The sequence below is a fragment of the Leguminivora glycinivorella genome, chromosome 24 (assembly GCF_023078275.1).
Source record: "Leguminivora glycinivorella isolate SPB_JAAS2020 chromosome 24, LegGlyc_1.1, whole genome shotgun sequence".
NCBI classification, from domain to species: Eukaryota; Metazoa; Arthropoda; class Insecta; order Lepidoptera; family Tortricidae; genus Leguminivora; species Leguminivora glycinivorella.
This window is the reverse complement of record NC_062994.1, coordinates 2,447,882-2,736,239: the sequence shown is the minus strand read 5'-3', so window position 1 is coordinate 2,736,239 and position 288,358 is coordinate 2,447,882. Positions and strand designations below refer to the sequence as shown.

The window sequence follows — 288,358 nt, the reverse complement described above, 5'->3', positions numbered from 1 at the left end:
TAGTGATACACTGTCCCATTCCAACATTAAAATAAACCAAATACGTTGACGTTTATAAAATGGAACTAGTTTAAAAAGTTTCTAGTCCTATATCGACATACGTGATACGAGAAAGTGCGTTTTCACATTATCCGATCCGATATCGGATGTAGGACTGATATCCTATACATACATTAAACTTTAAGGGCGCCATCTTTGATTTTTGCCTTTGACATCCTTCCTACATCCGAGACATGGAATATGTAAGATTTTTCTCATGTGTTATTAAGATTTATTAAAAAATAGCAATAAAGATAGTAATAAATTATTTTACTATTCCTAATAAGAAAAATATAAAACATCCCATTCTAATACGAAACATCAATTTACCAATATCGATCGTGCATCGACCTTACTAGCGCCATCTACCGTCGAGTAGCGGAACCGCCGTCACGCCGCGCGGCCATCACACATAATTGGACACAAATTACTTCAAATTAAACAGATTTATAGCTGTTTACACGACATTTATCTGATATCTGCATTAACCACTTGTTTATAGAGTTACACATGTGTTATTATGTACTTTGTACATTTTATGTTGATACAATTGGTCATTTAGTATTAAGTCTACGTGTTGATAACGATCTTGTGAATTAGATTTGCAATTATGAATAGTATTTGTGAATTTGTTCATCAAATTGTATATAAGAATGTTTCTCATATAATTGAATGTTTTATTTTAAAGAAATAAAATTATTCCTTAACCTCTTCGTAATCTAAATATATAAAAGAAGAAACTGACTGACTGATTGACATATTTCAACGCATAGCCGAAACAGCTGGTCCTCTAGATATTCCAACTTTTGCACATAGATTCCTTATAAAGTGTAGAGGTAAGGATTTTTCAAAATTCACCTCCTAAGGAGGTGAAATGGGGGTCCAAAGTTTGAATTATTTTAACGCGGGAAAAACTTAGTTGTCTCATATTTTTGAACGTATTTAAGTAATATGCTATTTCAATAATTTAAGATTTTGTTTCCTAGTTAATAAAGTTGAGCCATTTTTACGATTAATTTTAAGACATTCGCTATCGTTAACTAATAATTTTATAAAAAATAACTGAATGCAGATGGCAATAGACCGACAGGCGTGGAGGAACGGAGAAGAGGTCTATGCCCGAAGACTTAAAGGCTTCTGTAGATTAGATTAGATTTAGATTAGATTTCTTTATTTCATGATAAAAATTACACTATAAATTTGATACAGTCATGTCAAAGTTATGTTTATCTTCTCACCATGATCGTCAAAAATTACATTAAAAATTGAAAATAATAAAATGAATAGTGATGTCTCCCAATAAGGATCGTCATTTACAAAGAAAAATAAAGATAGACCGCCGAGCTTGTCACACTATACTGACATTGTTATACATGTGATAGGAAATATATCACTGACCCTTGAGTGTTCATAGTTTTTGTGTTGTTGCAATTAAATATCATTTAACGAGGCATTTGTAATGTTTTTCTTGACTTCCACCTACAAAAATTGACGCCCGAAAGCTGCTAGCTGCGAGTAAAGCCAGTCCAACCTAGACTTTTGGCTGTGTTCGTTTGACACGCTAAGTAGACGCGTTGGCTGTGGCTTGATCTATGGTATATACTCGTACATATATGAATAGGTGTGGAAGAAACGTCACAAGATTTCATCCTTTTTTACAAATATAATAAATAAATATTGGGGACACCTTACACAGATCAACCTAGCCCCAAACTAAGCAAAGCATGTACTATGGGTGCTAGGCGTCGATATACATACTTATATAGGTAAATACATACTTATATACAAAGAAAACATCCATGACTCAGGAACCATCTGTGTCATCACACAAATAAATGCCCTTACCGGGATTCGAACCCGGGACCGCGGTTTAGCAGGCAGGGTCACTACCAACTACGCCAGACCGGTCGCCGCGATAGTTTTATCTCAAGAATACTATTTATTTTCATTGTGGTCAGCCGACTGAAAATATCTATACTCAAGCGAAAGTTGAAAATGTTAGCTTGTAACGCTTGAGATCATTTTTATCAATAGATCTAAACTGTCTATCAAAGCACGCATGTGTCTGTATGTATATAATTACTGTATTTTTACGATTTATATAGTATTTTTTATTATATATAGGCATATAATTTGAATGCTGATGATAAGCGATTATGTAGCTCATGTTTAAGTTACCTACTGGTTTTATGAATGTTTGTAAGACTATTTTAGAAGCAATTAATTTTGTTATAATAATTTATCTTTGCATATCGTCACTACTTTAAAAAAAAACTTGTATCTTCGTCTGTCAATGAAAAGAAAATTGTAGTAAGTATGTATGGATTGCATATAGACTTACTGCGTTTTAACTTTCAGGAACAGCGTGAGATACGAGATTTTTTAAAAGTAGTGACGATATATCTTTAATACAAAATTAAATTGTTTATATGTCAAATGTTGCTATTTTGGCAGCAATTTTGACAGCCCCGCAATATACAGATGTTACTTTAAACGTCAATATTATTTCTTACGTAAATTGGGTTGTCATAAATACTCGTATGTCATAATCGTTGCCAACATATGTATAAGTATTTTGATTTCTTTTTTCTACTTAGTGCCGCAAAACTTTAACGTATATTTCTTTTCACGCTTCTATATAATTCTAATTAGAATAATCATAATCTTATTTCGTGAGAACAATTTCTATGTAGACGGTTTTTTAATGTCGTAGTGCAAAATGAATTGAATCTAACACTTTAAGTTCTCGCGCTTTGTACACATATTTAAAGTCACACACAGGTCGAACGCGATTAATTAACATTATTTTTACCTTTTTCCCCAACGTTTCGGCCACACTTTGCTGGGACGTCAGTCTTCCGCGATCACGGCCAGTGCAACCTGGCCGAAACGTTGGGAAAAAAGGTAAAAATAAAGTTAATTCATCGCGTTCGACACCTGTGTGTGACTTTAAATATGAATTGAATATGTTAATAAAGAATTATTACAATAATATTAAAAAAAAATTAAAAGCATGCAAAGTTCTTATCTATATGACAATACCTACTCTTAAAACTCAACAAATTTTAATTCACTAAGTAACATTACTAACAAGACTTTCATTATTCAACATCACAACATTTATCAAAATTAATATTACGACAATAAAATAGAAAACGCAAATTCGCAGCGAGTTCAATAATTAGTTCGGCAACTCACCGCTAGATGGCGCTACGCGTCCCCAACTTGAAAGCCAAACTTGTCATGTACAGTCAACCAATTTGAAATAGGCGACTCTAGAACCCTGTCTTATTGACAGCGTGCATTATTGGCCATAGAAGTCACTTTCGATGTTGACTGTGAAAAGGTTCTACAGTGGCCTAAGATTCAAATTGGTTGACGGTGTGCTAGTCTGATCGTAGTAAAATTTTAATTATGCCGCTAAGGAACTGGTTATCAGAGTGTTTTAAACGCGACGAGTGTCGTTAATTATAATGTATACTTTATTGACATTGGTGTATTAAGTTGATAAAAAGGGCAGGTGGCCTAGCGGTAAGAGCGTGTGACTTTCGATCTGGAGGTCGCGGGTTCGAACCCCGGCTGGTACCTACCAATGAGTTTTTCGGAACTTATGTGCGAAATGTCATTTGATATTTGCCAGTCGCTTTTCGGTGAAGGAAAACATCGTGAGGAAACCGGACTACTGATGTGCCGACGGAAAGTTTCAAAAATTCTGAAATGTTCACACAGGAAAACTTCGCAAACTTTCCATACTTTGTATGGACAATTGTATGGATGGAAACTTTCCATTTCATAAATTTAAATTCCCTTTATTTTTCGTGAAAGTTTCGTGAAATTTTCAAGTAATTTAAGATAATTTTGGAAAGTTTCCGCAACTTGCACATCACTAAACCGGACTAATTCCAATATAGCCTAGTTACCCTTCGGGTTGGAAGGTCAGATGGCAGTCGCTTTCGTAAAACTAGTGCCTACGCCAAATCTTGGGGTTAGTTGTCAAAGCGGACCCCAGGCTCCCATGAGCCGTGGCAAATGGGATAACGCGAGGAGGAGGTGTAATAAGTTGATGATTTAGTTTATGAGTTACGTTAGATTTAAGTTTTGACGTGAAACGTTAGGTGAACATCTAAAAACCCGTAGTAACTCAATGGCCGGACCGAAAACCAGATGTAACGAAAAGTGTTATGGCGCGGCGGCTGATATTATGTATTTGTGTGATCACAGATACTTGTTCCTGTGTCATGGATATTTTATATGTATATATGTAAATATGTACTCTATGCTGCGCTCAAAAACACGGATTATTGATGTTGGAGTCAAGACTGCCAAGCTGAAATGGGACTGGGCAGGCCATTGTTTGCCGTATGCACCCACAGAGGTGGGCTAAAGTAGCCACAGTATGGATGCCGCCAGACGGACGAGGATCTGGCAGGCCCAGGCGGAGATGGCGGGATGACCTGGACGAGTATCTCAACAAATGGCTGGAGATCGCCCAGAAGCGGGACGAGTGGAAATCAAAGGGGGAGGCCTTTGCCCAGCAGTGGGACACAATGTAGGCTTGTAATAAATAAAAAATAAAAATAAGTTTGAATTGATCTATATAAGTATATAGTACAAGCTTTGCTTAGTTTGTGGCTAGGTTGATTTGTGTAAGGTGTCCCCAAATTTTTTTTTTAATCTATCACGTAAATAAATACATTATATAGTGATACTGATATCACAATGACTGGAAGAGACCCCATTAAGGGATAAGTCCGCCTACATTGTATATAATGACTCTGTAACTGTGTCCTTTTGTTTCCTTTATGTACAATAAAGCTTATATATACATACATAAAATAAATAAATTAACAACATAATCACTTCTTTGTGCATGTACGGAGATATTTCTTTACATTCATCAGATTTTACTTTTTAATATTTTAGATAACTAACAAGACGCTCACACGACATTATAACGAGTGATGCGTGAAGAAATGGATGATTTCAATGTCATGATCATGAGACTAATATTCACTATCGTAGTTTTAGGTAGTTAAGAAACGTAAACAAATAATTTGTTTGTGTGCTTGCCTGTGTGGTGACGGGTTAAGAATTTCACCACCCCTTTTCTTCCCGTGGGTGTCGTAGAAGGCGACTGTGGGATATGGGTTAAATTGTGGCGTAGGCGAGAGGCTGGCAACCTGTCACTGCAATGTCACAGTTTCGGTTTCTTTCAACCCCTTATTTGCCAAGAGTGGCACTGAAACGAGTAGTTTCATGTGCTCTGCCTACCCCTTCATGGGACACAGGCGTGATTATATGTATGTATGTTGTTTGAGTCTACCTATAATAAGAAGATCATACCATCCCATACATTAAAATGTGACCGCATAAGAACGCTCATACACTACGCCACACATAGATGGCGCCACAAAAAATGCCTTGTTGCCATCGATTATTTGTAGATTGGCGTTAAGTGTCACTTCTGAGCCAAAAATCTATGTCAAAAGTGACACTTAACGCCATCTACAAGTATAATCGAAAGCTAGACTTTTTTTGTGGCGCCATCTATATGTGGCGTAGTGTATGCGCGTTTAGGCGGTCGCATTTTAATGTATGGGATGGTATGATCTTCCCATATTTATTTTATGGTCTATCTAACATTTGTTGGTTAATCAATCAAACACAAAATTAAGCGGATCTGTCACTGATCGACCTATTTGGTCGTATCAAGTTATCATTGATGTACTCTTAACTGGACAACAATATATAACAATTAACTAGATTAGCTCAACGTATGAGATTTGGTCAAATATACAGGGTGGGCCCTGTAAAACATGCAAAAAATTAAACTGTAGGCTATACTACTTAAACTGGCCAACATTTGTTCAGCTACTTTTAAAAATCACGAAGTCTATATTTTATTTTATTTTTCATACAAAATAAATACTGTCTGTCACACTTTAGACTTAACAGAACTCGCAATCCATGTGATTACCTCTTAGCTCTTAGCAAAGACATATAACTCCGTATATTATATATATCGTTGTCTGAGTACCCACAACACAAGCCTTCTTGAGCTTACCGTGGGCCTCAGTCAATCTGTGTAAGAATGTCCTATAATATTTATTTATTTATTTATTATTTATTTATAGACCGATAAAGTCTAAGAAAAAAACGTACCTCAGTTCCATACAGAAAAAGGTACGGTAACCTAGATGGCATTACACCTTTGGGGTACGCCCAGCTAGATGGCGCTAATATTAACATTTAACATTTTAACACATATCAAGCTAAGAATATGGGACAAATTGTTAAAACTGGGGTTCAAAAGTTTTAAGCCTGTGTCAAAAGATGGCAGTCTATGCACTGTGATTACACATTTTACTTTAACAGTAACTCTCTATAATACTCGATCCTCTTTGCCACTTGCGAAAAACTTTCAAATACAAATTATTAAAAGTCGTTGAATAAACGTTTTGCAGTATAAGGAGTATAGCCTGCAGTTTAATTTTTTGCTTTTGTTACAGAGCCAGTATGTAAGAAAAATGTACTTGAATATATATTAATTTGGATAATATTATTCGCCCCCGTATTCGCGTATCCCGTGTGGTAACGGGTTAAGAATTTTACCACCCCCTTTCCTCCCGTGGGTGTCGTAGAAGTCGACTGTGGGATATGGGTTAAATTGTGGCATAGGCGAGAGGCTGGCAACCTGTCACTGCAATGGCATAATTTCGATTTTTCCTTCAACCCACAGAGAACCTCCTATAGAGTGGCAGTCTTGTCATATTTGGTTCGCGATACGAGTCACCAGTGTTTGGGGTGCGAGGAGCGGGCGGGGAATGTGTTAAGCGCGCTGTGATTGGCCGTTTCAAGGACGGCGGGCAGTCGCGCCAGATGAAAAGGGACAGAAGTATGACTGTCCCTCTACTGACGCGTAAGTGGCCAATGTAAGTTGACCTATGCCGGCTCTGAATAAATTATAAATATGACTTATTTGTGGAATGTAATGCCGTCTGTTTTTAAATTTGAGCTTCTTGTTACCTTTCCACACCATTTCACACTACAGGTGGACATCTTTAAGGCATCAAAATACCCTTTTCCAATTTTTTTGTGCGAAAAACACGCGCTGCTTTCGGGTCTGTTACTTGGTCGATACTGATCGGGCACGGCGAGCGCCCGCGCTTATATCAGTGCAAATACTAGGAAGGCTGGCCACAGCGAGTCGTCTTGTAATAGATGTCTATAGGGGTTGGTCTGTGCTTCAACCCCTTTTTTGCCAAGAGTGGCACTGAAACTTTAGTAGTTTCGTGTGCTCTGCCTAACCCTTTATGGGATACAGACGTGATTGTATGTATGTGTGTATGTATGTATTATTATTCGCTTATCCACTAAAATATTTCTTCCTAAAGTATCTATTCCAATTTTAAGTACCTACTAATGCATAAATTAAAACTACCCAACAATATCGCTTTAAACTCCTTACACTCAAACACTCAACTTCAACAAGCTATTAATCGGTTAAAATTGAACACAAAACAACATAATGGCCTCTCCACATCTGATATAGTTCTATTGTAACACACTTGGCGCATTTGCGACCTTATTTAGAGGGCTTAAGAGTCAAGAGGGAGATATTATGATGGGTTGGCGAATACAGGGAAGGAATTGTTGAATGTAAACCAATATTAGTTGGTCTGTGACTTCGTGAACTGTTTTTGAAAAATTTACAAAAATCCATACTAATATTATAAATGCGAAAGTATGTGTGTCTGTTTGTTTATCCGTCTTTCACGGCAAAACGGAGCGAGGAATCGACGTGATTTTTTAACTGGAGATAGTTGAAGGGATGGCAAGTGACATAGGCTACTTTTTGTCTCTTTCTAACTCCCTATTTCCCTAAAATGGGGGGTGGAAGTTTGTATGGATCATTCTGCAATTTTCGAAGCCGCGGGATGAAGCTAGTAAAATAATATAATCTGGCCCCGTAGCCGAATGGCATTTCTGCGACGCGAAACGAAATCGAAACGCCACAGAAATGTAGTCTGGCTCTGTCGCGCCATTACGCAAGAGCGATAGAGATAGATGAGCATTTCTCTTTTTTTTGCCAATAAAATTTTTTTGATTGTTTAAGGGAATTTTAGGTCAATTGTACTCAGAATCACGAGTACTTTCAATCTCATTGGGAGACAAAAAGTGTCCCAGAATTTCCATACAATTTTGTTACATGTGCCAAATTACATTAAATCTTTTGAGAAAATACTTATGTAATGCAAAACACAATCGAACTAATAGGGTTAAACTCAAAAACTATAGTTACAACAGGCGTCCGGATTTTTTGATTGATTAATAAAATTAACACCTTTAAAAATACGTTTAATATATTCGCTCCAGATAATAGTCGGGTAGCGATAGCTTTTGAGGTTTCGATAATATTCACGTTGCTTCTTTTTTGCATATAGTTTTTAGACTATTGATCAAATATAAAAATAATATTTTGGGTCGTCCTAGGTACCTGCTTAGCTCGAAATTTAGGTATTTATATTTTTAAGCAGTGTTCAGTCAAAGAAATATTCGAGAAGAAATTATTTGTATCTATATAAAAACAACGTGGTTGCCGATGTACATATGCATTTTGGGTCATTTTCATCCATGGGTTTAATGATATTTCAAAAATGTCTAATATTGGCCCTAAAACACCTAACAAAATATTAGAGTTGGTAAGTGAAGTCTTATACCATTCAGGACATTATTATATATATATTTTCTTAAAGTGTGTCACATTTTATCCATTGCTTATATATAAAAAAATTTTTTTTTAATAAAAACCCTGTCAAAGCCTGAAAAAAATTTTCATGTTAATAAGTTGACGTCTATATTATTATAAAATGATATCAAGTCATCATTTTTAATTTGGGTCACTTTCATCCATGGGTTTTCAATATTTGGCAGAATAAAACGCAACGCAATAGAGTAGTATTTTAAATGTTTGCGCTGTGTGGCGCGCAACCGATAGCCAATCAGGTTGGCGCATGCCGCTGGCGCGACGCCGCGCTGTGACACGAGGCGTAGGTACCTACTTCTCGTGCGCAGTCATACATAATTTAAGATTGCCAGAGGGTCGGGCTTTGGCGGGATTCTCCCGATTTTTTTGTAAGTCTTCCCAATTAAAACTTATACATAGTAGGTAACCTTAAGAACTTTATTACATTAGTAACGAAAACAGACCAATTATAAATGTCGAAAACACGTAAAGGTCTACTATCTAAAATAAACGAAGTAAACTAGCTAAACTATCGTAAATTTTTATTATGGTGTATTAGGGTAATTCCGAATGACAAAAATGCTCTGGTAATTCCGAAGAGGGAATCTTGATATGATGGAAATAATGGTGATTTTTATGTGACTTTCGTAATTAGACGACTTTCGGAATTACCCTAATGCACTATTATTACATTTCCCTACGAAATCCTCGAAACTCCAGAACCTTTTGTCCCGATATCGAAGTACCTAATTCGATCCGGCGCTCCTATTCATACACCGTGATTATATTATTGTAACTATTGATTTCAGTTTTTAGTTCCACAATACAGGGTGTAATTTTTATGACGGGAAATATTTATGGATGCAAATGGATACAAAACCCAAAAACAATAAATTATAACTTGAATATTATTTCCTATATTTTCCTTAATTTTCATTTATAATGGACACGAAGCGCACGGCGGCATAATAAATATCTGTACACCTTATAAAACAAAGTCCCCCGCCGCGTGTGTCTGTGTGCGCGCGCGTGTGTGCAAACACAGGTGGTGAGACTGCGGTAGCCATTATTGTAATTATTCTCATTATATGGCATTAGTATCCTTTTTACAGATTTTCGACATTACCTCAATTGGTTTCGAATTTAACCCTACCTTAGAAAAATGGTAATCAAAATACGTATGTATTTTTTTTACTTACATTTATCTATCCATACTAATATTATAAATGCGAAAGTATGTCTGTTTGTTTCTCCGTCTTTCACGGAAAAACGGAGCGACGAATTGACGTGATTTTTTAAAGTGGAGATAGTTGAAAGGATGGAGAGTGACATAGGCTACTTTTTGTCTCTTTCTAACGCGAGCGACGCCGCGTGCAAAAGCTAGTGTAATATAAAGCTGCAACACGACTGACATTTTTCAAAAAACAGCCAGAAGGAGGTTCCGCCGGTGGCAGTGTTTGGTGTGGCCGTATCTGTTTGTCCTGCAACCCTGTAAAAATCCGACCGTCGGTCTACCTATTCCAGGTAAAAAAATGTTGGACGGCCTGACCAAACGGCGGGAGATAGCCAAGGGGTGTTCGACCAAATGTCATAGAGGACCCTGGGTTGTTTTTGACGCTGCCATTTTTTTTTCAAAATGACCGTCTTTTTTAGACGATTTTTCAAGTTTGTCGTAGAGCACTCTAATTTTGGTCGTAGAATCTCCAAGTAGCCTTGATTAGAATTAAATAAAAAAAAATTGAAAAATGCGACAAATGTGAGAAAACTGGCTACTTTTGTTTTGTATGGCAACTTTTAAATCGTAAGAGATAGCCGGGGGTGCTCGACCAAATGTCATACAGATCTCGGAGTAGAAAAAAGTTGTATTAAAAAAATTCAAAATGGCCGACTTTTTTTTAAATTTCAAAATGGTCCTAGCGCGCTGAGATTTGGCACACGAGTGGACGGCCGACGGATTAGTATTCAAAAAGAATATTATTGAAAAATTTCAAATGGCGGCCTTTGTGGGCAAATTGAAATTTGTATGGAAGATTTTTTTTAATAACCATATCTCCGTAACGGTAGGAAAAAGGTCAAAAAAGCTTGAACTACACAATTTCAAAATGACCGACTTTGATTTTGGGAAATTTGACTTTGTCCCCCTCTCGCCGCCGTTTTTGACTTTTCCAAAAAAAAATTCTCATTCCTATTTTTGGCCCCCGTTTTTACCACGTGCCAAATTTTACCGCGCTCGGACCGAAGATAAAAAAAATAATTCAAAGTCGGCCATTTTGAAATTTTGTAAATGCCATTCGATGGACCTAAGATAACTGTACAACATTAGTTCAAGCACTTTAACCTTTTTCCTACCGTTACGGAGCTATGGCGATTAAAAAAAACCTCCATACAAATTTCAATTGACGTTCAAAGGCAGCCATTTTGAATTTTTAGAAATTTTCTTTTTGTATACTAATCTTGGGGCGGCTATCCACCCGTGTTGCGACGTACAGACTTGCAATTTTGAGTTTTCTTGTATGTTATTATAGCTTACTAGACGACGAAAATTTCTGCGTTCCGGTCTTATCCAGAGGTTCTCAAATAGGGGCCTGAAAATGCGGCGAAATGGTTCCAGTAAAGGATGGTACGGCAGTGTTGGCTTCGTGCTCGACTTGGCGGGGGTGCTTGGGGGGGGGGTGCGGGGTGGGGGTTAGTTTCAATCTTTTAATTATACATTATATTGTAGAACTTACGGAATAATTGTGATTTGTGAACTAAAATGTAAGTACATTATTTCAAAGGAAAAACGACTTGTGACAGAAAATGTCATTTGCCTATCCCTAATGTTAATAAAAAGGATAATTATTTGTAAATAACCACATAGAACTAATTATTTTGGCGCAATATATAACATGTAGAATACTATACATATTATTTATGCAATATTTATATTAGAATAAAAACTATTTGATAGGCTTATTTATTCCATAATGTTTTCCTATAGCTACCAATAAGGTTAAGTTATATGAAAATATGTAAACTGTGGAATAAAACACACCCCAAACTGTAAATATTTAATAAATAGATACAATCGTTTAAAGTTATAGAGTAATGTCACAACACCCTTATAATTTCCTGACTACAAAGAACAACGTTCATACACATTTCTTTTACATGTATCAAGACAAGGCCGACTAGATGGCCAGATGATCCAGCTGCTCACGGTGTGGCGGGATGGCTGGCGGTCATATGCAACCCCCACTTCGTCGTCATCACCAACGTGCAGCACACTACAGCTGTAGCAATCTTCATGAGCCGTTCGGGCTCCACTTCACTTCGCAACCGGCGCGGCGGGAAGATTGGCGGCCATGAGAAGCCCCCACTTCAACGCCACCGCCAACAAGAATCGGCATCTTCAAAATTTATTATGTTTTTTCATGTGAAATAAACGTTTTGCCTTGTTTTTTTACTTGAAGTTAGGTGAATTTGCTAACAGCTGTCATGTCAATGTCATCTAGTCATGGCCACAGACAATTAGCTGTCAGAAAGTTCAAAATAAAAGGGTTTAGTCGATGGGCAGGGGTTAGGTTTTTGCCATTGGTTTTCCTAACCATAGTCCATATCCGACTAATTTGCGAGGACCTTGGCTATAGTCCAACTATCCAAATTATGGCGGTCTCAACCGTGGACTAGGCAACCACGCAAAGAGCGTTAGATGTTGGCTACCTTGAATGAGGCTGTCACTATTGGGTGTTAGGAGATTTTTTTTTGTGTGTAGGGGGGCCTGGCTTAGGTAGGGCCAACCGGTAGTTAGGATAGAATAGGATAGGATAGGGTGTAGTATTGTGAACAATGGCTGCTTCTAACATAAGGGGGAGGGATATGTAAGAGGTTTCGCATTCAGAATGAAACCTTTTACAGCAGTCATGGTCGCTGACTGGCAGTCCCTGATTTAAAATTGGAACAGTATAAAAACGTCTGGGAAATCGGACACTTCAATGTGGCATTCATATAGAAGCAGCGATTGAGAGTGAACGGTTGTACTTAGCTCCTAAAATATAAAAAAATATTGATTCAAAGCGTTGTTTAAATGTTTGGATGCTCTCCACTGATAGGCCGACTCTCTTACAGTACTGCCGTGCCCCCAGATTAAATTATAAGATAGTTAAGTTTAATAAAAAGGTTTATCTATTTGTATTCTTTTGCAGCAGCGTCTCAGCGAATCACAATGAGTTGTCTTGCCTTCGGCCGACCAATCGTATTAGTCTCTCGTATCTAAGTAATATTTAATGAGAGCTGTGATAGGCCTGTTTAAAATTATGGATATATATTAAAATCATAGTTCAAAACGATGGCTTTTGCCATACCTTTAACAGGCTTTAACACTGGCGTGTTTATTTTTGATAGGGGATGATTTTATTATTTCATAGTATAATTCCTCAATAAGGAAATGATGTATCTATTATTTTCGAGATACCTACAGTATCAACCATTTCAAAAGCTTTAACTGTTGTTTTGTGAAAACTTTTTATATAGTACTTTGGAGACTAGTTTCGAAGTCGTGACAGTTTTCAGACGTCCGTGACTGGCATCGCCTCGGCCATTTTGTACAACCGCGTTAAGAGCAAACGTCACCCAGCGTAAAAATCAACAAAACAAATCATGCAGTGATATCATAAAGAGATACCCAAAAACGCTGGCTACGCTAACAGGACTCAGGGTTCAGCATGAGCTAAAGCTTAGGTACTACTTTCCCAAGCGCTTATCATGATGAGTCGTACCAAAACAGCGTGTCTTTATATAATCTCTATATTGTACCAAACCTGAGTTCTACTAGGTACAGCCGAGCCAGTGTCAGCTCAGTGTCAGCTCTATCTTGGATACTGCTCACCCACGAACTCACCGTGACGATTTCTTTAATTACGATGATAATTTGTTTGTTATTTTTCGAAATACATTAACTTTAATGACAATTGGCGTTCAATATATTTTAATGGTTAATGACAATTAACCTTTTGACTGTGTAATTTTTGTTAATTACCGTTCGGCCAATACTCCTAAGCATTTCTTGCAGCCAATCAATAAATAATATCCTAAAACATCTGGACGACCGAGCTTCGCTCGGTTCTATTTTATTATATCACGTCTTTAGAAAAAAAAACTTATAAATACAAGAACAAAAAAAAAACGAAACAAAAAATTCAAACTTAATTTCTGGCCGGGATTCGAAACCCTGACACCTGCAATCTGTCTGCGAACATTAGACCGACCTCGTACGACTGAGCTAAGCGCAGCCGATGTGCGCGGGGCGAAATTAACGACCATATTTAACGTTTACTAACGCGAAAGAAAAACTCATTAAAACTCCATAATTCGCCGTTTTCCGGGACCTAAGGCTACGCTAGATCGATTTTCCAACCCCGAGAACCCCTACATAACAAATTTCAGCGAAGCTAATCTTCGGGTGGCCGTCCACCCGTGTGACAAATCTCAGCGCGCTAGGACCATTTTGAAATTTTTCAAAAAAAAAAGTCAGCCATATTGATTTTTTTAATGAAACTTTTTCTACTTAAAACCCTGTATGACATTTGGTCGAGCAGCCCCGGCTATCTCTTACCGTTTAAAAGTTGCCATACAAAACAAAAGTGGCCAGTTTTCTCACATTTGTAGTATTTTTCAATTTTTTTTATTTCATTCCAATCAAGGCCTCTTGGAGATTCTACAACAAAAATTTGAGCACTCTACGACAAACTTGAAAAATCTTCAAAAAAAAGTCGGCCATTTTGAAAAAAAAAATGGCGGCGTCAAAAACTGCCCAGGGTCCTCTATGACATTTTGGTCGAGCACCCCCCGGCTATCTCCTGCCGTTTGGCCAGACCGTTCAACATTTTTTTACCCGGAACCGGTAGACCGACGGTCGGATTTTTCCGGGGTCGCAAGATCAACCTCTATACTACCACAGCCACACCAAATACTGCCACCTGCAAAATCTCCTGGCTATTTTTGGAAAAATGTCAGTCGGGTTGCAGCTTTATATTATATAGAAAAATAGAATAGAATATAGAATTGATAAATAAATGAATATACAAGAATTGCTCATTTAAAAGTATATGATATTCTTAAAGAAAATATAATTATAAGTTATATTTAACCAAATTAACATGCAAAGAATTAAGTTATTTTATTTCATCTTTGTTTTAACGACAGGTAGGATAGGATAAGATTGGCTTAATAGTAATTTGAGGAAAGATTTCGTTTAATTTTTATCTAAAAAACCGGCCAAGAGCGTGTCGGGCCACGCTCAGTGTAGGGTTCCGTAGTTTTTCGTATTTTTCTCAAAAACTACTGAACCTATCAAGTTCAAAACAATTTTCCTAGAAAGTCTTTATAACATTTTTTTTTTCATATTTTTTAAACATATGGTTCAAAAGTTAGAGGGGGGGGACGCACTTTTTTTTCCTTTAGGAGCGATTATTTCCGAAAATATTAATATTATCAAAAAACGATCTTAGTAAACCCTTATTCATTTTTAAATACCTATCCAACAATATATCACACGTTGGGGTTGGAATGAAAAAAAATATCAGCCCCCACTTTACATGTAGGGGGGGTACCCTAACAAAACATTTTTTTCCATTTTTTATTTTTGCACTTTGTTGGCGTGATTGATATACATATTGGTACCAAATTTCAGCTTTCTAGTGCTAACGGTTACTGAGATTATCCGCGGACGGACGGACGGACGGACGGACGGACGGACGGACAGACAGACATGGCGAAACTATAAAGGTTCCTAGTTGACTACGGAACCCTAAAAACACTACGTGACGTCACGCGAGGCAAGTCCATTGGGCGTTTAGTGTTTTGTATTCGATATCAGTTATATGACTTCACCACGTTAAATATTGCCGGTTATAAAAAGTACATCCTGTATTTTGCTTTATAATCCTGTATTTTCTACATATAAATTCCTCACCATTTTACGATATAATATGATCTCGTACCAACGTCGATCCCCACATGTACTTCAAAATAAAATATGAATAATCGGCGGCGCGTGTGTTAGCTCATTGAATTATATATATTTTATGTATGTGGATTCATATTGAAAGATAAGCGCTCAGCTACCTGCATAGTGAGTGACACGCTTAAATATAAGTCTAAAGTACTTAGATGATAAATCGCATTATTTTATTTGGCAGTAGTAGTAGTAGTAGATTCCACGATGTATACTAAATTTATTATTTATAAATTAAATTATTTACTGACGCATGTGGAAAATAGGTATATTAAGTTAAAATTGTTACTCTAGTAGTCTTATCAAATACAACCCTTTCAGGCTTAGCATTAAATAGCGTGATGCGCACAGTTGAAATAAATTTTGGCGTTTTGTACACAACATGCGGTTTGTCGAATGTCGAGAGAGGTCATTGCCCTTCCCCGCTGCCGCGCCACGGCCGCGCGGTCGATATCATAATACCTACACTACCCGCGTCACTGCGCTCGCTTGACTAGATCGAACGCAAATATTAATACCGTATTATTTTTCGAAGCATTCTATTAAACTTACCCAAATTCACGTATCTTATTTATCTTGTCTTTTTAGTTAATAAGATAAGAACTCTAGTAACTTTAATATTTTTTTGGAATGGTAAAAACCTATTTTTGCTAAATTATCGCAAATTTTATCAAGCACTGGAGTAGGAAAACACAATTTCAGTTTATTGATATATTTAAAGGAGGCAATGCGACGTTTCTTATTTTTTTTAACATGAATATTTTTTTGTGTCTGTTTCGCTAGGTATGACAAATTGTCATATAGCACTCGAGTAAATTGACCCAAACTACGTATACACGCTAAAAATATCATTCTAAATGCAATACAGTTACATTTTTTCTCTCGAATATTTTTTTTACCACATTAGGTCAAATTAAAAATTATAACCACAAATTACCAAATTACTAAAAAAGCACCTTAGGAATGTGACCCAAAACGAAATGTTAAATTTATATGTTATCAATGTATTTATAAACGAAAACAAAATCGACTTTAATATTTTTTTAACTTAGGGCCCAAAATATAGCCAGCGCCGCAGGACTATAAGGTATAAATTGGATAGGTGAGTTAAAATGACATTTATTGAATGAAAAAAGTAAACAAGAGTGACTAAAATCAAAAACTATATTTTTTAACGATTAAATTTTTGCCAACGACAAATAACCATAACCTATACCAGGGGCGGCTCACTCCGCGATTCTTTCACCGCGCTACAAGTACATGCCGGCGGCCGCGAGTTCGCGGCCCATTCAGTGGCGACGACCTTCGCGCGGCGCAATAGAATTCAATGTCGTCTGCACGCGTGCGGTCCGTTTGTTAATGTAGGTAATAATTTAGAATGGCGGCGTTTTGTGAACTTCAAAGGAGTGAGCCTTCTGTACTTGTACTATTATATATTCTGTGCCTATACCATTTTTTTCAGTTAAAATTAAAATTTTGAAAAACCCCCGACATGTTCGTCCGATATTCATGAAACATGGCTAAGAACACTCCCGACTAACTCAGATTTCAAACAAAAAAAAATCGAAATCGGTTCATCCGTTTGCGAGCTACGATTCCACAGAGAGACACACACACAGACAGACACATCAAACTTATAACACCCTTATAACACTATGGTTAAAAAACCAAAAATTACAATTCTAGCGACGATTTTATCAAGTAACAATCTCAACAGTCGTTCGGTGCAACCATTGTAACTCGTCAAGCATGGAGAACCATTCAAGAGTCCTTACCATTGCCACAGCTACGATGGCTTGTGAAGTGACAAGGTAGGCTTATAAGTGGCACTTCACCAGCTGTTTAATACTATTCGATTTGATATTATCAAGTGTTTAATGAATTTGTAATGTTGTTTGCGATATTTTTTAGTATGTGGGATTTTTTGACTTATTTTTATAGCGTAATAGCGTAATTATTATGTCTGTTGTTGTGACGGGTTAAGAATTTCACCACCCCTTTTCTTCCCGTAGGTGTCGTAGAAGGCGACTATGGGATATGGGTTAAATTGTGACGTCGGCGAGAGGCTGGCAACCTGTCACTGCAATGTCAAAGTTTCGTTTTCTTTCAAACCCTTATTTGCCAGGAGTGGCACTGAAGCGTTGGTAGTTTCGTGTGCTCTGCCTACCCCTTTATGGGATAATGGCATGATTGTATATGTATGTATGTATTATTATGTAATGCCATATTGTTCACTATTCTGGAGTTAATCCTACCATAGAAGAATTAGTAAGGGGGAGAACTGTAACTGCATACATCAGTAAATGCGAGTTATTTGTATAGGCATAGTTACAGTGACATCTAGCGACAATCACGCGTCAAGTAGCGTAAATTATCAGTACTGCTACTTGTCAATAGATGTCGCGACGAACGAAAAGTTTAATGCTCACCAAGTTTTAGCTAATATTACAACAGTATTAATCAGTATACTGTTTACAATTCCTTCTGCTTGTAATGTAAGTTGTAAACTTTTCTAATATTACATTTTTGGCAGACGAGACACTGTTGACACCTAGTGTCGAGTAGTAGTACTGATAATTCACGCTATTTAAAATAATACACTTTTTTTTTTGCAGAATTTTGCTTGACGTCATATATAACATTACTATCTTTATTTTGCCTTCAGAAATGCGTAGTTTAAATCTTTCGGTTCCCTTATGTTACACCGTGTTTCTTTTTGTTTTATGTTAAATTCGACATGTCGTTAGGTTCGTTATCAAAAACCACAGATGTCATATATACCATAGATCAAGCAAACGTATCTACTTAGCGTGTCAAATGAACTCAGTGAAATCCACTGAGTTGTCCGTCTTTAATCGCAGCTTGCAGCTTTCGGGCGTCAATTTTTGTAAGTTGAAGTCAATCAAAACATAAAAAATGCCTCGTTACGTGATATTCAATGGCAACAACACAAAAATTATGAACAATCAAGAGCCTGAGACATATTTAAAATTACAGGCAAGAAACAACTTCAGTACAAAATTTGACACGCTCGGCCCCTATACAAATAGATGAACTTGTTTCTTCTATCTAAATATAGTTCTGTGTCAAAAACCGACCTCTATGAGCATTTCTTTTTTTTTCGCCACTTTTAAATGTTTAAAAAAAAGGTATTTCTACTCAGAATCACTAGCTTCTTCAATCCTAGTAGTTAAAAAAATTGCCCCATACGATTTTTCTTATTTTGTTACCACTTTTCGTACGTTGTGTGGGGTAACAAAAGAGGAAAGTAACAAAATTGTATGGAAATTCTGGGACACTTTTTGTCTCCCAGTCAGTGAGATAGAAAGTACTCGTGAATCTGAGTATAATTGGCCTAACATTCCCTAAAAAAATCAAAATAAAAAAATGGCAAAAAAAGAAAAGCTCCTATAACACTTTCAGTTAAAAATGTTAAAATAGCAAAACAAATTTTTCATCGTTTTCATACATAATAATTATAATAAATGAATTAATTAGTGTGAGAGACCCTTAAGAATAATATTCAAGTTAAGACGTAAGAGTTAAGACGTTATTTTCTTAGAGAAATTAATTGTATTTGATCTAAAGAACCCTTAAAGTTAACGGAATTCAATAAAAACAGGGTGTATATGATGTGTGTATATGACCTATGATGGTTTCTGCAATAAACGTTTTTCTATTCTATTCTATTCTATTCTATTCTATGACCTCGCTTTTCGTTGAAGGAAAACATTGTGAGGAAACCGGACTAATTCCAATAAGGCCTAGTTACCCATCGGCAATTCGGCACACCTCGGACACTGGCGATCAAATATATGAAAGAGGCGCGTTCCTAGCACACAGTCTAAGCTAGTGTAGGTGAACGCGTACCATGCTTGTATGAGTGAAATATGACAGGTCGATTGTTCGCGTTTTTGACAGGCGGTAACTGTCAGGTAACCGAGAGGGGGTGGGCGGCACTTTCAGCGGGGAGCGGGAGTGGCCATACTGTACGATAGTACTCTTTATTATACTGTGCCATCGGGTTGGAAGGTCAGATGGCAGTCGCTTTCGTAAAAACTAGTGCCTACGCCAAATCTTGGGATTAGTTGTCAAAGCGGACCCCAGGCTCCTATGAGCCGTGGCAAATGCCGGGATAACGCAAGGAGGTTGATGATATGACCTAGGCACATCTATATGACCTACAGGTCCCCATCCCACGGCTATGAACCACCAAAACTTCTACATCTTAATAATAATCAATTTATCCCCTACTTCCTTATCTACCTTATGAGGTCAAATGAAGATCTGACACTTCACAACCAAAACTAACTTCTAACCTCTTCATATACAGTTTAAACTTCATTGTCAGTTAATCTATGGTTACTTTAAAAAGGTCATATGTGGACAAAGGAAGATCTGACACTTTTCAATGAAAAGTCAACTTTGACCTTTTTAGATACAACTCAAAGTTCATTATCAGGTTATCTGCAGTTAGTTTATAAAGGTCTTAAGTTACTGATTATTTTTCAAGACAATTTGATCTGTAACTTGATAGAAATAATGATGAATTTTGTTTAAGATGAAGGGATAGTAGAGTGCATTGAAATAAGGAGGAAGAGCCAATTATAGGCAATTCGGTCGGTTAGCAGCAGTTTTGGAGCGTAGTAGCAAATATTCTTAGTGTAGATAATAGTACATTACGATACAAGTGCGTAAAAAAGGAAGTTCGAAACGAGTGGCGATAAATTAAAACACGACCGAAGGCACACACGACACACGACACGACACGACACGAGTTACGAATTTCCTTTTCGCACGTGTATCGTACGACGTTTTTCAGTACAGATGAGCCTTCGAAGTTTCGACCTGGCATATAATGAACCACTTCTCGCACTAGTGCGTAAAAAAAACACCATCTGTACTGAAAAAATATTTATTTGGTGATGTTACTGGATCATCTGTTGTGATTAACAGGGTACCTCGGCTCGTAGATATCTATCTCTATCGCTCTTGCGTATTGGCGCGACAGAGCCAGAGTACCTTTCGCGGCGTTTCGTTTTCGTTTCGCGTCGCAGAAATGCCATTTGGCACCAGCTGTATGCTGCTTATGTCGGATCCCTTTGTTTGACATAATGATTAAAAGTTATAATGTTATGATTGCCAGATTATTCAATAGTCAATTAATAAATTTAAGAATCATGTAAAGCGTGTACTCATTTCCAAAGCTTATTATACAACACAAGACTACATGAATGATAAAACAACGTGGGATTAATTGTTATTCGAAATGGTTTCTTATTTTTACGTTTTTTATTATTATTCCTCTTTATTCATTTTAATTCTTAGGCTAGGTTTTATAATATGATTATAAAAGTAAAATACAAAACCACATACAAAACAATACAAAATATATAAACACATTATAAAAAACCTAACCTAGGGTGCCGCCAGCAGCGGGGCAGGGCCCAAGCTGCCGGTGGTTAGGGCTGCAGAGAGAGGAACCGTCGGACTATCCGCGCTGTGTCCAAGATCACCGCCTTCTGCATCTGGCCCTTGATCCAGCCACCTAGCGAGAGTCTCTTAAGATGTTGGTCGAGACTCTTCGCTATGAGACCGTTCGCTGAAACGACTATCGGAACAATGATCGTTGATTCAACATCCCACATGGCGGTTATCTCGTGAGCCAAGTCTAGGTACTTACTGGACTTGTCCTTCTCGGCTTTCACGAGATTCTCATCATGGGGGATGGTGATGTCAACGAGCACTGCCCGGCGTTGCAGTCGATCTATTATCACAATGTCAGGCTTATTGGCTACAATAGTCCTGTCAGTGATAATAGATCGATCCCAATAGAGCGTGGCACGACCATTTTCGAGAACCGGCGCAGGTAAGTACTTGTAGTACGGTACTTCGCGGTCCACAAGGCCGTATTGAAGAGCAAGTTGCTGGTGAATAATCCTGGCTACGAGATTATGTCTGTGCAAGTACTCGCCGTTAGCAAGATGAGAACAACCGGAAATGATATGCCTGAGTGACTCTCCGGGACGGCGGCATGCCCGACAAATGTCGACCGTACCGTCCTTCAGGATATATTTCCGGTAGTTGTTCGTCATCATAACTTCGTCCGCAATTGCACAGGCAAAACCCTCGGTTTCTCCGAAGAGGTCCCCGAATCGTAACCAGTTCACCGATGCGAGCAGATCTACATCGGGTCCCGTGAGGGCCTTGTAGAACCGCCCGTGTAGCTGCTTGCTCTCCCATACCGCCTTGCGGTCCGCAGTGCTTAGTACCACAGGTTTGCGCCAGTTCTGTTTCGCCAAGGAGAGCGGCGTGAGGTTTCCGTCCACTGCCACCACATCACGATGCATCCCGCACTCGTTGTTAAGGAAGTAATTCCTGAGATTGTACACCTCACGGTTGTGGAGATCTTTGGCGTTTAGGAAGCCTCGACCTCCGCACTTCCGTGGGATGTACAATCTCATAACAGACGAGCGCGGGTGTAACATACGGTGTGTGGTAAGCAGTGAGCGGACCCTCCGATCCAGGGCGTCCAGCTCAGTCTGGGTCCACCGTAGTATGCCAAAGGAGTATGTGAGTAGAGGCATTACCCAGGCGTTAAAGGCGCGCACTTTGTTGCCTCCTGACAAAAGACTGTTAAGGACTTTTGTGAGCCGACTGAAAAAGCGCTCCTTCACCGACCGTCTAATGCCAACATCCTCAATACCCAACGACTGTGACATACCAAGGTACTTATAGGTTTCTGATTCAGAGATAGATCTGAACGACATCGTCTCAGAAAGTTGTAAATTTTCTGAATTTACAACCTCCCCCGCTGTACATGCATGACCGCACACTTATCGACACCAAACTCCATTCTGATGGCGGTACTGAAAACTTCTGTGGTTTTCAATAGCACCATCAGGTCTTGGGTGTTCGGTGCAAATAGTTTGAGATCGTCCATGTACAGAAGGTGAGAGATGACTTCACCCTCTCTCCGAAGCCGGCAACCTAGCCCAGAATCCTTCAGCAGCGTGCTGAGGGGATTCAGAGCTAGGCAGAACCATAATGGACTCAAACTGTCACCCTGGAATATTCCTCCTTATAATATTAATATGTTATTATTATTATTATTGTTGATGAAATTAATATTGTATTTTTTTTGGACATTGGATTTTTCCTAGAAATATTCTAGACATGTATTTTTATATATACATATACCTAATTATATATTTTTTGTTAAACGATTATTTTTATATGAAATTGTATATTATAGACTCAATATTATTATGAACAATAATTTATTTACAACAATAAATTGCTCTGATAATTAGGTTAGATTAAGCTCATAATATATATGTAATGAACTATTCATAAGAGCTTGTAATTAGGCCTACATGAATAAAGATATTTTGAATTGAATTGAATTGAGTTATAATTTTGAAACAGTTAATTTTCAGGGTTTTCATTAAGGTCATCTACATACATATATACCTACAGGTGCTCAAGAGTCCCCATTCTATCATCGGACAAAAACTGAGGTTCAAAAGTTTTAAGCTTGTGTCGAGAGATGGCAGTCTATGCACTGTGATGTGATTACACATTTTACTTTGACAGTAACTCTCCATAATACTCGAACCTCTTTGATAATAGGTAAATAGATGAAATATGTCAAACTAATCTCAAACAACCTTAACACAGATTTTTTAAATACATAACCCCAAAATTAACCAACTTTGACGCTTGTCAAATATACCACTAATATGATTTGAAGTGTATTTGAGGCGTACAATGATTTTGTACGTATAGAATAAAGTCTTAATGTAGTTTTAACTTTAATACAATGGGATACCGTGCAATATTTGAAAAATAAATATATTGATTTAGGTCGTTTTGGATGGAGACGTTATTTGATGTAGTTTTGAAATATACAGGATGTGAAAATAGGATACAGAGAGGTAGGATGCTAATAGTTCATGATAAAGTTAATGTCCAATGGTTAGGTTTATTTCGAAATTAGTGGCAGTGAAATAATTGGCACCTTTCCCATTTGTAGTGGGGCATAACTAGGGTTGCAAAAAAACGGTTTTTTTTCTGGCTTGAAAAAAAAACATGAAAAAAAAACCGTGAAAAAAAACAGTTTTTTTCTGGAGTATGTTTTTTTTCTAAAGTACAAAATCTCAAAATTTGAAAGTAGTTAATACTTTTATACGGTTTTTTAGACTTAACGTTAACTATTAAACGAATTTAATCAAATAACTTTAATTTCTGGTCTTATAAAAGTAACATTTACGAAATCTGTAGTTGGTAGTTATCACTTTTTACTGTTGGCAACACCACCGCCTCTCTACGCTACACGCAGCATCGGGGATTCCCCAATAAACGTTTGTATACTTAATGTTAATTGAATTAAAATTTACGTTATTGTTATTGAAACACGTTACAACTCACGAAAAACCGTTATTGTCGTATTATTTGTTCATCTGAAAAAAAACCATATTTAGAAAAAAAAACCAAGGTGCTCGGTTTTTTTTCATGTTTTTTTCACAATTCTGAAAAAAAACATTTGGTTTTTTTTCTATTTACAACCCTAGGCATAACTAAGATATATCCAAAAAATAAATAATTTTGTAAGTTTTATTTTGTGAGACATTTTGCCATTTAGCACTTAACAGATACGAATTGAAAAAAAGGGGGGAGGCTTGCCCAGCAGTGTGACACAGCAGGCTCCTAATAAGTGTCACATTACATTTAGTGTAAATTGTCTGAAAGGGCCTCTGTGCTGTTGGCTTCGGCCCCACGCACGCCTCCTTAAAGTCCGGGACCCCATGGTCCCGAGACATGGCAAAGACAAAACAAACAATAGTAATTTTGCCATTTTACTGATATTGCTCACAAAATCTTAAGAATCTTTAAGAAATACACTGTCGATTACATGGCAGTAATGTCATCATCATCCTCCTTGCGTTATCCCGGCATTTGCCACGGCTCATGGGAGCATGGGGTCCGCTTTGACAACTAATCCCAAGATTTGGCGTAGGCACTAGTTTTTTTTTTACAAAAGCGACTGCCATCTGACCTTCCAACCCGAAGGCAGCATGGCAGTAATGTATAAAAATATAATAGGGAAATCAATAACGCACAGACCAAACTCCAAAGGCAAATACCGGCGTTATAAGGGCTAGGGGTCCTCTGAGAAATGGTTTATATGGAGGTAAATATACTTTTCAGCGCGTGCGAAGTCGCGGGCAAAAGCTAGGTTGACAATAATCCTTGAAAAACTTTCCACCCTGTGTATATTTATTGCTTGGCAACAGTATGGTTATAATTATGAACGGGTAACGTATAATGCCACAATAGATGTCCGTCTGTTTGTTTGTGTGCCATAATCCATACAGCGAAATTATAAGCGTGAACTGACAAAGGGCAAGTACAGTCGAGTACAAAAGTTTTGTACCATATTTTCTCCGATAAAAATTAGATACTTTAAAGATCATCCAAACTAAGTTGTAAATTCTAAAAAAACCGGGCAAGAGCGTGTCGGGCCACGCTCAGTTTAAGGTTCCGTAGTTTCCCATCATCATCATCATCATCATCAGCCTATTGCAGTTTACTGCTGGACATAGGCCTCCCCAATTTCACGCCACCGTTTCCGATCTTCGGCTGCTCGCATCCAGCTGCTGCCAGCCATCCTGCGCTAATCGTCGCTCCACCTTGTCTGAGGGCGTCCTACACTACGCTTGCCGAGACACGGTCTCCACTCAAGAACTCGTTTACCCCAACGGTTATCGGTTCTGCAGCTAATATGGCCAGCCCACTGCCACTTCAGCTTGCTAACACGGTGGGCTATGTCGATCACTTTTAGGGATTGCAGTACCGGTACTGTTTCAAAGAACCGGGATTTTCGGTACCGAAGCAATACGGAACCGGGATTTCCCGGGATTTTCGGTACTTTCGGGACTGGTCAATTTTTTTCGCTTTTTCAAATAAAACAACATATTTTTTGGCATTTCACATCTTTTATTATTATATTACCATAGCCGAACCGTACCGCCTTCGATGGGCGTATTATTTTATCTGTATGTTTTTATTATAAGGAAACGGGAGTCGGGAGAACAAGCAAAAAATCGTGAAGAATTCCGCTTAAACCCGACTATCTGGCCACCATAGGCTTTAATGGTTACCGTTGCAATACATTGCTCCGATTAAGCTATCTGCTATTACTGGGAGATGTTTAATGGATTAGTAAAAGAAATAAGACAAAATACTATTAAAGAAATATAATAATTGATTATAGACCGGCAGTAAAATTCACAAAATTCCCCAAATATGTAATTTGAAGCAAAGAATGTAAACTAAAGGAAACAAAACATTTGAGATGGTGCACAATTTTTTTGCTAGTCAGAGGGAACGTTCTCGAGAAAAGTAGTCATTTTCTGGAAATTTCTGTGGAATACCGTAATACTACATTATACGTAAATATTTTTTTTAAGTTAAGCATGTTTATAGCAGTTATCCTTTAAAGTTAGACATAAGCCATTGCCGACTTTTTTTCTAGGCCTAAATTTATGTATAAGAGCGACAATTCCACCATACATTATTTTGTTATAAGTCGATCGGTACTTACGGGCAGGGTTTTCGATTGAAGCTCTTAAGCAGCGTGATTTTTACCGACATTTAGCACATATAGTCATGTTTTAATAATCAATTTATAATAACAAAACCTTAAACATTCCTCAAGAATCACTCCATTCATACATAGGTGAAAAACGCATTAAATATCCGTTTAGTAGTTTTTGAGTCTATCGCAAAATTCGCGAACACAGTTTTATAACATGCAGAAAAATGAGTCAAATGAGAAATGAGATTGAGAGAGAAAAACTAAATACACAAATTAATATAACAAACCTTCACCAAAAATACAAAACTCGACTGCTGAACTGGCTAGTGGGGCTAGCTAGGGTATCGCGGTGGCCACAGCTGCCAGGCTGCCACTGCCACCCTCTATTAAATAGTGATTAAGCGCGTTTTACTGTACCTATGCCTATTTTTTAACTGTTTAAATAATTTAAACAGAAATAAATACATTTTGTAGCAAAAAATGGCACTAAAAAGTATTTCCCGAAAGTACCGGGATTTTTCAAGTTGATTTCCCGGTTCTTTGCTTGGCCAAAAATCCCGGGAATTCCCGGTACTTTCGGTACCGGTATTTCCCGGGAGCAAACCCTAATCACTTTGGTTCTCTGCCGGATAACCTCATTTCTGATTCGATCCCGCAGAGAGACGCCGAGCATAGCCCTTTCCATAGCCCGCTGAGCGAATTTGAACTTGTGGACTAGCCGTACCGTCAGTGTCCACGTTTCGGCCTCGTACGTCAGTAGTTTCTCGTATTTTTCTAAAACTACTGAGCCTATCAAGTTCAAAACAATTATCGTTATAAAGTTCTACTTTTGTGATTTTTTTAAATATTTTTTAAAGATATGGTTCAAAAGTTAGCGGAAGGGGGGGGGCACTTTTTTCCCTTTAGGAGCGATTATTTCCGTTAATATCAATATTATTAAAAAACAATTTTAGTAAACCCGTATTCATTTTTAAATACTTATCCTCCAATATATCACACGTTGGGCTTGGAATGAAAAAAAAACAGTCCCCTCTTTAGATGTAGGGGGGTTACCCAAACAAAACATTTTTTCCACTTTTTATTTTACCTCTTTGTAAAATAAAAAGTGGAAAAAAGTGTGATTGATATACATATTGGTAAAAGAGTGATTGATATAGGTACATATTATTGGTACCAAATTTCAGCTCTCTAGTGCTAACGGTCACTGAGATTATCCGTGGGCGGACGGACGGACGGACATGGCGAAACTATAAGTTGGTCAGAAGCAAGCTTGAGGCTTCGTCAATCATCTGGCACCCATATGAGTCCACCTACGCCTTACTTCTGGAAAAAATCCAAAAGGCATTCTTGAGATTCTTGTTTAAGAAAAGATTTGGATATTATCCATTTCTTTATCCAACAAAATATTTACTCGGATGCCTCGGATATAACTCGTTAGAAGTAAGGCGTAACAACAAACTGCTGATCACCGCTTGTCGCATACTGCGTGGTGAGTCCGACTGCCCGGAACTTGTGGCCCGAGTCTTACGGCTCTACGTTCCGGATGTGCCCAGAGTCAGTCTGAGACCACGAGCGCGCCCCCTCCTGGCAGTACCGGTGACGCGCACGGTGTCGCATAAGAATTTGCCGCTCTGTCGTGCGCTTACATTGCTTAATACGCTTCTGACATCCGCACCTGAATGCGACTTGTTTGCGTGGAGATGGGCGAATGTGTGTTATGAATGTTTAAAGTTTTGTGAGTCGATGGATGACAGGTTGTCTAGTATTTTTGTTTAATTTTTGTTTTGTTATAAAATTTGTATTTTGTGTACAGCGAAAATGTATATATTCTATTTCTCGGTGTATTGGCTTGTCTGTAATGCCGTGTAAATATATTGTTATTAATAAATAAATAAATAAGGGTTCCTAGTTGACTACGGAACCCCAAAAAGATCCAAATACACTACAAATACTATTAACGATGATTTTTTTTGAAGTTTGCGTATCAAAGCAAAATGAAAATACCTACCTTGCTTTTATTTTTATTAAACTTTGTAAAAGACTTGTAATTAAGAATAATATTTCTTTTTTTAGTCCTATGGATGTTATGTTAGGTATATGTCACCGTAAAATTGTAAAAACCGTTAGTTTATAATTTCACTGGCGAGATTACGAACTAACGAAATATTGTGAACCGTAACGTATAGTTCACAATTTGACGGATTATTTTTACGTTAGATTATAACCTTACGTTACGATATATAAATGTAAAAAGGTAAACTATGTTCGTTACCTTTTTAAAATTGGCATATACCTAGACCCATGACATGACACTTATAACATGACATGTGTCAATGTGATAAAAATGTAAAAATATTTTAAATGTGCAAGACAATAATAAAATAATTAATTAATAGATGAGTGACTGTGGATATTAAAGGACTTTAAATGTCGTTTCTTTATTTCACAGGTCAGTACCTATCGTTATTTTATAGTAGTTTACCATGTTATTCAAATATACTTGTGTCATTAAAAATAAACCTTTATTTCACAGAGCCACTCATTAAGTATCTTTACACAGTCGTAATTACTAAATAAAAATAAATAATCTTATATGAATAGCGTCATTTTATGTGATGTTAAAAAAACAGCCATGAATGGATTAGACTGGATGAATTTGGCTACTAAAAGGCGACTCACTGGTGAATACTGACTAGGGATTCATACCTCAGATGTCGATGATGATATTTGGACTTGGGGAACATACCCAAACTACGTGCCGTTTGTGCCGTTTTTTGCCCCCTCCCCCTGCGTGACCAAGCGTAGTATATGCCAAGATCCCCCCTCCCCCTGTAGTTTTCACGTAGTATTCATAAATGAAGTTTTAAATCAATTTTCGCAGAAAGTTGTTTATAGATATTCGTGTATTTATATTAAATTTAATATGTATTTGTTAATGACGCGTGTTTATCATCTTTTTTTCGGCCTTTAACTTTAAACAATGATTTTCATCTTATCACCTTCATCATCATCACCAGGCTATATAAACGTTCCTCTGCTGACCACGACTGGGCCAATATCCCACAGGTTACGTGACAAGAAGTTAGACCCCCCCTCCCCCTCTGTGACCAAGCGTAGTATTTTGATGACCCTCCTCCCCCCCCTAAACGTGTCACGTAGTTTAGGTACGTTCCCTTGGGTAATATTTTCTAAAGGGTAGCACTTGTGTGAATGATTGTACGAGCACACAATACACACAACACGAGTGCACATCGATTGTACTCGTGTTATTGCCTACTTGTTGTATCGTTAGATGCTTCGAAACTAGGCTAGAGGGGTTGTGTCTACTTTTACAACATAATAGATAGGTACCTACTTGTTAGCTAGGTTTTCAATGACACTTCTTTTTAGGTAACCCCCGACGCAAAAATGAAGCTAGGAACATACTACGCGGACGTCCGTCGTAAATCGACCGCGGACGGGAATCTGGACAATGGAAATACACATAACCGTGCAAACTATCGGTCGACAGACGTGGACGTGGCCTTGAGCGCATGGCTCGCTGGATGTTTTGTTCCGTGCACACTGATCGGTCGCGGTCGCGGTCGATTTACGACGGACGTCCGCGTAGTATGTTCCTAGCTTGACGGGGTGTCGGTCTGTCTGTCTGTCTGTCTGTCTGTCTGTCTGTCTGTCTGTTTGTCTGTCTGTGTGTGTGTGTGTGTGTGTCTGTCTGTGGCACCGTAGCTCCCGAACGGATGAACCGATTTCGATTTAGTTTTTTTTTGTTTGAAAGCTGAGTTAGTCGGGAGTGTTCTTAGCCATGTTTCATGAAAATCGGTCCACTATGTCGCGGTCGGGGGTTTTTTCAAAATTTTAATTTTTAGGTTTCCGTAGTCAACTAGGAACCCTTATAGTTTCGCCATGTCTGTCTGTCCGTCCGTCCGTCCGTCCGTCCGCGGATAATCTCAGTAACCGTTAGCGCTAGAAAGCTGAAATTTGGTACCAATATGTATATCAATCACGCCAACAAAGTGCAAAAATAAAAAATGGAAAAAAAAATGTTTTATTAGGGTACCCCCCCTACACGTAAAGTGGGGGCTGATATTTTTTTTCATTCCAACCCCAACGTGTGATATATTGTTGGATAGGTATTTAAAAATGAATAAGGGTTTACTAAGATCGTTTTTTGATAATATTAACATTTTCGGAAATAATCGCTCCTAAAGGAAAAAAAAGTGCCCCCCCCTCTAACTTTTGAACCATAATTATGTTTAAAAAATATGAAAAAAATCACAAAAGTAGAACTTTATAAGCACTTTCTAGGAAAATTGTTTTGAACTTGATAGGTTGAGTAGTTTTCGAGAAAAATACGGAAAACTACGGAACCCTACACTGAGCATGGCCCGACACGCTCTTGGCCGGTTTTTTATTATTATAGACTAAAAGCCCAGAGCCGCCAGACCTTCCTAATTTTCTCAAGGACGAAACTTTAATGTAGAGTTCTTATCGACATTTAATGTCTGCGAATTAGCTAGTTATATACGACGGCCATTTTTATGCTATACAATTTTTTTTAAAGACTAACTAAGGCGCCTAGCCTTATCAGAGATAACATACACTAGAGAAATTTCGTCGGGTACCACAGCGGGCGGGTGGTCTAGTAGAGAAGACGTTAGCCGCGAAAGCTGAAGACCCGGGTTCGATTCCCGGCTCGGCCACCAGTGGCCCTTGTCGTTTTTCTTTCGTGTATGATGTCTATTTCAAGTGACTAACTTTCTTTAAATTCTCAAGGCTGATTTTTACATATGTATCAGAGAATCGTGAGCGAATCGTGGACGGATCGTGAGCGAATCGTGAAGCGTGTGCGCATGCGCAATCGGCTACGCACACTGACCATATTTCGAAGGCCGACTTTTACGAGACACTTGAAAGTCTCTCTGGCTTACCCTAATTTATTCTATTTTTAACCCCCGACGCAAAAACGAAGGGGTGTTATAAGTTTGACGTGTCTGTCTGTGTGTATGTCTGTCTGTCTGTCTGTTTGTCTGTCTGTTTGTGTGTGTGTCTGTCTGTGGCATCGTAGCGCTCGAACGGATGAACCGATTTTGATTTAGTTTTTTTTATCTGAAAGCTGAGTTAGTCGGGAGTGTTCTTAGCTATGTTTCATGAAAATCGGTCCACTATGTCGCGGCCGGGGGTTTTTTCAAAATTTTAATTTTGTGGTTAGGTTATATTGTGTCATCATCATCCTCCAGGAATTTGCCACGGCTCATGGCAGCCTGGGGTCCGCTTCGACAACTAATCCCAAGATTTTACGAAGGCGACTGCCATCTGACCTTCCAACCCGAAAGGTAAACAAGACCTTTATCGGAATTAGTCCGGTTTCCTCACGATGTTTTCATCCACCGAAAAGCGACTGGCGAATATTAAATGACATTTCGCACATAAATTCCGAAAAACTCATTGGTGCGAGCCGGGGTTCGAACCCGCGACCTCCGGAACGAAAGTCGCACGTACTTACCGCTAGGCTACCAGCGCTTCAGCGCTTTCTATTTTATTGAGTGTACTTTTAAATATTGATTTGTTACCTACTACATTCTTCTCACTGTGCAAACAGGTAGTAAAACATATGCGATAAGATATTAGTATCCCTGTCATTCGATACTTTACAAAGCTTCGTCCCTTCCATTCTTGAATGAATGAATGATCTCATTCATAAGAACTATTTGACCGAATGTGCAGAATATTTGGTTGTAACACTTGTAACCAAAGAGGATCGAGTATTATAGAGAGTTACTGTCAAAGTAAAATGTGTAATCACAGTGCATAGACTGCCATCTCTCGACAGAGGCTTAAAACTTTTGAACCTCAGTTTTGACAATTTGGGCCATATTCTTAGATTGATATGTTTTAAAATGTCAAATATTTATATTAGCGCCATCTAGCCGAGCGTACCCCAAAGGTGTATCGCCATCTAGCTCACCGTACCTTTTTCTGTATGGTTTTAGGGTACGTTTTTTTCTTAGACTTTATCAGTCTATACGAAGTTATATAGGTCTTTGGTTGTAACTAAAGAGGATGCGAATTTTGAGTTTACATTTTAAAATATTGTATTGTTAAGGTTGTTTTTGAAGGTAAGTATTTTAACCCCCGACGCAAAAACGAGGGGGTATTATAAGTTTGACGTGTCTGTCTGTCTGTCTATCTATCTGTGGGTGTGTCTGTCTGTGGCATCCTAGCTCCCGAACGGACGAACCAATTAGATTTAGTTTTTTTTTTGTTTGAAAGCTGAGTTAGTCGGGAGTGTTCTTAGCCAAGTTTCATGAAAATCTTTAAAACAAAAGTTTTTTTTTTCAACATTTTAATTTTGTAGTTAGGTTATCATCATCATCATCATCATATCAGCCGAAAGACGTCCACTGCTGGACATAGGCCTCCCCCAAAGATTGCCACAATGACCTGTCCTGCGCCACCCGCATCCAGCGGACTCCTGCGACCTTCACCAGGTCATCAGTCCACCTTGTTAGGGGCCTACCCACGGTTCGCCTTCCGGTACGCGGTCCGTGGTCGCTTACAATGGGCCTCATAAGAAAGCTCAAGGTCACCCAAAGGGCAATGGAGAGGGCTATGCTAGGAGTCTCTTTGCGAGATCGTATCAGTTAGGTTATAGTAAAATAAATTAAAACACGACGAGAGCGAGTGTTTTAAATCGACACCAGTTACGGATTTTCTTTTCGAACGCGTATAAATAGTACGACTTTTTGCAGTTACAGACGGTCATCTGAAATTTCGACCTGAGAAAATAACATCTGTCCTGAAAAATAATTATAATTTAGACCACACAGAAGTAACAAAAAATCTATTATTTTTACCAATGGCACAAATAAAACCTTACTAAACTTAAAAACTACAACTCATTATACATGTTCTTATTATTCTAGTCTTTATAATTTCTTCAATTAGTATCAAATTCGTACTTCAAACGAATTTGACATAGGTTCTTTTAGACTCTAAGATAAATTAATGATTTAGTATTAAACATCTAACACGAATATATTTCGATTTAGAAACAAAAACGTATAAACAGAAGACTTACAAATTATTTATATACACAAACTTATTGAAATTTTTGTTTGTTCATAAGGACTTCACATATATTTATTTAAACTTTATTGCACAGTACAAAAGGATGGACGGACGAACTTAATGCCAAAAAAACCTTCTCTACCAGTATAAATCTTAATAATAAACTCTTTATTTACATGAACATATTTACATAATTATATAAGAAACTAAGACTAAACTTAAAAGCTAGCTAATGTCTAAAATAGGCCCTTGAGGCATTGTATCAAGGATACTGGCGACATTTCCTCGCTGTATCGCAATGCCATACGGTCACCAGTTACCTCAAATCTTAATATGTAATACTAACCTCTTGCCCGCGGCTGCGCTCGCGTTATATTCAAAAAAATGCGGAGTGCTCCATGCAAACTCCCACCCCCCATTTTAGGGAAGTGGGGGTTAAAGAGACAGAAAGTAGCCTTTCACTCTATATCCCTTCAACTATCTCTACTTAAAAAATCACGTCAATGCGTCGCTCTGTTTTGCTGTGACGAAACGGACTAACAAATGTCTATTTGTTAGTCCGTTTCGTCACAGCAAAACAGAGCGAACAAATCAAAAAACCAAATATTTCTTAAGAATCATGTTTTATTTATTCATAAAGTATATACAGGACATTTATTATGTAAGTCTAATGAGAATAAAATATCTTAAACCATAAATAATAATCTAAAACCAACTAATTTCAAAAGTACTTACACACTAAAAAAATACAATCATAAGAACATTCTTAAGATAGATTTATACTAATGAAAAATGCCAAGAAAAGTCGCGGGCCTAACTAGTGCAGCCACCGGATTTACGCGTTAACTCACCCGCTTGTCAAAACTGCCGTTTTGCTCCTTTTGGGTTAACACTTCACAATTCACACATATTGAATTTGTGGAAAAAGCGACCTTGCCAGTTTGTTCCTCTTGGGTCTTACAAGAATATTATAGAGGACTGGTCTGGCCTAACGTGTAGTGACCCTGCCTGCTAAGCCGCGGTCCCGGGTTCGAATCCCGGTAAGGGCATTTATTTGTGTGATAAGCACAGGTATTAGTTCCCGAGTTATGGATGTTTCTATGTATTTGTATATTGTATATAAATATCTTTGTCTGAGTACCTGCAACACAAGCCTTCTTGAGCTTACCGTGGGACTCAGTCAATCTGTGTAATAATATCCTATAATATTTATAATATATTTATTTATATTAGCTAAGTCAGAATCTATCATATAAATGTAAAAAATAGAACCGGATGACGAACATTTTTGTGTTCTGGTATTATCCAGAGGTTCTCAAATAGTGGCCTGATAATGCTGCGAAATGGTTCCAGTAAAGGATGGTACGGCAGAGTTTGCTTCGCGCTCAACTTGGCGGGGGCACTGCCCCCCGATAGTATATAATAAGTATAACCCCTCAGGTGGCAGAGCTACAAGTTGCATAGGGGAGAAGTGGCGCGGTCATTTTATAAAACATTCCGTTAACTGGCAGGCGCCGGGAGCCGGACTCTGGGAAAAACAAGCTGTTAAGTGGCAGGGACCGGCTCCCGGACCCCGTGCGACGATATACCTAAATATATAAATAAAACCGTCTAAAACTATATCTAGCTTCCTCATACTTGCATGAACTATTCGTCACTAAACAAGGACGGCATTCAGTAACGGTTCAACACCTTCAACTTCAAAACAACTTGAAATATGACCCAATTTCATTGGACCACCCGCCTGCCATATTTGAGACACGTGTTTAAAAACCGTTTTTTTCGCAAAAATTGTACTGTAATATGTTAAAAAAAGGGATATAAAAAATGTATATTTAAGTCCCTGGATTACTTTTTTCTACAATCTACTGTTTTTTTACCTAAATAAAGTTACTTTAATACATGGAAGTGGAAGATGTAGCCATCTGATATTTGATCGAGTCAAAATTCACATAAATGGAATATATTTTTTTGCTATGGAATAATTTTCGCCGTTTCATAATGAATCCAGTGATATATGGTTTATGCACAATATCCCTACATTTTTTGAATAATTATAATTTTTGTAACATAAGTAACATTCGCGATGACCACCCGCGAGGGCCCCGCCACTCAAGGGTAAACTTTTTCTGTCATTTTATCGGTATCCTTGCCACTCAACAGCTTTTTATTTCAAGTCCGGCTCCCGGTTACCTGCCACTTTACGTGCGGTCGGCTCCCGGATTTCGCCACCTGAAGGGATAATAAGTAATAAGTATATAATGTATTCGTCGAATTTTATAAGTTATCATGATTTCAAATTTCGCCTCAATTGCTAATTAAAAACAACCTACTCCTGCAATAAATTCCTATAAAGGTCTTTCATTATGATTTAAACTTAAAAATATCGTTATCGTTAAAATTTTAGAGGGGAAACGAAAGAGTAAGGACGAAACTTTGATTTTAAAGAGTTTGTCGCATAATTTTTCACCAGCGTTATCCTTGTCACATACCTACTTAATTTTTATTTTTCAAAAATCTGAGTTTAGTCGCATTAACATGAATTTTAAACTGAAATAGATACCATACACGACAGAAAAGTTGCTACCGCTTTTTTTAGTGTTTGACCTATGTATATGATATCTATTTCAGTTTAAAAATCCCGAAATCTAAAGAGAGATTTCCTTCGATTGTATTTAGGTAGGTCCTGTTGCGTTTTAATTGTTTTTCAATCCTCATAACCCAATAGGAACTAAGATCTGGAACGAAGCGGCAGAACCAGCGAAAACCGATTGTTTCCTCACAGAAGGACCGACAGCAAAAAAGACATTTCTATAATCAAAAGATCCATCAAAAGCAAATTAATGCGACGGCGGCAAAAACGGACGGCAGCAGGGTTCCGTTGGCAAACGGTAGCTACTGGGAACCCATTACTTGGCTGGCGCGATGACCCAAAATGAGTTTTGGCCTCCAACACAGGAGCACACCACCACAGTATAATAAAGAGTACTATCGTACATCTTCTCAAGTGATCTTCTCAAGTGTCATTCATGACATTTAACGCGCAGGCCGAATACAAGATGGCGCGCTCCTAATGGACGCGTTCAGGATAACTGTTAAGGCCGTGCTGTACGTTTGCGTTCGTGGCCCACAAATGGTCTCGACGGAAGATCAGCGCTGACCTTATGGTTAGCAATATGCTGAGGCGGGACCATTTCGTGGTAAACAACATTTATACTGTTTTTTTTTATAACCATTTGTTTGTATTTTTCTTTTATGTGTGTTTACCATGAATAAATGCTTTGTATTGTATTGTATTGTATTGTACAGTATGGCCACTGCCGCTCCCCGCTGAAAGTGCCGCCCACCCCCTCTCGGTTACCTGACAGTTACCGCCTGTCAAAAACGCGAACAGTCAACCTGTCATATCTCACTCATACAAGCATAGTACGCGTTCACCTACACGAGCTTAGACTGTGTGCTAGGAACGCGCCTCTTTCATATATTTGATCGCCAGTGTCCGAGGTGTGACACCACTTTGCTCGGTCTGGAGCGGTATCACGCCAGACCCCGTAGCCGAATGGCATTTCTCCGACGTGAATCAAAAACGAAACGCCGCGAAAGGTAGTCTGGCTCTGTCGCGCCAATACGCAAGAGCGATAGAGATAGATATCTAAGAGCGTTTCATTTCGTGAGCGTTTCGTGAGCGTTTGTGCCGCCCAGCTTTCGCCGACGCCGAGCTCACGGAGGTCTACCTCCACTTCGTCTGACCTACGATATTTGGATGGTGATAAGCAATAATGTGTCAACCCACAAAAACTAAAAAAATGAGATTTTAATGCCATGTTATAGCTGGATTTTTAAACTTCTATTTGCAAAAATGACCTTTTCATTTTGAAAATTTTTACTATCCCAAAAGTAAAAAAATAGGTTAACACAAATCCTATATCGTGTGTTGCCTGTTTTGCATTAATATGTCAAGAACCTTAACTTATTATAGTAATTGGCAGAAGACATATTTAAATTACAATAATGTGTTATGAGGGTTGACTCAACGATTTTTTTACACTTGACTCATTCTTGCAAAACGCAAAAAATGACATAGTTACCCACTATGAGACTTGAATGATTATTGCAAAATGATATTTTATTCGTTGTTTTATGCTACGACCCGTGTTATAAAACATAAGTCATTATTGTTAAATTATATTCGGGTCATAAATTGTTCGTTTTTGGTGTAAGTACCATGACACTATATTGTAAAATATAACTGTTCATATTAATTTATGTTTAAATAAGTTATGACTTAGTCCATTAGTATATTTTTGCACATGAATGGTTAATTCAGTACGAAATTGAACATTTTAAGTCATGAATATACATATTCGTTATTATAATTTGCAAACATTTTTTACAAGTACGTGTTTATATAAAAATCTAATATAAGCTACTATTTTTTTATAATTACTAATTACATTAAGACGTGTTAATGTATGCATAAAAATATTGTTTGATTTTTGAATACTTACTGAATGGTAGTTTATTATTTTGTTAAAGATATTTTATGTTTTGTTCTTGTACAAGTCATGAGTTATTCATAATTTAAATGACTTAGTCTATTTCTTAGCGTAAAAAAATATTTTGTTGTATATTTTAGATAAGTAGTTTGTTTTTTTTAAAGATGATTATTTGGTTTTTGTAACGATTTTTTGTTGAAAAAGCACAGATAATTTAAATATGTGCCTAGAAATGATCATTACTCTAATAGTTAATTTATAGTATTTTATTCAACAGGCGTTTAAAGGAGGTCAAGAAATATGAGGGGCGTACTTTCCACGAGTATTTTGGAGTCAGTTAAACACCATTGCATACAATACTTTTACAACGACCATGCACTTAGTTTTTAATAGTTTTTTTAAATAATTCTCGCGAAATTCACACTGTTTCCTGTATTGCAAAGGTTTGCACTGTCAGCTCAGCTGCCCAAAGCCTTCCCGCGCACGCACGCAGTATCGTTAATGCAATGCGTTGCCATGATTACAGAACCAAACAATGCGTTTTCAGTTTTTTCGATACGCACAATCCTGTAAATGACGAATAACAGTTCGGGAGTAGAAAAATCATTAAAAGGTTTGATTAATAAATAATGTATTGATTCCTACATGACGACCGGTCTGGCGCAGTCGGTAGTGACCCTGCCTGCTACGCCGCGGTCCCGGGTTCGAATCCCGGTAAGGGCATTTATTTGTGTGATGAGCACAGATATTTGTTCCTGAGTCATGGATGTTTTCTATGTATATAAGTATTTATATATTATATATATCGTTGCCTAAGTACCCACAACACAAGCCTTCTTGAGCTTACCGTGGGTCTCAGTCAATCTGTGTAAGAATGTCCTATAATATTTATTATTATTTTATTATTTATACCTAATAACATAAGTGACCATGACTGATATGTTACTTAACACTTATAAAGTTAAAAATATGCATAGGTAGAGTATTTTACAATAACAATTTATGTGCTTTAACATGTTTATTTAAGACTCATAGATATTTTTAAACAATTAGCAAAAGTGGGTTAAGTATCATAACACAGTCTTGAAAAAGTTTGACGTCGTCGAACAATTCGCAATAAAAGAAAAGGGCATTATTTCGTCAAATTGAAGTTTGTTTTGAAATTAAGCTACAATAATCACTACTACTGAACGTATTATAGCTGAAAAACACAACAATCTATATAAAAAACAATGTTTTTTAAGAGAAACACAAAAAAATGAGAAAAAATCTTTAGACGCCATTTTCTCAAAATGGTTGGCGTGTGGGTTGACACATTATTGCTTATCACCATCCATTTGACTGTGACCAGCAGGACGGCGTCTATTGGCCTGCCTGGGGTCTGCTTTGAAAACTAATCTCAAGATTTCGCGTAGGCGCTGGCAGGCCGTTGCCAAGTAGCCGCCCTGTATAGGCTACTAGACTCGTATCGAATTTAGCACATCAAGTTATTGTTTTATGTAGTATTTGATTTGAGAAATCAATATTTATAGCTTGCGGGGATTAAAAGTGCGTGATGACTGCGTATTTTTAATTAAAGATGTGTGTATGTTTTTTTTTTAAATTATGGATCCGAAAACGGTGTTGGCCATTGGAGTGACGTCACATAATTCAAATCAACTATGGTAATTAGAGGTACTAATCTAATCTCCGTAGAAGCAACCTCTATTGTATTAGTTCTTGCTCAGCTGCGACAGTGTCAAATATTTTTTCTAAATATACTGACGTCATGTCATACGAGTAGATATTCTATAGATTAATATGGCTGATGTTGTTTTTGCCAGATCACGTAAAAGTAAACTTTAAATAATTTTTTTACACGTTTTTAAGTCGTAATAAAATATGGTACTATCTTTTTTCGTTTAATTAGACAGTAATTAATAATATAAGACATACTTTGAAAAAGAGTCAAGTAGCCTAGGGCATTATACTGTTAAGTAAAAAATAAATAATATAGATTGTCAAGAGAGGCACTAAAACTTGAAGTGGCATGTGATCTGCCTACCCCATTTGGGATACAGGCTTGAGCTTATGTATGTACCTACTTATATGTATACTAGCTTTTACCCGCGGCTTCGCCCGCGTAATAAAAGTATTCATTAAGATTTTCATTTGAATCCTTAGGTTTCTCTGTAGGTATATTTATCTGCGATTATTTCGATTGCACATAATACTTTTGCTTGCAATGATTGTATAAATATTACACATCGACCACAGCGTAGGTAATTCTATATACGCTGGGGAAACCTTTATAAACATCCCACATAGCCCGTATTTCGACACTATGATCGGTGGGTAAAAAGTACTTTTTTCTATTATCCCTTACAATTTTTTACATTTTGCTTATACTTATCGCAAACGTAATCTTCAAGCAAGCAAACAACGATCGTCTTAGAGCACATTGATTGTAAGAGACCGCCGACCGATTATCCGTATCCCTCTAACGATACCCATATTATCCGTATCCGTATCCCTATTGCTATCGCTATCGCTATCGCTATCCCTATCGCTATCCCTATCCCTATCGCTATCCCTATCGCTATCCCTATCCCTATCCCTTATCAAGATGTTACACTTTAAGTTCTCGCGCTTTGTACACATATTTAAAGTCAGATACAGGTCGAACGCGATTAATTAACATTATTTTTACCTTTTTTCCCAACGTTTCGGCCAGGTTGCACTGGCCGTGGTCGCGGAAGACTGACGTCCCAGCAAAATGTCACCGGAGATGTAAACAACACAAAACTACCCGATATTAATTTATATAAATGTTCGGGGTAGACAAATAAATATAATCTACCCGCTTTTAGTTAATGTTTATTTCCCACCATGTTTATTTTAAAGGTAAAAATAATGTTAATTAATCGCGTTCGACCTGTGTGTGACTTTAAATATATGTTTAATGATTTCTTATCAAGTGCTAAAATATAAAGTTTCATGGTTTTATCTTTTAAAATTAAGAAATCCCATACAAACTTTCAACCCCTTCATCCCTTTTTTTCGAAATAAAAAGTAGCCTATGTTTTGTCTCAGGGTCTAAAGATTGTCTGTTCCAAATTTCATCAAAATCGGCTGCGTAGTTTAAGCGGGAAAGCGTAACAGACAGACAGACAGAGTTACTTTCGCATTTATAATATTAGTATGGATAGATATAATAGGAATAATATTTACGGAACCCCTTAACCCTGTCAATGCTCACCGACAGTTTTGAGATTAAGCGGCGACCACAATGAGACAGCGGGGCGCCCAGCGGGCGATGTGTGAACACTGTGAACCTGGCCTTATGTGGTGCGAGTTATAAGCGACAGCGGGCGCGGGAGCGGGGGCGGCTGGGGAAAGCAGAAAAAGGGACATAAAAATTATTGCCGCTGTTTCTGCAAGTTAAGTATTTTAGGTTAAAAATCTAGTATTGGCTTGGCTAGCCATTGTTCTTTGAAGTAATTCAAAATATACTAAGTACGTAGGTAAAGTAAACCTTGGCCATTAATAGAAAAGAGTCAAATCTACAAAAATCTATTAGCAATTAAGTGTTTGAAAGGAAACTAAACTGTGACACCAAATTGAACCTACCCACAGTCGACTAAAAGGGAGTGGTGAAATTCTTCCTTAAATTCAATTATTAGGTTAAATTTCCTCCATCACCACACGGGCACTAATAATTGGTTAATGCCATATTTATATTATTACCATAAGTAACATTCTCTGCACGAGATAAATGCCTACGGAAGACCAGTGGCCCGTTTCTCGAAAGGTACAAGCCTTGTATTACAAGTGCGCGAACCATTGAGGTATATGTACTACGTACTAGAGGCGACGTTGCTAAGAGAATTTTTACACAACGCACTGCGGTCCACTGGACCGCAACGTTGTCAGTCCTTACCGGGTCCTTGCGGTGCAGTGACGTGCCGTGATGCATTTACTTTCCACGTGAATAATGCCTTCTTGTGTGTTTAAAAATTGTACTAATCACTCGAGGAAATCAAATAAAAGCCAAGGTGTGACATTTCATCGGTAAATTAAACAAAAAACTCGTCTATAATATTTTAAGATTGAATATTCTACAAACTCGCGAGCGGGCGCGACACTGCCGCCATTTTGGTGACGCAATCATAGACTATAAAAAGTTAACCGCGCAGATGTGCCATTTACACTGTTCCTACTACATATGTAATGTGTTTCATCTCTAATAGAGTTGCGAAATATAAATATTTCTATTTGGAAAATTAATAAGTAACTACTTACTATTTCATTAATTATGTTACTAAAATAATTAAAAAAAAAATATTTAATATATATAGTTTTTGAGTAAAATTGTATTTTTAGCACGCTCACTTTTTGCAGTTTTCTTCGGCCTGGTCATGAAAAAATGGAACAATTTATACGCTTTGTCCAAAAAAATCGTGCTGAGGAAACTTGGTTACCAACTGACCACACATATATATGTTCATTGTGTATTTTAAAGAAGAAGATAAATACAGCACATTTATTTTGTATTAATTTGTATTGTTTAAGTTGTAAATAAATAAATAAGTTTGACTAGAATATCCGTTAACTATAATGTAAAATTCCCGTTAGGCAGAATATAATAATGTGTCACATCTGGTGGTAGCCCTACTCTACGCGTAAATAACCGCTCCCCGCACCCCGCGCATTTGTCAGCATGTGCAGTGTTTTTGCTTGGCAACGTCGCCTCTAGTACGTAGTACATATACCTCAATGGCGCGAACTGTCAAATCGTATGGGTTGTCATGGAAACACACTTCTAATACCTTTCGAGAAACGGGCCACAGGGTCACCATTTGTAGAGACTCTAATTGTGTGCTATCATTTATTTAAACCAATAACTAAAGGCATTATCTATTACATAAAATCATAAAATACTAAACGTAATAAGGAATATGTATATACAATAAAGATAAAAAAGTAATGTATTTCCTAACTTACAATTTTAACTTATAGGTAAAAAATGCTCCCCAAGTCGTCACTGTGTTATGATGCCCAGAAGGCTGGCAGCGTTATCCCTTTGGATAGCCAGACTTAACGTCTAGACTCTAATTTAAGTTGAAACACTAGGTATATATTTCCAATCAGTTATATTTTAACTTTAAAAGGAATACACAGAATAATGATATTTTACATAAGTGACATTGACACATTATAAAATCATTACAGCGGCCAGTAAGCTAGAATTAGGTTTTATAAGAAGGCTGAAGTCGCCAAACGCTATTCTTGAAAACGATCCTCGGAAATGGATCGAATGGTCCTTTTTTTACGCACTAGTGCGAGAAGTAGTTCATTTCTTGTTAGGTCGAAACTTCAGAAGGCCATCTGTACTAAAAACGTCGTACGGTACACGTGCGCAAAAGGAAATTCGTAACTCGTGTTGATTTAAAACACTCCCTTCAGTCGTGTTTTAATTTATCGCCACTCGTTTCGAACTTCCTTTTTTCCGCACTTGTATCGTAATGTAGGTATTAAATATGTTTAAGTCTCACTGGAGTTTTATAGTTAAACTAATTTTTTCCCGCGGCCTCGCTCGCGTTAGTAAGAGACAAAAAGTAGCCTATGTCACTTTCCATCCCTTCAACTATCTCCACTTACTTCTAATTAACACAAGTCAAATTATAATCTATTCAAAATATTTCAACTTGTGCTATCTTAAAGTAGTCACACCACTATATAAGGTCCTAATTTATTAGTTGCAGATATTTTAACACATGATACTTTACATTAAAATAATTAACTTTAAATATAAATTAAGAAATCTTTTCATGTAACTTTTTTGATTTCATTTTCCTAACAAAAAAATTAATTATAATTTCATCTAAAAAAAATCATCATGTGCATTATCACATGTCACAATAACACTGTCTGTCATGTCAACAATTGTTTGTTGTAAATGTCGTAAAGGTTCGGCGGGAAAACTGCACATGTCATTGAAGTGGCCAGTTACAGTTAAGTGGTACGTAAAAGAGGTACTAGAATCTGTTCAATGAGTTTTCATTTAATAATCACATAAACAGGGTGTTTTTACGTAGCAAATTTGTTTTTCCGTTTTCTCAAAAAAAACATCGGAAAAGCTATAATGTTTCACGGTTTAATATACTCCAGAGACCGAGTACTATCAGCTGTAAAAATATCTGCATCCAATAAATTAGGACCTTATATATATAGATCTTGGACACTTTTTCTTTCATATGTGCAATTTCTTTCGGTTTTTATTTATATCTCCACTTAAAAAATCGAGTCAGTTGGTCGCTCCGTTTTGCCGTGAAAGACGGACAAACAAACAGACACACACACTTTCCCAGTTCCCACTTATAATATTATTATGGATTGCCACACGCTGTAGGTTTTTGACTTTAACCACACATGTTAGCCTTTTTGTATCATAATGCAGTGGCACTAATGTTTATTATATGTTTGATGTCGTCACGGATTAGTCCGGGTAGCGGGATTATCCGGGATTTGCCAATATGGTCATTTGTTCATATTATTATTGATTATTTTATATTTTGTAGTAGGTAGGTAGGTAAGTCCGGTTCAATCAAATTACTAGTTCCGGGAAAAAAAAATAAAAAAACGATATATAATACCTCACTGTGCGTAACCGAATGCACAAACAATCACGAAACGCTCACTATATTATCTTTTTCGTGGCTATCTTTCTCTATCGCTCTTGCGTATTGGCGCGACAGAGCCAGACTACCTTTCGCGGCGTTTCGTTTTCGTTTCGCGTCGCTGAAATGCCATTCGGCTACGGGGCCTGAACTGGTCTTTTTCAAGACATCAGAGTTGGTAAGATGATTATTTGTTATTTCAAAAGTCATATTTTCAAAGAAGTTTTAAGGTAACACTTTAAACGCTGTTTGATATTATGGTAAACTACAGAAATAGCTCAGCAAGACCCAAATATCTTAATACGTATGAATTTTTCCTTCACCGATCTAAACTACTTTTCGAAGGAAAAATCGAAAGGAAATTTGTATACGTTTCCTAAGAAATACCACGAAATACTCGCACTCGTGCGGTCGACATCCCACATTGGATCACCGTGGGGAATATAATGTAGACAAACTTAAAATAACCACAAAATTAAAATTTTGAAAAAAACCCCGACTGCGATATTGCAGGCCAATTTTCATGAAACATGGCTAAGAACACTCCCGACTAATTCGGCTTTAAGTAAAAAAAAAAAACTAAATCTAAATCGGTTTATCCGTTCGGGAGCTACGATGCCACAGACAGACACACACACACACAGACAGACAGACAAACAGACAAACAGACAGACAGACAGACAGACAGACAGACGGACCCCTTCGTTTTTGCGTCGGGGGTTAATTATAAAGAACCACTTCTCGCACTAGTGCGTAAAAAATACCATCTGTACTGAAATAGTAAAATAGTACATTACGATACGAGTGCGTAAAAAAGGAAGTTCGAAACGAGTGGCGATAAATTAAAACACGGCCATTTCAGTACAGATGGTGTTTTTTTACACACTAGTGCGAGAAGTGGTTCATTATATGCCAGGTCGAAACTTCGGAGGGCCATCTGTACTGAAAAACATAACTCGTGTCGATTTAAAACACCTTCGGTCGTGTTTTGATTTATCGCCTCTTGTTTCCAACTTCCTTTTTTTCGCACTTGTATCGTAATGTAGGTACTATTAATATTCAAATGTCAATGTGTATCTGCTACAAAAGGAAATAATAAACCCAAAGAATATCAAATCAAAAACTAACAATGAAATTCGCCATTTTTTACCACACCTTACTTCTTACAACGGTTTTTGACGACGAGAAACGTCACACCTTCCGGTTAAAAAAATACTCTATAGTCTATTATAGTCTATGGTTTTCTGGGAGAGGGGGGCGGGGCACGGATGGTGAAAAGGCCCCTTGAGATTTTGATGGAATTGTGTATACATTTTTGATATTCAAGGGAAGTTTTTTGGTATAAAAGATGGATTAAAATTTTACGATAATACATGTAAATGGCGATTTAAAATAGTACGAATAAAATGAGGATGTCACTTTTTAACCCCTGACGCAAAAACGACGGGCTATTATAAGTTTGACGTGTATGTCTGTCTGTCTGTGGCACCGTAGCTCACGAACGGATGAACATTGAAACTAGAAAGCTGAATTAGTCAAGAGTGTGAATAGCCATGTTTCACTAAAAATCGATCCACTATGTCGAGGTTTTTAAAAATTTTAATTAAGTAACTGTTTATTTTTTGACATAAAATGCTATTTGCATTATTATGGACATTTTTTACTTACATATTATTTTCGTTTGACACTTTTAACTGCAATAACAAAATGTAACACTTAACAACACTTGTAAAATAATAGTTTCGTAATCTGGCTCTGTCGCGCCAATACGCAAGAGCGATAGAGATAGATATCTACGAGCGTTTCGTTTCGTGAGCGTTTGTGCCATTCTACGTACCCAGAGTAAATTAACTGCAATACTAAACTTTTAATTTAACGTTCCGGACTACGTGCTTGTTTTTGTACTTGTCAATCCATAGTCCATAGAGTCTGGCTAATGAAAGTTGAGCCCGAAAAAACGTGGCAATTTCAAAAATATTGGAGCTGGCAACACATTGATAACATGGTTTCTTTTTTATTAATTCTAATTAATTTACAGCACTTACTTTACTAATTTTTATGGTGTTATTCATTATTATTTATAGATTTCGCTGTTAACTTTTACCGAAATTCGTTAAAGTGACTGACAGATGACAATCGATGATATGACATCCAGAGTTGCTGTTTTAAAAAAATACTGGGTTCAACTTTCATTAGCCAGACTCTATCCATAGTCCATAGTAATATTATAAACGGGAAAGTGTGTGTGTCTGTTTGTTTGTCCGTCTTTCACGGGAAAACGGAGCGACGAATCGACGTGATTTTTTAAGTGGAGATAGTTGAAGGGATGGAGAGTGACGAGCAAAGCCGCAGACAAAAGCTAGTATTTTATATTTCATTGCATCATCATCCTCCTTGCGTTATCCCGGCATTTTTCCACGGCTCATGGGAGCCTGGGGTCCTCTTTGACAACTAATCCCAAGATTTTGCGTAGGCAATAGTTTTTACGAAAGCGACTGCCATCTGACCTTCCAACCCGTAACTAGGCCATATTGGAATTAATCCGGTTTCCTCACGATGTTTTCCTTCACCGAAAAGCGACTGGCAAATATCACATGACATTTCGCACATAAGTTCAGAAAAACTCACTGGTACGAGCCGGGTTCGAACCCGACCTCCGAATCGAAAGTCGCACGCTCTTACCGCTAGGCCACCAGCGCTTCGCTTTATATTTCATTGTATTATTCATTAAAACTGCGATACTAAAATACTCATTAAGCATCAGATCCAAATATCACTAACATTCAATAGCACTAACAATACAGCCAACATCAAAAGCGGTTTATAAAAGTTTTTTCTGCTGACCACACCCCTGAAGGAAGAGGGTATATTGTTACTATTGTTGTGTTTGTTATTGTTACGGATTATGTGGAGTGGCTACTTAGTATGGATTTTATAACATTTTAAGCCAAATATGGGGATTGAGATTTTAAAGTATCTTTGTGAGAGATTGATAAAGGTTTCTGGTATACATTTTGGCTTCTCTCAATGACTTTAATGGTAAAAAATAGTCAATAATATTTACTCCTAGTTAGGATATTTAATAAAAATATCAAAATTTTGTAGTTCCAAAACATACAATAACAATACTGTAAAAAAAGAAGAAAAAATCCACGTACACGATTTTATTAAAACGATATCAAATAAGTATGATTTAAAAAAAAACATAATTATAAATGAAGACATCAATCGCAAAGAAAAAATCAACAGTGATCGACTCTGGCCAACGTGGGACTCGAACCCACATCCCCAGAGCCAGAGTCGATCACTGTTGATTTTTTCATTGCGATCGATGTCTGCATTTATAATTTGTGATTTATAAAGTGGTACGTTCCACAATAAAAAAGGAAAAATCTCTATGTTTATATTTAAAAACATTTATTAACAAAAAAAATAAAGGTAAAAAGTATATTGAATATTTTTTTGAAATATTAATTAATGCAAAAGTCACACTGACATCCGAATAAACTTTAAGTCAAGGCATTTATGTTAAAATCTAAATCATATGAAATTTAAACCACAAAATGTATCGATATACATTTATTATCTGTCAATAAAAAACGATACTTTCAATTTACTAAAACTAAAATTAAAAACACGCGCCTACCAAACTCAAAAACACTCGTATTATAAACGGTGAGTACTTTTGTGTCGCAAAATGTCACCGTGCAATAATAATCATTATGTAACTCTATACGGTATTATTATGGATAAAGAACGCGTGCCCTATGTGATACTTAAATTGCTGGCTTTTTTACCGTTTCGTTCTTTATTTGAATTTCGAATGTGACTTTTGAAATGTCAGTAACGGTAAGAATCTAAATATATTTACCTGATTTAAATAGGTATATTTTTCAAATTATTTATTCCAGAAATAAATAGTAAATAATTTTTTTAAAGAAATGTATGTATTATTAAGGAAATTTAAATTTCCGGATATCATAACAAGTTTTTTTTTAAGTGTAAGTCGGGTGCCCGTGTGGTGACGGGTTAAGAATTTCACCACCCCCTTTCTTCCCGTGGGTGTCGTCGAAGTCGACTATGGGATATGGGTTAAATTGTGGCGTAGGCGAGAGGCTGGCAACCTGTCACAGCAATGTCACAGTTTCGTTTTCTTGCAACCCCTTATTTGCTAAGAGTGGCACTGAAACGTGTAGTTTCATGTGCTCTGCCTACCCCTTCATAGGATATAGGCGTGATTGTATGTATGTATGTAAGTCGTGTTTTATGATATAATTAAGACGTTTAAAATAAATATTACTCTGTGCCAAGACCCATATTTTATATAGGTATGTTTTCTCAGTATAATTTTTGCATGATATTTTTATTGTAATTTTGGTGTAAAACATTAGTATTTTCAATTAAAATACTATTTAAATACAAAATAAATACACCACTTGCAATCACTAAACGCAGCATGCAAACATTTAAACAGCGAACGATTTAAAACCAGCAAGGGGCCATATAATTTGCCGTTATATGCGCACGCGTTGCCTATTACACATATTATAGAATAATTATACTAATATTTAATATTAGCAAAGTAAATCATTTGTTAAGTTAATGCCAATTTAAGGGAATATATATTTTTTTTTGCGATTTTTGTCTTTAAAAGTATGTATTGGAATGTGGTTGACCGAATTCATTATGTAGGTCGAAGATTTTTGCTTTTACTTGCTTTAACTCAATTACTATGTACCTAATTGCATTTCTAAAATAGTACATACAATACAAGTACGTAAAAAAAACTAAATTTAAATCGGTTCATCCGTTCGGGAGCTAAGACGCCGCAGACAGACACACACAGACAGACAAACAGACAGACAGACAGACAGACATATAGACAGCCAGACAGACGGACAGACAGACAGACAGCCAGATAGACGGACAGAGAGAAAGACAGACAGACAGACACTTAAATTCAAACTTATAACAAACACCCCGTCGTTATTGCGTCGGGGGTTCAAAAAAAAAGTCCTAAACGAGTGGAGATAAATTAAAACACGACCGAAGTGAGTGTTTTAAATCGACACGAGTTACGAATTTCCTTTTCGCACGTATATCGTACGACTTTTTCAGTACAGATGAGCCTCCGAAGTTACGATCTGGCATATAATGAACCACTTCTCGCACTAATGCGTAAAAAAAACACCATCTGTACTGAAAAATTGTTTTGTTTAAATTGAAATACTTGTGACGTCCTCACCTATAAGGTGCCATATATTAATTGGACAAAACTAACACTCTTAAAATAAAAACAATAATACTAATCATAACCTACACCTTAATCTAAAAAAAAATACCTAAGTAAACTAAAAATATTAAGAACTAAGGAACCTCCTTAGGCGTGGTGCCGTAGACACTGGCAGCATTTCCTCGTTGTATCGCAAGGCTTCAAGGGTCTTTGGGCGAGGAAGCTGCCAGCCCTACGGTCATTAAGGTACCATCTTGGTACCATCACATTTTGTCTTACCATCACGGCGAATTTCGCTAGCTGAATAGGAACAATCTGTTGTCCTTGTGCTTGCTAACTTGAAAGACACATTATCTGTTATTACCTAATCTTCTCGCCAAAGTTTCATTGCCTTTTGAGTGCACTGACCACGACAATTCTACACATCTAAAACCAAACTGACAAATGCCAGCCACTAAAAACTGACAGGGTCTCACGTCTGTCAAAAACAATAGCCAAGATGGCGAGTAAAAAGTCACATAGCTGCGCGGGCGCAAAGCGCGCGGCGGCTCTTCAAAGGAGCCGACAAGTTGACGCAGTATTTTAACTCGTAGGGTTTATCTTGTTTATGTAAGCAAAGAAGAAAGAAAATTCTTCATAGAAAACTGTAAAAAATAATGATTAAATATTATATTATATATAATAAATATTATTATATTACTAGCTTTTACCCGCGGCTTCGCCCGCGTAATAAAAGTATTCATTAAGATTTTCATTTGGATCCGTAGGGACCGTAGGTTTCTCTGTAGGTATATTTATCTGCGATTATTTCGATTGCACATAATACTTTTGCTTGCAATGATTGTAGAAATATTACACATCGACCACAGCGTAGGTAATTCTATATACGCTGGGGAAACCTTTATAAACATCCCACATAGCCCGTATTTCGACACTATGATCGGTGGGTAAAAAGTACTTTTTTCTATTATCCCTTACAATTTTTTACATTTTGCTTATACTTATCGCAAACGTAATCTTCAAGCAAGCAAACAACGATCGTCTTAGAGCACATTGATTGTAAGAGACCGCCGACCGATTATCCGTATCCCGCTAACGATACCCATATTATCCGTATCCGTATCCGTATCCGTATCCGTATCGCTATCGCTATCGCTATCGCTATCGCTATCGCTATCGCTATCCCTATCCCTATCGCTATCCCTATCGCTATCCCTATTGCTTTCCCTATCGCTATCCCTATCGCTATCCCTATCCCTATCCCTATCCCTATCCCTTATCAAGATGTTTAATGATATAACACTTTAAGTTCTCGCGCTTTGTACACATATTTAAAGTCACATACAGGTCGAACGCGATTAATTAACATTATTTTTACCTTTTTTCCCAACGTTTCGGCCAGGTTGCACTGGCCGTGGTCGCGGAAGACTGACGTCCCAGCAAAATGTCACCGGAGATGTAAACAACACAAAACTACCCGATATTAATTTATATAAATGTTCGGGGTAGACAAATAAATATAATCTACCCGCTTTTAGTTAATGTTTATTTCCCACCATGTTCATTTTAAAGGTAAAAATAATGTTAATTAATCGCGTTCGACCTGTATAAGACTTTAAATATATGTTTAATGATTTCTTATCAAGTGCTAAAATATAAAGTTTCATGGTTTTATCATTTGCGAAACATCAATCTCATCAATCATCTGCGAAAACATGTAGACAGCCAGAACTGACGTGTGGACATTGCAGTAATCTAGGCCACTCGGACAAGGAATGCCCCAATAAAGCAGAAGACCCGAAATGTGCCACATGCAGTCTCTTCAAAAAACCAAGCAACCATCAAACTGGGGACCCTGACTGTCCCGTCAGGAAAACGGCTGAACGACGATACATAAACTCAATTGATTATGGTGAGATTTAAGTACACGAACAGATTAGACTAAATTACTGATACTTTGATTATTATTATTTTTTTGCCAACTTTGAATTAATAATAGTTTTGATTGTAATTATTGCCAGTTTTTGTCATTTTACTGATCAATCATTTTTTAACTTTTTCACAAGCGTTTCATGTTTTGTATAACTTTATAATCAATAGGTAGATATACTTTGTCTATTTAGCAAAAAAATAAATTTGTCCTACTAACCGTAAAGTTACATACTTTTAAAATGCAGTTCTTGCAATTTATGAATTTGAATAACAATGTAAAAATATAAAATATACACGATCGATCTATTTTTTTAGATGTTATAAACGCTGACGCAGCAACACATGTTTTCCAAGTGTAATTAATTTTATTTTTAATACCTATTTATGTACATGTTCTCATGATTTTAATTTGTTTACATTAAATTGTGTTTTAAACTAGGACATTATCTCTTTGCCCGAGATACAGGATTATTTTCCTAGTTCGGGCGCACGTAACACTGCACGTACTATAAGTAAACGCATAAATGTAACATTAGCAATAAGGTTTTTTCAATAAATTATTCTTATTCTTATTCTTATTCTTATTTAAAATTAAGAAATCCCATACAAACTTTCAACCTCTTTTTCAACCCCTTCATCCCTTTTTTTCGAAATAAAAAGTAGCCTATGTTCTGTCTCAGGGTCTAAAGATTGTCTGTTCCAAATTTCATCAAAATCGGTTGCGTGGTTTAAGCGGGAAAGCGTAACAGACAGACAGACAGACAGACAGACAGACAGACAGACAGAGTTACTTTCGCATTTATAATATTAGTATGGAGTATGGATTAGTATGGATATAGCGTCGCGTCGGGCCAACTGTATGGAAAAAGACGCCGCGTCGACGCGGCGTCAGGCTTTGAAATTACAGTTGGCCCGACGCGAACGCTGGCCAGATGTGGGGGGGACCCTTACACTGACACTAGACACTGACAATTTTTTTAATATTTTATTTATTTATTTGACACAAACAGTCGTAATATATATCATAGGTGTAGTATATAGTGTACCTACAGAAACAACAACACAACACACACAATACGTAACGGTAACAATTATGTGCCTATTTTTGTGTTGATAAGCAACATTGCTTTTCAGCGTCAATTCCTTGTTGAACCATAGAATAAATAAGAAGTTCATACCATACCATACATTAAAATCACATCCTCGATCCCTGATCCTCGGAAATGGATCGAAACGAAGACTTGACGTACGAGGACGTGAGTAACCCGGTAAATATTTTTTTCCCCTCACTAGCTTGGAAACACGTGTTGTGTGTTGTGTCCTTTAATACCAGCGGGTAATAACGCATTTTATCCACTAGTGGGTAAAGTAATTTGACTTTAAATCTAGTAATAAAGATGATTTACCACCTGTGGAACTACTGTGAAACTCATTTTTTGCGTTGTAGTTTCCTCGCTATAGTGAGGGAAAAAGTTTTGTGTTACACTCGGGTGCAAATGTATTTTACTTTTCGTGTGTTAAAAAACTCTCAAGTTCAGGATTCTATTCTCGAAACTCTTCAACTATAGAATCCTTTCACTTGCTCGTTTTTCAATTCCACACTCGGCGTTAAAATACAACTTTGCCCCCTTGCATAACATATAACTATTAAATAGTCTACTAGATTGTTTACTTAAGTAATCATACTGAAAACTTTAACTGTGTATCTCAATGTAGCTTCATCCCGTAACTTCACTTGTATGACCATACCACTAGAAGTAGCCAACAAAGAATGCCCTTTTATGGGTGCATCGTTTGATTTAACTTTATTTCATGTTGATTTAGTAAAAACTAGTGCCTACGCAAATTCTTGGGATTGAAGTTTTAATTCTGGATTTATTGGTAATTGTTAGGAGAACGGAATTTTTGTATTTTTTTTTGTATACTATTAAACAATTTTGTTTATTGTAATTAAAATTCATAAACAAATATTATGAGACATTTTTTTTATGAAAATCGGCATAGTCCAATAAAGCTTTTCCTAATTTTTGACTTGTGTGTAGTGGTAGTGTCTGTCTGTGGCATCCTAGCTCCCGAACGGATGAACCGATTTTGATTTAGTTTTTATTTTGTTTAAAAGCTGAATTAATCGGGAGTGTTCTTAGCCATGTTTCATAAAAATCGGTCCACTATGTCTTTTTTTTAGGTTTTTTTTTTTTCAAAATTTTGATTGTATGGTTAGGTTATTTAATGACTAGCGTTTGCCCGCGGCTTCGCTCGCGTTAGAAAGAGACAAAAAGTAACCTATGTCACTCTCCATCCCTTCAACTATCTCCACTTTAAAAATCACGTCAATTCGTCGCTCCGTTTTGCCGTGAAAGACGGACAAACAAACAAACACACACACTTTCCCATTTATAATATTAGTATGGATATAATTCGCAGCAAATGGGCAAACCAAACGCCTGATAGGAAGTAAGTAAGTAAGTAAGTAAGTAAGTAAGTAAGTAAGTAAGTAAATATTCTTTATTGCACCACAAGGATAACAGATTACAAATAGCAGACATTAAACATAGGTAGCAACAGGCGGTCTTATCCCTGTAAGCGATCTCTACCAGACAACCTTAGGGTAGCAGGAAATAAAGAATAGACATTTTGAAAATGGTAGTGCAAGAAATAATTAAAGGAATAGGAAAATTACACATACACTAAGTTAAATAATTATATACACCAATATTAAAAATAAAATATTAAAATAAATAAATAAAAATAAAATATCATGTACACAAACATATACACATATAAGTATTAATACATACATACATACATAACATAACACACACACATACACAGCAGCAAAAAAGCAGTCATCGCTGCCTAATGGCCACTTTCAGTTAGAGCGTTTTCACATTATCCGATCCGATATCGGATGTCGGACCGATATCCCATACATTACAGGCGCCATCTTGGATTTTTTCCATTGAAATCCTTCCGACATCCGATATCGGATCGGATAATGTGAAAACGGACTTAGGCTAATCCGGTCGTGAAATAATACACAACCGCTAGGCTACTAAGGCGCTACCTAAGCATCCCAAATGGTCTAAGCGTAACATACTGTAACCTGATTGCAACTTTTTTTTTTAATACTACAACATAGCAACATACAATCACGCCTGTATCCCATAAAGGGGTAGGCAGAGCACATGAAACTACTAAAGCTTCAGTGCCACTCTTGGCAAATAAGGGGTTGAAAGAAAACGAAACTGTGACATTGCAGTGACAGGTTGCCAGCCTCTCGCCTACGCCACAATTTAACCCATATCCCACAGTCGGCTTCTACGACACCCACAGGAAGAAAGGGGGTGGTGAAATTCTTAACCCGTCACCACACAGGCTAATACTACGTCGGTGGCAAATAAGCATACGGCCCGCCTGATGTAAAGCGGTCACCGTAACCTATGGACGCCTGCAACTCAGTGTTACATGCGCGTTACCACCCCATTAGAAACTTGTACATTCCCTTACAAGTTCCAAGGAGGGTTCGGGTTGCCGACGACTCAAAGGGCAATAGACGGAACAAGTTAGTTCCGCAAGTCCTCCCGTCATCAGCACACCGCACCCTCGTTGAGCTCTGGCAGCCTTACTCACCGGCAGGAACACAACACTATGAGTAGGGTCTAGTGCTATTTGGCTGCGGTCTTCTGTAAGGCGGAGGTACTACCCCAGTTGGGCTCTGCTCTAGATTCGAGCGAGACGATATCCGCTGCACAAAAGCAGTTGGAATGCAGTCGGTTTGCAGTTGTTTTGCAGCCCTATACTAACCATAATATGGTTATGTAGACCATATTATGTAGACCAGTTACCTCAAGCTGCCTACACCAGATGTCTCACCTTTTTATACTTTTTTTATTGTGTCGTTCCCCTTTTTGTATGAAAAGGGTTCCGGGGGGCGGGACTTCCGCCTCCATTATTTGCTATTTGGGGTCCTTTTTTGTAGTTTTTTAACTAAAATGTGACACTTCGCAATGTGTTAAGTTTGGCCCTTTTGCGAATATTTTTATTAAGTAGGAGAAATGTTTTTTACAACTATTGGGGCCTACGATTTCTAAGATAAATGACAATTTTATTTGACAAAAAAATTTTGAGAAACCTTCTGTCTGTCTTTTTGTCTGTCCGTCTGTCTGAGTATGTGTCTGTCTGTGGCATCGTAGCTCCCGAACGGATGAACCGATTTGGATTTAGTTTTTTTGTCTGAAAGCTGAGTTAGTCGGGAGTGTTCTTAGCCATGTTTCATGAAAATCGGTCTACTATGTCGCGGTCGGGGGTTTTTTCAAAATTTTAATTTTGTGGTTTTTACAACTATTGGGGCCTACGATTTCTAAGATAAATGACAATTTTATTTGACAAAAATTTTTGAGAAAACCCCCGACCGCGACATAGTAGACCGATTTTCATGAAACATGGCTAAGAACACTCCCGACTACCTCAGCTTTGCCACAGAAAGACACGTACACAGACAGACACTAGGTTCGCACATCGCCCTCGCTATAAATATGCCATTTTGTTCTCTTGTGACGCAATTGGCACGTTACCATAGTTACTCTCTTATGAATTATGACAGTACAAACATACATGACATATGGAACACCAAATATGTCACATGATTAACAACTACGCAACTCATTTTGTCCAAAACAATACTGCTTTAATGAGAAATTAAGTTGTCAATTGTTTTAAAAACAGTTGATTTCTTGGGACTAGACTAGTCTTGAACTTTGGACTTGTCCTTAAGCATTGTCTTGTATTCGGACAATACTTTTAAGATGTTGTACGATGTGCGATAAATATACTTGAAGTAAAAAAAAAAAAACTGGTGGTTTATTCAAGCAAACATTTTCTGGCATAAATATACATATCCGGTCCATATCGTATTTATATCTAATATTTATTACTTCGAATCTGGCTGTTACTAAATAAATTGTGTTATCAAAATAATATATTTTTCCCCTCCTAGCTCGGAAACACGTGTTTTGTCCTTTAATACCAGCGGGTAAAAACGCATTTTATCCACTAGGTAAAGTAATTTGACTGAATAAAGTCAAATTAACTGCTTTAAAATTGATAAAAGTAGGTGAATCTAGTAATAAAGATGATTTACCACCTGTGGAACTACTGGAAGCAGTGATAAACGCATTTTTTGCGTTATAGTTTCCTCGCTATAGTGAGGGGAAAAGTTTTGTGTTACACTCGGGTGCAAATGTATTTTACTTCTCGTGTGTTAAAAAACTCGCAAGTTCAGGATTCTATTCTCGAACCACTCGCATAGAATCCTTTCACTTGCTCGTTTTTCAATTCCACACTCGGCGTTAAAATACAACTTTGCCCCCTTGTATAACAAATAACTATTATTGATAGATACCACGTGCGATTATTAAGTCAATAGCTCTATAGACAAATTTGAGAAAAAATACGTGTATTTGGTTTATTTATGTATCTTTTCCAACGATTTTCTTCTTGGTAAAATAGACTAATGTACTAAGATTTTTGAAAGGTTTTTTTCCATTATATAATTATAGAAAAAATATATAAAAGTCAAAGGTATAAATAGCTGATTCCTAATAAAATAATACAAAATATTTTATACTATATTGAGTAATCGAATATTTGCTACGCTTTCAAGACTAGGGAAAATGGGAACTACGTACAACTATTTTGCGAAAAACGTTACCTATTTCCTCTTAATTAAAATGGCGGACAATTACGAAGGTTATTGAATCGTCCGGCAGATGTCGCGGCGCGGCAAAGGGATTTTTGTTTTTGCGCCCGCGCACCATATCGATCGTTAGTTGTTAAGGTTAGTGCACACTGGTGGATACTTTTTTGTTTTAAGGTGCTCTCACACTGAGCTGTTATTAATGCTATATAACATGGTGCGACAGTGTGGGAGCACCATTAGAGTCAAACTAAGCTTTGACCATTAGAGTCAAACTAAGTTTTGATAGATGTTATAGTATTTTATGCAAGAGGTCAAAAAAGACGAGTGGCGTGGGTAACAATTTGAAGTGAAGCCGAAAAACTTTAATAAAGACGCCATATGTATTTTTTGACTTAGTTAACCACCTCTAACCCCCGCCCATCTGGGGGAGCATACACCTGTCGTGTGTGCGGACGAGGGATCCTCTCTCGAATTGGGCTATACAGCCACGAACGTAAGTGTCGCAAGGATGCTGCTTGAATCATCTGTTATAGATGCAAAGGCCTGTTATTATTATTATTATTATTAACCACCGTTGCATATTTAATCTTTTTATACAAACATGCTTTTAATAGTTTCCTAAAATAACTTTCGTAAAATACACACTGTTTCCTGGACTTTTTACCCACGCAGTGAATTAAAATCCAAAAACACACTGCTACAAAGCAAACAAATACCTTTTTGGGTAATAGACTATAGATTTTTCTTACGTAAAGTTTTAAAGATGACCCTGTAAATAACGAATAACATCATGTATGGGAATAGAAAAATAACTATTAATTTCGCAGAAGTTTTTTGATGTATAAAATAACATTGCTTACTTCTCTTGTGTTGAAAAATTCGCCAAGTTCAGGATTCTATTCTCGAACCACTCGCTTCGCTCTTGGTTTAACTATAGGATCTTTATACTTGCTCGTTTTTCAATTCTACACTCTGCTTAAATGCAACTTTTCACCCCCGTATAACAATTGCTATTATTTTCGCAGAAGTTCAATGTATAAAATAACATTGGCTAGCTGTTTTTGTGTAGCTTTCAAAAAATATTTAAGATAATTGTGCATTTTTCTAATGAATAAGTCTACGGCAATGGCGCATAGTAAATTATGGCCAGTAAAAAGTATACTAAAGAAAAATTCCCCACTCAGTAAGACTTGAATTACTTCTGGGCTAAAAAGTATAATAGTCTGAATAATATAACTTTTAAACATATACATACATACTTTAACCTGAGTTTAACCACACCTCGGACACTGGCGATCAAATATATGAAAGAGGCGCGTTCCTAGCACACAGTCTAAGCTCGTGTAGGTGAACGCGTACCATGCTTGTATGAGTGAAATATGACAGGTCGACTGTTCGCGTTTTTGACAGGCGGTAACTGTGAGTTAACCGAGAGGGGGTGGGCGGCACTTTCAGCGGGGAGCGGGAGTGGCCATACTGTATGATAAAACTCTTTCTTATACTGTGCTTTAACATACATTACCGGTAGCGTAAATGTCAGAAAATGTCATTCAATTTATGAAGAACTTGAACAGCGCTCCCAAAACTTACTACTTACAAATTTTCAAAATTAATTTTCAAAGGTTTTAATCCTGTGTCGAGAGATGGCAGTCTATGCACTGTGACTTCACAAACATACTGGATCATATGTGAGTTGACGACCGGTCTGAGCACGTAATGACCCTGCCTGCGAAGCCGCGGTCCCGGGTTCGAATCACGGTAAGGGCATTTATTTGTGTGATGAGCACAAATATTTGTTCCTACGTCATGGATGTTTTCTATGTATATAAGTATGTATTTATCTATTTAAGTATGTATATCGTCACTTAGCACCCATAGTACAAGCCTTGCTTAATTTAGGGCTAAGTTGATCTGTGTAAGGTGTTCCCAATATTTATATATTTATCCCGTTATTCATAAACGCTCACTAAAGTTATCAAAGCCGATAAAGATCGCTTGTCCCTTACCGACGTATTGGTGTGATAGAAAGGGACAAACGAACTTTATCGGCTTGATAACTTTAGTGACCGTTTATGAATAAGGGGGTTATTATTTATATTATTTTATGGACAAATTGAACAGCGCTCCCAATTACTACATACAAATATTCAAAATTCAGGTTCAAAGGTTTTAATCTTGCGTCTAGAGATGGCAGTCTATGCACTATGACTAGACATACATACTGGATCATATGTGAATACATACGGGATCCCTTTTGATATTACTCTTCGGAAGCCGCAAAAATATGTGACACTAAGATTCAAAAACTTTATTTGTTTAACCCTTAAAGGACCTTGAAAAAGATTCATTGAAATTTGAATTTCAACATACTGCCAATAAATTCAAAAATGCATGATGCATACATGCATCACTATGCATTTAAGGGTTAACATAGGTATTACAACACGGTCTTATGGCTTACTTACTTCCTTGGCTGGCGCGATAACCCAAAATGAGTTTTGGCCTCCAACACAAGAGCACGCCATTTTGCTCGGTGTTGAGCGGTATCGCGCCAGCTTTCGCCGACGCAGAGCTCACGGAGGTCTACCTCCACTCTATCCTCCCAACGATATTTTGGGTGTCCAGCAGGACGGCGTCCATTCGGTCTTCCCAAGTAGGCTCTTTTGACTGATCTTCACCCATACTTTCAAAGTGACCTAGCCAAGGGAGACGATGCGCTTTGGTTTCACCTATTATATTTGGCTCGGCTACTAGTTCCTCAATTTCGGCATTCTTTCGGATCCTCCAACTGCCATCGTCTCATTTTTTTGTGGCCCTTGCATACATAAGAGTGTAAGTAGGAGTTTCATACGTAAAAAATGAAATAATAACACAAAGCCTTTTACTCTTTTTATTTTGACAAAAGAAATTAATTCACTTTTTTCTTATTCCACTTTCCTTATAATACAGTAGTTATAAAGTAATTAAACTATCTACTTATATTTATATGTATACTTTTCTCTATATAATACAAAATATATTTACATTTTCTCCCCGTAATGTCCCATATATAATAAAATATTTTAGTCCATTCAAAATATAAAACACACATTTATATTTTTAAAATATAAGAACACATCATTTTTTATTATGTACATGTTTAATTTTAATATACGACATATAATAATTGCCTAACAGATATTTTAAAAATATAAATATGTATTTTGCATAAAAATATTGAAATTATTGAGCAATTGAAATTACCTACATGATTTTATTTCTCGATAAAAACTTTTTTTACTATTCTAGCGTGAATATTGGATTTTTTTTTGAATAGACTAAAATATTGAAATTGCAGTAGAAATTAAAAATAAAATTTATAGCTTAAATAAAAAGGTTGCATTCAGAACACAATTTTTGCACAAACACTGTAATAAATTAATTAATTTTAGATCAAAACAATATTGTTCTATAAAAAAAAAAACTTAAAATTATTTATCACAACAGACTGGTTTGTGTTCAATGGATTCTTTATATAAATAAAAAATGTATTAAAGCTCATTTATGCCGTTCACGATAAAAAAGTAAAGTAAAAGCATTAAATATAGACACGGACAAATTGCCAAAATATATCCACATCTCTAACTTATAAGCAATAAAATCGTGTATACATATTTTTTGCACTTTGTCCGTATCTATATTTAACACCTTAACTGCACCACATTGTCGATTATACATAAGGACGCTCTAACTGGTAATTCGTATGAAAACACGAGCAAATATCTTCTTTATGGTAAACGAGAATATAGTAGCTTTTAATAAAGAACGTCACAGTTTTTGTTCAAAATTAGAGCATTATCATAGAATTAAGTGCAGGAATTTATAATTTTTCAATGCTCAATTTAGATTTTAGAGTAATAAAAAATAATTATACATAATATACTGCGAAATAGATTGAAATGTTATTATTCTTGATGCAGGATTTAAATTACAAAATATTGCATTGAAATTGAGTGTTCTTAAAAACAATTAATTCTTGGTAAAATCTTGGAGGGAATAAAATAAATTGGAATAGTTTTAAAGACACATCAGAATCTGTCACATCTCCAATTTTTGCATTTTTCCTACAATTTCGACACTTTTGCAAACGTCAAATATGAAAATAAATCTTTAGCTTGATATTTAAAAGCATTAAAAACTTATAAAAAAGTTTTTATTTATTTCCAAAATAAAATGGCATTTGATAATAGGAACTATTATTTCTTATATTTGACGCAAGACAAAATAAATAAAAACTCCAAAACGCAAAAATTGTAGTAAAAACACAATTGTCCTATAACATGTACAAATAACCTTTTTTTAACAATTACATCTTATTTTTAGTTAATTATAAAAATTTACAATGATTTTAGTTGATTTTATTAAATAATTCTCTTAAAGTTAGAGTTGGTTGTGCCGATACAAGTAATTCACATACAGCTCTTGTGCGTTAAAAATGACATGGCTGTCATTTCAACTTGACAGGTAAGTCCGCCATTTTGTGGCGTTCGCCATTTTGAATTTCACTATCGTGGACTTACGTTGCCAGAGAGCTGTTACACTGCAGGCCATACCCTGTGGACAAAAAGAAATAGAAATCAATATTTTAAAAAGTCAGAATAATTTGTTGAATTATCTGACACGGATATATAAAAATCAGTACCTTTCTATGACTACATTATACAGAAACATTATACAGAAAGTAAAATAATTTTATGCAATTTATTTATAAATTATGCAATTTATTTATTTTTATTTATAATAATTTTCTCGAGTCTGTCATGTGGTCAAAATTCAAGAACTTATAATTACCTATACATTTTATTTTTATTAAAAATATTGACATTAATCATTATACCTAAGTAAATTGAAAAGAATAAAATATCGTAATTTTTTTATATAAACTTTATCGCACAAAAGAACTTAATATCCAAAAGGCGAACTTAATGCCATCAGGCATTCTCTCACTTATAATTTTTACTTTCAAGTAACACGTCCATATTTACAACAATTAAAACACTTACCTATTTGAATATCAGCATCGTCAGATGTGTCGAGTTACTGTCAGCAATAGTTCGAGTAATACTGCAACTGCATCGGACTGCAATAAAAAAGGAGACTATACTTGCCAGGATCCGACTGCTAGTATTGCTAGTAACAGTAATAGTACTGCTAGTACTAGTAATAGTACTAGTACTAATTAAAGTAAAAGTACCAGAGAAATGCTCAATAGATGAAATTTTTCTGTCACGTTTATTTATTTATTTAAACGTTATTGTACAAATAAAAAAAGTACAAATGGCTGACTTAATGCCTTAAGGCTATCTATACCAGTTCCCCATATGGAAAAAAGGAAATTCGCGAATGTGGGTGCCGTGAGAAAAATAATTTAGAGAGCATGACAACTATAGGCAATTATAAATTAAAAGTGTCATCTACTGGGTCACTGTTGAACACTGGTATTTTTAATTTAATAGTAATCTTAGTAGCAGTATGACATTACGTGCGCTGAAAGCTTGCTATAGGCATATTTGGATTTTTAAGCACATTTACCTATAATTTATATCAGAGTAAGAACTTATAAAATACTTGATAGTGAGATAATTATTATAAAATATATTTTTTTCTAGCAATCTTTTTTTTACTGTCTACATTATCTAAGTGCCTTAGACGGACAAACATTGAATATGTGCAAAATCTTCGAATAAAGTAAATACCTAGTCGTGGCTGAAAACATGGCGAATTTAAAAATAAGAAACAAGTATTTTAAGTATTTGTTGGATGTAATGTAAATATGCAATACTTGTTTTCAATAAAAATTATGTTTATGTTTTTTTTTTTATACTACGTCGGTGGCAAACAAGTATACGGCCCGCCTGATGTAAAGCGGTCACCGTAACCTATGGACGCCTGCAACTCAAACAGTGTCACATGCGCGTTGCCACCCCATTAGAAACTTGTACATGTTATGTTTTATTTATAAAATAGAAGCTAACAATTCTACTATTCCTTAAAAAACATACTAAAAATGATTTTCCTTGCCATATTTTTTCGCAAAACATCAAGCGAGACTCGAACTCGCCTCACCAAAAAATAAAAAAAAAATATATCATTTTCTTTTTTTCCAATAGTTGTTAAATAAAAAAAAATGTAAATTCTAGTCAGTGCCCAGCAGTGCCTAGCCAGCTTTCATCGCATGAACTGCTCCATAACTGGGCACGACGATGTTGTTTAAACACTTACTTGGTATTTTTCCAGGTCTAGAAGTAAATTGTCCAGAAGTTCGTCCAGAATTTGACGAGAGATTTTGAATGTATAAAATGAAACCACTTACATCAAGCGTTCAAGACCTGTGGCGCCCTCTGGAGATTGCGTTTATGTGTATAATATTAATTTCAACAAGATGAATTAGTATTTACATTATTACCTATGCGTGTATTTTATTAGAAGGGGCAGCTGTAGCGCTGTAAAGGTTGTTAACTTCCAGAAGTTCCAGGTCAAGTAGACGTGACATGAATTGAGACCATAATAATTAAACTTACGTCAAAAATGGTTCCATGAGCTTATCCCGAAGTTCCAGGTCTAATAGATATTTGCCTGTTTAATAAAATTTATAGCTAAAGTAGATACTCACGTAAAAATTCCGGGCCTTGCATCTGTTTGGTACAACGAGAGTTGCAGCGCACCATAGTGATTGAGAGATGAACTAACACTCCATCAAAACTAAAGGTATTAAAGGGAAACTCACGTCAAAAGTCCAGGGTTCGCGTCAGTTTGGTACCAGGAGTACTGGGGCACGTAGGGGGGGTGCGGTTGTGGCGCCCCCTGGTGGTGGAGAGCGTGAGCGTGCGCGCCTTTCATGTCCCACGGGCCGGGCGGCGCGCCCTGTTCAAGAGAAAATAGGTTAGTTTGTTGGTCCATTTTACTGCAGGTATTTAATAACAAACTCTGAGACAATGGCATATTAACAATGTAAGATCGGGTCATTCGTTCGCGGAGATCTGAAGCCCGCGGTCTGCGTCGGGATGCCATTGCGCGCGGTCATTAAAAATGCTCCTCGGTGTGGAGTGAAATATATAGAGCATGCTTTGACTGTGTGTGCGTGAGTGACCCGGTCTTATATAGTAAATATTAAAGTACCTATGTATCCCATAATCGACCGATTTTTTAGGCCTCATAATTGAAACGTTCTTCAGTTAATGTTCATTTTTAACACGCTTTTATTAGGTCGTCGTGTATGTAACTATGTATGTAATGGAATCTGCGGAGGCTAATTTAACCAACTTCCAGGAGTCGTAGCGTAATGAAAATTGGCAGCTATATGTAGTTCCGATGACAATACAAAAATATGGTACTGTTGAGCTGATCTGATGATGGAGCCGGAAGATATGAACTGGAACTACATGATGGAACCTCGTATCATAGCCGTTTTTGGGTTTCTTAGAAAAGTCTTGTAATGAACTTTGACTACAATTAGGTTTCAAGGTCTGATGATGAAGCCGAAAGATATGAACTGGAACTACATGATGGAACATCGTATCATAGCTGTTTTTGGGTTTCTTAGAAAAGTCTTGTAATGAACTTTGACTACGATTAGGTTTCAAGGTCTGATGATGGAGCCGGAAGATATGAACTGGAACTACATCATGGAACATCGTATCATAGCTGTTTTTGGGCTTCTTAGGAAAGTCTTGTAATGAACTTTGACTACAATTAGGTTTCAAGGTCTGATGATGGAGCCGGAAGATATGAGCTGGAATTACATGATGGAACATCGTATCATAGCTGTTTTTGGGCTTCTTAGAAAAGTCTTGTAATGAACTTTGACTACGATTAGGTTTCAAGGTCTGATGATGGAGCCGGAAGATATGAACTGGAACTACATGATAGAACATCGTATCATAGCTGTTTTTGGGCTTCTTAGAAAAGTCTTGTAATGAACTTTGACTAGGGCTTGCAATATCGGACGGTTTTCAATTCCGGAACTGGTTTTCGAGATTGGACTTCAATTCCGGAATTCCGGAACTAGTTCCGGAATTGAACAATTTTTTTGGTTTGGTTTTCTGGTGGATTTTTGATGAAATAATACAATTTTAAACTGAAATTTGTTATAAATCGACGTTTAAGACAATAACTCCGTACCTGAAAGGCGTATAACACCGAAATTTTCATTTTAGTAATTTTACAGGAAAGCCCATTTTGCGTCAAAATCGGTCTTGCAAGGTATTTCGAACTAATACAGTTAACGATACAAACGAGGTTTTAGTGCCAGTTTTCTGATAGTGGTCAACGTTAAAGTTATTTTTTTATTCATTGAGCATCGAAATAATATAAAAATAATAATTTACAAGAATTGCATAACGTCTTGTTCACATAACTATAATAAAATAAATATTGAATTACCTTTATCAGACTCGAGTAGGGACAAAAGATATCCAACCTAGCCCAAAAAGACAGATTTTATGATTTATTCCTAGGTACCTACATGTACCTACACCTTAATTTTTTGTAAAAAAATAAATCATTCTTTTAACATCATTTTCCATACATTTGCTTCTCAAATCTTTTGATTTTGTGGTAAGTGGTAATAGACTTAGATAGAGTTTAGTAAAATATGCACACGTCTTTGTGAAAAGTGTATAAAGTAACTACGACGTTATGCTTGTGAATGAATGTAATACTAAATACTACGATTTGCTTCTGAACTTAAGACTGTATGCCTAAAATATTCAGTGCTATGAGAAAAGAAGTAAAATTTTGAGTTTATGCCGCTTTTAATACCGATTAATTTAGATTATTACTGAAATATAAGTTCGATCTAATAAATTGAGCATAAATAACGACAATAAAATAATAATATTAATAATGTACCTAATGTTATTTATGTTTAATTGTCCTTCAGTATTCGAGCATAACACTCAACTCCCGGCTAGTAATTTTAAATTATCACAAAACAAAACTTTCTACAACAAATATTTACTTTAAAATGATTATATATTTCACTTATTAGCTAAAACAATTGAGAGCAAAACCAGAAAGTGACAATGGTATAATATTAGCGGGTTAAAACTACACTATCTCGCTCTAACTAGCCCTGGCAACCCTTTGGTCATAAAATAGGCACTACCTGAATCCGAGGAGTGTCTAACTTAATGAATTTACATATCTTTTATAGACGCGGTAGTAGTTTTGTAAAATAACCAGGCTGATATTACACGTTTTCGTTCAAAAATATATCTTTTTTCAATTCCGGAATTTTCGAGATTATGTGTTGCAATTCCGGAACTGTAATATCGGAAAAATTGTCCGAAATTCCGGAATTTCGAGATTCCGGAATTCCGGAATGCAAGCCCTAACTTTGACTACGATTAGAATTCAAGGTCTGATGATGGAGCCGGAAGATATGAACTGGAAGCAAACAAAGGGGGCTCGGGGGCGAAGCCCCCGCATAAAAGAAAGATCAACGTTGTATTTAAAATAAGTTTGGTTAAGGTTTTCTTGTGATCCTTAAGAGTAAAGAAAAGGGGGGCTAGAAATGCAAGAAAGAAAGATCAACGTAGTATTTAGAGTAAGTTGGGTTAGCGTTTTCTTGTGACCTTTAAGAGCAAACAAAGGGGGGCTCGGGGGGCGAAGCCCCCCGCATGAAAGAAAGATCAACGTAGTATTTAAGATAAGTTGGGTTAGCGTTTTCTTGTGACATTTAAGAGCAAACAAAGGGGGGCTCGGGGGGCGAAGCCCCCGCATGAAAGAAAGATCAACGTTGTATTTAAAATAAGTTGGTTTAGGGTTTTCTTGTGATCCTTAAGAGTAAAGAAAAGGGGGCTCGGGGGGCGAAGCCCCCCGCATAAAAGAAAGATTAACGTAGTATTTAAAATAAGTTGGGTTAGCGTTTTCTTGTGACCTTTCAGAGCAAACAAAGGGGGGCTCGGGGGGCGAAGCCCCCGCATAAAAGAAAGATCAACGTTGTATTTAAAATAAGTTGGGTTAAGGTTTTCTTGTGATCCTTAAGAGTAAAGGAAAGGCCCCCGCATGAAAGAAAGATCAACGTAGTATTTAGAATAAGTTGGGTTAGCGTTTTCTTGTGACCTTTAAGAGCAAACAAAGGGGGCTCGGGGGGCCAAGCCCCCCGCATGAAAGAAAGATCAACGTAGTATTTATAATAAGTTGGGTTAGCGTTTTCTTGTGACCTTTAAGAGCAAACAAAGGGGGGCTCGGGGGGCGAAGCCCCCCGCATGAAAGAAAGATCAACGTAGTAGTTAAGATAAGTTGGGTTAGCGTTTTCTTGTGACCTTTAAGAGCAAACAAAGGGGGGCTCGGGGGGCCAAGCCCCCCGCATGAAAGAAAGATCAACGTTGTATTTAGAATAAGTTGGGTTAGCGTTTTCTTGTGACCTTTAAGAGCAAACAAAGGGGGGCTCAGGGGCGAAGCCCCGCATGAAAGAAAGATCAACGTAGTATTTAAGATAAGTTGGGTTAGCGTTTTCTTGTGACATTTAAGAGCAAACAAAGGGGGGCTCGGGGGGCCAAGCCCCCCGCATGAAACGCATGAAAGAAAGATCAACGTAGTATTTATAATAAGTTGGGTTAGCGTTTTCTTGTGACCTTTAAGAGCAAACAAAGGGGGCTCGGGGGCGAAGCCCCCGCATGAAAGAAAGATCAACGTAGTAGTTAAGATAAGTTGGGTTAGCGTTTTCTTGTGACCTTTAAGAGCAAACAAAGGGGGGCTCGGGGGGCGAAGCCCCCCGCATGAAAGAAAGATCAACGTTGTTTTTAAAATAAGTTGGGTTAGCGTTTTCTTGTGACCTTTAAGAGCAACCAAAGGGGGGCTCGGGGGGCGAAGCCCCCCGCATGAAAGAAAGATCAACGTAGTATTTAAGATAAGTTGGGTTAGCGTTTTCTTGTGACATTTAAGAGCAAACAAAGGGGGGCTCGGGGGGCGAAGCCCCCCGCATGAAAGAAAGATCAACGTTGTATTTAAAATAAGTTGGTTTAGGGTTTTCTTGTGATCCTAAGGAGCAAACAAAGGGGGGCTCGGGGGGCGAAGCCCCCGCATGAAAGAAAAATCAACGTAGTATTTAAGATAAGCTGGGTTAGCGTTTTCTTGTGATACTTAAGAGCAAACAAAGGGGGGCTCGGGGGCGAAGCCCCCCGCATGAAAGAAAGATCAACGTTGTATTTAAAATAAGTTGGTTTAGGGTTTTCTTGTGATCCTTAAGAGTAAAGAAAAGGGGGCTCGGGGGCGAAGCCCCCGCATGAAAGAAAGATCAACGTAGTATTTAAGATAAGTTGGGTTAGCGTTTTCTTGTGACCTTTAAGAGTAAACAAAGGGGGCTCGGGGGCTTCGCCCCCATAAAGAAAGATTAACGTAGTATTTAAAATAAGTTGGGTTAGCGTTTTCTTGTGACCTTTCAGAGCAAACAAAGGGGGCTCGGGGGCGAAGCCCCCCGCATAAAAGAAAGATCAACGTTGTATTTAAAATAAGTTGGGTTAAGGTTTTCTTGTGATCCTTAAGAGTAAAGGAAAGGCCCCCGCATGAAAGAAAGATCAACGTAGTATTTAGAATAAGTTGGGTTAGCGTTTTCTTGTGACCTTTAAGAGCAAACAAAGGGGGGCTCGGGGGGCCAAGCCCCCCGCATGAAAGAAAGATCAACGTAGTATTTATAATAAGTTGGGTTAGCGTTTTCTTGTGACCTTTAAGAGCAAACAAAGGGGGGCTCGGGGGGCGAAGCCCCCGCATGAAAGAAAGATCAACGTAGTAGTTAAGATAAGTTGGGTTAGCGTTTTCTTGTGACCTTTAAGAGCAAACAAAGGGGGGCTCGGGGGGCCAAGCCCCCGCATGAAAGAAAGATCAACGTTGTATTTAGAATAAGTTGGGTTAGCGTTTTCTTGTGACCTTTAAGAGCAAACAAAGGGGGGCTCGGGGGCGAAGCCCCCGCATGAAAGAAAGATCAACGTAGTATTTAAGATAAGTTGGGTTAGCGTTTTCTTGTGACATTTAAGAGCAAACAAAGGGGGGCTCGGGGGGCCAAGCCCCCCGCATGAAACGCATGAAAGAAAGATCAACGTAGTATTTATAATAAGTTGGGTTAGCGTTTTCTTGTGACCTTTAAGAGCAAACAAAGGGGGGCTCGGGGGGCGAAGCCCCCGCATGAAAGAAAGATCAACGTAGTAGTTAAGATAAGTTGGGTTAGCGTTTTCTTGTGACCTTTAAGAGCAAACAAAGGGGGGCTCGGGGGGCGAAGCCCCCGCATGAAAGAAAGATCAACGTTGTTTTTAAAATAAGTTGGGTTAGCGTTTTCTTGTGACCTTTAAGAGCAAACAAAGGGGGGCTCGGGGGCGAAGCCCCCCGCATGAAAGAAAGATCAACGTAGTATTTAAGATAAGTTGGGTTAGCGTTTTCTTGTGACATTTAAGAGCAAACAAAGGGGGGCTCGGGGGGCGAAGCCCCCCGCATGAAAGAAAGATCAACGTTGTATTTAAAATAAGTTGGTTTAGGGTTTTCTTGTGATCCTAAGGAGCAAACAAAGGGGGGCTCGGGGGGCGAAGCCCCCCGCATGAAAGAAAAATCAAGGTAGTATTTAAGATAAGTTGGGTTAGCGTTTTCTTGTGACATTTAAGAGCAAACAAATGGGGGCTCGGGGGGCGAAGCCCCCGCATGAAAGAAAGATCAACGTAGTATTTAAGATAAGTTGGGTTAGCGTTTTCTTGTGACATTTAAGAGCAAACAAAGGGGGGCTCGGGGGCCAAGCCCCCCGCATGAAAGAAAGATCAACGTTGTATTTAAAATAAGTTGGTTTAGGGTTTTCTTGTGATCCTTAAGAGTAAAGAAAAGGGGGCCCGGGGGCGAAGCCCCCGCATGAAAGAAAGATCAACGTAGTATTTAAGATAAGTTGGGTTAGCGTTTTCTTGTGACCTTTAAGAGTAAACAAAGGGGGGCTCGGGGGCTTCGCCCCCGCATAAAGAAAGATTAACGTAGTATTTAAAATAAGTTGGGTTAGCGTTTTCTTGTGACCTTTCAGAGCAAACAAAGGGGGGCTCGGGGGCGAAGCCCCCGCATAAAAGAAAGATCAACGTTGTATTTAAAATAAGTTGGGTTAAGGTTTTCTTGTGATCCTTAAGAGTAAAGAAAAGGCCCCCGCATGAAAGAAAGATCAACGTAGTATTTAGAATAAGTTGGGTTAGCGTTTTCTTGTGACCTTTAAGAGCAAACAAAGGGGGGCTCGGGGGGCGAAGCCCCCCGCATGAAAGAAAGATCAACGTAGTATTTAGAATAAGTTGGGTTAGCGTGTTCTTGTGACCTTTAAGAGCAAACAAAGGGGGGGCTCGGGGGGCGAAGCCCCCGCATGAAAGAAAGATCAACGTAGTATTTAAGATAAGTTGGGTTAGCGTTTTCTTGTGACCTTTAAGAGCAAACAAAGGGGGCTCGGGGGCGAAGCCCCCGCATGAAAGAAAGATCAACGTTGTATTTAGAATAAGTTGGGTTAGCGTTTTCTTGTGACCTTTAAGAGCAAACAAAGGGGGCTCGGGGGCGAAGCCCCCGCATGAAAGAAAGATCAACGTAGTATTTAAGATAAGTTGGGTTAGCGTTTTCTTGTGACCTTTTAGAGTAAACAAAGGGGGGCTCGGGGGGCGAAGCCCCCCGCATAAAAGAAAGATTAACGTAGTATTTAAAATAAGTTGGGTTAGCGTTTTCTTGTGATCTTTAAGAGCAAACAAAGGGGGGCTCGGGGGCGAAGCCCCCCGCATAAAAGAAAGATCAACGTTGTTTTTAAAATAAGTTGGGTTAGCGTTTTCTTGTGACCTTTAAGAGCAAACAAAGGGGGGCTCGGGGGCGAAGCCCCCCGCATGAAAGAAAGATCAACGTAGTATTTAAAATAAGTTGGGTTAGGGTTTTCTTGTGATCCTTAAGAGTAACGAAAAGGGGGGCTCGGGGGGCGAAGCCCCCAGCATAAAAGAAAGATTAACGTAGTATTTAAAATTAGTTGGGTTAGCGTTTTCTTGTGACCTTTAAGAGCAAACAAAGGGGGGCTCGGGGGGCGAAGCCCCCGCATGAAAGAAAGATCAACGTTGTATTTTAAATAAGTTGGTTTAGGTTAGGTTAGGTTAGGTTAGGTTAGAAGAAAAAAAGATCAACGTAGTATTTAAGATAAGTTGGGTTAGTGTTTTCTTGTGACCTTTAAGAGCAAACAAAGGGGGCTCGGGGGCGAAGCCCCCGCATAAAAGAAAGATAAACGTTGTATTTAAAATAAGTTGGGTTAGGGTTTTCTTGTTACCCTTAAGAGTAACGAAAAGGGGGCTCGGGGCGAAGCCCCCGCATAAAAGAAAGATTAACGTAGTATTTAAAATAAGTTGGGTTAGCGTTTTCTTGTGACCTTTCAGAGCAAACAAAGGGGGGCTCGGGGGGCAAAGCCCCCCGCATAAAAGAAAGATCAACGTTGTATTTAAAATATGTTGGGTAATGGTTTTCCTGTGACCCTTAAGTGCAAATAAAGGGGGGCTCGGCAAAAAAGAAATACTTAAATTTTGTTTGAATTAGTTGAAATGTGACAATATTTTCTAATCGAGTCAAACAAAATCCCACTAGCTGAGAGCTTCAAAACAATGTATGGCGAAAGTATGTCTCTGTAATGTCTTCAAAAAGTCCGCGATGGCACATGTCTATATTGTCTATCTTTTACGGATAACTTACTAGGTATAAACATTTTTATGATAATACCGTAATAAGAAGGTAGCCGCTAGTTATTATTAAGTAGCAATTAGCAATAAGTACACGTTAAGCCACAAATGGCATGTAAAATCCGCCTACTTGAAATAATTTTATGTATAAATGTTAAAAGGTATTTATTTCATTATTAATGACTAAAAAGTATAAAATAAATTAATAGTTTAAAAAACACTATAAAACACGCTTTTATAATTGCACGTAAAAGCCAAAAATAAATTATGGATCGTTCAAGTTGTCTCTATTTGTGAGCTGAAGTTTAAAAACTATGTGCTTTTAATTATAATATTTGATTGTAAAAGCGTGGGGCGCTGGAACAGGAAAGACTTTCTTGTAAACAAATACTAATTCGAACTTCCTGGCGAATGAAGTTGCATAAGAACATAACGTTTACGTATGCCGCCTAAGGGTTACCAAAGAGAACCAAAGATATCTCGTCCACGAACAAGAACTCTGCATCCTGTCACTGTAGACACTTTTCCCTTTTGTACTTTGATTACCGGAAAAAAGCGGCGTTCTAAGTGTCGGTGACTGTCGACTCTCCTCGCTACTAGCGCATATTTTGTCTGAGTTCGACAAACTGGTACCTACTTTGAACACTGACTTTTAATTGATTTGACTGTTTAATGTAGAACCTACTAGTCATGCTGCAACTCCAGTTAGCGCGTCAATCTGTGTAACCTCCTTCCCGTAACATAGCATAATTTGATTTATCAGCAAGTTATACTTATATATTCTGTGGTTATACAAAAAGTCTTTCCTGTTCCAGCGCCCCACGCTTTTACAATCAAATATTATAATTAAAAGCACATAGTTTTTAAACTTCAGCTCACAAATAGAGACAACTTGAACGATCCATAATTTATTTTTGGCTTTTACGTGCAATTATAAAAGCGTGTTTTATAGTGTTTTTTAAACTATTAATTTATTCTATTAAAAACAATGATGTTTAAAGCTATAAATAGCGATAGAACGCAGTATATATGAGATGGATAGATGCGTTTGTTGAAAAAAAATGACAATGCAGATAGATTTTTGTCCGATTTTTGTTTTTTTATTGAAAGATTCACTCGCGAGATTTAAATTTGTTAAGCATCATAACTCACTTAATCACTAAAATGAATTTTGCAGAGAATTATGATTTAAGTAATCACAGTGAAATAATATTACATACGATCCTTATTCAATAATTAGATAGATAGACTCTTCACATTATATAAATACATAGATACAGATCTAAAGAAATTTAATTTATATAATGCAAGGCGCGGCGGCACTCCCACGCAATATCGTGAAAGGTTAGGCAATTAGATGATTTGGGTTTGTGTTCCAAATCAGGACCGAAGGACCACAGGGGAGGTAATAAACTGAAAATTGTTTGTTTTTAATGACTATTTTAGTTAATTAGGCAAGAGAGATACTAACATAAAAAAAAAAAAAATTGTGAAATAAAAATGTTGAAGAAAAAATTTTCTAATCCATATTTTTGGATATATAAATGTAGTCGTATATATTTTATACCTTTGGAAAGTATAGCAATAACCAACACAATCGCAATCGCTATATATCAAATATATGTGTCTTTCTACTAGTAATAACATGTATTTGTGTCTAAAGTTCAAATCAGAAAGATTTACGTATAGTTAGTCAATAGACTAGTATTCGGAAATATCCGAAACATGATTGTGGCTCAAGCGAAAAAAAATATACATCTGCTTAGACCCTGTTATACTTTTTTTTACTTAATATAACATTAAAGAGCATTTCTTTTTTTTTGCCAATTTTTTTATTTTGATTTTTTTAAGGAATTTCAGGTCAATTGTATACTCAGAATCACGAGTACTTTCAATCTCACTGGGAGACAAAAAGTGTCCCAGAATTTCCATACATTTTTGTTACTTTCCTCTTTTGTTACCCCTCACAACATGTACGGAAAATGGTAACAAAATAAGAAAAATTGTATGGGACAATTTTTTTAACTATTAGGATTGAAAATGCTAGTGATTCTGAGTAGAAAGAACATTTTTTTTTTCAAAAATATCACATTTCATAAAAGTGGCAAAAAAAAATGCTCTAAAAATAGTTTTTATCAAAGAATAGTACTTACATATCCGACCCTCGGGTCCCATGACTGCTGGTGAGGTGGCTTAACGTCACACGACGCACCGTCCGGCGACCGTCCTGCTGACGGCTGGAACAATACATTCTCTTTAATAATATTTAACGAGGAACGCTGAGGGGGCATTAAGGAGGGAAAGTAGTAGCTGAGTGAATAATAAATAAATATTGGGGACACCTTACACAGATCAACTTAGCCCCAAACTAAGCAAAGCTTGTATTAAGCGACGATATACATACTTAAATAGATAAATACATACTTATATACATAGAAAACATCCATGCTTCAGGAACAAATATGTGTGCTCATCACACAAATACATGCCCTTACCGGGATTCGAACCCAGGACCGCGGCTTAGCAGGCAGGGTCACTACCGACTGAGCCAGACCGGTCGTCAAATGGGCACAAATAGTGCAGGACTGAAACTGGCGCTGTCTTGTAACAAAAGCAACTAGCAAAACTCGGGATTACCGATCCTGCTTCATTTGGTGCTTTGACCAGGATTTCTGTGTTATAAAGTATTTTACTAAGCCTTTTAACAACCTTAACGTCCCAAATTGGTTGTGGTGGCTATCTCACGCCATATGACGTCCCCGTAGGTGATAGTCTATGAGACAATTCCGAAGCGGAGGTGAAACTCAAAGTGGGGAAGTGTAAAATAGGGATTGTTGGTGGTACCGTGACCAGGATTTAAGTGCTGTAAAGTTTTTTTAGTTACTTTAACGTCCCAATTTGGTTGTGGCGGCTCTTTCACGTCTCAGAGTATCCCCGATGGTGATAATCCAGGAGACAGTACCGAAACGGGGATAGAACTCGGGTTTAGCGAGTGGACTTTGCTTTATTTGGTGCCGTGACCAGCATTTTTCCTAGTAGTATCTGTGTTATAAGTGATATTTACCTTAACGTCCCAATTTGGTTGTGGCGGCTGTTTCACGTCCCATGGCGTCCCTGTGGGTGATAGTCCAGGAGACAGCTCTGAGACGGGGGTAGAACTCGAAGTGAGTGAATAGATTCTGCTTTAGTTGGTGCCGTGACCAGGATTTTTTGTACTGTAAAGTATTTTTATGGTACAAAAATTACTACTATTTACCTTAACGTCCCAATTTGGTTGTGGCGGTTGTTTTACTTCCTATGGCGTCCCCGTTGGAGAAAGTGCAGTAGATAGCTCTGAGAAGAGGGTGGAGCTAGGAGTTAGTGAGTAGACTCTGCTTTAATTGGTGCCTTGACCAGGATTTTTGTACTGTAAAGTATTTTTATGGTACAAAAATTACTACTATTTACCTTAACGTCCCAATCTGGTTGTGGCGGTTGCTTCACGTCCCATGGCGTCCCCGTTGGTGATAGTCCAGGAGATAGCTCTGAGAGGAGAGTGGAGCTCGGAGTTAGTAAGTAGACTGCTTTAGTTGGTGCCGTGACCAGGATTTTTGTACTGTACCTATAGTATTTTTATGGTACAAAAATTACTACTATTTACCTTAACGTCCCAATTTGGTTGTGGCGGTTGCTTCACGTCCCACGGCGTCCCCGTTGGTGATAGTCCAGGAGACAGCTCTGAAACGGGGGTGGAACTCGGGGTGGGGGAGTGCGCTTGCGCAGCGCCTGCGTACGCGCCGGGGGAGTGCTGGGAGCCAGAGGAACTGCCACCGCCGCCTGTGGGCAAAATATAGGTCAGTATTTGAGGTATAGGCATTGGTCCCACGCGGAAACGAAGAAAAGATAGCCGATCTTTTGTAAATAAAAGAGAGACGGTGTCGAACTATAACTCGCTTGCGCTATCATTGAGTCTTCTATTGACATCGTTTCTCCTATAGCTTAAAGCTTACTCGCGTTCGGTGGGATCACTTATACGGAGATGTCTTTTTTTTTGGGTCATAAACAGCAATACAAAAAGACACAAAGAACCATTAACATAGCCAATAACAGATGTCCACAAGTACTATACAAAAATAATGCAAAAACTAAGTGGTAGTATGGCTTGCATAATGTAATGTGTGTGAGTGTGTGCGCGTGTGCGTGTCTTAGGCAGTTTGATGCTTGTAATATAGCTGAAGTGATGATGAGGAATTTATTTATATTAATCATATTTATTTATTTATCGTATGGCATATATACACTCAACGTCACTGGATTACAATTGAACCCTGACCAGAGTATCAACCACATCATTCTGGAATGCCCCCTAACTAAATACACAGGTCACATAGACGGCTTTAAAACCTTGTCGGACGAAGCAGTAGCGTACCTGGCAACGGCAAAAATTTAATTTAAGTCTCCATTTTACAATTGTAATCCAATCATATACTATTATGTGAGTGTGCACGGGAAAATGTCACACTTTATTCATATAAAGATACAAGTAAATTACGCAAAGTGGGACGTTTTACTAAACACACTCACATATTGAATGTGAATACGCTAGAGATGAATTATCAATTAGCAATCTATAGATAAAACATTTTTAACTTAGGCTTTTGTCGTCTTCCTTCAGAAACCCTATAAGCAAACTGTTTCGAAATTGTAATAGAAACCCCGCAAAGCGGGGCTTCGTAGATTCAGAGAAAAACTATTCTTTTCATGTTTACTATATATTATGCCAAAGAGTTTGATTCTTCGCCTAAATTTATAAGTGTCTATGTACAAATAAATAGCTTACCATGTAATAGTTGGTTGTTGCTAGGCGGGCTGGCGGGCGGGAGCCCTAGCCCCGGCGGCGGAGCCCCGACCTGTGCCGCCTTCATCATCTTCTTGTATTTGCTGCGCCGGTTTTGGAACCAGATCTTCACCTGAGGACAAAATAATCAGTTTAGAATAATAGTTAAAAAAAAATCGTTTATTTCAGACCAAATGATCCATAATTTTGTTAGTAAAATATAGTGACTTAGTGTGTACTATAACAACAAATAATACAAAAAAAAAAACAACAACACAATCTAAAACCATATTTACATACTTAAAATAAGTGAGAGGAGACAACACCGAGCCAGGCTATTTATCTGCGCCGATCACCACCTCAACCCAGTATTTTGTGAGGCGGCAATCTAGGCGTTCAGACAACATCCTCAGGATTTATGTATGTATGTAAACATGTAAACATGATTTATGTATGTATGTAAACATTATGTATGTATGGATTTATGTGGGCCTTTAGTCAATCGGCCGAATTGTCAATAATACTCCATCACAATAATGCTCACTCCATCATAGGCCACGTCTTTGCCTTTGGCTAGTCTGTGGCCAAGAGTAAGCCCTTTTATAAAAAAAAAAAAATGTGACGGAAGCTACCATGTAAAGATAAGAATGTTATTATCCGTCCAGTTGGTGTTGCAGAAATCAAGTATAGGAGTTTGGTTTTCATTCAACCCCTTAGTTGCTAAGAGTGGTATACCGAAACTAGACCAGCATGTGCTCCACCTAACTCTTTTGGGAATACAGGCGAGAGTTTATGTTATTGGGTTAATAATTATGTGTGAAATAAGCTGGGGTTTAGTTGGAGAAGACGAATTTCATTAAAATTACTGGTACTTAAAGCACTTTAGCTACTTCTTTGCTGTGGCCAAAAAATTATCTTTAACAAAACCTTCGTTTGTGGCAGTTGCTTATATCTTAAAATACACAATTATAGATTCTTCCCGTGGGTGTCGTAGAAGGCGACTATGGGATATGGGTTAAATTGTGGTGTAGGCGAGAGGCTGGCAACCTGTCACTGCAATGCCACAGTTTCGTTTTCTTTTAACCCCTTATTTGCCAAGAGTGGCCTTGAAGCTTTAGTAGTTTCATGTGCTCTGCCTACCTCTTTATGGGATACAGGCGTGATTGTATGTATGTATGTATATTATAGATAAGATGATGTAGACGAGAGATAACTTTGCCGTAATACACATTGTATATACTCTGTGTTATGTAACGACTTGTTTCATACTATTAACACATAGCTTAGTATATGTATGTATATAAGTTCCGACAAAATAATTTGTACGTGTTTACGTTTCAACGCACGCTCTGCAGTTTAAAGCTACACGATTTTTCGTTAAACTACTGATGTTTCAATAGCAAATACTGACTAAATGTGTGGTGGTAATGGTGGTATTGCTTAAAATGACCATTTTATCAGAAATGATGATAAAATTTCCGATGAAAAAGACCTTATTAAAATAAAAAGCAGTAACATTTATTTTGCAAGGGATCTTTTGTACATATTTTATTTTTGACGACCGGTCTGGCTCAGTCGGTAGTGACCCTGCCTGCTGAGCCGCGGTCCTGGGTTCGAATCCCGGTAAGGGCATTTATTTGTGTGATGAGCACAGATATTTGTTCCTGAGTCATGGATGTTTTCTATGTAGGTATATAAGTATGTATTTATCTATTTAAGTATGTATATCGTCGCTTAGCACCCATAGTACACCCATCTTAAAGGCCGGCAACGCACCTCCAACACCTCTGGTGTTTCGGGTGTCCATGGGCGGCGGTGATCGCTTACCATCAGGCGACCTGTCTGCTCGTTTGCCTCCTATCCCATAAAAAAAAAAAAAGTACAAGCTTTGCTTAGTTTGGGGCTAAGTTGATCTGTTTGGGGTTAAGGTGTCCCCAATATTTATTTATTTATTTATTATTTATTTATATTAATGAAATTCAGACGTTTTTCGGCTAGATTGCTGGTTTTATCATAAACAAACTAATTGTTGAACTTAACTGTTAATCTTAAATTAAAAATATTTTTTTGATTTAAGGATTCTCTGTACATACTTGTTGTTATTTACTTCATTTATACATTATAAAGTTTTTTCGTTTTTAATAAGTGTTTTTTTTTTTCAGAACATAGCGAGCTTGGCTACAGGTTCGATTTTCTAATGAATCAACTAGGTATTATTATTAATTATTATACAAAGCTATGCAGATCAGAGCCCATAGAAGAAGGAAGTGTCTTATTGCATTAATCTTTCCGGATTTCATAGTCACCATTTACATAGCACAAGCAGGTATCGTTTCCTCAACCGTTGCAAAAAGAGGAAGACGTGAAAACACGCACGTTGTAAAATATTATAGTGTAAAAAATAATACAACAGATATCTGAGCCCTTTTTTTTAAAGTTGTCCACTCCACTTTTTGGATTTGGATTTTTTTATGTGGTTTTCACTCAATCGCAAGGCATCAAAATACTTATCAATAAGTATCGCACACAAAGATACCTAAAACTCAAAAACATAAAAATCTATACTGAAATAAAAGTATTAAGTCTAAAGCCTCATGACAAAAATCAGAATAATTCATCCCCAGTATGTACTCAAATTTCAGGCTAACGTGTATGTATGTATGTATGTATGTGGGGTAGCGTGAATGTGGGCGGGGCTGGGTGCCGCCGTTAGTGCACCGTTACTTCAGGGATGGGGCGAGTCGATGAAAATAGAGATTCATGTCGATATTTTTTATTTGGACGTGATTTTGCAGAAATGAACCAATCTGATAAAATTAGAAAGTAAATTTGAAATTTATGTCAAAATGTCAATTTAAGAGGATTTCAATATTAGTGAAACATGTTAAGTTATTTTGTATCTGATGCGTGTGGTGACTGGTGAAGAGTTTCATCACCCCCTTTCTTCCCGTGGGTGTCGTAGAAGTCGACTGTGGGATATGGATTAAATTGTGGCGTAGGCGATAGGCTGGCAAACTGTTACTGCAATGTCACAATTTGGATTTCTTTCAACCCCTTTTTCCCAAGAGTGGCACTTAAACTTAGTTCATGTGCTCTGCCTACCCCTTTATGGGATACAGGCGTGATTATATGTATGTATGTATGTATGTATCTATGTATGTATCTGATGCAATATTTAAATAAAGCAGAAAAAAATAACTATTAGTATTTTTTTGCTCTAATCAGTGCATTCCTACACCCAATATTTGACATAATTTACGAACGTATACATTCTGAAATATTAGATAAATTTATTTTTTGTTTATGTTAAACTTTCTTTTATCTCATTGTAAAAATAATTTAATGAGCCTAGGTATGATACATTAGTATAAAACAGTTACTTCATATGCCACGCGTAAACATAATACATTAAAATACCTAATTATCTTTATAAGGAATCCAATAATAATGAAATCAATGTTTTAAACGGCATTTTAACACGACGTTAAACAGCTGGTGGCATTATGTGTAATTGATCATAATTTATCTCGTGAGCATAATGACTATATTGAAACTGGTATGGGTCTTGTTTTGTCTTTCCGTTTTGGACAAAGGTGCTAGAGCCAAGCAAGTTATGATTATCCATTTGGCGTAATTTACCGTAAGATGGTAATTTTTTCCCCTTATTCATAAACGTACACTAAAGTTATCAAGCTGATAAAGTTCGTTTGTCCCTTTCCGACGTTTTGGTGTGATAGAAAATGACAAACGAACTTTATCGGCTTGATAACTTTAGTGTACGTTTATGAATAAGGAGGTGCTTACTACGAGTTTTTGACGATTTATAATACCGGGGTACTATAAGTTTGACGTGTATGTCTGTCTGTTTGTCTGTCTGTGGCATCGTAGCTCCCGAACGGATGAACCGATTTCGATCTAGTTTTTTTTTGTTTGAAAGCTGAGTTAGACGGGAGTGTTCTTCACGTTTCATGAAAATCGGTCCACTATGTCGCGGACGGTGGTTTTTTTTTTTTAATTTTGTGGTTAGGTTATTGGACAAAGCAATCGTAAAACTAACTGACTGTCGTAGGGAAAAAGTGAACATCGCTGTGAAACGGTTACTGACATTTTTTTCTAATTAAAACTAATATCAATTGGGGTCTTTAATGTAAAATATAAGTTACATAAGGTATTTTTGATTTGATGTAACTGTGTGCGTAGCCGAATGCACAAACGCTCACGAAACGCTCACGATAATATCTCTTTCGTAGCTATCTATCTCTATCGCTCTTGCGTATTGGCGCGACAGAGCCAGACTAAATTTCTGCAGCGTTTCGTTGCCGTTTTTTGTCGCAGAAATGCTATTCGGCTACGGGGCCTCATATTATCCATACTTCCATACTTAATATTATAAATGGGCAAGTGTGTGTGTTTGTTTGTTTGTCCATCTTTCACGGCAAAATGGAGCGACGAATTGACGTGATTTTTTAAGTGGAGATAGTTGAAGGGATGGCAAGTGACATAGGCTACATTTTGTCTTTTTCCAAAACGAGCGAAGCCGCGAACAAAGGCTAGTGATCTATAAGAGTATGACACCTTCAAGTACAACAGTTAGTTACTAAGTTTGACATTTATGACCGGTGAGGTTACACGTGGATTATGATCTTCCGCCATTTTATAATATAACTAGCGAGATTGTAAATGATGACGGTATACAATATTACTGTTAAATATATAACATATACATTGTAGATACAAAATTGAGAACTCTGACATAACTTAGGACTTAGGACGCGCCGATCGGTCTGGCCTAGCGCTTAGTGACCCTGCCTGCTACGCCGCGGTTCCGGGTTCGAACCCCTGTAAGGGCATTTATTTGTGTGATGAGCACAGATATTTGTTACTGAGTCATGGATGTTTTCTATGTATATGTCACCGTAAAATTGTAAAAACCGTTAGTTTATAATTTCACTAGCGAGATTATGAACTAACGAAATATTGTGAACCGTAACGTACAGTTCACAATTTGACGGATTATTTTTACGTTAGATTATAATCTAACGAAGCGAAACCGTCAAATTGTAAACTGTCATGGCGTCGGAACGAAGCTAGCGCTCTGATTGGTCGGTTTTATAGTAGATCGTTCTGTGGCCATAGAGTGACTGACACAAATAGACACTGCAATTACAGATGTCAATCAAAAACCTCATTAAACATTTATCATAAAAATTCGACATATTGTTTATGGAAACGTCGAAGTTGTCAGAGAAACAAAATTGTTAGTTACTTTGCTTGTTATGTGGCGGCTTAATTCGTATATTTCTTGTGATTTAATATTCAGTTTTCGAAGAAAAAAACCTTTAGTTTATAATCTTACTAGCGAGATTATGGACTGACGAGTTATGGTGAACCGTAACGTTCACAATTTAACGGATTATTTTTCGATATTAATCTAACGGAGAGAAACCGATAAATTGTAAATCGTCATATGCGCCAGAAGCTAGTGCTCTGAATGGTCAGTTTTTTGTTATCGGTTTACCATAACTCGTCAGTTCATCATCTCACTAGTAAGATTATAAACTAACGGTTTTTTTTTGAAAACTGAATATTAAATCACAAGAAATCAAGCAAAGTAACTGACAAATTTTGTTTCTCTGGCAACTTCGACCGTTTCCTTCAACAATATATCGAATTTTGATGATAAAAGTTTAATGAGGTTTTTGATTGACATCTGTGATTGCAGTGTCTATTTGTGTCAGTCACTCTATGGCCACAGAACGATCTACTACAAAACCGACCAATCAGAGCGCTAGCTTGGTTCCGACGCCATGACAGTTTACAATTTGAAGGGTTCGCTTTGTTAGATTATAATCTAACGTAAAAATAATCCGTCAAATTGTGAACTGTACGTTACGGTTCACAATATTTCGTTAGTTCATAATCTCGCTAGTGAAATTATAAACTAACGGTTTTTACCACAGAACTAAATCAAGATAGAAGGAAAAAGTGTATCTACTTCGCGTGCGGAAAAGTTAAATAGCGAGCAACATTGTTCGCCGCGCAAGTCAGTCTGCTCCCGACCGCTGCCCGCGAGTGACATACAGTGAAAAATACAAAATGGGTCGGTATTCGATAATTAACTGTTCAAACACCACCAATAAAAGCAAGGGTGTTAAACAAAGTGTTTCCTATCATCGGTAAGTACCATTTGTCCTAAAATATTTTTCATTAAATAAAAAACACGATTTTCCTATTTTTATCATCAAAACATTAGCTGACGTACGGCCGTCAAACTAGTTTTCCATGGCGGCTTTAATTTGACGAGTCCGACTTGGCGTGCGTTTAAAACAAGCGATATAAAAATAGGCTATTCAAACTGTCGAGACAAAGTGAAGGTAGATTTGTTATTTTGTCCGTCGAACTCACGTCGAACTTAAGAATAGTGGTGCACCACGGAACTATATCGTCATGTATGCTGCGATTTCCTTATTCGATTTAAATCGATTTTGCGAAGCAGTGGAAATTATAATTATGTTTTTATATTGTTATGAAACTATACATATAAAGTACGAGTGAAAAGTAAATTTAACTTTAAAATAGGTTACAGTTACGGTATTAACGTAGAATTTGTGGTCGGCAGAAAAACAAATACAAACATAATACGCTCTATATTTATTATGAATAAAAATAACTCTAAAAATGTGTTAATGGTTAATTATATTTATATATTACTAAAAGTTGTAACAAATAACATGAGGATAATGCTGTGAGTACATGGTCGATTTTCTTAAAAATATTACGAAATATTAACTAGTATAATACCTACCTACTAAAATCTTTGTTCCTGGCCTTAGGCAAATTATATACCTACTAGTGAATTGTTTGTCATCACACGAATACAGGTATATACTTACTTCATTTCACAACGAAGATGAACATCCGATATTTTCAACTTCGGCGGACATCCCGCACGCAACCTCCACAATCGATCGAATGGGTTACGCGGCGACAACGTTCCCATCACTAAAGTACACTCGTGACGTCATAGGCTCGACACAAAACGTTACACTCTCGGTTTCGCTGTTAATCGCCGAGCATTTTCCTTCTATCTTGATTTAGTTCTGTGGTTTTTACAATTTTACGGTGACATATATAAGTATTTGCATATCATATATCGTTGTCTGAGTACCTGCAACACAAGCCTTCTTGAGCTTACCGTGGGACTCAGTCAATCTGTTTAAGAATCTCCTATAATATTTATTTATTTTTTATTTTATTTACTAAAATAATTGCTTATGTAAAATCAATCGCCAAATATTAAATAAATAAAGTCTATCGACATCGACATCGATAAACACCCCAACCCTAATTCCGCCCCCACCCGATTGCCCGGGTCACGTTATAAGTTAACCCTCGCACTGCTATTCAATTCCATTCAGTTAACACTGCCGCCGCCGGAATTATTTATATGTATTTAACCTTGCGCCTGCCGGGAAATGTACTGATGTTTTGGTTTTTAGTATTAACTATTTACTTAATTATTTTATTTTAAAGTTGGCATGAAGATTTTTTAATACGTTACTCGGAAAATTGTGTGATTTTTGGTTTTAGTAATAACAATTTTTCTCAATTTTTCTTGGCGTTCTAGTTGTCCATCTAAGTATTAAATAATCTTTTTTGGAACAGGTTATTAGAATTAAGAGGATACGGTAGCGAAAATGCTAAAATGGAAAGGAGCCCCCCTTTCAACTTGGGAATTTTAGTTAAATATAAAAGTGTTATTAACTAGATTTATCGAAAAAAAATTGTCCATTAAGAACGACTCAGTCAAAAGATATTTCAAAAAAATCTTTAAAATCGAGGTTCCGCTCTCGACTGTTTCCTCCTTCAAAACTTAATCAATCAGAACGAAATTTGAGAATCTGAATAACAATGAAATAATCTATGTCGGACCGTTTCGCTTTTTTGGTTAATTGTTACCTATCTTGAGTATCACACCTTTTTTTGCGTCACAATGAAAAAGGCCGTTTTTGGAAATTTTTCTCAATTTTTCTTGGCGTTCTAGTTGTCCATCTAAGTATTAAATAATCTTTTTTGGAACAGGTTATTAGAATTAAGAGGATACGGTAGCGAAAATGCTAAAATGGAAAGGAGCCCCCCTTTCAACTTGGGAATTTTAGTTAAATATAAAAGTGTTATTAACTAGATTTATCGAAAAAAAAATTGTCCATTAAGAACAACTCAGTCAAAAGATATTTCAAAAAAGTCTTTAAAATCGAGGTTCCGCTCTCGACTGTTTCCTCCTTCAAAACTTAATCAATCAGAACGAAATTTGAGAATCTGAATAACAATGAAATAATCTATGTCGGACCGTTTCGCTTTTTTGGTTAATTGTTACCTATCTTGAGTATCACACCTTTTTTTGCGTCACAATGAAAAAGGCCGTTTTTGGAAATTTTTGATTGGCTCTAGAGTCTTTAAAAAGCAAAATTTAAAAAAAATCAAAACGGTCCGACACAGATAAAAATAATAACAATCTGTGTTGAAAAAATCATTGCTCTATCTTCAAAAACCAGGGAGGAAATAGTCGAGAGAGAGGTACGGTCAGGTACGGATCGAATTCAAAAACATGTCATCTTCGATAAAAGGTACAAGATACAATTATACGAGGACGACAACTACGAGGGGCTCAATCCCAAGGAGCTTAGAATCTTCACAGATGGGTCGAAAACGGACAATGGGTCGGGCTCTGGGACCTTCTCAGAAGACCTGAACATGTCGATTACCACTCCGCTAGGAGCTCACAACTCGGTCTTCCAAGCAGAGTGCATGGGCATCATTAACGCGGCAGCTGCTATAACTGCAAGGAAGGTAGTAGGATCCTCCATCCGCATACTCTCTGACAGTAGAGCAGTCCTTATGGCTTTAAGGAGCCATTTAATTACATCCAAACTCATACACGAATGCCATAAACGACTAATGGAGGTAAGTCATAAAAACGAGATCATCCTACAATGGATCAAGGGACACAGCGGATCCCGAGGTAATGATGCTGCAGACGAGCTAGCCAGACAGGGGTCGAGTGCGGGGGCCATTGGCCCAGAACCAATTCTCCCGATACCATTCAGCAAGGTACGCTCAATGCTACTATCATATACAGGGAAACTACACACAGCACACTGGCTAAACCAGACTGGATGCAGGCAAGCGAAAATGGCCATGCCCAGCATCAGTGAAAAACTCACAAGAACGCTCCTTCAACTAGGGAAGGTCCGTCTGAGAATGGTAACCAGTGTCATAACAGGTCATGGACTATTTAACAAACATCTTTTCATAACAGGTGCTACGGACAGTCCCCTGTGCCGAGGGTGCATGGAGACAGAGGAAACAGCTGCTCACGTGGTGCTGGAGTGCAGCGGGGTGGCTCCATACAGGGCAAAATATCTCGGATCTCCGAGAGACCTACTCAACATCAAGGGTCTGGTAGGATTTCTCGAGGAGTTGGGATGGCAGGACTAGCCAACCCCTCCCTCTTATCACGCAAAATAGGCGCTAGACGTCGAGTTGCGGAAAATCGCCCGTTCTACAATACAATAGTCGAGAGCGTTTGTATGGAGAATTGACCCCTACCGTATCGTCTTAAGGCATTGAATTCAACGAGAATGGTAAATGAATAATATAAATTGAAGTCAAAATCAAACGATATATTATTAATACATTACCTAATAGGGTTGGTTAATAAAATACTAGCCAGATAAAGTTAGTTACCATTTCGATAAACTTTAACTTTTTATTGGAATTACCGTAAGTCATAAAATAACTTTTAGTGTCGTAAAATAAACTCTATTTAAGGTAACTTTGCCGACTATTCTTAAATGGTAAATATCTTTTTTTTTTTGTCACGTAGAGTAATTACGATACAGCTTCTCTTTTGCAAATTGACAGATCTTTCTACTGAAATAGGTACCTACCAAGTTATTACTCGTATATATATTGTTACGGAATTATCGCTAGCCGTATGGAACTATTTTATGCCAATTTTGTTTTTATTTTTTATTTAGGTATAGTGTTAGTTTTTCTATTTTTATTAAAATAACATGTATTTCAATAAGGTTTATTATATTATTCATTGTCTATTACATATATGATTTTTTTATGAAAAAAAAAATATCCATTAAAATTAGTTCCCATCGAAAAAAATATGCTAAATGTCAAGCAGACTTATCACGATAAAACTCTTTTTAGGGTTCCTTACTTCAAAAAGGAAAAACGGAACCCTTATAGGATCACTTCGTGCGTCTGTCTGTCCGTCTGTCACAGCCAAGTTTTTTGCGATTCTTCGTTATAAAGGACTATTTTTATAGCTATTCCAATCGTTATCAGAAGATGACATGTTCGCATCATTAAGTGTGTTTTAATGACCTGTGTGTAATATTAAAAAGTATTATATTATTGACAATGCATAAAAGACATTATGGAGGGCAGCGGAGCGCGCGAAATTGTTCATTTCCTTGAACATTGTGGATTTGACCGCCGTTTGGGAAGGTTTCAACATGTTTTATGTTTTGAGGTCTTTTGTTGTATATTTTAGGAATTTATATACTTTTCTCAAACATGCAATGAAATATTGTCTTTACGTTCCTTAAAATGGGCTGGGAAGTATCGCTTTTTGGGCGCAACAACTCGAGAGGACTGTAAAGGGATTTCATATTATTTTTCAGGCCTAGGCCTGCAAAGTAACTTTTTTTTATAAAATATTGTCCTTTAGAGCATTTTTTTTATTTCATTGTATGTTTGAGAAAAGTATACATGCCTCGGCGTGAAAACGGATTCCCGGCCTCGTATATACCCACTTGGCCGGAAATCCTCATTTTCCGGCCTCTGATGTAATGTACTATTGCAAAGCGGTCAAAGTAAATTATACTATCCAGATTAAATGGAAAAATAAAATGTTGGAAATACTATTGTGCCACTTAGGTGTTTCTTGGATGTTTTTACATATTCAAAAACGTTTAAAGTGAATTATTTGATATAGAAGGATGATTTAATTTTAAAGATGTTGTTGAAAAACTAAACTGAAAATTAAACCGTTTATTTCAGTCATTTTTTATAGAATTTTACAAACAAAACTCTTAATCTATTATTATTTAGATTCTAATTGAGTTAGGTCTAATTGAGATCATGCATTACATCACAGTTTCAAAGTTACTATTATAATAATATACCAAAGAGGATAGATTATTAAAGAGAGTAACTGTCAAAGTAAAATGTGTAATCACAGTGCATAGACTGCCATCTCTCGACACAGGCTTAAAACTTTTGAACCTCAGTTTTGACAATTTGGCCCATATTCTTAGCTTGATATGTTTTAAAATGACAAATATTAATATTAGCGCCATCTAGCCGAGCGTACCCCAAAGGTGTATCGCCATCTAGCTCACCGTACCCTTTTCTGTATGGTTTTGGGTTACGTTTTTTTCTTAGACTTTATCTGTCTATACGAAGTTATATAGGTCTTTGAATATACTTACATTTTTAACTATATTTATGTCAATTCAGAGATTAGGTAAATTGTTCAGCAACATTATTTTATATGACTTTACTATTTGCTATTTGTTGATTTCATTTAATTTAGTTTCTAAAATATACTTAACTTATTATAAATGCTTAACCCAAAAAAAATATGTAAAAGAGCCTGATTTTCAGATAAAGCGATATGATAAATACACAGACAGACAAGAAGCATCAAAAAGCCTTTTTGGTTCAAAATCCTTACTAAAAACAGTCACAGATGAGCAAAATAAAAGTACAGCTTTTTACCCATTTTTAGTATTTTACAAAAAAACGGCCTAGTACCAAAACCGCATACACCTCAATTTCACAAAACGTTTCCGTGCCACAATTCAAGATGGCGGCGACATATGGAACCGCAACGGAATTGTTACTTTTTTAAAATATTTTTATTATACCCAAAATGGCTTATGTGCTATAGTTTTATTATGATATAAGACTGTTTCGAGGTAATAAAATAAGTCACGCGATGTGCTTTAATGGGAATAGTACTGATTTTTTACGTGTCTATATAATATTTAATATTTTAATAGGGTATGTGAATGTTGCATGTTATAGGTATATACGTTTTAACAAATGCGATGTAATAGAGATTTTACATTGATTTATTATATTTAGTTTATTCATCGTTATAGGTATAGATAGATACCATGGATGTAATAATTTTATTTTTAACCCCCGACGCAAAAACGAAGGGGTGTTATAAGTTTGACGTGTCTGTCTGTCTGTTTGTCTGTCTGTGTATGTGTCTGTCTGTGGCATCGTAGCTCCCGAACGGATGAACCGATTTAGATATTTTTTTAATCTGAAAGCTGAGTTAGTCGGGATTGTTCTTAGCCATGTTTCATGAAAATCGACGTACGACTTTTTTCAGTACAGATGGCCCTTCGAAGTTTCTACTTGACAAGAAATTAACCACATCTCGCACTAGTGCGTAAAAAAACACCATCAGTAGTCAGTACTCAATTTTTTTTTGCATCCACTGTAAATATTAGGAGCTCGGATATCTTATATTTTTATTCCTCCCATTACATTTTAATTACAATATACGCGCACAAAGCCTCCGAAGAAGCGCATCGCATAAAAAACATCAATAAACTTCAGCCATAAAATTCTTTACCTAGAACCTTCATTTCCATTATTTTATTTTTGCCACTTACCCAGTTTTCCCACCGGTGCATTTCGTCAACTGGGGACGGTGGTATGCAATACATCCGAGCACACTTATATGGACGGTATTCAACATATACGTGGCATTCAGCGTATATCGGGCGGTGAGTACAAAGAAATGACCGGCATAGGCCGCATAGCATAGAGCCTGGTGCCTTCACGAATACAACTATTCCGCCACTTCCATGGACGAGTTTATGCAGTATGTTGCAAATATGTGAATGGCGATTGTGTCCATGTTTATGTGTGTTTGTGGCTTGGTCGGTTTAAAATATGTCCTTGATTTATGTCTGATTTCTTGTGATAGACTTTAAATTTACTTTTAACGTCATTAAACATGTATTTTTAAATTGAAGGAAAAATGGAAAAATTCACACCTCCGGCAGGACTCGAACCTACGACCTTTGGCCTTGCCGGGGCCATCGCGCTTCCAACTGCGCCACGGAGGCCTGCTGGATGTGTGAATTTTTCAATTTTTCCTTTAATTTAAAAATATGTAATATCGCTCGCAGACGTTTCTGCATGATAAAAAAACAAGTCATCAAACATGATTTATATTTTATTTAACGTACAGTCAACTGAAGAGAAAAATATCCCCCCTACATAGAAATTTGAATGCAAGGGGGGGGGGTATCCTTTTCTCTGCAGCTGACTGTACAATGAGCTGCAAAAGTGCATGGTGATTTTATCAATGAATTGTTTCATATTTTCTCCATGTAATTTCGCCGCTCACTGTCTTACAGACGCTTGGCACAATATGCTACTCTTCAAAGGCAAAAAAATATAAAATATGTCAGGCTAATATGTACATGTGTCATATATTTTTGCCGCCTTTTTTGTCATATTATAAAATAAGTCTATTAAATCAGTCGACAATGCGGTCAATAAACAATTAGGCCGAAGTGTTGTCCTGTCACATAACATTTGAAATTAACGTCTTTTTAACTAAAGTTGCTATCAGTTTCAAATTGTTTCAACACAAACTTTTTTAATTTTGATTTAAATACATTTTTGCTGGTGCTTTTTTTAATAACATACTTCTATGTTCTATGCTCCATTGCATAGTTGTAAATGAAACGAATGTGTGTCAAGAACGTTTTTCAGCAAGACCTAATAAACTACATATCCAGTAACAAGCCCAGGCATTAAAGCAATAAAAATTATACGCCAATAACTCCGACTTACCCACATATTCTAAACTGATTGAATATTAACTCTGCATTCATATTCATTGACATAAACTACATAATGTAGGTAAGAAGTGAGAACTAGTGAAACAAAATATAAATATACATGTTTATGTAAATGTATGAAAGATATAACATCATAATGAAAATGAAACATTTCTTGGCATTTCAATACGTTGGTATTTATGTTGTTGAGAAATCTGAAACATCATCATTCTCCTAGCGTTATCCCGGCATTTGCCACGGCTCATTTGCCTGGGGTCCGCTTTGACAACTAATCCCAAAATTTGGAGTAGGCACTAATTTTTACGAAAGCGACTACCATCTAACCTTCCAACCCGAAGGGTAACTAGGTCTTATTGGAATTAGTCCGGTTTTCTCACGATATTTTCCATAACCGAAAATCTATAAAATCTGTATGACCAATAATTTCAATGAGACAAAGCATATTTAAAAATATTTTAGGCGGGTTACTCACGTATTAAGTCGATATAGCGTTCGACATGTTTCGGTCCAATTTCGAGAACCTTTCTCAAGAGTAGCGACCCCGCCTTTACATGTCCGACCGAAACATGTCGAACGCTATATCGACTTAATACGTGAGTAACCCGCTTAAAATATTTTTAAATATGTATGAGTCTCACGGGAGTTTTATAGTTAAAGAGACAAAGCATGTCCAATTTTGAGGCAATTGATAAACAAGTGCGCAGAAGACCCAGGAGGAGTTTTGTTGGCCAGCTCAAGGAGAAGGCCGGTGTCATGTCGTATCAAGAACTAAAGAGGAAAGCGGAGAATAGGGAAATATGGCGCATACTCCACCGACAAGAGCTACATTAGTTCTTAAATAAGAAGAAGATAAACAAGTCTTTTGTTTCAGATCACATTCGCGCCAAAAATATCAATCATCGCAACGTCTCAATTTGTGAATGGCTAATAAATGTAAAATTAAAATTTATAAATATGGATGATGCTCGCTTGTGCATGACGCGGTCCCGCAAAAAAACGGTAGCTGTACAAAACTGCATGCTTCGGCGGAACAGGGGATGTGTGGAGTCGCCTTGACTTATAGTTTTTTTTTTATGGGATAGGAGGCAAACGAGCAGACAGGTCGCCTGATGGTAAGCGATCACCGCCGCCCATGGACACCCGAAAAGATGGCCTTTAAGATGGGTGTACGCTCTTTTCTTGAAGATTTGAAGGTCGTATCGGTCCGGAAATACCGCAGATTTTTTTAGATTTATGACTAATGGAATAATATTTTACTAGGTTTTTACTGATTATCAGTAGATGTATGTAAGAAAAATAAAATTGAACTTCTTGATTTTAGATAGAGCCTTACTTGCCCCGTGGAAGACAAAGCGGCGATAAAGGCTCGCAAAAAAAGGAAAATTTACAAGAAAAATTTGGTAAGTACTACGGTATCCTTAACTTTAGTTGCTGATATTAATGAGTCGTCATCAGACTATTAATAAAATTGTGAAGATTAGTGACATACTATGGTATTCTACCTTACTTATTGGTATGAATGATTTGTAAATTGAATATTTTTTGTGACAGTACTTTAATCTGTAAATAAAACCAAAATACAATAACGTTTCATCACATCGGTTCTATTTGAAATGTCTTGAGTTAAATAAAAAATAAAAAGCTCTAAGTTTCGAACAGAATATGTCATGGATCGGCTAACATAAACGTTAAAAATTATAAAAAAAATATTTTTTTTATTACCTAGTACCTAGTATAACAATGTTGCAAAATTGTAACAGTATTTTTTACTTGAATAATTCAAAAGGAATATCTTTTTTTTTAATAATAACATACTCACGCTTCTAACTTCGCAAGTCTGCAAAAAATACCTATAATATATAATTAGCCTAATTTGCATATGACATACTATACTTATAAATAAAATAAGAATTTAAAAATCAACCTTATCAAGAAACACATAGAGTTAAAAATGTGGTATTGATCGTATCTCGTTGCAATCTCTCAATTAGTGATGCATGTATGCACGATGAATAATTATCGATGAAATGAACTAGTTTAAATATCGAAGGTCAGACAGATGTAGGGAAACGGAGGACATCGATTAAACCGTTTATCGACTATATTTAAATCTTATTTCGTTGTAATATGGTCTGTTATTTGATGTTTTTCATTATAATATAGTTTATAATATGAGGTGTTATAAATTGATGGCGATTAACCAATTGGATATGCCTAATTGACATCAGGATGCTAAAATATGTGTAGCTAGAGAAGACACGGTTTTGTTTTAGAAAAATGCACGTCCTTAAGTATTTAGCATAAATTAAGGTTAATTTATGATTTCCTATGCATGTAAAGGATAAGGATTCAAATTAAGGAAAAATCTTATGTTAGTCTTTGCTTAGACTTAATTATTTGCAGCCTGCGTAGACGAATGGCAATCATCGACGCCGGACGCCGACGGAAATGCAGTTTGGCTCTGTCACGCCAATACGCAAGAGCGATAGAGATAGATAGCTACGAAGCAGATATTGTCGTAAACGTTTGTGCATTTGGCTACGTACCCAAGTAAGAAATTGCATTCAATGTTCATCATATTTAAAAATCTGTGTGGCTAATCAATTTCAACTAATTTTAAAACTTTACTTTTCAATGCGTGACTGATAATGTGTGTTTTAACTTACTATTAGGGCAGGTTTTCATTTTTTTAACAAAGAACAAAACACATAATGTTATGTCGAATCGATATAGTACATTACGATACAAGTGCGGATAAAAGGAAGTTCGAAACAAGTGGCGATAAATTAAAATACGACCGAACGAAGGGAGTGTTTTAAATCGGCACGAGGTACGAACTTCCTTTTCGCACGTGTATAGCACAGATAGTGTTTTTTACGCACTAGTGAGAGAAGTGGTTCCTTTTTTGTCAGGACGAAACTTCGGAGGGCCATCTGTACTGAAAAACGTCGTACGATACACGTGCAGAAAATAAATTCGTAACTCGTGTCAGTTTAAAACACTCCCTACGGTCGTGTTTTAATTTATCGCCACTCGCTTCGAACTTATTTTTTTTTCGTACTTGTATCGTAATGTACTCTTTCGAACGTAACGATACCTAGTATTAATATTCCCTTCTTGAACCAACAGTGTCACTGTCAGCTGACAATTGTCAGAGATGATATATTTATCAGCCCATAAGAATATTAAGTATTGTTTTTATCCGCTCCACGGGTCCGTTGGCCAATTGGCACACATACGCGGACTCAGACACTGCTATGTGCCGCTTTGAGCCCGATGATTTGTTCCACACATTGGGTCCTACCTTTATATTCGACAGGTCTGACCTTGTTGAACAAGCCTATGGTCATAGGCTCGATTCTGGGTAAGGGTGCTCATGACTCAGTAAGCAGGGTTCATAAGTTGTTCTACATCTGACATCTGGCCCTGTCTTTATTCATAATTCATTTATTGCATTTGTAATCATGTGTTACACAAGGTCTTACAATAGGCTATTTACAGCAAAAGATCACATGAACCCTGTTAGGGTATACAGAAATATACTTACCTTAACTAAGACTAAAGCTATAATTATTTACATGTAATGGATTTTTAAATAACATCCAACATTACACGGACATGTAGCGGCAAACATTATTTTGGAATTGATAAAATTTATTGGTATACATTTTACCATATACCTATATTCGACTGTTTCGACTGGTCTGACCTTATCGACCATATCATGTCTATGGTCGTCGATTCGAGTCCTGGCACGCACAGATGTTTGTTACTGAGTCATGGATATCCATTCTTTTTTTTGTAAATCTAAAATTGTTGGCTATGCGCATGTGAAGCTTTGCATAAAAAAGAACTAAGTACATATGAAAACTATAAATTATTGTATAATTTATAAATAGATATTGCAAAATACAACATCAACCAATCCGAATCCTAGGCCACTGTAGAACCATTTCACAGTAAAAGTCAAACTGACTTGTATAGCAAATAAAGCACGGTGTCAATACGACAGGTTTCTAGAGTAGCCCAGTATTCTATAATAATTGGTTAACTGTACATGTACTTGTTTAAAAACGCGGTAAAGAATAGCATTATTAATTTATAGCCTGAAATTACATACTGACCAATTTGACCATTGCATTATAAATCTATTTACCTATTACACATTATTACTCAAACACACAAGTGAGAAAAAATATCTAAGTCCAATGAGTTGCGTGTTTTCTTGTACACAATAAAAAAAGCAACTGGTAAGTCGTAACTAAACAATGCCTGACCTTCAGCAACAAGTGGAACCCGCCGCTAATTACATTTATGGCCTATCGATATCGATGAGTGCTTTTTGTCGATAACGGTTTATCGACTGCGCGCGTCACTTTGCGACTTTGATTAGTTGAAGTAAATTACTAGGAATAAGTATTTATTTATAGATGTCGGTGGCTTTGTTAAAATACCAAGAAAATAGTATGTACGAGTATGTAGGCTTATATTATATGACAATATGAAATATCCATACTAATATTATAAATAGGAAAGTGTGTGTCTGTTTGTTTATCCGTCTTTCACGGCAAAACGGAGCAACGAATTGATGTGATTTTTAACCCCCGACGCAAAAACGACGGGGGGACTTTCTGTTTGTCTGTCTGTCTGTGTGTGTCTGTCTGTGGCGTCGTAGCTCCCAAACGGATGAACCGATTTGGATTTAGTTTTTTTGTCTGAAAGCTGAGTAAGTCTGGAGTGTTCTTAAGTCATATTTCATGAAAACCGGTCTACTATGTCGAGGCCGGGGGTCTTTTCAAATTTTTAATTTTGTGGTTAGGTTATTTAAAGTAGAGATGGAGGAGGGAGAGTGACATAAGGCTCTTATCACTTTCCCAAACAAGACCTAGATTTGTACCTCACCCGAAACCTAAAAAAAAAATATTTATTCGGCAACAAAGACTGTTTTTGCGGTGAAATGCTTCGCACGTTGAAATGTCTTTACGCGCGCCGCGCTGCGCGGGAGTTTTTGCGACCAGATTGATACAATACTTCGGTGTATCTGGTTCAAAATTCGGCCCGATTCTAACATATTAAGACGATACGGTAGGGGGCAATTCTCCATACAAACGCTCTCGACTATTTCCTCCCTAAATTTTGAAGATAGAGGAATGATTTTTTCAAAACAGATTTTTATTATTTTTATCTGTGTCGGACCGTTTAGATTTTTTTTATATTTTGATTTTTAAAGACTCTAACGCCAATCAAAAATTTCCAAAAACGGCCTTTTTCCATTGTGGCGCAAAAAAAGGTGTGATACTCAAGATTGGTAACAATTAACCAAAAAAACTAAACGGTCCGACATAGATTATTTCATTGTTATTCAGATTCTCATATTTCGTTCCGATTGATTAAGTTATTGAAGGAGGAAAGAGTCGAGAGCGGAACCTCGATTTTTAAGATTTTTTTGAAATATCTTTTAACTGAGTTGTTCTTAATGGACAATGTTTTTTCGATAAATCTAGTTCATAACACATGTATATTTAACTAAAATTCCCATGTTGAAAGGGGGGGGCTCCTTTCCATTTTAGCATTTTTATCCATTGCCTGGATTATCCGGTTTACACATAAAATTTCAATACAGAGAACCGTTTTTTTTTTTAATTTCGGACGCACAATTTCGCCGTCCGAAATTCTACGACGAATGCTGTTTTTTGAAAAAGGACGGCTAGTAATTTTAATTCTAGTGGTTTTCGATTATGTTAGTAGAATTTAAATTGCTAGTAATGGAGATATTATTGTGATATTATGGTTTACACATAAAATTACAATATAGAAAATTTCAATACAGAGAACCGTTTTTTTTTTTTTAATTTCGGACGCACAATTTCGCCGTCCGAAATTCTACGACGAATGCTGTTTTTTGAAAAAGGACGGCTAGTAATTTTAATTCTAGTGGTTTTCGATTATGTTAGTAGAATTTAAATTGCTAGTAATGGAGATATTATTGAACGAAACTGAATGGTCGACATTCAAAAATCGGTTCACTGATTGATACAAAACTTGGGCGTGTTTTTTTCAAAATTCGACCCGGTTCGAACTGCTCTTTAGATTTGTACATTGGCTAGACTAAATTATCCGGTTCATGTCTAAAATTGCAAGCAGTATTTTAAGTAAGCGCTTTTTCTCTAAGTAAGAGTTTTTTGTAATCTGGCATTCAGAGCATAGGCGAATAAAAAAAAATGAAATTAGACTGTCGCTCCCAATTTTTACAACAATCTAAGTAAACTATGAAAATCAGGTTTCGAAGCGATCTGTCCCTTTTTCGATTTCAAATTTAGAATCTTTTTTTTTAGTTCAAAATTCGAATATAATTTGTATGAGTACAAGTACGCCTGGACTCACGAGGTTATCATTCCTACAAGAAAGTGTGACTGAGCATTTCATTTTTTTTCCAATAAAAAAAATTTTATTGTTTTAGGGAATTTTAGGTCAATTGTAATCTCACTGGGAGACAAAAAGTGTCTCAGAATTTCCATACATTTTTGTTACTTTCTTTTGTTACCCCGTACAACATGTACGAAAAATGGTAACAAAGTAAGAAAATAAACTTTTTAACAAAAAATAAAACCGCCTTCAAAAATAAGCGCGTTACAAAACACGGAGAAACTAAAAAGCCAAAAATAATAAACCTTTCAATTCAGATTTCTTATCGTATTGCAATAAGCTAAACATCCAAATTATAAACAAATCAATTATTTTTGTAGTCGGTACCAGACCTGTTCGTCGCCTTGCTATTGCCTGTTTGACCCACCCAACCATACACAGGCTGGTACCGACTCCAAAAATAATTGAATTGTTTATAATTTGGATGTTTAGCTTATTGCAATACGATAAGAAATCTGAATTGAAAGGTTTATTATTTTTGGCTTTTTAGTTTCTCCGTGTTTTGTAACGCGCTTATTTTTGAAGGCGGTTTTATTTTTTGTTAAAAAGTTTATTTATTTGTTGATTTTTAGTGGTTCCTAGTGATATTATATGTATCAGTCCGAATACATGTACAGTAGTGAAAGAATTATCCTTTAACTCCTAACCATTGAGGAGTTGACCTTCCATCATCAGCTCAGTTGATTTTTAGTGGTTCCTAGTGATATTATATGTATCAGTCCGAATACATGTACAGTAGTGAAATAATTATCCTTAAACTCCTAACCATTGAGGAGTTGACCTTCCATCATCAGCTCAGCCACATAAAATTATTACCATCAGACGTAAATACTGGTGTACCTTTGAAAAATATACTAAAAACATTACATGTGCCTATAACATTTGAAGAGTTCCCTCGATTTCTCCAGGATCCCATCATCAGACCCTGACTTGGTGCCAATGGGACCATCTCGGGGTTATACCGGTTCGATCAAAAAAAAAATTTTGAAAATCGGTCCACGATTCTCGGAGATATCGAGTAACATACATACAAAAAAATAATAAAAAAAAAAACATTCAGTCGAATTGAGAACCTCCTCCTTTTTTGAAGTCGGTTAAAAATCGTATTTGACATTTTTTTTTAACTACTAGGATTAAAAAAGCTAGTAATTCTGAGTAGAAATAGCATTTTTTTTTTTCGAAAATATCACACTTCATAAAAGTGGCAAAACAAAAGAAATGCTCGACTGATGTCTCATTTGATAAGTTACTTTTTTTTTTATACTACGTCGGTGGCAAACAAGCATACGGCCCGCCTGATGTAAAGCGGTCACCGCAACCCATGGACGCCTGCAACTCAATCAGTGTCACATGCGCGTTGCCACCCCATTAGAAACTTGTACATCCCCTTGTGTTAAGTACACATCAAAAGGGAACACAGTGAGTTATTTCTTTAATTTGTACTTTTACAAGTACACCGGGCCTTACGGGGTTAAAATCTTCCCTTCACACAAGAAGTTATCTGTCAGAACTCGAACCGAGTAACAAACGATCGCCATAATTAGGGAGGTCATAAATTGGCACCATTAAATTCTCGGGTAACAAAATAACGAGGACACCCGAGTATGTTTATTGTCGATATTTACTAGTTTATTCACATTGAAACTTTGAAAATTATTTATATTTGATTTTGAACCAAAGTTAATCACTACATAGTATAAAACAAAGTCGCTTTCTCTGTCCCTATGTCCCTATGTATGCTTAAATCTTTAAAACTACGCAACGGATTTTGATGCGGTTTTTTATAATAGATAGAGTGATTCTAGAGGACGGTTTACATGTAGGTATAGTACCCGTGCGAAGCCGGGGCGGGTCGCTAGTTTACCATATAATAATAATAAAAAAAAAACTATTACCAGATTTTGAACTAGACTTAGGTACTTAACATTTTCCCGCGGTTTTTAACTTGTTTTCCCATACAAACTTTGGACCCCCATTTAACCCTCTTAGGAGGTGAATTTTGAAAAATCCTTCCTTGGTGCTCCTCTAAACCTTATAAGGAACCTACGTGCCAAATTTGGAATCTTTAAGACCAGCGGTTTTGGCTGTGCGTTGATATGTCAGTCAGCCCGTCAATTTCTTGTTTTATATAATTATTTAGATTATTTTGAATAATTTTATGATGATAAAAAACTGTTTAAATGGCTTATAATTATCACGTAAATAAAAGTCTTTGAAGATTTATATTCCGTAATTATTTTACGGATAATCTTTTTGAATGTAAATTGTATACCCGAATGGGATCTCCGTTGTAACCTGGGTGGCTAGCCGAATGGCACAATCGCTCACGAAACGCTCACGAAACGAAGCGCTAGTAGATATCTATCTCTATCGCGCTTGCGTATTGGCGCGACAGAGCCAGCGGCGTATCGCTTTCGTTTGGCGTCGGAGAAATGCCATTCGGCTACGGGGCCTGTTCGTTCACCGTTGCAACATCTCGATATTGACCACTGTTAGAAAATACATAAATCAATTTCAGTACATAATATACATATGATAAATAGATAGATAGAATACTTGTTATTGGCACTCTCAGCAAAAAATACAAAAGAAAGATACAGTTGAGACAAAACTAATGATTATAAATAAAGGCAGACAACAGGCGGTCTTATCGCTAAAGAGCGATCTCTACCAGAAAAATATACGATAGACATATGGTGCTTTTTTCTTTTTTTCCGCACTTGTATCTTAGTGTACTATTAAAATATATCTAGACGTTTACAATCCTTATAGCGATCAACAGGTGACTGGTGAAAATGTAGTTATTAGATTATTGGCGAAGTTTGTTCAGTTCATAAGTTTCTGTCATTTTGAAGACAGTAAGCATTTTTTATTATAGTAAATTAAAAAGGTTTCAGTTCCCTATATTTTAGAAAAAATGAAATGTTTAATTTTAAGCTATTAACTTTAGTGCAAAGACAAGTTTGACGTAAATTCTTTTTTTTCCAGTTCATGCCTTTCGCCTTCAACAAAACCGACCTTTTTTTCAAAAACAGTTGATAAATTTGTCAATCCTGTCCACACTTCAACAAAAACACTAATAAAAGAACTTCCTAAAAGGGAAAAGGCACTAACTAACTTTTTACCAAATGCACTTACGACTTTCCGCAAATTTTTGTAAAAGGTTGGACTTGAATAATGCAATACGACACCTTGGGTTTTGTAATACTTTATGGTGTATTTGTAAGTATATTTATATCTTACAAGGTGTGAATGTCTATGTTTTAACATAGTTCCATGCATTTATAAATAATTTAGTAGGATAAAGGTTGACTGCTAAAAAAACGCCATTAGGAATTTCTCCGCCAGAAGTAGGTATTTTTTCCTTTATTTGTCACTGTTATAAAAGTCACTGATTATCCATAAAAAAATTATGGATAAACAATGACTATTTACCTGTATTAGACAGGGAACCTATTTTTTTTTTCAATTAACATTTCTAAATGTCATTTGATATTGGCCAGTCACTTTTCGGTAAAGGAAAACATCGTGAGGAAACCGGACTAATTCCAATAAGGCCTAGTTACCCTTTGGGTTGGAAGGTCAGATGGCAGTCGCTTTCGTAAAACTAGTGCCTAATTAAGCCAAATCTTGGGATTAGTTGTCACAGCGGACCCCAGGCTCCCATGAGCCGTGGCAAATGCCGGGATAACGCAAGGAAGATGATGATAATTTCTAAATATAAAAGAGTATCTTTCTTTACGCGATAAGCTTTTATTCAAGCTGGCAAATATTATTTTTTAACCCCCGACGCAAAAACGACGGGGTTTTATAAGTTTGACGTGCCTGTCTGTTTGTCTGTCTGTCTATCTGTCTGTGTGTGTGTGTGCGTGTGTGTGTCTGTCTATGGCATCGTAGCTCCCTAACGGATGAACCTATTTAGACTTAGTTTCTTTTGTCTGAAAGCTGAGTTAGTCGGGAGTGTTCTTAGCCATGTTTCAAGAAAATCGGTCTACTATGTCGCGGTCGGGGTTTTTTTTTCAAAATTTTAATTTTGTGGTTAGGTTATATAATTTAGAGTGACAAAATGTTGATCGTGCATTTTCTACAAGAATTTATCTATTATCTTAGTAACTATAACACTGTCATATTTCATAAAATAAACCTGTTTTGTCATTACACATTCATATAATAAAATCAATCATAAACAAGGAAAATGGCGTGTAACCTTCAAATGTCGACTTACGCGACTATGCCCTGCGGATTTCGCTTATTATTAATATTAATAATAGGACAAGGCTCGTGGTAATGATGCAAAAATAATAGTAATAGACGTAAGGCTGTGCGGAATGTGTCTTAGTTCACACGAAGTGTATTATTATGTTCACAACTGTGATAAAGTATAGGTATGTTTTTTTTTTCTTTGTTTTTTCTAGTGTCAGTCACTAGAAAAAAGCTAAAAAGCGAGCTTACAATTTTAAATTGGCATGTATTTTTATTTTTTCATAATTTGCGTTTATAACCACAAAATTAAAAATTTGAAAAAACCCCCGACCGCGACATAGTAGACCGATTTTCATGAAACATGGCTAAGAACACTTCCGACTAACTCACCTTTCAGCCAAAAAAAAACTAAATCTAAATCGGTACATCCGTTCGGGAGCTACGGTGCCACAGACAGACACACACACAGACAGACAGACATGAGGTTAGATACAGGGTGAAATAAAAAGGACCAGCCATGCTCTGCATAGTGACTTTTGAGGTCATAATGAACAACTTTTGATGTAAGACGACTGCTGAAATCGTAAAAGAGCATTTCTTTTTTTTCCCACTTTTATGAAGTGTGATATTTTTGAAAAAAAAATATGCTATTTCTACTCAGAATTACTAGCTTTTTCAATCCTAGTACTTAAAAAAATTGTCCCATACGCATTTTTCTTATTTTGTTATAATTTTCCGTACATGTTGTATGGGGTAACAAAAGAGGAAAGTAACAACAATGTATGGAAATTCTGGGACACTTTTTGTCTCCCAGTGAGATTGAAAGTACTCGTGATTCTGAGTACAATTGACCTAAAATTCCCTAAAACAATCAAAATTATTTAATGGCAAAAAAAAAAAGAAATTTAAAAAAAATAAATTGGCTGTTTCATACATTCCGACTGACGTAACATATGCCGCTCATTTCTAAGGAACATTCATTTTTTAGTGATTTCAGCGTTGTTCCTTTAATAAAAGATGAACAACTTCTCCTGACCTCAAACCTCAGACCTCAAAAGTCACTACGCAAAGTATGGGTGGTTATGGCAAATTTAAAAACATAGAATAATAAATATATATATATATATAATTTTTGATGATATGAAAATAATAATTAAAGCGATCATACGCAAAATTCATTATAAAAGAGCATAATTAATAATTATAATAAATATAAATTCACCAATATATTATTAACTAATTCATTTTTTTTTCTGTCTTTTATTCATTTTATTGCTGTCTCTTTTTAATATGTTGCGATTAATTTGTGTGTCTCCTTTAATCTGTATTTTGTGTGTGTTTGCAGTTTGCCAAATAAATGATTTATCTATTATTTAAAATATCAAATTCATCTCTCAAATAGGCATTACAATAAAATTAAACAAAAATACCCCAGTCAACAACTCATAACAAAAACCTAGTTAATTAAATAAAAACAGCGATAATTCCACATCTCAAATAATACAATAACATGCTGATTGGCTAATCATTAGGGCTGTGCCAAACGCCTAGAGGGGCTAATTGTAATTGGTGCACCGCCTGTGATTTTGGCAACCCTGCTGGGAGACACGCGCGGGTAATTCGGACGTATGTCACTTTGAAGTTGATTTTGAATGAATTATACGATTAGGGCTTTCTATTAGAAGGGTCCTTGTGACAATTTTGTCAGAAATTCCAGAAGATACTAACTTAAAAATCCTTATTTCACAGACTCTTTGAAGAAGAGAAATATACCTAAATTCTAGCTTTTGATAAGTCATATTCATATTTGAAATGACATTTTCGCGATTTCCCTGTTTTCAACAAAAATCTGATTTAACATTTATTTGTGCAATTTGTTTTTATTCTATTATAATATAATTAATATATGTCAAGTAAATACGAGGTTTCTTTGGTTTAAGAAAAAAATGTAATATGTTATTCTTTTTATATTTAGAGAAGATTATTATCAATACTGGTATTAAAAAGAATATATCCAAAATCTCGACGAATTTACGTTAAATACAATTATAATTTTTTAACAAAATTTTCTATTGCATTTTTTCCTAAAATAATATATAAGAAACCTGTCAATATTTTTCTATTAATTGGCATCAATATTTTGATAAGCCATATTTCCTCTGCTCAAAAGGAGAGGGTCCTACATTCGAAACATATGTCACAATTAGAACCTAGCAACGCCCTCTCTGTAGGGTTGCTAGCAATTACAATTAAGGTCTAGTTGTTAATAAATTAATAGTTTAAAAAACACTATAAAACACGCTTTTATAAATGCACGTAAAAGCCAAAAATAAATTATGGATCGTTCAAGTTGTCTCTATTTGTGAGCTGAAGTTTAAAAACTATGTGCTTTTAATTATAATATTTGATTGTAAAAGCGTGGGGCGCTGGAACAGGAAAGACTTTTTGTATAACTTGCTGATAAATCAAATTATGCTATGTTACGGGAAGGAGGTTACACAGATTGACGCGCTAACTGGAGTTGCAGCATGACTAGTAGGTTCTACATGAAACAGTCAAATCAATTAAAAGCCAGTGTTCAAAGTAGCTACCAGTTTGTCGAACTCAGACAAAATATGCGCTAGTAGCGAGGAGAGTCGACAGTCACCGACACTTACAAAGTACAAAAGGGGAAAGTGTCTACAGTGACAGGATGCAGAGTTCTTGTTCGTGGACGAGATATCTTTGGTTCTCTTTGGTAACCCTTAGGCGGCATATGTAAACGTTATGTTCTTATGCAACTTCATTTGCCAGGAAGTTCGGATTAGTAAGTATTTGTTTACAAGAAAGTCTTTCCTGTTCCAGCGCCCCACGCTTTTACAATCAAATATTATAATTAAAAGCACATAGTTTTTAAACTTCAGCTCACAAATAGAGACAACTTGAACGATCCATAATTTATTTTTGGCTTTTACGTGCATTTATAAAAGCGTGTTTTATAGTGTTTTTTAAACTATTAATTTATTTTATACTTTTTAGTCATTAATAATGAAATACTTTTAACATTTATACATAAATTTATTTCAAGTAGGCGGATTTTACATGCCATTTGTGACTTAACGTGTACTTATTGCTAATTGCTACTTAATAGTAACTAGCGGCTACCTTCTTATTACGGTATTATCATAAAAATGTTTATACCTAGTAAGTTATCCGTAAAAGATAGACAATATAGACATGTGCCACCGCGGACTTTTTGAAGACATTAGAGAGACATACTTTCGCCATACATTGTTTTGAAGCTCTCAGCTAGTGGGATTTTGTTTGACTCGATTAGAAAATATTGTCACATTTCAACTAATTCAAACAAAATTTAAGTATTTCTTTTTGCCGAGCCCCCTTTATTTGCTCTTAAGGGTCACAGGAAAACCATTACCCAACTTATTTTAAATACAACGTTTATCTTTCTTTTATGCGGGGGGCTTCGCCCCCCGAGCCCCCCTTTGTTTGCTCTTAAAGGTCACAAGAAAACGCTAACCCAACTTATTTTAAATACTACGTTAATCTTTCTTTTATGCGGGGGCTTCGCCCCCCGAGCCCCCTTTTCGTTGCTCTTAAGGGTAACAAGAAAACCCTAACCCAACTTATTTTAAATACAACGTTTATCTTTCTTTTATGCGGGGGGCTTCGCCCCCCGAGCCCCCCTTTGTTTGCTCTTAAAGGTCACAAGAAAACGCAAACCCAACTTATTCTAAATACTACATTGATCTTTCTTTCATGCGGGGGCTTCGCCCCCCGAGCCCCCTTTTCTTTACTCTTAAGGATCACAAGAAAACCTTAACCCAACTTATTTTAAATACAACGTTGATCTTTCTTTTATGCGGGGGGCTTCGCCCCCGAGCCCCCCTTTGTTTGCTCTTAAAGGTCACAAGAAAACGCTAACCCAACTTATCTTAAATACTACGTTGATCTTTCTTTTATGCGGGGGGCTTCGCCCCCCGAGCCCCGCTTTTCTTTACTCTTAAGGATCACAAGAAAACCTTAACCCAACTTATTTCAAATAGACCGTTTATCTTTCTTTTATGCGGGGGGCTTCGCCCCCCGAGCCCCCCTCTCTTGAAGGTCACAAGAAAACGCTAACCCAACTTATCTTAAATAGTACGTTGATCTTTCTTTCGTGCGGGGGGCTTCGCCCCCCGAGCCCCCCTTTGTTTGCTCTTAAAGGTCACAAGAAAACGCTAACCCAACTTATCTTAAATACTACGTTGATCTTTCTTTCATGCGGGGGGCTTCGCCCCCCGAGCCCCCTTTGTTTGCTCTTAAAGGTCACAAGAAAACGCTAACCCAACTTATCTTAAATACTACGTTGATCTTTCTTTCATGCGGGGGGCTTCGCCCCCGAGCCCCCCTTTATTTGCTCTTAAAGGTCACAAGAATACGCTAACCCAACTTATCTTAAATACTACGTTGATCTTTCTTTTATGCGGGGGGATTCGCCCCCCGAGCCCCCCTTTTCTTTACTCTTAAGGATCACAAGAAAACCTTAACTCAACTTATTTTAAATAGAACGTTTATCTTTCTTTTATGCGGGGGGCTTCGCCCCCCGAGCCCCCCTCTCTTAATGGTCACAAGAAAACACTAACCCAACTTATCTTAAATACTACGTTGATCTTTCTTTCGTGCGGGGGGCTTCGCCCCCCGAGCCCCTCTTTGTTTGCTCTGAAAGGTCACAAGGAAACGCTAACCCAACTTATTTTAAATACTACGTTAATCTTTCTTTTATGCGGGGGCTTCGCCCCCCGAGCCCCCCTTTGTTTGCTCTTAAAGGTCACAAGAAAACGCTAACCCAACTTATTCTAAATACTACGTTGATCTTTCTTTCATGCGGGGGGCTTCGCCCCCCGAGCCCCCCTTTGTTTGCTCGTAAAGGTCACAATAAAACGCTAACCCAACTTATTTTAAATACTACGTTGATATTTCTTTCATGCTTCCCCCCTCGAGCCCCCCCCTTTTTCTGTTCTTATCTTCCGGCACCATCATCAGGCCTAAACCTAATCGTAGTCATAGTTCATTTACAAGACTTTTCTAAGAAGCCCAAAAACAGCTATAATACGATGTTCCATCATGTAGTTCCAGTTCATATCTTCCGGCTCCATCATCAGACCTTGAAACCTAATCGTAGTCAAAGTTCATTACAAGACTTTTCTAAGAAGCCCAAAAACAGCTATGATACGATGTTCCATCATGTAGTTCCAGTTCATATCTTCCGGCTCCATCATCAGATCTTGAAACCTAATCGTAGTCAAAGTTCATTACAAGACTTTTCTAAGAAGCCCAAAAACAGCTATGATACGATGTTCCATCATGTAGTTCCAGCTCATATCTTCCGGCTCCATCATGAGACCTTGAAACCTAATTGTAGTCAAAGTTCATTACAAGACTTTCCTAAGAAGCCCAAAAACAGCTATGATACGATGTTCCATCATGTAGTTCCAGTTCATATCTTCCGGCTCCATCATCAGACCTTGAAACCTAATCCTAGTCAAAGTTCATTACAAGACTTTTCTAAGAAACCCAAAAAGAGCTATGATACGATGTTCCATCATGTAGTTCCAGTTCATATCTTTCGGCTTCATCATCAGACCTTGAAACCTAATTGTAGTCAAAGTTCATTACAAGACTTTTCTAAGAAACCCAAAAACGGCTGTGATACGATGTTCCATCATGTAGTTCCAGTTCATATCTTCCGACTCCATCATCAGATCAGCTCAACAGTACCATATTATTGTATTGTCATCGGAACTACATATAGCTGCCAATTTTCATTACGCTACGACTCCTGGAAGATGGTTAAATTAGCTTCCTTAGATTCCATTACATACATAGTTACATACACGACGACCTAATAAAAGCGTGTTAAAAACGATAGGATGGAAATCATTTGAAATGTTTTAATATTAGCTGCACGGTTTCGGTTTAAAATTCAAGAAGATAATTGTGGATAAATGTAGTTTATTTATTTTATAAGTTTTATTTGACGTGCAATTTTTATTTATTTATTTAATCTTTATTGAACAAAGAAACACCATGGCGAACTTAATGCCATAAGGCATTTTCTACCAGTCCACCTTTAGGCAAAGCAGAGTAAAAAGCAAAGCATAGCGCAAAGCATTTTTTATGGATTTTGCAAAGACTAAGTGCGTTTTCACATTATCCGATATAATATCGGATGAAGGACCGATATCCTTATACATTACAGGCGCCATGTGGGATTTTTTACATAGAAATTCTTCCGACATCCGATATCGGATCGGATAATGTGAAAACGGACTAAGTCGGAAACAATGCAACTTGATTTTTGTAAAAATACGGCGTAAAGACATATTCTTGTACAATTTTTCTGTCAAAGTTGATTCTTATAAATTTTAAACTTTTGGTCAGTCCCGTTAGATACAAAACAGACTCTTAGTCACCAAACAATAGTATTCACACGAATTTTGACAGAAAATGTCACCGCTCCCACCAAAACGCAACAATTGCTGTAATACGTAAATAATTACGACAACTTCCGTCTTACAAGAAAAAAAGAAAAAACACAATGGCCGAGTCGCGTGACACATAGAAACAATAGAAAAAAGAAGTTTTTTTACTACTTTATTTACAAGGAAATAAAGGTCAAAATTACCTTTTTGTCAGCCGTGGGTAAGTTGTGTTTTTTGGAAATCTTGAGTTGGCATGCTTCTGTGATTGATGGAGGTTAGGATAATCAGAAAATGCGGTTGTGGGATTTTGACAGGCGGCCTCGAAATCTTGAGGATGGTGTTGAGCAATTTGTGGTAAACATGTACTTGTAACTATTTTCAGGGCATAAATATTGTAAGTAAGTAAGTAAATATTCTTTATTGCACCATTTTACATGTTATAAATATACAGAATGTTGAGTGAGAGTATAACTAGGTAACAACAGGCGGTCTTATCGCTAAAAAGCGATCTCTTCCAGACAACCTTAGGGTAGCTGGAAAAACGGAACATTAACAAAAGTTAACAGGCAGTGCAAGAACAATAAAAGATATAGAGAAAACCAACACAAACACACATACATATATTTATACCGAATACATAAATAAATATACCTTACATATACATAATACATACATACATACATACATAAATACAATAAATAAAATCATATCATTGTCATATTTACAATACATTCGTTTTTAGGGTTCCGTACCAAAATGGTACAAAAGGAATCCTTAATGGTTCGACTCTGTTTGTCTATTTTATTTTCTATCTTATTCTAATTCTGCAAACATAACATACTTGTGACAAAATTAATTAAGTATTTATCATTTTGTTATTAGGTTTATTTTAGTATAAATATTAAGTAGGTATGTAGGTATTATTTTAGTTATCAAAAACATATCAAAGTAAAAGGAAAAATTAAACGTTTGCCAGTCTCCAAAAATATGTGTGAAAGAAAATAACTTTTATATTGAAAAATCGTACTTTATATTAACAAAATAAATAATGTTTCCAAATGAACACATAAATATGTCAAGAATAAATAAACTAGTGTAATAAACATTATTGATTGCACTCATACATATTCATACACTATAAAATCATTCATGTCAATACAGAATACGCAATAACTATAATAATTCCTATAGAAAAACAGCAATAAATCAACAAATTCTCACTAGATGGCATTACTTACACCACTTGATAACCAACCAAATTGCAAAGACCTCCAGAGCTCCGTTTTTACCCGAACAATTTTCCAGTAGAAACAAGTGAAGGGGGTCTTTTTAAACTGGTCGGTTGTAGGTAATTTACAATGTGATGAATCACAAGGTCGAGTACTAACAGAAACTGAATAAACTGACCGTGAATAGACTTTATTTCTTTGATTATAGGTTCGTATTTGATCAGTACTTTGGCCGTGATAATATCTCTTAGTTTATGTTCGCCTGGTACAACGTTGGTAGAATGATTGATGTTTTGTGAAGATAGATGGGAGTAAGAATTACATCAGAGGCCGGGAAAATGAGGATTACCGGCCAAGTGGGTATATAGAGTAGGGATACGAGGCCGGGAATCCGTTTTCACGCCGAGGCATGTATAGTGCTTTTCTCAAACATACAATGAAATAAAAAAAATGCTCTAAAGGACAATATTTTATAAAAAAAAGTTACTTTGCAGGCCTAGGCCTAAAAAATAATATGAAATCCCTTTATAGTCCTCTCGAGTTGTTGCGCCCAAAAAGCGATACTTCCCAGCCCATTTTAAGGAACGTAAAGACAATAATTCATTGCATGTTTGAGAAATAGTACATTACGAAGCAAGTGAGGAAAATTGGAAATTCGAAACTAGTGGCGATAAAATAAAAACAGCTGTTTTAAATCCCCTCTTCACATTTTTCAGTACAAATATTATGATCTTTTACAGTTTCGACAAGAAATGTGCTACTTTACGAAGTAGTGCGGAAAACAACACTATATATTCTGAATACTGAGATAGAATTTTGTTTTTTTTTTTTCTATTTTTCATCCAAGTCATTGGACTGCGCTACCAAAAAGACAATTTTTTATCACAGAATATTGTTTTCCCATGCAGAGGCAAATAAATGTTCTAAATCCAAATAAAACAAATTGCTTGAAAACCGTAGTTTTCTTATTCAATCATCATCCTCCCTGCGTTCTCCCGGCATTTTCCACGGCTCATGGGAGCCTGTGGTCCGCTTTAACAACGAATCCCAAGATTTGTCGTAGGCACTAGTTTTTAAAGCGACTGCCATCTGATCTTCCAATCCGAAGGGTAAACTAGACATTGGAATTAGTTCGGTTTCCTCACGATGTTTAGTTTTTTTATTTAATATTTATAGTTAATCCATACTAATATTATGCGAAATGCGAAAGTAACTCTGTCTGTCTGTCTGTCTGTCTGTTACGCTTTCCCGCCTAAACCACGCAACCGATTTTGATGAAATTTGGAACAGACAATCTTTAGACCCTGAGACAGAACATAGGCTACTTTTTATTTCGAAAAAAGGGATGAAGGGGTTGAAAAAGAGGTTGAAAGTTTGTATAGGATTTCTTAATTTTAAAAGATAAAACCATGAAACTTTATATTTTAGCACTTGATAAGAAATCATCGAACATCTTGATAACGGATAGGGATAGGGATAGGGATAGGGATAGCGATATCGATAGCGATAGCGATAGCGATACCGATACGGATACGGTTACGGATACGGATACGGATACGGATAATATGGGTATCGTTAGAGGGATACGGATAATCGGTCGGCGGTCTCTTACAATCAATGTGCTCTAAGACGATCGTTGTTTGCTTGCTTGAAGATTACGTTTGCGATAAGTATAAGCAAAATGTAAAAATTTTAAGGGATAATAGAAAAAAGTACTTTTTACCCACCGATCATAGTGTCGCAATACGGGCTATGTGGGATGTTTATAAAGGTTTCCCCAGCGTATATAGAATTACCTACGCTGTGGTCGATGTGTAATATTTCTACAATCATTGCAAGCAAAAGTATTATGTGCAATCGAAATAATCGCAGATAAATATACCTACAGAGAAACCTAAGGATCCAAATGAAAACCTTAATGAATACTTTTATTACGCGGGCGAAGCCGCGGGTAAAAGCTAGTTAACTTATAAAGTTACTTGAATGACATAAAGCTAGTTTCAATGTTGATTAATATTGTTATATTGCCCTTGTACTGTCAACTCGTGACATTTGATTGGCAATGAACTTAATGTTATTTACAATTTTGCACAGAACTTTGCAATGAACTCAATGTAGCAAATACTAAGAGAATTCTTATTACTCTTATTATGCCTTAGAGATTTCATCATCATCATTTCAGCCATTAATCGCCCACTCCTGAGCATAGGCCTCCCTTCGTGTACGCCACTTATCCCGGTCCTGGGCTAATCTCATCCAGAAGTGCCCCGCAGTTTTTCGAATGTCGTCCACCCAACGAGCCAATCTTATTTTTTCTATTTAATTTAAATTTATACTGACTTTAAACAAAGTGATGGTTTCAATTTCATGAAATTGAAACTGAATTAATATAAGCAAAAAATATTAACTAACCACAAAATTTCAATAACCGTGTGTCAGTTTTAATTTGACTTTTTTTAAGTTCAGAACTGTTTATTAAATAATAATAAATAATAAATAATAATTAAGTAATAAAATAAAACTTAGAATAAAAATTAACCTAGAACGAAGTACAAAACTAAAACTAATACTTACCTAAAAATAAATTTTTTTGAAAATAAATTTAAAGTAACTAGGCAAGGTCATCGAGGTCTGAACCCGCCGGTAGGGTTCCCATAAGGCTAGCTGCGTTCCCCCTTTGACTTAGTCAAAATTAATAAATTTTACAGATTTTTGCATTTTTAGCCTTTTTTATAACAATGTACCGACTATAACATTCAAAATTCAAAATATTGATTAACAAAACCGTTATACCACAGAATTCCAAATTCAAAAAGTCACTGTCAACGCTCAAAGCTGATTTTATCCACAGAAAAACAGCTCCAATCCCTTCATTTTAAAGTCCATTTTCCTTAAACTCAAATTATACTTTTCGAAAATAATCTTCCCCTTACAATCGAAGTTAGACTTTGTATAGTTTAAAATAAAGTTCTTATTTACACAGTCATCAAGTTTTGTAAAATTATAAAATAAGTTTTTCCATTTTGATACTTATAGGGTTTAGATAAAGTTGACTTTGGAATATCTTAGTTTTGTCATTGTAAAATGCCTTTGCGGTATTTTTGCATCACGTACTCCTGAGATCTGTCATTACTGTGATAACGGCGACGTGAGAGGTAGGGATGGGGAAATATCGATGAAATTAATAATATAGCCTTGGCAATCGTTATGGAGGATTTCAAGTACTGGGTGGGCTAGCATGAAGACAAAATATGTAAATAATTAATACGTATTTTGTCTTCAAAAACAATAAAACTTATGAAGTTATAAACTATTTTTCCTTTATATCTATCGCTATCATCATTGCAATTGGTCGATTCTGATGATTCTTGAAATATAAAAACAACACTACCCCTTCATGGGATACAGGCGTGATTGTATGTATGTATCTATGTATCAAAAAAATACTAAAAAACTACTTATACCTATAGTAAAAACCACAAGTTTCTAAAGAAATTTAGTCAATTTGAGGACTGAAACTAGGGAAAAGGCTCAAATTTAATGCCTTTTCTGTAAATATAATGCATTAACAAATTTAAAAAAAAAGTTTATCATGTAAAATGTAATCCGTTTCTCAACGCTTTTATGTGAAATAATTAACTAAGATCATGTTAACACTAGATTTTATCGTACAATTAAAAAAATAATTACCACCTATTTTCAAAATTCGCACACGAAACAAGCATACAATCATCAAAACTAACAAGTAATTTAATCAAAACCATAATTACTAGTTTCTTAGTTAGTCGGTGTTCTGCATTGTTCCCATTTCCCACACTTTTTTCTTTGACAGCTTGACATTCGATTATGTCATGGATTGACAGGTTTATTAATACTTAGTCACTGCTGTGGATTTCTAGGTCATGACGAAACTTTGCTGCCTACTTTTTTTTATACATTTTTGTTAAGTCAAACGAATATGCCGAACGAATAGGTACTTTAATTTATTTATTTATTTACTTAAACACCGCAAATTACATATAATATTTTTAAAAAAGCATCGCTAAACCAGCGAGGTTTGTCTCGATACTCCATTCCGCAACGTAAAAACGTTAAACGTTATATTTTATTGCATAAGATTTGTATAAAAATCTAATAAGTAAAACATTTTTTTTTCCTTTACAACGTTTTTTTTTAATTAGGTCGTTATAGTGTTCCACTGCTGGGCAAATGCCTCTCCCTTTGATTTCCACATAATATATACAGGAAAATTTACCAAAATTATTTCAAAACTCATATAAACTAACAAGATTCACTTTGGATCACTGAGTTTTTTTTTTTTTTTTTTTTAAACTAACCTACTTATAAAATAAAGCATATGCCAATAACAGGACTTATGTCTGCTACACACTGACTGAATGCTCATCGACTGCACGATTTCCATACAAAACAAAAGTCAAATATAATTTCATTATATCTGTATGTATCTTAGCGTGAATCAGTATTTGATTTAATCACAATAACATTGTACAAACATATGCAGGTATTATCCATACTATTCTTATAAATGGGAAAGTGTGTGTGTCTGTTTGTTTGTCCGTCTTTCACGGCAAAACGGAGCGACGAATTGACGTCATTTTTTAAGTGGAGATAATTGAAGAGATGGAGAGTGACATAGGCTACTTTTTGTCTCTTTCTAACGCGAGCGAAGCAGCGGGCAAAAGCTAGTATATTATAGTTACAATATTTGGTCTATGTCCAGCAGGGGACGTCTTTCGGCTGATATGATGATGATGATGATTACAGATATACACCGTGTTTTTATCTGTTAACTTCGGCATAAATATTTAGGTCCATTATTCATAGGAAACAAACTGGCATAGTTAGTTCTCTTTAATTTGTATTTTTTTCTGTATAAGCCACCGCGCCATCACTTTTCGTTACATCTAGTTTTTGGTCCTCTCTTATATCTCTACTCCAGATTTTTAGAAACCGTTCACCTCTTCAAATAAAACAAAAAAATCGACATAGACCCCATCACTACAACACACATATAAACATAGCCAGTGTTTGTAAACATATAATTACTTCGTAACGCGATGCATATCTCTTACTTCTGTGTGAATGTGTGTGTGTGTGTAAACTAGTTCTGCAGCTTGAGTGATTATGACCACACCAGGATTATGATTTTTATTGAATTGTTTTAATTAATTTACGTGACTTTGTATACCGTTGTATTTGTATCTGTGTTTCCTAGTACCATATTAAAAAGGCCGTTTAATGTATCCGTGTTCCTTAGTGCTATTTAAAAAAGGTTAAAGTTCGACTGATAACTATGCGACGATTCCCACAGTAAATTCTGTGCAAGGGTTATTTTAGACGTTTTTAGGGTTCCATAGTCAACTAGGAACCCTTATAGTTACGCCATGTCTGTCTGTCCGTCCGTCCGTCCGTCCGCGGATAATCTCAGTGACCGTTAGCACTAGAAAGCTGAAATTTGGTACCAAAAATGGCAAAAATAAAAAGTGGGAAAAAATGTTTTATTAGGGTACCCCCCCTACACGTAAAGTGAGGAGTGTTTTTTTTTTTTTCATTTAAATCCTAACGTGTGATATATTGTTGGATAGGTATTTAAAAATGAATAAGGGTTTACTAAAATTATTTTGAACTTGATAGGTTTAGTAGTTTTTGAGAAAAATACGGAAAACTACGGAACCCAACACTGAGCGTGGCCCGACACGCTCTTGGCCGGTTTTTTTTAGCCTGCGTTAGTGTCTCACTGCCGGGCAAAGGCCTCCCCTCTCTTCTTATACGTGATCATTTTAAATAAGCTTACACCGTACATGCATTAAAAATCAATGCAGATTTACCTTGGCTTAATTTTATGCATAATTTTAGGTGACTGAATACAAGATGTTTTTACAATAATATTTTATTCCAATATAAAACCCGGACTTCACTCACTTCGGACTTCAATATACATGGAATATTAGATCTAGATGCAATATTCTTATCAAGCAGTTTTCGTATACCTACGACAGTGAGTCAAAGTAAAGTATCCTTTAAACGTTCCATTTGAAAGTTAGGACGCGAACGCACTGAGCCGTGCGCGCATACATTAACTGTAATTAAGACATATGATAACCTTTTTGTTTAGTATAACTGTTGTTTATTGCTCTATTTATGAATTGTTTATAGTACTTTATAGCATACATTAATGATACTTTATAGATAGAATATTGATAGAAAAAGTTGTGTAAGATAATTTTAATAGCTATATTTCATAGGCATAGCACCACCTGACTTGCCTGCTAAGCCGCGGTCCTGTGTTCGAATCCCGGTTAGGGCATTTATTTGTGTGATGAGCACAGCTATTTGTTTCCGGCTCATCGATGATTTCTATGTATATTAGTATTTGTATATTATATTATATCAAATTGTCCGAGTACCCACAACACAAGCCTTCCAGAGCTTTCTTTTTAAAAATGTCTTTTTCATATGAAAAGTTTGTTATTATTATAATAACCAGCTTTTGCCCGCGGCTTCTTCGCTTTAAGTTGTTTAATGTTCCATACAAACTTCCACCCCTTCCCCCCACCCCCGCTTTAGTGAAGTGGAGGTAAGAAAGATACAAAAATTAGCCCTTGTCACTCTCCATCCCTTCAACTATCTCCACTAAAAAAATCACGTCAATTCGTCGTTCCGTTTTGTCTTGAAAGACGGACAAGCAAACAGACATACACACTTTCCCATTTATTTATTTATTTAACCTTTATTGCACAACATGAAGTACAAATGGCGAACTTAATGCCTTAAGGCATTCTCTACCAGTCAACCATTGGACCAAACAGAAACTTACATTCAGTATGGATAGTATGGATTTTCATCTCAAATTCGTAGCGTTATCATTTATTTCCTAATAATACAAAAATCTTTATTTTTTTTAATTCACAAAATTCCACTTAAATAGTAAATCATGTACACGATCTATTTTTTTACAAAAGACTATGCAAAATGACCCGTTTTAATTATTTCTGATTGTATCAAAGAGATAATTACCTACTACCAATAAAACTAAGCATTAAGTCTATTAGTGATAAAATTTGAATAAATCACATAAAACAATGAATAAAGTAGTTATTTAATGCCTCGTTGACTATGCTAAAAGTTGGCTAAATGCCGTTTAGACAGACATACATACATTTAGAATAATGCTATTATGTTTGATATACATCTATGGTTTTTTTTATAGCTGTAGCTAAAATTTTGCTATAGCGGCCCTTACTTATAATATTTTTAATTGTCGACGTCTAAAACTTTCTTCTATTGTAAATAAATCTATAAATGTAAATATTTACTAATTAGTCGAGGAATTCACTCGTTTATAGCTGAGTTATGGAGGTGTTAATAATGTTAATCTTTCATTAGTGGTTCAAGCGAAGGCACGGACACCTAAATATCAAATTATATCATTATTGTCTATCAATAATAAAACAAAAAATCGTTGTTTTGAATAATTTGGACCTTAGAAAGGAACCCTGTTGAAAAGAATCCAGAGCGTCTTTCGCACAATAATATTGAATTTTTCTTCGACTACAATTATGTAGTTATTGTGCCTTCTTGAGCTTACCGTGGGCCTCAGTCAATCTGTGTAAGAATGTCTTATATATATATATATATTTTTTCATTGTAAATTTTACGAAAACAAAAAAAAAATACAAAAAATCTGATTTGCAAATAGACATTTTAAAACACGGTGTGAGAGGGACGGCGTAATGTCAATGCCGCTGTCCCTGTTAAACCGCGTTATATAAAATTTATAACAGATAGTGTAGGAACACCATAACGCTTAACGAGACCTTAGTAAGGAACCCTAAGTCCCTTCTGTCAGTGGACAGAACCCAGAGCGACCTCAGCTGAAAAAGATTTAGTACAATTATATATTAAATACAATTTTAATAAAATAAAAACACAAAAAAAAAATCTTTTTTTATATTTTGGTCGTATATTTAAATAAAATTATTAAGTCTCTTCTGACAGTGTACAGAACCCGGAGAGACCTCAGCGGAATAATATAGTTTTTTTTTTCGCCAAGTTTTTTTAATTATATTTTTTTCTTTTTTCAATATATTGGTCGAATGAATTGACCTTAGTAAGGAACCCTAAGTCCCTTCTGTCAGTGGACAGAACCCGGAGCGACCCTAGCGGACGCGTTCCACTGACTGCCTTTATAATTGATGTGCATAAACACACCGACAGACACAGGGTGTTCGGAAATATTAGTTGTATATTTATTAGGCATGAAGCAAAAAGCCCAAGCAAGCCCACTAAACAATAAAGTGATTTTATATTCATTTTTGCTCAAGAGGAAAAGTGTTATAGTAAAAAAAGCGGACTTCATGCTATAAGTCATTAATTCAATTATTTTTTTCAATTCAATTATTTTTTATTAAATTATTTTTTCAATTCAATTTTTTTTATTCAATTTTAGTGGTAAAAATACAACAAAGTAATGGCTTCAATTGAAATTCACAGTTTCATTTTGAAGCTCAAAACGAATTAATTTAAAAAATATATATTTGTATAACAATGCAAACAAAATTATTGAATTGTATCAAGACATTTTTGAAAGTCTTAAAGCCTTGTCCATAAAACAATTTACATACCTATCAATAAAATATTCATATTAAATATATTAATATTGATTAATTATTTTAATGATTTTTTAAATCATTAAATTAATTAGTAATAATTTATTTTATACTGTGTTTTTTCTAATAAATATATAATCTCTTTTTTTTGCAAAATATGTCCAGGTAAAAATAAGCGTTTTTAATTTTGTTAACCTATATTTTTATTTTATGATAATTATGTCTCTATCCTCATAATTTACAATCCAATGTCCACATACATATAAATTTCTTCCTGACATTTGAATAGCAACAAAAATACATACAAAATGCGCAATAATCATTAACATTGAAATACATTAAGCATTCTCGAACGTCATGCAATTTGTCGCCAATGGCCATACATACATACATACAAACATGGCGAATACCCATTGCGATAAATATATTCATGGCTTCACTTTCATGTCTAAACGAGTTTCTTTTAAAGAAACTTTAATTCTTCAAGACATGTGTTTTACAAGCTGGGAAAGACATGGTAATGATATACACAGGTGACTCTCGTATTAAAGGATACATCTTTTAAGTTTACTTTATTACTGTCAATATATCATTGGATTCCGCCAAATCGAACCCGGGGTCGCGGCAAACCTCGACGTTGGCGAGATGACCTTGACGCTTTTGATGAGAACTGGTATAGAATAGAATAGAATATAATTTATTTCAGTATAAAAACACAGTTATAAAATGCATACACAATGAGATGAAAAAAAAAAAGAAGACTGGTGGGAAACGGGTCAGGCCGGGATACGTGGATAGGGAAGAGGGCGGCCTTTGAGGAATTTTTTGAGTGAAATATCTATTTTATTTTCTTTCTAAGACGCTTGAACTCAGTAACTTAAGAGGATACGGTAGCGAAAATGCTAAAATGGAAAGGAGCCCCCCTTTCAACTTGGAAATTTTAGTTAAATATACAATTGTTATTAACTAGATTTATCGAAAAAAAATTGTCCATTAAGAACAACTTAGTCAAAAGATATTTCAAAAAAATCTTTAAAATCGAGGTTCCGCTCTCGACTCTTTCCTCCTTCAAAACTTAATCAATCGGAACGAAATTTGAGAATCTGAATAACAATGAAATAATCTATGTCGGACCGTTTAGTTTTTTTGGTTAATTGTCACCAATCTTGAGTATCACACCTTTTTTTGCGCCACAATGAAAAAGGCCGTTTTTGGAATTTTTTGATTGGCTCTAGAATCTTTAAAAAGCAGAATATCAAAAAAATCAAAACGGTCCGACACAGATAAAAATAATAACTATCTGTGTTGAAAAAATCATTGCTCTATCTTCAAAAACCAAGGAGGAAATAGTCGAGAGCGTTTGTATGGAGAATTGACTCCTACCGTATCATCTTAAGAATACGTGAAAGTGTCCATTTTTGTATTTGTCTCTATAATTTAAAAACGCCTGTTGTCTTTAAATTTTACGCCATTTTCTGGTTTTATAGCACCTTGCAATTAATTAAATATTCGCTATGCTTTTTATTGATTTGAATCGCTTGAGACGAGTCACGATGTTTGCGAATTTTCAGATATTTTATATTGATTTAAACTAACACGATCTTCACTCATATTATTAAATTAAAACGGGACTTAATCGCGTAAAACTTACGTTTTATATTTAACCCGACGTTTCGGACATGACATTACGTCCGTGGTCACGGGTAGACTGGCTGGGAGTTGTATCAACATCTTCTAGCTGTACGAGTTTTTCGAACTACCCGCACTTGATTGTCATCAGTCACTTTTACGTAAACGTGAGAAAACTTCCCGTCTCATACCATCGGATGTCGTGAGTGTTGTATGTAGGCAGAGTGGCAACCCTAGCGTAAAAGTGACTGATGACAATCAAGTGCGGGTAGTTCGAAAAACTCGTACAGCTAGAAGATGTTGATACAACTCCCAGCCAGTCTACCCGTGACCACGGACGTAATGTCATGTCCGAAACGTCGGGTTAAATATAAAACGTAAGTTTTACGCGATTAAGTCCCGTTTTAATTTAGATATTTTGTCATAAAAATATTAATTGTCACGTGGAAATTATCATGGCTATTTTATCTGTTTATTTGACAGCTTTTTTTTATAATGTCTTTGTAGTTAAGTTATATGATTATATGTAGTCGGAAGAGACTAAAAAATTGACCATATTATTAATAATTGTAAGATTAAAAATAAATAAGGATAATATTTGTTAGAATAAACATAATTATCTTATTACAAATTGCAAAATACGACGTAGTTTTCCTACGCAAATAACCAATATTACAATTCAATTTTTATTGATTTTTTTTTTGGGATTTAATAGTTTAATATCAAATGAATAATTTAATATTGGTTTCATTTAGTAATAATTGTAACCAATATTCATCATTTAAAGTGAAGACATTATTCCGAATCATGAAATAAAATCAGGTTCTATAATAAACTGTGCGTTTCAAAACCTCCTTTAGTAAAAACTCATCAAGCATTAATCAATCATCACACTTGAACATCCTTTATACACACACACATCCGTACCAACACGTACACACACACGTACAAGCGACCAGCCATGCATAAATATATTTTGTACGGACAAAACTGTTATTTTTTTTTAATAATTGATGTGCACAACGTCCGTCACAATTGTCAATGGTATTTTTTTTTCTTTTGTGGCACAATACGTTATTATCTTTGCCGACCACAGATAGTAAATATAGGGGGGAAACAAAAATTGCTATAAAGCGAAAACCGGACACAATAAGAAAAAATAAACATTTTGATTATAGCCCGTATGGAAGTACTTATAAAGTTTATTTTAAAAGGATGACTTATGAGACATAAGACTTTTTGGGTATAAGGAAATCGTAAGGTGCTTGCAATGACCTCGTAGTAAAAAAACGGCGGTAAAAAAAGAAAGTTAATTTACAAAGATTTCAGATTAAATGTAATATTTACGTATGGATAAGATATAAAATCTGTACTGTTTTATTTCAAAAAACATTTTTTTTTCCAGAAAATTAGTTTTCTTTTTTTTTTCATATAACATGTTTTACCTCACAGATAAGTGTCTCAGCATTTTTATTCAAAATTTTATGAAATGCCAATTAGGTACTTATAAATACACTAAACTGGGTACGTAGCCAAATGCACAAAAGCTCACGATATTAACTGTTTCATAGCTATCTATCTCTATTGCTTTTGCGTATTGGCGCGACAGAACCAGACTCCATTTCTGTCGGCGTTTGGCGTCGACTATTGCCATTCAGCTACGCCGGCTGGCAAGAAATATAAAAACTTAGGCCTAGCACATGATGGCCGCGGGAGTATGTCGCCGCGAGATAGACTACCCGTCCTTATGTCATTAATACAGTTAGAAGAAGACGTGGCATCTATCTCGCGGCGACATACTCCCGCGGCCATCATGTGCTAGGCCTACTGGGTATCCATTTCGATTCGCACTCACGCAAGTTCAAAAATGCACTAAAATTAAAATAAAAACTTAAGCCCACATAAACCTTTGAAACGAAAAGTATCCAGTAATTTTATTACGTAATTAACTTTTTTGGCTAATTGCTAAAAGCAGATGTGAAATTCTTGAAGGAGTTTAGTCCAATCAAAATGATTTTTTATTGTACAAAAATTTTATCCATGGATTGAACATGGACAAATACATTTTTGGAATGACAAATATTTAGCATGTTGTATCGTTCACCTTTAATACATTTTTTTGCGAATAAAATTAGGTTTACCTCTAAAATTATTTTAGAATCTAATATAATTTTAATTATTGATCACTTAGAATCTTTAATACAAATTATTATACCTATTTTCATTAAAAAAAAGGTATAATAAAGCCTACGACTGAACAATCCTAATGAAATTATCATACCTATTTTAATAAAAAAAATGAAAAAAAAGTTATAGGTATGTACTTGAAAATTTGTTTATGATGTCATGCTGTATAGAAAATATAGTAAAAATGTACTTGTATTGAAGTGAAATTTATAATGACAATTCAAGTGTCAATAACACTGTACAGTATGTTTTGTTTTAATATTTTATTCTTATTTGTATTTGTAATAATATGTTAAGTTACTTAACACTTTCGCTACCAAGAACCCGACTGTCGGGCACACCGCTCGTAGAAGCGTAGCCGATTACATGGGTTTCCCCGTATGTAGCGAAAATGTCGTAGCGCCGCGTAGAGCCCGGTTTCGAAAGTGTTAATAAAGTTTTTTTTATTACTTTATTTATTTATTAATGTCACTGAAATAAAAATTCCATATAAGTACATACTAACATAGATCTAAGTGCATACTAAATGATACTAACCATAAAACTATGAGTCATTTTTCTTACTTGAAATAAAAAGATTTTTTTTTTAATAAATATCATAAATTAGATCAACATAATTAAGTTAGATGAACATAGTGGTGAGGACAGTTGACTGGAGTATAACTCAAAAAGCTCTGTCGTTACAAATACATGGGGGAAGCGGGTAAATAATACAATGTTTTTTTACAACCATTTAACCTTTATCGTTACTTAATTCCAATTTATAATGCTTCATGTTGATTGGATGGTACAATCGCGGAGAAACGTTGAAAAAATAAATTTAATACAATATTTTATTTTTGTTAAATAACAGATTTTTGTAGAACTAGGTGAATAAGAACAAGGATAATGATAAACACCCTAAAATAAATTAAATAAGAAAGGCTGGAGCATATTTTGCCCAGCGCATCGGCAATGCTGTTCAGCGCGGCAATGCCGCCAGCCTTCTGGGCACCCTACCGGCCGGCTCCGATTTAGGTACTTTTTTTTATTTATAGAATAAGATAGATTTAGTTTAGTTATAGTTTAATGTATTCGTTCATAGTTATGTTTTTTTTAATTGAATAACTCCATTAATATTCTTATACTAGAAACTTTGTCTGTGAAAATGAAAACTTAGCTTGTGAACAATATTTAAAATAATTGAAAAAATATATATGAAAAACAATTTTGTAAGCAAAATAAAGTTTCGCGCTTAATTTAATCATAAAATATTTAAAACATTTATCTTTTAAATCATAACGTTTACCATTAGCCACTTAGTCACTTAAAACAAAAAAAAAATATAAAATACAATTACAATACAATTTATTAGCACTTATTTGCAAACATTCGAAATGAAAGTCTACTTGATGTCTCGCACTAGGTACATTTATTTATTTATGTATGTGTATTTTATTTATATATTTGTATTATACTAATATATATGTAGGTTTATTTATTGTATTTGTGTATGTTTATTTTATAATAGTAGGTATCGACTTGTATTTAATCATTACAATCTCATACTGGCTCTATAATATTGTGCACCAAACTAACTATCTCTGTTTTGCCCAATGGTTGACTGGTAGAGAATGCCTTAAGGCGTTAAGTCCGCCATTTGTACTTTTTATTGATAATTTGTGCAATAAAGTTTAAATAAATAAATAAATAAATTTATAAATAGTTTTTAACCCTTATCCGCCCGCTTGTACCCAACCATCGCTCCGCTACCGGTGGTCATTAAATTCCCATAAATTAGCGCAGGACGACATCTGGCGGCCCAGGTTCATACATACATATAAATTTGAATTAAGAAGTGCTAACTTGTCTAGAGTATGATTGCTTCATTTTGTTATTGATTCAAGCTTTATTTGGATACCTTTGTGTCTTTTTTTTTATAAAATTGTATAAAATCCATAAAAGCATCATAAATAAAAATATGATAACTTCTATGATTACGTGATACTGCCGGGCGAACCTCGACTGGAGGACAATTGTAACTAATCCATTTTTTTTCCATTATTACACTAGGATGTTGAGTTGCACATGTATCCACTGAACACGCCTACCATAGACTTGTATAACCGGTGGACACTATTTAATAATGCAAACATTATAAAACATGGAAAAATGGACATTTGCCCCCCAGTCGAGATTTGCCCCGCTGTACCTTACGTAATAAGCTATAATGTTATTGTTTTGTACTTCAATACGGTTGCATGATAATTTTTTAACATTTGGCCGATTTCGAAGTTATTTTTTATGTTTAGACGCAAAATAAGGATGTAAAGTGCTGATAATTAATGTACGTCTAGTATACCATAAAATATAATATTATACCTGTCTATTATATTTTATCATAAACATATACATTTACAACTTAAAGGTAAGTAACTGTTTTTTTATAAAAAAATGTAACTGGGTAAGTTTATTTTTTTATTAAGCATTTTCTAATTTTGAGCTAGTTTTATGTTTTTTTTTTGTAAAATAAAGAGTTGACTTAATACTATTAACTATGTTAACTTATGTATCTGCCCATATGATCCACATATTTTAGTATGTCTTATGCATTAAATTTTATCACCATGAATACCATAGGCTTGTTCAAATGCTAAATTTTATGTTGTTAATTTTTATTGACTAGCTGTTTATGGCTTAATAAAGTATCAAAGTAGTGTAAATTGACATTATGTATTTACTAACCTTTCTATTTTAACATTTTCCTTATCTAAAACATTTTAAAAACTGTTATAAATATAAGTATAACTACAGACTTGGTAGAATTTAACTTTGATAATTATTGAAGATAAATAACAATTATTTGACCTTGAAAGTTCAGCCATAACTTAATATCTATATGTAGCGCATTAGAGGTATAATACCATATAATACCAAGTATTTTCAAAGCCATAAAATATTCTATTTGTAATGTAAAGTATAATTGATACATGATTTAGCCTAAATATATGTCCCAATGCTTAGCACAGGTTTAATTTCAAAATATAACAAAACCCCAACGTAATTAAACTAAAGAACCAATGTCAAAAATCCAGTTTTTTTTTGTTTATTAAAAAACCGCTTCCCGATCATTTTACGTATTCAAAAGTTACAGTGTTATGCTAACCCTCATTTTATGTCACAAGCTAACATACGGCAACACGTAAATATTGGCAATCGCCAAATTAAAAAAAAATGCAAGTAGGTTTCAAGTTTACAACTCAAAAAGTAACTGCCAATTCCAAATGTCGAATTTTTAAAATGGTTGTTGACACATTTATCCATTTAGGCCATTGACAGTCACGGTTACGTAAAAAGAACAATTTTGTTGTTTCACCACACTTTTCCCACTATTACGCTCCATGGTTTAGTTAATAGCAAATATGGCGGCGTTACGGGCGACACACACGATGATGACGTTTATCTTAAGTGTGGAATCGGCCTTACGCGCATCCGTCTGTACTTGGCCTTAGATTGTCTATGCCACAATGGGTTTTAAAGTGTTTCCCGCGTTTTTATTGTTTTTTTTTTGATATTGAAAAATGGATGAATTGTAACTTTCGTTTACTTCTATTTTTTATTACATTGTATATCCATATAATGTAAATATCAGGTATTTAATATTTTTTCTTGGTGACTGGAATGGATATAACCTAACCACAAAATTAAAATTTTGAAAAACCCCCGACATAGTGGACCGATTTCCATGAAACATGGCTAAAAACATTCCCGACTAACTCAGCTTTCAAATAAAAAAAAGTAAATCTAAATCGGTTCATCCGTTCGGGAGCTACGATGCCACAGACAGATACACTGGCAGACAGACAGACAGACAGACAGACAGACAGACAGACAGACAGACATACACGACACCCCGTCGTTTTTGCGTCGGTTATGTTATTTATTTACACAGTGGCAATTGCCGATTTTAGTGCCTATTACGTGTGTATTCCTTTTATGTATTCCAGTTATTTACGATTTTAACATTATTTTAAAAGACTATTTTTAAAATTCACAACAAAATAAAGCCTCTTAAATATGTACTTCATGTTTTTTGTACTCAAATCGACGTGTTTTAAATCTTTTTTGAATATTTTCGAGAAAATGCAACGTCAGAGACAGTAAAGTGATTTACCTTGTTCCTTCTTATCGTGTTATGCAAATGCTTCACGTACCTGTAACGAAAAACAGACATTTGAAGATTATTTTCAAATTAAACATATGACCGTGAAGCGTAAAATGGAGATCAGGACGAAAATAACTAAAATGCAACAACATTCAACTTGATAACCGCATAATTTTCTTTAAAATTAAATTTGGACAACGTTTAGGTGATAAAAAAGTGAGAAAATAACACTAGGTATAAACTGCGTAGCTTTTGTAAAAGTGTATTAATAATAATAACCAAATTATTATTATGTCACGCAGAGTTGACCTGGTCAGAGTCAGATAATCTTAATTAATTTAACTTACTTTGTGAAAAAATACAATAAAAGTTAGAAAGAACATACTATTCAATACTGCAGCCGCAAATGTTTAAAAAACACGGTAATAACTAAAAATACCATAAACAACAATAAATTCACTTTATAAAATTCCGCAACTAAAATTCCCGGTCAACACTTCTACGAAACCGAAATTCCACTTTTAAATTTATTCATCTAAATCAAATCGTTGCATCAAAAATTTCGGCCATCCTGACTTGAGCTGCGTCCCTGTGTGCTGACTTCCCCTCCTTTTTGTGATCATAAGACGTTGTAGGGGCAGGGGGGGTCACGGTAAATTTGTCGCTGGGAGCACGGAGGCGTGACGTCACTGTTCAGTTAGCACGAAGTACTGTTTTACAAATTGGTTCGTAAATGCAAGCGTTCTTAGCTTCGTTTTAGTCACAAAATTCATTTGAGATATTTAAATGACGACTTACCTATAGTCTGTCTTTAAGATCTACTACGCCATTGTGAATGTATGGTTAACTTGATCTCATCCATCGGACAGGCTATATAGGCAAGCAGAAGTACAGTTTAATATAGTTTTATCATTGTATCTAAAACTCTTTGGAAAGATACTTGTCAGTAAAAGAAAGGGACGAATGTCATGTCTGTACACGCAACGTAAAAGAGGATTATTGTAGCGTTTATCGTTTACCATCTGTCACTTTCGCAAACATTTCTGTCAGAACAGACATGAACTACAAAGGTGGTATGATGGTTAAAGTAATTTAATCAGTAGTATGGTGCTGGTCTACACCCTCAAACTTTCAAAGATTTAGGTAAAATTCAGTTACCAAAATTGTAAATAACAATTTTGGCGAAACCATGACCAAGCTCCTTAAATCTTAGCTTATTGTGTCAGATACGGCTGTTTATTTCTAAACCTCTGGAACTCAACCAAAGTACTGAGAATAGTGATAATACAACATTTTCATCTGCATCACTTAGATAGAGAGCTGGTAATCCTTAACTGCGCGTTTCTCCAGAAACTTCCTGCCTTGCACACCTATATAAACTGTGAAATGAACTGTTGCCTAAGATATTTCCGAACCGATACGACCTTCAACGTACCTTCAACACTTCTGGAGTGTCAGGTGTATGTGCGGCAGTGATCACGGTTTCACGGTGATCTGTATATTCGTTTGCGTTCTATAGCATAAAAAACCGATGCAAAGAAGAAAAAAGTTACTACATCACAGACAGCGCAATTGGTTGCGTATTTCACAATTGAAATTACCTTTTCAAATTGCTATTTATTTTAAACCATTCTTAATTCGAAATGAGCGTCTCTGACTCATCACGCGATGTTCAGAAACTACGTTCGTTCTGACATTTCCGGTTCCAAAAAACTCAACTGACTATCAAAATTACAAATATACGTACACATACAAAATATAAAGTATAATCTTTATTATCTAACCTGTAAAGTTCAAGATTGTAATAATTCTAGTTGAAGAAATGCACAAATATATTGGTAATTTTCATAAGGTGCCGTCTTATTTTGATTTGGGTCCTGTTATTTTTCGAACGCATTTAAAAATACTTTTTGACTGTTATACGTAACAGTTGTTTGATTCTGTTTCCTTTTTACGAGGTGTATAAACATGCCTTTTTTAACACGTTCACCTTTTTGGTAACTTTTTGTAGCATCTTTTACTTTTTAATCAATAACATACGGCAAAACATTTCATTGGTGTACGTGTACTCTTTAGCACATCATTTTTTTTGTAGAAAATTCATTTCAATTTTCTATGCTATGTCAACCCCTTATACCTACTTTTTTTCGATGTTGATGCTAGACAGATCGCTACAGAATAGTGTTCTTATTCTACTGAGCACAAATTCAATAATTCATTTTAACAAAAGTGCAGCAAAAAAACTCCAAAAATCAACATCCATAGACAATTTATAAATTACAATGTTATCACAAAATCTCAATTCGGAACGCACCTCGCTCGAAAAACAAAAGCGTGTAGTCTATGACCCCACAATATTCAAATTTCGAATTATGAATGGTCAGCGGTTGTTTTTTTCTATTCTTTTTTCAAATAGGAGAATGATTGATTGTGAGCTTGATGTCTTTTTTGTTGGAACTCATTAGTTTGTTAATTACTTGTGAATTTGATCATTTGTAGTTGGTTAGCGCCGGAAAGAAAGAACGCTTGACATTTCTTTTAGGGTTGCCAGTAGCTGTGTATTAATCAAGTTTTTTTATTGCTTCGTTACGAAATTAGTTTGTGTTGTATTTTTGGCTATGTAGTATTTTTGTGAGTTATTGGTATTTAAATAAACGAAATAGATGCTTTATGTTATAAATTGGTTACTAAAAATACTTAAGTTGTTTATGGTTTAACTTTGGAGATAAAGTTTAAAAGGCATGGGTAGGTAGTAATACAGTCATAGAAAAAATAATGTATTATTCTAATGCAATGTTATTTTGACTGAAGATATAGTACATTTGTCATAAATACTCAATTATAAAAAGTATGATATTTTTTTATGTTATCGATGAACCAATTATATTTTTATCAAACTCTATCAATATATGCATTTGTCTCGATGACGCAAAGGTCGCAAACGCACTATTTTAATTGACAGCTACCGGTAACCAGTCTACAGGTGCGTAATGAACCTTATTATTAAACAGCCATATTATGTTATTACGCGTTTAGTATTAGGTATTAGTTTCTTCAACTGTGAACTTTATTTTTATTCTTTGTGTGCGTTTTTTATTACGTATCTTGGGTTTTTTGTGTAAATTGTGTAATACTCGTAGTCTCGTAGTTTAGTGTATTTTTTTTTGTGAAATTAACGAATAAAATAAAATAAATAAATATTTGTTATCACAATCACAATATTAAATATATGTTTTGCTAGTAAGATGTGTTTTAATTTCAATAACTACTGGATGTGAAAATTGAATTTCAGTTGACAAAAACATGACTTCTTGCACTTAGGTACTTACTTATGATGGAGATTACATTGACAAGTAGGGCTTGCATTCCGGAATTCCGGAATCTCGAAATTCCGGAATTTCGGACAATTTTTCCGATATTACAGTTCCGGAATTGAAACATATAATCTCGAAAATTCCGGAATTGAAAAAAGATATATTTTTGGACGAAAACGTGTAATATCAGCCTGGTTATTTTACAAAACTACCACCGCGTCTATAAAAGATATGTAAATTTATAAGTTAGACCAAGTTAGACACTGCTCGGATTCAGGTAGTGCCTATTTTATGACCAAAGGGTTGCATCCAGGGCTAGTTAGAGCGAGATAGTGTAATTTAACCCGCTAATATTATACCCTTGTCACTTTCTGGTTTTGCTCTCAATTGTTTTAGCTAATAAGTGAAATATATAATCAGTTTAAATTAAATATTTGCTGTAGAAAGTTGTGTTTTGTGATAATTTAAAATTACTAGACGGGAGTTGAGTGTTATGCTCGAATATTGAAGGACAATTAAATATAAATAAATAACATTAGGTACATTATTATTTTATTAGCGTTATTTATGCTCAATTTAATTAGATCGAACTTAAATTTCAGTAATAATCTAAATTTTACTTCTTTTCTCATAGCACTGAATATTTTAGGCATAAAGTCTGTTCAGACGCAAATCGTAGTATTTGGTATTACATTCATTCACAAGCATAACGTCGTAGTTACTTTATACACTTTTCACAAAGACGTGTCCATATTTTACTAAACTCTATCTAAGTCTATTACCCCTTACCACAAAATCAAAAGATTTGAGAAGCAAATGTATGGAAAATGATGAATATGAAAAGAATGATTTATTTTTTTTACAAAAAAATAAGGTGTACATATGTATACATAGGTATACCTAGGAATAAATCATAAAATCTGTCTTTTTGGGCTAGCTTGGACATCTTTTGTCCCTACTCGAGTCTGATAAAGGTAATTCAATATTTCTTTTATTACAGTTATGTGAACAAGACGTTATGCCATTCTTGTAAATTATTACTTTTATATTATTTCGATGGTCAATGGATAAAAAAATAACTTTAACGTTGACCACTACCAGAAAACTGGCACTAAAACGTCGTTTGTATCGTTAACTGTAGTTCGAAATAACTTGCAAGACCGATTTTGACACAAAATGGGCTTTCCTGTAAAATTACTAAAATGAAAATTTCAGTGTTATATGCGTTTCAGGTGCGGAGTTATTGTCTTAAACGTCGATTAATAATAAATTTCAATTTAAAATTGTATTATTTCATCAAAAACCCACCAGAAAACCAAACCAAAAAAAATTGTTCAATTCCGGAACTAGTTCCGGAATTCCGGAATTGAAGTCCAATCTCGAAAACCAGTTCCGGAATTGAAAATCGTCCGATATTGCAAGCCCTATTGACAAGGCAAAATTAGCAAAAAAGGTGGTAAATTAGATAAATATAGAAGCGAATCAATATCTCATGTAAATTGTTGAAGTTTTGCGACTTTTTCTATTAACAGAGAGGCTTGCTTGATTACAAGTGCAGTCACATATAGATCTTCAATCATCGATAAATTCAGTCAAAAGCATCAAACTATTATTTGGAAGAGGTGCATAATACAGCATTTTTTTTATTTGCCATGTCATAGATTGTCCGCTGTTATGGGCAATGAGTCAGAGGACGAAGTCACTTTTAATTATTAATTATTAAATATTACTTGTTTAATTTTGTTACTAACATAGATAATAAGCGACTTAACTAACACATTTCTTGGACCATTTGATGTCTGAATTTAATAAATAAATTAAATTAAATAGTCGCTTTCATTAAACTCAGAATAAAACCCGGTATGACCCGCCAGAGGTAAAATCATACGTTACAACGGGGCATCTTGAACAAGCATCCGGGCTACCAATCGAGTCAATGGGACCACCGGTTTGGCTTGACCTCTGCCGCTTGTTGCCGATCACTCAGAAGGTATAAGCAAGGTATTCTAATGTTGAAGCTTATTAGGACCGATATACAAATTAACTTTACCAATCATCCATACAATAATATTTCGTGGCACTTCATTCCTTTCTGTCTTGTTGTTATTATGTGTATTTTGTCTTACCTGTATTCACGAATAAACGTTTATTCTATTCTATTCTATTCATACTCATAATAGAAATGGGAAAGTGTGTGTTTGTCCCTCTTTCACGTTAAAACGGAGTAATAAATTGACATGGTTTTTTTTAATGGAGATACTTGAAGGGATGGAAAGTGACATAGACTACTTTTTGTCTCTTTTTAACCCCCCCACTTCCCTGAACTTGGCGGTGGAAGCTTTTATGGAGCATTCCACAACTTTCGAATTAAACGCGAGAGAAGCCGCGGGCAAAAGCTAGTTATAAATAAATCTGAAACTAAATGAAAAATCAAGACAGCAGTGTCCCCACATTATGAAGGATTTTACGGACGCAGTCAGAATTTACGCAATCGCAGCAGGATCTAAAAAAATGCCTGGTTACCTGGGTAACAACGGTTTGGGTCAAAATTTTCCCTCGCGAATTTTCCCCCAAAGCAAAGCTTGTACTATGGGTGCTAAGCGACGATGTACATACTTAAACAGATAAATACATACTTGTATGCATAGAAAACATCCATGACACAGGAACAAATATCTGTGCTCATCACACAAAATAACGAGATACTGACCGAATCAGTGACGAGAATGTGTCAGATGTTAGGAATTTTTTTTCCGGCGACGGACTCAAAGGGCAATTTTTGGTACAATTTATATAGATACACAGTTGTCACTATGATTCTCCATCTGGTAAGAGAGGCAGAGGAATCCGAAAACAAGATGGAGGGACGTAGTGCTAAAAGAGAGATGGCTGAGTGCAAAGTGTCCGAAGACGACATTAAGGCTTAGGGCTAAGTGGAAGCGAATGACATGGAAAGCTGGCTCCACCACCATGTGGGATTCATACCTTGGAAGAAAGAGAAAGAAGTTACACAGATATCAGAAATAGTGTTGACATTGTCTCTCATGGTAAGGCCACAGGCCAGGTTACATTGGATATGGTAGACATCACTTGAGCGCATTAGGAGTTTAATTCGGACTTCCTACTTACAGCCCGCGCACCGAGATTTGTTCCAATTCTGGGATCAGACGGTCCGCATGTCGAAATATTTGACATGTCTTTTAGATAGACTGACGATAGAAAATACCCTTAGAAGGTTAAGTTTAGGCACAATAGGCTAGTTTCCTACTAGTCAAATCAGCTTCATTTTAAGAACTGTCAAAACACTCAAAACGATCTGCTAATATAGAATTACTATGAAATACTGAGGAGTCTTTTATTTAAATACACGCACTTGCACATTTAGTGCTTCGGGAGAAAGGAAACCATATGCTTACTCCTAATGCTCCTGTACCCCAAAGGTAGGCAGAGCACATGAACTACTAAGTTTCAGTGCCACTCTTGGCATAAAGGGGTTGAAAGAAATCCAAATTGTGACATTGCAGCGACAGGTTGCCTGCCTCTCGCCTACGCCACCCCATCCCACCCATATCCCACAGTCGACTTCTACGACACCCACGGGAAGAAAGGGGGTGGTGAAATTTTTAACCCGTCACCACACGCCCTACTTCTAATGCTTCCAATTTTATCACTTATCAAAGTGGATCTGTCACTCTCACACTGACACACTTGCCAAAGCGTAACGGATATTTTATCCACGTAGATAAGTTTGGAAGCATAATACGCCGGCTGAGGTTACCCAAAATATATATTTTTTTTTTTCAAATATTAAGTCATATATAATATTGTCTTCGGTTACCGCGATAGTTACTCATGAAATAAAACTATGGAAACGGATTAAATCGCGTATAATGAATTTAAAATACATCCCGACGTTTCGAACTCTTTACACGGTAAACGGGTGGTTTCGGTCTCTTGAAACGGGCTTCTATTAAAACTTATTTCAAGCCTATGAAGAAGATGTCCCAATTCCTGAGGCCTGTGAAATGTCAAACTCCTCTACAAAGCGCGGGAGTGTACAGGCTAGACTGTGAGTGCGGGCTGTCATATGTGGGACAGACGAAACGAAGCATTTCCACACGGGTGAAGGAACACATAGCGGATGTCAAGCACCGTCGGCAAAGGTCTGCAGTCTCTGAACATGTCATGGATAAAGTCAATCATGCTATAAAGTTTGACAAGCCTCTGGTTCTCGCTAAGGAGAAGCGATATATACCCAGAATGTTGCGAGAGGCCATTGAGATCAAGAAATATCCAAACTTTAATAGAGAGGATGGCTTTACTTTATCACCGGCTTGGGATCCAGTAGTACATCTGATAATGGAACAAGCACGACGAAGGCTGTGAGGCATTTGTGTTGTATGGTGTTGGACATTTGCAGTTTGTTTCTTTGTCAATTTTGTGTAGATTAATTGGTTAATTATTTTTTAACAGAGTAATGGTAAAATTTTTTAATATTGTATAACTGGCTTTATTAATAGTGTGTGAACCTGCCTTAGAAATCTATATTATTTGTGGTCATGGTTCGTTAATATTTCTTGTAAGTGGGTAGCTTTTGCACATTATAATTTTTCCTCAGTCACCCGTTGACCACGAACGCTGTAAAGAGTTCGAAACGTCGGGATGTATTTTAAATTCATTATACGCGATTTAATCCGTTTCCATAGTTTTATTTCATTAAGTCATATATTTTTGCGCAGTTCATTTAAAAACCCGGCTGCCCGTGTGGTGACGGGTTAAGAATTTCACCACCCCCTTTCTTCCCGTGGGTGTCGTAGAAGTCGACTGTGGGATACGGGTTAAATTGTGGCGTAGGCGAGAGGCTGGCAACCTGTCACTGCAATGTCATAATTTTCGTTTTCTTTCAACCCCTTTTTGCCAAGAGTGGCACTGAAACTTGAGTAGTTCATGTGCTCTGCTTACCCCTTTATGGGACACAGGCGTGATTGTATGTGTTGTATGTGTGTCATTTAAAAAGTTACTTTTTTTAAATATCTATTATATCTAATTTCAATGACATGACACTCTCAAATAAAATCTTTAAAAGACAAAATATGCCTTATACATTACTCATTACTCATAAGCAATAATAATAGACAACATTACGTAGAATAGGAAAAAACTCGCATTTCTTAGCAACCCGCATTCCATTTAGCTCAATTCCAAAACGTCACATATGTAGCACTAATTATAACTCTTATGTCCTTTTATAAGAACATAAAAGCACGTGGCTGAATGTGTGATTGTCCATTACATAAGACGACATGGACTTATAAGGTTATATACATCTTCATATAGAAACATAGATTATGACACGTTCGATTGATAGTGCGAATCATAAATATGTATTTTATACATTAATGGAATCGATAAAACTTATCAATGGCTTTATAAATATGTCTATTATTAATACACATTTTTTTTAAAGAATATATTCTTCGTATTTCATACTCAAGACCTATTTCATTTATAAAAGTATCTACTAAAAGTAAAATAAAAAATACCCAGTAAAACAAACTAAATAAGCAAGTCGAAAAAAAAATCCGAAGAATAATTTTGTGATGATTTTGGCGAATAAACAGAATTCTGAGATTTTTTTTTATAATTTATATGGGATTACATCGTATGTATCCTTAAATTCCGCTGAGTTACAAAAATAAAAATATTTTCGTATCTCTGAATACACATTTTTTAAAACATTTGTTTATCCAAAAATAGAAAAGACGTATCAATGTAATGAGAAAAAAAAAGAAAAAAAAACTAGCTATAAAACACATACATGCAACAAGTTAAATCATTGGAAACAGTCACAGCGTTATCACACATACATTATTCCAATTCATACATGACATCTATGAATATCACCTGTATGACACGACTAATGAATATTGACAGTTTCTGCGAATGCACTTTATATGCATTTTTATGCGAGTTTATAAACCAGTTTTTTCCCTGGCTTTGCTTGATTAAGAAGTTAAAGTTTGTTTGTTTGTAGATTTCACTCGTACTATGAAGAGTAGCTAGAGTAATACTATTTAATAGCAGTACCAAAATTTTACTTACATTTTAATAAACATTTAATTTTTTACATTAATAATTTATACTTATAAGTATTTACTAAGTAAATATGTGTTGTATTTATTACTTACTTAATTTTAAAGTTAATAACTGTCATGAAAATTTACATTTATATATCTATGACAGTTTTTTTTACAATCTGAACTTTGACACACCGAGTGTCGATTAAAAAGGCGAAACCAGTCCAAAAAAAGTGTGCAACCTTCTTGTTTTTTCTACTTTCGAAATGAGTGTGCTGGGGTACAGAACAAAAAAAGTAAACTCTTCGATACTAAACGTAAACAAATTCACAATTATAAAAAAATACATCCCTTATCTCTATTCCGCAACCGAAAAAAAAACCGTCACATTGTCTATGCCAGCCGTTGCACATTTTTTAACCATAGACCCTCGCATAGATAGCATCTATGCCCTAATTACATTCTTTAATGAGGTTTTTATGCAATACACATAATACTATTATTGCTTTTTAATCAACGCGATGTGAGGGCTTAAGGGCACCTACTGTACGGCAAAGAAAAATTATAAAGTTGTCCTTTAATTTAAATATAAGAGGCCGTAGAATTTTTTTTACTGAAATTCTAGTTCAAAACTGTTTTACTTTAGCATCTGCAGCCTGGCAGTTTATTTTTGTCATATCAACACTAACTGTTCTCATTGCTATACAAAATTTACTCAATAGTGCCACATGTAAAACAGTTTACATAGACGGGGGTGCTATGGTTTCTACTCTTTTTTTTCAGGCAATGATATTATGGACAGTACAGACGAAAAATTAATAAATCTTTTTTTATATAATCGAAACAAAAAAACTAATGCGTTTGCTTACAAATGTCAATCCAAACCTGGACAATACACGAAACAAACTATTTAAAGAAAAAAAATTTTTTTTTTAGATTTCACTTTCATACTAGACTCATTTGATAAAGTCCCCTTAAGTAAAGTTATTACGTAGTTACCGGTTTTTGCGACGGCCGACCTTTTTGCTCCGCTGACGCAAATTGGACAACGGTAACATTTTACTAGGTTTTACTCATTTTTAGTTTCAAGTGATTTTATGATAAAGTTGGTATTTGTTTTATCTTTTGTTTTTACAGCTGTTTTAATATTTGCGGCAATTACTTTTTCAACGATATAATGAGCAAAAAAATTTTTTACAGTTTGTAAGCCTATAACTAAAAATGTAAACATTTTTTATTGAAATAAAAAATATTTAGGTACATAAAGATTGACCTTAATTTAGAAAATGTTAATTTATCTCTTTAAACTTAAAACTTAATTTCTTGAAATATTTGATCCCATGTTAACTTTTCACCGACTTCAACTGAACCGATGAGACTACGCCAAATCTTGAGATTAGTTGTCAAAGCGGATCCCATGCACTCATGAGCCGTAGCGAATGGGGGTAACGCAAGGAGGATGATGACTATTAAAACAAAACAAGTACATTTTTGCTGAGCAAAAATAATGCACATAATTAAACACAAAAAAAAACAAATGTATAATATGATGACAAAAGATAACATAGTAATTATAATACCTATAAATAAAATAAATAAATAAATATTAGGGACACCTTACACAGATCAACTTAGCCCCAAACTAAGCAAAGCTTGTACTATGGGTGCTAAGCGACGATATACATAAATAGATAAATACATAGAAAACATCCATGACTCAGGAACAAGTACCTGTGCTCATCACACAAATAAATGTGATTGATGACGGAAAAAGCCTACTTTATTACTAGCCAAAAATATTTAGTAAGACATACACAAGCGCGGATCCAGGGGGGGGGGTCATGGGGGTCATGACCCCCCCCTGGAGCCTAAGTTGGCCATACAAATAGACCACGTGACTCCCCCTGGGGCCCCAGGCCTTTACCACGTGACCCCCCCCTGGGCACGAAGCTGGATCCGCGCTTGGACATACATACAAGTATATTTCGATAGTAAATCACTACCACGGTTCACTATAGCAGTTTGTATGTATGTATGTATGGACGGTGTGAATGAAACGGGAGGGTCCCCTGCCCTCGATACAAACGAGTACTGTCGTGTTCGCAAGTTATTTTTTTTAATATTATAAATGGGCTTACTCTTGGCCACAGACTAGCCAAAGGCAAAGACGTGGCCTACGATGGAGTGAGCTCGCCCAGAAGATGCCTGTTCACTCTTGATTTGAAGGTTGCCGGGTTATATGAGCTCGGAAATATAGCCGCCGGATTTATTTAAAGTTTTAACGATATATTTAATATCGACACATCATCATGTTTTGGAGTTTGGTCCGCTGTAAGCCAAACATGAATGTAATGTAAAATATAAATATAAATCATCATCATATCAGCCGAAAGACGTCCACTGCTGGACAGAGGCCTCCCCCAAAGATTGCCACAATGACCTGTCCTGCTACCTTCACCAGGTCATCAGACGCAGTCCACCTTGTGGATTTTTTTAAATATTAGACACGTGTGTCTTAAAATATCACAATAAAAAAAAAAAACGTTACGTACGTACATGTTCTTATAATTACATAACAAGATAATTTATTTTTTTGTATGCCAATAGAAATTAAGAAAATTTGGACCGACAAAGATTCAGACCCACAAAAACGTACTACCTCATCATCAACCTTGCGTTATCCCGACATTTTACCACGACTCATGGGAGCCTGGGGTCCGCTTTGACAACTAATTCCAAGATTTGGCGTAGGCACTAGTTTTAAGAAAGAGACTGCCATCTGACCTTCCAACCCGAAGGGTAATTAGGGATTATTGGAATTAGTCAGGTTTCCTCACGATGTTTTCCTTCACCGAAAAGCGACTGGCAAATGTCAAACGAAAAACCCATTAGTACGAGCCGGGGTTCGAACTCGCGACCTCCGGATCGAAAGTCGCACGCTCTTACGGCGAGCTCACTCCATCGTAGGCCACGTCTTTGCCTTTGGCTAGTCTGTGGTCAAGAGCAAGCCCATTCATAATTTAAAAAAATGATGAGAATATTCTTTAAAAAAAATAGGTATTAATTTTACTATACCTACTTTTGACCATCTTACAGATAAGCAAAGTTAAATAAATAAATAAATATTATAGGACATTCTTACACAGATTGACCGCGTCCCACGGTAAGCTCAAGAAGGCTTGTGTTGCAGGTACTCAGACAACGATAATTATATATAATATATATACAAATACTATATACATAGAAAACATCCATGACTCAGGAACAAATATCTGTGCTCATCACACAAATAAATGCCCTTACCGGGATTCGAACCCGGGACCGCTACGTAGCAGGCACGGTCACTACCCGCTAGGCCAGACCAGTCGTCAAAAAGTTACTTCCATAGTTGTGACAATGTGGGTGGTATTTCATTTCGGAATATAATTCATTATTCATTCATTTCTTTTTTTTTCAAATTTTTTTTTTTAATAAGAGCGTTAACGATTTAGCATTTGACTGTACAGGCGAAAATGTACGATTAACGAGCTTGCATCGCCGGACAGCCGAAAAGGAATTAAAAATCTTTGAATAATCCCGTATTAATACTTAAGGTTCCGTATGTTACCTAAATAATTTTTTTGTAGATTACTATAAAAATATATACCTTTTTGTTATTACTTTTGTCACAGTAATAAATAGTACTATAGTACATTATGGCCACTCCCACTCCCGGTGTCCTGTCGTTTCGCCAAAAAACGTTTCGTCAAATTTCATTTCCCAATAATCTTATCGCAATAGTTTCATTTCCCAAAGTATTGTTTGGCAAAGATATGTTTCGCAATGAATTTGTTTGGTCAAATTATCATTTGGCACAATTTTACTTAGTCAAATTTTATTTAGACAAAACTTTATTTCGCAAACGTTTTTAATGGCAAAACTTATATCCCAAAAACATGTTTGGTCAAAATTTCGCAAATTTTGAAAATATTTAGGCATTTGCATTTTCATTTCCACGGGATCGTATTTTACCGAAGATTTTTTTTGCCAAATTTAACTCAAAATCTGTCAAATGATAATTTCAGTTTTATTCCCAAGTGCTTCAGTTGGACAAGAAAAGGTTACTAAACTTTATTTTTGTCAAATTAATTACTAGACAAAATTGTTTTGTCAACTATTTTTTTTGTCAAAAAATGTTTCTATAAATTACACCATGCAAAGCCACGTTTGACAATAAATATTACAAGGCATAAATGTAATGTAATAATTTTATTAGTATTGAAACAGAAAAGTCACTCATGTGTGACAAAGTCAGTTTAGGTGCGACGACGAGCGAAGCGAGGAGAAGCGTGTTAGGTTGACAATGAGCAAACCGGAAATTACTTTTTAAATAGAACATAATGGTCTTGAAAACATCAGGTTTCTTTTTAATAAAATGTATCCGGACATGTAAGTGAAAATATCATCCTTGACGTTTGCAGCAGGAGGAAAAAAAGTACGACATACACATTATTTCACACAAATCTTGGACACAAAGTATAAAATCAACCAACAAATTTCCAGTGCGCCATTTAATTACAATATATTGGGAAATGGAAATTTTGCCTAACAATACCTTTGACTAAATAATATTTGGTAAAATGAAATTTGACCAAGTAAATATTTTGGGAAACAAATACTTGGCAAAAAAAGTTTTGCTAAATGTCAATTTGCGATAAGTTGTTTTGCCAAACGTTTATTTGAGAAATGATAATTTGGGAATAATAGTTTGGGATGTGAAACTTTGGGAAATTGGCGAATCGTCAGTAAACCCCCGCTCCCCGCTGAAAGTGCCGCCCACCCCCTCTCGGCTACTTTACAGTTACCACCTGTCAAAAACACGAACAGTCGACCTGTCATATCTCACTCATACAAGCATAGTACGTGTTCACCTACACGAGCTTTAGACTGTGTGCTAAGAACGCGCCTTTTCATATATTTGTTATTGAAATCAAGTAATTTATATCAATAGAAATACTAATAATGTATGATTACTTTCCAAAATGTTACATTTTTAATATTTAAATTGCTCCTCCTCTTTCCTGTTCAATTGAGCATGTCGATTTTTTTTTATTATGAATTCTGCTCAAAAATGGATACATAAGGACAACTAAACATATTTAAATCAATGGTAATAAAAGTATATACCTATATTTACAAACTTCGTTTACAAACAAAAGATGTCGTTAAATGAAAATGGGTCATTATGTAAAACTATCTCATAGTTTGAAACGTACCTACTCCCATTTTAGTCCCTAAATACTTATTGTATTTAGGAACTTTCTTGGTAGATGTCTTATTTACTATAATTTATTTTTATCCGACGCAAAAACGATAGGGTGTTATAAGTTTGACGTGTCTATCTGTCTGTCTATCTGTGGCATCGTAGCTCCCGAATGATAAACCGATTTAGATTTAGTTTTTTTTTTTTTAGAAAGCAGAGTTGTCAAAGCCGAGTCAGTCGGGAGTGTTTCATGGAAATCGATCCACTATGTCGGGGTTTTTTCAAAATTTTAATTTTGTGGTTAGGTTTTTAAATATTTCAATTACTGTAATCTTTATGGGGCAAGGATATGAAGGTTCTAAATGTGCCCCAGGGCCCCTAAATGAAGCCTTTACCTTTACCCGCCGAATCAATGCCAGTAAAAAGTCAATGCCGCTACGTTCGCTGTCACTTTCTCCGCACGTGCTGTTTCACACAGTTTTTAGAGTAAAAGGCAATTTTTAAATCATTGAGAATTATTTATTTATTTTCTTTATTTCACAAAAGAAAAATCTTGCAGTACAAAAGGCGGAGTTAATGCTTTAAACTGCAGTCAACCTCAAGGCTAAGCAGAGAGACTGTGAGAGGTGCTACAATTTCAACAGTAAAATCAAAACAAAGGAAATAAAAGAAATCATACTGAACAAACTAATATAAGTACACATATAATTATAAATACATATACATACACAACATAAACCATTTCGTGGCACCTTCTCGTTTTTATGTGTTCCTATTTGTAATATTTTTCTCTTTTGTGTGTTTACGAATAAAATTCATTCTATTCTATTCTATTCTACATATAACTATACATACCAAAAACAAATATATATAGACAAAACATGTGAAACTAAGAGTTTTTCATTCTGCTAGCAAAGAGAGCTCGTAATAATTTTATTAATTTAATCATATTTAATTATATTCTTATTAATTCAGTAGAAAATAATGGACAGGAGTGGAATGCCCTGCCTGAGTCTGTGTTTCCACATGAGTACAATCCAGGTCTCTTTAAAGCAAGAGTAAATATCTCATAGGTAAGCGTGCTCCACCGTAGACCGCATCATCACTTACCACCAGGTGTGATCGTGGTCAAACGTCTACCTATTCCTACTAAAAAAAGATACGAAAGAAAAAACAAGGCCCACTGGTAGCTGAGTCGGGAATCGAACCCGAGTCTTTAGCTTACGCGGCTAACGTCATTACCACTAGACCACCCGCCGTTTTTTTCTTTCGTGTATTATGTCTATTTCAATTTATAATTTATACATAGTAGTGTGACTACGTGAAAAAGGACAAATCAAAAAATATTCAATAAAATAATTTGATTTGATCCCTAGTTACTTTGTACAAAAAATATTGATTAAAAGTATAGTTAAGCGCGTTTGTTTTATTAACAACATAACAACATTAATTTTAAAATTTTGTTATTTTGTTATTCTCTAAAATTCTGTATTGTTCTCATATAAAAATTGTATCTACATGCTATAAATTACATTAGGTGGGTACCTAGTTTATGTACCTTATGAAATAAAAAAAATAATACAAGAATTGCGAGTTGCTCCTTATCAGAAAAGGGCAGGTACTTTTGCTTAAAGTTTTGAATCAAAAAGGTACCTATTGCTAGAACAAGTGCTTTGCATAAAAATACGAGCTAATTTCGTCCTTATAATAAGCGGTGATGTGATCACACATGGAGTTTATTATCATACAACAAGCATTCATAAGAACCCTTTTCATTATTATCCAGATAAGATTCCCCGTGTGGTGACGGGTTAAGAATTTCACCACCCCCTTTTTTCCCGTGGGTGTCGTAGAAGTCGATGGGTTAAATTGTGACGTAGGCGAGAGGCTGGCAACCTGTCACTGCAATGTCACAATTTGGATTACTTTCAACCCCTTTTTGCCAAGAGTGGCACTGAAACTTAGTAGTTCATGTGCTCTGCCTACCCCTTTATGGGATACAGGCGTGATTATATGTATGTATGTATCCAGTTAAATTTTGAAAAGTTTAATGAAGACGTGTTCAGACCAAAAGTCATTATTTTAAATTCGTAGAGGCCATTTGTGAAAGAAAGAATTTGTGAGTTATAAAGCATAATTTTGGTGTATGTTTAAAATAAAAATAAAAACAATTTATAAAAAAACACAAAAATTAAGTACATTAACTTACTAACACATATAATGCGTTTTGGCGCTTGTTGAATGTTTCAAAAATTAAGAGAAAATTTCTAATAAAATAAATTGGACTAAATGTTTGATAGAACCATTTCATATTAAAACAACAGGCCTCCAATAAAAAGGAAATTTTTAGAAATACACACTTATTAAACAATTTTAAAGCGACCAAATCACTGCTAAGTAATATTCATGCTACCGCCACGATATATACTATAATAGTACATTACGATACTAGTGCGAAAAAAAGGAAGTTCGAAACGAGTGGCGATAAATTAAAACACGACCGAAGGGAGTGTTGTAAATCAACACGAGTTACGAATTTCCTTTTCGCACGTGTATCAAACGACGTTTTTCAGTCAGTATAGTACAGATGGCCATCCGAAGTTTCGACCTGACATATAATGAACCACTTCTCGTACTAGTGCGTAAAAAAACACCATCTGTACTGAAAAGTATAATAAATGTTGTAAACAGCAATTCTAACGCCTATAAGTACCTACTTAATCAAAAACCAACAGAATTAGCTCAGTCTATTAACCCGAATAGCGCCAAATTAATCTTTTTTTTTTTTTAATAAAGTAATTAGCAAAATTTCGCCGAAGAAAAAAGACCCGGCCACGGTCTGCGGCGCGGACGCATGCGTTACGTTGATTGCGGTTGTCCATTGCCACACGAGCACAGATTATTATAATAATAAGTTATTAACGTAACAGATCCTTCACTTGCCTGTGTGGTGACGGGTTAAGAATTTCACCACCCCCTTTCTTCCCGTGGGTGTCGTAGCAGGCGACTATGGGATATGGGTTATATTGTGGTGTAGGCGAGAGGCTGGCAACGTGTCACTGCAATGCCACAGTTTCGTTTTCTTTTAACCCCTTATTTGCCAAGAGTGGCCCTGAAGCTTTAGTAGTTTCATGTGCTCTGCCTACCCCTTTATGGGATACAGGCGTGATTGTATGTATCCTTCACTTGCCTGCTACTGAACGCTAAATACCTATGCTTAATTTAACTGACACTATACTTATCAATGGGCTTACTCTTGGCCACAGACTAGCCAAAGGCAAAGACGTGGCCTGCGATGGAGTGAGCTCGCCCAGAAGATGCCTGTTCACTCTTGATTTGAAGGTTAGGTAAATCACTTATCTATAGTAGAGACAAGTGTATAGTCAACCAATTAGAACCCTAGGCCACTCTACGCCCATATCAAAATGACAAGCAGTAAGAGATTTCTTACAATCTGATTTATAATGCCACTGTGATATAGTGCCTGTGTGGTGACGGGTTAAGAAGAAGGTCGTAGAAGGCGACTGTGGGATATGGGTTAAATTGTGGCGTAGGCGAGAGGCTGGCAACCTGTCACTACTATGTCACAGTTTCGTTTTCTTTCAACCCCTTATTTGCCAAGAGTGGCACTGAAGCTTTAGTAGTTTCATGTGTTTTGCCTACCCCTTTATGGGATGCAGGCGTGATTGTATGTATGTATGTATGTGATATAGTTATACAGTGGCCTCAGGTTCGAATTGGTTGACTGTACACAGGCCTAGTATTCCCGTCCGTCTTTATTTTGTACAATGGACACGCGTCCGACCGGTAAAAACAGGCGGTTCTGATATGAGCAACGGTACCGGGTTATACAACGAAAGGTCGCGATAAGGCACAGCGTTTTTACATACACGTAACTTGCAACATTGTTCTAAATACCCCTAACTCTGTTTTAAAGGGGGTAATTTACCACTCGAAGAACTATGAAATCAAACAACTAATCAGATATTAGAGCAATATACTTAAAATAATTCTGATTCCTTATATTCCCAATATAACTTTTGTTAGCGCGATGTAAAAATCACCGCCCCTGCTACAGCGCCATCTTTGATATTGGATAAACAACTTTATATAAAAGTATATCGAAATTATAATATTCGGCAATTAATGACAATTCGGCAACTATAAGAAATGAGGATCTGTGGAGTATGTGCCGACAACCTCCAATTGCCCAGGAAGTGGCTCTGCGGAAATGGAGATGGATCGGTTATACCCTTCGAAGAGGAGCTACCAACAGCGCCAGTATCGCGTTTGAGTGGCGGCCTCAAGGAGGAAAGAGGGCCCGCAAACGCCCCGTACACACCTGGAGGCGGAGCGTTGAGAACGAGCTGAGGGAATATGGACTGAGCTGGAACGAGGCCAAGGTAGTGGCTCAAGATAGAAAGGTGTGGAAGGATCTTGTGGAGGCCCTATGCACCTATGGGGTGCCTTAGGACATACAACAACAACAACAATTAATGAAGTTTCTAGTTACGGAAAAAAACCTAAGTAAGATAAAATAAAGATAAAGATAAAATTAATTTCATAGAAAAATGTCTAAAATTAATCGTGTATGCAATAATTGTAAGCAGATCAACATAATATTATTTAACGCCAATACCTAAACTTAGTAACTTCCTAAACTAAGTATTAACTTGTAACACTGAACCTTCCCGATAGGATGTTTTTTTTATACTACGTCGTTGGCAAACAAGCATACGATCCGCCTCGTAACCTATGGACGCCTGCAACTCAAGGAGCGTCACATACGCGTTTCCAACCCAATAGAAACTTGTACACTCCCTTTTGTTGTGTTAAGTCACATCTCGGACACTGGCGATCAAATATATGAAAGAGGCGCGTTCCTAGCACACATTCTAAGCTCGTGTAGGTGAACGCGTACCATGCTTGTATGAGTGGGATATGACAGGTTGACTGTTTGCGTTTTTGACAGGCGGTAACTGACCGGGAGTGACCATACTGTACGATAGTACTCTTTATTATACTGTGCTTAAGTACACAGCAAAAAGGAGTTTCACCATTTTATTTTAGTAGATCTAAAATGCACAAAGTGAGTCATAATTGTATAAAATCTGTTGTCTTAGAACTGATACTATAATAACAATGGTGGTATATTAAATCAAATATGTCGGATTACAGAAGATGAATGTACGGAGCAGGCGGGGCACACTTTATTTATTAATTTTCGCGTCTCGAAACATACTTACAGATGGATTCACACCCATAATGGCCGCATTTACACCGGCGCGAATGTAAAAATGCTGAATACATTGTGCGAAGAAACCGCCAGCGCTTAGGTGACTAGCAGGTCGAGCACATGATTGGCGCGAGATTACGTCGCTGCGAAATATACTAATCGTCATTGTGTCATTGAAAAATTGTTATAATACTTGATTTCTTAGTCCGTCCCCCCCCACCACATCTAGCGTCTTTCGAGCGTAGCGTCGGGCCAACTGTATGGCATAGGCTGACGCGGCGACTTTTTCCATACAGTTGGCCCGACGACGCTGCGCTCGCGAGACGCTAAGATTTAATCAATAATCCGTAATGTATCGAGTATCGCATGGGAGAATAAATTTAAAAGTGGAAAATGTCTGCCTTGGGTGAGACTTGAACGGCCTCTGGATTGATACTGGAGTATCGCTGGCGCTCTGCCAATTTCGCTGACTTGGGCGAAGTCTTGGTGGCTTAGTTGGCAGAGTATCGATTCAGACGTCGTGAGTTCAAGTTTAGTCTCAGCCAAGGCAGACATTTTCCAATTTTAAATTTATTCTAAGCCTAGTGATATCGTTAATCAAAAGTTATATTTCTCAGATAAAATCAGGTTCGGTGTGAGAGCCGGCCCGACTATCGCGGGGTGTGGTCGGTATTTTATTAAAATCTCTTCATTGAAGAGAAAAAATAAACTTTTCTTATCTTTCCAGTCTGATGCGCTGTGACCTTGGACGGGGTAAAGATTTAATATGAGGTAACTTTTAAATGGTGTAAGGTTTTAAAATTGGGAGGCAAAACTTGGTTACGTAGGAGATAAAAATGAGTCCTATGAAAATTACAAATAATCGAATTTATATAAAGTTTCTGAATGATTTTTTTTGCCAGGCGGTGTTGCTGGGACGTCAAATGAAACACTATTTTTAATTGTTGTTGTAACAATGATTGTAGGTATAGATATTCCTATTAGGCTTTTGTGTATGAATGTATATATATAACCATAGAACTAAATTTAGAAGGAACAAGTTCATCTACAGTAGAACCCGGTTAAAACGATCACGTTTAATACGATTTCCCGCATTATACGCCATTTTACGCCGGTCCCTACAATTTGAGACTTGTTTTCAGACATTTTTTCACGGTTAATACGACTCGCGTCCCCGCTTAATACACCATCTAAAACCACTCACCTTGCATTACTTTACAACTTTATTTATGCGGGTGACAATAATCGGAACTAACTGTACTGTACTAATTACGCGATTCTGGCGACACCGCCACCCGTAAAGATTAATTTGTAATTTGTCGTCCTAACTCAGCGGTTAGTGCGATAGTTCGTACCTACCTACATACACTTCGCTCATTATCACTGCTGCGGTGTTGAGTCTCTGAATTCTTTGTCCCATCTTTGGTTCAGTGATGTCAAAAATAAGAAGAAAATCATTAATGCTCCAAGAAAAAGTAACCATATTAAAAGTTTACGATGAAAAATCACAATTTTTTCTCGTTTAATACGATTTCCCGTATAATACGCTTTTTTGGCTGGGTCCCCTCAGAATCGTTTTAAGCGGGTTCTACGTATTTGTATAGGGGCCGCGAGCGTGTCAGATTTTGTACTGAAGTTGTTACTTGCCTGTGATTTTAAACATCTCTCAGGCCTTTGAGTGTTCATAATTTTTGTGTTGTTGCAATTAGATATCACGTAACGAGGCATTTTTAATGTTTTTGTTGACTTCAACTTACAAAAATTGACGCCCGAAAGCTGCAAGCTGCGATTAAAGACGGACAACTCAGTGGATTTTACTGTTCATTTGACACGCTAAGTATACGTAAACTTGATCTATGGTAAGTATACAGGAAGAAAATCGACTTTAAGGTTAAGTAAAAGTCGCCTGGTTTTCGAGATTTTCACACTTTTTAAAATTCTAATACTACCTAAAATTTTAAAAAGTGTGAAAATCTCGAAAACCAGGCGACTTTTACTAAACCTTATGTCGATTTTCTGGACCAGTATACGGTGCCCTCTTGGTGGTTGAAAGGTTGTCCATTAATTACCGGGCACCCGGTATATGACATCTGTGAATATAACCGAGAATTTCGTATGTTCAAAACATAGATGTGGCCTTGTATTAGTTGTATGACTGTCATACATCCATAGCCATGCAAAATCGTTATGAGACCTTGGCCGTAATGAGCATTATGATGGAACATTAGCAAGGAAAAATAATTATGGCCATAGAACTTAGACATACCTACATACATACAATCACACCTGTATTCTATAAAGGGGTATGCAGAGCACATGAAACTACTCAAGTTTCAATGCCACTTGGCAATAAAGGGGTTGAAAGAAAACGAAATAGTGACATTGCAGTGACAAGTTTCCAGCCTCTCGCATTTTACACAATTCAACCCATATCCCACAGTCGACTTCTACGACACTCACGGGAAGAAAGGGGGAGATGAAATTCTTAACAAGGGCTTTAAAATGCACATTTTGTTGGAAAATTCAATAAATATGAATAACTAGCTTTTGCCCGCGGCTTCGCTCGCGTTAGAAAGAGACAAAAGTAGCCTATGTCACTCTCAATCCCTTCAACTATCTCCACTTAAAAAATCACGTCTATTCGTCGCTCCATTTTGCCGTGAAAGACGGACAAACAAACAGACACACACTTTCCCATTTCTACATCATTCACGAAGGACCATATAGGTAATAATTAATAAAGGATCGGAAACGAATCGAAGTACCAGGCATTCATAAACTTAAAGAGAAAATCGATTGAGGAGTAAACAACTCATTTTGGCTGAATACACTTAGCACCTTCGCCTAACACGGTGTTTAAAAAAAATAACGCGTCGTTTTCAAAATGGCCGAAATTAAAAGTTAGGTTATTTTTTGCATTAAATGTCATTTTTAGTTGTTTTTTAGTGTTTTTATAGAGAATTTTCCGTAGTTTTTAATATTTTACACGGTATTTTATAAAGACACGAAATATAGTTGGAAAACGGTAAGTAAACGTTGATTGCCTTGAATCGCGCCGACGCGTGTAGCTGTCTCTTTTTCTCTTGTGGCGAATGTTATATCTGTCCTTTTCTAGTAGTTACGCAAACCTATTGAAGAAAACGACGGAACTTGTTTTATGTCTTATATAAAATGTCAGTTTTTTGTAAGTTTCTTGATTCAAATGTTACAATAGATAGGTACAAAATAACTAACAGAAATATACCTAATATGGAAACTACGACTATCTATAAACGTAATAGCTAGCTTATAAGTACCTAAAATCGACCATTGAAGAATCGTACCATGGATGCTGGCGACATTTCCTCTCTGTATCCACAATGCTACGTTAGGAAGTCGCCAGCTCTTCGGTCACCAGTTAGCTCAACCAGACGCGTCGCGATTTTTTATTAAAAAAAAGTGTTTTGTCTTTGACGGTAACATAAAAGTTATCTTTACGTCTTGATCGCATTGATATGCGGTCTTTTTATTTTAGTGTTTTTTCATTTATATTGAAATCGTAGATTTATGTTATAAGTGTAATAAAGTGTTTTTAATTACAGGAAATACTACTACATAGACACTGCACACAAGTAAATAAGACGGGTAGAGTCAGCAAAATAATTTTAATGACATACATGTTACAGATACATAAACTTAGGCCATTTTTTTCTCAAAGTTGTCCACCCTACTTTTTAGTAACATGGTAATATTTACGCGATTCATACTCAGAATCGAGAGGTCTTTCGATCCTGATAGGAGAAAAAAATGTCCCAAGATTTCCATACATTTTTCAAACCTTCCATTCCGTTACCGCCGTACAAAATGTATGAAAAAATGGTAACGGAATGGGAAAACAACCTTGGGACACTTTTTTCTTCAATTAGGATTGAAAAAACTCGCGATTCTGAGTGAAAAAAGTTGGGGGACAGCTTTGAAAAAAATGGCCCACTTACGCACAAATTTTGAAAAAAACCCCCTACATATTGGACCGATTTTCATGAAACATGGCTAAGAACACTCCCGACTAACTCAGCTTTCAAACAAAAAAAACTAAATCTAAATCGGTTCATCCGTTTGGGAGCTACGATGCCACAGACAGACACACATACAGACAGACAGACACGTCAAACTTCAAACTTATCGTCGTTTTTGCGTCGGGGGATAAAATTCGTTTTTATTGCATCTCTTTCTGCTACTTTATTTTTTCTATCGCTACTGTTTTTCCCCTCTAATGAAATGCATCAAATGCATCTAGTTTCTAGATGCAGTTGCAAGATGCAGTGACTCACCGACATGTAATGACGAAAGGTAATAACTACCTATATTATTAAAATAAAATGTTACTTATAGACGTCTTTTATATTTTATAAACACCACCAACTGCAATCCAAATGTGAGCCATGTCGCTTCATTTAATTTTAAGTTTCACACTATACCTTTTTCTATTTTTTCTTTTCCATACCTAACGGAAAGGAAATGGTGGGAAAACGCCGACGACAGGGTCGAGTGGAAAACACGAGGGGGAAGGGGGGGGGGACTTTGGCAAGCACTCAGCAGTGGGACACCAAAAGATGCTAATAAAAAGTCAAACGGCTGGATTTGAACTTCCAGACTTATCAAATATTAACTCCAAAATACAATATGTACTAGTAGAAAAATTCACTTTGTACAAGTTGCCCTACCCTCTAAACAAAGTGCAAAAAGCCCTCTTTTTTGCATCCTGTATGAAAATGTTTTGTTTTTCTTAACTATTGGTTTTAAATAAGCTTTTTTACCTTAATAATTCACAAATATAAAACAAATTCGAATTTACCCGTACCATGCGCGCGCGCACCGATCCGCGTCAATTTTGCACGACGTTTCCGGACGAGTATGACAATGCTTACAAACTTGAGATATGTCCGAAGATAACATACACTATAGAGACTTACTTTGACACGCTAAGTGGATATTGCTTGATCTATGATATATAATATATGACATCTGTCGTAACTTCAAAGAGATTTAAATAAAGAAGTGGCAACTATTTTATCATTTAGGGCCGGTTGCATCAAACCATCTGTCACCGTTAAGGCATTCGTTAAATTTTGTTGTATGGAAAGTTCTATAGACGTCTGCTGCGTGACGATGATGTGTCTGTCAAATGCGGTTGATGCAACTGGCCCTTAATCAAGCAACTAAAAACATCAACTTAAGCAAAATAGTATTTTATACAATCGTGATATAATACAAAGCTTTTCAGTCGAGTACCATGTTTAGGCCACGAAGCTTGCTGAGTGGCCTTGCAATACTTTTTCTACGAGTCATCATCTTCATCATCAATGGACGGAAATATCATCATTCATGCAAGTTAAAATTAATGTTAGTAGAGTCGTTCACCGTTGTATCAACATCTAATTACCTAGCAACCAATTGTTTGTAATAACCGTCTCTGATTGGCCGATAACGCGACAGATAAAAAAAATGTGTTTCACATGCAGGAAAATTTGCCAGGTATCGCAAATTAGTATAGAAATTGTATGAAGTTCTATTTTTGAAGTTATTACAGTTAACTAAAGTCAACTATAATGAGCTTATTATAATTGAGTCGGAACTGCCATAGAGTATCCAACACTGAAAAGTTAGCACTTATAGTTTAGTCTGTGGTGCCCTAATTGACAAATTACAGTCGACAAGTAGAAAAAAACACTTATTAGCAAAAATAGTAGGTACATTACGATACAAGTGCGGTAAAAAGAACTAATTTCCTTTTCGCACGTGTATCGTACGAAGTTTTTTTAGCACAGATGGGAAACTTCGGAGGGAGTATCGACCTGACAAGAAATGTGAATCTGAAAAATTAGTTTCAGAGGGCCACCTGTACTGAAAAAGGTCGTACGATACACGTGCGTGCGAAAACCAATGTCCATTTTACCGCACTTGTATCGTAATGTTTTATTTCCTAATGCACTATAAAACAAAAATGAAATCCCAAGACATATTGCCAAAACGTACATCATGCAAGCAACTTGCAAACACAAAATTACTTTAACACTTCATTTACACCAAATTACTCTTTATTACCTTGTAATAAGGTGCTTTAAAGAGATCTAAGTATGTTGGTTAAGGTTGACTGACAGATCTGATAAAAATGCCGTTTTTTTACTTTTCCGACATGATACGTTATAACTACTTACGTTACTTTTAGCAGTAAATATTGTTTTTAGTTCAAACTTTTGCTTTTTAGGGTTCCGTAGTCAACTAGGAACCCTTATAGTTTCGCCATGTCTGTCTGTCCGTCCGTCCGTCCGTCCGTCCGTCCGTCCGTCCGTCCGTCCGCGGATAATCTCAGTAACCGTTAGCACTAGAAAGCTGAAATTTGGTACCAATATGTATATCAATCACGCCAACAAAGTGCAAAAATAAAAAATGGAAAAAAATGTTTTATTAGGGTACTCCCCTACATGTAAAGTGGGGGCTGATTTTTTTTTTCATTCCAACCCCAACGTGTGATATGTTGTTGGATAGGTATTTAAAAATGAATAAGGGTTTACTAAGATCGTTTTTTGATAATATTAATATTTTTGGAAATAATCGCTCCTAAAGGAAAAAAAGTGCGTCCCCCCCCTCTAAATTTTGAACCATATGTTTAAAAAATATGAAAAAAATCACAAAAGTAGAACTTTATAAAGACTTTCTAGAAAAATTGTTTTGAACTTGATAGGTTCAGTAGTTTTTGAGAAAAATACGGAAAACTACGGAACCCTACACTGAGCGTGGCCCGACACGCTCTTGGCCGGTTTTTGTTCATTATTGCACACTTTTATTTAATCACACTTGTGTTTAAATCAAATGTTACCTGATTTTTTCGCTAGTTATGGATGACGCCTTGGTGGCTTAGACGGCAGACCGCTGGAGTAATTCAGAGGTTTTGAGGTCAAGTAGTATTTGTACATACATACAATCATGCCCGTATACCATGAAGGGGTAGGCAGAGCACATAAAACTACACAAGTTTCAGTGCTACTCTTGGCAAATAAGGGGTTGAAAGAAAACGAAACTGTGACACTGCAGTGACAGGTGCATTTGAAAAAGAATATTTGCGCAACTTAAGGTTCATAAAAAAAATAAAAAAAACATTTTTCACACATGTATTTTTTTGTACAGTACTCTTACAATGTAAATTAGCTCAGCATGATACCATTTCTATTCTAGACAATATATCTGCAATGAGCTTTTATTGCTAATAAAAATGTAAATTACATTTTTTGTAATAATTAACGCGAATGAGGTATTTTGATTGTAATTCTTAATGCTTATGTTTACAATGTTTTAATGTTACATACAAATAAGGGTTGGTATTTAGAAAAAAAAAACATTGATGCATATTACAGGTAGGTACTTTATCTTCTCGACACCTGTACGAGTAACTATTAAAAACTGCCTTAATTATTAATTGCACAGTATAGTAAAGAGTACTATTGTACAGTATGGCCACTCCCGCTCCCCGCTGAAAGTGCCGCCCCCCTCGGTTACCTCACAGTTACCGCCTGTCAAATACGCGAACAGTCGACCTGTCATGTTTCACACATACAAGTATATAATAGTACGCGTTTACCTACACGAGCTTGCACACAGTCAGTGTGTTAGGAACGCGCCTCTTTCACCTTTTTGCCGTGAAAGACGGACAAACAAACAGACAACGCTATGGCTTAGGACCCAAGAGGTAAGCAGGAGCATCCAAGTTGTACCATAGCGTGCAGTTTAGGGTCCCAGGTCAAAGCCGACACGTCGAGGTTGTTATATAAGCAGATTCGTTATCAGAACAGTCAAGGACACGGGAGGTGTCTATTGTATGGTAATACTCGTGTCAGTGTAGGGTGACCATGGTTTAGTGGCGGGATAAGGAAGACATTAAATTATTTTCAATAATTTCTATGGCCTTTAGTGACGACAATATCCCAATTATTACCCATAAGGGCCCCCCACATCTAGCGTCTCGCGAGCGTAGCGTCGGGCCAACTGAATGGCAAAGCCTGACGCCGCGTCGGCGCGACGTCGACGTGGCGTCTTTTTCCATACAGTTGCGCTCGCATGACGCTAGATGTGGGGGGGGGGGGGGGCTAAATGTCACCTTTGGTTGTTCGTTGGCTAATATAGTGTAGTAAAACACCGGAATACAAATGAATATACAATTTATTATTCTTAAACACAACACATTGGGTCGTACAATTGTTCACTCCAATTTAACTCAGGTCGCTAGTCGTCCTCAAGCGTCCGACCAGACCGACCGTTAACACCAGAATGCCCGCCATGTTTTTACTTGCCACCTACCCAACCAGTTCCAACTGTCAGATGACTTTTCAACCGATTTTATATTTACCCGCAAATTAAAACAACCTTACACTCGTCCATCCTGACCACGTGTATGTCCCCATACACGAAGCCAGGCTGCCTGTATTAAAGAGAACTAAATTAACCTTACACTCGGCAAGTAAGAACATAGCGGGTTAACAGTACAAACAGCTCAAATAAAAGTATTTTAAACATTTTTTTTTTCAATATTGATACTAATCTAAACATTAATTTATCTAATCAAAATGATCTAGCCAGTAGAAAAAAACAAACACAAACAAGTATTAAGACAATCTCCCTTTCATATTGTAAAAGTGTATTCCATTTTTCTCTCTTTCTCTCTTTTCTTTTTCGCTTATCAACTTTTCCATTTTCCATTTTTCTCTCTTTTAGCGAAAACTTGTGAACCCATACATTCTCACAAGGTACCATAATTTTAAGAAATATCATTTTACTAACCCATCAATTCTAGTAAAATGTATTTCGTTGCAAACACAATCAAGGTAGATCTCGTGAACCCATCGATTGTCACGAGTCTATCATCAGTCCTTAAATTTCTAATCAGTCCATATTAGCTATTTAGGTATCATAACAACTATTTAACATACCATTAGCCACATTATTCATAAATCATCCATATCGTTATCCATATTATCATCAGATCATAATTAACACATAAACACTTTTTCCATTTAAATGTTTAACCAGATTAGGTACTTAACATAACCAATTAAACATAAGAACAGCAATATTGCCACAATCAATTACTATTTTCTGAAAACTTAAACACTATACATCAATGTTATCAACATCTGACATTGAACAACTTATGTCATCCTGCGAGTCACTATCCTGAACCTCAAGGGCAGCCACGTGCACCCAAGGCATCATACGGTCTGAAGCAACAACTGTAGATCGCTTATGCTTACTACCAGTTAACCCCGGAATAGCAGCCAATTTATAACGATCATGGCCAATAACTGTAACAACTCTGTAAGGACCAATATATGATGGCATGAGTTTCGTACTTTTGCCATCATTATTGAAAGACACCTTGGTTATTTTTACCAAGTCTCCTATCTTGTAAGTCCTAGCAGGTTTCCTATTTTTATCATAATTATCTTTTTGTTTTATCTGGCTATCCTTGATTTTATCTTTAACTTCTTCTCTTATTTCCGTCACGTCGCTATCTTTTTGCACACTTTGCCTAATCTCATTAAGCCTCGGATCAACCTCAGTATTCATTGAAACTCCGAACATGATTTCCGAAGGAGCCCTACCAGTGGTCTTTTGCTTAGTGTTGTTAAGTCCCCACTGCACGATACCAACTCTTTCGTCCCATTCCCTCTCGTCATGATTTAAGTTTTGTGCCGTAAGCGAGTCCAAGATGGAACGATTGTATCGTTCCACTTGACCGTTCGATCTCGGACTTGCCACGGCATTCAAAATATGCTTTACTCCTTTATCAAGACAGAATCTACGAAAAGCGTGGGATGTGAAACAAGAACCCCGATCACTTATTAATCTGTCTGGAAATCTAAATGTATAAAATACATCTTGTAACGCTCGTATTGCATTCGCGGTGTTCGTATTCCTGACGGGACGAATAAAGACAAATTTTGTAAAGGCATCTACCAAGACTAATAAATGAGTGTTTCCCCGTTTTGACCGCACAAAGGGCCCGAGATGGTCGATGTGCACGGTGTGGAAAATAATGTCAACCTTCTCAATGACATGCAAGTGTCCTTCTTTTGAATGAGATGATTTCTTGGCATAAGCACACTGCACACAGGCGTTAACATACTTTTTGACGAACCTTGCCATCTTCGGGAACCAATAAGTACTTTTTATTCGATCAAGTGTCTTTTCGACACCGAAGTGACCTATCTCATCATGGTTAAGACGGCACAACTGCCATCTCGCACCCTTTGGCACCACCCAGCGCAATTGACTTTTGTCGCCATCTATGCATTTGTACAACTTATTGTCCTGAATTACGTAACTGTCTTTAATATGTTTCAACTCATCAACATCTATATCTGAAGAAATTATATCTTTAATCCTATTTAGCTCAGTGTCCCCTAGCTGAAGTGTTTGCAGCCAATCGTCACTAGTTATAGACATTACCGACGGGTACGACTCTAAGGTATCAAGTGTCTCTCTATCTGGAATAGGATTTCGAGACAAAGCATCCACGTGTGTCATTTTGGAACCAGAGCGGTATTCGATGGAGCATTGAAACTCTTGCAAGAGCAGCCACCACCTAGCCACACGTGGTATGATGTCTCGCTTAGAAAACGTACTCCTTAAAGCACTACAATCCGTTACGACTTTAAAATCCTGACCTATCAAATAGACGCGGAATTTTTTTAGGGAGCATATTACTGCTAACGTTTCCAGCTCGTAAGCATGGAAATGTTTTTCTTCCGGGCTAGTCTGTCTGCTATAAAAGGCCACCGGACGGAAAGTGTCGTTACTACCTCGCGGACGTTGAAAAAGTATACCGCCTACTCCTACCTTGCTCGCGTCCGTATGTAACTCTGTCTCGGCATTGGGGTCAAAAATAGCTAGTATAGGTCTTTCTACCAGTCTATCTTTCAGAAGTTTGAACGCGGTTTCTTGTTCATCTGTCCACGTCCAGACAGCTTCTTTCTTTAATAATTTACATAATGGGTGCGCTACTTGGGCAAAATATCTGATGAATTTGCGGAAGTATCCGACCAAACCCAAGAACTGTCGAACAGAGTGTTGATTTGTGGGTCGAGGGAAATCTAGGACACACTGTATCTTCTTATCACCCGGCCTAACCCCGGCAGCGCTTATTTCATACCCAAGATAATCTATTGACTCTTGTAAGAATCTACACTTCCCCAAATTCAATGTCAGATTGGCTTCATCAAGCAACCCCAGGATTTTGTCTAACCTATCCAGACATTCATCTTTAGTTTTACCATAGATCAACACATCGTCTATATAAGCAGTAGCCTCATTATAGCGGGCTGACCCCAATACTCTATTCATCATCCGCTGAAATACAGCGGGCGCGTTTGCAAGACCGAAGGGCATACGATTAAATTCGTATTGCCCGTCCGGTGTTACAAACGACGTCAGAGCTTTGGATGATTCCGATATTGGGACCTGATAGTAGCCCGATGCCAGGTCAAGCGTGATGAAGAAAGCCTGTCCTGAAAGCCTTGCAATCTCATCTTCAATTACTGGCATCGGGTAACGTTCTTTAACCGTAGCTGAATTTAGTAATCTATAATCGACACACATGCGCAGTTTACCATCCTTTTTACGTACTAATATTATTGGACTCGCAAATTCAGAAGTGCTCTCCCGTATAATATCTGCTTCTAACATATCATTTACCATACTACGAACTTGCTCGCGTTCCTTGTGCGATAGGCGATAAGGCCGATAAACTACAGGGCGCTTGTTATTTAATTCAATAGACATTTCAGCCGCATTAGTGCAACCTAGCTCTTTTAATTCAAATGCAAAGCAATGCCTGTATTTATGCAAAATGTCATAAAGTCTTTGCTTATCCCTATTGCTAGCATATTCTCCTACGTGAATTAAGTCCTTGTCTAACTGTTCCGGCAATGTGGTCGAAGAGCTATCAGGAATAATACGATTGACAATCTGAACCTTTTCTGCGCGACAAAGAGTCATTCCGGTCAGCAGCTGGACTCTGCTTGAAGTGGGTAAAATATTTAGATAAGCTTGACCATTTTTAACTTGACAAATTCCCTCGCAAATATAATACTGCTGACTCGGCTTTCCAAGAACCTTGCCACTCACGAGAATTTCACCATCAATACTCGGCTCAGTAATGACTTTAACAGTAGCAGGTCCACTGATGTTAACACATGACGTAACTTTAACCTTCACGGTCCTATCATCATCCATCACGTTATGTGGCGCTGGAATTTCTTTCCCAATATCGTAAAACAATAGATTTCGGTGGTCTTTAATGACAAGTAAGTGGGGTAGTTCCGTGTATGACTGCCCTACTAGTATCGGGGAATCAAGAAGATCATCGTCAACTATGTGTACTTTGATTTGTGCTGATACACCATCAACAGATAAATCAGCAATTAGGCTTCCGTATGACTGTACAACTTTGTTGCCAAATCCTCTAAAGGGGACAGGAGCATTATCAGACAACAGTCCTAACGAATTTGCCGCGGATTTTGTTATAAGGGTTGCCTCACTACCAAAATCTATAAAAGCCGGATATTGAACGTTATTAAACAAAACCTCTTTATAATACTTTGTGTTTGATCGAGTCGAATTAATGCACATTTGCTTGCGAGCTATTTCGTCTTTACTTTCGGTATTGCCTAGCTTAGTTCGACAGGTGTCAGTCGTATGTCCAAACCTATTGCAATTTGTACATTTTGATAAGGGTTTGGGGCATCTCGAGTAAGGGTGACCTTTCTCCTTACAATTGTAACAGGTAATTTGGTTATTAATTTTAAATTTGTCACCATTTTTATTATCTGTATTATTACTAGACTTGGCATCTGCAGCCAATCTATTTTTAAATTGTGGACGCTCAAAACCCTGAGGAGCATCTTTATTTGTTAACAAAAATTGTAGCAATTGATCGGGTTGTGAGCATCGAATAGCGTTGGCTGCAGATCTCATAGTTCTATCATTTAATCCGTGTATTATGCAATCTACCGCATGTTTACCTTCGATACCACATCGGTTCAGGAGAGCAATTTTCTCATAGTAGTAGACTTCGATAGGTTCATTGAACTTACTCTTACGCCTGAGCATATCTTCGAGGGATTGGCCATAATTCTGTTCATACGGGAATGCTTCTCTAAGCTTCTCCTGCCACTCTGTCCAAGTGAACAGAATGGTTTGTAAACTGTCGTACCAGGTTTTGGCCAATCCCTGAAGCTTCTGCACTGCAAAATGTACTATCGTTTTATCATCCCAGCCGTAGACTGTGGCACATTCATTAACCTTTTTAAGCCAGGTGTCTATAGTCTGCGTCTTCACAGAGGGGTCAAATTCTGGTAGAATATTTTTATGATTTAATTTACCGCTGTTATAATCGAATGAGACAGACTGCGGCTGAGACGAATGTGGTTTAATTTTCTTAAATGAATTTAAAATGCTCGCTACATCCTTAGCTGAAAAACCAGGGCTAGCTGACCTTTTTCCCCGCGTTCGGCTCCGATCCTCTTCACGTACACGCGTACTGCGCATCTCTGCTGGTCGTGGTTGCGAAGACTGACCCCGATGCCCTGCGTGGTCCGGCCTTGTCACACCGGAGTTGTGGCTGGTAGTACCACGCAACCTCTGCTGCTCTGAACGAATCTCTGCCATTAGATGTTCCAGCTTTTCACATTTTCGTTGCAGGTCCTCTGGTCCTGGACGACTTCCGCTGTGTCTATCAGGGCTACGACTCCTATGGCGAGTGTGACTTACATCTGATACGCTGCGTCTGGTATAACTTCGACTGCGACGGTCACCTCTTTCGTCTTCCCGAATTGGGCTGCGGCTTCGATTACGCATGCGCCGTCCGTGAGAGTCACCTCGTCTTTCAGGAGTTCGGCTTGTCCGGGTCGTGCGATTGTCGTCCCTCATTCTGCTTTCGCGCCGAGCGCAAGGCGTTCGCAAGCGCCTGCTGCGCTCTCGCTCCTCGTCACTCATAATCTGGAACTCGGAAACAATAACATGTCTTAATTTCAATTCATCAGTTATCATCGCGTTTCACTGCTAATGTGCTTATATACAGTGATGTCAACTATTATTATTATAGTATCAGAAATGTTAAATGTCAGGTAAATATCTATATGGGGCCGTATCTCCTAAACCGTGCGTCGTAGCACAAAAATAACCAAATTTTCACCCCCCTTTTAATAACCCCACACTCCTAGAAACCTACCACATGGGGTCATGAAAAATAATCATCATCATATTACTAAGTTTCTGAGTGTCATCATTTGAGTAATTAAGATGAGAAGGATACAGCTATATTTGACCTATCACATGGAAATCATATCTAGTAAATCATCATCATATAATATACCACCATAATAATAATGTACCACCTGATGTATACCATGTTTATCGCAATAAAGTAGTTCATTCATTCATTCATTCATTCTTCGTTGATATCACCAAGTATACGTATGTTAGTTTTAATTATTTATAATTTATTTTAAATGTATAGTGCCAACTATAAATATTGTGATTATTATCAAAGTGGCCACCAGACTCTCATGAGCCGTATCGCATTGGCGGGATAAAACAAGTACAATGATAATTAATTTTATTAACGATATAAAATTCATTTATTATGGCCATACTTAGCTGTAAAAGTGAATCATTTACATAAAACAAGTGAAAGTAGCTTTAATCTAGCTGTATCGACCGTTGACTTCTCGACTATATATAACGGAGATTAAATTCAAATAAAAACCCGTTACTTGAAAATAAATTTAATAAAATTGAGTTTACAGTTCCAAATTGAGTTAAAATTCCAACTCATATAATGTAAATATTATCAAAACGTCGTTATTTTGAACTATAAACATATTAATGGCCATAGCACACATTTAGACACGTGTCACACACTTGAATTACGTCATAAATAAAAACACAGATATGTGGGCATGTACTTACCACGTCTGAACTGTAGTAAAACACCGGAATACAAATGAATATACAATTTATTATTCTTAAACACAACACATTGGGTCGTACAATTGTTCACTCCAATTTAACTCAGGTCGCTAGTCGTCCTCAAGCGTCCGACCAGACCGACCGTTAACACCAGAATGCCCGCCATGTTTTTACTTGCCACCTACCCAACCAGTTCCAACTGTCAGATGACTTTTCAACCGATTTTATATTTACCCGCAAATTAAAACAACCTTACAATAGTATACGTCTCCTTATAAAATATAGAGAGAATACCTACGCAAATGCCAAAAACATCATTTTTTCCATCAAGATTGACAGATTGATCGCATTTTTAAAAACTGCCTATTTTGATTTTTTACGCGTTAATCAGTAAATAAGCAGAATCATAGCCAATTGACATAAACAACCAACAAAAGACTGTTGCGTTGCCGATTTCTAAGAACTTTTTTGTACTAAAATTATATTAGGATATGTATAAATACTTTAAGAGAAGACTTCTCGTTCTTGCTTTTTCACGAACCCCAGTCAGAGCAACATATTTCGGCACTGGGAAGGTAAATCATTCTCATATACATTACATATTCATTTATTCAATAAATTAAAAAAGTTACATGTCAAAGGTATAATATTAATTAGTAATCTATGTCAATTAAAGTTAAATTATCATAATTAGGGTACAATACAATATAACATTTTTAAAATAGAAGATACTCTCAAATTCCATAATTAATAAATAAAAAATAAATAAATATGTCAAATAATAATAAAAAAAATATACTTGTATTTAACATTAAAATGAATTATTATTATAATATTCCGAGATGTCATAAAAAAGCATTAATAGTCAGCCATATTATTGCTCTTTTGATAGAAGGTTGTAAATTGTAAATTACCTAAAGTATTGTCGTCTGGTCCTACGTCAGTTTCATAAACTTAAGACTAAGACAGTCCTAACCTAACGCATGGTCACCCCACGTTTCGCTTCTTGGTTTACTAGGTAGTAAGTAATAAAAACCTGCCGTGGCAAAGGTTGTCCATGTGTAGCTATGTTTCTAGGACGTTCCGCGCGTTAATATGTAAACACATATTTCTATATTATGATGATCTGTACCTACTTCACTTTTGAAGGAGGAAACAGTCGAGAGCGGAACATTGATTTCAAAGATTTTTTTCGCAACATCTTTTAACTGATTTGATCTTAATGTTTTTAGGGTTCCGTAGTCAACTAGGAACCCTTATAGTTTCGCCATGTCTGTCTGTCTGTCCGTCCGTCCGTCCGTCCGTCCGTCCGCGGATAATCTCAGTAACCGTAAGCACTAGAAAGCTGAAATTTGGTACCAATATGTATATCAATCACGCCAACAAAGTGCAAAAATAAAAAATGGGAAAAAATGTTTTATTAGGGTACCCCCCCTACATGCAAAGTGGGGGCTGATATTTTTTTTCATTCCAACCCCAACGTGTGATATATTGTTGGATAGTTATTTAAAAATGAATAAGGGTTTACTAAAATCATTTTTTGATAATATTAATAGTTTCGGAAATAATCGCTCTTAAAGGAAAAAAAAGTGCGTCCCCCCCCCTCTAACTTTTGAACCATATGTTTAAAAAATATGAAAAAAATCACCAAAGTAGAACTTTGTAAAGACTTTCTAGAAAAATTGTTTTGAACTTGATAGGTTCAGTAGTTTTTGAGAAAAATACGAAAAACTACGGAACCCTACACTGAGCGTGGCCCGACACGCTCTTGGCCGGTTTTATTTTTTGATAAATCTAGTTAAATAGCACTAGTATATTATATTAAATTAGAATTCCCAAATTGAAAGGAGTCCCCTTTCTACTTTAGCATTTTCGCTCCTGTAGCGTCTTAAATATTAATTTTGGCCGCGGCTTCACACGCGTTAGAAAGAGACAAAAAGTAGCCTATGTCATTCTCCATCCCTTCAACTACCTCCACTTAAAAATCAAGTCAATTTGTCGCTCCGTTTGGCCGTGAAAGACGGACAAACAAACAGACACACACACTTTCCCATTTATAATATTACTACGGATTTTAAGGTTTTAAGCAGAATAGACAAACTTACTTAGTTTAGGTCGTCTAATAATTGCAGAGCCTTAAAGTATTTGGGACGTACCTGTAAAGAAAAAAAAAGTTATTATATTTTATACAAAATATTTTTCACATAATTGTTGCAAAATGTATTAGAAAAATGATTTTTGCTTATAGTCATTTTGGCCCTCTGTAAAAAATACACACCAAAATTTTATTGGAAAAATAAAACATTACAACAATCTTAATCCATACTAATATTATAAATGGAAAAGTGTGTGTGTCTGTTTGTTTGTCCGTCTTTCACGGCAAAACGGCGCGACGAATTGACGTAATTTTTTAGGTGGAGATAGTTGAAGGGATGGAGAGTGACATACGTTACTTTTTGTCTCTTTCTAACGCGAGCGAAGCCGCGGGCAAAAGCTAGTATTATAATAAAAGAAGAAACTGACTGACTGACTGACTGACATATCAACGCACAGCCGAAACCGCTGGTCCTAGACATACCAAATTTGGCACGTAGGTTCCTTATAAGGTGTAGAGGAGCACTAAGAAAGGATTTTTCAAAATTCACCTCCTAAGGGGGTGAAATGGGGGTACAATATTTGCACGGGAAAACAAGATTGGATAAGTACAGACGCGGGCGAAGTCGCGGAAAATTGCTAGTTATTATTAAACCAATTAAAATTGTACAAATTTTGCTTTATTATTTGTTTCAAGATGGTGAGATATTTTTTTTTTTATATTTTAGGTACTAATACCTAATAAATATTCAGAATGATTTATGTTTTCTACGCGGAACTAGTTCTAGGTATTATAGGTATGACCTATATATTTGCGGTTAGTTATATAAAGCGACTAAATTAAATATGCACGCAATAATGAGCGGCGTCAGTGAGTCATGGAACAAGTCTCGCAGGATGCTGATCTAGTTCTATTAGTCTGTTCCACTGTGATCTTTAAATTTATTATATTATAATTTATGGTTTAAAACTCGATTTTTTACATTCATGTTTTTAAGACTCGAGCTGTTAGAAGGCCTCGCTTACTCGGCCGTCAATAACACTGAGAAAAAAATGAGAAATGAGAAATGAGATTTTTATTGATAAAATTATAAGTAATTTTACATGTCACTCCAATAATAAATAATTCTTATTAACTAAACATAGACTAGTATATTGCTAGGCCCAATTAGTGAGTTAGGTACATCTTTTTAGGGTTCCGTAGTCAACTAGGAACCCTTATAGTTTCGCCATGTCTGTCTGTCCGTCCGTCCGTCCGTCCGTCCGTCCGTCCGTCCGCGGATAATCTCAGTAACCGTTAGCACTAGAAAGCTGAAATTTGGTACCAATATGTATATCAATCACGCCAACAAAGTGCAAAAATAAAAAATTAAAAAAAAATGTTTTATTAGGGTACCCCCCCTACATGTAAAGTGGGGGCTGATATTTTTTTTCATTCCAACCCCAACGTGTGATATATTGTTGGATAGGTATTTAAAAATGAATAAGGGTTTACTAAGATCGTTTTTTGATAATATTAATATTTTCAGAAATAATCGCTCCTAAAGGAAAAAAAAGTGCGTCCCCCCCCTCTAACTTTTGAACCATATGTTTAAAAAATATGAAAAAAATCACAAAAGTAGAACTTTATAAAGACTTTCTAGGAAAATTGTTTTGAACTTGATAGGTTTAGTAGTTTTTGAGAAAAATACGGGAAACTACGGAACCCTACACTGAGCGTGGCCCGACACGCTATTGGCCGGTTTTTTTATCTTATAGTTAAGTTAATGAGTTAGTTTATAGTTACAGTCGTTACAGAGTTTTTTTTTTGCAACATTTATGTTAAAGAGAATTCATTTTAGTTTGATGTCCTAGTAGTTCTTAATATAAATTCGTTTATTGTGTAATAAGCAGAAGTAATCAACATTTTTTAAAGTTTATTTTCAAATATAGCCTCACTAGGTGAGTCAATGACCTCTTTCGGAAGTGTGTTATAATTTTTTTTTTACCCACTCCAACTGATATAAAATTTAAGAGGTTTATTATAGGCCTTCACTCATGAAGAGATCTGCTAGTTTAAGTTATAAACATGTACATACATACATACATACAATCACGCCTGTATTCCATAAAGGGGTAGGCAGAGCACATGAAACTAATAAAGCTTCAGGGCAAATAAGGGGTTAAAAGAAAACGAAACTGTGGCATCGCAGTGACAGGTTGCCAGCCTCTCGCCTACACCACAATTTAATCCATATCCCACAGTCGCCTTCTACGACACCCACGGGAAGAAAGGGGGTGGTGAAATTCTTAACCCGTCACCACACAGGTTATAAACATTTAGATGTAAGTAATAAGTTAGAAATGAGTCAGAATAAAAGGCTTTTATCATTATTTTTCTATATTTTTTTTATTATGCTTGTCAATATCTCAGTATGCTGATCAAGTTTAGACTAAATTATTACATAATATACCTATAACTTTTATGTTTTTCTTTTTCAAGGTAAATACAAAGTACTTAGTAAATTTGTTGTCAGGAAAAAACTTCAAAATAGTTATATTTACCAAAAAAACTCACTTCGGTCGTGTTTAATTTATCTCCACTCCTCTTCTTACCTCCACGGTGTTATAAGTTTGACGTGTCTGTCTGTTTGTCTGTCTGTGTGTGTCTGTCTGTGACATCGTAGCTCCCGAACGGATGAACCGATTTCGATTTAGTTTTTTTTTGTTTGAAAGCTGAGTTAGTCGGGAGTGTTCATAGCCATTTTTCAGAAAAATCGGTACACTATGTCGCGGTCGGGAGTTTTAATTTTGTGGTTATAATTTTTTATTAAGTTATAGTCCTAAGTAGAACACATCAGATATACTGTTGATACGATATCCGAACCCACTCGACAGGTTCAATCCGGGCTCGGTCCATTCTGTGGGAAATGAACTAGATTTTAGATCATATCACAGGAAAGTTGGCGAATAGTCGCACTGATTAGGAAATTATCTAATAAATCTAATATTCCACAGTTTATCATTAAGACAGGTTAACTTGTGCAGTCAGTTTGTAGCGCCGCTATATAGGTAAATTTTGTGAACCTTTAAATCAAAAACATTTAAGTATTCAGTAAGTAGGCCACAACGCACTTTAACATGTCAACATTACAATACATAATAAGGATTCAACAAAATTTAAAAGCTACTTTAAACTTAAAATTAAACATGGTAAAAAAAATTCTGGCATAACAAGACAAAGAAGTTCAAAGACGCACTGCACTGAAAACGCCTGGAAGAGTCAATGAAACACCTAATGAAAGGAGATCTACCTCTGCAACTCAAACGTAGGCTCATGGACATGTGCGTACTTCCAGTTCTCACCTACGGTGCTCAAACCTGGTCTTTGACGAAAGCTCAGAAGTCCAAACTCGGGGTTTGCGAGAGAGCTATAGAGCACAGCAAATTAGGTGTAAAATTAAGGGATCGGATCCGGAACACCACGCTGCACTCTAAGACTCAAATAATAGACGCAGCTCGGAAAGCGGCTAAGTTGAAGTGGGACTGGGCTGGCCATGTCTGCCGAATGCCGGACGACTTGTGGGCCAAGACAACCACGGAGCCCCACGAGTCAAACCGGGGATCCGGCAGAACACACCGGTGATGGCGGTATAACCTGGACTCATTTTTGATTGGCTGGCCAGGAGTAGCACTATACAGAGAAGATTGGAAAAAGAGGGGGGAGGCTTTTGCCCAGCAGTGGGACACAATAGGCTCTGAATAATAAATAATAATAAAAAATACAAACTGATATCACAATTAAAGATAATAAATGCACTTAATCTATTTCTTTTATAGATGTATATGGTCTCCAAGAGTCAGAAACAAAATAAAAAAACAAGGACCAAACAAAGTGCCTCAATGTATTTGTCACAAATAAATGCCCTTACCGGGATTCAAACCCAGTACCGCGGTTTAGCAGGCAAGGTCACTACACTCACTAGCTCACTACGCTGAAATTCCCGATTTATGGCTCTCCCACACTGGCTGTTATACATGTTATATAACATTTAATAACAGCCCAGTGTGGGAGAACTATTATGGTATACAGCGCGTAAACGTAATAAGGGCGATAAATGAAACCAGGCGTATAATTCAATAGTCCAACTCCTGGTCCTTACTGAAAATCAGCGTCGCGGAGCGGGCCATGTGGCTCACGCCGAGACACCCAGCTGAGTAATGACCTTTTAGCGCAATCCACTATTATGTACAATTAGATTAAGCTATTATAGTTATAAGTATGCTGTGCTAATAAACGTCTTTTCTTTCTTTCTTCTTTCTTTCTTCTTATTGTTATCATTAATTAAGAGGTGTTTTTTATTTACTCTTAATTTTAACCCCATAATGAATTTTTGAAAAAAATCTCAGCAGCAATGTACTGTAAACGTGGTTGCGATGACAATCAATGACAACTGTCAACGAGCGTTTAACGGGAGTGTGTTTGCATTACGTTGCGGGCCGAATTAATTTGTATGGATAAAAAAATATTTCAATTTTAAGTAAAAGTTATCTAATTACATTTATACGTCCTATACTCACCACCGTTAAGAGGTTCGCCCGTATTAGGTTTACACCCTGTATACTGCTCTTAATATTTTCGTATTCATATTTTTGTTCACATTGAAACTGTACACGACTGTACATGACTAGGTAAAGTAATTAAAAGTTGAATATCATATTAATTAACATTGTTAGTTTACTAGCCAACTTCACCCCGTTATTAACTTAATTAAAACTAACTATAGTAGAGAACAAGTTTCTGATCAAAAATTTATCTTCGTAAGTTTCCTGTACTTTAGCACAGTATAGTAAAGAGTACTATCGTACAGTATGGCCACTCCCGCTCCCCGCTGAAAGTGCCGCCCAACCCCTCTCGGTTACCTCACAGTTACCGCCTGTCAAAAACGCGAACAGTCGACCTACACAAACTTACGCCGTGGCTTGCGCGGGCGACGGTCGCGCGATGGTCGCGCGACGGCGATGCGACGCATACGAAATCAAACCTTATCGATATGGAAGTATGAGACGCGACGGCGACGGTCGCGCGACCGTCGCTCACGCAAGACACGGCGTTAGACTGTGTGCTAGGAACGCGCCTCTTTCATATTAATATTAGTAATTATATTGGGTTGGTAAGAAAGTAATGAGCGAATCATAACCAATATTGTAATTTTTATTTAATTTATTATTTTAATCATTTATCAAAAATATAACGGCCTTCGTTATCTACTACTTGTCTCCGTCGTTCTGGTAAAGAATGAATAGCATCGGCGAAGAAGTTCTTAGGTTTAGATTCAAAAAACTCAGCTATGTACTGTCGTAGATGGGCTTGATCATCGAACTTTTTTTCATTCAAGGCATTGCTTAGCGATCTGAACAATGCGTAATCCGTAGGTGCCAAGTCTGGAGAGTACGGTGGATGAGGTATCACTTTCCAACCTAGCTCCAATAGCTTTAGCCGAGTCACTTTTGCAATGTGTGGGCGAGCATTGTCGTGTAAGAAAAAAACTTTAGCATGCTGTGGACGATTCTGAGAGATTTTTTGGTTTAAATTTTCAAGCTGATTACAGTATACTGATGCGGTAACAGTCATTCCACTTGGTAGGAGTTCCCAGTGAATAATACCATGAATATCCCACCAAACGGACAGCATAACTTTTTTCGTGTGAGGCTCTGTTTTTGGTGCCTCTATTCCTTTTTCGTTTGGAGCTAGCCACTGACGTTTGCGTGTGTGATTTATATATAAGACCCATTTTTCATCTCCAGTGATAAGATGGTCCAACCAGTTGAATGTGCGGCGAAAAGACAGAAGTTGTATGCAGATATCGGCACGGCGGTTTAGTTGATCTCTATCAAGTTCGTGCGGTATCCAAACACTGTGTTTGTAGTTTTTTCCCAACTCGTGTAAATGTGTTTCTATGGTGACATAAGAGCAGCCTAACTCGGTAGCAAGAGTACAACTCGTTAGCCTCGGATCTCCTTCAATTAAGGTTTTTAATTTGGCTACATCAATCTTCACCGGTCGACCAGACTTAGGTTGATCTGATAATGAAAAGTCGCCACTACGAAACCGCTGGAACCATCGTTTCGCCGTGACCTCAGACACAACTTCAGGAGCAACACGCTGACATATATTACGCACTGCTTCGGCGGCTGAATGGCCAGACTGAAATTCATATAGTAAGCAATGCCTTACATGCACTTTTAATTCGTCCATTTTCTTCCTTATATTAGCTCGACGACAGCTAGTGAAGGACTGACGAGAAACTGTGCGACTCGCCCTTTATATACTTTCGACCATAGAAGATTCTAGAACTCTCTCAAAAATGTTATGTGGAATTCAATCGATCGCTCATTACTTTCTTACCAACCCAATATATCTGGTCTGGCTTTATGATATGGTCATCATCCTCCTTGCGTTATCCCGGCATTTGCCACGGCCCATGGTAGCCTGGGGTCCGCTTTGACAACTAATCCCAAGATTTGGCGTAGGCACCAGTTTTTACGAAAGCGACTGCCATCCGACCTTCCAACCTGAAGGGTAAGTAGACCTTATTGGAATTAGTCCGGTTTCCTAATGATTTTTTCCTTCAACGAAAACTGGCTTTATGATCTGGTAGCCAAGAATTTAAGCTCCTTAGTATTTAGTATGAACAAAGTCGCGGGCGGAAGCTTGTGTATATTATAAATAGCTAACTACTTGCGTCGGCGTCACCTGCCTGTTAGTTCTAACTATGAAAAAGAACTAAAAATCCATACTATTTGTAATTATTTAAGCCCTTTTATGAAATAGGGGCAGTTAAACTGGATCAGGGGAAATCGGGCATAGAAGTGTTAAGACGAAGTAGTAATTTAGGTATTTAAATCATTTAAATATGATTAACTGACATAAAATAACTGGAGAAAAGTTTCCCTAACAAGTAAGCCTAATTAGACATATATTGACCGGGATATAGACCGTGATTACCTTTTTGATCAAAAATCAAAAAGGTAATCACGGTCTATATCCCGGTCAATATAAGTCTAATGAAAATAACCGTGAATCATTCAAAACTCTTAAGTAAGCCTAATATTGAAAATTAATAAGTACTCAGAAAAGTAAAATGTAGGTATTTAAAAAAATTACTAATCGTTTGCGCGTAGTTATTAAATTAGATATTCTTCATAATAATATACATAAATAATTAAATATAGGCAACACATATGTGTTTTAACAAATAAAAATACAATAAAATCTGATATAATTAAAAAAATACTAACTTCAGAATATTTAAAATAAATTCAGTCAATTGATCAAATTCCGCAAAATTAACTAAAAGCGCTGTTCTTAAACATAAGATGTGTATAAAATAAAAAGACACTTGTGTGCGTAATATTACAGACTTTTCTTGTTATACAAACTACTTCTAGTATAAGCAATATACATATTATTAAATCAGCTACCGTATTACGACATACGCTTATAAAAAGGATAAAACAAACATCAAAAACACCGACGCTTACTAATTATCATGATTCAATTATTTTTATATTGACATATCCTACTGTTTAGGAGGATAGAGGTATGTCCTATGACTCATCCAAAAATGCTATAAGTATTTTTAAGTAGCATAAGGGAACATAAAAATCCATCTGCTTTAAAAACCAAACGCAAAGAACTTTAATTGACGTCTTCGTTTATCGAAAACATGACAGCTATTGTTCCAACTAGCGCTAAAAAAGGCACAATTGACAACCCTAGCCATAATTATTTACGCACACATCCACATTCTTAAACATCCGTACACAGCTTGTTAGTGTGCGATTTGACATTTGAGCTCACCGATTGGCGCAAAAACGGCGTCACGTGTCAGGGGTGTGCAACTAGTTTTTTTTCGAGTTTAAAGTTCAATTGAGTGTTTACAAGAATTAGAACAACGTTCGTTTGATTAGACTTAATGGTTTACAATTGGAATTGAACTGTATTTTTCAATTAACGGTCGAGTCAACTAGAAACAGTTATTTCTTAATGAAAACCTATAAATTGTCCTATAAAATGCGATAGACATTCCCTTTTAATCCGTCAGGATTTAAATGATACGAAATGTTATAAAATGCTTATTTTAACTTAATAACTTGTATTTCAAGTACATAAAACTTACGTGTGTATTTGATAAAGTGGATAGCGTGAATAGGAGAGAGCTAATCGAGTTATACTCTTGGTTTTTACTACATTTATAGTCAATTAAAGTGTAAATAAGGTTTGATTTATATAGTAAGGTGAAAGTCCTAGGTAACTACATACATACAATCACGCCTGTATCCCATAAAGGGTTACGCAGAGCACATGAAACTACTAAAGCTTCAGTGCCACGCCTAGGTAACTGCTTGACATTAAACTAGTATCCGACATGAGTACTTTATGTCAAAGTTAAATTTGAAAGACGAATATTTTTCTTTATTCGAATTTAAACCTTGTCACTTTGACATAAAATGCTCATGTCGAATACTAGTTCAGCGTTGAGTACTAGCACTTTCAGCTTAATATGTTATTTCGGTTTTTTCCCGCTTTGCAATATTATAAGCGGAACTTATGAATCCAAAAAAAAAAATTTAAGTCGGTTATAGATACCCGGATTCAAACATGAGACATCATTGTCATTATAATATAAGTTAGGTCATTTGAGTAAGGTCAAAATAATGTCACATTTAATGTACTGCACTATATTTAAGTAAGTTATTTTATATATAATAACAAGAAACACGCCATGTTTATAATAATTTGTCTACTTATTTATGAAGCAATTGCGAAAATATTTTTGTTACAGATTTTGATACTTTGCAAAATAGTAGGTAACCAGGTACCTATTGAAACATTATGTAGTTGGCCACACTAGTGACTTTTAATTTTCTTAAAAACTGATATACCTTAGTGAGCTAATCTAATTATACTCATATTATATTTAACCCCTTATTCATAATTTTCATAAAAGTTTACTAAAAGTTTTGAATGATTCACAGTTATTTTCATTAGACTTATATTGACCGGGATATATACCGTGATTACTTTTTTGGTTTTTGTCTTCTTTTGAACTTTGAAGTTTTCCGTGATCATGATATTCATGATACATCCAACTGCGTCGAAATATCGGGAGCTCGACAAAAATCAAAAAGGTAATCACGGTCTATATCCCGGTCAATATAAGTCTAATGTTTACTAAAGGATAAAAATTGTTTGTCCCTTTCCATCATACAAATACGTTGGAAAGGGACACATTAATTATAGGCTTTATACAACTTACGTTTTCGGCGTTACTTAAGCGTAAAATGTTGTCTAATAAACACTAAAATAAAATCCATCGCCAAGTTTTAAAATCGAAAATATTTTACACATTAATTCGAATGTCAATGTCCCAAAGACAAAATCGATTATCAATGATCGCCGTATCGAATACTCCCAAAGAATTCCTAAAATCATCGGATACGCCTCTCCGGTAATTATAAAATTAAGAAAACTTGTCTATGGTCAAGCAGGTTTTGAGGTTATGAAATTTTACTTATACGGGACTCTGTGGGATGCGATGTTTTTTAAAGAAATGTATTCTTTTTCAAGTAGAGTTATACCAATTTAGTAACAATTTTGACAATCATAACAAAATCGTTGCAAAATTGATTTAGTCTGAATGACAGCGTGATAACTTTTATTTTTAACCCCCATCGCAAAAACGACGGGGTGTTATATGTTTGACGTGTCTGTCTGTTTGTCTGTCTGTCTGTGGCATCGTAGCTCCCGAACGGATGAACCGATTTGGATTAATTTTTTTTTGTCTGAAAGCTGAATAAGTCGGGAGTGTTCTTAGCCATGTTTCATGAAAATCGGTCTACTATGTCGCGGTCGGGGGTTTTTTCAAGATTTTAATTTTGAGGTTATATGTCAAAATCTTAAGGTGGACATGTAAATAACCAATAATGTTTGACCTGAAAAAGAATAAGATAACCTATAACATTTCTAGTGCGGTATTACGTTTTTCAAACTTTTTTTATCGAAGTCTAACACTAAAAATAGTCTGACAATTCCATCCTCACATCTCACAATAGACTCCCATCATGGCCGCTAAAAATCAAACAGCATCGAATGCTGAAGTGTTAAAAAACAACTCATTTGGTATAGCCGCCACTAAATTATGATGGATGACTGCACTGTTTCATTCCAAACGTAGCAAGTAGTCTATAATATCAACCAGTATAACATTGAGCTCCCACTATAGACGGTCAAACAAATTTGGCACTAAAAATGGCGGCAAATTTGAAAAATGTTGGGCTCACCGGCCATTTTGTCTTCAAGCGCGTGTTTCCCTAAACCTTGACTTGACTTTGGCGGAATCATCGACATAACACTTAGAAATTGAAATGTAGGGGCGAAGGTTTAACTCCGATAGAAATTTGAAATTCGCGCCACTTTTTAAAAGCCAAAGTTTTGTTGACCGTCTATATATTTTATAAAAAACTGCCGCTACGCAGTTTGCGTCTGGAACAGCGACATCTCTTAGGAAATTTAGACAACAAATTAAGCATAGCATACTCCATAGATGTTACTGAGACATTACGTATAAAAGTGATGCGCGCTCAAGTTATATTGGCCGTGAAGCAATAACTGACCATATTGAAGATACGACCTTTGGTAATTAGATTGGGTAGATATATTATGAAGTATAACGAATAACAAAAGTACTCGAAGCACAAGTATTGTTATATCGATATGTTTTTAATGGTCGGTAGCTATTTTGGAACGTTCGGTTTCAATGGTATGACTTTTGGTCTGGCAAATGCATGTAGAAAAACATTCAAAATATTAATTATTTTTTTTTCTAGAATATGTCTGGTATTTAAGTTATACATTTATTATGAATTACGTCTTATAATAAACTGGTGTAAAAATCATAAATTAGAACTTGTCAAATCTATCGGAAATTTCAAAAAACGTACGAATTCCTACTGAAATTTATAGTATATTTTGTTATGAAATGAAACTGACAGTTTAATTTAGAAAAATGATTGAGTGTGTACTATTAGCAGCAAAAGATCATGGCGGATTTATCAATGAATTCATTCATAATTTATCCATGCAATTTTACAGCTCACTGTACTTCATGAATAGTTTTCTAGAACTTATACTTAAATAGAAACTTGAAAAATGATTAAGTATTTTTCTTTTGAATATACTCTTTTCATTTGATTTTACCACTGATCGAAAATGCGTTTCGTTCCATTTTTTTATATCAAAAGGAAACATTCTTAGACACGGTCTAGTTACGTCACAGTAATGACTGAGCCATGGCCAATCTGTAATGACGTAATGTTCAGTATACTGACGGAATTATGGCATTTGTCATACATTAATCATTCCCACACGGGAGCTTGATTTATTTAATAAAAGATTGATAGATTGTATGAAGTTTTGTTGTTATTCTTTTAGATATAGTTATAGTAAAGTAGTAGGTAGTTTTAATAATAAGCTTTCAAAGGTTAACAGTCTTTGATCGACCTTCAAAACTCTCATTTAATAAGTGTTTCACTATATGTACTGAAACAATGCAATGGTAGTGGATTGTATATTTAATAATACATAGTTACTTCTGAAAGAAAATTACTTCTATATATTTTCACTGTACTACCTAAAAAAATCTAGGTACATAACGTGTACAGACAGAAATCAAACAGGTAATATAGTGTTTCAACTGTTGGCGATTAGGACCTCGAAATCTAAATAAATAAAAGAAGATACTGACTTATATTGATTGACATATCAACGCACAGCCGAAACCGCTGGTCCTAGAGATTCAAAATTTGGCACGTAGGTTCCTTATACGGTGTAAAGGAGCACTAAGAAAGGAATTTTCAAAATTCACACCCTAAGGGGGTGAAATGGGGGTTGAAAGACTTTTGAATGAGATTACTTTTTGTACGCGGGCGAAGCCGCGGGAAAAAGCTAGTTTTAAATATCTATGTTTTACAAAAACTAAATACCTATTATTTTTCGAGATTCATACCCCTAGTGTATTTCAAAGTACCGACAAATACATACATACATACAATCACGCCTGTGTCCCATGAGGGGGTAGGCAGAGCACATGAAAGTACCGACAAATATTTAAAAATATCCATATTATATCAACAGTTCTAACCGCCACAGAAAAAACCGACCTCAACAGACAGAAGCTAACGGAAGCACATTTTTTAACCTCTATCCAAAGACAATTGTTCGAAAACCGCCGAGTCATGACATTTGACGAGCGACCATTGGTTGCCGAGCGCCGTTTGACAGCCAATGAGATGTGATTTCAAAATTCGAAAGTCATGTTCTTTATTTGAAATAGTGACGCGACGGTTTTAGTGATGGCATCATTGGTTGCGACGCGTTAGAAATATATCGACGTTTTTCATCTTATTACAATCTTATTAAGGTTGAAATGTGTTTAGATAGTTATGAAGGTGGTTGTACATAGTTTTTTAGCCGGTAGCGAGGTTAAGTTACAAATGTTTTGTGATCTATTGGAGAATAGATATCATATTGATTTGTAATTTAACTATTTTTTACATATATTTAGTTAAATATAGTATGTTTCAAGAGTGTAAGTTATGTTTAGTTAAGTATTAAAACGTATAGAAGTTTTGTATGTTACAATGGTTAATACTCTTATTGACATTCCTTAGATAAACAGGTAATTCTATTTATCTATGAAGAACAAAGGCAACTTTGTAATTCAAGTAAAAGTCAATCATTCAATCAAGAACAACGTAATAATATCTTAGTTTTTCACTTTGATCAATGACATCTAGGAATCTGGCACAGACATTTAACTAGACAGATGTCGCATGTGCCTTGAACATGAACATATAGCGAACCTCGCCAATGATACGACGGAATGGCCTTTCGGAGGTTTTACTTTAAAAATTTTGAAATAGTTCAGCCAGTAAAGAAAGAAATCGGATCACATATAATTGTCAGCCGAAGCGGTGCCGAGTACAATTAACATGTTATCTGAGGCTGCCTTATTTACTGGCCAAGGTATGTAGGTATACTATTTTCCTATAGGTATGCGATGGCGGAACGAGTTGGACTCCTTTTGGAAAGAATGGCCGAGGACTGCACAAAACCGGGAGGAATGGAAAGACCGGGTAGGCCTTTGCCCAGCAGTGGGACATCGCAGGCTCTTAATAATAAATAAATAATGTTTTCTGGCGAAATGCTCTTGATTAAGTGTACAAATCATTACTAAAACTATAGAGTACAATCGCAAGCTTCTTTGCACACCGTATTTGCGTGGTCTACTAAAACGTATCCGCAGCCAATGTTGCCAGAATAGAAAAAAATACATCCGATTCGATTGTTTCTACACAATACATCGTAAACAGCACCTATAGACAAATGTGTAATTTATTATCTATGGCAAAAATGAGGTTAGTGTCTTTAATAACTGTGAGAGAAGGGTGAATTTTGAGTGAATGTTAGAATGAAATGGGGGTTATTTTTTGTGGGTAAATGTGGAATTGTGAAGAGTTGGGATTGGTATCGATGTGTTTTTATATCAAACGTTGAGTAGTTCTGTCTACGTCTTCATAAGCGTAGAAAGAAAATGTTGATTACTTATGATATGTCATTAAAATTGTCGTTCTCATTAATGTATTCGGTAACAGACTATCTCCGGGCTAAATCAGTTTAAGCTTGAAGAAGTTACAGACAAGCAGACATGTGGACGGAGCTATATATATAGACACGGCTCGTTTTACTGGTCAAGGTGTTAGCTTAACAACCAAGTCTCAATAATAATAACCAAAAAAATTATTAAATTTTGAAAAATGGCTAAGAACACTCCCGACAAACTCAGCTTTTCCCGGCAAACTAAATCTAAATCGGTTCGGGAGCTACTATGCCACAGACAGACACACACACAGAGAGGCATACAGACAGACACGTCAAACTTATAACACCCCGTCGGTCGTTTTGCGTCGGGGGTAAAAATAACTTCAGTAATTCTTTTAACCAGGTGTGATCGTGGTCAAAAATATCCATATTAAAAAAAAACCTTTAAAATTTTGTGTTCCTATCCATATTAAAAAAAAACCTTTAAAATTTTGTAGGTAACTTACTATTCATTAAAATGCAATTTTTTGCATACAAAAATAATAACAAAAATTACAGATTACAAACTGTATAAGTCCAAAATGAGTAGTTGTTTAACTCAACCAAATCTTATCAAAAAATACAGAATATAAATTATAAAAAAAAAACTCAAATAGCAAAACATCAACAAAGAAATGCCTGTGGTATGCGAATGGACAAACATGCGGTTTTTTTTTTCGAATTGGGATACGGAACCCTAAAAACATCGATAACTTCGATCCCTAAGGACCCACCGGTTCATCAAAGTACAGCATAATCGAGAAATATTACATTATAATAAAATTAACTCGCTCTTACTTTTTCTTCCCGTTACCAAAGAGCAAAAGAACAGAGGCGTAAGAACTAATTTATACCATAGCGGATTAGTGGTAATTCTTTTTATGAACTTTTAATGAAGTTATTATGGATTAGTGTTCTTATGTAAGAGCTATTTATGTAACTTGGCTAGTAAAAAATATATATGAAGTACTTAAGCACTGGTAAACTAGCGGTAAGACCATGTGGCTTTCAATCATGAGGTCGCGGGTTCAAACCCTAGCTTATACAGTCAGCTGCTATAACTTAAAACACAACAAAAGCTGCAAAAATGTCTGACACGATTTTATTTGTAGAACCCTAACTACCATAAGTGTGCGTCACATATTTTTGCAGACTTTGAAGAGTACTTCACTATAAGTATAACTATCAAAAAAAAATTGTAACTTATTGAAAATAAATTCATTTGATAGACGCAAAACTATTATGGAGTAAAATCATCAATTATAGCAACGGTGCCTTTCTATTGCTAACAATAGAGTACCTGCCGTAATTGTTACCAAAGTACGAAAAGCTGTTTTATGACATGTATTCACAATTTCCCGTTATGGTAAAATTATCGATATGCAGATTAATTGTTGTGAGGCTATACAAACAAAAAAAGGAAATATAAAAAAAACTGGTTGAGTTAATTTATGTTTAAAAATAACCTTTCACGCCAGGGACTAAATGAGGTATGTAAACAATATCCATACTAATAATGGGAAAGTGTGTGTCTGTTTGTTTGTCCGTATTTCACGGCAAAACGGAGTAATAAATTGACGTGATTTTTTAAGTGGAGATAGTTAAAGGGATGGAGAGTGACATAGGCTGGCTACTTTTTGTCTCTATCTAACGCGAGCGAAGCCGCAAAAGCTAGTTCTAAATAAAATGTCAATGTGCGTTATTTGAATATACACATTATATTATTAATAAAAATCAGATATTTAAGTTTATGCAGTAACTTTTACTACCTACGTCTTTTTGCTGTCTTGGAACGTAAAATGTTTACGCGATTATTTTATTTATTAATGCATACTGATACAGTAATAAAACTGCATTACAACCCACCTTTTATAGCAAAAACCCATTTAATTGTAACTTATACGTATTTTATTGCTTTATTATCTGTCAAGTACCTTATTCAAAGGTACTTTATTTCTATGGTTTTATGTTAACAAATATAGGTACACTTAAATTTTATTCAAGCGTAACTGTAGCCTTATGCTTGTTACACTATTATAAATAACGCCAAAATTAGAAAAAAAAATATTTTTTTTTTAATATATATATAGTACACTAAAGTTCAAGTTTATGATTAAGACGAAGTAGACGAACATTGTAAAAATGTAACCTCTACACCTTTTAATCTGTGCACACATCATTCGATGACGATTATTCATTCGTCGGTCACATGACGAATCAATCGCTCCGAGTCGAATCGAAACGAATGTACCTGTCTCGTTCCAATCCCTTACAATGTAAGCGAGAACCAACATAACACGAACTGTGACTCCTTAGAACCTATACGTAGTCGAACACTGGTTGAATGTAATTCTTAATTTGAATTTTATAAGCGTTCAAATTAAGACTGGCTGGTTAGAAAAAGCGGACGTACATAGAAATAGTGAGGTGCATGAGTCATTTTGATGTTCGATATTTGAAATGAGAAAAAATATTATTGGATTATCCTAGTTATGTTGGAGCGTCAAAATTTAATGAAAGAAAAAACGTCATCGCGTTGTCTATGGGATTTGAGCTCAGTAATATTTATAGGTATTGTTTTAAAAACTTGAATATAAAAACGTATAAGTATTTATAAATACAACACGCATTATAAATAATGCATTTGTTTAGTTTATACCTAGTCGCCGTTTAGTTTCAACGGAAGCCATAGTAGGTACTTGAAATATGCAGTGAGATATATCGTTTACAATTTTACCTACATTCTAGGTTTAAACAAAACTTATTTTTTTAGGTCATTCTACAAAACTGAATAAAGAACCGATCGGTCATTTCCTGTCTCTTTAAAAAAACCAAAGACAATTTAAAAAAATATTGTGACAGAATTTAAAAAACGAACGTTTTTAATTGCACGTTCGCTATCGTTCCAGATAACAATGTTTTGAAACGAATTTCAACCTTAAAAGATTCTTTTAAAGCAGATTATACATTGCTGGCTAATTTGTTTAAATAAAAAATGGGGCAACGTCTACACTTCTTTAATTATAGCTCTGCGACATAATTACTAAGTGAATAAAAGTTAAAAGTTGTCTATGACTTTTTTTAAGGGAGGAGATGGAAATATTCATGCATGGTAATAATAGAAAGTAGCATATGGTGTTATTAGGTTATAATTTGTTTATGATGACTTTTTTTTTGGATGTAGAAAGTTTTTGCGCGGTGCGTGTCTCTTCAGATTTTCGGTATTATTCAATTGATTATGAATAATATATCCCTCTAATATAAAATTAATCGATAGGTACCTATTGTTATCTTTTCTTTATTGCGCTGTGTGAACCTACATATCTTTAGTAGATAGACTTTTGACAAAATACAAAACATTTGTTTTTAATATTTGAGCAATTCCCGTTTAGTTTGTACATTTGGATCACGTCTCCGATTTTGATAAAAATTGGTAGGCTGGTAGAGTTCATGATGCTGAGCAAGATCCACTAGGTTTCCCAAAATGTCCTATGTAGTTTGTATGAAACCTTCCTTTTTTGTTACCAGATTTCTATACATTTTCGGTAACAAAAAAGGAAAGTTTCATACAATCAACATAGGACATTTTGGGAAACCTAGTGGATCTTGCTGAGCATCATGGACTCTATCAGCCTACCAATTTTTATTTAAATCGGAGACGTGATCCAAATGTACAAACTTAACGGGAATTGCTGATTTATAAAGTAAAGGAAACAGAGAACAGGGAGTCATGGAGAGCCAGGGGAGAGGCCTTTGCCCAGCAGTGGGACACTCAAATAGGCTAACAAAAAAAAAAGTAATTATTATGGTCTCAACGCAACTATTGAGTTTGAGTTTGAGTTTACATTTGAACCTATAGGGTGGGGCTGGGGCGCATCCCGACGTAAGGGCGCTTCTTCGCTTAAAATACTCTTTTAGATTGTAAAATTAGTTTTTTTTTCAACAGAACTAGCGTAAAACGCCGTTTAAAACAGTATATAGATTATAAGAATTACAAAAGCGTCTATCAGCATTATACCGTATACGGCCTTCGTCCGACTATTTAAGTATGAGGCCGCCAAAGGCTTGGACTGTAAGTGTCGGGTTTCACCCGACTCTTTAAGTATGAGAGCGCCGCCCAAGGCGCCCAGCATTTTACAGCGCGTTTCGGGGTTCGTCCGACTCTTTAAGTATGAGGGCGCAGCTTGAACTGTGAGTGTCAGGTTTTACCCGACTCTTTAAGTATGAGAGCGCCGCCGAAGGTGCACAGCATTTTACCGCGTGCTTCGGGCTTCACCTGACTCTTTAAATATGAGGCCGCCAAAGGGTCCCAGCTTGGGCTGTAAGTGTCGGGATTCACCCGAATCTTTAAGTATGAGGGCGCAGCTTGGACTGTGAGTGTCGGGTTCAACCCGACTCTTTAAGTATGAGGGCGCGACTTCGACTGTGAGTGTCGGGCTTCACCCGCCTCTTAAAGTATGTGTGTGTGTGTGTGTTTTAGTTACCTGTGTCTGCGTAAGGCCCAGGCTAGCGGCCAGCTCGGCGCGCTCGGGCAGCGCGAGGTACTGCGTGCGCTGGAACCGGCGGTTCAACTGCTGGAGCTGTAGGCTGCTGTAGATAGTGCGCGGTTTCCGCATCTTCTTGCCTTTGCCGTTCACTCGGAGGCCTGGGTCGTCGCTGAGGCCGCATTTTTCTGGAAAGAGAGATATACAATGTAGGGAACAAATCAAATTATTTTATTAAATATTTTTTGATTTGTTTTTTTAAGTAACACTACTATATATAAATTATAAACTGAAATAGATACCATACACTAAAGAAAAAGCGATCAAGGCCACTGGTGGCGAAGCCGGGAAGCTAACGCGGCTGACGTGTTCGACCGATACACCACCCCGACCGCCGAGGTAACCGTTCATTCCGTCAATTCATTCAATACTAAAACGAAATGAAAATACATGGGACTCTATTTATGGTTGCTTCAAAGTTAGATTTGATTGAATATGCAAACAATAAACAAACTAGGAAAAATATTTTAAAAACTGTTACATTTGTAAGAAACGAGTGTAAAATACCGTAAACTGTAGATAATAAATATCATAGCTCTTATCTGCACCGCTTTGCATATCAGCCATCGAAACACACACCGGAATAAAGGTTTAAACGTTTTCCAACTGTTTGCTTTGCGAATTGTGGCTTTATTTGTTAAAAGGAACCTTAGATGTTACAATTTACTAATACACATCGGTGCAGAGTTAGCTTAGACAAACTGTAAATCAATAAGTAAGTAATATAGGACAAAATTGTCTATGAAGTTACTAGAAAAAAGTACCTATCAAATTAAAAAGTAGACGCGAATGTCTATCACTCCATTGAAAATTTGAATGTCGCGCCTTTTTCTAGTTACCAATTTGTAACCACACTATATTTCAAACAAAATACAAGAACTAGAAAGCGCAAAAATTAAAAAAAAAAACACAAAACACTGTCAACCAACACAGACAAATTAAAAAGAAAATCTTAAACGCTAACAAATTAAAAAAGTTCACAGAATTCGAATTTCGAAGCACAAACGGTTACCGAAATGCCTTCACTCCGGGCGATGCGATCAGCGATAGTATGTAATTACATGTTCCGTACGTATATTATCAAGTAGCTGGCTTTCATATATTTTACAAAATGGATGGCCTTCAGATTGGTGAATATTTATATTGTGGATTTATGGCGGAGATTTTTTTAAAGTTAGACTTAGGTTTTAAGGTTCAGCCAAAATGTACTCAGACAAAACGGACGCATAATAACTTGCTATAATTTATTATTTAACTTCTAGAGGCATTTCTAATAATAAATTGTGTTTTGAAAGGAATAATTTTGGTCAAAAATATGAATTTTTTTTTTAAATTGGAGTAATGGCGGCGTCGCACCGTGTTATATAACATTTATAACAGCCCAGTGTGGAAGCACCATAAGATGTCTTTGATAGATAATTATGTCAAAACTGTCAAAAATGATGTTTCTTGAAACAAAAAAAAAACTTATCCTATCCATATCGTACTTAGATCTAATATTAGATTTATATTAAAATCCGAATCGGGTCGATAGATAAAAATAGTTTGTTATTTCTTCAAGGAAATCTAGTATTTTCTCGAAAACTTTTCATTGTATACCTTGAGAACTCTGAGTCATACAGCTTAATAACTCGTTATCGTTACATATACGATGACTGTCACTTCAGTCACAAAGGCTCCCATGGCTCCCATACAAATTACATACATACATACAGATGGACGGACGGACGAAAACAATGGCGTGCCGTGAGGCGGGCACTCCCCCGTAGTGATGTGACGGATGATAGGGATGGGATTGTGTCGATAAATTTGTCGATGTTTTTTTTAGAGCTTCTTATTTCAAATCAACAATGTTTATCTTTGGTCCAATGTTTTGTAGGCACTAGGCTTATGGAAAAATTACTAAACCAAAGAAGTAAATGTTAAAATGGCACACAATATATTGTTTATTTCTTATCTTTAGGTGTATTTTATCAGTATTTTGTATAGTACTTCAGTTGTTTTATTATTACCTAAGTCTAATTTTTCATTCTCTTTGCACCATTTTTACTTGTCTCTATTTGGCCCGATGGTTGACTGGTAAAGAATGCCATTAGGCATGAAGTCCGCCATATGTACATTTTTTTATTTATGTGTAATAAAGTTTAAATATATTCTGTCAAACAAGTCTGTCAGTAAATAAGAAAAAAAAACTATAGGTATCCTTTTCTCCAGTACCCTAAAGAAAAGGACGCATATAGTTTTCTTTGTTCTTGTTTACTGACAGACTTGTTTGACAGAGTATAAATAGATATTTTCAGTGAATGTCGGAAAATTAAAACAAGGTTGTTTTAACGTAACAATCTTCAAATTTAACCCTAAGAATCTTTAAATTGGTGAATAAAACAAAAAAAGACCCCGAGAAGAGAAGAGAAGTTTCCTTTTTTTCTTTGTCAGAAAAAAAGGAAAACTTTTCTATCATTTTTAGTAACTGTGTGTTGACACAAAGTGGAGGTTTTTCCATCAGTTTTCATTATGACAAAATTGGTTGTTAGCCGATACTAAAAAGCTTAAAGAATTTAGTTACGAACCACAACTCTACATGTAAATTGTAGAGTCAATAAGTTGACCAATTGTACGAGTACCTGCGAAAGAAAAATCTGGCCATCACCATTTTCCTTGTAGCTATAATTTCATAGAAAAAATAAAAATAATATTTTCGGCCACTTCCAAGTATTATTCAAATCTCTACGTAGAGCCACTCTCCATACATTCAGACCCGCCCACAAGGCCGCCTACCGAACCCCGAAAGAGCCGGCAAAAAACAATAAAATCTTTTTCCTTCAACAAAGAGCGTTTTTTAAAAAACACCCGGTAGAGCAGACGGGCGGTTGAAACGCTGACGAAAATTTGTAAAATTCTGTATCCCTAAAAAAGCATAAGTCAACCTCGCAACCTTCAAATCAAGGGTGAACAGGCATCTTCTGGGCGAGCTCACTCCATCGTAGGCCACGTTAAGCCTTTGGCTAGTCTATGGCCTAAGTAAGCCCATTTATAATAAAAAAAGTCAAGACTTGTAAATGCTACACTTGTAACCCTTTTCACAGGATTTAAACGGTCCCCAAAATCTTTTTTCCTGAGATGAATGTTTGAAAAAATACGGTGTAGACGGGCGGCAGGAACGCTGGAGTAAAAATAAGTTAAACAGCTGATTGTTATGTGGTTACGTATACTTGAAAACTTTTTAAGTTATTCGTATGTACAAACCAATTTGATAATACAGTAATAATATTATGGTAGCTGTTATTTCCGAGCTCATATAACCCGGCAACCTTCAAATCAAGAGTGAACAGGCATCTGGGCGTGCTCACTCCATCGTGGGCCACGTCTTTGCCTTTGGCTAGTCTGTGGCCAAGAGTACGCCCATTTATAATAATAAAAAAAGGTATCTAAATATCATTCTAATATAATTAAGATCGAAGATACCTATAGTTCTTAAATCAGTGTGCGATTAAGTTGATTAATTTAAACGAAACATAAACAAAAATAATTAGTATAAAAGCCTTAAGTATCTAATTTCCGTATACGATACAATACGATACTCTTTATTGCACACGTGTAATATGATTTGATTTCAATTACAAATCTTATTTATCACCTAGTTGTGAACGGTAACAATTATCAAATTATCTTAATTGATTGGCTAATTATTAAATAATAACAATAATTGAAAATGGCGCAATAAAATTAAAACTTAATTAGTTTCGTAAAGTGATAATCGCACGAGGCAATTTACACCATTAATAAAAACATAGACATCAAACGAACACTCGTGCATGTACATTATTTTTATATTCAAATAACATAAGCATCCGTGACAAGCGCTGGTAGCCTAGCGGTAAGAGCGTGCGACTTTCGATCCGGAGGTCGCGGGTTCAAACCCCGGCTCGATGAGTTTTTCGGAACTTATGTGCGAAATGTGATTTGATATTTGCCAGTCGCTTTTCGGTGAAGGAAAACATCGTGAGGAAACCGGACTAATTTCAATAAGGCCTAGTTACCCTCCGGGTTGGAAGGTCAGATGGCAGTCGCTTTCGTAAAACTAGTGCCTACGCCAAACCTTGGGATTAGTTGTCAAAACGGACCCCAGGCTCCCATGAGCCGTGGAAAATGCGGGGATAACGCAAGGAGGATGATGATAAGCATCCGTGGGGCCCTGGCGCTCTGAGTCTCTTCAAGGACTTATCGAAGAGACTAAGAGACGCCACCGGAGACCGAAGAGCTGGCAGCTTCCTCGCTCAGCGTATTAGCTTGACAATCAAGCGAGGAAATGCTGCCATCGTCTCCGGTACTATGACACAGGGGCCGTTTTTAGATTTATTTTAGTTTAATTTTATAATAATTTTAGATTTAATAGTTTAGTTTTATTTTAAGATAATACTATGTATATTGATATTGAATAAACAACAAACGTTTAAAAAAAAAGTTTATTTTCCGCTCGTAGACGGTTGTTTTTTTTTTCGACCTTTTACCACAGAATATATAATATGTAGTACAATACAACGCAACGCGCATGCATGAAGTAACGCGCATTCATTTAATTTTTACGCGCTTATAAGCTCTTTTTACTAAATTTACATCCATGTTTATCCCCTACATTTGATTATTATACGCTTATACAATACACGCTCGTATAAAATAAGTTTATAACCACCCTTACACGCTCGTCTGTACTGCCAGTAAGAAAGTAAGGCCGTTTGTGAAATAAAATAAAAAAACCATAAGGAGCATACCTCAAGCATGTATAGCATGGGAATAAAATTATTATTTTTAATTACGTTAAGGACTAAATTAAAACTTCGCTATTTTAATAAGTTATTAAATTAGAAAATTAAATTTGGTCAGGCCCTTTCATTTGATACCTCGCATGTTCCTTTGTAAAGTATTTATTTGTTTAAACTTTATTTCAGTTTATGGCGCGTAATCAAATATTTCTGCGGGCGATGCACACTATTAGTACTCGTAATAGTATGATAAACTTTATCGTATCGGTGCATCCCTATCGCACTTACGAATAGTGTAAAGGACGGCCTGCACGGGAAGCATGGTCGCGCGATAGACGATAAAATAGCAGGCCGTCCCTATCGCACTATCTGTAAGTGCGATAGGGACGGCCTGATATTTTATCGTCTATCGCGCGACCATGTTTCCCGTGCTGATGTTATAAGGTTTATCACGCTAGTATGCTAGGCCCGCTAGTTCGGCTTTGTATGTATAAAATATAGGTTTTTTCCTTCTAAACCAGAGCTCATGTCTACTGCTTATTATCTACATTCTACGTCTATGCAAGGAGGATCTAGTATTATAGAGAGTTACTGTCGAAGTAAAATGTGTAATCACAGTGCATAGACTGTCACCTCTCGACACAAGCTTAAAACTTTTGAACCCCAGTTTTGACAATTTGGTTCGTATTCTTAGCTTGATATGTGTTAAAATGTCAAATATTAATATTAGCGCCATCTAGCTGAGCGTCCCCCAAAGGTGTAACGCCAGGCCACCGTAATTTTTCTCTACGGTTCTTAGGCACGTTTTTTTCCTAGACTTTATCTGTCTATACGGAGTTACACATGTCTTTGGTCTATGATAACAATATGACATATTTCCAGGACCCTTGAGGCGCAGCTGTTAATGTTAATGTTAATAACAGTCTTCAAACACTTTTAATTGCCGGCTTTTTTATCTTTTCGAGGTTGCTTGAGGCGTACTGGCGTCGAGAGAAGTGTTAAAGGAATATTCACGAGGGGAAGTGTTAGAGAAAATTTTAATGTTTCCAAATTAGTAAGCAGTTTCATTTGAATTTCGAAGTCTTTGCAATATGTACAAAATTTTGCACACAGGGTTGTCAAAAGTACAGAATGCCTTGCCTAACACGACAGGACTTCATTGGAGGATCTGCGCTGGAAGTCAACACGCTGAGAAGAGGCCATTCCGTGGCACTTCATTCCTTTGTCCTTTGTCCTTCGTATTTTTCCGGAAACGTTCGTATTTGTCATGCCAGTTCAGTCAATGTCAATACATCTTGTACTGAGACTGACTGAAATAGCATGACACGTTCGTACGTTTCCGGAACAATACGAAGGCAACTCTTTTCGCACTGCATCTGTACTTGTACTTTTGATGTGTAATGTAATGTTTTAAAACATTTATAAATCTAACATTAATATAATGGTTTATTAAATAAAAGCACAGTTATAATAAGTAAAAAAACAAAAACTTAAATATGAACTTATAAATAAAACTATAACTAAACTAAAACTAATACAAAAAAAAAAAACTTAACTATGAACTTATATAAATAAAACTATAACTAAACTAAAACTACCTATGAAATTAAAACCCTACAAATAAAAAATTGTGTCTAAATTTGAGCCGACCGGTAGGGTGCCCAGAAGGCTGGCAGCATTGCCGCGCTGAACGGCAATGCCAATGCGCTGGGCAAGGTAAGCCCCAGCCTTCCGGTCACCCGACGCGTCTATAAGACGTTTAGCCAGCTCCTTAAAAATGCCGTGTGCGCCTTGACCCCACGGCCCAAGCGTCTCTACGCCAAAGGGCTCAAATATGAAGCCGGCGTCGATGGCTAATTAATTATATCTAATAATTATTTTAATTCTTGGCACGTATGAGACACTATTGTATACATAAGAATTGTCAGAAATTTGCACACAGTTAAGTTCGCCATCATCCTTTAGTTAGAAGATGCAGAGACATATTTGTAGGTAATTTTAACTTCTGATTAGCAGAAACGTCTGCAATCGATGCCGTTAGGCTTAGAATAAATTTAAAAGTGGAAAATGTCTGCCTTGGGTGAGACTTGAACTCACGGCCTCTGGATCGATACTCCAGCGCTCTGCCAACTGAGCCACCAAGACTTCAACCAAGCCAGCGAAATTTTCCACTACTAAGGTCAAAAAAAAAACATATTTGTAAGGTTCTAGAGATTAACATTTTAGAGTCAACTATTATATCAATCATTTTACACGACAATGACAACATACAATAGATTAAAAAAAGAATTAATATTATTGGAGTTATACTTCCCCAATTAATGTCCAAAGAAAAGTAGGATATAAAACGTCAACTTTTTCGAAACTAACACTTTTATACCCGACTTGCCATCGAACCCGGGTCCTTAGGCTAAGGACACACCCCAGCTCTACGATATTTGGGACTCCGCCCCCCACGTGACGCCGCGGGCTTCGGACCCCCTTTTACTTATAAAATAAGATAAAATTTGTTGACACTCCTACAATACTTGTGGGCCTATTTTTGAGGACGCCTCTGCCCCGGGGTAACATGTGTAATCCCTCTCCCCTATTTTTTTAACTTGAAATTGAAATTATGAAAGAGTTTGCTATCTGATCTGACCAACTAGGCCTTATTAGGATGAGTCCGACTTCTTTGCGATATTTTCAATAATTAGAGAATGCCGGCTGATATTAATTAAGTCCGCCATTTGTACTTTTTTGTTTTGTGCAATAAAGTTTAAATAAATAAATATTATAGGACATTCCTACACAGATTCACTGAGCCTTACGATAAGCTCAAGAAGGCTTGTGTTGTGGGTACTCGTACAACGATATATTTAATATACAAATACTTATATACATAGAAAACGTCCATGACTCAGGAACAAATATCTGTACTCGTCACACAAATAAATGCCATTACCGGGATTCGAACCCAGGACCGCGGCTCAGCAGGCAGGGCAGGGTCACTACAGACTGAGCCAGACCGGTCGTCAAATAAATAATTATAAATAAAATGATAAGTAGAGCACGCACCCCGACAGACTGGGCGGTACACTCGGCTGTCCGTTTTGAGCCGTTTTCTTTTTGCCGACAGTACCCTCCCGTCAACCGTTAGTACAGTCAGCATACTAAATGAGCGTTATATTTAATACAGGGTGAAAATTTAATCGTGAACCGAAACTATTTTTGTCAACAATAGACTATTGAATGTTCCGTGTAACTCCTTATTTGCCAAGAGTGGCACTGAAACTTGAGTAGTTTCATGTGCTCTGCTTACCCCTTTATGAGATACAGGTGTGATTGTACGTATGTATGTATGTATGTATTCTAGCAAAGACATATGTACCTAACTCCGTATAGACGGATAAAGTCTAAGAAAAAAACGTACCTCAAAGCCCTAGAAAAGAAGATACCATAGCCTATGGCGTTGCACCTTTGGGGGACGCTCAGCTAGATGGCGCTAATATTCATATTTGACATTTTAACACATATCAAGCTAAGAATGTGGGCCAAATTGTCAAATCTGTCGAGAGATGGCAGTCTATGCACTGTTATTACACATTTTACTTTGACAGTGACTCTCTGTAATACTCGATTCATTCATTATCATTACACTATCTTTACACCACGTTGGTGGCAAACAAGTATACGGCCCACCCGCCTGATGGTAAGCAGTCACCGTAGCATATTTCCTTTGCGCCTGTCCAGAAACAGGAAGTATATAGTAAGTAATAGCAAGCACATCTCGGACACTGGCGATCAAATATATGAAAGAGGCGCGTTGCTACACACAGTCTAAGCTCGTGTAGGTGAACGCGTACCATGCTTGTATGAGTGAGATATGACAGGTTGACTGTTCGCGTTTTTAACACGCGGTAACTGTGAGGCAACCGAGAGGGGGTGGGCGGTACTTTCAGTAGGGAGCTAGAGTGGCCACACTGTACGATAGTACTCTTTATTATACTGTGGTAATAGCACACCTCAAACACTGGCGATCAAATATATGAAAGAGGCGCGTTCCTAGCACACAGTCTAAGCTAGTGTAGGTGAACGCGTACCATGCTTGTATAAGTGAGATTTGACAGGTCGACAGTTTGCATTTTTGACAGGCTGTAACTGTGAGGTAACCGAGAGGGGGTGGGCGGCACTTTCAGCGGGGAGCGGGAGTGGCCATACTGTACGATAGTACTCTTTATTATGTGGTAAAAGTGTGGTAATAGTGGGCGAATATGTGATCGTCTATCTCGCGGTAAGCGCACTGTTTGCGTAAACCCTAGTTTAATATTTTAACCCATATGTCTTAACACCAAAGGTTGCAGGAACCAGTTTGGCAGGTTCGAATCCAGGTCAGTTTTAACGTTTTGATATGATTTAATACAAACTAAAAGTTATAAGTCCATTGATAGTGTAAAATGTTCCATTTTCATGATATCGGATATCCTAGCTATGGGTCCCCCCACATCTAGCGTCTCGCGAGCGTAGCGTAGCGTCGGGCCAACTGTATGGGCGTCGACGCGGCGTCTTTTTCCATACAGTTGGCCCGACGCTACGCTCGCGAGATGCTAGATGGGGGGGGACCCTATTTTATAGGCGCCATCTTTGATTTTTGCCTTTGACATCCTTCCTGTATCGGTTCGGATAATCAGAGTAGTAGTAGTAGTAGTAATACACTTTATTGTACAAAGATAAGAACACACACAGTACTTAAAGAAAAAAAAGAACACACACATCATTTGTACAAAGGCGAACTTATCCCATTAAGGGAGGGACGCTCTAAGCATCATCATCCTCATTCTCCTTGCATTACGGCCCAGCCACGACATCGGTCTAAGCGCGACAGCGGCGAGCGGCGCCCATACATTGGAGCGAGACAGAGATGGGACTTTTCATTCGCACGTATGGCTGCCGCTCACCGCTGTCGCGCCTAGACCGATGTCGTGGCTTAGCCGTTATACCGGCATTCACCACGGATCATGGGAGCCTGGGGTCCGCTTTGACAACGAATCCCAAGATTTGGCACAGACACTAGTTCTACTAAAGCGACTGCCTGAACTTCCCACTTGAAGAGTAACTAGGCCTTATTGGGATTAGTCTGGTTTCCTCACGATGTTTTCCTTCACCGAAAAACGACGAGCAAATATTAAATGACATTGCGCACATAAGTACCGAAAAACTCACTGGTACCAATCGGGGTTCGAGTTCGAACCCGCGACCTCCGGATTTAAAATCGCTTCTTATCGCTAGGCCACCAGCGCCTTTGAATGTGTGTTATATCACAGACTAAAGTCTGTGGTTATTTATTTATATTCATCGTTAAATGGACGAAAACTGGCGCTGGACGAAAACTAGCGCTGGACGAAAATTAACACAACCCTACATAAAGTTACTTAAGTCTCAATTATACAATTCAAGCTATTTAATTAAGATTAGTGGTCAACGAAAACATAAATTCCTAACCTAATTGCTACTAACAGTCATATCAACTTATTATTCTATTAACTTTATTTACCAACTGCTAGTTTGACCCGACTCTTATACTAAGATTTATTAGGCTGTGGCACAAGCCAATTTAAAACTAAACTCATTCAAACAAAGTCCAATGAAGAAAGAGTTGAACGGAATGCTCATAAATAAAAACCATTTTATTATTTACAGTCACGATAAACCAATATACACCTTAATGTAATAGAATAAGAACTTTGTAAGCGGTTTTTGTAAGTTTGTAAAATTCGAATTTCGAATTTAGTATTTTTTGAGTACTCGAAAATTAAACAATTTTCTTTGTAATTCTAATTGATATTTTATAACTGTTTTGAACCGTAATGATTTGGAAATAAGTTATTTATTGCAATGAATTGGAAGGTATCTAAAAATATTACCAAGTTTATTTGACCAATATATAAATTAATAGTTTAAAAAACACTATAAAACACGCTTTTATAAATGCACGTAAAAGCCAAAAATAAATTATGGATCGTTCAAGTTGTCTCTATTTGTGAGCTGAAGTTTAAAAACTATGTGCTTTTAATTATAATATTTGATTGTAAAAGCGTGGGGCGCTGGAACAGGAAAGACTTTTTGTATAACTTGCTGATAAATCAAATTATGCTATGTTACGGGAAGGAGGTTACACAGATTGACGCGCTAACTGGAGTTGCAGCATGACTAGTAGGTTCTACATTAAACAGTCAAATCAATTAAAAGCCAGTGTTCAAAGTAGGTACCAGTTTGTCGAACTCAGACAAAATATGCGCTAGTAGCGAGGAGAGTCGACAGTCACCGACACTTACAAAGTACAAAAGGGGAAAGTGTCTACAGTGACAGGATGCAGAGTTCTTGTTCGTGGACGAGATATCTTTGGTTCTCTTTGGTAACCCTTAGGCGGCATATGTAAACGTTATGTTCTTATGCAACTTCATTCGCCAGGAAGTTCGGATTAGTAAGTATTTGTTTACAAGAAAGTCTTTCCTGTTCCAGCGCCCCACGCTTTTACAATCAAATATTATAATTAAAAGCACATAGTTTTTAAACTTCAGCTCACAAATAGAGACAACTTGAACGATCCATAATTTATTTTTGGCTTTTACGTGCATTTATAAAAGCGTGTTTTATAGTGTTTTTTAAACTATTAATTTATTTTATACTTTTTAGTCATTAATAATGAAATACTTTTAACATTTATACATAAATTTATTTCAAGTAGGCGGATTTTACATGCCATTTGTGACTTAACGTGTACTTATTGCTAATTGCTACTTAATAGTAACTAGCGGCTACCTTCTTATTACGGTATTATCATAAAAATGTTTATACCTAGTAAGTTATCCGTAAAAGATAGACAATATAGACATGTGCCACCGCGGACTTTTTGAAGACATTAGAGAGACATACTTTCGCCATACATTGTTTTGAAGCTCTCAGCTAGTGGGATTTTGTTTGACTCGATTAGAAAATATTGTCACATTTCAACTAATTCAAACAAAATTTAAGTATTTCTTTTTTGCCGAGCCCCCCTTTATTTGCTCTTAAGGGTCACAGGAAAACCATTACCTAACTTATTTTAAATACAACGTTTATCTTTCTTTTATGCGGGGGCTTCGCCCCCGAGCCCCTTTGTTTACTCTTAAAGGTCACAAGAAAACGCTAACCCAACTTATTCTAAATACTACGTTGATCTTTCTTTCATGCGGGGGGCTTCGCCCCCCGAGCCCCCCTTTTCTTTACTCTTAAGGATCACAAGAAAACCTTAACCCAACTTATTTTAAATAGAACGTTTATCTTTCTTTTATGCGGGAGGCTTCGCCCCCCGAGCCCCCCTTTGTTTGCTCTTAAAGGTCACAAGAAAACGCTAACCCAACTTATCTTAAATACTACGTTGATCTTTCTTTCATGCGGGGCTCCGCCCCCGAGCCCCCTTTGTTTGCTCTTAAAGGTCACAAGAAAACGCTAACCTAACTTATCTTAAATACTACGTTGATCTTTCTTTCATGCGGGGGGCTTCGCCCCCCGAGCCCCCCTTTGTTTGCTCTTAAGGATCACAAGAAAACCTTAACCCAACTTATTTTAAATACAACGTTGATCTTTCTTTTATGAGGGGAGCTTCGCCCCCCGAGCCCCCCTTTATTTGCTCTGAAAGGTCACAAGAAAACGCTAACACAACTTATCTTAGATACTACGTTGATCTTTCTTTCATGCGGGGGGCTTCGCCCCACGAGCCCCCCTTTGTTTGCTCTGAAAGGTCACAAGAAAACGCTAACCCAACTTATTTTAAATACTACGTTAATCTTTCTTTTATGCGGGGGCTTCGCCCCGAGCCCCCTTTGTTTGCTCTTAAAGGTCACAAAAAAACGCTAACCCAACTTATCTTAAATACTACGTTGATCTTTCTTTTATGCGGGGGCTTCGCCCCCGAGCCCCCTTTGTTTGCTCTTAAAGGTCACAAGAAAACGCTAACCCAACATATTCTAAATACTACGTTGATCTTTCTTTCATGCGGGGGCTTCGCCCCCGAGCCCCCTTTCTTTACTCTTAAGGATCACAAGAAAACCTTAACCCAACTTATTTTAAATACAACGTTTATCTTTCTTTTATGCGGGGGGGTTCGCCCCCCGAGCCCCCCATTGTTTGCTCTTAAAGGTCACAAGAAAACGCTAACCCAACTTATCTTAGATACTACGTTGATCTTTCTTTCATGCGGGGGGCTTCGCCCCACGAGCCCCCCTTTGTTTGCTCTTAAAGGTCACAAGAAAACGCTAACCCAACTTATTTTAAATACTACGTTTATCTTTCTTTCATGCGGGGGGCTTCGCCCCCCGAGCCCCCCTTTTCTTTACTCTTAAGGATCACAAGAAAACCTTAACCCAACTTATTTTAAATACAACGTTGATCTTTCTTTTATGCGGGGGCTTCGCCCCCGAGCCCCCCTTTGTTTGCTCTTAAAGGTCACAAGAAAACGCTAACCCAACTTATCTTAAATACTACGTTGATCTTTCTTTTATGCGGGGGCTTCGCCCCCCGAGCCCCCCTTTTCTTTACTCTTAAGGATCACAAGAAAACCTTAACCCAACTTATTTAAAATAGACCGTTTATCTTTCTTTTATGCGGGGGGCTTCGCCCCCCGAGTCCCCCTCTCTTGAAGGTCACAAGAAAACGCTAACCCAACTTATCTTAAATAGTACGTTGATCTTTCTTTCGTGCGGGGGGCTTCGCCCCCGAGCCCCCTTTGTTTGCTCTTAAAGGTCACAAGAAAACGCTAACCCAACTTATCTTAAATACTACGTTGATCTTTCTTTCATGCGGGGGGCTTCGCCCCCGAGCCCCCCTTTATTTGCTCTTAAAGGTCACAAGAATACGCTAACCCAACTTATCTTAAATACTACGTTGATCTTTCTTTTATGCGGGGGGCTTCGCCCCCCGAGCCCCCCTTTTCTTTACTCTTAAGGATCACAAGAAAACCTTAACTCAACTTATTTTAAATAGAACGTTTATCTTTCTTTTATGCGGGGGGCTTCGCCCCCCGAGCCCCCCTCTCTTAAAGGTCACAAGAAAACACTAACCCAACTTATCTTAAATACTACGTTGATCTTTCTTTCGTGCGGGGGGCTTCGCCCCCCGAGCCCCTCTTTGTTTGCTCTGAAAGGTCACAAAGAAACGCTAACCCAACTTATTTTAAATACTACGTTAATCTTTCTTTTATGCGGGGGGCTTCGCCCCCCGAGCCCCCCTTTGTTTGCTCTTAAAGGTCACAAGAAAACGCTAACCCAACTTATTCTAAATACTACGTTGATCTTTCTTTCATGCGGGGGCTTCGCCCCCGAGCCCCTTTGTTTGCTCGTAAAGGTCACAATAAAACGCTAACCCAACTTATTTTAAATACTACGTTGATATTTCTTTCATGCTTCCCTCCTCGAGCCCCCCCTTTTTCTGTTCTTATCTTCCGGCACCATCATCAGGCCTTGAAACCTAATCGTAGTCATAGTTCATTTACAAGACTTTTCTAAGAAGCCCAAAAACAGCTATGATACGATGTTCCATCATGTAGTTCCAGTTCATATCTTCCGGCTCCATCATCAGACCTTGAAACCTAATCGTAGTCAAAGTTCATTACAAGACTTTTCTAAGAAGCCCAAAAACAGCTATGATACGATGTTCCATCATGTAGTTCCAGTTCATATCTTCCGGCTCCATCATCAGATCTTGAAACCTAATCGTAGTCAAAGTTCATTACAAGACTTTTCTAAGAAGCCTAAAAACAGCTATGATACGATGTTCCATCATGTAGTTCCAGCTCATATCTTCCGGCTCCATCATGAGACCTTGAAACCTAATTGTAGTCAAAGTTCATTACAAGACTTTCCTAAGAAGCCCAAAAACAGCTATGATACGATGTTCCATCATGTAGTTCCGGTTCATATCTTCCGGCTCCATCATCAGACCTTGAAACCTAATCCTAGTCAAAGTTCATTACAAGACTTTTCTAAGAAACCCAAAAAGAGCTATGATACGATGTTCCATCATGTAGTTCCAGTTCATATCTTCCGACTCCATCATCAGATCAGCTCAACAGTACCATATTATTGTATTGTCATCGGAACTACATATAGCTGCCAATTTTCATTACGCTACGACTCCTGGAAGATGGTTAAATTAGCTTCCTTAGATTCCATTACATACATAGTTACATACACGACGACCTAATAAAAGCGTGTTAAAAATAAACTGTGCGTCTTCATATTGTAGGTTTTGATAACTTTTAAATAAAGGTCTATATAAATTGGTTTTCCGGAACGCTCCATACTAACTTGCACCCCCCATATTAGGGAAATGTGGGGTTAGAAAGAGGCAAAAAGTAACCTATGTCACTCTCCATCCCCTCAACTATCTCCACTTAAAAAATCATGTCAATTCGTCGCTCCGTTTGGCCGTGAAAGACGGACAAACAAACAGACACACACACTTTCCCATTTATAATATTAGTATGGATTTACATTAAGTTTAATTTACGACATGGTTACACTTTTTTGCATACGGTATACAGGTGATTTTAAAATGAAACTAAAAGTGATAGTAAGTTTTAATTTTGTACGATAAAAATACTTTAAATTTAAAAGGTAAAATTAAAGCCAAAATACGTTCTCTACTAACCAACCTTATATTATAAAATTTATTATTATTATTATTCAATTATAGGCGTGCAGCTATTCAGCTGATGAACCTATGTCACACAGTGTTTCATGATTTATAGTTAGTAAAGTCGTCACTATCTTATTATTTAAAAGCCACTTGTCATTTATAAACCTAAATTGAAAACCCGTTATTACTGAAAATTACATTTCTTCAAGAGACTCCGTAAAAACAAGTTTGAAAAATCACCGTTAAAATTTAAAATTCAGTTTTTTTTTGCTGAGTCGAGACTAAGAAATAATCACTAAAATTATTTACACCATATTATTTCGCTTTTAAACTACTATTATTAAGACAATTTGAATAACACAGTTCTCGAAAAGTTTGTACAAAAATTAAGGAAAAAGTTAAATGTGTTTTTATTATTCCTATTTTGTTACCAAGATTTTATTGATGAATTGAGATTTTAGTAAGTTTTATTTCGTCATTAAGGTTCTCTGGTATCTATACTTTCTTAATTATAACAATTAACCTGTATATATGTATCTTACGAAAGTCTATATTACTAAATGTTGGTAACAAAATAGGATCAATTAAAATTTGCTGACGTGGCTATGTACAAAGTTACCGGGAACTACTCATAAAATCATTTGTATTTTCAACAGTTTGTAGTTGTGTTCATAACCTACATAACAGACATGTAAAAACACCCAAGAAAATTAAAAATAACAAATTTCAAATATCGAACGCTCGTTCTATACACGCAACGGAAAAAAACGTTCTTCCTATCGTGCGAAGGAAATTCGTCCGTAAATTAATACCTTCCGACGTACGTTTTCCTTTGAAGCGGTCAATGCCTCAAGGTCGATTTTACAATGGCTTCCCAGATTGATTTCTAACTTTCGTAATATGAAGGTTATATCCCTATTTGAGGTCATTTAAAATACGTACCTATAGTGTGATATACCTATAGGTATAATAATAAATAAATAAATAATAAATATTATTATAGGACATTCTTACACAGATTGACTGAGGCCCACGGTAAGCTCAAGAAGGCTTGTGTTGTGGGTACTCAGACAACGATATATGTAATATATAAATACTTATATACATAGAAAACATCGATGACTCAGGAACAAATATCTGTGCTCATTACACAAATAAATGCCCTTACCGGGATTCGAACCCGGGACCGCGGCGCAGCAGACAGGGTTACTACTGGTATATACCTAGTATAGGCAGGTGGATTCTATGTTTTCATATTATCCGATCCGATATCGATATCAAAATTTTCAATCGAAAATCAAAACTCATTCCAAATTCGAAATGCACGTTCGGAACAGTTTCGATCCATTTAAACTTTGATGCGTCGTGGTATTCCAAACCGCTTACCGAGTATTGGCAAGTTTAAAATTCGAATAACCAGTATAAGTGTTGTAGCCAGCAATAGTATGAGAGCTGAGGTCAGAATTTTGTTTTCACATCCTTCATTCGGAAAATGTACTTTTTCCCCTCACTAGCTCGGAAACATGTGTTTTGTCCTTTAATACCAGCGGGTAAAAACGCATTTTATCCACTAGTGGGTAAAGTAATTTGACCTTGAATAAAGTCAAATTAACTGCTTTAAAATTAATAATGTAGGTGAATCTAGTAATAAAGATGATTTACCACCTGTGCGACTACTGGAAGCAGTAATAAACACATTTTTTGCGTTGTAGTTTCCTCGCTATAGTGAGGGGAAAAGTTTTGTGTTACACTCGGGTGCAAATGTTTTTTACTTCTCGTGTGTTAAAAAACTCGCAAGTTCAGGATTCTATTCTCGAACCACGCTTCGCTCGCTTCGCTCGTGGTTGAACTATAGAATCCTACGCTTGCTCGTTGTTCAATTCCACACTCGGCGTTAAAATACAACTTTGCCCCTTTGTATGATAAGTAACTATTCTTTCCTGTTAGGGAGCAAAGTGGCACTTTTCTGTTCAAGCACTTTATGCTGTCACTTTATGTTCATTATGACCTTAAAAGTCACTATGCAAAGTTTGAACCGTTCTTTTCATTTCATCGTGTGTATTATTCTGTGAGCTTTTTTTGAGGATTTTATGGCCTGGGGGCCGATTTTTGAGTCTCACTGTCACTAAAATACCGGTTGAAAACGGTGACTTGCCTATTATTTTCAGTGACAATTTTTTGTATTCGAACGCGTGAGACTCAAAAATCGGCCCGCTGGTTACGAGACCTTTAAGCCAATATTCTGTGAGCGTTTGTAATACTGTGTTGCCGCGCTAAAAAATTCACTGGAGGCTAAATTGTAGTGCCGCGAACGGCCTTAAATATTTAAGGCCGGTATAACCGGCAGTGTTTTGACGGCTATTTGTTTTTAGGATGCTTTACGGATTTCTAGTGTGAAATAGTGTTAGATTTAGAAGCTAGACAAGAAATACGAGGTAGGTATCCATATTTAATATTATAAATGGGAAAGTGGGTGTGTCTGTTTGTTTGTCCATCTTTAAAGGCAAAACGGAGCGACGAATTGACGTGATTTCTGAAGTGGAGATAATTGAAGGGATGACACTTCCATAAAATGGGGGGTGGAAGTTTGTATGGACATTCCACATTTTTTGAATTTAATGCGAGTGAAGTCGCGGGCAAAAGCTACTTTAACAAATATAAGTACATTCGTTTTAACCTCCTGTATTTTTTCGTTTTATCATCACTAATGTGACTTTCGATCGCAGAAATGTACCTACCTATAAGCTACTAGAAACTGTACTACGGTTATTTTGTCACTTTTACACCTCATAATTCAGCAAAAGTAATTTTACCTTAAAACTTATTCATTATTTATTCAAAACTTCCAAAAAGAAAAGTTGCCACATTAAAAAACACCGTTTCTACCACTTAATTTGACGCCTGTATCTATTATATTCGATTCTCAATAATGACAGGTTATAAAAAAGTTAACTGTTATTACATAAGAAAATTACTGGGTGACAGTTAGGTGTCATAATTTTATTATTCCGTAATTCTACTTTTCTTTAGTATTTTGACCGTTTTCTTCGTGTAATTTTGTCACTTAAAACGTTGGGGTTATTAGGTATTTTTATGGAGAAACTTCGAAGGATATACTTTTTTTTAGGTCGTGTGATATTTTCTATAGTATAAGGTAACATTTTCTATTGATTCATTGGAAAAAAGACACCAAAATGGATAAACTGATGTAAAAAACAAAGCGTGAGGAGTTAGAATCAGGCGTGATTGTATGTATAAATGGTTTAAAAATTATGGCAAAAATTGCATAAAACATAGTGTTGTGTTCCTGCCGGTGAGTAAGGCTGCCAGAGCTCAACGAGGGTGCGGTGTGCTGATGACGGGAGGACTTCCGGAACTAACTTCTTCCGTCTATTGTCCTTTGAGTCGTCGGCAACCCGAACCCTCCTTGGAACTTGTACACTCCTTTTTGCTGTGTACTTAACACAGCAAAAGGGAATGTACAAGTTTCTAATGGGGTGGCAACGCGCATGTGACACCGTTTGAGTTGCAGGCGTCCATAGGTTACGGTAACCGCTTTACATCAGGCGGGCCGTATTCTTGTTTGCCACCGACGTAGTATTAAAAAAAAAAAACAGTTTTTTACTCACCATCTTTAGGCGGACTTGAGCATTGCGGCGCATACGACCCCAAATGATACCCGTACGTATTCTGATGCATAGGAGGAAAGGGATACCCCAACGACCGCGGACTTGGGAACCCTGATGCCTCATGGGGATTCTGCTGACCCCCAGGACTCCCAAAATGGTGGGGATGCTGGTAACCCCCCTTAAACCCGTATCCATGCTGCTGAAGCTCAATAAAAGCCGATTTTGATGAGTTAGTCGGCGTCGAGTTGGCGGAATTCGGGTCGTGGGGGGTTTGGGACCCCAGGTGGTGGTGATGATCTAGCTCCTGGGTGGTCATAGCGGGTTGTGGGGTGGGAGGGCCCCCCGCGTCTGTGGACGTGGGAGGCCCGAAAGGATCTGAGAAACTCAGGGTGGGTTTTGGGGACTGGATTCGGGTAATTTTGAGGGTTTGTGGGGGCCCGGGGTGACCGCTTGTTTAGCCTGGAACAAGAGAAAGGATTCATTAGAATCTTTGTACAGATATTAGAGATCTTATAGACAATTATCTTGTGTAATAACTAGTCTTTGCCCACGAAGAATCGAAATCGTACTGTGATATTCCCAAAATTGCATATTTTAAAAGACACTTACTTAGCCACACAGGGAGCATGTTTGTTCCAAAAAAGGTTACTATTTATAATGATCGAGATATTGTTTCAAATAGTTATTACTTTTTATATAGGTACTTTGAATTTGTGACCCAGATTTGAAGACCTTATTTGCAGTATCTACATTTATTAGAACAAACTAGCAGACAGTTTGGTCTGTTCAAGGAATGCAAGGGTTAAGTAATTAGTTGCCCTGCAGGGGCAGTCAAAATCTGTCAACTTAACTTGCAGTGACATGGTAAGTTACTCAAATAGGTACATGTCTTCATAAAAATAATCTTCTTTCTTGCGTTATCCTGATCGAAAGTGCCATTTAAAAATGTTCTATTCTCAGAGAAAATTAAAAGAAACATCTCTTTTAACATCATTCGCCCCTAATTCATTTCAACTAAAGGCCCTATGTTTCGATTGTCTCCGAGCTCACTCAATTGACCGTGACGACGTATAAATTGTTTCCAGAAACGTCCGACCTCCGGTGACCCCGTGGGAGTTCGAAATACGAATTCGAAAAGCGTGGGTTGCCTGTTTAGAAATTTTCTACTAAAATGTGAGTTTTTAATTTCATTCACGCGTGGGTTGCAAGTTCATAATTTTAATTTCTAAAAATAAACATTAAAATGTGAGTTTTAAAAGGGTATGTATTTTGCGACCTGATTTTTGGTTCTAAAATGTTATTTTCTGACCAAAACGCGCGAATTTCTACTAGGTACGAATTTTTGTCAAGAATTTTATTATTTATTTATCGTATGGCTTACAGGTTGTTCTCTACTTAAATTTTTAAAATACTAGATTTAAGATATTCAACGGCATTTGTCGAAATAATTAATATTTAAAACAAGTAGATACGTAAACATACGCATTGTGCTTTTCATAAATTATAATGAACACATATAACCCCAATTGTAATATCATATCAGCGCCTTGATTCGTGAGACTTCATTGATTTCATTCGACAAAACATATTATTTCCGTTTTATTTTTTATACGCAACCAAGGTTGGTACGAATTCCGCTACTATTGCGTGAGTCCAATAACTAAAGTGTGTCAAAACGCGTTAGTTAATAAGGAAATATGTAATAAATCGTAAAGATTATGATGCAACGCGAACTTATTTCGATTACAACGGATTTACACTGCAAATCAAGGAAATGCCAGTGAATCATAGCTTAGCCGCACGATTCTAATAAAAAATGGTTGAAATTCTTATCATGGCCGATCTCTTGTGATCCAATTCCTGGACTCATGGGATTAAATATAAGATTTTTTGAATTCTTAAAAATTGAGGTGTGAAATAAGATATATTCTGAGAGAAACTTTGTATGGAGGCAAGTTTAAATGAGCGCAAAGACCTTTCTACTTATAAAGTTTGCTTGTCGGTGTAAATTACCTAAACGTATAAGATTTATAGTGTTATACATTACGTACCTATTTGTATATGTATTTTTTGCAACCATCTTCTTTCGCGGAAATAAAAAAAAATAGGTTTGAAGTGTTGCCAGTGCATAAAATCTGTTCTATAAGAACTCAATCAAAGCATCATTAACCCACTATTTGGTCTTATAATTATAACCTATTATTCAAAAATATTAAGTCTTCAACCATTTAATACAAGCGAGTAATATTTTTCAATAAAAATTTACACCAATTAGTTAGCTCTAACCATTATTATTAAAGACGCGAGTAATCAACACAAGCAAACAAAATAAATAAAAAAACAAAACGCTTTGACCCGACCTTTGAGGCGCCGGCGAGAGTCCAATAAAGAACCTCATGACAGAAAGAGATAAAAACATACAGATTAACGGGAGTGTGAACAGGACCGCTGTGTAGTAATTAACTCAAAGAGCTTGCCGAAAGGGTATTTTTTCATCACAAATTCTCTGGGTCATTTGTTTTAGAGGCTGAACGCTTTTTTAATATTAAACGGTATATGGACCACAGATTGAGAATCCAATTTTGTTTTTCTGTGAAAAGGGGTGTAAAACCGATTTCGGGGTATTTTATTGGTCTATTTTGACAAGTGTTTGGTATTGCTGTCATAAATGTGTCAGGTTTTCCAATAATTCTAATTGATTGTTTGACTTTTAAAAGAAACAGCGATGTTTAAATTGCTAATCTATTTGCATTAAAAATTGATTAGTGCTTTAAAAAATGATAAGTTAAGTGTAAGCTTTAAAAAAATGTGTACCACGTATCTACAGAAAAAGTAATTTCAACAAAGTGTGACTCTTCAATCAAATAGCAAAACAACATCTCTAGATTAAAAATTCAAATTAAAAAGCTATAATGTAATTTTTTCATCAATATAGCGTTTTGCCTACAAGAAGTAATTTTTCAATGCCCGCATACTGGCCTTTATATTTCAACGTCAATTAAAACGAGAAATAAATAGTCTATGCCCACGCTCTGTAGTCTAGAAATTAACCGTTTTGTCTATGGAATACGGGAGCGTTTTTTTGCCAGCTAGTGTTGCCAATTAAAAGATAGAAAAAAAAGTAATTAGTAGTCCATTCTTGTTTGGTTTTTAGCGTAAAATGGCAAATGTAAAGAAATTGTAAACTATAGGAATCAAAATCACTCAACTTGCTACTTAGTATAGTTATTATGAAATGAAATGAAATGAGCTAGTAATATTATAAATGGGAAAGTGTGTGTGCCTGTTTGTTTGTCCGTCTTTCACGGCAAATCGGAGCGACGAATTGCCGTATTTTTTTAAGTGGAGATAGTTGAAGGGATGGAGAGTGACATAGGCTACTTTTTGTCTCTTTCTAACGTGAGCGAAGCCACGGGAAAAAGCTAGTAAAATTACAATTTCATTACTTTTTCCTCTCCCACTATACCCACTGCCCTAAATGACCTTAAAAGTCCACATCTTTTTACAACGCGTAATTAAAACATACAAACTTTTTCCTAAGCTACGGAACCCAATGATCCAGAACGAGGGGTCCATGGGAACGGGTTCGGACCCATAAATTGGAACCCTATAAAGTATTCATTAAAGACAGCGGGTCTCGATTGAGTGAACTTAGTACACGTTAGATTTATAATGCTATGAATTATCTAGATTTTAAAAGTATGGGTAAGTATGTTGTTGTCGCCCGGAGGTCGCGGGTTCGAATCCCGGCTCGGACCAATGAGTTTTTCGGAATTTATGTGCGAAATGTCATTTGATATTTGCCAGTCGCTTTTCTGTGAGGGAAAACATCGTGAGGAAACCGGACTAATTCCAATAAGGTCCAGTTTACCCTTCGGGTTGGAAGGTCAGATGGCAGTCGCTTTCGTAAAAACTAGTGCCTACGCTCCCATGAACCGTGGCAAATGCCGGAATAACGCAAGGAGGATGATGGGGCCGTTGTGCTAGTTTCATTCTATGCGTTATATAGAAATACTAGCTTCTAACCACGGCTTCGCTAGTTAGGAATAGCCCTGTGAAGTTTCAAACGAAATAATAGAAATAATCTTGCATTCCCATACAAACTTTAGACCCCCATTTTACCCCTTTAGGAGGTGAATTCTGTATTCTCTATTCTGTATTCTCCGCACTTAATTGGTAAGTCGTAGGATCAATGCTCCAGTCCCCACGATACAGGCTAGACCTAGTGTGAGGGCTACTGTTTGTTCTAAGAAGCTCTTGTATATTTCTATTGTTTGTTTTTCTATTATTAACTTAGGCTTTATGTAATGCAGATTTGGAAAATAAATGTATTGTATTGAATTATGAAAAATCCTTAGTGCTTCTCTACACTAAAAGGAACCTATCCTTTAGAATCTCTAGGACCAGCGGTTTCGGCTGAGTGAGTTAACTGTGACGTCACTCGACTCGATTTCATATTAAAAGCTCGACCACACATGCGCGTTTTGAGAGCGTAGGCGGAGCGTTAGCGGAGCGCAATGATAGCGGTGCGCCGGACGAACGCTGGCGTCGCGCTCAGCGGACGCCGGCGGGAACTAACGAGCGCGGATTGCGAGCGAAACGCCAGCGTTCGTCCGGCGCACCGTTATCATTGCGCTCCGCTAACGCTACGCTATCAAAACGCTTTATGTGTCTTCTTTCTTCTTTGCATCCTGTTACCCTCTGCTAGGGTGTAGCTCGAATCATATTTCTCCATTTACTTCGGTCTTGGGCAGTTTGGGTAACCTCCTCCCACCCCATGCCTAGCACCCTGAGCTCCTGCTGAACTGAACGACGCCAGGTCGATTTAGGGCGGCATGGTTTGCACTACGCTTTATGTGTGGCGGACGCTTAATCCCATAATACCAAAACGTTCAAATTCATTTTGACAGTTCTTAAAAAGGAGCTGATTTGACTTGAAGAAAAGTAGCCTAATTTTTTTTTTATACTACGTCTGTGGCAAACAAGCATACGGCCCGCCTGATGTAAAGCGGTCACCGTAACCTATGGACGCCTGCAACTCAAACAGTGTCACATGCGCGTTGCCACCCTATTAGAAACTTAATTGAACCTAACAGAGAGTCCGGCAAATGTATTTATAAGCAAATAAAAATAAAGCCATAAATTCAAATAGTTTATTGACTATGAGTTCATTATCGGATACAATTATGCATGTAAACACTGAACACTGTTCGTGTCTGTTCCATAATATGAAATTATGTACGGCTACATTGTATCTGAGGAATTTTTTTTTATGTTTTCATATTTTATCAATCAAAACTCTTTATTTACATTAGAGATGGGCCGAATATTCGGTAAATATTCGGTATTCGGCATATTCGGCAAGTTTTTCAATGTTCGTATTCGGCCGAATAGTTCGGTTACATTGCCGAATATTTACCGAATAAACAAAGTAAATAAATAGCGTAAGTTGTTTCGTTTTTCATCGGATAATGACATCCTATTTCAGCATTTTAAGGAACCACCAAAGGGAGATACAATGCGTTAAAATATAAGTACCTACAATAATTATGTAAAAAAGTGAAAATAACGTACTTTTAAAAACAAAACCCAAAATTTTCTTCTGCACTAAATTGTAGGAACAATAAGAGCGTTATAGTAAGTACCCATTACCAATCATTGAAAAGTTTTTAACTCCAAGCCAGGATTTAAAATATTGCGGAACCGAATATTCGGCCGAATGTTCGGTTCGGTAACAGCTGAACCGAATGTTCGGCCGAATATTCGTATTCGGCAAAGTCCGTATTCGGCCCATCTCTAATTTACATGAACTGAGGAAATTAAATCGGAATTTAGAATTTTTTTTAAGTATGTACGAGTGTGTGAAGCTCGGTGAATTTTCAGAGCGATTTTGGTGCAGTACTCTTTTCATGATAATTGCGACCTTTAGAGCCCGAAAGAAAATAATGGACAGATATTAAATATGGATATGATATGGATCGGATATATCGGTGTCAAATACGTTACTTTTGACTCTAAGATCGGTAGCATAATATCACATCTTACTCATATCTTAGAGGCACTGTTTAACCCCTAACACAAAAAAAAATAATTTTGAAAAAACCCCCGACCGCGACATAGTGGACCGATTTTCATGAAACATGGCTAAGAACACTCCCGACTAACTCAGCTTTCAGACAAAAAAACTAAATCAAAATCGGTTCATCCGTTCGAGAGCTACGATGCCACAAACAGACAGACAGACAGACAGACATACACACAGACAGACACGTCATACTTATAACACCCCGTCGTTTTTGCGTCGTTAAAAACGACGGAGTGTTATAAGTTTGACGTGTCTGTCTGTCTATCTGTGTGTGTTTGTCTGTGGTATCGCAGCTCCCGAACTAGATTTAGTTTTTTCTTGTTTGAAAGTCGGGAGTGTTCTTAGAAATGATCTATCTGTGTAATAAGAATGAACATGTTTAACCCCGGACGCAAAAACGATGGGGTGTTATACGGTTTGACGTGTCTGTCTGTGGCATCGTAGCTCCCGAACGGATGAACCGATTTGGATTTCGTTTTTTTTGTCTGAAAGCTGAGTTAGTCGGGAGTCGGGAGTGTTGTTATGTTTCATGAAAATCGGACCACTATGTCGTGGTCGGGGGTTTTTTCAAAATTTTAATTTTGTGGTTAGGTTATTATATTTAGTTTGGACGTATAAAAGTATTTTTGTCCAAACTGAAACTCTTCGATCAAAACACCAAAACTCTAAGATTGAATCCATCAATTTCCACTTATTACTCAACGCTACAAAAAAACTAGTAAAACCACCTAACGTAGCGGTACCATGTCCAATCCACTATTTTGATCATAAAACTCTGACACGCAATAATTTCTTCAGATTTTATTGTCTTTTTTAATTGCATGCAACTGGCAACATTGAAGCATGTTTAGTTTTTTTGCTAAGTTGCGCACGCGACTGACAGTGGACCTTTATAGCCTTGAGCTACTCGCAGAATAGTACATTACGATACAAATACGGAAAAGAGGAAATTCGGCCTTAAATTAAAACACGGCCGAAGGAATAGTTTTAAATCGACACAAGTCACAAATTTCTTCTTCGCACGTGTGTTGTAACGATTTGTATGACGTTTTATCTTTCAAGTTTCGCCATAGGCACATAACAAACCACTTCTCGCACTAGTGCGATAAAGTAACAACATCTGTTCTGAAATAATATTATTATACCTACACAGTAAGGACACTTCCTACAAAATCGAAGTGTGACAGCGCTTCAAGGTCGAATCGCGTTGGCTATTTATGGTTGCCAAAGTTGTAAACGGTCAACCAAATGTTGGCACTAAGAAATACAGTATCTCGCCACGACATAGGTCTTTTTCTAATAGGCTAGTTTCCTACTAGTCAAATCAACTTCGTCAAAACGATTTGCTAATATGCAATTACTATGAAATACTGAGGAGACACGGTCAATTCATTTACTTTATATCTTTCTCTTTGACTCATTAAATATAAATTATGTTTAAAAATAACTACTGTCCATATTTTTCTTCTAATTATGTGGTGCTTTACTCGTATTTCGTGCACTGCATAAAATATTTTATTTTAAGTATAGGAAACTAGCATATTGTATTAACGACATAAGGATGGGTCTTTCTCGCGGCGACATAATCTCGCGCCAATCATGTGCTAGGCCTGCTGTGCTTACGCAAATGAACGTCAAATTGTAGCAAATAAATTGTAACAATAATTGCTATGTAGCAATGCCGAATGTTGCCGAAATCGCCCGATCGGGTAAGTGCTTTAAACACTGCTTTGATACTATATTACAGTGAAAAACGCCCGTAATTTCGATTTCACCCTGTTCCTTTCAACATATACTACTATTTACCTATACAATGTTTAAATGTAATGTAAGTATGTCGTTAATACAATGTCTTAAATGTTGTTGAATTTATTGTATGTTGTTTATGCAATGTTTTATGTTGGAGGACCGGTCTGGCATAGTCGGTAGACCATGCCTGCGCGGGTCTGGGTTCGAATCCCGGTAAGGGCATTTATTTGTGTGAGTCATGGATGTGATGGATGTTTTCCACTCCTTGGCAGCGACTTCAGCTACGCTCCGATTTAGTTATTTTTTTTAAAGCTGAGTTAGTCGGGAGTGTTCTTAGCCATGTTTCATGAAAATCAGTCCACTGGATCGGTTTTTTTTTTAATTTTTTTTTTGGCACTTTGGCAACATTTATATTTATAATTATAACCTACAGTACTCTTTGCTACAGTCTGAGTAGGTATAGAAAACTTATCAATGGCATCATTAATACAAATCAAACATTATTTGCATATTATCGTGCGAATTGTCACGCCATATCGCGCCATAGTCATTTCATTTTTTAATTTATGCAGAACACTTAGCTTTTTATGGATAATTTCGATTACTAATTAGGTATTATGCGTTTTGTCATGACGTTCGAGTTGTGGCTCGTGCCAGCCTTGAAATATCTTAATTATGACATAGCTGGTAGCAAAAAGAGTGGCACAAGACAATAGTCCGATGCAAAGTAGATAATAAACATAGGTACTTATAAATAAATAAATAAATATTATAGGACATTCTTACACAGATTGACTGAGGCCCACGGTAAGCTCAAGAAGGCTTGTGTTGTGGGTACTCAGACAACGATATATATAATATATAAATACTTATATACATAGAAAACATCCATGACTCAGGAACAAATATCTGTGCTCATCACACAAATAAATGCACGGAAAAAAAATATTTTAACAATACTACCAGAACGTTTAGTAAAATAGATTTATCGTAACTGATACTACAATCTCGTAATAAAAACAACTGTATTGTTACGTTTACTATATTTTGAATTCAATAGAACTAAGCAGACATTAATATGCACTAAACAGTTCTGTTTGAATTACATATACGAGAACTCTAGTTTTATTTACAACTAATAGAATAAAGGTTACGATAATTCTATTAACAAGAAGCTTCTTGTAATGCCAAAAAAATAAAAATTATCTTTACAATCTTAATCTTAGCGGTTACTATCACAGTATACTTCCTGTAACTTTTTTATACGTTGCCATTACTTTGTAGTTCTCGTAAAGAAATAAAAAGAATATTCTTGTAATGTAAACTCAACGAAGAGTTATATTTAAAAATATTAAGTTTGTATAAATATGTACGCATCGCTGTCAACTCTATTATTTGTATCGTAGCGAATGCCATCGCAGTATAGTTGATATGACTGTTTTATAAGTTGGTATTACTTTGCAGCTCTTGTAAATAATGACAATAATATTCTCGTAATGTATACTGGTGAACAAATAGTTCTGTTGAAAAAGTATTTAGTTAGTATAAATATGTGTTTCGTTTTTGTAACGAAACGCCATGTTTAAGTACCATTGTATATCTTAGTGAATGCTATAGCAGTATAGTTGATTTTACTTTGCGCCTCTTGTAAAAAATAACAATGATATTCTCGTAATATACACCGAAAAATAATTGTTATAACAAAAATATTGTCCGCATAAATAAATGTTTTGCTTGTGTAACGAAACGCAATGTTTTGCGGCGTGGTCGGCGGCCATTTACGTGTCATGAGAGATCACGCGTGGACGCGGATCGCAATAGGTTATATTATTTATCGTTAAACGTACTCACTACGTATTATCCATTCGTTTGGTAGTTTCCATTTTAGGAAATGGATGAAGAGGTGCAAAAACTCTTGCAAGGATGGGAGATGGCAGAGTTGGCAAAAGCAGGTGAGTCACATACCGTACATCATGTAGAACTTAGTAGATAATTAGAATGGTGAGTGAAAAGGCATTTAATGTTGTATTTATTTTACATTGCATACAAATTCATACGACATTACGTGGGCAAAATCTAAATACTGAACTAATAAGGACTGTCCACGATAAAAAGTGGTCATACATAACATGATAAATCTTTCTTCCTGAATGCACATTTTGAAGCAATATTATATTTTGATAAATCTGTATACATAAAACTATATAATAATTAAAGCTATTCCTTATAATGCTTTAGTGTGTCTGAGGTTTCGCCGAATGTATACCATCAAGCATTTCATTTCTTGTACAGTGTTTTTTAACAAACTTCACACGCTTCCTGGCACAATTTTATAAATACTTATATTTTTATAAGCTGTTTTACACACATTAGAATGACATCTTAGCAGACAAAAAAATACTTTTTGAAACTCATTTCGACTTTTGGTAGTCAGGAAGACTTTCTACTCCAAGCACTGACAGTTGTTTTTGTATGGAGAGCCAAGAAGTGTCAAAAATTCGAATTCAGCAAAGTTAGAAAATCTCAGTACTTTCTTAATCTGATTACAATCAGAAAAATTATTACTATCGTAAAATCAGTATGTAATAGGGTATATTTTGGCTATTATAATTATACATTAAAAAAATATTTTTGTCATTAAAACTGTTGTACTTAAAGACTGCAAGAAGACACTGTACAAAAAAATATTGTTATCATGAGATACATACTGCTAAAATTCATAGGCCACCTAAAGTTTATAATTTGTTTGTATTTTTATAATGTAGTTTAATATCTACAAATTATTTGACAAACATGCTGCTTATAAATTCTCATTATTCTCAAGATTTACCATGTTATATATGACCACTTTTTATCGTGGACAGTCTTTATATATATCTGAAGTGGACGTAGAATATTACTTAATGTAAAATTTATCCATAGAAATTTTAATGTCTTTTTCAGATGATTTACAATGGTTGCAAGTTTCCTGTGACCCATGCCATACTGTAGAACAAAAGTGGAAAAATTCTGCAAAATATAAATTTTGGACGAAATGAAGGACGGTTCTATTAACACTGACGAATATATGAACAAAGTCTTGCACTAAGGATCGTTGAAATATATTTTTTAACAAATTATATAATTATTTTATTTACTTTCAGATTCACCAATTTTCACCGCTCATAGCATCCATTCCATATGCTGGGTGACCCAGGTTTCCGGATCCCAGTTTCAACTCTAGGCTTCTGTCTCTTGGAACTGGTCCTAGCAACCTGCATTTTTGTCGGTAGGTACCTATGAATTTGTCTGTGCACTGTATAGACAACTAACATTTCTTGTAAATGTAAGAAAAGGTTTGTTGTCTATACAAGGTGGTACAGTAGGATTAAAGGCTGAGCCACGCCAGATACGTGTACGTAGACGTGCGCGTAGCGTACGCGGTGTAAATGACGAATCCTCATTAGAGATTACACCGCTTGTGTGACGTGTTTCCCGTGTGTGTCTAGCGGTGTATCATCTCTTTTGAAGATTCGTACTTTACAGCGCGCACGCCACGCACACGTCTACGTACACGTATCTGGCGTGGCTCGGCCTTTAATCCTACTGAACCACCTTGTATAGACAACAAACCTTTTTTTACATTTACAAGAAATGTTAGTTGTCTATACAGTGCACAGACAAATTCATAGGTACCGATAAAAATATAACACGTTAACGCAATTGTATATTTATTAGAGAGTACCATAAATGCAGTTGCTGTAACTAACTTTCTTGTTCTATCAACCATTTAATGAAGTTTACATAAATGAAGAGAATGTAATATATATCAGATGACTTGTATTCTTAACGATACCTATTATTGGCCTAACTAAAGTTTTATAACCTTTACAAGAATTTCTTGTGGAGTTTACATTATTTTGTTTATTTAGACATTCCATTTGTTATAAATACTGAATAATCTAGTAATACACACAATTTGACTGTGTGACCCTTACAATATTTTTATTTTATGATACGTAATGTATATATTACCTTTACAAGAATATATTGTCAAGGTCACATTTCATTTATTAAGCTCTGCAAGAAAATATTATTTATTTGTACGGTCCACGTGTTATGATTACTAAATATTCTAGTAATACACGCTATTTTAATGTGTAGCAATTACAAGATAACTAGTTCACTAAGCTCAACGCATTTAAACAGACTAGTTTAGTTATTTATACTATGTGAACAATTGTCCCAGAATTTACTAGATTTTCTCGTTCAGATTACACTATTCAGGTATCATGGACGAGACTTTTTTCTCCGTGTGCCCTTACCGGGATTCGAACCCGGGACCGCGGCGCAGCAGGCAGGGTCACTACCGACTGCGCCAGACCGGTCGTCAAAAAAAAGATTAATTAAATGGAAGTAGGTATGTAACAAATCAAATTCCTATTTTATTAAATATTTTTTGATTTAATATTGTTTTCGGTTACCGCGACCGCGATAGTTACTCATGAAATAAAACTATGAAAAGCGAATTATATAAAGTAAAAAAATAAATAAAAAAAAGTAAATAAAAGTTCTTAAGACTAAGCTAGATCGAATTTCACTCCCGAAAATCCCCACAACAAATTACAGCGAAATCATTAGAACTGTTTCCAAAATATATAAATAAATATACAATAATTGCTCGTTTAAAGGTATTAGATATATTAGATAACCGCTATCTAGCGGCCTCGTCATCATCCACCTTGCGTTATCCCAGCATTTGCCACGGCTCATGGGAGCCTGGGGTCCGCTTTGACAACTAATCCCAAGATTTGGCGTAGGCACTAGTTTTTACGAAAGCGACTGCCATCTGAGCTTCCAACCCGAAGGGTAACTAGGCCTTATTGGAATTAGTCCGGTTTCCTCACGATGTTTTCCTTCACCGAAAAGCGACTGGCAAATATCAAATGACATTTCGCACATAAGTTCAGAAAAAGTCATTGGTACGAGCCGGATTCGAACGCGCCACCTCCGAATCGAAAGTCGCACGCTTTTACCGCTTGGCCACCAGCGCTCATACCTATCTATCTATCTATCGGCCTCGTTTCATTCATTATCACATTAAAAGTATTCCAAATGCCACATCCCAAAAAAATCCGCTCATTGACAATCATTAAAAATGTGGCAAATGCCACAGGCTAAAAAAACTCCGAACCAAACGCACCGGCACAACAAACGACTATTCGATACTCGGAATCGCCATTGCATGTGACGTGCACGCAATATAAAAAGTTAATTACCTATACATATGTATTGGAGACAAATTACTTTAATTGGGACGATAACGTTACAATGTTTTGGTATTACGATTCTGTGTCCGCTGTGTGACTTAAATTTGAGACAAAAAGGACCATGGGTTTTGTATGGAGCTCAAAAAATCAAAGAGAGTTAGATCATGAGATAGGCAATAATATTAAAAAATAGTGCGTGAAGTCCCGCAGAAGAACCTTCAAATCAAGGGTGAACAGGCATCTTCTGGGCGAGCTCACTCCATCGTAGGCAACGTCTTTGCCTTTGGCTAGTCTGTGGTCAAGAGTAAGCCCATTAAAAAAAAAAGAAGTGAAAATTTGTAATTTGTTTTTCAAGATTCGAGTTGGCAACACTGAGCGTTAAACGTTTAACGCAGTCATTTCATTTCATTTCATTTCGTAGACAGGAATTTAATTTAATTTATAAAAATAACACTTTCACTTCAAAAATATAAAATATGGAATAAGTACTGCATTTAATGTTCGTTTTATCAAAGTAAGTATTTACTATAAACGTCTAAAAATGTTTTTCAAGTCTTCTTTATCTCCTACGTTATAAAAAAGGGTGAATAGGCTACTTTCCTCCTAGTCAAACCAGCTTCTTTTTAAAAACTGTCAAAACGTACCTGAGATTTTTGTTAATATGAAATCGAGTCGAGTGACGTCACGGTCAACTCATTTAGTCATTTACTTTATATATTTCTACCCCTTTATTATTATAATTGCGTTTTCAAATAACTACTGTCCATGTTTTTTTTTATAATTATCTAATGCTTTGTTTCGTGTATGTTTTAACATATTTATTTTGTTACCTATTCCCCTCGTAAAACCCAGTATAACTCATGAAGCACTCTATTTCAAACATAACAAGTACTCTTTTGTTTCACAGCTCTCTCCAACAAACAAATTTCGATCCAGTTTATTTCACAACAAGATTAAAATTAGAAAAAGCAAAAAACGGCCCACTGGGCCTTGCAAGGTTGAACAGGAATATGCAAGAATGCACCAAGCTACCAACGTTTTAATTCTTACTACCAATTGTTTGCAAATTTAGCAAAAAACTGGGAATTTGCAGCCCATTGATTAATGATATAGAGACACCTTCGGTGTTTTTAGTTTTACGGTTTTTCTGGTTTTACATATGTTAATATGTATTGTTTAATAGCTGTGAACGGTTACTTATTGTTTTTAGGTGTCGAGGCAACTGTATATAGAGTTTACACATACCAAAGACATATGTAACTCCGTATATACGGATAAAGTACCTACGTACCTCAAAACCCTAGAGAAAAAGGTACGGTGGCCGAGATGGCGTTACACCTTTGGGGAACGCTCGGCTAGATGGCGCTAATATTAATATTTGACATTTTAACACACATCAAGCTAAGAATATGGCCAATATGGGTCAAATTGTCAAAACTGAGGTTCAGAGACGTATTTAAGGACCATGACAATACAAAATTTAAGAAAGTGCTTCACGGCTTTTGGATATAATGTTCTAATATCGAAAAACACGATAAACCGTTCTAATATCGAAAAACACGATAATAAAACTCGAAAATTCGCGTTTTCCGGGACCTAAGGATAAGTTAGACCGATTTTTCACCCCCAAAAACCCCCACATAACAAATTTCAGCGAAATCGTTAGAGCGGTTTCCGAGATCGTCAGTGTAAATAAATATATAAATAAATAAATAAATATACAAGAATTGCTCGTTTAAAAGTATAAGATTCCCCACTTAACTTTTTAAATAATAATGGACAAATATAAATCAATATTTAAGTAATTATTGCACATTTACAATTTGACATAATAATAACAATAATTTTTGACATATTCTGAAGTACCTAGTTTTCATATATTGTTTGCTTAGCCTTTTGTGACTGTGTAAATATTGTACATAAATAGTTTTTATTGCATGCTTTGCATGACCCCCAAAATATTGTACACCAGAAATGGTAGACTGCGAAAAAGATACGATTATTATTTTTTTTGACATCTTTTATATTTTTAACCGACTTCATTTACCTGTAGTCTGACAATAAATCATTTCATTTCAAAAGTTTTAAGCCTGTGTCAAGAGATGGCACTGATGGTCTATGTACTGTGATTTTTACTTCGACAGTACCTAACTCTCTATAATACTCGATCCTCTTTGGTACTAGTATATTGACAATACGACATCCAAAGAGGCAATCAATTTCACGAATTTTACACTCAGTACTTTGTTAAGTAAGTATTGCCATTGTCAATAAATACTTTTTTTTTCATTTTCATTGCCATATCCGACGGTTTTCCACTCAATATGTCACAAATAAAACTCAAAGTACATTGTATTGTAACATACATTCCAAAACCGTTGCTTTCAACCCACAAAAGAGTTTGTCATATCAACACTTTCGTAAAGAACAGTGTTGCCGCGACACCGCCACTTGAACAAAGAAAAAAGATTACCATCATTTTTTTGAACAGGCAACACTGGCTGGCGTGATTTGACCAGATCGCGTGAGATAACTTATCCTTACCATAGACGCGGATAAAAAACTGTTTCTTCATAGCAATTATCGTTATTGGCGGTACGTGGTAAAACCTTTGCCTGTCCATTGTTTTTAATTGTATGACGATCTGTCAACGGAGTTAGTTATGGGCTAGGTGTCCTTATAATGAAGTAGTATTTAATTTTTATTTACAAAAGTCACGTTCATTGATCTAATTGTAATTATTATAGTATCCAGTGCAATGTGAACTAAGACGAAAATTTGTTTAATTTTTAAAAACATTTTTACTTATACACGCCCCATTTTGTCACTAGGAAACGCCTGAAAATCAAATTGGATGGAAAAAAGTCATCTTTCGTCAGTCACTTTATACGAACTACTTATCTGTCTATTTCTTTTTAAAAACGTATATTTATTCCTTCATAGTACTCACTTCCACAGTGTAAAACCCATTAAATTTAACACTGGCATAAAACAATCGCCCAGGTCAAAAAAAAAACAAATGTCGCATTGAAAATGGCGGGATATATGACATTTCGCGTCGCCACGCGTCAAAGAGCCGCCATCTTGTGTATTAGCTGTATATGGAACGGGTAATTATTTTAATTATGACAGCTGTTCGATTGAGTTGTAATCCAGCAATAACTAATGCTTCTGAGGCATTTTAATTCGGTTAAGTGTTGATAGGAATAATGTCTGATTAGCATGTATTGCGAAGTTTGTGTCAATAAAGGTATGGTTAAGCTTTGTGTTTTACTACTTAACTGTCGTTTAACGTTTTTAACCCCCGATACAAAAACGACCGGGTGTTATAAATTTGACGTGTCTATCTGTCTGTCTGACTGTGGTACTAGCATCGTAGCTCCCGAACGGATAAACTGATTTAGATTTAGTTTTTTGTTTGAAAATTGAATAATTCGGGACTACCGACTCGGGAGTGTTCTTAATAGGAGCAGTGTTCCAAATTTAAGAACAAATGCTTCCAGGACTCAGGAGGATAGGAAACTCAATCCACAAAATAATATCTATTAAATCGGAGACCAAAGAAGAGATGGCGGGACGACCTCGACGTATTTCGCAGCGATTGGCAAGAGCGGACATCAAACCGTGAGGACTGGAGAAAGGATAAGGGGAGGCCTTTGCCCAGCAGTGGGACACCATATAGGCTAATACAAACAAAAAAGTTGGAGGAAGTCATCATCATTCCCTTGCCCTTTTCCCATTATTTGGGGTCGGCGCAGCAGATCATCTTCCTCCATTCCTCTCTATCAGACGTCATTTACATACTAATACCTTTCACTCTCATATCGTTGTTCACATTCCATCCATCTTTTCTTAGGCCTTCCACTACCATTGTATCCATCCATTTTCATATTTACCACTCGTTTTATAACATTGCTTTCATCCCTCCGCATTACATGCCCATACCATGCTAATCTACTTCCTCTCAATTTCTCTGTCACTGGTGCTACTCAGGTTTCCTCTTATATACTCATTCCGAATCCTATCCAGTCTTGTCACACCACACATCCAAAGTCGACAAAATAAAATACCTATAGCCGAAATATAATCCAATCATTCAGAAACCCAATAGAAGAAGACATCAAGTGTTATCATTACTTATGATAGGCATCTTGTCAGCTCGATTTGATGAATCGACTGTTGAGTTGTTTTATTATCATGTTTTGGCTTCTGGACATCTAAATATGTTGAGTTTTTAACCCCCGACGCAAAAACGACTGTCTGTGTGTGTGTGTGTGTGTGTGTCTGTCTGTGGCATTGTACCTCCCTTGTCTGTTCAATGTATAAACTTGACTGACTCAAGTCCGTCAAGTTTATATGTAAACCCTGACCAGCACGGGAAGCATGGTCGCGCGATAGACGATAAAATATCAGGCCGTCCCTATCGCACTTACAAATAGTGCGATAGGGACGGCAGAATTATATGATTATTGTTAGGAGGACGCTGTTATTCTGATGTATGGGGGTGACAGTTCAGTTTAGTATGAAGATGACCTAACCACAAAATTAAAATTTTGAAAAACCCCCGACCGGACCGATTTTCATGAAACGTAGCTAATAACACTCCCGACTAACTCAGCTTTCAAACAAAAAAAAACTAAATCTAAATCGGTTCATCCGTTCGGGAGCTACGATGCCACAGACAGACACACACACAGACAGACAGACAGACACGTCAAACTTATAACACCCCGTCGTTTTTACGTCGGGGGTTAAAAATAGTTCCAATGAAATTCCGCAAGATGGCGCATAGTTATAGTTCTGGCCAGGCTTTATACTCTATAGCGTAATTACGTCACTGAACATGACATTTATTGTAGTATTGCAAAATGAACATCGCTCCAAAACTTCATGCGTTCAAAAGGTAATACGACCAAAACTTGCAAATGTTTTCCGTGAAGTTTATATATATTCATATACAGAGTGGGGCCTGTAACAAAGGCGAAGAATTGAACTGTAGGCTATTCTCCTTATACTGATCAACATTTTGTTCAGTGACTTTTAAAAATTATGAAGTCTTTAATTTTTTTATTTTTCATACAAAATAAATATTAGCTTCAATGTACGCCATTATTGTTATCATTGACGTTGTCTGTCACACTTTAGACTTAAAAAATTCGCAATACATTACCTCTTAGAAAAAACTTTCAAGGGTGATAAAAATCAAAATACGTTATTTTTAAAAGTCGCCGAACAAATGTTGATCAGTATAAAGAGAATAGCCTAGAGTTCAATTCTTCGCCTTTGTTACAGGCCCCACTCTGTATACTTACTTATGTTCATAATATATTAAGCTACGTATTTCGTCGAAAACTCATAGTACCTTACCTAGTATAGTAAAAGCTTATGTATAATAGCATAATAATAGCACTTTAAAACACAAACTTATGAAAGAACATAACCACTACGTTTTTAAAATGCAAACCCATTCGATTTAACAACGCGTAACAATTACTTTAAAACATAGCTTTCATACAAAAGTTCACATACAAATCGATAACCATCACTTATTCATACTCTAACCCTACCTTTTGATATTAGTCACACCACAAGCGACCAAGCGATGGGCTATCGGTGACAGAAAACAAATAACTCAGCTTTCAAACAAAAAAAAAATCGAAATCGGTTCATCCGTTCGGGAGCTACGATGCCACAGACAGACACACACACAGACAGACAGACAGACGGACAGACGGACAGACAGACAGACAGACACGTCAAACTTATAACAGCCCTTCGTTTTTGCGTCGGGGGTTAAAAAAATAGTCGCTCCCGTCCAAATATAACCACAAATATTCCCGGCTTCGCCACCAGTAGGCCTAGCACATGATGGCCGCGAGAGTATGTCGCCGCGAGATAGATCACACGTCTTCTTCTAACTGTATTAATGAGAGGAACAGTTGAGGGAACCAGTGGCGGCGCGTGAATATATTTGGAAGGCAACCGCTCACCAGTGGCGGCGCGTGAATATATTTGGAAGGCAACACAGAGCAAAAAATTAAAACCGGCCAAGAGCGTGTCGGGCCACGCTCAGTGTAGGGTTCCGTAGTTTTCTCAAAAACTACTGAACCTATCAAGTTCAAAACAATCTTCCTAGAAAGTCTTTATAAAGTTCTACTTTTATGATTTTTTTCATATTTTTTAAACATATGGTTCAAAAGTTAGGGGGGGGCGCACATTTTTTCCTTTAGGAGCGATTATTTCCGAAAATATTAATATTATCAAAAAACGATTTTAGTAAACCCTTATTCATTTTTAAATACCTATCCAACAATACATCACACGTTGGGGTTGGAATGAAAAAAATATCAGCCCCCACTTAATACATGTAGGGGGGGTAGCCTAATAAAACATTTTTTTTCCATTTTTTATTTTTGCACTTTGTTGGCGTGATTGATATACATATTGGTATCAAATTTCAGCTTTCTAGTGCTAACGGTTACTGAGATTATCCGCGGACGGACGGACGGACGGACGGACGGACAGACAGACATGGCGAAACTATAAGGGTTCCTAGTTAACTACGGAACCCTAAAAAACGCAACCTACCTTAATATTAGGTACCATAGGCGCCCATCCAAGTGCATTTATCATACAGTCCGCTATGAAAGCGCTTAAAAAAGCCATCTCTCCGCTTATATATAACTAATATTTAAGTCTGGACGATCACGGCCTCGCGTGACAATACATTTCTTTATTTCGAATGTTTGCGTCGAAAAACGTGTTGATTCATTTAGTAAGTAATCTATTATACAACAGTCAGAATGAATTAACGCTGTCATTACTAAACAAACCAAAGAAAGTCCTAACTATCTCTTAAAAACAGGTAGTATCTAACCTTGAAACTCTGGCTTGCACTGTCACTAAAACACGACACCGAAACACTCCAAATCATTTAAATTTCACTGATATATTGCACGTAATGAGCAAGTTAATAAAAAAAAACTGAGAGAATAACACAAAACATTTGAAAGCACACGAAACCTCGGTAACAAGCGGGACGCAAGTGTTGCAGTGATATTATTCCATTTTCACCCACGAATTTAAAAACCTTTTCATACAAAGTATATCTGATGAAGAAACGTTCATTATCACATTACTAAACTTAAATTAAATAAGATTCTCGGTTTTTTAATAGAAACTATCAATATTTAAAGGCTTTTATTTAAAATAAATATATGTGCGATAACAAAACACAATAAAATTTTACCCATTAATACATTTATAATTTTAGTATGGCAATATTTAGCATGCAATTATTACACTGTGATATCAATCTTATTTGTTTCACTCGAAGCTTTAAATTCAAATGAACAAGTGCGAGCTATCGAATGTTGTGCGCTTGGCTGTTTATGTGTTCGCAAATGGCGGTCACCCTTCTCTGTCATCTCAATCCTGCTATGAGTAGAGTAAAAGAGATAGTTGCGCCCAAATTACGTACATAGGAGTTCGCGATAGGCAAACACTCACACGCGCGGACTTTGTGAATGTGTATGTGCGTGTTTTCAAATATAAACCTTATAACGCATTGTTTACGGTTTTTATTCAAATGAATAACTCGATAAGAAGCCGAGTTGCTTTGGAGTTTAGTTGAGCGGGCTGTCTTTATCAGCGTGTGCGTGATTTTTGTATCTGTGTGGAGTAACCATGAATGAATATGAAAGCTTAGGCATAAGTAGCTTCACTTCGCGTTCGCGCGCCCGATAATTTTAGGTACATATTTGAATTTAAGCAAATGGTGTTATTATTTGTGAGGCAATACGTAATGTTTTAATTATAAGTATGTTTTTTTTTATTTCAATGGTGGTTTGTAACTTTGGTATTTGTTGCGGAACATCTAGGGCAACTCGGTGGGAATTGGATTGTATGAGCGCGCCGCCACTGCGGCGATGCGACGCATACGAAATCAAACCTTATCGATATGGAAGTATGAGACGCGACGGCGACGGTCGCCCGACCGTCGCCCACGCAAGACACGGCGTAAGCGAGCGACCATCTTTTTAACCCCTGGTGCAAAAACGACGGGGTGTTATAAGTTTGACTTGTCTGTCTGTCTGTTTGTCTGTCTATCTGTGTGTGTGTCTGTCTGTGGCATCGTAATCTCGAACGGATGAACCGATTTAGATTTAGTTTCTTTTGTCTGAAAGCTGAGTTAGTCGGGAGTGTTCTTAGTCATGTTTCATGAAAATCGGTCCACTATCGCGGTCGGGGGTTTTTTCAAAATTTTAATTTTGTGGTTAGGTTATATTTACACGCGACTAACTATCTTGTGTTCGTTTCTGAGCATTTCTTTTTTTTTTTGCCAATAAAAAAATTTGATTGTTTTAGGGAATTTTAGGTCAATTGTACTCAGAATCACGAGTAGGTACTTTCAATCTCACTGGGAGACAAAAAGTGTCCCAGAATTTCCATACATTTTTGTTACCTTTCTCTTTTGTTACCCCATACAACATGTACGGAAAATGGTAACAAAATTAGAAAAAAATGTATGAGACATTTTTTTTAACTACTAGGATTGAAAAAGCTAGTAATTCTGAGTAGAAATAGCAATTTTTTTTTTCAAAAATATCACACTTCATAAAAGTGGGAAAAAAAAAGAAATGCTCAACTAACGCCGATAGGTCATCGCTAACTCGCTTTAGTGGGATAAATGCCTTATAACCCTACCTTTTGATAAACTTAAATATTAATGTCAAGTTACGGCGGTTGATATATGACAAACATGTCCGATTTGTCTATTAATTAACGTTTGTGGCGACAAATATTGTTGTCCATGTCAGGTCATGGACAGGCTCTAATTTTGTCATTATTAGTAATTATGATTGTGGAAATAGAATAGAGAAAAGGCTAGATAAACATTAGACTTATATTGACCGGGATATAGACCGTGATTACCTTTTTGATTTTTGTCGAGCTCCCGATATTTCGACGCAGTTGCATGCATCATGATCACGGAAAACTGACGAAGGCGGGTGGATGTTAAAGTTGTATAGACAGCGCGCGATCTACCCTCCTTCGCGCGCGTCGGCTGCGTTCACTTTCAGCGTTACCACTGGTCGCGTTCACACTCGATGATAAACATGGCATTCAAACGTAGTAACGAGCTCATATTCAAATGAATAAAACAACTACATCGCTGGATAGTTCTTATTTGTACATACATACATAAAGTCTCGTCTAGGTTCCTAAAAGGGATGTCCAGTGCACTAAAAACTGAAGATCCAAGGTCACTAAGTCGTTGAAAGAAAATTATGAGAAAATACAACTAATAACATAACCACAAAATTAAAAATGTTGAAAAACCCCCGACCGCGGCATAGTGGACCGATTTTCATGAAACATGTCTAAGAACACTCCTGACTAACTCAGCTTTCAAACAAAAAAACTAAATCGAAATCGGTTCATCCGTTCGGCAGCTACGATGCCACAGACAGACACACACACAGACAGACAAACAGACAGACAGACAGACAGACAGACAGACAGACAGACGGACAGACAGACAGACACGTCAAACTTATAACACCCCTTCGTTTTTGCGTCGGGGGTTAAAAATGAATAAAACAACTACATCGCTGGATAGTTCTTATTTGTACATAATATACATACATAAAGTCACGTCTGGATTCCCAAAAGGGATATCCAGAGCACAAGAAACTCGTTGAAAGAAAATTGTGAGAAAATACAACAAATAACATAACCACAAAATTAAAAAAAAAACTTCCGACCGCGACATAGTCGATGTATTTTCGAACTCAGCTTTCAGACACAAAAAAACTAAATCTAAATAGGTTCATCCATTCGAGAGCTACGATACCACAGACAGACACACACACAGACAGACAGACAGGCACGTCACGTCAAACTTATAACACCCCGTCGTTTTTGCGTCAAGTCAAACAGTTTTTCAAGGAAATCTAGTTTTGCGCTTGGTACATCAAACTTGCAACCAATAACTAAGTAGATTTCAGATGTCCGAAGATCAAAACCCAGAAATAGATTTCTGATATGACTTCTACATTACGCTGCGACATATCAAATACTTATAATATTCTGTTCTGCACACAGCTTAAGATCTAAAAAAAGTACCTACGCTGCGCGAGTTATAATATTAGAAGATAGTCTTACGTGGCCGAATGTGTTATTCTCTCTATACCTTTATATCACTACTTTTAAAAAAACTTGTATCTTCGTCTGTCAATGAAAAGAAAATTGTAGTAAGTATGTATGGAATGCATATAGACTTACTGCGTTTTAACTTTGAGAAGCATGAGATACGAGATTTTTTTAAAGTAGTGACGATATGATCCTTAAGAGTCTCCTCAAACATCGACGCGGAATTTGCTATCGACGATCAAAAATCGCTCGTTAAGCCGTTAATATGAACGTACAGTGAACCAATTGGAACCCTAGGCCACTGTAGAACTATGTCATAGTGACGTTATAAATCAGATTGTAAGAAATCTCATACTGCTTGTCATTTTGACATGGTTGTAGAGTAGATGGTTGCATAGCGTCTTCATACTAGAGCATTTCTTTTTTTTTTACCACTTTTATGAAGTGTGATATTTTTGAAAAAAAATATGCTATTTCTTCTCAGAATTACTAGCTTTTTCAATCCTAGTAGTTAAAAAAATTGTCCCATACGATTTTTTCTATTTTGTTACCATTTTCCGTACATGTTGTATGGGGTAACAAAGGAGGAAAGTAACAAAAATGTATGGAAATTCTGGGACACTTTGTATCTCCCAGTGAGATTGAAAGTACTCGTGATTCTGAGTACAATTGACCTAAAATTCCCTAAAACAATCAAAAATTTTTTATTGGCAAAAAAAAATGCTCAAGTAACGATCGATTTTTGGTCAGCTGGAGCCAATTTAGCGTTAGTAGGTGAAAACTCGTTTGTGGCAACCTCTCATCCACCTTATATGTATGATCCTTTACGAGACATTAAACTAGTTATATCTTTTTTGTAGAGTTGTGCCTGCTCGTTCACTGAAAAGATCGCTCCCAACTATGTAGTACGATCTCCGAAGTGTACTAGTTCGTTCTTTTAGGACGTATAGTACAGTAGTACACCGAGAGAGCGAGAGACAAATTGTGCATATGGCGTACAGTAACGCTCGATCGTAATAGCCGAGAGCTGATCGGCCGTTTTCGCGCGCTCTCGGTCCGAGTCAGTCGGTTCTAGTTCGGTTGCGGTCGGATCACACGGATCGCTTTGCTGTCATTGTCACTTCTCGGCTCTTCGCTCCTTTCGCATCCATTCTGTTGCGCGTGTGTGAGTGTACTAAATGTACTAGAGAGCAGAATCATTTGGGAGTAGTTCGGTCTAGTACAGTACAGGGAATCGTGTTTTTTGTACTATTAGTACATGTACTACACAAGCCTAGTTTTTTGACCTTAAGAAAACTGGAGCCGCGTTCATTTCTAATTACTCCAGCAAAAAAATGTCGGTTCATGTTTCATGCTTATCTTTATGGGGTAATAGTATTTTTATAGGTTGGCGTATCTGTATGTAAAACCTTATTTTAATGGAACTACTGGTATTTACTATGATAGTTCTAAGAAAGGACAGTTTTTAGGGTTCCGTAGTCAACTAGGAACCCTTATAGTTTCGCCATGTCTGTCTGTCCGTCCGTCCGTCCGTCCGCGGATAATCTCATCAGTAACCGTTAGCACTAGAAAACTGAAATTTGGTAACAATATGTATATCAATCACGCCAACAAAGTGCAAAAATAAAAAATGGAAAAAAATGTTTTTTTAGGGTACCCCCCCCTACATGTAAAGTGGGGGCTGAATTTTTTTTTTATTCCAACCCCAACGTGTGATATATTGTTGGATAGGTATTTAAAAATGAATAAGGGTTTACTAAGATCGTTTTTTGATAATATTAATATTTTCGGAAATAATCGTTCCTAAAGGAAAAAAAAGTGCGTCCCCCCCCCTCTAACTTTTGAACCATATGTTTAAAAAAAATGAAAAAATATCACAAAAGTAGAACTTTACAAAGACTTTCTAGGAAAATTGTTTTGAACTTGATAGGTTCAGTAGTTTTTGAGAAAAATAAGGAAAACTACAGAACCCTACACTGAGCGTGGCCCGACACGCTCTTGGCCGGTTTTTATGTATGATAAGGGACTGGTCGATTTTATATGACTGGTTGGATGTAGTTTTATTACGTTTTAAGTAGAGGTGAATCGGACCACAGGAGAAATTGGATCAAACTGAAAATCAGTATTTATCCATACTAATATTGTAAATGGGAAAGTGTGTCTCTGTTTGTTTGTCCGTCTCTCACGGCAAAACGGAGCGACGAATTGACGTGATTTTACAAGTGGAGATAGTTGAAGGGACGGAGAGTGACATAGGCTACGTTTCGTCTCTTTCTAACGCGAGCGAAGCCACGGGCAAAAGCTACTTAAAAATATTTCTTAAAACGTCCGCGCTTAATATGACCAGAAATAGCACACCAACGGAGCTATGGAAATCACGGGGAGAGGCCTTTGCCCAGCAGTGGGACACATAAACGGGCTATTAAAAAAAATTAAAACTGCCGTTGGAGAAAATACCTAGTTGGTATTCTCACATCAACGCAAAATTTCGGATACTTATCAATCGATTTTTGAAATTGAAATTTCTTTATTGCCACAGAAACGAATTAACAAATTAGTACCTAAGTAGGTACAAAAAAACTTAACTAATACTAAATTAAATCCAAGTACTAAATTTAGACTAAAGGATAGTCTTAGTTTCTTATATAATTATGTAAATATGTTAAAAACTAAATTAAATGTAGCTATTATTCTATCTTATAATAAACAAAAACTCTCTCTTTTCTTACTCATTCGATTCACATTCTACTGTTGTATGTAAAAAAAAGAATTCTTTATGTTGCACGTCGTCATAATTATGCCACAATATCTACTAGTTAGGCTAAGCTAAGTTAGCAACGATATTGATAACCCCGCCTAAGCACGGGTTAAGTAAAAATCATAATGTCATTGAAGTTTGAAGTTTAAAAAAATTTTTTCACTGTCTAAGTTGTCGGAATCAATTTCAAATTAGTTTGGTATGCCTTTAGGTATAATCGCGCCATTTTATTTTGTCTTATTGGGATCGAAAGACCTCGTGATTCTGCACTGAGAGAAATTTTCATTGTGAATTTAACAAGTTCGACTTGTTGCGGTTTATCCGTTTGAACAGGTTTGAATCAGCCAAACGTATATTGATTTAAACTAACAACCCCGGTCTACCCGTGACCACGGACGTAATGTCATGTCCGAAACGTCGGGTTAAATATAAAACGTAAGTTTTACGCGATTAAGTCCCGTTTTAATTTAATATATGAGCCAAACGTATGTTAAAAACAATATGTGTCATGTTGTTTTTATAAAATCGACTTGTTGATTCAAATATATTGCCGATTCAAATGACAAGTAGCTTGTTGTTTGAACCAAAGAGCACGTAGGCGCTATTTTAACCAAAAAACTTGTTGAACAAACATGAAAACTGGTTGTAATTTCTCTCAGTGTGAGTATGAATCGCGAAAATAATACCCATGTTACAAAAAAGTGGGGTGGAATACTTTGAAAAAAAAAATAGCCCAATTTCACTTACTTATAAAATTTCGAAGTATTTTAACTATCTAGTAAAATTTTTGATTTAAACGATTTGACAAACTATTAAAAAGAAAACGGTTTCTTAACGTGCATTTTGTGTTTTGACTAGAGGAGGCCTCAAAATACCTATTTAACCCCTTTCACGCCGTTGTCAAAAATTTGCTACTGAATTAATAATCTTCAATCTGTTAATTACACCGTGTCCAATAAGTCCGAATACTCACATTTTACCTCAGTTCTAAAGATATAGGGATCACAGGCCATCAAATTCTTATTTAAACTAAAGAGTATATTCCTCTTAATAAAATACAAGCACAAAGTACATGAAATTTCCGGAGTGTCTAAGAAAAACAAAGAGGTAAAGTGCCAACAAAATACTTGCTCGGCACGCAGGTGACGAGTTATTTTTTATAAGGAGAATCTGTATGTGATAAAACAGACGCCACGTGTCCAAAATAAACTATTATGGGTACCGAGGATAGATAACGTTCCGGGCAACTAGAAAAATGTGCCTAGGTTCCAGAGCTCACCATCGGCCCAGGTGTGGGATGCAGTATGTAAGCGAGGTAAACTACCTTCAGTACTTACAGATAAAAGCGTTAAAATCAACGTTTCTTTCTTTAAAACCAAGGTTTTGGAGAAAAAAATGCCTTAAAGTTAAAAAGGATGCTTGGGAATGAGTATCATGTGTCCCAACAAGACGCACCTCCAGCACATTCGGCAAATGGTATTCTAGCGTAGTTTCAGACTAATTTGGCAGTTTTTTATCCGAAACATGAGTGGCCACCCAGGCCTCCAGGTTTAGGCGTATTAGACTATTTTGTATGGTCATACATGCTTTGAAGACTACATTTTTATTAAATCATAAACCTAGATCATTTCAAAAAGGTTATCGAGAGTATTTGGGATGAAATGTGAAGAAAACGGTGCGTGCCGCGTGTGATCCGTTTGAGAAGCGTTTGAGGCTGGTAAACAAGTTAATGCTGGAGTTATTCCAAAACATTTGTTGTGAATGTAGTAAATAAGAGTGCCATTCATAAAATATAATAATAATGTAGTAACTATTTGTTCATTTTGTTTTATTGGCTATTTGTGCTGTATTCAAACTTATTGGACACGGTGTAGTCTAGAGCCAATTTGGCCACAAGTCGTCTCCTTCACGATTTTCGTCGACATCTCTTCTAAATACCTAAAACAGGTATGGATATATTCCTCGTTCTCTCCAGATTACGAATTGACCTGTTTTAGTTTAAGGAGGGGGGGACGGGTCGAGAAAAAGGGGGGGAAAGATGGCGACCGACCATCATAGATATTTATTCACATCTCGAGTCCTATGGCACCAATCTGTTCGTGCGAGGTATCATTTGAAAGCTTATTAACCTACTTTAATTGTTTTCAAATAACTATGCTCATAAAAGTAACCGTTTAGTAAATATTTGAAAATATGTGTTTTTTTATTGCGCATGAATTGCACAAGTACTAGTAAAAAATGCGTCTAACTCAATAAACAATAACTTTACCGCAATTGATGTTATTATAAAATTTTCGCGTCTATTCATGCTCTTTCTAAAAATATAAGTTTCATTGGTATATGATAATATATAACCATGTAATTAAGAATTTTGTTTGACAGGGGTTATCCTCCAGGTCGCATAAACGGGCGCTGACCGTAGTAAAGTATTCAATATTTTTGAGGTCTTATTTTACGGATCCATATGTGAGAGGTATCGTTTGAAAGATGATTAAACCTACTATAATTGTTTATACATAACTATAGTATTAAAGGTAGCTGTTTACATAATATTTGAAAATATGTGTTTTTTATCGAGCATGAATCGCACAAGTACTGGTAAAAAATGCTTCTAAGTCAATAAACAATAACGTTACCGCAATTGATGTTATTGTAAAATTTACGCGACTATTCATGAGCTTTCTAAAAATATAAGTTTTATTGGTAAGTGATAATATAACCATTAAATTACGAATTTTATTTCCTAGTGGTCACTCCGCCGGTCGCATAAAAATGAGCGCTGACCGTAGTAAAGTATTCAATATTTTTAAGTTCTTATTTTACGGATCCATATGTAAGAGGTATCATTTGAAAGCAAATTAAACCTACTATAATTACTTTTGAATAACTATAGTTATAAAGGTAGCTGTTTACAAAATATTTGAAAACATGAGTTTTTTTTTCGAGCACGAGTTGCACATATACAGATAAAAAATGCTTCTAACTTAATAAACCATAACTTTACCGCAATTAATGTTATAATAAAATTTACGCGAAATTTCATGCGCTTTCTAAAAATATAAGTTTTATTGGTGTATGATAATATATGACCAAGTAATTACGAATTTGGTTTAGCAGGGGTCACTGCGCCCTGTCACGATATTGGGTGCTGACTGACCGTCGCTAAATTTTCTACGTTACTCAGATCCTATTTTACTGATAAATTTGTGAGAGGTATCATTTGAAAGCATATTATGCGTACTATCTTTATTTCTAATATCTCAAGTCAAAACTGTAGAAGTTTACAAAATATTTGATTAGTAATATGTGTATTTTACTGTGCATGAATAGCATTGGCATTGATAAGACACGCTTCTAGCTTAATAAATTATAGTTTTCCGCAATTGAAATAATAACAAAATAAACGGAAAATGTATGACTTACACAAAAAATAAGTTTGGTTTGTATTGCATAAACAATTAATTTGAATTTGTTCAGCTCACCTACTGCGCACCATCATATAAATGAATGTTCACCGTCGTTGCCTTTTTTCATGATTTTTCAGATTTTATTTCACTAATCGTATATTCATAATAAATATAATCTATCACGTATTGAATTTACTTATATACTTAATTGATCAGTAAAATAAAATCTGTAAAATGATGAAAAAATTAAGGCAACGGCGGTGGACATTCGTTTATATGACGATTGACCGTGCGCAGTGGGTATGGTGGACAAATTAACATTAATTGTTTAAGCAAAACTAACAAAACTCATTTTTTGTAAAGGCCATACATTTTGCGGTTCATTTCGTTATTATATCAATTGCGAATAAATATAATTTATTGAGCTAGAAGCATGTTTCACTCGTATCAGTGCGAATGCTATTCATATATAGTAAAAATACACATATTGTCAAATATTTTGTAAACTTCTACAATTACGACTAAAATTATTAAAAAGTAACGATAGTACGCATAATATGCTTTCAAATGATACTTCTCACAAATTGATCGCTAAAATAGGATCTGAGAAATACATAAAATTAGGCGACGGTTAGCACCTATTTACGTCACGGGGGTGCAGTGACACCTGCTAAACCAAATTCGTAATTACTTGGTTGTATAATATCATACATCAATAAAACTTATATTTTTAGAAAGCATATGAAATGTCCAGTAAATCTTATCATAACATTATTTGCGGTAAAGTTATTGTTTATTGGTCATGCACCAAGCTACAATCTTAAAAATTATGAAAACGGCAACGAAAATGGTCATCCATGTATATGACGGTGCGCAGTGAGTATGATGGATAAATTAACATTAATTGTTTATGCAATACTGACAAAACTTATTATTTGAAAAGGTCATACATTTCGCCTTATTGAGAACTAATGATAGTACGCATAATATGCTTTCAAAAGATTCCTGTTAAATAAAATAGGATCTGAAAAATATAGAAAATTTGGCGACGGTCAGCATCCATACGTGGCCGGGCACTGTGGCCCCTACTTAACCGTATTTGTAATTACTTGGTTATATAATATCATACACCAATAAAACTTATGTTATTAGAAAGCGCACGAAATTCCGCGTAAATCTTATACTAACATCAATTCCGGAAAAGTTGTTGTTTATTGATTAAGAAGCATTTTTTACCAGTAGGTACTTGTGCGACTCATGGTCTATAAAACACATATTTTCAAATATTTTCTAAACAGCTACCTTTATGACTATAGTTATTTGTATAAAAATATAGTAGGTTTAATTAGCTTTGAAACGATACCTCTCGCATATGGATCCGTAAAATAGGACCTCAAAAATATTGAATACTTTACTACGGTCAGCGCCCATTTCTGCGACCGGGCAGAGTGACTCCTGCTAAACCAAATTCGTAATTACATGGTTATATATTATCATATACCAATGAAACTTATATTTTTAGAAAGAGCATGAATAGACGCAAAAATGTTATAATAACATCAATTGCGGTAAAGTTATTGTTTATTGAGTTAGACGCATTTTTTCTAGTACTTGTGCAAATCGTGCGCGATAAAAAAACACATATTTTCAAATATTTCGTAAACGGTTACTTTTATGAGTATAGTTATTTAAAAACAATTAAAGTAGGTTTAATAAGCTTTCAAACGACATCTTGCACGAACAGATTGGTGCCATAGGACTCGAGATGTGAATAAATATCTATGATGGTCGGCCGCCATATTTCTCCCCCCTTTTTCTCAACCCGTCCCCCCCTCCATAAACTAAAACAGGTCAATTCGTAATCTGGAGATAACGAGGAACACATCCATACCTGTTTTAGGTATTTAGAAGAGATGTCGACGACTTTTTGTAAAAGAGGTCGTTTGGTCCCTGACTAGTGTACAGTCAAAGACCTACGAGTATATAACTTCGTATAGACAGATAAAGTCTAAGAAAAAAACGTACCCCAAAACCATGACAGAAAAAGGTACGGTGAGCTAGATGGCGATATTGGCGATACACCTTTGGGGTACGCTCGGCTAGATGGCGCTAATATTAATATTTGTCATTTGAAAACATATCAAGCTAAGAATATGGGCCAAATTGTCAAAACTGAGGTTCAAAAGTTTTAAGCCTGTGTCGAGAGATGGCAGTCTATGCACTGTGATTACACATTTTACTTTGACAGTAACTCTCTTTAATACTCTATCCTCTTTGTTACAGTTTAAATTGTCTCTGACAGATCTGGAACAAGGCGGTTGAGGGGTTGAACAACCCAGTAGATTGCCCAACCCAATACCTTTCAAATGGTACCATCCCGTTTCAACTAATTTGACACCCATTTCTCTTATTCCGCCAGTAAAAGAAAGAGACACAATTACGTTCACCATGTAAATAGCTACCGTGTTACGGTCTAGGTCTCTTTCTAGGCAGCCTAGGGCAATTTCCACGGCTAATGCCCCGTTTCGCTGCACGAGTTTCTATTTTTTCACTTTGATTATATATTTTTGACATAAAGCATATATTTCTAAAGTAACACAGGGGCCGAACGCGATAGAATAACGTTATTTTACCTTTTTTTCATGGTCACGTGGCCAATAAAATACAAATCGCGAGAATTTAAAGTTTCATATAGGTATTTTGAAATATTCTTGAGGTTTATACGTTTTGTGGAAATAATATTACGAATTCGTTAACACCCTGTCTGTTTACGGAAAGTCTGGATCTTTGTCGAATTTTTCGTCATCTTTTCGTGCGTTTTCTCGTTATCCGATCAGATAACGAAAACCGATAGGATTTCAAAGAAAAATATCAAAGATGACGGCTTGAATGTATGGGATATCGGTCCTACATCGGATATCGGACCGGATAATGTGAAAACGCACGTTAATAAATATTTATTAACTACGAGAATTTGCTTTTCTTTTAAGTAGTACAGTCTCAGTTTTTAAGCAGCTAGAAACTTTGGCCTTATTAAAAATATCAATTTGTTTATTTCTTATTTCTTTGAAATAAAAAATATGGTTGTCTATCGTAATATATGCTTAATTGCGTACCTATTCATTGGTTGTCGCGAAATACCTAATAGGTATTTCAAGATTAGGAATATCTGGGCCATTTTTTTTCAAAGTTGTCCACCCCACTTTTTTTGTTACATGGGTATTTTTTACGCGATTCTTACTCAGAATCAAGAGCTCTTTCGATCCTGATAGGAAAAAAAAATGTCCCAAGATTTCCATACATTTTTTCGAACCTTCCATTCCGTTACCGCCATACAAAATGTATGAAAAAGTGGTAACGGAATGGGAAAAAAACCTTGGGACACATTTTTTCTCTAAGTAGGATTGAAAGAGCTCGCGATTCTGAGTGGAAAACACATGAAAATTTTCAAACCTAAAAAAAAAGTGGGGTGGACAACTTTGAAAAAAAATGGCACATCTACGGTAGGTCCATCCTACCGTAGATGTGCCAAGATTATATTACCTATGGTAAGATAAATAATATTCAGTGGCTTATTTTGATGATGAATTTATTACTCAAGTTTAGGATAATAATTAAATGGTATTCTCTACTTTAATCTATCTAATAAGATGGAGGAAACTTTCTACAGTTTCTACCTTCAACGAATTTGTTGTTTGAGTACCTGCAACACAAGCCTTCTTGAGCTTACCGTGGAACTCAGTCAATCTGTGTAAGAATGTCCTATAATATTTATTTATTTATTATTTAATTTACACCTGCAATTATATACTTGGTTTGTTCAAAAGTACCTACAATTTCATTTGTATGGAAAAATAAAGTTACATTGATTTTCTGTTGATACATTAAATTTCTACTGCGAAAACAATTAGGGTAGTATACCTACGCAAAATGGGCCATGAGGGAAAAATGGAACACAGTCCAACAAAAAGTCCAACTAATGTCCAATTTTTTTTTATTGGTTTCTTTTAAGTAGTCTTACGTAGTATAAGTAGGCTTGTTCGTTTTTTCTTTCGTGTATGATATATATTTCAGTTGGTTTATTAAAAAAAACTTATTGGAATCTTGTTAGCGTAATCAGATATTTTTCTAGTTTAGCTCACTACGCCATAAAAATTATCGTTAATCGATAATAATGCAATAATTGTTTCTTGCCTGTAATGATTCATAAACATGATATATCATTTCTCATGTTTATTGCCTAATACTAATAACCTACTTCGTGTCAAGAAGGTATAATGTTACGATCATTTTGACAGTTCGTTTTTGTATGCAGTAACTGGGCTATGTCAAAAGTTTCTAGACGCTCTTTTTTAAATTGGAATGTAACAATATTGTCTGAAATGGGGATAAATGACAAAAACTACTCTTCAATTGATCTCCATACTTATCTAAATCGGTTCAGTGTTTTAAAAGTGGTAACAGAGAGACGTTAGCATTAGTTTTATTACTAGGCAATATTAAATAAGTACGTCGTGGAGAATTAATATGTAATAAAAAGTTACATTGTAACTTGATTTTACATTATGATTAATGCAATATGTAATGTAGATAAGCAGGTGCACACATAGTTTGTTGTGACTAGGTTTTTCCCTGTATCTGGCTTTATTTCTTATAACTATACTTAGGTAATGTTGTATATAGTAATAAATTGTACTTATTTTGTAACGATAAGAAGTATACATACCTAAGTATTGTTTGAGTTGTATTTTAAATTTACTTACTTAAGTACTTATGCTGTATAACACTATAGATTTTAAAACTATAAGTTAGTGAAAATCTAATTTATTGAAACGAAAATTAAGTTTCGCGGTTTTCCAAATTGTAAAAATATTTTTCTTACTTTTTTGTGGAAACGAAGGTAGGTAGAAAACGGTTTAAACATTTTGAATTGAGTTATCCAATGATTTATGTATGGTAAGGGTTCTGATCAGGATTTGGTATTTTCTTATATTTTTCGATTTTTTTGACAACTCACACAGCACAAACGGGGTTTTGTAATTAATACCTATTATTTTGGATAATCACATATATACGAAACTCAAATGTCAAATTAGTATAGGTGTATTTAAAATTAAAACTAAAACTAGGTATAGTCTAGGGTACTCACGGAAAAAATCAAAAAATCAGACGGCACACAGCATCACTTTTCCACAAAAATTTTAGGGCACAGTCACACTATGTTCTCTAAATCCCGAACGCACTGTTTCTGAACACAGAAAAAAAAACCGTAAAAATCCAATTCGGAAAAAGTGAAACGTCGAAAAACACGTTTGGAAATCGAAGGGGTCACGGTTCAGAGATGGTTATTGGTTAATTGTAGGCAATCAAGACGAACGGTACTGCGATAATTACTCTTAATCGCATCACTATTATGTGGCACGTGTCATTTTTAACGATTTTTCAAGCGCGAACCGCGAATTGGCGATTTTCTCGAACTGTCACGTCACTGATGTCATTTTCGCTCACAACACAAACCGCACTAAACAAAACTGATAACAGTGATCAACTCGGAAAAAAGCGACACTGAAAAAAAACCCGCGCACACAAGCGCAAAATTCAGCCCAATTAAAGATAATGTTTGTAGATATTTTAATAGCGTTCCCCTCCGTCGAAACCCGACACAACCAACTCCCGTTGAATTTAAACACTTAATGATCGGTTGGCTCAAATTGTGCGAGAGGCGACGCGCCCAGCGTAGCTCTGTCTCGCTCTATTTAGTACCAATATCCGCCACTTGTATGGCGGCGCTGGCGCTAGCGTCGCGCGTGAGGCGGGGCCTATTTGAAGGTGGAATGATCATGGGGCGTGGCTTAGTTTTGATTGGTGGAGGGTTGTAACGAGATTTTTTTCGTTAGTACGTGAGACGCGAGCCGGTTGGTACTATCCCATCGATCGTCTCCTAGGGTTGCCATTATATGTTTTTTATGGTATTTTTTGGCGGTGTTCGGCTTTACTAACCTGTTCTCTTGGCCACGCCCAGTTTTAGTCTGTACGTGAGCCAGAAAGTAAGAGAACTCGAAGCTGTAGGCTTTATTTTTTTTAAGTGTGTTTTTTTAGTGGCGGTTTCTTTGATTTTAGTGCTTGAGTCGATGAACTTTGGATTGTGATTTTAATGTTCTCTGGGAGTGTGAAGTCAAGTGCATCAACATTTTTTTTTATTCTTAAGACTTTGTTTAGGATCTTAAAATATGATATAGGACCTTAATATGTAGTGTTATAAACAATGCCGACCAAACATAAAGGATACATTTTGTCTTTATATATTGTATAACTTTTTGTAGGTATATCAACATCAACCATTTTCTTTCTCGAACATATTTTGCTTTTAACTGTATGTATATCTACCTATTTGTGAATTTACAATTCGGGAGGAGTCAAATTAACAATAGATATTTTAGGTCAATATAATATTTTAGCTGACCATTTATCCCCTATGAACAACCTTCCCGGTCTTAACCTTAGCATAATTAATATTTGTTATTTATCATACAAGGTGACTGATTAACCTTGCTCTATTTTAGTCTAAAAATGGAAAATTCACACCTCCATACATATTTTTAAATCAAAGGAAAAATGGTAAATTCACACCGGCAGGACTCGAACCTGTGACCTACTACCACAGTATAGTGTACTATCGTACAGTATGGCCACTCATGGCACCCCGCTGAAAGTGCCGCTCACCTCTCGGTTACCTCACAGTTACCACCTGTCCAAGACGCGAACAGTCGACCTGTCATAGGTATTTCACTCATACAAGCATGGTACGCGTTCACCTACACGAGCTTAGACTGTGTGCTTAGGAACGCGCCTCTTTCATATATTTGATAGCCAGTGTCCGAGGTGTGCTACTGCTTTACCAGAGCAAAAACAGCTAAGTTGTTCATATTGACTGCTCCTGCAAAGAGGTCGCACGTTCGACTCTTGCCGGAGGTATAAATCCATTTTTCCCCTCACTAGCTCGGAAACACGTGTTTTGTCTTTTAATACCAGCGGGTAAAAACGCATTTTTATCCACTAGTGGGTAAAGTAATTTGACCTTGAATAAAGTCAAATTAATTGTTTCAAAATTGATAAAAGTAGGTGAATCTAGTAATAAAGATGATCTACCACCTGTGGAACTACTGGAAGCAGTGCTAAACGCATTTTTTTGCGTTGTAGTTTCCTCGCTATAGTGAGGGGAAAAGTTTTGTGTTACACTCGGGTGCAAATGTATTTTACTTCTCGTGTGTTAAAAAACTCGCAAGTTCAGGATTCTATTCTCGGAGCACTCGCTTCGCTCGTGGTTCAACTATAGAATCCTTTCACTTGCTCGTTTTTCAATTCCACACATTCGGCGTTAAAATACGACTTTGCCCCCTTGTATAACAAATAACTATTTCCTTTGATTTAAAACTATTGCGGTAGGTAGGTACCACCGCTCGCAGTCATTTCTGCAGTAAAAAAAATATTCAAATAATTAATTGAAATACGGTTGTACTCACGTTATTATATCGCTATTGATATAATAACGTGAGTACAACCGTATTTCAATTAATTATTTGAATATGTCTCACGGAAGTTTAACGTGTAAAAAAAATATTAGCAAGAACGATATAATACGTGACCACATGTACGTGACAGACACAGCCCATACAAAAAAGCGTACCCCTGAAATGTATGGGCTTTTTAGGCTTAAAACTAGATGGCGCTGTTTCACAGACTGGAAGTGGCTAAAATCATATTTTCCTCAAATATTTTTGCGTGTTTTTATCCATACTAATATTATAAATCGGAAAGTGTGTGTGTCTGTTTGTTTGTCCGTCCTTCACGGCAAAACGGAGCGACGTATTGTCGTGATTTTTTAAGAGGAGACAGTTGAAGGAATGGAGAGTGAAATAGGCTACTTTTTGTCTCTTTCTAACGCGAGCGAAGCCGCGGGCAAAAGCTAGTTTCCTATAAGAACATGACATATTCCTTAACTTACCTAATATCATGCCAACAACAGGGTCGAGTGGAGAAAGCGAGGGGAGGCCTTTGCCCAGCAGTGGGACACAAGAGAGGCTAATTAAAAAAAATAAATCATGATATCATGCCAATACATATTTTGAAAAGAAAAAAAAATTTGTAGGTATCATTAATGTAGTTATGATAGTATTTAATAGGTGGCGCTGAAAAATCGGAGTACGATTTTCAGTATTTATGAAGATTGTAAATCCTGTATCAATAATCCTTGGTTATAATACTTTTTTTTTTATCGCCTAGACATCTATAGCTACATCATCATCATCATCAGGATACATTTTGGGGAGTGTGCGATGGACTTACATAATCTAATCCCCCCGTCTCCTTTCTGTCAACGCGGGACTAGGCGCGGACTTGCGTTTCACCCTTACGTCGTTTCCTTGCCAATGATTCGCACTAAACGATTTGCATCTAGCTTTATCATGCGAGCGGCTAAGGAGTGGAACTCACTTCCTGCATGTCTATTTCCAACCCACTATAATTTGGATCTTTTTAAATCAAGAGTGAATAGACATTTTTTGGGTAAACATGCTTCATCCTAGACTGCATCGGCACTTTCCATCAGGTGAGATTGCAGTCAAATGGTTTACCTGTTCCTCATAAAAAAAAAAAGTTTTATTTATCTGTATTTAAAAAAATCTTGGGTCTGATTAAGGTCAACCTTTGTCTGAGTAAATAAGTCTATTGATTCGGTCAAACTGTGTTTTTTGAAAAAAAAATCCAAATAAAAATAAATGCGGTTAGATACCTTAGCGTAAGGTGCTTTGCGCACACTAGCGTCCCCTCCCCCCACCTGACGCAACCCCCCTTTTTACCCTAAAATATGTCCCAAAATTTTTATTTAAAAGTATACATTTTAGAAAAAAGTTGTCAATGAAAGAAATAATGCTTATGAAATTCCCAAGAAGAAAGGTCATGTAATATTTTTTGATATCATGCATTATTTTCATGTTATCTACATACATAAAATGCAAAGTCCTGAGTGACTGACTGACTTAAATCACACCGAATCATATCTATTGACTCTTTTTATGAGAGTACCTAAATGCTACAGGGAAAATTAAATTTATTTTTTTAATGGAACAAAGGAAACTATCACGAATAAAATATTAACTGTCAAACATCAAACTAAATCAAATTCATCAATTTATTAAGTATTCTTGATTCAAAATCATCATTCATTTAAATCTAACGTCCATGTTAAGACATCAAGTAAAAAATATGAAATTATTTTGAACTCTTGTGGATAAAATGCAATTTTGTTATCCGTTTTCGAATAATCAAGGGAGCATTTACCAGTTGGTGTGGTGAAAATGGAATTAGGTATAGGAGACAAAAAGTAGCCCTATACACACTTGCTTTTAATTTAGTATACAACTGGATTGGTGGAAAATTCGGATTACTGGAAATTAGAGTCATTCTTCGTATAGTTTCACATTTTTAAAGTGTATTTCGTAAAAAAAACCATAGGTAGGTACTAAAATAAACAAGGTCAAAAAGAATTCGACTATTAGGTATCTAGTTTTCTAGCCAGTTTTAAAGTGAAGTCAGACTGATAATTAGAGCAAATTGTCTTTCAAGCGCATGTTACGCAAGCACCTGTTAGAAAAAGTTCAAGAGTTGTCCTCATGATGTTTCACAATGGATATTTTATTTTATATATGTATTTTATGTATATTTATTATATTTAGCATTATTTATGTATGTATATGTAGATATAACTAGTTAGGCAAATTTAGGTATATGTATATAATTCCTTGTTATTTCACTACTTAACTGTTTTATGACCCTGCACCAACACGATCTCTCGGTTTAGCCCATGGTTGAATGGTAGAGAATGCCTGCTAGCATTAAGTCCGCCATTTGTACTTTTTTAATTGTGCAATAAAGTTTAAATAAATAAATAAATAATTTTCTCATAGATGATAAACTTGGGACTTGAAATTATCACTTGGATCTCTATTTTAGTGACAGGTTACCTAGTGGACGTTTCGGACCATATAGTATACATATAAAATAAATATAAATATTATAGGACATTCTTACACAGATTGACTGAGTCCCACGGTAAGCTCAAGAAGGCTTGTGTTGTGGGTACTCAGACAACGATATATATAATATATAAATACTTATATACATAGAAAACATCCATTACTCAGGAACAAATATCTGTGCTCATCACACAAATAAATGCCCTTACCGGGTATCGAACCCGGGACCGCGGCGCAGCAGGCAGGGTCACTACAGACTGCGCCAGACCGGTCGTCAAGTATGGATTATACCTCTATTTATCAGGATATCTTTACACTCCAACTGATTAAGAACGTTATGGAGTATTCTTTAGTTCTGTACCCCAAAGTTCAATAGCTGGGGGTAAAAGGGCAATAGGGTAATTGTTCACCTTACACGATTAGTTACTAAATATTGATGTTGGAATGGTGTAGCAGCAGTGTTTGTAAGTGAGATATTGTTTTGTATTCGTTTTCATTGATAATGTTAATATACATTATGATACTCGTAAGTGCGGAAAAAAATGAAGTTCAAAACGAGTGGCAAAAAATTGAAAAGGGAGTGTTTTAAATTGAGACGAGTTACGAATTTCCTTTTCGCACGTGTATTTTACGTTTTTCAGTACAGATGGCGCTCTGAACTTTCGACCTGATAAGAAATTAATCACTTTGCGCAGTAGTGCGGGCAGAAAGCACCATCTGTACTGAAAAGAGACTATGAAGTTCGACTGAATTTTATAAATACCTACTTTTGATTCTTGTTGTTTTGTCTTAAGAACTAATAGTAATAAAATAAGCAGCATGACGAAATGTATTTTTCAGTAATTACAGATGTTGTTTTTTTACGCACTAGTGCGAGAAGTGGTTCATTATATGCCAGGGGCCTATTGCATAACAATTTACAACTCATATTACAAGCGGTAGTCCCCCTCCAATTCATTTTATAAGAAAGAGAGTTCCACTTGTAATACAAGTTGTAAATTGTTATGCAATAGGCCCCAGGTCGAAACTTCGGAGGCTCATCTGTACTGAAAAACGTCGTACGGCACACGTGCGAAAAGGAGATTCGTAACTCGTGTCGATTTAAAACACTCCCTTCGGTCGTGTTGCAATTTATCGCCACTCGTTTCGAACTTCCTTTTTTACGCACTTGTATCGTAATGTACTATTTCATTATTATGTAGGTACTTAAACTTCTATTTCTCATTGATTAGGTGTTAAACTTAGAAATAAATAATTTGTAAGTTACTTTTTGCTATCTACCTACTGTAATTGTTGCTGTGATACAGTCTAAGGCCGTTTTCACATTATCCGATCCGATATCGGATGTCGGAAGGATTTCAATAGAAAAAATCCAAGATGGCGCCTGTAATGTATGGGATATCGGTCCTACATCCGATATCGGATCGGATAATGTGAAAACGCACTAAACTGTAAGTATATTATAACTGACTAGGTAAGTACCTGCCCTATTCGAACTTTCAAATACGCTAAATATTCGCTCTAAATACGATATAGATAGGATACGGCAGAGCTAATTCAACTTTTTAAAGGACGAGTTTGCAAAACCCACTTGCTACATTAGAAAGTTCAAACACACCAAAGGACAAAACCTCGTAACTCAAAAATTAATTAATCTTCGTTCACCAAAAAGACTCTCCAACATAGCGCCATCATTTGACAAACTAAACAAGTGATCGTATATATTATACCATTGTACACTTTTTCCGCACAAAAGACGGCCTCTTTGCCATTTTTTTCACCCTGTAATAGGGTATTCATCTATTGTTATGGGGAGTCGGTTCTATTGCGAATTTTTTGCGCTGGCAACACAGGTGACTTAAAAGGGGTTCCGATGTTTAGCTAGTTAGTTTAATTATTGTATTGTATTGTATTATGGAGGAATAAATGTTAGATGACATTGTAAGGGCCCGGCGGTGTATGTGGTAGCTGGTTAAGTGATGCTATGGATCCCTTTTATAGCCATTGTACTAATAAAGAGCGTACCTGATATAGTTGACAATTCATACTTAATTTTTGGCATATGCGTTTAATAAGTTAACATAGAAAAATAATTATAGGTACCTGTACCTACTAACCCATTTTTTTTTATTTATATTACTCTTATTAGGCTTCCGTCACGAGTCATGATTGTAAGTTAGTTATTTAATTACGAGTATTTTATACGAAAGAGATAAAGATTTCGATTGTTGATTTCAAGGTAGTAAATGTTTGCTTATTTCATTACAAATACTAATGTGTGTTACCCTATATTAGCATCCTCCTTGCGTTATCCCGGCATTTGTTACGGCTTTTGGGAGCCTGGGGTCCGCTTTGACAACGAATCCCAAGATTTGGCGGTAGGCACTAGTTTTTACGAAAGCTACTGCCATTTTGACCTTCCAACCCGAAGGGTAAACTAGACCTTATTGGAATTAGTCCGGTTTCCTCACGATGTTTTCCTTCACCGAAAAGCGACTGGCAAATATCAATGTTAGCCTGTATATGCACTGAAAATGAAAACACTAACAATAAAGCATCGTTAAAGTATAAAACTGGCAAGGCACGCCAGTGTTTAAATTTTTTCGCCAGTCTGCAGGCTTAGTAGGAAGTAAGTTTTTAATTGCCATCAAAATGTTCAAATTCCTAATAAAACAAATTTAAAAGTTATATAAACATAGATAGGTATGAATTAATATTATGTAACATCACACTAAAATATACATTTATACAATCTTATAAATTTAAATCTTCCTAAAACAAACAGCGTGATATTAAAAAAATATCACTTCAAAGCAGGAGTAGATAAGCACATGTTCTATCCTACACCTCATGCAGATGAAATTGTAGTGAAATGCTTGAAAATTATCTACATAATAATCAAGAACGATTCAATACGGGACTAACAAAACCCATACAAAAAAACAGGCAAATATCAAATGACATTTCGCACATAAGTTCCGAAAAACTCATTGGTGCGAGCCGGGATTGGAACCCGCGACCTCCGGAACGAAAGTCACACGCACTAGGCTACCAGTGCTTTTTTGCGTGCTTTTTTGACCAGAAACTACAAAAAACGAATAGCAATTAAAATAATTGTATTATGTATAGAGGACACAGTTCAGATAAGAAAGCACATCAAATATTTTATATTTTTTGTTGTGTAGGTAAATTACATATTTAATGATATTGAGATTCATATTATCTTTTTCTTCTGTGACAATTTGATATGTTTTCTCTGAAGAAGAACGACGTATTATTAAGCAATAATATAATTTATTGAAATTAATTTCCATAGAGTACCTAGTCTGTTCATATTCTTTGATGAATACTTTTGCATGTTAAATTGTATCTTGTTATTTAATGCATGTTAGTTATAAGATGTAATGTTTTGAAAAGAAGTTGCCCGCCGAGTTTCTTGCCGGTCCCATAGTGGATACCCCCCTCCCAACTGAGGGGGGACTGAAATCTTCTCGAGGCTGAGGCGTAGGGTTAGAGCCGGCGTAGCTTTATTTGACGTTCATATGCGCATTGTAATATGCCTACTTGAAAAATAAATATTTCATTTTCATTTTCATTTTTCATTTTCATTTTCATTTATTCTTTATAAGAACAAATGTCATATTCCTTTATTTTAAAATCACGACATCAAGTCAATACACATTTTGAACAAAATAAATTTGTAAGCATCATCAGTGTAGAGATAGTATCTGATCTAATAGATGGCGCTAAAAAATGAGGTACGATTCTTAGTACGAAGATTGTAAATCCTATATAAAAATCCTTGCTAATAATACTACCGCACTTCACCACTACCAAAGCGGTATAAGGCATTGAACTACTATGTACTACGTACTAGAAATGACAACTCGAACATATTCTGTGCGCCGACCGGCAGCGGCGGCAGCGCGAGGCGCATGCGCGTGAAGCGAACCGTGTCATAGAGTAAGACTTGACCACCTAGACGCGACACTTTTAGTGTAGACCTTTGTTTTATACTTTGTGTGTGAAATACTAAGTAGTTTACTTTTAGCACTATTATACATTGTGTTATATTTAATTTCTACTCAGTGAAATAAACATACGTAATTGTTTTTTTCATAAATTTTAATTTCCCTTGAATAAAATTAGTTTTGTAAGTTTCTGTCGCTCAGAATAATAATCGCGCCATTCACCTTGTTTTACCTCCCTTAAACACCGGTTGCATTAAATACTATTTCAGTGTTGGTGTCACTATTTTTCGTCAATAATGAGAATTCAGAAATAATTCAAAATCATGCTTATTGTATAATATTATCGGCTAAAATTCGTATTAGAACCGTGTAATATTCAAAAGTATAAATTGAAATAAATATTTTTATATTATATGTTGAAAACAGAATATGATCACAATTATTATACCTTATTACCTACATGTCATGTCTGCGCGATTCATCTATGATTCCAGTTGTCAAAATGGCGGCCATAGCTTCGCGTTTAAGGAGCCCGTCCCTTCATTATAATAATTACGTAAATTAAGTTAGATCAAAATAGCTTGTCTACTAACCGATGAAATGTGACACCGTCACTTTTATTAGATTTTCTCGTATGGCTTCAACAGTATCTTATAGCACAGGAAGGCATTTTTTCATTTTATTTGTGTGCAGTCAGAGACAACCTCCTCCCACCACGCGCAGAGACTAACTGAGGCAACATAAGTCCACTGGACTTATGTTCGTGGCGCAAACTTTTTGTTCGCCGTGTCCTCTCTAGTACATTATACCTCAATGGTATAAGGCACTATTTTCTTCCGCTACCTACTCTCAAAACAGCCAAACGTCAATGTCTAGTCCCAGTGCAAAAAAGTACTCGAAAGTACCGTATAAGCGCCACCCATAAATTTTTTTACAAAGTCGTATACCTGCGATCCAAAACGAATTCGCATTTCACGCGTCTCACATCTGATTGTATTTAGTGACAGTTATCGTTTGTATTCATTGTATTTGGTGGCATTTTATAGTATTTCGTGACATTTATAGTTTGTTATCTAGTTTTAGTTATAGTATTTGGGATGTAGTAGTTTATTAGGTGTTGAGGTGATAAAGTAAAATGGTGGTTACCATAATTCACCACCTTAATAAGAAAAGATATTGTTTTTTTATGTTATGTTTTAGATAAATTTTGTAGTTTTTAAACTGATGTTTACATTTTTTTTATGGGATAGGAGGCAAACGAGCAGACAGGTCGCCTGATGATAAGCGATCACTGCCGCCCATGGACACAACATAAACTCTAAAAACCTTCTCTTTCGCACTTTTTTAAAAACTTAATGCCTAAATAAGATATCTATCAACTTCAATATTATATAAATCATTTTCTCAATTCATGCGTGGACGATAACTATGGTATATGCCCGCAGAGTAACACAATGACTCTACTTTATTTTAACTATCCCATATACTAAATTACTAATTCACAAGTTTATGTAAACAAAAATAATCAGTTTTTCAATAAGCAACCTTATTTAATAGCGCTAAGCACATTTTAATGACTATTTAGTTATACAATCGCTGAAACGGCTCTAAATTGGTTGTTAACACTAACACAGCATTAAACCACTTTAACTGCATAAAATAAATGCAATAAAACATCAAAAACCGAGTTTCCAAGTAAAATAAATAAACAATAAAATTATAAAAAGCACTTACTTCATTTTACCCTATTAACGCTTCTAGGAACGATTCTAATTTCAAATTTAAATTTCGAAAAAGGAAGCCGGTTCGCGCAAAGTTCTTTATAGTGCTATAAAGCGGTTCAACCATTATTACGATTATTATAGGGTCACAAAGTTAAACGTGCTAACCGTGGTGGCGCTAGTATCGCGCAAATCTCTAACATTTAGTATGAAGTAATCTTAGTTCCACTTTTCGGCACCGAGGCGGTAAGTTGGTAGTGCTTATGCTATGGGTGCGTTTCGATTTTTTCTAAAAGTATATTGGACATATTGGATGATAAAGAACCTTATTTTGCCGCGCTTCGCACGAAACATTAACCATAGAGTAGATCATATTTTTATAGGACCATAGATAGTTGCGAAGTTATTTTTATTATTGCTACTGATGTTTGTTACATTACTACTGAAACTGTAATAATAATACATGTTGAGTTGTTAGAAGATATTTAAATTTTCTATAAATATCTGTAGTAATAGTACATTACTAAAGATCTTTAAACCTAATATGAAATCCCTTTACAGTCCTCTCGAGTTGTTGCGCCCAAAAAGCGATACTTCCCAGCCCATTTTAAGGAACGTAAAGACAATATTTCATTGCATGTTTGAGAATAACTGTTTTTATTTACTTTTATGCATTACGTTATTAATTTATTAGTTCAATGTAGTTTTAAAACAATATTGTATATTTCACCAATAAATTGCTCTGATATTTAGAATAAGATGAATATTGTACATTGTTGACCACTTAAAAGTGCTTATTGTCCTATTTGAATAAAGAATATTTTGACTTTGACTTTATATAACTGTGTTTAGAAATATAATGATATGTATAATGTACAATTAATTTGATGCCATGGGATTGAAAGAAATATACTTAATTATAGTTAATATAATTATATAATTATTGTTTTGTATAGGTGCATGATTCCTTACCTAATGTTATATTGAGCGCTTCATTCGCCAACAAACTGGTTACAGTTTGGCGAAAATTTAAAATTGTATACCGAGGCATGTACCGTTTTTGTAAAAAAAAAAAGAGAATAAGTTTCTTGAAATTAAAATTATTGTGAAATTTAATATCTGGTCCTAAGCAATGATGTTATCAATGTAGATACTATATTAAGAACGATTAAGTTTTATGTAAAACGTAAGCTATGAACTTGTATAATAAAATATCTATGAGCAAATGCATTGTTTTATTTTATTGTCATGTCCAATATCAAATAAATTCATGTTAGCTAATTAAACATAAGGGCATTTTCAAAAATTGGGACCCAAAATTAGTGAAAGTTGTTAACAAAACTTAACTCGATGTCAGTTTTGTGACGACGATTAAGCATGAAATTTCTATAAAAATATTGCTTTTGAGTTATTTACGTAAACTATAAGCAATAATCTACATTTCGAACATGAAAAAAGTTGGTTTTTAGACAAATTGTATTCTTAATTGTCGTCACAAAACTGACATCTAGTTAATTTTTGACAACTGTCACTAATTTTGGGTGCCAATTTCTGAACTTTTGAACTTTTGAGAACTGCTGACTTACCAAAGTTGCAGGTGGATTGCAGTAAGTAGATGCATAGGCTCTAAAACTGTACGATGTAGGCTGAAAATAAAACACGATCATCATCCTCCTTGCGTTATCCCAGCATTTGCCACGGCTCATGGTAGCCTGGGGTCCGCTTTGACAACTAATCCCAAGATTTGGCGTAGGCACTAGTTTTCACGAAAGCGACTGCCATCTGACCTTCCAACCCGAAGGGTTATAAGCCTTATTGGAATTAGTCCGGTTTCCTCACGATGTTTTCAGTCACCGAAAATAAAACATAATGGGCAATTCCACGTAACTGTAATGTAAGTGACCACTTCATTGCATGTTTTTTTATTTATGATGCAAATTGAAGTCTTAATTTATCTCTAGATAAGCCTACTTTTAATCCTTAGATATATTGATATTTAAATTAGCACCATGAATAAAAAAACATGCAAATAATTGGTCACTTACATTACTCTGTTACATGGAATTACCCTAATTCATCTTTTAAATAGCACGTCGGTGATAATCAAGAAAACGGTAAGTACACCTGTGGCCCGTTTCTCGAAAGGTACAAGCCTTGTATTACAAGTGTGTTGCCATGACAACCCATACGATGTGACAGTTCGCGCACTTGTAATACAAGGCTTGTACCTTTCGAGAAACGGGCCCCTGATAGTAAGCGACTGACCAGCAACTTCATAGAGACTTTGCTGACCCCACTCCGCATCTTCGTTGAGCTCTGGCTACCACACCGGGCAGAACACAACACTATAAGTAGGGTCGTAATCTACATTGAGAACATGAAAAAAGTTGGTTTTTAGACAAATTTTATTCTTAATTGTCGTCACAAAACTGACATCGAGTTGTTTAATTTTTGTTAACAACTGTCACTAATTTTGCGTGACGGATACTTTATCCACATCGATAAGTGATAAAAATTGGAAACATAATACGCCGGCAGGAATGGTCACAGTAATATTTAGAGATACGAAACCTTGAATAATGCATACATACTCGTAGCTCCTAATAAAGAAGAAGAAGAAAAGAAACCAATTAATAATAGTTTATATACTTACTTAAGAAAACAAATAAAAAAATATTTAATAAAATAATTTGATTTGTTCCCTACATCGATAGATGGCATTGGCAGCACCATATCTCTCGCTATATCGTAATCCTGCAAGAGGAGTCATATAGGGGGTGCAAGCACAAATTGCTCGCCCTTAGTGCGTTTTCACATTATCCGATCCGATATCGGATGTCGGAAGGATTTCAATAGAAAAAATCCAAGATGGCGCCTGTAATGTATGGAATAACGGTCCGACATCCGATATCGGATCGGATAATGTGAAAACGCACTTAGAGTTGGTCAAAGGCGCCTAGCCTTTAGAGATAACATACACTAGAGAAATTTCGACGGGTACCTCGGCGGTCGGGGTGGTGTAGCCGTTTATCACGTCAGCCGCGTTAGCTGGAGACCCGGGTTTGATTCCCGGCTTCGCCACGAGTGGGCTTTATCACTTTTTCTTTAGTGTATATGGTATCTATTTCAGTTTAAAAGAATCCAACTTATTTTTTTCTGGTCTAAAAAGAGGTTTTATCAGAAAACATAGTCGAAAGCGCCCGGTTTACATGACTGAGACAAATCATACCCTCATTACTATCTCGTGCGCGTAATGACAGTATATAATGACAATATATAATGACGTTGATTCGACAAATGCGAACAAATTGACATGGCTTCCTATTATATGCAATTGCATGTCAAGGCAAGCTTTTGAGGTTGCATTTCATTGTACAATGGTGGACATTTATGTATATAAATGCTTTTGAAAGATAAACAAGATCCAAAAATATAACACTAAGTTCTCGCGTTTTGTACACATTTTTTAAACACACACACGGGTCGAACGCGATAAAATAACATTATTACCTTTTACCCAACGTTTCGGCCAGGTTGCATTAGCCGTGGTCGTGGCCTTCCGCGACCGCGACCACGCGACCACCGTTAGTGCAACCTGTTTCGGCCAGGTTACACGCAGCACAGGCACACAGCACACAGCAGGAGCAGCAGGCAAGTTACAGGCAGCGCAGGGTGCACGGGTAATGGTTTACTATTATCTTGCAGAAACTTTTTTGAATCTGCAATAATCCAGAGAATTAAAAGTTTTGAGTTGTGGCCGTATAGCAGGCACACGGCGAATATGTGTGCAAAATTTCAGCTCAATCGAAAACCGGGAAGTGGGTCAAATTTAGCTTTTACGTTTTGACCCAAACTAACGCCGTGTCTCGCGTGGGCGACGGTCGCGCGACCGTCGCCGTCGCGTCTCATCGCATCGTCTACTTCCATATCGATAAGGTTTGATTTCGTATGCGTTGCATCGCCGTCGCGCGACCATCGCGCGACCGTCGCCCACGCAAGCCACGGCGTAACAAGGCAAGTTGAATAAAAGCTTGTAAAAATACTCAGTACTTATGACCACCGTTATTGCAGATGACTAAAAACACCATGTACCTAAATAGATTTATCCGTTCGGGAGCCACGATGCCACAGACAGACACCCACACAGATAGACAGACACGTCAAATCAAACTTATAACAGCCCGTCGTTTTTGCGTCGGGGGTTAAAAATACAGAATAACGATACACCTTAACTTCATGTTTGTGTCAGTCCTACCTTTTCTTAAAAACCAAAACTCGCCAAAATAAAGTAGCACTCAGGGTTGTCACCAAAAACGCAAGTCATCACCTAATGCATTTAAAAAAAAAACGCTTTTCGTCCCGTCATCACTTTAATAAATGGACCAGGTAGCACTCATAGCTGTATTAACTGCTGTCAAAATATGTTGAAATATTGATTTTACTTAGGATTGAGATTTCACACAACCCCTTGCCGTAAGTCATTTGTCAAAATATGCTTTTGTCAGTATCATTTTAGCGAGCAATGTCAAAATTATTTGCTTAAGAAATTGCTGTAAGGTAGCTATGAATTGTTTTTTTTCTGTCAAGTTTAACCTTCAAATAATATGTATAAGGAAACCTACTTAAGGAAACATAAGGAAGCCTACTTAATTTTTTCATGAAATCTAAATAACATGTTATGTTATAGCTACCTGAATTTGTCTGAATGTGCCTCTTCCTAATAGTAGGTAACTAAAATTATTTAATTCGTCAAATTTCCAGTTAGCTACTCACAGTTATACTTTTCCTACTCCTTTGTGCTTATATAACAAGGTGAAAAAAATAAAAGTAACTTTGACGTGAACTGTCCATAATTCGGATGACACCGAAAACGGCTTATTCCAATGAAAAGATAATATCAATATACTCGAACCATTAAATAAAGTCGATAAAAGGCAACGATCTCCACAAAAACAGGTAGTCCAAAGATTTCGTTAACTATCCTTTTTATATTTCAAGAGACAATCAAATAAACAATAAAATGTGCAATGCAATTTACTTCGCCACATTTCGCAAGTTGGCAACGCCGCCATTTTCTCCCGCCGAAAGTTAAAAGCACCAGAAACAAGAACCTTAACTTTTTAAACTTAAGCACGGGATAGCCAAACAGCCGACCGTTCGACAAGCGCACAATAAATTGGGAAATAAAAACGTCCCAGCTCCTACTAACAAGGTGGGTTTTAATTATTATAAAGTCGGTGTTAATTTAGTTTTTTTTTCCGACCGCGGCGTCTTTGGCTTTCGGCTTCGTTTTTTTTTCGTTTGTACAATTTGTAAAATGGCATGTTAGCGCCGTCGCTCTGTTTGAGGTCTTTTTAAATTATTATTGATATTCGATGGTTCCGGTGGAGATTTAAATTAGAATGCCACCCAGTGCTTTATGGCTTGATGGATGACTATGGCTGTATGGGATGTTTCCTTTGCCTCTTCAAATATGGGAGGAAATTAGCAAAAGGAAACGGTCGTTATGCATTTGATGATCATTGAAGGAAGCAAAACTTTACTAATACTGTACCTAATGCAAAATCAATTAGAACCACTTTCCATTAGTGACGACCGGTCTGGCTCAGTCGGTAGTGATCGGTCGGATTCGAATCCCGGTAAAGGCATTTATTTGTGTGATGAACACAGATATTTGTTCCTGAGTCATGGATGTTTTCGATGTATATTAGTATGTATTTATCTATTTAAGTATGTATATCGTCGCTTAGCACCCATAGTACAAGCTTTGGGGCTACGAGTAAGTTGATCTCTGTAAGGTGTCCCCAATATTTATTATTATATTTATTTATTATTTATTGTTCCGTTATATTCAAATTTTATATTTATATAAGTATAGAAGCTCGTTGAGAGGCGGGACAAAATAAGTTAGCATGGATTTTGATAACATAGACTGCGCAAATGTTATTTACATAATATCTCCAGTCTGTGCTATCAAAATCGCTGCCAAGTTAGCTTGGTTTGATTCAATCATTGAGCTGTGGCCTATTTCACAATAGCGATGAGCATTTTAACTATAAAACTCCCGTGAGACTCATACATATTTAAAAATACACGGCATACATATTTAAAAATAAACTGGGGTGTCGCTACTCTTGAGAAAGGCTCTCGAAATTGAGCCGAAACATGTCGAACGCTATATCGACTTAATACGTGAGTAACCCGCTTAAAATATTTTTAAATAGCGATGAGCATTTCTTTTTTTTTGCCACTTTTATGAAATGTGATATTTTTGAAAAAAAATTATGCTTTTTCTACTCAGAATCACTAGCTTTTTCAATCCTAGTAGTTAAAAAAATTGTCCCATACGATTTTTTCCTATTTTGTTACCAGTTTCCATACATGTTGTGCGGGGTAACAAAAGAGGAAAGTAACAAAAATTTATGGAAATTTTGGGACACTTTTTGTCTCCCAGTGAGATTGAAAATACTCGTGATTCTGAGTACAATTGACCTAAAATTCCCAAAAAAAAGGCAAAAAAAAAGAAATGCTCTTTAAATGTCTCCCGACGGTGACACTTCGCCATTCGTTGCCTGTTCAACAAGGAAATATTGACTGTGAGTAACAATGTTAGAATGTTTCTTATCAACCCAGAAAAAGGCACAGAATTGTTAGGTTTAAGTGTCAATGTCACGGTGAAATAGTCCACTGGTATCACGTTTACCATTGGTGGACGAGATGGTGTAGAATTGTATCCTGCAATATAGCGCAAAGTCACTATTGTCTACAAACCCTTCAAATAAAAGTAGGTACGTTATTTTTATAAATCACCCAAAATTTTGAAATGTTCAGTCCTTTTTTATAAGAAGTTTTTCCAATTAGCCACAATAAGCAACACCCCAAATAGCACAAAATTTGCATTTATCAGCTCTTAACCCCTGGAACGCCTTTTTTTTTAGTATGAATAGGTAGACGTTTGCCCACAATCACACCTGATGGTAAGTGATGATGCGGTCTATGGTGGAGCACGCTTACCTATGAGATACCTATTTACTGTTGCTTTAAAGAGACCTGGGTTGTACTCATGTGGAAACACAGACTCAGGCAGGGCATTCCACTACTTGCCGTTGTCCATTATTTTCTACTGAATTAATTCTATCAATCTGTTAGTTACAGTTTAAATTGCCTGGGACAGATCTGGAACAAGGCGCTTGAGTACAGATGGTGTTTTTTATACGCACTAGTGCATGCGAGAAGTGGTTCATTATATGCCAGGTCGAAACTTCGGAGGGCCATCTGTACTGAAAAACGTCGTACGATACACGTGCGAAAACTCGTGTCGATTTAAAACACTCCCTTCGGTCGTGTTTTAATTTATCGCCACTCGTTTCGAACTTCCTTTTTTACGCACTTGTATCGTAATGTACTATAAGGGTATCGTTACAATACATGCAATTATTTTCGATATTATATTTGCCCAAACTACTGCTAAAATACTCTATAACGATCCTTACCTGCCGATTCGCCACAGATTGGGCAAAAGCAAAACGGCACCCATCCATCATAAATCATAAAATAATAATGACAATGACAACTTATGATTTCGGTATCCTTTTATGAAAATACAAACTCAACAATACAGTCGAAATTAATCTTAGTTAAAATAAAATATAGGAAAATAATATTGTTTGGACGGTAAAGGTAAGTTTGTACCTTTCTTTAGAAAGGTGTGGTTGAAAAAAGTGGGTCGAATTTGAGTGTGAGGTCTGAAGGGCCGAGAAATTTTGCAAAGTTTCGATTATTATTCTAAAAATATTAATACCTGCCTTGTCCTTGTAAGACGTATGATTTTTTTTTAAATTTACGGAATCTAGGACATCTAGGACACAGTAAAGAACTTTAGATATGGCTACAATACATGCAAAGTCACGAATTTTTCGTGACTAGGTATTAGATATAAGAATTTGTTTGTTTTGAGACTTGTGCATGACAACTTCAAGTATGATTATTTTTATTAAGAGCCATTTTATCTCACGGTTTAAAAAATATAATGGACTCGAATAACAACTTATTTATGACACTTGTGCGTGACAACTTTAAGTATGATTATTTTTATTTAGAGCCATTTTAACTCACGGTTCTAAAAAATATAATGGACTCGAATAACAACTTATTTATGATTTAGTATACAAGCAGTAGATTATCGCCTGATGGTAAGTAATAACCTCCGCCTATGGACATCTGCAACATCAGAAGATAAAATAATTATGGTTAGGTAAATCCAGAAAAACCGCGGACGATACCACTGTTTAAAATGTGCTATATAGAAAATATCCAAAAGTGTTTTTCTTCAAATTTAAATCCAGAAAACAATATCACCTTCAAACTTTACTAAAGTCACTCTAGTATAAGATTTGTCAGTAAATTATCTCCAACATTTTGTTACAAAACTTAACGGTATCCAATCCCTCACAAAACTAATACTTTTAATCGCATCTCACGCCCGAGCGACGCCATTGCTGAATGGTCTATGGTAAAAAAAAACCAAATGGTCTATGAAAAAAAAACAATGTGTCTATGCTACTGTATTTTGGGATTACACCGCCGACTTTGATATCGTATTGTGCAAAGATGCTTGAATTTGAATAAATAATGGTAAGAATTTGGGGAGGGGTTAGAAATAAACTAAGGTGGAAAGGTATACCAAACAGTGTTATAGAGATATACCTCTAGATTAGTATGAGCAGACGAGCCGCCTGATGGGAAGGAGTCATCGCCGCCCATGGACATAAAGCATAGTTAACATAGTATTGGCACGCGTTTAGCGACGAATAAAAAAAATATATTTAAAAATTAAAAAAAACTGATAATCACATCTTAATTTTAATACGTTGATAACTCTATATTAGAAATTTGGTTGATCTAACTTTTTGCGTTTGTAAGTTATTGATGATGGACGTTGACCGGCGAAAATGCACTGTGAACAAATACGTGAAAAATCCCCTTGGTCTGGGTCAATGATTGCTAAATTGTTGAATTTCCAGAAAACTACTAGGCAATAATTATTGCCCAAATCATTATTTCATTAAAGGACAGTTAAATAATAGTGGCAAAATAATTCAAAATATCCACTCCTTGCGGTCCACACGGAATCAACAGACAAAAAAGATGGATGAAAATCTTGTTCAGAGGATGATGAATACTATTTTCAGAAAAGTCCGTAATTTTGTGCATAAACATACTGAATGATTGAAATATATGTGACACGCTATAAATTAATAAACGATCTTTTATATTCTGCAATAAAAAATATTGTTTACTTTTTTCTTTTCATTTAAAAATTAAATTCCTCCCATCGCGTACCAATTCTAAATTAACTATGCTTTAAGCAACATCAGGGGAGCCACTTATGCGTTGCCTTTGAGAACCCTAAATACCTGCTTCTTGAAGAACCCCACGTCATAGCGCAAGTTAGTTAGTTTTCTAATGAAATTCCGCAACATGACGCGTTATCCTTATCATATATCTCTGGTCAAACTTTATCAGACTATCGTCAAATTTAAGGGAAACTTTATTAAAGTGAACAAGTGAATAACGAGTGTTGTCAATAACACAAATCGAGGGTTTACTGGTGAAACCCGATAAGTTGATCAAACTGGTTTTTGAAATACGAAGTAGGTATGTGCAATTTCCACAATGTGGTTACTTAAAGGACAAATTATTTCAATTTATCGGGTTTCGCCAGTAATCCCTCGCTATTTTCCAGGTTCTGTAACAACTTATTCAATCAATTAATTACATGTAACATAGTTATTAAGTATGAAAACAAAAAAGTTTTTCGAATTGAAAAAAAAAAGTTATGAATGTATGAATTTTCGAATTAAAAAAAAGTTACTTATACACTTTCAGATTTTTTCAGATCATGAATAAATATGTCCTATGATCTGATTCAGAATGTATAAATCCGGCCGTAAGGACCACACCTTTTAAAAACAAATCTTAAAAACCCAAACCAGAATCCCAAGCGAAGTTAAAAAATACAAAAACCTATATACCAGCAACTCGCGTGCGTACATAGGCCGGTATAATTGTATATAATCCTATGTACCGAAGGATATAATATAATTTGCGTCCACGCCGCGGTAATAACAGGGAGCGTAGCACGCATGCGCGGTCTGTGCACACTAGGCGGTTTTGTAATCAGGCAGGCAATTATGGTCGCGCGATAAATGATAAAACAGCAGGCAGATGTTTTATCATTTATCGCGCGACCATGATTGCCCTACAGGGGGCCGATTTTTGAATCTCGGCTATTCAAATTCGTGAAATTCGTTCAATACGAGTAATATCTCCACTACTAGCGAATTAAATTCTACTAACAGAATCGAAAATGAGTGGTCATTACTTGGGCCATTTTTTTCAAAGTTGTCCCCCCCACTTTTTTTGTAACATGGGTATTTTTTACGCGATTAATACTCAGAATCGCGAGCTCTTTCGAACCTGATAGGAGAAAAAAAATGTCCCAAGATTTATATTTACATTTTTTCAAACCTTCCATTCCGTTACCACCATACAAAATGTATGAAAAAATGGTAACGGAATGGGAAAAAAACCTTGGGACACTTTTTTTCTCCTATTAGAATTGAAAGAGCTCGCGATTCTGAGTGGAAACCACATAAAAATTTCCAAATCAAAAAAAAAGTGGGGTGGACAACTTTGAAAAAAATGGCCCACTTACCACTAGTTTTAAAATTACTCGTCGTCCTTTTTCAAAAGTAGCATTACCACAGACTTTCGAACGGCGAATTCGTAATATTCGAAATTTAAAACTCGATCCCCTGGCCCCGTAGCCGAATGGCATTTCTGCGACGCGAAACGAAAACGAACCGCCGCGAAACTTAATCTGGCTCTGTCGCGCCAATACGCAAGAGCGATAGAGATAGATATCTACGAGCGTTTCGTTTCGTGAGCTGTTAGGTGAAAAAATGGACCTTTGTAGTCGACTGTACCTACTGTAAAACGCGGCGCGATACACGTGCAAAGGAATTCCTTTCCGTCGTGTTTTAATTTATCGCCACTTGTTTTGAACTTCCTCTTTTCCGCACTTATATCGTAATGTACCTACTAATTTATTTCTGTGTGATTTTCAATACTAAGTAAACAATATTTTCATCACATTTGCTGTTTAAAGGTCTCATTGCGTAAACGTGTACTGAAGAATAATGTACTATTTTATTCCCAAGGGAATAATGGATTTAGTTTTGAAAATTAATATAATCCGTACAATACTTCAGGCGAAGGATGTTTTAATCAGCTAAGGATTTTTTTTACATAACTAAAGTTTGACTATTAAGCTATAAAAAAATATTATACGGTATGAAAATACATTTTATTTATGTTGTACAATTATTTCACTGTGTTTTACATTTATTTTGTAAATTCCACGTAGATAAATCGTTATGATTTGCAATCTGGCAGGAAATTGTGACTGCCATCTCGATTCGCGCTTGAACGCGTTGCCATAGCAACGGGCAGTACAACACCATCATTAATTGAAGGTTTTGCCTTATGATTTTTTTCTCTGTGTTTTCCTCTCAAATGTGATGAAAAATATTGTGTGCAACTCAGGAGGTAAAGATTTTGTAAACTCGTGTCTCCAGCCTGCGGCTGTCGCGTGTTATTAACACTCGTTGACAAAATCCCCCTTACCTCCTTATACCTACGAGCTTTGTACGTACCTACCTTAATCGTTAAACTTTCTGCCCTTTTCGGTCTGTCCTATAGAATTAGAAATCGCCTAGTGTGTTCACGCAGCGTTCGAAGACGTAAAAACAATCGCGTTTCCTCCCGCAGACGTGATTGAAGCCGTCTATTGAGGTACACTCGGCTACTTTAAAACTACAGTTCTTGGAACATGCACTCTTCTTTAAAAAAAATGTATGAATTTTACAGAGTTCGAAAATATCCGATATTTATAATAAATATCAAAATATCGGATATTTATGATATACCTATATCGGATTTTGTATGGAAGGCATATTATCATTTTGTTGCACTATTTATGAATACAACTTTAGATAAGGAAAATTCTAATAAAAAAGATAACATTTAGTAAAAAATCAGTTACAAACACAAAGAACACTATATTTTTAATAATGTTGCATTTTTTAAAACCATTTTTGTATTGCAATATTTATAATCTATATCGGATATATATCTTGATATATATCCATTGATATATATACTCGAACCCTGGAATTTTAATAATTAGCTGCGTTCATATGTTCTTTAATGTCTTTAATATAATATGCCCCTGGAGCACCATAACATTAAATCAACCGAAACCAAAAATCGATTAACGTGTTCAAAAACATCAAAAATTCATTGTATAGTCACTCTTTAAGACGATAAAGGACGGGTCAATTCTCCATACAAACACTCTCGACTATTTCCTCCCTGGTTTTTGAAGATAGAGCAATGATTTTTTCAACACAAATTGTTATTATTTTTATCTGTATCGGACCGTTTTGATTTTTTTGTTTTCAAAGACGTTAGAGCTAATCAAAAAATTTTAAAAACGGCCTTTTTCAATATGGCGCAAAAAAGGTGTGATGATCAAGATTGGTGACAATTAGCCAAAAAACTAAACGGTCCGACACAGATTATTTCATTGTTATTCAGATTCTCAAATTTCGTTACGATTGATTAAGTTTTGAAGGAGAAAATAGTCGAGAGCGGAACCTCGATTTCAAAGATTTTTTCGCGATATCTTTTAACTGAGTTGTTCTTAATGTACATTTTTTTTCGATAATTCTAGTTAAGAACTCTAGGTAGTACATTTAACTAAAATTCCCAAATTTAAAGGGGGGCTCCTTTCCATTTTAGCATTTTCGCTCCCGTAGCGTCTTAAAACTTAAAATGTCTCCGACTGTACCAACGACAGTGGCGCCGCAGCTTTCAGCGCGCGCCACATCTTCCCTCTACCTCTAACTCACACAAAACTATCTCCATCTCTTTCCCTGCGCAGTGACAGCCTTTCCCTTTCGAAAATAGAATTTCTTTTCGGTCTCACGCTTTGAGGTTGCGTGTTCTTTTGATTTGAATATTTTTTAGAAAAGGTGCAATGTTTCCATTGACACAAAATGGATGCCTGTCATGTTTTAGCTTTATATTGGTATGAAAACGACGAAAAAATTATATTTTGAGTTTGAAACTTCAGTGAAATAATGCGAATTTATCCCTATAAGGGATCTCTTCCAGTCAACCTTTGAGCTAATTGAGAGGAAAAGTAATTAAAACATGATAGACAAACATCAAGAGGGCTAAGTCTTCTTTCTAATAATTTGCATTTTTTTTTAAGTTGTCCACCCCACTTTTTTGTAACATGGGTATTTTTTACGAGATTCATACTCAGAATCGAGAGCACTTTCGATCCTGATAGGAGAAAAAAATGTCCCAAGATTTCCATACATTTTTTCGAACCTTCCATTCCGTTACCGCCATACAAAATGTATGAAAAAGTGGTAACGGAATGGGAAAAAACCTTAGGACACTTTTTTTCTCCTATTAGGATTGAAAGAGCTCGCGATTCTGAGTGGAAAACACATAAAAAATTCCAAATCCAAAAAAAAGCGGGGTGGACAACTTTGAAAAAAATGGCCCAGGTACGGTAGGTATGTGTCAAATGTCAAAATCTATCTCATCACCCGGATTTTTGACAAATTATCTGCAGTAATGTTGTTACAATCCAAATCGGTACGGCACCTTAATAGCGTTTTCACATTATCTCCGTTATCGGATGTAGGAAATTTCAAATACCTAGGCATGATAGCCTTGCGGTAAGTACGTGCGACTTTCGTTCCGGAGGTCGCGGGTTCGAACCCCGGCTCGCATCAATGAGTTTTTCGGAATTTATGTGCGAAATGTCATTTGATATTTGCCAGTCGCTTTTCGGTGATGGAAAACATCGTGAGGAAACCGGACTAATTCCAATAAGGTCTAGTTTACCCTTCGGGTTGGAAGGTAAAAACTAGTGCCTAAGCCAAATCTTGTGATTAGTTGTCAAAGCGGACCCCAGGCTCCATGAGCCGTGGCTAATGCCGGGATAACGCAAGGAGGATGATGATAGGCATGGCGTCCTTATATACATACATATAATCACGCCTGTATCCCATAAAGGGGTAGGCAGAGCACATGAACTACTAAGTTTCAGTGCCACTCTTGGCAAAAAGGGGTTGAAAGAAATACAAATTAGGACATTGCAGTGACAGGTTGCCAGCCTCTCGCCTACGCTCTGCGCTCTCGTCCTTATATTGGATAATGTGAAAACGCTCTAACCCACGAGAATGATTCACAATAAAATGGACCTTTATTCTTTGACCTGTCATCACTTCCATTTAAGCCCATTCAGATGTAAAAAACAGGTAGTTGGATGAAGATACTAAAATCACTAATTAATATCTTTACTATAGACATTTATACTTCTTTACTAGAGAAAATTCAACCTTTTTACTGCCACTATAAGTAATATATTCAAAGTTATGAACAACGAAACGTATAAAAGGCGAGTTAAAAATTGTAAAAAGAGCGTATGTGACTTTGTGTTCTAAAATGATCCGAGTTATGACCTTTGGTTTTGGGCGTTAGATGTGTAGTAGTGAGTCAGCGAAATAGTTTACAGTGGCGAGCAAATGAAGGGTGCACTGGGGTAATTTCGAAGTACAGAAATGCTCGGGTAATTTCGAAAGGGGAACATTGATATGATGGAAATAATGGTGATTTTTATGTGACTTTCGAAATTAGACGACCTTCGAAATTACCCCAATGCACCTAAAAAAATTTTTGTGACAATATTATGCTTCGCCTACTTGTAAAGTTTGACTAGTAGAGAATGCATTAAGTATGGCATTATGTCTGCCTTTTGTATTTAAAGATTTTTTTTGTGCAATAAAGATTAAATAAATAAATATTAATAAAGTCGTATAACATTTTTTCCTCCTTTTGACCTCAAAGATGCGTACCTAGTTAAAATATTTCGGGCTTCTCATGTTACATCGCGTACAGTCGTCTCGCCTACGCCTAAAAAAAACTATTTAGTCCGTCAGTTAGATTATCAAAAAATTTTGGACACATATTTTTTTTATTTTTTCTCGTAAACGAAAAATGACGACAGTACAGTGCGTTGAAGTTTCGCGTCACGCCTAGGTACAATTTTTACTTAGAAGTGACGTCATAAGCCTCCACTCCGGAACTTTGGTGTTCTGTATCTTTGTATTTTTAACACGCTTTTATTAGGTCGTCGTGTATGTAACTATGTATGTAATGGAATCTAAGGAAGCTAATTTAACCACCTTCCAGGAGTCGTAGCGTAATGAAAATTGGCAGCTATATGTAGTTCCGATGACAATACAATAATATGGTACTGTTGAGCTGATCTGATGATGGAGTCGGAAGATATGAACTGGAACTACATGATGGAACATCGTATCATAGCCGTTTTTGGGTTTCTTAGAAAAGTCTTGTAATGTACTTTGACTACAATTAGGTTTCAAGGTCTGATGATGAAGCCGAAAGATATGAACTGGAACTACATGATGGAACATCGTATCATAGCTGTTTTTGGGTTTCTTAGAAAAGTCTTGTAATGAACTTTGACTACGATTAGGTTTCAAGGTCTGATGATGGAGCCGGAAGATATGAACTGGAACTACATGATGGAACATCGTATCATAGCTGTTTTTGGGCTTCTTAGGAAATTCTTGTAATGAACTTTGACTACAATTAGGTTTCAAGGTCTGATGATGGAGCCGGAAGATATGAGCTGGAACTACATGATGGAACATCGTATCATAGCTGTTTTTGGGCTTCTTAGAAAAGTCTTGTAATGAACTTTGACTACGATTAGGTTTCAAGGTCTGATGATGGAGCCGGAAGATATGAACTGGAACTACATGATGGAACATCGTATCATAGCTGTTTTTGGGCTTCTTAGAAAAGTCTTGTAAATGAACTATGACTACGATTAGGTTTCAAGGCCTGATGATGGTGCCGGAAGATAAGAATAGAAAAAAGGGGGGGGGCGGCTCGAGGGAGGAAGCATGAAAGAAAGATCAACGTTGTATTTAAAATAAGTTGGGTTAGCGTTTTCTTGTGACCTTTAAGAGCAAACAAAGGGGGGCTCGGGGGGCGAAGCCCCCGCATGAAAGAAAGATCAACGCAGTATTTAGAATAAGTTGGGTTAGCGTTTTCTTGTGACCTTTAAGAGCAAACAAAGGGGGGCTCGGGGGGCGAAGCCCCTCGCATGAAAGAAAGATCAACGTAGTATTTAAGATAAGTTGGGTTAGCGTTTTTTTGTGACCTTTAAGAGCAAACAAAGGGGGGCTCGGGGGGCGAAGCCCCCCGCATAAAAGAAAGGTTAACGTAGTATTTAAAATAAGTTGGGTTAGCGTTTTCTTGTGACCTTTCAGAGCAAACAAAGGGGGGCTCGGGGGCGAAGCCCCCGCATAAAAGAAAGATCAACGTTGTATTTAAAATAAGTTGGGTTAAGGTTTTCTTGTGATCCTTAAGAGTAAAGAAAAGGGGGCTCGGGGGCGAAGCCCCCGCATGAAAGAAAGATCAACGTAGTATTTAGAATAAGTTGGGTCAGCGTTTTCTTGTGACCTGTAAGAGCAAACAAAGGGGGCTCGGGGGCGAAGCCCCCGCATGAAAGAAAGATCAACGTAGTATTTAAGATAAGTTGGGTTAGCGTTTTCTTGTGACCTTTAAGAGCAAACAAAGGGGGCTCGGGGGCGAAGCCCCCCGCATAAAAGAAAGATCAACGTAGTATTTAAGATAAGTTGGGTTAGCGTTTTCTTGTGACCTTTAAGAGCAAACAAAGGGGGGCTCGGAAGGCGAAGCCCCCCGCATAAAAGAAAGATCAACGTAGTATTTAAGATAAGTTGGGTTAGCGTTTTCTTGTGACCTTTAAGAGCAAACAAAGGGGGGCTCCGGGGGCGAAGCCCCCCGCATAAAAGAAAGATTAACGTAGTATTTAAAATAAGTTGGGTTAGCGTTTTCTTGTGACTTTTCAGAGCAAACAAAGGGGGGCTCGGGGGGCGAAGCCCCCCACATAAAAGAAAGATCAACGTTGTATTTAAAATAAGTTGGGTTAAGGTTTTCTTGTGATCCTTAAGAGTAAAGAAAAGGGGGGCTCAGGGGGCGAAGCCCCCCGCTTGAAAGAAAGATCAACGTAGTATTTAGAATAAGTTGGGTTAGCGTTTTCTTGTGACCTTTAAGAGCAAACAAAGGGGGCTCGGGGGCGAAGCCCCCGCATGAAAGAAAGATCAACGTAGTATTTAAGATAAGTTGGGTTAGCGTTTTCTTGTGACCTTTAAGAGCAAACAAAGGGGGCTCGGGGGCGAAGCCCCCGCATGAAAGAAAGATCAACGTAGTATTTAGAATAAGTTGGGTTAGCGTTTTCTTGTGACCTTTAAGAGTAAACAAAGGGGGGCTCGGGGGCGAAGCCCCCGCATAAAAGAAAGATAAACGTTGTATTTAAAATAAGTTGGGTTAGGGTTTTCTTGTAACCCTTAAGAGTAACGAAAAGGGGGGCTCGGGGGGCGAAGCCCCCCGCATAAAAGAAAGATTAACGTAGTATTTAAAATAAGTTGGGTTAGCGTTTTCTTGTGACCTTTAAGAGCAAACAAAGGGGGGCTCGTGGGGCGATGCCCCCCGCATAAAAGAAAGATCAACGTTGTTTTTATAATAAGTTGGGTAATGGTTTTCCTGTGACCCTTAAGAGCAAATAAAGGGGCGCTCGGCAAAAAAGAAATACTTAAATTTTGTTTGAATTAGTTAAAATGTGACAATATTTTCTAATCGAGTCAAACAAAATCCCACTAGCTGAGAGCTTCAAAACAATGTATGGCGAAAGTATGTCTCTCTAATGTCTTCAAAAAGTCCGCGATGGCACATGTCTATATTGTCTATCTTTTACGGATAACTTACTAGGTATAAACATTTTTATGATAATACCGTAATAAGAAGGTAGCCGCTAGTTATTATTAAGTAGCAATTAGCAATAAGTACACGTTAAGCCACAAATGGCATGTAAAATCCGCCTACTTGAAATAAATTTATGTATAAATGTTAAAAGTATTTCATTATTAATGACTAAAAAGTATAAAATAAATTAATAGTTTAAAAAACACTATAAAACACGCTTTTATAAATGCACGTAAAAGCCAAAAATAAATTATGGATCGTTCAAGTTGTCTCTATTTGTGAGCTGAAGTTTATAAACTATGTGCTTTTAATTATAATATTTGATTGTAAAAGCGTGGGGCGCTGGAACAGGAAAGACTTTCTTGTAAACAAATACTAATCCGAACTTCCTGGCGAATGAAGTTGCACAAGAACATAACGTTTACATATGCCGCCTAAGGGTTACCAAAGAGAACCAAAGATATCTCGTCCACGAACAAGAACTCTGCATCCTGTCACTGTAGACACTTTCCTCTTTTGTACTTTGATTACCGAAAAAAAGCGGCGTTCTAAGTGTCGGTGACTGTCGACTCTCCTCGCTACTAGCGCATATTTTGTCTGAGTTCGACAAACTGGTACCTACTTTGAACACTGGCTTTTAATTGATTTGACTGTTTAATGTAGAACCTACTAGTCATGCTGCAACTCCAGTTAGCGCGTCAATCTGTGTAACCTCCTTCCCGTAACATAGCATAATTTGATTTATCAGCAAGTTATACAAAAAGTCTTTCCTGTTCCAGCGCCCCACGCTTTTACAATCAAATATTATAATTAAAAGCACATAGTTTATAAACTTCAGCTCACAAATAGAGACAACTTGAACGATCCATAATTTATTTTTGGCTTTTACGTGCATTTATAAAAGCGTGTTTTATAGTGTTTTTTAAACTATTAATTTTTTCATTGATTAGAAAAAGCGAAAAATATATGTTCAGTATTTTTGGACGATCTAACTAACGGACTAAACAGAATGCCATATTTTTTACGCAAAAACGACGAGGTGTTATAAGTTTGGCGTGTCTGTCTGTCTGTCTGTTTGTCTGTCTGTCTATGTGTGTGTCTGTTTGTGGCATCGTAGCCCCCGAACGGATGAACCGATTTGGATTTAGTTTTTTTTGTCTGAAAGCTGAGTAAGTCGGGAGTGTTCTTAGCCATTTTTCATGAAAATCGGTTTACTATGACGCGGTCGGGGGTTTTTTCAAAATTTTAATTTATGCAGTCATACATACGTATTATTAAGAGCTTTTCTACTTTTATTGTCCGCCATTGCAGAGCCGTTGCGCCGGCGCCTATTAAAGAGCGCAGTCATGATGAATCGTAGCTGTTAATGCAATTCATTAACCGTACTCACTCTATTTGTGACTTTCCATGCGAGAAGGTCCTTATGCATAAAGGACCCTGGCACATCTCGGACACTGGCGATCAAATATATGAAAGAGGCGCGTTCCTAGTACATATTCCAAGCTCGTGTTGGTGGACGCGTACCATGCTTGTATGAGTGAGATATGACAGGTTGACTGTCCACGTTTTTGACAGGCGGTAACTGTGAGGTAACCGAGAGGGGGTGGGCGGCGCTTTCAGCGGGGAGCGGAAGTGGCCATACTGTACGATAGTACTATTTATTATACTGTGCTTTAGTTATGGAACTTGAATTATGGAATACTATGTGTCGAAGCCTTATCTCATCTTATCTTAAATCTGCAGGGACCCTTACAGATACACTTCGACCAATGACATATGTAACTTCGTATAGACAGCTACAGTCTAAGAAAAAAACGTACCTCAGAACCATATAGAAATAGGTACGGTGGCCTAGATGGCGTTACACCTTTGGGGTATTACGCTCGGCTAGGTGGCGCTAATATTTATATAAGAACTAGCTTTTACCCGCGGCTTCGCCCGCGTAATAAAAGTATTCATTAAGATTTTCATTTGGATCCGTAGGGACCGTAGGTTTCTCTGTAGGTATATTTATCTGCGATTATTTCGATTGCACATAATACTTTTGCTTGCAATGATTGTAGAAATATTACACATCGACCACAGCGTAGGTAATTCTATATACGCTGGGGAAACCTTTATAAACATCCCACATAGCCCGTATTTCGACACTATGATCGGTGGGTAAAAAGTACTTTTTTCTATTATCCCTTACAATTTTTTACATTTTGCTTATACTTATCGCAAACGTAATCTTCAAGCAAGCAAACAACGATCGTCTTAGAGCACATTGATTGTAAGAGACCGCCGACCGATTATCCGTATCCCGCTAACGATACCCATATTATCCGTATCCGTATCCGTATCGCTATCGCTATCGCTATCGCTATCCCTATCGCTATCCCTATCCCTATCCCTTATCAAGATGTTTAATGATATAACATTTTAAGTTCTCGCGCTTTGTACACATATTTAAAGTCACATACAGATCGAACGCGATTAATTAACATTATTTTTACCTTTTTTCCCAACGTTTCGGCCAGGTTGCACTGGCCGTGGTCGCGGAAGACTGACGTCCCAGCAAAATGTCACCGGAGATGTAAACAACACAAAACTACCCGATATTAATTTATATAAATGTTCGGGGTAGACAAATAAATATAATCTACCCGCTTTTAGTTAATGTTTATTTCCCACCATGTTTATTTTAAAGGTAAAAATAATGTTAATTAATCGCGTTCGACCTGTATGTGACTTTAAATATATGTTTAATGATTTCTTATCAAGTGCTAAAATATAAAGTTTCATGGTTTTATCATTTAAAATTAAGAAATCCCATACAAACTTTCAACCTCTTTTTCAACCCCTTCATCCCTTTTTTTTCGAAATAAAAAGTAGCCTATGTTCTGTCTCAGGGTCTAAAGATTGTCTGTTCCAAATTTCATCAAAATCGGTTGCGTGGTTTAAGCGGGAAAGCGTAACAGACAGACAGACAGACAGACAGACAGACAGACAGACAGACAGACAGACAGACAGACAGAGTTACTTTCGCATTTATAATATTAGTATGGACTAGTATGGATGGATATGGATATGGGCCAAATTGTAACTGAGGTTCAAAAGTTTTAAGCTTGTGTCGAGAAATGGCAGTCTATGCACTGTGATTACATATTTTACTTTGACAGTAACTCTCTATAATACTTGATCCTCTTTGACTTCGACCCATCGGGATGTGTGTATAAGCCTAGTCGAAGGATACTTTGTCACTCATAAGGATTAAAGTAGCTTGTATATTTATAAACGAACTTGTATCTTGTAATTCTTGTATCTTTTGCAACCAACAAGGGACAAAGTGGGACTTTTTACTTGAGAATTACACATATTTTTTAGACTCCTAGATGTCTTTTGTATTTGTTCCTTACGATGTATTAGAGCTATAGATTTTTTTTGTGTAATGCAGCATAAAATCACACCAAAGCTTTTTTATATTGTTAATTTTGATTGAAACCCTTTGATAATATGTAAGGTACAGCGGGGTAAATTTCGACTGGGGGCAAACGTAACGGGTCCTTTTTTTCCATGTTTTACAATGTTGGCATTATGAAATAGTGTCCACCAGTTATATAATTATGGTAGTGTTGAGGATACACGTATAACGCAATATCATACGGTAATAATGGAAAAATGGATCACTTATAATTGCCCCCCAGTCGAGATTTGTCCCGCTGTACCTTGTATGAAATATTTATACTATTTCTAAACAAGTTTTTACAAAACTTGATTTGAGTTAAATTAGTACATTACATCAGAGGCCGGGAAAATGAGGATTTCCGGCCAAGTGGGTATATACGGATAGGGATACGAGGCCGGGAATCCGTTTTCACGCCGAGGCATGTATAGTGCTTTTCTCAAACATACAATGAAATAAAAAAAAATGCTCTAAAGGACAATATTTTATAAAAAAAAGTTACTTTGCAGGCCTAGGCCTAAAAAAATATATGAAATCCCTTTACAGTCCTCTCGAGTTGTTGCGCCCAAAAAGCGATACTTCCCAGCCCATTTTAAGAGGATACGGTAGTGAAAATGCTAAAATGGAAAGGAGCTCCCCTTTCAACTTGGGAATATCAGTTATTAACAATCATCAAGTGTTATTAACTAGATTTATCGAAATAAAATTGTCCATTAAGAACAACTCAGTCAAAAGATATTTCAAAAAAATCTTTAAAATCGAGGTTCAGCTCTCGACTCTTTCCTCCTTCAAAACTTAATCAATCGGAACGAAATTTGAGAACCTGGATAACAATGAAATAATCTATGTCGGACCGTTTAGTTTTTTTGGTTAATTGTTACCAATCTTGAGCATCATACCTTTTTTTGCGTCACAATGAAAAAGGCCGTTTTTGGAAATTTTTGATTGGCTCTAGAGTCTTTAAAAAGCAGTATATCAAAAAAATCAAAACGGTCCGACACAGATAAAAATAATAACAATATGTGTTGAAAAAATCATTCCTCTATCTTCAAAAACCAGGGAGGAAATAGTCGAGAGCGTTTGTATGGAGAATTGACCCCTACCGTATCGTCTTAAGGAACGTAAAGACAATATTTCATTGCATGTTTGAGAAAATGTTATTTTCATGCATATTTAAATATGTTATTTCCATAATTTTATAATCGACACATCCTTAATTAGTTGTTCAATTCTGTTCAAAGTTAACTTAAACTTATTTTTATAGGTGCACTCACCAAATAAAGCTTCTAACTTAACCGCATACATATAAACATACAATGTAGACTTACAACTCCATCAAGCCATTACCGTTTGATATACGCCGTTCCGGGAATCGAACCCGGGACTTAGTCATAAACCTTTACTGCTAATGTGTTTAGTTTAGGATATAAATGTGAAGAGATGAACAGTTTTAGTGTATGAGATTAGATGTCTGCAAATATAAGACGGTTAAGCACAACTAGTCCCTAAAATAAATAAATTAGTTTAAAAAATACTTAGAAAGACACGCTTTTTAGTTCATATCTTCCGGCTCCATCTTCAGATCAGTTTGACAGTATTATATTATAGGCTACTTGGCCTTTTTTAAAAGTCTGTATGATTAAGTACTGTCCAATTAAACGGAATAAAATATTATCATATTTTATTATGACTTAAAAACAGCAAAAAATATTTTTTTAAGTATACAAAATACAAAATACATATACTTTTACGAAATCAGGCGAAAACAACACAGTCCTGTTAATCTATAGATTATCTGTGTATCAGGTCATTCTATTCGAAAACAACATTTTCTAAGTATGAAGCCATAAAGTTCAATATGTCAGTGATTCTGAAAATTTATTCATAAAATACCTAAATATACACATATTCAACCTTAAACATAATAACATAAAATTATAAAATACTAAAAGGTAAGAAATATATACAATAAAGAAAATACATTAACTAAACTAAACTATGTACTAACTTAAAATTAACTTACAAATAAAAAAAATTCCCTAAGTCGTCACTATATGTTATGGTGCCCAGAAGGCCGGCAGCGTTAACTCTTTGTCAGTGATTGATTTGACATGCAGTAAGGTTCGAATTCGATGACGTCACTACATCGCTGACAGCGTTTTCGGTGGCCAAAATAAATAAAAAAATAAACACATTTTTAATCAAAAATACGTAGTCATCATACACTTTTAATACCCAAAAGCTATAAATATTGTTATTTTATGTCAAATACTACAGAAGACAATCATTTATTGGGCCAAATTCGATATGAGTTTAGTAGCCTATTGTATGTCATCAGAACTAGGTACATACAGCTACAGCTGCCAAATTTTCATTACGCTACGATCCTTGGAAGATGGTTAAATTAGTTACCTTAGATGTCATTACATAGTTACATGCAGTTCGACCTAATAAAAGCATGTCAAAACGGCGGCAATAGGCTAATTACCTAGACTTAAAATAAAATATTTTATACAGTGCACTAAATAAAGCACCACATAATTAGAAGAAAAATATGGACAGTAGTTAGTTCAAACATAATTTCTATTGGGTTGGTAAGAAAGTAATGAGCGATCGATTGAATTCCACATAAAATTTTTGAGAGAGTTCTAGAATCTTCTATGGTCGAAAGTATATAAAGGGCGAGTCGCACAGTTTCTCGTCAGTCATTCACTAGCTGTCGCCGAGCTAATATAAGGAAGAAAATGGACGAATTAAAAGTGCATGTAAGGCATTGCTTACTATATGAATTTCAGTCTGGCCATTCAGCCGCCAGCAGTGCGTAATATATGTCAGCGTGTTGCTCCTGAAGTTGTATCTGAGGCCACGGCGAAACGATGGTTCCAGCGGTTTCGTAGTGGCGACTTTTCATTATCAGATCAACCTAAGTCTGGTCGACCAGTGAAGATTGATGTAGCCAACTTAAAAACCTTAATTGAAGGAGATCCGAGGCTAACGAGTCGTACTCTTGCTACCGAGTTAGGCTGCTCTCATGTCACCATAGAAACACATTTACACGAGTTGGGAAAAAACTACAAATACAGTGTTTGGATACCGCACGAACTCGATAGAGATCAACTAAACCGCCGTGCCGACATCTGCATACAACTTCTGTCTTTTCGCCGCACATTCAACTGGTTGGACCATCTTATCACTGGAGATGAAAAATGGGTCTTATATATAAATCACACACGCAAACGTCAGTGGCTAGCTCCAAACGAAAAAGGAATAGAGGCACCAAAAACAGAGCCTCACCCGAAAAAAGTTATGCTGTCCGTTTGGTGGGATATTCATGGTATTATTCACTGGGAACTCCTACCAAGTGGAATGACTGTTACCGCATCAGTATACTGTAATCAGCTTGAAAATTTAAACCAAAAAATCTGTCAGAATCGTCCACAGCATGCTAAAGTTTTTTTCTTACATGACAATGCTCGCCCACACATTGCAAAAGTGACTCGGCTAAAGCTATTGGAGCTAGGTTGGAAAGTGATACCTCATCCACCGTACTCTCCAGACTTGGCACCTACGGATTACGCATTGTTCAGATCGCTAAGCAATGCCTTGAATGAAAAAAAGTTCGATGATCAAGCCCATCTACGACAGTACATAGCTGAGTTTTTTGAATCTAAACCTAAGAACTTTTTAGTCCGATGCTATTCATTCTTTACCAGAATGATGGAGACAAGTAGTAGATAACGAAGGCCGTTATATTTTTGATAAATGATTAAAATAATAAATTAAATAAAAATTACAATATTGGTTATGATTCGCTCATTACTTTCTTACCAACCCAATATTTAATAAGTCAAAGAGGCACATCGTCTCCGCTGGCTTGGCCATCTTATAAGGATGGGTGAGGATCGGGCAGTCAAGAGGGCCTATCTGGATTAGTCCAACTGGACGCCGTCCCGCTGGCCATCCTAAATATCGTTGGGCAGATAGAGTGGAAGCAGATCTCCGTGAACTCGGCGTTAACGAGGGCTGGCGAGAGGTCGCTCTGGACCGCGTAAAGTGGCGTGCTCTTGTGTTGGAGGCCAAGACTCACTTTGGGTCGTCGCGCCAACAAAGTAAGTAAGTCAAAGAGAAAGATATAAAATAAATGAATTGACCGTGACGTCACTCCTCAGTATTTAATAGTAATTCCATATTAGCAAATCGTTTTGACAATTCTTAAAAAGAAGCTGATTTGACTAGTAGGAAACCAAATGTCTTCATAAAGCGTGTACTTCCCTTGACGTTGGCAGAATCACTGACGAGTCATAACACTTAAAAAAAATATTGAAAATTTACTGTCGAAATTTTATCGTCCGTAAAAATTTTGAATTTCGCGTCTTTTTTGCCCAGATTTGGGCCATTTTTTTCAAAGTTGTCCACCCCACTTTTTTGTAAGAATCGCGAGCTCTTTTGATCCTGATTGGAGAAAAAAAATGTCCCAAGAATTCCATACATTTTTTCGTTCCTTCCATTCCGTTACCGCCATACATAATGTATGAAAGAATGGTAACGGAATGTGAAAAAAACCTTGGGACACTTTTTTTCTCGTATTAGAATCGAAAGAGCTTGCGATTCTGAGTGGAAACCACATAAAAATTCCAAATTAAAAAAAAGTGGGGTGGACAACTTTGAAAAAAAAATGACCCATTTGCTTGATCTATAGCGATTTCAAATCTTCAAGAAAAGAGCGTACACCCATCTTAAAGGCCGGCAACGCACCTCCAACACCTCTGGTGTTTCGGGTATCCATGGGCGGCGGTGATCGCTTACCATCAGGCGACCTGTCTGCTCGTTTGCCTCCTATCCCATAAAAAAAAATCTTCTCTGAGTATGATATACCTACATACTTTTCACTATTTGATAAACGATAGCAGAAAAGACATCAACGAACTTTTTGTGTTGTAGATAATTACATTTAATAAAACTATTTAAGTTGTAATTAAACCCGTATGGTGATATTAAGAATTTCACAACCCCTTTTTCCCGTGGGTGTCGTAGAAGTCGACTGTGGGATATGGGTTCAACTATAGTGTCGGACGTGAACTAGCAAACAGTCATTGCAATATAACCAATTCGTTTCTCTCAACCTTTTAATTACTAAGCGTGTCACAGAAACTTGAGCAGTAATATGTGCTCTGCCTACCCCTTCTAGAAGCTCATAGGTAAGCGTGCTCCACCGTAGACCGCATCATCACTTACCATCAGGTGTGATCGTGGTCAAACGTCTACCTATCCATACTAAAAAAAAAAATGTTTGAAACAACATGGTAGAGACAACAGACCTATTGACAAATTGTCTATTCCCTGTGAATGCATTCTTGTAGTCTATAAACCATGTATAGTGACTTTTTCTAGATCTTTAACTATCGTGATATGTCTAGATCAAGATTTATTACCATTGTATCAACAATGTATCTGAATGAAATGATTTATTGTGTATAATCTAAGTTGTAAGAAACAAGTTAATTCAATGAGGTTAGCAAATGTCATAGGTTTTTAGAAATACCGTTAACATAAATTTTTACTTGGTACTAGTTTATTTCTATGAAATGTTACATAAAACCTAATATCTAAAGCATCTAAGCTAATATACACACTAAAATAAAATAAAAAGAAGAAAATGACATTAAATGACGCTGAGATGAGGCCATTTCGTGGCACTTCATTCCTTTCTATCTTGTTGTTATTATGTGTATTTTGTCTTACCTGTGTTCACGAATAAACGTTTATTCTATTCTATTCTATTCTATTATTTGGTAGAGCTGATGGCCTGACAGATATGAGTCTATCGAGATATTTTCGTTATTGATATTTCGCAAAAAAATTGTAGGTTTCTCGTTCCAAATTTAAATTTCGCGCCAAATAGTACTGAATAACTTGTTTGATCGGTAATTTCCAGATAAAAGTAAAAACTGGGTATACTTTTTTTATTTTATAAAACAGATCACAGATAATATTTTATTAACTTACATTCCGAAAAGTTCACGTATCTTTAACCTCTAATGTTTATAAAAATAAACAATGCATTTCTTTCACACACAATCATTTATCAAACGGTAGTCAAATGATTTATTAAATAAGCTTTCACACGCAATGAAACAAAAGCATTGGACGATTAATTACTTTTTAATTCGCCATTTTCGTTGCGCCATGACGTTTGCGCGGCAATGCGAAGGGTTGCCAGGATCAAAATTAAAATTATTATTTAAAATTGCAAACGGGACTTAATCGCGTATTACTATGTATTAAACACTATGTTTTAAACTCCAACCTCTGACGTTTCAAAGACGGCATTGTCCCCGTGGTCTCGGAGCTGACTGGCTGAAGTTGACATCAACATCTTCTAGCTGTAGGTACGAGTTTTTCGAACTACCCGCACTTTGATTCTGACTACCCACTTGTCGGAAATTGGTGTCTAAAATATAGTGTTTAAAACATCAAGATCCAGGTGCGATCAAGTCCCGTTTGCAATTTTAAATATTTGTAAAAATCGTGAAAGTTTAAATCTAAATTAAAATTTGCGAGTAGGAATATTGAAATGATTTTATTCACCAGTTTGATAGCGTATATTATGGATTGCTCCAGAACTCTACAACTTTGTGGCATCAATTTATTTTGGTGGCAGTATAGCGAAAAACAAGACATTAATTCTGACTTTCTTTGTCTGTGAAATAATATACTTACTAGACAATCGTGCCTAGTGAACCCAGGTAGGTATTACAAGAAGGCTTACCCTTGTCAAAAGAAAAGACGTCAAATTAAAAAAATAAATCACTCGAAAAATTGACTTTCCATACAAAATGACCAAAAAAAATTCAACGTCTGTATAGTCAACCAATTGGAACCCTAGGCCACTCTACATCCATGTCAAAATGACAACCAGTAGGAGAAATCTTACCATCTGATTTATAACGTCACTAATACTTCTACAGTAGCCTTGGTTCCAATTAGTTGACTGTACCTAATACTGACAAAGAGAGTTTTTTCACCAAAGCAACAACAACAACAGGTCAACTTTTTCTGTCAAAATATCTTTAACCCCTACAAAATAATTAAAAACTTGAAATTTTTCTACCATGGCAACACCGGCCAACTTTTTTTTAAAACCCGAGTGAGATCTGCCGTTGACCGCGCGGCATTCGGCCTTTGCTGTGCCGCCGAGCATGCTTCGAATATTAACATTTCTACGCGAATTTATTTAGTATTTAAACAATACAACAAAGAACATGTCGTACAGATGGTTTTATAAGTTTATAGTGGATTGTTTAGATGTTTTTAAGTTTAAAAAATTTACAAATTGTAGAGAGAGAGAAAGAAAAAAAAGTTATAACCAGTCGCCAAAACGACCATGAAGGTGGTGCCAAATTGAAACTAATTTATAAGTATTACAATATTATTGTACAATCCTTGTCAATTTATTTTAATTACATCCCAATTAAATAGTAAAAAAAAATACATATACAGGGTGTCCCAAGACTATGGGACATGAACGGAAAGTACCTTAAATATCGTAGATAGGGTATTTTGCTACAAGAAGACTTTATTTTATTTTTAAAACTAAGTAAAACTCCATTCATAGATTTTTAAATAATTACATGGTTAAACCGGGAATCAAACCCGCTACACGAGAAAAAAAAAACATCCTGTAATTTTGTCATACCGATCGATAGGCTTCATCATAAAGATTATCTTTCTCTAAATAACATAGTGTCGGAGATAAAAGGAAGACCATGAATTTTAACATTTTACATGGCAGACTCCTTAGCCTTAAAATTTGTCCATACATTAAAAAAAAAAAAAATTTTTTTTGAATGCAGTTTTACCAAGTTTTAAAAATAAAATAAAGTCTTCTTTCAGCAATATATCCTATCTGTGATATTTTAGGTACTTTCCCTTCATGTCCCATGGTCTTGGGACACCCTGTATATGTACATTATTTTCTACAGTAAATAGAATCGATCTTAAGTAACACGAAACACGAATATGACTCAAAAATAATTCGCTAGCGGTCGCGTAACTTGCATTCCGTGCATCTCGCTCTGCCATATTAACTATACTCTGTACTTTTAGGCACTTAAGATATTTATTTCTCTGAAGATTTACAATAAATCACTTATAGAGAAAACAATGTTTTTGTATAAATCTAGGTAAGAGAGCATGTAATAACAGTTAGAATAACATTCAATAACTCGCCGTGACAACTAAACCGATGCGGTAAACAACTATATTCTGTCAAACAAGTCTGTCAGTAAATAAGAACTAAGAAAACTATAGGCATCCTTTTCTCTAGCACCCTAAAGAAAAGGATGCATATAGTTTTCTTTGTTCTTATTTACTGACAGACTTGGTTGACAGAGTATAAGAGGCCGGTTAAACTGCACTTTACACAAAAGTTCATTGTTGATGTAACCTACTCGAGTGAAAAAACTTGAAAAAAGTAAACAAAGAATTTGTATATTTTTGGGAAGTTTTGTACTGTTTTGTATTTACGGTTATATTCGCATAGAAAATTAGAATTTCGCGCCTTTCTTTAGTGCCATGATTTGATTGACCATCTATATTTACAATATGTAACTTAGACATTTTCCACTTTTAAATTTATTCTAAGCCTAATGACATCGATTGCAGACGTTTCTGCTAATCAGAAGTTAAAATATGTAACTTCTACAGTAGGTACATATCTCCACATTTTGCCTACAAACTGTCATAACTTTATTAATAGTGCGAGCCGCCATTTCTTAAACTGTCAAAGCGCAGATGATTCAATAATCGGACAGAAATACTTCCTATTGTTTATTGCGATGTTAATTGAAGGAAAATCGATAACACAATGGACAATTGAGAGCTTCTTCGTTGTGAGAAAAAATGGTCAAGCGTGAGTCGGTGCGAAGCTTGGGTTCTGTGGGCCAAACTCGAAGTCTCAGGGACGAGAAGTGCATTGTGTCACAAGGGAGAGTATAGTCACAGTGTTTAATTTAATTTAATTTAATTTAATTTATTTATTACATCAGGTAACAAAAGACCCATTTGGTTAACATTAAAATCACATACACAAACACTTTTAAAAGCAAAAATCACAGAGACAAATATAATAATAAGAATGACACAAACACAAAATGAAATAAAATAAACAAAATAAATATTACATTATTAAATATACACATGTAGACTGCTCCAGTGTCTAGCTATCGGGGAGTCTAGACTGCCAGCAATTACACTCAGAATGCCGTTGTTACTCCCACGCACTCGCTGCATGATGGACTGCCATCTATCGATACAGGCTAAAAACTTTTGAACCTTCGTTTTGACAATTTGGCCCATATTCTTTGCTTATGTATGTGTTATGAAGTTATGATACACCTATTAAAATTGTTAACATTAGCACCATTTATTGCTAACTAACTATATCTGCCAGTAGTGATGTGCAAGTTGCGGGAACTTTCCAAAAAAATCTAAAATTTCATGAAAAATTCACGAAATTTTCACGAAAAATAAAGGGAATTTAAATTTACGAAATGGAAAGTTTCCATCCATAAAACTGTCCATACAAAATACGGAAAGTTTCCGAAGTTTTCCTATGTGAAATTTTCAGAAATTTAGAATCTTTCCGTCGGCACATCTGTATCTGCCAGATACTGACATGTTTCCCGATCTACCGTGTAAATTTGCCTTTAAACCTCTTCTAATTCTATGTTAGCTTCGTAAAGGAAAAAACTTCCTAAGGATCTCTAAAAACTTATGGAAATGATTAATGCCATTTGCAAATATATAACTTGTTCTTTATTAAACCTTAAGCCTTGCTTTTTATGGTTTACATTAGAAAATCCTTTTATGACTGTTATGACTTTTAATGTAAATTATTAATGATACATTAACCAATTGTATGATAATTTAGTACATAAGTTATTCTAATTCTTAGAGACAAGTGAAAAATATAGACAGGTAATTTTGACCATAATCACACCTTCACACCTCGGACACTGGCGATCAAATATATGAAAGAGGCGTGTTCCTAACACACAGTCTAAGCTCGTGTAGGTGAACGCGTACTATGCTTTATGAGTGAAATATGACAGGTCGACTGCTCGTGTTTTTGTGATAACTGTGAGGTAACCGAGAGGGGGTGGGCGGCACTTTCAGGGGGGAGCGGGAGTGGCCATACTGTACGATAGTACTCTTTATTATACTGTACCATAATTCAGTTAAATGCTAGAAACTAAAGTGGTTCGCTGTTTGGGGTTAGGTCTCGGCAGTGCCGTAACTAGCCTTTTATGCACCCAGTGCGAGCTTTCAAAACTGCGCCCCTGAAAAATGCTCTAACCAGGCTCTGAAAATAAAATTGACAAATGTGCATACAAATAAATCTATCTATTTATTGTTAACCAAAGTATGTAAGTACCTACTTAGTATATTTCTTTAAGATAAAAATTGTTTATTCAAAAATAGTTGCTCAAATACAGAAATGAGTACTTACTTTAAGATTACTTAAAGATTTACTTTCCTCGCTTTTCTCATTGCGAAGTCCTTTATTACATTTTCATATGACAGGAGCCGTGCTATGTCGCGTTCAATCGACAAAATTGCTAGGCCAGACAATCTTTCTTGACCCATCGTCGAGCGCAGATACGTTTTTATTAATTTGAGCTTACTGAACGATCTCTCGCAAGAAGCTACAGTCACTGGCATCGTTAAAAATATCTTTAAAACGACTACTATATTGGGAAACATTTCCTTTAAATCCAGTTCCACTATAGCTTTGAGAAGACCCATACTTGACTGACATTCACAATTATCAAATAATGTAGTCGCTTCAACTTGACTCTTCAAAGTTTCTATTTCGGACCAAAATTCTGTCGCATTTATATCTGCAGAATATTTGATGCTCAAATCAGCTGCATATTTTTTTAGTTCTTCAACCGAATATGTAGTAATGTGTTTTAAGGTCAAAAAACCGAAAGAGTTATGTATGTCGCGTAGTTTTTCGAATCGCCATTTTAATTCAGAAATGATTGTATCTATTGCTTCATTTATCTGAATTTTGAAACTTTGTTGCTGAGTAATGTCGTAGCCGGAGTCTGAACTTTCAATTAAATCGTGTCTTTTTACTCGCTTTCGTCGCTTTTCAGGAAAATTGTCTTCAATGCCACATTGTTCACAAATCTTTTTTGCCTTTTCGAAAACAATGTCTATAGTCTCGCGAATATTTTGTATCTGGTTTGTTAATCCCTTTATTAATTCAGAAGCTTTGTCGATAGTCATAGTTTTAGACTGTAGAGCTACATTCACTTTGTCAACAGATTCCAAAATTTTATCCCAAATTTGGAGAGTACATATGAATTTATAATTAATTTGGTTCATTATGCTTTTAGCTGTAGAAATTGTTTCAGCATTGTAATCATTGGTAGTTTGAATCTTTAGCACACACCAGATTTGGGGTATTTGCGAGTTCAAAGCTTTGACAGCCCTAGCTTTAGAGGCCCATCTAGTGTCGGCGTGTTTTTTCAAAGAAATATTTAAGTATTTCATTAAAGTTTCCCATCTGACCGTTGAACTCGAAAAAAACACAAATATTTTCTGGATTAATCCAAAAAATGTGATCATGTCAGGTGTGACACTAGCAGCGTGTACGCCAGATAAATTCAAAGAATGCGCTGCACACGGCACATAATCAGCATTTTCATTAATTTGTTTTATTTTGGCTTGGACTCCGTTATATTTACCGGCCATATTACTACCATTGTCGTAGCCTTGGCCACGAAGATCTTGAATATTCAATCCATCAACTTCTAATTTCTCTAAAATCTCTTTCGACAATCCCTCGCCCGTTTTTTCATGAGACTGGATGAAATCTATGAACCGTTCTTCGATTGTAACTTTCTGCTCGGATACTTTTACGAATCTCAATATTTGTGACATCTGTTCTTTATGCGATACGTCTGGCGTACAATCAAAAAGTATGGAAAAGTATTTTGCCGCACGAACATCGTCTAAAATTTGTTTTTTGACCTCAGAGGCAAGAATATCTATAAGCTCGTTTTGAATATAAGGCGTAAAATATGAAATATTTCCTTTATGAAGCGATTCAATATGCGCTCTAAGTTCAGGGTCGAATTTTGAAATCATATCGACGGCACTTAAGAAAACTCCAGATCCTGATTCTCCAATACGCTCATGAGAGCCTCTGAGCGGTAAATTATTTTCCGCGCAAAACAAAAGTATGTTGGTACACACTTTTAAAATATGTCTCCACTTATTTGTTTCTTGATCAATAGCCTTTTGTAAGGATGCATCTATTGTGGTCTTACGTTTTATTTTCTGTTCAAGCATTTTCCACTTAATACAATTTTCTCTATGAAATGTAGAGTTTTCGTGCTCAGGAATACGTGGACTTAAATGACGCCAATCATTAAATCCTTTTTGTGCATCAGCCAGGGCCGGCATTATTTGCTTAGTCGAGGAAGAACCGAAAAGTATACATGGGAAACAAAATATTGCATCTCTTTTTTTACTGTAAATCAACCAAGACCTGGGTACCATCTCGCCATTGCTCATTTTTTTTGTAAACCAATGTATATTAAATTTTCGTCCTGCGTCTTCAGTTGAAGAAATATTTTGACTTACTTTTCCTTGATCAGGACCTTTCTCGACAAGGAAACAACGAATGTGATCAGTTAATGGTAACCATGAAACAGGATCGTTTATGTCTAACTGGATCTTATCAGTAGCAGCTGCTTTTTCAATTTGAATTTCAGAACTTGGACTGGTGGTGATGGGTAAGGTCAAGTCTTGCTGGGATGGGTTGACTGGGTTGTCTTCTTTTTCTTTATATATTATCTTTAAATTGTTTCCAGATTTAGTTCCAGACATACCAGTGAGGGCCAAAACGTCATCATTGGACACATCTTCCTGACTGTTTTCTTGTTGTGTGACTGTCCACTTTCGTAAGGTATTTTCCATTTTTTTTGCTTCCATCTCTCTAACGCGTTTTCTCTTACGAAATTCAGAACCAGATGGACGTTTTTGTGACATGTTGTTTGTTATAGCGTGAGTCCTTAGCTTACGGTAACCGACAGGTAATATTTCTGAAAAAAGAATCGCGAATCACGCCTAGTCTGATAAGTATATAATACAGGGTGTAAGTGACACCCTAGTGAAAACTATAACCAAGGCTTTAGACCGTCATCCTTAACAACCTACAGCAAGAACCGATCTCTCATACAAAATATTCAAATTGGTCGCTGATTTTGTACGAGAAGTCAATTTTTTTTTTTATTTCCGACAAACGTTCTTGCTGTACGATATTTAGGATGATGGTCTGAAGCTATGGTTAAAGTTTTCGCAACGCTGTCACTTACATCCTGTATATGTAGTTCGGAAAACTTCGTGTTTCGGCTATCTTATTAGCCATTTTTTCGTTATTTTTTTTTATTGTTTATTATTGAGGGATTTTCAGACAGCAAATTAGAAAATAAAAACTATCGTTCAAGGATTGATCAAAAGGTGACATGTATGTCAAAAGCAAATATACGCTTTCTTTACGTAAAAGCCGAAAAAGTAATATTTATATGTCGTTCAATCATTAAATCTTTATTTTTGACATACCACACGCATAGGGCACCATCTCTATAAGATCTTATATTCTCTTTTTTTAATTTTCTATCTGAAAATTCCTCATTAGTACTTGACTTCACTTTGCCTGATGGACCTTAAATCTTTAAATACAATTTTCTAACTTACCCAAACGAGTTTATCAACGAACAACAAATCAACAATAACCTTATTCACTCTCACACACAATTTTACTTTAAATTAATGTCATTTTATACGAATAATGACAATAGTTGACAAAACAATCAATAACTATAACCTCCGCTACGGTCGGCCAATTGAATGCGTATTAGCGATGTATCGGGGAATCCCCGAACATTGGGACGGCGGCGCGGCGCGGCATGATCGATGCGTTCAGATATTAATGAATATTGGATGCGTTCTTAAAAGGACAAGTTTACATAGTAACTATTTAGTAATTTTTAGTTTAGCTCTGTCATGTGTTTTACTTTTTGTTTTATTTTTATAAAAAAATAAAAATATTTTTATTGGAGATTTTTTTGTTGTGAGATATCATTGAAAATAACGGTTTATGTAGGTACTTTTGTTTATGTATGTCATATTGCCAGCAAGACTTAAGGTGGATATACATTTGTCTGATGTATCGTGACGTGACGACTGACGCGTCAGAACTGTATCGGTTCCATACATAAACCATCACAACACGTTAAGCAGTAGTGTGAACGTTACCATACTAAATGTATAAAACCGATAATCCACCTTTACATGTGTTGTTGTTTCAAGATCGCTTGAAAATGCGATTTAAATATAACTATAGATAGTACAGTAGGGCGCGTCTACACCATGTTCGCAATAAAACAAAATGTACCTACTAGCTACCATGCATGAGATAAAAGTAGATACTAGTCTGGTCATTTCTGCGCCCCTCCAGGGTCTGCGCCCTGTGCCTGGGCACTGCTGGCACCGCCTTAGTTACGGCACTGGGTCTCGGTATCTCAATTGGAAGGTAACGGGATGGCGGTCCAGTGTTTCGAGTAATTCGAGGCCAAGTGTCTCCCGTTTTGCCCAAAATATTTTTTCCACCTAAGTATTAAGATCCATTCTATGCTTTTAAATCAATTCGTATGCAGAACGTTTCTACTTAATGTAGGTAAAATTAATTGCATACGAGTATCACATTATATGCCCATACGGTCGTTTTTGACCCACTGCTGAAAACACGCCACTACTCATTAAAATAAATAGGAGAATAAATAAATAAATAAATAAATATTGGGGACACCTTACACAGATCCACTTAGCCTCAAACTAAGCAATACTTGTACTATGGGTGCTAAAGCGACGATATACATACTTAAATAGATAAATACATACTAATATACATAGAAAACATCCATGACTCAGGAACAAATATCTGTGCTCATCACACAAATAAATGCCCTTACCGGGATTCGAACCCAGGACCGGGGCTTAGCAGGCAGGGTCACTAACCAACTGAGCCAGACCGGTCGTCAAAATGTATGAGGTTGTCACCTCAAAAATAGGGAAAAATATATGTGTTGGGCATATATGGGATATACAAACCAGTACCTATTTACATTTTTTTGTATTATGAAAATGAAGTCAGTAGGCTTCTGACATTTCAATTGGACATGTCTAGGGGCCTATCCAATGTGACAATAATTTGCGCCATACTGAATTGGCTTTTTTTAATACTACATTCGTCGGTGGCAAACAAGCATACGGTCCGCCTGATGGAAAGTGGTCACCGTAACCTATGGACGCCTGCAACTCAAGGAGTGTCACATGCGCGCTGCCAACCCGTTAGAAACTTGTACCTACACTCCTTTTATTTCGATTATTTAGAAATCAACAATAATTATTTATTACTCGTCTTTGATACGTACATGTAATTCTTGTTTTACGGAATTTTATGGCGTGTCGATGTCAGCCAGAAGCTTTTTTTAAACAACGATGGTTGCTAACAGGCACACAGTCCTATTATGTCATAGTTATAAATAGTTTTGTAGTTTTAAGTTATCCTAATTAAATCCAAATATTATTTAGAATCGCACCCCGACAGCGCTACATAAAATCCGCAATGATAAAGTTCAGAAGATCATTAATCAATAAAAATAATAATGACGTTTATGACACACGCCCACTTCAGTCTTAACAAACTTTAAATATGAATAAAACGTAGTTTTTGGGAAAAAAATCTTAAACCAAATAAAAATAATTATCTTGTTTATTTAACATTAGTATCACTAACTTCCTGAATCATCAAATTAGTACAAACGAGCTTATAATTGCCGAAAAACTTGAATGAATACAAAATGGCGGCGACGCGCCAAAATCCATGTCACAATCTATTAATTAAATTATCCGGCCGAAAGGCTCTAACGCCTTGGCCCCGGGGCGTCGTTTTTAAAAAAAATAAACGTCAGAGAGAGGCGCCACTGACATTGGGTTTTTTATAGCGCCACGCCTTCGGCGCCGTCGGTATACTCGATATTATTGTTTTAAGAATAGTTTAAGCACTAAAACACCTTTTTACTGGCTGTACTTTTGTTTTGCTCATTAAATGTGGGTGATTGGTGAAGTTGAAGGCCAGTAGCACTCATTTATTTACTTTTAATATATATAAAATACCTACCTAACAAAAAATATTTGTCTTAATTTTTCATTTAAGTAAACAATACCTACACCTATCTGTCTTAAAATATAGACGGTCAGTCTAATGTTATCACAATAAAAAGTCGGCAAAATTTAAAATGAAGTGGTTTATCGTCCAATACAAAATTTGAATTTCACGCCTTGTTTACAAGATTTGCTTAGCCGTCCTCCATACTTTAAAATATTTATATCGAAGTAGGGTTAGTAAGATAGTTTTCGTGAATTTAACGAAATGTTGAATATACATATTATAACTAACCAATATTGTAATATAACCCGGCAACCTTCAAACCAAGAGTGAACAGGCATGTTCTGGGCGAGCTCACTCCATTGTAGGCCAAGTCTTTGGCTAGTCTGTGGCCAAGAGTATTCACATTTATAATAATAATAATAAATATGTTTGTGTTGACGCAACTTACATATTATGCGGACGCAAACTAGCACAATGAATGAATAGTTGTTTGTTATAGGTACAAGGGGGCAAAGTTGTATTTTAACACACGAGAAGTAAAATACATTTGCACCCGAGTGTAACACAAAACTTTTCCCCTCACTATAGCGAGGTAACTACAACGCAAAAAATGCGTTTATCACTGCTTCCAGTAGTTCCACTGGTGGTAAATCATCTTTATTACTAGATTCACCTACTTTTATCAACTTTAAAGCAGTTAATTTGACTTTATTCAAGGTCAAATTACTTTACCCACTAGTGGATAAAATGCGTTTTTACCCGCTGGTATTAAAGGACAAAACACGTGTTTCCGAGCTAGTGAGGGGAAAAATACATTTGCACCCGTGTGTAACACAAAACTTTTCCCGTCACTATAGCGAGGAAACTACAACGCAAAAAATGCGTTTATCACTGCTTCCAATAGTTCCAAATCATCTTTATTACTAGATTCACCTACTTTTTTCAATTTTAAAGCAGTTAATTTGACATTATTCAAGGTCAAATTACCTACTTTACCCACTAGTGGATAAAATGCGTTTTTACCCGCTGGTAGGTATTAAAGAACAAAACACGTGTTTCCGAGCTAGTGAGGGGAAAATAAAATTAATACATGTGCCACCTTAACCTAGGATGAGTGTTCTCTGCCAGAGCCACTCAAAATTAAAAAAAATCGCACAAGTGACATTAAATAAAAAGTCGTTCTTTCCCGCCTTATCCGCCATTAAAATAAAGCCCAAATTCTGACTTCAATGATTCCACTACGCTTATTATTTCTTACTGGCCAGTAATTAAAGCGCCCTCTGGAATACGTAAACCGTTGATTACGGTTTTTAAAATTCGAAAATGGAACATAACGTCGAAAGGGACCGCTTTTGCCTCGGGGTATGACCACTGGTCTAAATGTTAGCGGTTTTCGTGAGCTAATTTTTGGATGAGTTTATACTTGTTGGCGATTTTTAAAGTAAGACGGGCGAGGATCTGGCAGACCCAGGCGGCGATGGCGGGATGACCTAGAGTCTAGACACATATCTTAGCGACTGGCCGGAGATTGCTCAAGACCGTTACGGATGGAGATCCATGGGGGAGACCTTTGCCCAGCAGTGGGACATCATGTAGGCTCATCATTCTCTTGCCCTTATCCCAGTCACTTGGGGTCGGCGCAGCATGTCTTTCTCTTCCATACATCTCTGTCACTCGTCATCTCATCATTAACTTGTTTTAGTTCCATATCATGTCTCCATATCATGTAGGCTATTAATAATAATAATTTTAAAGTATACTTTGCTCTAAGAACAAATGAAATAATTTTCGTAGAAAATATTTTAACTTTCATTTTTTAAGTAGTCACACTACTGGTCACTTTTTCTTTGTATATGACATTTATATAATGAAAGGTCAGATGGCAATCGCTTTCGTAAAACTAGTGCACGCCAAATTTTGGGATTAGTTGTCAAAGCGGACCCCGAGCTCCCACGAGCCGTGGCAAATTGAAGACCTCATTAAACCTCAGCGAAACGGCAATTGTGTATTTGAAGAGCACATACATCAATTTAAGATTTATATTTTATAGAGTAAATAAGAACTAAGAAAACTATAGGTATCCTTTTCTCTAGCACCCTAAAGAAAAGGATGCATATAGGTTTCTTTGTTCTTATTTACTGACAGACTTGTTTGACAGAGTTTAGTACTTAAGGAAATATGTAATTTAAATCCTATGGGATATGGGTTAAATTGTGATGTAGGCGAGAGGCTGGCAACCTGTCACTGCAATGCCAGTTTCGTTTTCTTTTAACCCCTTATTTGCCAAGAGTGGCCCTGACGAAGCTTTAGTAGTTTCATATATGTGCTCTGCCTACCCCTTTATGGGATACAGGCGTGATTATATGTTGTTGTATGTATACATTAGGGTGGAGCGAAAAAACACTTTTCTGGAATTAGCAAACCTAATAGTTATCATTCAATGCCCCTTAGTCTATGAAACCTATGTGCAAAATTTCTGCTTTTTAAATCAACATCTTCAGCCTCCGCATTAGGTTTGAAATTTTGAAAATCTCATACAAACCTGAAAATTCAACTTCCAGATAAAAATTTTTTTTCGGCAACATTATGTTCAGTATACATTATTGATACATATTATTACAAGAAACTACCAAAAGTTGCGAAAATAGCGTTAAAAATCGCCAATTTTCAGTATTTTAGCGGCTATTTTGGCCAATGTACTGAAACTAGGCAAACTTTGGCGATTTTTGACGCTATTTTCGCAACTTTTGGTAATTTCTTGTAATAATATGTATCAATAATGTATACTGAACATAATACTGTCGAAAAATTTTTTTTATCTGAAAGTTGAATTTTCAGGTTTGTATGAGTTTTTCAAAATTTCAAACCTAATGCGGAGGCTGAAGATGTTGATTTAAAAAGCTGAAAATTTGCACAAAGGCTTCATAGACTAAGGGGCATTGATTGATAACTATTAGATTTGCTAATTCCAGAAAAGTGTTTTTTCGCTCCACCCTAGTATACATGTAATTTAAATCCAGTATTAAGACGTAAAAATGTCATCATCCTCCTTGACAACTAATCCCAAGATTTGGCGTAGGCACTAGTTTTACGAAAGCGATTGCCATCGGACCTTCCAACCCGAAGGGTAACTAGGCCTTATTGGAATTAGCCCGGTTTCCTCACGATGTTTTCCTTCACCGAAAAGCGCGCTGCCAAATTCCGAAAAACTCATTAGTACGAGCCGGGGTTCGAACCTGTGACCTCCGGATCGAAAGTCGCACGCCCTTACCGCTAGGCTACCAGCGCTTTAAGACGTAGAAATTCCATACGATAAATAAATATGCAAACTATACTAAGTATAAAGTATAGTTTACATTGTATTAGTGTCAGGACACACATAAATCATAAGCCGGCTTGCCAAGCGAGTTTATAGCTATACCTACGGCACTTGTTTATGGTACTAAAAGTTCATTCTAGAATTACGTAAACCATATAGACAGTTATTTGTATGTATGATATAGGTATGTTTTATTGGTTACTGTAATATCACGTATTATTATTTATGCTCTGGTTTATACCCAGAACAATTTAATTTTAAGCAGGAAAAGACTAACTCAAGTTGGAAGAGAAGTTTTGTACGAAGATATAATATACATTATATCATATACACATTTTGTTTCGGCTATAATTTTAGGGTAAAATTCATAATTCGTTATTTGCCTCTGTATTATTAGGTACCTACTCTTCCATATTCTTGCATTATTTTACTTCTTTATGTTTGTTTAGTTATTTTATTTTATTTTTTATTTTAATACGTAGGTACCTAATTTGATATTTGCCAGTCGCTTTTCGGTGAAGGAAAACATCATGAGGAAACCGGACTAAATCCAATAATGCCTAGTTACCCTTTGGGTTGAAAGCTAGTCAGATGGCAGTCGCTTTCGTAAAACTAGTGTCTACGCTAAATATTTGGATTAGTTGTCACAGCGGACCCCAGGCTCCCATGAGCCGTGGCAACGCTAGGTATCTAAATAATACCTAGGTAGGTACAGAAAATACCGCGTTAACATCTGACGAAACCTAAGATGAGACCATTTCTACAAACAAAAAAAAACAAATAAAACAGATTCATGTTCCTTTTTGTTTAAAGCATATGTACATTTATGTAAATCCTATCCCTATCTCCGTTTCCGAAATTCGCTCAAAATTATTTTATAATAGCGCCCCGACCAACAATAAAAAAAAGTCAGGACCCATTCTAAACCCGCAGACGTATTATTATACAACAGCACGCAATTTCTCCTAAAAAATCTTCCAAATCTTTAATTTGCCAAAAAACTGTATCATTCAAACCTTTTTTCAAACTTTTTTCTTTTTCGAACGCGTGACTTTTGACTGACTGTTTGGCCCGGGGCTGTAGCCTATCCCGAACTTTAAAAAAAATAAACTAAATATGGCGCCGGCGCGCACGCGAGGCGGCGCGGGCTTTAGAAAAAACTAAAACCAAAACCATAGACTTTTACCTGTGTCGCGGCTAAAGACAAAGTGGAATTTAATTTTAATAATCTAATTGAGGAAATGGGCATTAGAAAATGTCAGGATAGAAAGTGGTCTGACATGCGAGCAGGTAAGTAATGATATAGTGCGGATTGTAGATCTTTTGCGATGTCCGGGGAAATTGGATGTGGTGGGTCTGTGAATAGAAAATCAATAGGCAAACCTAATCTTAGTATCTAGAGGTACACCTCGGACATTGGCAATCAAATTTATGGAAGAAGCGCGTTACAAAAGAACACAGCCTAAGCTTGTGTAGGCAAACGCGTACCATGATGGTATGAGTGAGATATGACAGGTCGACTGGTCGCGTTCTTGACAGGCGGTAACTATGAAGTAACTGAGAGCGGCGGCTCTTTCAGCGGGGAGCGGGAATGGCCATACATGTACGGTAGTACTTACTTACTGTGCTAGAGGGGCCCATCTACACGAGCTTAGAATGTGTGCGTAGGAACGCGCCTCTTTCATGAGCATTTCTTTTTTTTTGCCATTTTTTTAAGGAATTTTAGGTCAATTATACTCAGAATCACGAGTACTTTCATTCTCACTGGGAGACAAAAATTGTCCCAGAATTTCCATACATTTTTGTTACTTTCCTCTTTTGTTACTCCACACATGTAAGGAAAATGGTAACAAAATAAGAAAAATCGTATGGGACAATTTTCTTAACTACAAGGATTGAAAAAGCTAGTGATTCTGAGTAGAAATAGCATTTTTTTTTAAAATATCACATGTCATAAAAGTGGCGAAAAAAAAAAGGTGTGACTATAGCTACAGCGCAGTAACTGCGTCAGCAGTTCTAAGTAGGGTTGCCAACTTTTTTTTAGGGAAATATAGTATTTTAGAAAATTCCATCAAAAAAATATAGTACACCGAAATAAAATATAGTACGGTACACATAATCGATAACCAAGTCGTAGAGATCGTTCTTTCTGTCCACTCTAAGGGGCTCCATTCAGTTTTCATCGATTTTTGACAAGTTTTGTGTTGCATT

At 36.3% G+C, this 288,358-nt stretch overlaps 2 protein-coding genes and 1 non-coding gene across 5 annotated transcripts; 1 reads left to right on the top strand and 2 right to left on the bottom strand.

Moving 5' to 3' along the window:
• Positions 1-31,007: 31,007 nt before the first annotated feature.
• Positions 31,008-31,079, top strand: Trnas-cga. Its single transcript has one exon. It is a non-coding gene; the product is annotated as a tRNA-Ser (tRNA).
• A 29,271-nt stretch (positions 31,080-60,350) lies between these two features.
• Positions 60,351-235,097, bottom strand: LOC125238685 (homeotic protein distal-less). 2 transcript variants are annotated; one of them, XM_048146080.1, is made up of 9 exons: positions 234,591-235,097; positions 200,039-200,497; positions 180,931-181,118; positions 76,978-77,107; positions 75,799-75,974; positions 74,312-74,395; positions 64,232-64,368; positions 62,508-62,584; positions 60,351-62,058 (listed from the first exon to the last, which is right to left on the bottom strand). In XM_048146080.1, the coding sequence occupies exons 2-8, from the start codon at positions 200,352-200,354 to the stop codon at positions 62,548-62,550; spliced, it is 1,068 nt and encodes a 355-aa protein (XP_048002037.1). In that variant the 5' UTR covers positions 200,355-200,497; positions 234,591-235,097; the 3' UTR covers positions 60,351-62,058; positions 62,508-62,547. The 2 variants fall into 2 exon arrangements, with proteins under 2 accessions (XP_048002037.1, XP_048002039.1); XM_048146082.1 differs by lacking the exon at positions 62,508-62,584.
• Positions 235,098-276,852: 41,755 nt separating this feature from the next.
• Positions 276,853-281,158, bottom strand: LOC125238888 (zinc finger MYM-type protein 1-like). Of its 2 annotated transcripts, none has more exons than XM_048146375.1 (2): positions 277,087-279,805; positions 276,853-276,939 (listed from the first exon to the last, which is right to left on the bottom strand). In XM_048146375.1, exon 1 carries the CDS (start codon positions 279,639-279,641, stop codon positions 277,098-277,100), a length of 2,544 nt encoding a protein of 847 aa, XP_048002332.1. In that variant the 5' UTR covers positions 279,642-279,805; the 3' UTR covers positions 276,853-276,939; positions 277,087-277,097. The 2 variants fall into 2 exon arrangements, with proteins under 2 accessions (XP_048002332.1, XP_048002333.1); XM_048146376.1 differs by adding an exon at positions 280,350-281,158 and having other exon boundaries at positions 276,868-279,694.
• Positions 281,159-288,358: the final 7,200 nt, after the last annotated feature.

Bases quoted from the DNA above. Each gene is read 5' to 3' on its own strand.
- LOC125238888 (XM_048146376.1), bottom strand. From the start codon at position 279,641: ATGTCACAAAAACGTCCATCTGGTTCTGAATTTCGTAAGAGAAAACGC.
- LOC125238685 (XM_048146080.1), bottom strand. From the start codon at position 200,354: ATGACCACCCAGGAGCTAGATCATCACCACCACCTGGGGTCCCAAACC. The intron at 75,975-76,977 runs GTAAGCTATTTA...TTTTGCCCACAG, and splicing joins CAACAACCAACTATTACATG to GCGGCGGTGGCAGTTCCTCT. The intron at 74,396-75,798 runs GTAAATAGTAGT...GTATTGTTCCAG, and splicing joins AACCAAATTGGGACGTTAAG to CCGTCAGCAGGACGGTCGCC.